The following is a 214627-nucleotide window of genomic DNA, read 5'->3' as shown; positions in this document are numbered from 1 at the left end:
ATTTGTTAAAAAAGTTTAAATTATCCAATAAATGTTGTTCCACTTCACGATTGTGTCCCACTTGTTGTTGATTCTCGACAAAAAAAATTAAATTTCATATATTTATGTTTGAAGCCTGAAATGTGGCGAAAGGTTGCAAGATTCAAGGGGGCCGAATACTTTTGCAAGGCACTGTATATATATAACACGTTGGATTTTGTTTTTTACTTATTATTTTTTAAATACCATGGCCAAAAAGCAGGGCCTGATAACCCTTGCTTTGCATAAGTGCATCAAAAATGAGAGGGAAAGTAAAAACAGTCGTTTTCTGCTCGAGATTGCCAGACATGGAAATTATCTGGGTATACATTATCTATTCATAAATGTAATTTTGGAACCTCTATACTCAGAGGGCTACAACATCTGTACTTTCAACGCTGGATTTCCTTGCTTTATTTCAACGTTCAGTGACATGTCAGTTTTTCAGGACTGCTAAAAAATAAAATACGCAAGATTGACATTCTGGATAGGTTAAGTCTAACAAATCGTGTCTTTAATGCAGTTGATGTCACCAAAATGATCAGTAATACCTTTATTTTCTTTAACTCATATTTGTTGTCAATTCCATCACATTGTTTTATTTGGCACTTATTGTGCTTTACCCAACTTTTCATGATGAAAATAAAATGAAATAGCATCCTTCACCACTGTAGCCTATCACTTGCCAAAAGAACAGAGTGCACCATCTGTTAGACTGAACACGCCGTGTAGCACCGGCTATTAGGGGTCTTGGTAAAAGATTACAATCTTCGTCATGATCAATATGCCCACCACCAATATGTGTACTCCAACTGAAGTGTGTATCAAAAGTGTTGCCAAAGTCCTCCATTTTTGGCTGCTATTGCATGACCTGAAGTTTGATTCACAACCTGACATCTGAAACATTTGTTTTTTTAAATAGTCCAAAAAACTCCCAACCATTGTGCAGGCAGCAGGTCTAATCCTTACCTAAAGGAAGAATATGAGTTTATTGGACAAGTCAATGATTGCATGCAAAGGTTCAGGTACTTTCACACCCTGCAATATGAATGTTATGTTGCGTTCATAAAATAAGAATACAATTTTATCGAAATGCTTCTGTGATATTTATTCATAGTTTTTTTCTTTTGCTGTGATTGTACATGTGATCAAATCAATGCCAGTCCAAGGGCTCTTTTTTTTTGTAACTGTATTTCCTCCATAGACTAGTTCAAAGCTAACAAACTTTTAATGTACACAAGCTGATACTCCAAATTTACAGCTCCTCCCCATTTTCATGGCACCTCATAACGCATCGGTGAGCTACTATTTCATGTTGAATGGAAGCAATACTCCACATCCACAGACAGCAATCCTTCCCTAACTGAAGAGGCCAGCATATAATTAAAAAACGATTTCCCCATTTTTAAATGTTTTTTATAAACATGTCTGTTCTATCACATGAACAGCATGCACAATGCCAGGACGATACTCAAGGACTTCATCACAATCCCTCACGAAATCATTGCCTTAGGATGACGGTTTTTATTTTTATACATTCAGAATAGTCCAATCTTTAGTTTTTTGACAGGAAATTTAACATTTCCAGTTTGTGCCCCCTCATACATTTTTTTTGTTTTGGTTTGTTTTTGCCATGTGGCCTTTGAACTCAATTCCACACAGCCCACAATTCATAGATAACTTTTTTATGATATTCTATGATGGCCGCTTCTTTCCCACATCTTTGAAGATGTTTTGAGTAAAGAAATGAATCAAGGTATTATGGAAACCACTGGCGCCACAATATTAAATTTTTTGGAAATTGAATTACGGTATCATAGATGGTCTGTTTATGCATGACACATAAAGAAGTGCACAATCTCTGTTGTATTCTCCTAACCTTTTGTTGTATGTAATGGAACACTGACAATAATAGGCCATCAGTAGTTTCCTAGATAGGCCTATAAGTTTCAACTTCAACTTGGAAGCCATAGCATTACTTAGGTACTTATTAGGTAACTAAAAAGCTCGATGTATGTGTATGCGTGTGTTTGAATATGATAGAAGGAGAGAATTGTCTAAAGAGAACGTTAAAGGGCAAGAGATCTACAATGGTTACAGAACCAAGTCTGTTTATTGAACAGTGTTCAATAGTCTGCTGCTTGGAGTAAGTCAATTGCACCACCTTCTGGACATTCTTCATCTGCATTGTAGCTGTTGTGCAACAAATTAACACACGTTCATACTTTACAATAACATTTGATATTTATTTTGACCACAAGCTTAGGGGAAAAAGTGCAAATCAAACATCTTCAGAATCATGTATTCTTTTAAATTAATAATAAATATACAGGACTTCATTTACATTTTGAAATGCTACACAAACGTTCACAGTCTGATAGCAGTCCCACGACCACTCTGTACACCCAACATTATATGTGGGAGGTACAAGAATTGCAGAGGCAATAAGTATATATGTACTTCTGTCCCCCTGAAAAAAAGGCGTTACTCGCTCACACATCTTAGTTCCCGCAAATTAAATATGTATTTGATAGATATAACATCATTACATAAGTACCCTGTTTAAACTAATAGCTTATGAAGCTCTTTCTGCAAATGAGATTAGTTGCAACTGTTTACAGTAATTTTCAGAATTAACCAAGTGGACATTGGTATTTTAGAATTCACATTATAACAATGTACATAATGAACAATTAAATGTTACACAGAGAGCAAGCCAAGATGAAGTGCTTGTAGTCTACAGTTGATACTTACAAAAAAATAAACCCAAACATATACAGTATTACTAGTATATGATATGATTGCATCTGAGTGCTGCTTTTGAAAATGACCATGACCTACCTTCATGAGTTTATCATATTGTAAGAGATGAACATCACTGGGTTTTTTAAGTAGTTTTTAGCACTACAGAAAACTGAAGAAACATTCCTTTCATTTCATTCCGCTTGTATACCGCAGGTATATTTAGTAGATGGTATGAGAGAAGTTCTTGAAACCATCAAATGAATACACAGAAAGTAGAGCAAATTAATTCACTCAAGATTTTCTATGGCAAGTCAACCCTGTTGAGCAATACATTCCCAATAATCACTTCTATTTCTGACACCAGTACTTGTATCCTGAACAACTTTGAAATGAAGCTTTAGGTAATACTTTTGGCTGCTGTTCAAGGATCTGCCAAAAGTTTTAAGGTTAATGGCAAGTCATAATCATTGTTTAAGGCCTAATTGCCTATTTAATACCACGCAACCGTAAAACAAGCAAAGGACATGCTGTAGAGAATTTAAACCCAAAAGGCAACATATTACCGATAAGGAGAAAGTAGTGCAAATCCATGCTGACAGTGATTGCCGCCTGCCATCCTTGCAGAGTAGCTCGCCAAGCGAGAAATGAGAGAAGCCTTTCAGCTTCAACGCTTCCCATTTCCTCGACAACACGTCGCTGTCAGATTAACTTCAAAGTGCAAATCCTGGCTGTTGACGGAAAGTTGATGAAATAGAGGACTGTACCAACCTCCAAACTTTGATACTGCATACTTGCAGAAGTAGTTCAGTTGTGTTCAACCAAGTTTTGTCCTCAATTCCTTCATTTCGTTGTTGTATAATGAATTTTGTCTTTGATGGCTGAAGAGGTGTCAAGGGTGTTTATCATCCTAAAAGTGACACATCATGTTAAAACATTTACTTTAATGACTTTAGCCTGAAATAAAACATATATTACTACACTCCATATTGTTTTTGTTTAAGAACACTAGAGAATAACAAGCTTCATCTGAGGAGAGTAAGTGCTCCGTGCCAGTGCTCAAATATGGGAAATATTCCCAGCCCAGGCATAGTTGGTAGAGTTGGCTTGGGCATAGCACGATTGAGTCATGTAATCAGATACTTAACTTTTTAAATCAAAAGAAAAATGTGACCATTGCATTTAACCCAACACAGTAATCATTAGACAGGAGGGGCAACATAACATATACAGTATAACTCCCAAAGACGAAACTTAAGGATTAACCTAATTTGCACCATGACATTAAGTTAATTTAGCAAAATGCGCCCTTTGCATTTAACTAGGGCTGCAGCTATCGATTATTTTAGTAGTCGATTAATCTATGAACTAGTTAGTTCGAATAATCGAGTAATCGGATAAGGAACATGAAAAATTAAAATACCTGCGCTGAGCCTCAAATGGTATTAAACATAAATAAATGAGGACCTGTGTACAACAAAAGAACAATTGGCTAACTTACATAACAAGAGTCCGCTAGCTTAAATGCTATAAAATGCTATTTTTCCCCCAATGCTCTTAATAAAATAGTTCACTCATATTCCCACCAAAAAAAAAACAAAAAAAAAAACGGCTAAATATACATATAAACTAAATTACGAATGCATTAAAAAACATTAGTCCAAACAAAAACAGCTTACGTTGGTCTTAACTTGGAGCAGTTGGATTCAGCCATGTGAAATGAGGCAGACCAGAGGGCAATGTATCCACCCTAATCAATAAACTAAATGTAAACACTTTCAAAATAAACCATTACAAAGCCACTTTGATTAAACGAATACTCGAGGCAACAAAATTTAATTCGAATATTCCATTACAAGGCCACTTTGATTAAACGAATACTCGAGGCAACAAAATTTAATTCGAATATTTTTTTTCTAATCAAATACTCGAGTTAATCGATTAATCGTTGCAGCACTACATTTAACCCTACACAGTAATCATTAGAACAAAAGGGCAACAAAACATATACTATATAACTCCCAAAGATGAAACTTCAGGATTAACTAAAAATGCACCAGGACATTTAGAAGTTAATTTGATGTTCTCTAAACATTTCCAACTGATCAATGTTTATTAACTTTCGCACAATGTACTGTACATCAACAAGGAGTTGAAAGACAATTAAAAATGTATGTTTTTGGTTTTATTTCCAAAAACATTCAGTCCTTCTCTGTTGGTGGTGCACTTGGTTTTGGCCCCCAATAAAACTAGTTATTATTATTACATTTCAATTTCATAGTATTAAACTCATTGCCATCTATTGACAAGGATAGACATCCAAATATTTTAAATTGGGAGGACTGGCTGTGAATGCTCATCTTCAGTGCCTTTTATGCCACACATTGTTAGTGGCAGCCAATTAGTTAAATGAGTGCAAAAGGGTTAAACCCTTGGGCAAGGCTGCCCAACATTCCTAGCAAAATGTCAAACCAAGACTCTTCTGAGCTGTAGTCAGACGTGTTATCCATTATGCAACTGCAAATTGACACTATTAATGCAAAAGGCCACTTTTACCAATTGAAATATGCAAAACGACAGAATTTACACAAAGTGAGTAAAGTTGCAGGTATTACACAAGTGCCGTATCATCAACTGCGAAAGGACCAAACGGGGCTGACACATGGTATGAAAGAACAGCCCCAGTGGAAGTGCAGAGACTCGTGAGGATAAGCGATACAGAAGATGAATGAATGTTATTTACATTACCTGAATGGTATGCAAGAAGGTCTTCACGCTAGAGCACTCTGCTCAAGAGCTTCCACTGGCAGTGGTTTCCTCTCGGCTCGGTGCATGCGTCTCGTTTTGTTGTGTCGACGGAATTTGTTTAATGCCATGATGCAGCCGTGTGTACTGGCGAAGAGGGCGGTTGAAAGAACGAACTACATGGAGTTCGTTTAAAGTGGAAATGTCCATTTTGGCATCTTCTAGCTTAGGCCTCTTACTAGAAATACTTTTTAGTAAAGGTGGTGAGTTGGGCCTTTTAACTGGCGTTGATGTCTGGAGTCTTGTCCTAGGTTGTGCTGAGATTCGTTGCTCGTTAATGTGGGGGAGCCCACTATGAATTTGTCCATTGTTTTCCTTTGTCACAGAGATCTCTTCCGATTTCCTTGTCCTCACTTCTCTAGGTTTTTTGGGACAGACTGCCATGTGTTTGGTTCGGCTGCGTTGCATTGTGAACTCCCTGCTGCAGTGAGGGCAAACAAATAACTCCTCCTGCACATGTGAAGGGGATATTTTATTTGACAAGGACTTGTTCCTCTGCGGCATGACCCTTTGGCCCAGTTTTCGTTTCCTTTTGTTCAGTAATTTCAACTGAATCTTGACAGAAGATGACTCTGTTGTAGATCCATTGGATTGGCTTGCTCTATTTGAGGCATTCGATTCATTTTCTGAATTGGTAAGAGACAGGACTCCGTTTTGTTTTTTTGCAAAGTGGCGTAGTGGGATGGGATTCTTCTTGGGCGTGTACCGCCTCTTATCACTGGCACTGGCACAAGCAAGGATGTGCTTGTGTAGTTCTGGCATGTTATCAAAGCTCTTTCCACACTTGGTGCACCGAATGGCCGTACTGAAAGTTTGTGGAATGTTATGGGTAGTGAAATTTGTGGCTGAGGCCAGCGATCCAGCGGGTGATCTGTTATGGTATGGAAAGGGCGGAGGCTTGAAGCTGGGGTAGTGCTGGTTAATGCCAAGACGTACGTCAGGAACTTTGAGTTTGCCTCCATCTGAGGCCATGATTTTAATGGTTGTAAACAATTCTTCAGCAGCCACATCCACTTCACTGTCTTCTTTTTTTACCTGTTTTTCAGAGACATCAGGCAATGAAGGCTCTCTGTCGACTTTTGTAGAATGGTTGTAATTCTGATGTCTGATTTTTCCCTTTTCTTCTTCAGTAAATGTACATTGCTGTGCAGGATGGAACTCCTCCTGATGCTGTTTCAGATTGCAAAGGTAGACAAAGTCTTTGGGGCAAGCGCTGCACATGTAAGTCTTGTCGACACCATGTAGGCTTGATCGATGGTCAAGCAAAGCAGTGGGCTTGTCAAAGAGCAGAACGCAGAACTCACATTTGTAGGGCCATTCTTCAGCATGGTCGCTGACATGATGGCCGAGTTCTTTCATTGAGTGGAACAGCACGTTGCAGACATTGCAGATAAAGTTCTTGGCGAAGGTCTGTTGCTCGGTGTCAGTTGGCGCAATGTTTTGCGGTTTTGTTTCTTCAGCCTTCTCAACAGGGTTTGAGTTGTCAGAAGTGATTTCTCCTGCTGAATCAGTACTGTCAGCAGGTTTCTTCTCATCTGCATTTGCAGACTTGTCTTCGAGGCTCTGCTTTGGTTCTTCAGTCTTGGCAGGACAATCTATCATCTGTGAGGTGCTTGATGATAAAGTATCTTTTTTGAGGCCTTGTTCTGATTCTTCAGCCTTAGTGGGACAATCTTTCATCACTGAGATGCTTGACGACAAATTATCTTCTTCGAGGCCTTGTTCTGGCTCGTCATTCTTGGCAGGTCTATCTGTCATTACTGATGTGCTTGAAGACAATGTAACAGACTCTTCAATAGAGGACATGAGATGGGTGGGGTCCACAGTCGCGGTATTGGGTAATGAGACAATCTGTTGCTGCTCTATGTGATTGACAAGCATCTGCGTGGATAGTGGTGGCTCTGTATTGTCGTGCATTGTTACAGCAGCGGGGATGTTCCCTGGAGAGTCAAGGGAAATTGTGCATTCTATCAGCACTGTGTTACTTGTGATGTTGCACGAGTTGATGAGGGGTTCGTTTAATGCAGCAGTGGTTGTGAATGGTATCTCAGGCATGTTATGGTCTTCATTTACTGGCGGGTTAAGGGAAATGTGATCCGTAAGAAACATGTGGCCAGGTAGATTCAACAAGGGATCGAGTGGATGTGCTAGTGTGACAATGTTTGCTGCATTTGTAGCTGCAAATGCAGGGGTTATATCACATTGTGAAGAATCAATGGCATTCTCTGCGCAAAGTAACAGTGGCTCAGGGGATATATTTGGAGCCAACACTTGGATTGGTTGGCTTGAGGGGCTAGGGATAGATAGAGGTGGGGCAAGAACCGTGATTAATGATGGCGTATTTGGTAGTACTGCGTTTGTAGTTGGTGGAGCAAATGTTATCGTGCATGGTGAAGCTGGTGGGAAACCAAGAGGTGTGTGGGTGGCAGGTGAAAATTTTTGAGGGCAGGAGGGAAGAGAAAGTCCATAAACAACTCCCTCTGTGACAGTGTCCACCATATTTGGACTAGTAACAATGGTGAGGTCTGAAACAAAAGGTGTCTCATGGTTTGCGAGACTAATATTTTGCTCTTCAACACTCAGGACTGCCGTCTCCTGCATGCACACATTTGAATTATCTTCTGAGGGCAAAAGTAAATTTGATGTCAGCTGGGATTCCTCAAGGTTCCTCTTTTGCAAACTTAAATCCAGCGCAGCATCATATGATGAATCAACTTCATTTCGTGTAATTGTATTGGACAGATCCAGTGGTTGCTGACTACAGCTTTTGTCAGCAGTTACAGGAGGCCAGCTCTCTGTTGAAACAGGAGCTGCCTGAGTTTCCTGAATCCTTCTGATTCCATTTCCTTTTTCAATGGCAAGCTGGTGCAGAATGGAGCTATACTGGGTGTCCATGTACCGTAAAGTAGCAGCATCACCATCTGTTTCTGCCATTGCCGTTTCCTCATCAGATGCGGTGATGTGGTGAGAACTTTGTGGGGATCCAGTTCTTCTTTTGAATCTTCCTGTTGCAGTAGATACAGAGGAGCAATCTGTTTGGCCATCTGTAAGCAGTGTGTCCTGCGTCTCTTGTATCTGATCCAATTTAGGGGACAGAAACACATCGGTTGAGTTTGATGCGACAAGTGAGGATCCTGTATTCTTAGGGAGTATATTTTCTATTAACGAAGCTACGATTTCTGAGGAAGAGGATGACACCACCACCTCAGATTCCAGTTCTGTTTGAATTTGGGGTAAAAGAGGAGGTACTGCTATTCTTCTCTTGGCAAGGGCTTGACCCAACAGTTCTTGGTTGCTCAGAATGGAATCAATGGTTAATCCCATGTTCAAATGGGTCGGATCCAGAATCAGGGTATCCAGTCCAATCAATGTTGAACAAGCAGCATGAACTTCAGCTGCTTCGTAGCCACTCACTGTGCTTGTTGACACAATTTTTCCATTCAAGTAGAAGCTGAGATTCTCAGAGAAACTGCTGGATACATCGAGCATGTAGTTTCCAGTACTTTCAACTTCATTCCCCACAACTTCTGTTTCAATCTCAGATCTATGATTTGACGCCGCAATAATAATCTGCTTAAGGTGTTCCTTCTGGGGTACGTCACTTTGTTCCACACGAGGAATTTGCAGACGCTTCTTGTGGACTGTACTCTCATGCTGCTGCTTGTTGGCATTTGTAGTGAATATCTTTTCACAGCAACTGCAAGGATGGTGCTCATACACCTGGTCATCAGGTGGCACTGTGCTACATGCAGGAGCATTCATGTTTTCATGATGTACATCTGACCTTAATGAAACTGTAGGCTCGATACTGTCACACTGCAGCTGATCAAAATCCAAACCAGGAGCTATTTTCCCCTTCTTGCTTGTGAATGTTTCTGGCACAATCACCATCAAAGAGTGGCTATGGATGTGTTCTTCCAAGGCCTGGTGGCTGGTAAAACACCTCTCACAGTGCTGACAGGCGAAAGACTCTGAGCCGCTGCTAACATCGCTATCAAGATGACTGTAATTGTCAGGCGTGTCAGGTTCCATACATTTGTCTTGACAAATGGTATCTTCTTCCTGCTGTAGATCCTCACCATCACCATATTCAGATAGCTGAGGGGTGTGCTCCATTTTCTCCAAACGTTTATCTCCAGTTCTCTGAATAGATTACCTGGAATAGTTGTCACACCTGTTGAATGAATAAACATGAGTTTAAAAACCATAAAATGTTAAATAGTAAAGTCATGTGAGAAAAGCACAGTGAAAAAAACTGCCAAGACTTGGAATGGTCCTTGTCATAAATAACAATGGTGCTTGTCATAAATAAGTAATAATTCAATTACGAATTTCAATAAGTGAGGGTTAAAAAAAAAAAAAAAAAAAAAAAAAGCACCGAGTCCAACTAGCAGAGGAGCTGTCGACACAACTCTACTTGTGTCCACGTTTTACAACTGTACATTGAGTGTTTTGATCTTATGAACAATGCACATTGAACAAGTCACTTGTTTGTGCAGTGGTGCAAGGCAATGCTGTCAAATGCTTCAGCACTCATTAAACTGTAATATTTAGTTTTTCATAATTTAATAATAATACATTTTCTTTCAAAGCAACTTTCAAAACTCAAGGTCACTACACCAGAAATACAAATTAAAATTGGCTAAAGCACAGACTTATAGGAAAATAAAAGTAAGAGGAAATTAAGAAGTCTTAACACAAAACAGAACAGAGGTCAAGATGGATATGATAGTTCGAACAGATTTGTTTGCACCTGGATTTGGAAAGTGGGAAAGAAGTTACATTGAGATCAGGGCTTAGAGAGTTCCAGATGTGAGAGGAAGGCAGAGTGGTTAAACACTCTGGAACCCTAGGTGACAAGATACGAAGGTGGAAAATGAAAGGTGGAGGGTAAAAGAGGAGGGGAGTGAGTGGGAGGAGTGTTAATAAGACGGTCACAATAGATAACATTTCGCCAGACACTGAAGAGCTTTGGAAGTGATAAGGAGGATCTTGTAATTGATTCTTTGTTTTACTGAAAGCCAATGGAGCTGACGGATGATGGGGGTAAAATGGTGTGTAGTTGGGATTGTTGTAATGAGGCTTGTGCTGCTGAGTTTCTGGAGGGATTTATTAGAGAGACCGATGAGCAGTGAATTGCAATAGTCAATCCGGGAGGTGAATAGACTGCAGACAAGAGTGGTGGCAATATCGGGTTTGAGGGAAGGGCGGAGACGAGAAATATTTTCAAGATGGCAGAAAACTGATCTGGTGATGTCGTTACTGGAAACGTAAGAACACAGTGCTGTCTAGGATGACAGGCAGGCTCTTAACCTGGGTCGAGGGAGAAATGGGTATTGTTAACGGAGATCGAGAAGTTATTGCAGTTAATGAGCATGGCGTTGCTGCTTAATAGTAAGATTTCTGATTTTGAGCTATTGAGAAGCAGGAAGTTTGAAGAGAGCCATGAATTGATGTCTTTTAAGAATAGGGGGAGAAAGGAAGGTGGACAATGGGAGGTTGGGTTTAAGGAAATGTAGAGCTGTGAACAGAGGTGTTATGGTTACAGAAAATGGAACCGAGGGGAAGAATGTAGATGATAAAGAGGAACGGCCCCACGACAGAGCCCAGGGGTAAATTGATTGTTTCATTTCCCAGAGGATAGCCAACGAAAACCTGACTTAAATCTGTCAAAACACCCACAATGGCGGAGCCCTTCTCATCTTTAAAATCCTCGAGGTTTTTTGATGAAGTCTGATGAAGCAGCTGGCAACCTTTGTCGGTTCTAGTAGTTTAACATCCATGATTCGACTTCAATTGTCCTTCTGTAGTTGCGCCAAATGTATGGTATTTAGTATTTATGTCAATTCTAACAAACCAATTTTCATGGAACACCAACAAAAAGCTAAGGATGCATTTGTGTCGGAGCACAAGAAAATTCATTAGTGTTGTCATAAGGGAAGAGCTAGTGGTTAGAGAATATGAACGCACCCCAAATGGCAATATCAGCACGACACGCCAGGTCGTAATGAAATATAATTAAAATAAAACCTTTTTTTTAATTTTTTTTATTTTAATGAGAAAATATGAAAGTTGTTTGACCCCAAAAAATCCATAAATAAGCCTCACAGCTATAAAAGCCGCACAGTTCAGTGGGAGAGAAAGCAGTAGCAGCTTATTGCCTGAAAATTACAGGATTTATGCATAAATATAACAAAACAGTCAATATATAACTACCTCGACTTACCATTTTAACTTGGTCCCAAAGCATAGGTATGTCCTAAACGAAGATCTTTCTTACTGTTAAAAGAAGACATAGATGAAGAAAAATATTAATATGTGACCATGTACCTAAGTAATGGCACAAAGCACAGTCGCAATTGGCTGTTTATGTCATCATCTATTGATTTTGCTGTTGTCATCACAAGCTTTGTTTGTCTAAAATGATGCAACAATTGCACTCATCAAACACATAAAACACTAAATACTTGCTATTGAGATACATTTTATGTTTGCCTTTTTTCACAAAAGATGTTTTTAATATTACTTTAAAAAGAGGTAACAATTAACTGGAATTGAGAAAATGTACTAGATTTGGGGGGGGGGGGGGGGGTGGCAGGCAGTGAGGCTATAAAGACATTGACATTTTGTTTCAAATACACATGGTGTACACTGCAAGAGGGCCTGAGACGTACAATATTGTAAACAGTTAAAAGTCACATTATGGAAAATTGAGAAGTGAAAGAAATGACCAAGACAAAGGTGTCTATTTAATCCCCAAAACAGGTGTAATAATATATAACACTCTTTAATTTGTGTGCAATTCGGGTGCATTCGTTACTAAATGTAATAACAAATTGTGGAGTGCTTTTATGAAATAAAATAATTCCAAGCCATATTTGCAGTAGTGGTGCGTTCAAGAACCTCTCGCCTCACTTGGCTTGATGACGCTGGGCGTTCTTGCACCATTGCTGGTTGCTCACAAGACACGTCTCGTTTCCAGCTATGACGACAGAGGCTGCTCAATAGCAAACGGATTTTACTCACCGATTCCTCAATAAATTAGCGTTATCTTCAAAATACAAGACCTTCAACGCAATTGCTACGACTCAGCGATGCGTTGTCAGCTGTAAAAATATGCATTGCCAAGTACTATCACACAGGCTACTGTATTATATAGTATTCAGCTAGCTACGATTAGCCCAAGAACCTTGGCCAAAAGCTACATTTCAGATATCACAATTAGACACGAACTTAATATTACCCTTGTCTGCAAAGAACAATTCATTGTTATATATATATATATGAATTACGTACTTGATTTGCGACCACATTGTCGTTCAGAAGTTTCATATCCTTGTTTTGCAGGTTGTAAACAGCTGGGTGTTCTCCAGAGGACCAGCAAAATACGTATGTTTCGATTGGGTGAGAAAGGATCATGTCAAATTTGAACCAATCGGGGATCTGTTTGCTTGCGTGCAGGAAGAAAAGACAACGTCGCAAAAGGCAGCTCTTTTTGCCAATGTTCAAGTTTTGAAAATATAGTGTAATCCATGTCAAGAATTAACACTACATTTATGGGTATTATTATTTTTCTCTTAAGTGAATGTACAATTGCCAATCTTATTGCAGGTAACACATTTGACCTGTAGATGGAGCAATAATACAGTACTATATTAGTTATGGTATCGCTGACTGCGTTTTGGTAACATTACAAACTTTCTAAATATTTGTGATGAATATTATACCGGGTGATTGTAAGGTAGTTTCCACTTTCAAAGTAACTAAAATGTTTTTTTTTGTTGTTGTTTTGTTTTTGTTTTTTTCTTTTTTTCCCTATAATTTTTGTTGTTCTATTATTGTATAATTTTTTTTTTTTTTTTTTTTTTTTTTTTTTAAACCTGTCCTGTTCAGCTGTTTGACACAGAGAATGGAAGTCTAAGTGCCCGGATTCTGAACAGTTTTAATGTTTCACATGGAGAGTCTGACATACTCCCATTGTGATCCTTCAAAATACCTTTTTATTATGACAAAGCAGCGAACAGGAAGGGATTATGGGGGGACAGAAGAAAAGAAATACAAGAGAAGAAAGAAAAGAAACACATACACAAACAACAACAAGAAATACATTGAGCATCTAAACTAGTTACTAATATGCTGGTGCTATCGTCAGCGAGATGTATTTCCGGTTTACACCATGTGGGGGCCAATTGGCCAGTGAAAGAGGAGAATGGGGGTAGGGGTGTCTATAAGACTATAAGCTAAGTGACTGAAAGGGGTAGAGTGTACTCAAATCAGTTCTGTGATCTAGAACCCAGTAATCGTGTGAATCTCTTATGAGTGTAAGCCCGTTGGCGACCAACCCTACGCCGCCGCATCGCCAATCCCGGCACCGGAACCCCCAACCCGAGCATGCCCTACCACATCCAGCAGCACGCAAGCCCCACCGGGTGCGCGACAGCCACGCAGACGGGTGGAGAAACCGCGCGAGCGCCAACCCAGGGCCATTCTATAGAAAAGTGGTGCCAGCATATTCCAAAAGTGTTTAAAATATGATGTCGAGAACCCGTCGGGCCCCGGTGCGCGACCTATTGGCATGTCCTTTACGGCATTCCATAATTCAGCGAGGGTAAGTGGGGTATCTAGCAATTGTTGGCTTTCTAAAGTTATTTGGGGGATGTCAAGATTATTAACGAATAGGTCAATGTCTTCATTATGATCGTTTGTCCCCGAGTATAAGTTTTTGTAGTAGCTATAGAAAGTTTCGTTAATTTTTTCTGGTGATTGTGTTATTATGCCGGCTGAATCTTGTATTGTTGTAATTAATGTTTTTTCTTTGTTACGTTCGAGTTGGTTTGCTAAATATTTCCCGGATTTGTTATTACGCTCAAAATTGGTATATCGTAGTTGTTGTAACAGAAACTGAGTTTTTTTAGACAGAATACTATTGAGCCGTTCTTTGGCGCTGAAAAGTTCTTTTGTGGTATTGTCTGTGGGATTATTGGCGAATTCCTCCGTCAGTTGTTTGATTTTCATTTCTAATTCGTTTTCCAACTTCTGTTCTTGTTTTTTTTTATATGATGAATATGAGATAATCTTGCCTCGAATTACGCATTTTCCTGTTTCCCAGAGCAATGACGGTGAGATGTTTGGGGAATCGTTAAGTTCCATAAAGTCTTTCCATTCTTTCTTAACGAATGTATCAAATGCTGGGTCATCTAATAAGGAATCATTACAGCGCCAGGTTGCGTGGGGTATCGTGCGGGAGTCAGTTTTAAGGGCTAAAGAAATTGGTGCATGATCACTGATGATTATTGGATGTATTCTTGGCGAAATATTATTAATAGCGGAATTATTCGCTAGAAAAAAATCGATTCTTGAACACGAAATATGGGCTAGGGATTGAAAGGTATATTCCCTTTTTGTTAAATGTTTTGCTCTCCAGACGTCACTTAAGCCAAAATCGTCCATATATTTCCTAATGGTTCTTGCAGTTTGTGACTGTTTAGTGAGTTTATAATTGGAGCTATCTATACTTGGATCAAGTGTAGTGTTAAAGTCCCCTCCTATAATAATTGTTGAGTTCACTGACATGTCACTCAGTTTACCAAAGATATTGTGGAAGAACTGTGTATCCTCGTTGTTTGGGGCATATATGTTCACTAATGTGAACAGTTTATTACTTATGGTAGCTTGTACTATTATGAATCTACCTTCCGGGTCTGCAATTGCACTATTTAATGCGTATGAGATCCTTTTATTTATTAATATTGATACTCCTCTTTGTCTGCTGTTATAGCTGGCTGAATACATCAAGTTAAAATTTGAGTGTTTAAGATATTTCTCTTCGGATTTGGCTAGATGTGATTCTTGCATGAAGAAGAGGTCTGCCTTTAATTTGGTGATGTATTCCATAATTTTAGTTCTCTTTGCCTGCGATCGGAAGCCATTCACATTAAATGAAACAAAATTTATATATGTCATATGCGGATATTTCTAAGTATCTTAAGGAAAGTAATGATCTCAGGATGTGTGTTATAATATTTGGTCCTGAGTGTCATCAACCATTCACATTCATTAGAAGCCATACGAGTATGTAATAAATCAAATTCTAATAGAAATGAATGCAATTTTTTGTAAACCGCTTGGCATAATTCACACGACATTAAGACGTTGTTAGAAGGATTAAATACATGGGTAGCATCATCACTAAACATTACAATTTTAAAGCGTGTACTTAGTGTGTGTTTGAAAACAGCGGTGTGGAAAAGGTGAGACAAATAACCCAGAAAAAGAAAAGATATGAGCGCCAGTACAGAAATGTGTAGTGTAAGACATGCGTGACTCTTAAAGACTAAGTGATTATCATGCAACCCTGATATTTTTTTTTCCTTTGTGGGCAGTTCTGCTCTACCCATCCATCATAAGGAAGAAACATCAAAGGCGAATACGATAAATTGATGCCTTTCATCTCACCAGAGAACCTTGTGACGTCAGTTGAAGTTTGAAGAGAACTCGAGAAGGTGGTGGCAAATGCTAGGGCTCATGTTAAATTTGAAATAAAATGTAATGATCTCAGCCACACCACCGATTCTTATCATGGAGTACTGGTGCCACCTATCGAAGGCAGGCGCTTTCTGGTTTCACATGAAAGAATCATGAACAAATACAAATTAAATGTAAAACATGAAAATAGTTACAAAATATTTTAATCTGTCTTAATATTAATTTGCAACAACAACAAAATTAATCAAGTAAAATGAAATACATATCCAGAATTCTGTACAGTGCTTTACTCAGTGGTGGAAGAAATGTGAACAGGCCCTTCCAGTACAGTGCTTTACTCAGTGGTGGAAGAAATGTGAACATGAACAGGCCCTGGGTGCGATGAGCATAAATACGACTGCCTGAATGGATCATCCGACCTAGTGGACGATTATTCGCGGGTCCCTCAAGACAACCGGTGTTCTGCCAAAATCTGCTACATCAGCGAAACGTGCTACAGTAATCGAATTTGACATCCAAAGTACTACCTTGCGCTCTAAACTTGTTTTGTTTAGATGCATACAGGAATAACGTACTTAAAAAATGCCTGCAGAAAATACTTAAATGTAGTTATATCAAATAAGGATGGTTTAAATTCGCGACGTGACTAATGTGGTCAACTGCTTCAAAGCTAGCACAAAAAAACACAATGGTTAAAAGTATTAGAGGGTAATACATGCAAAAAGTATCTTTGAGGCAAAGATACTTTTTGCATGTATTACCCTCTTCAGACATTTCTTTAGTACGTTATGCCTGTATGCATCTAAACAAAACATTTAGAGCGCATGGTAGTACTTTGGGTGTCAAATTCGACTAATGTAACACATTTCGCCGATGTAGCAGATTTTGGCAGAGCACTGGGCCCCTTAGGCTAGGTTCATAATGCAGGTCTTAATGCACGAATCCAATTTGTTCGTGTTTTTCCAACTCGAGTGAGGCATTAACTTGACGGTCTGAATGTGAGAAGTCGCATAGAAGTGGACCATTTCAAATCCGATCTGGGTCACTTTTGTATGTGGTTTAAATTTGATCTGGGCCACATTTTTCCATAATGCGGCGGTGGTCTTAACTGTCAAGTCTCCCAAATCGGAATTCATGCAGCAATTACGTCAGCAAAGAGCGACAGCAGCATGCAAGATGACAGCGATGTAGCTGTTCATCAGCGTTAGCACCTAGCGTGAACTCTGCTTTTACTACGCAGGAAGCGGGCTTGACCACCGTCATAAAAAACAGTGAAGAAAAGGATAAGCCTGATATTGTTTGATTTCTTACTGTGCGCCAATTGAGCAATATTTCAGTAGTGTGTACATGGCCGAGTCGGGGCAAACATATGCACGTCACGAACGCATAGTGCGTAGTGATTTGTTTTGATGCTTCTGCACATGCGGGTCGGTTTGCTCAGCGCATCTCGGACTGCGAATTAGTGCACATGCGCAATACTTGAACAGGCAGTCAGAACGGGCACGCCCAAAAAACTGATTTGACAAAAAAATCGGAATTGTGCATTAAGACCTGCAGTATGAACTTAGCCTTAGAGGCCTGAGTGTGGTCGCACCTCACTAGGGCTAGGTTCCTATTACAGGTCTTAATGCACAAATCCATTTTTTTCGTGTTTTTCAGACTCGAGTCAGGCATTAATTTGATGGTCTGAACGGGACAGGTCGCATAAAAGTGGACCATTTCAAATCCGATCCAGGTCACTTTCGTATGTGGTTAAAATCCAATCTGGGCCACATTTTTCCAGAATTTGGCAGCAATCTGAACTGTCAAGTCCCCCAAATCGGAATTCATGCAGAAATTACGTTAGCAAAGAGCGAGAAGCACGGAAGATGGCGGCGTTGGAACTGTAGATATGCGTTAGCGCCTAGCTTAAACTTGGATTTTTGGAAAGAGGCGGGTATCACAACAGTCATAGAAAAATAAAATGGGGGTGAGTAAGCCTGAGAATGCTCGGTGTTCTTTTGTGCTCCAAATAAGCAATATTTCCAGATTGCTTACACGGCCGAGAGTCTGGGCAAACTGTCCGTACATGTGTGCATCATGCACGCACAGTGCGTGCATGCTATCAGTCCATATAAACTTTGAATATCAGACACAATACAGATTATTTATGTCTGTTATTTGTGTCCTGTTTTTGGTAATCAAAATATGATTACCCTAGAATAACGTTGAGCCAGCATTTGTTATGATGGTCCTTCACATGTGGGTCAGTGTGAACAACGCATCTCGGACTGCGAATTAGTGTGCATGCGTGATACTTGAACAGGCTCAATGGACAAAGGCAGTCAGAACGGGCACGCTAAAATAACAGATATGACAAAAAAAATCAGAAATGTGCATTACGACCTGCAGTATGAACCTAGCCTAAGTTCCGCCCCTGTTATAACTGTATTTTAAGTACACTTCATTTGTACTTAATTTTTAAGTACACTTTTAAGACATACATTTAATCAGTGAAGTCTTGGTTTTCAAACAGATAGATGCAACTATTGATTCACTTTAATTTTTAATACATTTTAAACATTCCCCCCCCCCCCCCCCCCCACACACACACACATTTTAATACGTATATTCAGTAGTTCTAATGTTAATATTTTAACATTCTAAAATCAAAGTTTTTTTGAAGATGTACTAGGTATAACAAGTTGGACAACCAGTGCTATGATAAATTTTATCATATTCATTTCTTGTAAGAAATAAAGTAATAATCATTGTAGGCTACTGTACTTCAAAATAGGGGGTTAATTTTCAATCACCTTGAATAGAGGGAGGTGGGTGGTTGGTTTGGGCTTTAAATCTCAGCTTCTTATTCACTGTACGAAGTTTGCATGTTTTCCCTGTGGCTTTTATGCATTTTTTCAGGGTACAAAGATTTACTACCACATTCCAAAAACATGAACGTTACGTTCATTGAAGACACAATTATCCGTAGGTGTGACTAAATGCCCCACACCTGTATTATGGTTCTTTCCTCTAGTCATTCAAATCTGTGCTTCACAGTCAGCAGTTCTACCATTTGTATTCCGAACTATGTATATACTCTCTACGCTTTGTTTATGTTTTCTTCTGGTACATCGGCTTCCTTATACATTAAAACAAACATCCATTTTAGGTTTATTGAATACTCTTAAATTATCTGCTCGTGTGAGTGTGACAAGTTGTCTAAATGTGGTGTGAAAGTGACAGGTGACCAGTTCACTGTTGTTTCCCATGTCTTGTGCTGAGTTGGCCTCTACTGTACCCACCCGCAATTTTATGTGGACAAAATGGATGTGTAGAAATACATATACTGTATTGTAATTATTGGTAGTTGTTTTGAAGTTCTTTATTTATTTCTCAGCTCGGACAGCTGACAGATTTATTATTTACATTCTTGTCCCACAAACCCATGTTTTCACTGACAATACACAAGCCTGTCACTCACACAAACTTCAAACCTACACTTGATGGAAAGTTGCCCTCTGGTTTCACTGGCAACATATTTACGCCCGCTGTAGCCATGTCAGCATAAATGACATCTTTGAAATCGTGTGTGGGAGTCTACTATGTGTACATATGTGACATTGTGTGCCACGTGGGTGGTGTTCTTATGGTACACAAAAGCTTGTGACTCCTATTGTCAATGGTGGGATGTAGCAAAGTCTAAATATTTTGCATGAGTAATTACGTAGGCTAGCAGAGAAACTGTAAATAGAGAAAAGTAGTTTGAACCAGTCATTGGTCATCTTGAATATTGGCATTAGCATTTTTTGTTACTCAGGAGTCTGTGCACAAGGTTAGTAATCAAGCCTTCGGAACATGTTTTGGTAGAGATAAGATAGGATGTTGTTGATGTTGGCAAGAAAATGTACAGATTTTATTGTCTTATGTGAAACTCTAGTATGACAACTTTGAACCTGTTGTGTATTAAACTACCATTTATATTTAATGGGAATTGCAGCTCTGATGTTGCGATGAGAAAGAGACTTTCAGGTTCAACAAACATGTCATCATAGAAGGTGAAAAACAATCTGGATGCCTGAAGTTTATTAGATGGAACATTTGAATGTATAGCAATTGTAAATATGGATTGTAAAAAGGAAAGATATATGTGGTACCCATGTTCCCTCTAAGCTGCACGCGTGTGCAATCACGCACTACTTGAACATACTCTGCGCACAAGAAATTCTATGTTGCTTACAAAATAAAATTCAACATAAACGCAATGTGACGCTCCTATTGGTGCGTTCGATACGACAACGCGACGCTTCCGTTGATGGTGAAAAGAGAGCTTGACTCCTGTGCTAATTTACTGAAGCCAATCTTTGCAGGCGCTACAGTATGAATTAATATCTAATTTTAGAATGGATATATATATATATGGAGGTAGATTTGTGTCTTTATTATTCAATCAAAAAAAAAAGTTGCTTCAATCAAAAAAAAAAAAAAAGTTGCTTCAATCAAAATATTTATTTTCAAACAAAGAAAAAGTCACTTCAATAAAAACAAATTGTTTGAATGCAAAAATAAATTTGAAACTCAAAAAATGTATTTAGAACCTATTTTTCTTTGAAATTTTTGTTTTTATTCAAGTCAAGTTTTTTTTTGATTGAAACAACTATTTTGATTGACGTAATGTAGTTTTGCGTTTGGGCATCATTTTGGCTAAGACATTTGTGTCTTTATTATTCAATCAAAAAAAAAGTTGCTTCAAACAAAAAAGTATACATTTTCAAAAGAAAAATCAATTCAATCAAAAATTTAAAAAATTCAATCGTAGAAAAAAAGTTTTTGAATGTGAAAAATTATTTGAGACTCAGAAATTCGCATTTGAACACTTAATTTTTCATTGAAATTGTTTTCTTTGATTGAACCAACCCTGTTTGTGTTTGAGCCATATTATGAGTAGGACGTTTGTGTGACATTTGAAATATTCTTTTTTTTTTATTGGACTCGAGCAGAGTCCAGTGGCTGGATGGAGCCCTGGTGGCCATTATTCTTGCTTCATGCTTTTTTGCCATTGACGTAGTCACCTCCCACTTAAACATGTCGGAAGTAGCGTTGAAGTTGGATCTTTGTGTCAAAATGCTTCAATTGAAAAAAAGTGCCTTAAAAACTTTTTCCACTTCAAAAAAAAAAGTGTGTCCAAAACTTTTTCCACTTTAAAAAAAAAAATAGTTCAAACTTATTGCTTTTCAAAAAAATTGACACTTTAATATATATATATATATATATATATATATATATATATATAATATATTTGAAATAAAAGATTTTCAAAAAATATATATATTTTTGCAACTGATTATTTTCTTTGATTAAAAATAGTTTTTTTGATTGAAGCAACTTTTATTGGGATTGAATGATTTAGACACAAATGTCCTACCTATAAGTCAAATACAAAAAGGATTGCTTCAATCAAAGAAAACAATTTCAATGAAAAATTAAGTGTTTAAATGCGAATTTCTGAGACCCAAATTATTTTTCACATTCAAAAACTTTTTTTCTACAATAGATTTTTTTTTTTTTTTGATTGAAGTGTTTTTTCTTTTGAAAATATATATTTTTTTGTTTGAAGCAAATTATTTTTTGATTGAATAATAAAGACACAAATGTCTTAGCCAAAATGTGGTCCAAACGCAAAACTACATTACGTCAATCAAAAAGTTGTTTCAATTAAAAAAAAAAAAAAATTAAATGACTTAAATCAAAACAAAAAATTCAATCAAAGAAAAATAGGTTCCAAATACATTTTTTTTTGAGTTTCAAATTTAGTTTTGCATTCAAACACATTTTTTTTATTGAAGTGACTTTTTCTTTGATTGAATAATGAAGACACAAATCTACCTCCATAGATATAATCTAGTTAATTTGACCAACCGATCACCTTAGAAAATAAAAGGATCACCATAAGAGCTTTGCCTTTTCCAAAGGGGCCGCTAGACTAGATCAAAACTCTCACAATTCGCTGTCACTCATTCTGGCCCGCCCTCAAGTTACCAACATTGCAAAACACATGGGAACAGGAAATACAACAAAATAAAAGCGTAACAGAAATGTATGGTGAATTACAAAATAAATACGTTTGGAAGACAGAAATTAGGTTTCAGTTTTTTACACTCCCACCAAAGTTATGCATACTAGTATCAACAAACAAATGAATAATTTTCAAAAATGAAATAACCATAATTCAGTAAGCTTTCGAACGTTCCAATACAAGAATTAGCTTTTGTACAGGATGCTCCACAACAGAAGGCTTACTAGTGCGTTGCCCTTTGTAATTCAGTCTTTTATCACCAAAGGGTATTTTCACTTTCCCTATAAGTCCATCCTTGTTCCAAGTTTGCTTTCAAATAATGTTTTGAACAAAATATCTATTCTTGAATTTCCGACCAACAAGCTTATTTTAAGATTATATAGACTAACTTTTTGCTCAAAATAAGTCTGTTAAGAAAAATATCTAGCTGAAAATAAGCTTATTTCAGGATATCTAAGTGAGTAAAATTTGGCTGATAATTTCAAGTATTTCTAGTAGTTTTACACTGAAAACAAGGGAATTTAACTCGTATTAAGAAGGTTTGTTTTTGCAGTGTAGCTGCAATAGGAATCTTGGTTTTCTTTATTGTCTGAACAGTTTTAATGTGTGAGTTTGTTGTACTGTACTCCCATTGTGGTTGTTCATTATGTTTTGTTTATGAAGTCATCAATGCCACAACTGGACCTTACCCAGGTCAAAGCAGGATTCTTCCTATGGTTAAACTCTCACATATTACATAGTACACATCTCATGAACAACGAGATTTTTGTTGAAAATAGCTGCTGTAGTTTCATTTTTTGATAAGCCATGTAATTGGCTATGATCCAGGGTTTTGAACAGGCATGTGTACCCAAGGGTACACATCTGATGTTGCTCACCGTGGCCTACAGTGTGCTCAGTGAGCTTGTGTCTCATACATGACAAAAATGCAAACTCAAAACACCCCCTCAACTCCACTCAAAGCCATTCCAAATTGTGATGCAATAGTAACACAATCAGTATAAAACCACAAAGCAAGCAGAACAGCACAATTATATTAGAATGTCTCAATTGATTCAAGGGTTCGGCAAAGTTGTCGACATAGTGGTGTGTGGCAGTTGTATATACAGTAAGTGTTTTGAAATGTGTTTGCTCCATGTGCTGCTTGCAAACATCCACACACTTACTGAAATATAATTTGGAAGCTTGGTAATGAAGAGCAGCCTTCTCGGGTAAAAATAAACGTCGGTGTCATCTTTATGACCTACAGATCATTTTTGTCCACAGACTGAGCTGCTATAGAAGATGTACCCACTAGGTGGGTTACAACACCCTAGTCTTCCATTCTTGGCAATAGATCTGCTGCAGGGGGTAGCTGGGTGAGCATTACTCAGGATTATAATGCATTAATATCTCCTTAAAACCGTTTTTATGAACAGTTTTATGTTGAATGATGCAATGTGGCAATGCCACCACTACGGCAATGACGTCATCACTATGCCTCTATGTCTATATCAGTGACTTCTTCTGCACAGGTGTGGAGCGCTGGGCGGATACAGTTTTCAACCGCACACACCGTTTACGATGTAGATTACCGCAGAGTAGCATGTTGTATTGTTTTTGTTTTGTTTGAAAGTTTGAAGGACGCCAAGTTCACATTTTTATTTGCTATTTGCAATCAGGACATGATGGACTGAATAACCATTATTAGCTTGACCAGACTATTTGACAATTTTGAGACCACGGATTTACTTTCGGCCACATCATTTTATCAGATCCTGCAAACTGACATCAACCCATGGTGAGTGCGCGTTAAAATTACTTACCAGTGTATGATTGAAACCTGTCAGAACACACTTTATGCTGTTTGCCAGCAAGGAGATGAACAGCAACATTTGTAACGGGTGTTTGTCCAATTGCAAACAAAAACATTTCTTTGCTCGAGTTGGAAAGTACTCTTCATAAAACTGTTAAATTCATTAGAGCAATACAAAAACTCAAAATTTATCAACAGTACCTTGCCATTGCAAGGCTTCGAGCAGGATTTTTTCAGAAAGAAGTGGCCTCTGAGCTTTTAGGCCTTGTTCAGTCTTGCAGCCGAAATCATATTTTTAGTCCATCCAGATTTAAACTGGATGGCTCTTTTGTAGTGTGAACAGTCACAAAGCACAGAAATCCGATATTTGCGATACGGATTGAAACCACATACAGGAGGTAGTTTCGTACCTGATATGCGCAACATGCTTTTCAGTCCAAACAGCTCAGATGGGTTTTGACTGTCCTTGACGTCACTTTATGCTGAATGACGCCTTCCTTGCCCAGCAGCCAGGGCCTTAGAAAGAGGGTTACGACATTGCCATAAGGATCCATTATACGATTTTACTTCTGGGTTATGGAGTCTCGTGTAGTTCCAAACATGACTTCGACGAGGGCGGACCACATTCATACAAATGGCTGGCTGTAAAGTATATTCGGAGGTAAGTTGATGAAAAAAACTATCCCTTTTGAATTTTCAACAGTCTTTATTCTATCGGAGGTGCTTTATGATGTATATGTTGAGCTTTATTTGTAGATGCGTGGCGTAATTATACATATATTTTATCTTGGTTGATGAAGGATTTTCTGCTACTTTTTAAGCTGAGTCTGCTAACTAGGACTGTATCGCCAGGGATAAATTCATTGTCCCTTCCTCTTTTAAATTGTTAACTCTTTCAGAGACCCTTTTTCACGTACACATTCATCTGTATTTGTGAGTATTAGTAGACGACCGGCTTTGACGTGCTAATTAGCTCAATTTTGTAAGCGTTGAAGTAAGGTATCCCCCTCATGAAAGAGTACCAAGTACGCCCTGTATTCTTTACACCAAAATGTTTGACATTATTATATTTTAGAGATCTGTATAAATTGAAAGGTGATTTCAACAAATAATAGACACAAAATTATAATAAAAACTAATTTTATATATATATATATACATACATATATATATATGTTATCCGGGCTCTCCCTTAGAGAGGGTGAGAAGCTCGGTCATCCGGGAGGGACTCGGCGTCGAGCCGCTACTCCTCCGCGTTGAGAGGAGCCAGCTGAGGTGGCTCGGGCATCTGGTTCGGATGCCTCCTGGACGGCTCCCCGGAGAGGTATTCCGGGAATGTCCTACCGGCGGGAGGCCCCGGGGCCAACTCAGGATACGCTGGAGAGACTATGTCTCTCGGCTGGCCTGGGAAAATCTTGGGATCCCGCTGGAAGAGATGGATTAAGTGGCTGGGGAGAGGGAAGTCTGGGCTTCCCTGGTAAAGCTGCTGCCCCCGCGATTCAACCCCGGCGCAAGCGGAAGGTGATGGATGGACGGATAGACGGACATCATGCTGCTGGTGGTGCCTGCTGATGGTGACTGCTGGCTTTGGGCACTAAGCCCATTTTTAAATAGCAACAAACAAACAAAAATGCTTTTTTTTGGTCATGTTTTGACGACTGACCATTGCCATCCATTTTTTCTGCTGCTCTTGGTCCTTGGGGAAACCATGCTGCACAACCAACCATCACAGGCCGCTGATCTATAAAATGTTAGGTGTAAACAATGAACCATGACACCAATTTCACCAATTGTTCAATAACTATTGTGATTTTCTTTATCAAAGGTAATAAGTTGTTATTGTTATACATTACACCATATTGAGGAAAATCATAAAATGTTGTTCCTGTCTTCCAAAATGAAAAATGCCTCTAAAGAGGTACAGGTTTGCTTTTGCTAAAATTAGAGGCTATATTCAAAATTTAGTTGTTATGCAGGAAATATTTGTTAAATGTCATTTGTTTGTGTTTCAGGTCAAACTAAGTCTATAAAAAATAGTGGAAAATAGTATTTAAAAGTTGTGACCACAAACCCAAACTTTTTGGGAAACAAGTGTTTTTATATGTCAATGTGACAAAGTTGGAACTACCACTTAGAATTAGGGAACAAAATATTTTATACATGGCGTCATCTTTAATATATTACCACAGGTAGGTGAATCAAGGAAATCTGGACATTCTCTGGAAAAACAGTATTCTAGTTATGAAAGAAAGAAAAACCTAATTTTCCATGCTCATGCTAACAGAAACATGATACGTTCACTCCACAACATGCATGGGAAAGTTCCCTTCTGCGTTAGTTTACATAGTTTTCAGTTGTCGCCTGACCACTCCAAATGTAAAACAAGCACTTTCATATACACTCACCGGCCACTTTATTAGGTACACCATGCTAGTAACGGGTTGGACCCCCTTTTGCCTTCCGAACTGCCTCAATTCTTCGTGGCATAGATTCAACAAGGTGCTGGAAGCATTCCTCAGAGAGTTTGGTCCATATTGACATGATGGCATCACACAGTTGGTGCAGATTTGTCGGCTGCACATCCATGATGCGAATCTCTCGTTCCACCACATCCCAAAGATGCTCTATTGGATTGAGATCTGGTGACTTTGGAGGCCATTTGAGTGCAGTGAACTCATTGTCATGTTCAAGAAACCAGTCTGAGATGATTCCAGCTTTATGACATGGCACATTATTCTGCTGAAAGTAGCCATCAGAAATTGGGTACATTGTGGTCATTAAGGAGATGGACATGGTCAGCAACAATACTCAGGTAGGCTGTGGCGTTCCACCGATGCTCAGTTGGTACCAAGTGCCCAAAGAGTGCCAAGAAAATATTCCCCACACCATTACATCACCACCACCAGCCTGAACCATTGATACAAGGCAGGATGGATCCATGCTTTCATGTTGTTGACGCCGAATTCTGACCCTACCATCCGAATGTCGCAGCAGAAATCGAGACTCATCAGACCAGGCAACGTTTTTCCAGTCTTCTATTGTCCAATTTCGATGAGCTTGTGCAAATTGTAGCCTCAGTTTCCTGTTCTTAGCTAAAAGGAGTGGCGCCCGGCGAGGTCTTCTGCTGCTGTAGCCCATCTGCCTCAAAGTTCGACATACTGTGCATTCAGAGATGCTCTTCTACCTACTTTGGTTGTAACGGGTGGTTATTTGAGTCACTGTTGCCTTTCTATCAGCTCGAACCAGTCTGGCCATTCTCCTCTGGCATCAACAAGGCATTTCCGCCCATAGAACTGCCGCTCACTGGATATTTTTTCTTTTTCGGACCGTTCTCTGTAAACCCTAGAGATGGTTGTGCGTGAAAATCCCAGTAGATCAGCAGTTTCTGAAATACTCAGACCAGCCCTTCTGGCACCAACAACCATGCCACGTTCAAAGTCACTCAAATCACCTTTCTTCCCCATACTGATGCTCGGTTTGAACTGCAGGAGATTGTCTGAAAACATGTCTACATGCCTAAATGCACTGAGTTGCCGCCATGTGATTGGCTGATTAGAAATTAAGTGTTAACGAGCAGTTGGACAGGTGTACCTAATAAAGTGACCGGTGAGTGTATGTCATAATGCAATGATATAATCAAACAAGTACTTAGATACGTGATTTTATCCATTTTTCCCTTAAATGTCGCAATTACCGCTGTCAGTTCCATTGCAAACCACGACAGCGCTGCTTGTGCTCGGAACTACTCACGCCCTACATGAACCACGTGACCACCCGCTGCGAGAACAAAGAGTGTCGTAACTCTCTTTATATGGCTCTGCCAGCAACCTATCAAGTGTGTCAATAATGTGGCCCGGTGATTTTGACAGTTGGTAAACATGGTGTGAACAGTCAGTCCTAAAAATCAGATTTGAGGAGGAATCCGGTTGGAATCAGATATGGCTCCAGTATATACACAGCCTAAAGGAGTCAGTAGGTTGCAACAAAAATTGAGTCTAGAAGAGGCATGGAATAGGACATCCTCAGAAAATAAGATACTAAATAATAATAGCAACACCTGTTGTAAATGGTCATTTTAGAGAATGACATTTTTAGAGAAATACTGAACATTTGAACGCACATTAAAAAGTTTAAGAAGGCCAAATTGAATTAACCTGTGAAGGCTATAGTGTATTTCAGGGTTCATCTTGAACTTTTTCTGGAACACCCAATTGCCCAAACTTTCTGGAAGTGCTGCTGTTTGTTTAAGTTAAAAATCAATTATAATAGCCAGGTTTCTGTGAGAATCTATTTAATATTCCCAAAGTCAACAACAGATTAAACGAAAACAGAAGCGATCAAGCACCGGATTGCATATGATGTGGGAGCAGACTGAATACAATGAAACATTCAACCGTATAAAGGCAGACAAAGAAGGTTTACACGGATGTACTCTATGTGCTCAAGCACAAAACAGGAAACAATAAGGATGTGTCACAAAAGGAAGCAGAGCAAACAAAGCTTTATCTGACAGGACAACATGCCATGACATCTTACTGCTACGCGGAGAAAGCCAGATGTGAAGGAAAACATGTTAATGCAAATGTGTGTGAGCACAAAGGCGATGTGTACATCACAGAAACAAAGACTTCTGTATGCATGTTTCCACAATGATGACAACACTGGAAAACTCACAAGGCTCAATGCACACAAAGCTCACTAAGCGTGCAGTACATTTCACAGTACAGCACAAACCATATAGGCGCTCTCTACATTCCAAACATGCACCATTCTCTCGCCTTCACTTACAGGGTCAGGTTCACACGATGCAAGCATATTTCCTTGTGGCCTCATATGCTCACTAACCACCTCTGGGCTTGGGCCTTTTAGGGGCCTCTTCATTTCCACCCAGTATTCATAATTGAGTGGTGAGTGATATTTTCATCAAGACACTAAAAAGGTAAGTTTACATGCCAGGACAACCAAATGGCTCTGAATGTGCTCAACAGTGATTGGCCAGTCTTAAGTTTAGTCTGTTATGTGAAAGGGCGCATCAAAATCTTGCAACTGTAAAATGTGTATTTGTTACTATTAGTTATGTGAGACACAAGGCAAGACACAATTTACAAGACATTGATATGCCCAGTAATTCAGAACATCTCTGTGCTGCCAGTGGACGGGAGCATCAGTATTGTAGTGCATCCTGGGACTTGTTTATCAGCAAATTGGTGAATTGAAATTTTGACTCTTGTCAAAATGGTCAAGTCTACTAGACCAAACTTACTCTCTGTAATCACCTGAAACATACCAGCGACCGTTAGTCTCAAACTGTCCAGTAGTTGTGACACAATTTAACATCGAAAGTGTGCCCGCCTCATCGTACGACAATGCACTCCCCGACCAGTTTTCATCCATTTATCCATGACATTTGGGTTTTTAGTTCTCTTCTAGTCTGTACTGTAAAAAATGACAACTATACGTATGGACAGAAGTGCCATCCCATACAAAAAGTGCAAATGCACATACTGTAAGTGCGCATTTTCTACCATCAAATCTAAATAAGACACATCAATTCTCCGTGTGGACTAAGCAACAATTGGACTTTTGAGAGGATGTTTGTTTATTCACACATTTCGTCCCCTTCCACATGAGATAAAACGTGAACACACAGAGAAAGTAGTGCTTTTTCCCCTCTCGTAGGCAGGCAAAACTAGTCGGATATAAACATATCTGTACTATATGGCTGTGTACTACTATAAACTCACTTGGAATATGGCATGTACTGCACCGTGAGGAGAGGTGACAAATGCCTTCATCGTCGGCTTCGGTCTTACTGTGATCATGTATTTTGTACATGATTGTCATAAAACAACAAAGTGCATTTAAATCCATTAAATCAGGATTAAAAATGCTGTTGTTTTCTCCAACGTATTCCTCAACCTACCAATCGTCCAAGTAGGTCAGTGCATCTAGCTTCATGTTGGTTATTACTCAGATTTATAGAAATTGTTTATGGTAAAAAAATATATACAATGGGGCAAATAAGTATTTAGTCAACCACCAATTGTGCAAGTTCTCCTACTTGAAAAGATTAGAGAGGCCTGTAATTGTCAACCTGGTTAAACCTCAACCACGAGAGACAGGATGTGGGGAAAAAAAAAACAGAAAATGACATTGTTTGATTTTTAAAGAATTTATTTCCAAATTAGAGTGGAAAATAAGTATTTGGTCACCTACAAACAAGCAAGGTTTCTGGCTGTCAAAGAGGTCTAACTTCTTCTAACGATGTCTAATGAGGCTGCACTCGTTACCTGAATTAATGGCACCTGTTTTAACTCATTATCGATATAAAAGACACCTGTCCACAATCTCAGTCAGTCACACTCCAAACTCCACTATGGCCAAGACCAAAGTGCTGTCGAAGGACACCAGAGACAAAATTGTAGACCTGCACGAGGCTGGGAACCCTGAATCAGCAATAAGTAAAATGTTTGTTGTAAAGAAATCAACTGTGGGAGCAATTATTAGAAAATGGAAGACATACAAGACCACTGATAATCTCCCTCGATCTGTGGCTCCATGCAATATCTCACCCTGTGGCGTCAAAATGATAACAAGAACGGTGAGCAAAAATCCCAGAGCCACACGGGGGGACCTAGTGAATGAGCTACAGAGAGTTGGAACCACAGTAACAAAGGCTACTATTAGTAATACAATGCGCCGCCAGGGACTCAAATCCTGCACTGCCAGACGTGTCCCCCTGCTGAAGAAAGTCCACGTCCAGGCCGGCCTGCGGTTCGCTTGAGAGCATTTGGATGATCCAGAAGAGGACTGGAGCGAATGTCTTATGGTCAGATGAAACCAAAATAGAACGTTTTGGTAGAAACACAGGTTCTCGTGTTTGGAGGAGAAAGAATACTGAATTGCATCCGAAGAACACCATACACACTGTGAAGCATGGGGATGGAAACATCATGCTTTGGGGCTGTTTGTCTGCAAAGGGACCAGGACGACTGACCTGTGTAAAGGAAAGAATGAATGGGGCCATGTATCGAGAGATTTTGAGTGAAAATCTCCTATCAGCAAGGGCATTGAAGATGAGACGTTGCTTTCAGGATGACAGTGATCCCAAACACACAGCCAGGGCAACAAAGGAGTGGCTTCGTAAGAAGCATTTCAAGGGCCTGGAGTGGCCTAGCCAGTCTCCAGATCTCAACCCCATAGAAAATCTGTGGAGGGAGTTGAAAGTCCGTGTTGCCCAACGATAGCCCCAAAACATCACTGCTCTAAAGGAGATCTGCATGGAGGAATGGGCCAAAATACCAGCAACAGTGTGTGAAAAGCTTGTGAAGAGTTACAGAAAAAGTTTGGCCTCAGTTATTGCCAACAAATGGTACATAACAAAGTATTGAGATGAACTTTTGGTATTGACTAAATACTTATTTTCCATCATGATTTGCAAATAAATTCTTTAAAAATCAAACTATGTGATTTTCTGGGTTTTTTTTTCACATTCTGTCCCTCATGGTTGAGGTTTACCCATGATGACAATTACAGGCCCCTGTAATATTTTCAATTGGGAGAACTTGCACAATTAGTGGTTGACTAAATACTTATTTGCCCCACTGTACATGGGTTTGGAGCTTTTTTGTGGTAGTTTAAAAGTAAACATTTGGGGGAAAAATCCTTTTATCTATCATAGATCCTGTGTCTGTATAAGTGGCAAATTTACCGAAGCTCTGTTTATACAAAAACAGTAATTGCATTTGTCAAGAAATACAAAAACATTCGAAAAGCTCAACGTTAGCTCTAACGCAGCAAAGATAAGACATCATTTGCTCCTGAAAACCTAAAAAGAAAAACACAAATTTGTCCACCTGATTCAAGATACTAAGAAACCAATTCCCAAATTTAAATGATTGGAGCAGGAACAGTTTACTTCTTACCTAAAATAACGGGCAATGATGTGTACACACATTCACACACGTGCACAGAAAGCATGCGCAGTGCACTGACCACAAATATGGTGGAGCCCACCCCACAAAGATTTGGTGAGCTTCTGCACACATTTTAATGTGCATGCCACAAAAGCACTGTATTTTGTAATTCAACTGACGTGTCTAAACACATAAACAAGTGATAAAACCTTGACGCATACACATTTGCTAACCTTATGATGGAATCGTTATTTGTGTTTACATGAAATGTGTTTAGCTTTATGAGGGCATTTGTGTAAACGTTTGACGTCGGGCCCACCCAGGAAGTGATTCCACCCTTTCATGATGCACATAACTCCCCCCTACTCCCACCCACACACGTTTTTTTTTTACCGTGAGTGCTTTGCCTTCACATCTACTCCTGTGAAAAGACTCCATTGTTCCCCTCGGTGTGTGGAAGGAGGCTAAGCTCAAGGCAGTCATGACGCTGGCCCGTGGGGCAGAGGCTGAGGCGTTGGGCGGCTGCCTAAAACCACACAGGGGAGCCTACAGACACAGAGCATCACTGTGCCACTCACAGCCGACTGTTGGAGGCCTGCCTCTGCCCAACGGTAACGTATGAAAAAGTTCACAACATGGCATTAAAAAAAAAGAAAGAAAAACACTTAACAGTCAACGCAACACAGCAGGTTCAACTGACTCAACGGCTGTTTGCGCTGCCATATTTGGTGGCATTCTGAAGGAGAGTTGTTTAGCCCGAGGGTTATTTGCAGGGCCAGAGCCTATTGAAATTGTTTGGTCTCAAAAGAAGTGGGAAAGCTGACATTTTGGTGTGGGGTGCCTATTTTGTAGTGATTTTGAGACATCTCTAGGAGACTTAAAAAATGAACTCTTTCAATGACTTTCCAAAATCTTGCTTGGAAGTAGGCATATTTTAAACATTGTTTTCCCACAATTTTAAAAGTTTCCAGATATATCATGGGCATGTCACACAAACTATTAATGAAGCCCATATATTGCTGTCTATTGTTCATGCATCACTGTAAATGCAAATCAGAGTTTGTCCAAAATTGTGCACCTTGAGCATAGCACCATGTTGTGCTGCAACATGCCTGGCATTACTTATGTCTTCTGGAAGAGATGCAGCATAATTAAAAGGAAGAGAGAAGGTCTCCAACTGAGCTCCATAGTTATTGTTTCTACAGAGCAAAAATGTGTGGAATTACTTGTCTACTTCAGACCCATTCCGAGCCCTTCTGGAGCTCTAATCGAATTTTTTATTCGATCAGAGGTGGATAGAGTAGCCAAAAATTTTACTGAAGTAAGAGTAGCGTTACTTCAAAATAATATTACTCACCTAAAAGTAAAAGTATTAATCCAAAAAATGTACTCAAGTACAAGTAAAAAGTATTTGCTGAAAAGAATACTCAAGTAATGTGTAACATTGTGAGTTAAGTTATTTATATGAACTGTTGTGATAATTATATTGTACAATAACCCATTACAAACACACTTTATTTCCAAAGAAATACAAAAAAAATAAATAAAAAAAAAATTGAATTCCGGCCAGAGGGGAAAAAAATACATAAATTAAGCATTATAAATGAAACATTATTCGTCCAAAGATTATGAATGCCCTCTGGTGGAGAAAATAGCATTTAGTTTGAATAGTGAATAGTTCCTTTATAATTACTATGATGAAATCAAAATGATCAATATCTCCGGTTTTCCTTGGTCACTCGGTGCCAAATAAAAAGTCAGGTTGAAGGCAGCGCTCTATGTCAAATACGGTACACAAGAAAGCCCGCCCGTCTCATCAGACCATAGGACATGGTTCCAGTTGCGGGCTTTCTTGTGTACCGTCTTCAGAAGAGGCTTCCTCCTGGGGTGACAGCCATGCACACCACTTTGTTGTGGAGTGCGGTGTATGGTCTCACCACCAACAGGCTGACGCCCCCCACTTCTTCAGTCTCTGCAGCAATGCTGACAGCAATCCTGTAACGAGTCACATGACATTTTGGAGGGAAAATGACAAGCAGTACTCAATTTGGACATTGAGGAATGTACGTAGTTTCTTTTGTTGCCAGGGGTTTGGATATCAATGGGTATATTTTGAGTTATTTTGAGGGGAAAATAAATTAACTATTATATAAGCTGCACACTGACTACTTTTCATTGTGTCAAAGTGTCATTTTGTCAGTGTTGTCCCATGAAAAGATATTAGGGCTGTCAAAATTATCGCGTTAACGGGTGGTAATTAATTTTTTTAATTAATCACGTTAAAATGTTTGATGCATTTAGAACACATGCCCCCTCATACAGATTAAAATGACAGCACAGTGTCATGTCCACTTGCTACTTGTGTTTTTTGGTGTTTTGTCGCCCTCTGCTGGCGCTTGGGTGCCACTGATTTTATGGGTTTCAGCACCCATGAGCATTGTGTAATTATTGACATAAACAATGGCGAGCTACTAGTTTATTTTTTGATGAAAATTTTAAAACTTTATTAAAACGAAAACATTAAGAGGGGTTTTAATATAAAATTTTTATAACTTGTACCAACATTTATCTTTTAAGAACTACAAGTCTTTCTATCCATGGATCGCTTTAACAGAATGTTAATGCCATCTTGTTGATTTACTGTTATAATAAACAAATACAGTACTTATGTACAGTATGTTGAATATATACTGTATATCCGTCTTGTGTCTTATCTTTCCATTCCAACAATAATTTACAGAAAAATATGGCATATTTTATAGATGGTTTGAATTGCGATTATTTATGATTAATTTTTAAGCTGTGATAGCTTGATTAAAAATTTTAATCGTTTGACAGCCCTAAAAGATATACTTAAATATCTGCAGAAATGCGAGGGGTGTACTCACTTTTGTGATACACTGTAGATAGCTGATAACTGAACATTTACACTTGGTTGTTGAACTTCACAATTAATGGGTGGGCCCATTGCTTTCCCCATAGAATTCTATAGGTTAGTTCCAGTTTTCTTCAAAATTCCTTAGAAGCATCATATCAGACACATTCATCACTGCTTACAACTTGAGTTCCCAGCTCAATTTTTAATACTGAGCTCTAATATGCCACAGCGCGGTGGTTCTATATCACTGCCTATATGCAGTGAGTTTTGTGGTTGCCACGTTAATAAGCTAATCTATTTGATAAGGACAAGAGTATGAAAAAGCTATTTAAAATGACAAAGATGACTCTTGTCTGTTTTTATTTGTTTGTTTTATTGAAACAGTATGAACAAAAGAAATTAAATAACAGGGTTCAAACCAGTCAGACAGCACACATTAGAGACCTGTTGGTAAAAGCGGCACATGGCAAAGCAGGAGGAAGAAAAAACAAAACACGTCGTTGCAAACATTTGCTGTGTCTTAAAGCCTATTCATTAATGATTACATCACGCATTCAGTGCATATTACGCAAGTTTTTTTAAAGCAAAGCCAAGTGGAAACTTAATTATTTGTACACCCTTTTGTGCATAAAAACAGAAACAAAGCAAGGCTGTTGCTCTCCAACTCGGTTTGAAGACTGAACGACCATTCTTCTCATCAACTCTTACAATGGATACGTGTGAGACTTTATCAGTACAGCTATTACTTTTCAAGAAGAGGTGTCAATTGAAAAAAGTACAGTCAGTTCACATTGATAAAGCACTCCAACCTGGTTCTGATCTACCAGCGTCAGTTGCGCAAACCCTTCTGCTAAATGTCACAGATATGTATTAGGGTTTTTGTTTTTGTTTTTTTTACGTCAGTGTTGAAGGAGGCAGAATGTCAAGTCTTCTCTCCACCTCTCTGTCTTTTAATGCTTCAACCCATTCTCTAGTCCACTTCAGGCCACTTCTGCACACAGTGCTTCATACAGTCGGCCAGCAAAATGTCAGTGACTGGGGCTAATGAGGAAATCTTGCTCACTGGTCTGGATGTGCCACGTCTCCTTGTGACTAATACTAACTTATGCAATGCAACATCAGAGTTGATGGCGTCCCAAAACATTGTGTCATATTTGTAACCTTAGTTACTTGTCTTTCCTGTCTACATCATTCATGCATATTTAATTATCGCACTTGAAAACAATTACCTTTTGTCGGTTGGTTTGTTAGCTAGCAGGATTGAGCACAAACATTTTTATCCTTTCACAAATACTGAGGAAAAAAACGTTCAATTTTAGTGCAAACCCTGGTACACATTGATAGTACTTTGTTTAGACAGGAGTGAAAACTTTCCCTACAATAGAAATTATTTAATCGGTTATAAAGAAAGACTGACATCATTCTTCTTGAACCAGGATGTAGCCTTCCTATGAATAATCTGACTGACAAACACAAGAATAGCCTGCCGCAATGCTTTCATTTTTGTTAGGGAAATAACATTTCTCTTACTGCAATTTGAATCAAAATAGCGCCGTTCTCAGTGATTCAGAATGAGTGGAGCTTGATAATATTTATCACTTCTCTTTATTGTTGTTGTTTTTTGTTTTTTGTTAGCCTGAGAGTTCACAAATGTACAGACAAGACACACAAGCTTCTGATGGTATTTTCTCTTTTTACTATTTAAAACCTAACCCATTTTAGGATTGGGGCGGCTCCATTTTGGCTAAAACAAAAATAAAACATGGCAATTTGTATCAATTTTCTTTCTTTCTTTCTTTTTTTCTTTTTTTTAATTTATTTTTTTAAAGAGATGCACTTCTCTTAAATCACAGTACCTGCCAGGGGATATAAACTGGTAGGGTGCTTTGTGTTTATTCCTAAAAGAACCAGGTAGTATGCTGCTGAATAGGAAAACAACAAAACCAAAAACGCACTTATTCCACAATTTTTTTTTTTTTCCTGTTTGGCACTTGTGCCATGAAGGAAAACACTCCTCACTTTAGAACTGGAAGTGTCGATTTAGACTAAGCCTACAGTCTTACGTTACGTGTTTTGAACCGCTAAGTAGCCCATTAACTTAACAAAGTCACTATAAAGTATAGCGTCTCAAAATGTTTATCACTCACTCACCATGTTTAACTTCTCCTAAAGGTTAGTTTTGCTTTCTGAAATATATATTCAGATGCAAGCATTACTTTCGCCTGGGAAAGAAAGTACATTTGTTTAATGGCTAAAGTCTTATGTCAATCTTCCTGAACCAGGAAGAAGCCTGCTACCAAACAAACAGAAATATGGCGCTCCAGAATGTTTGTCACTTTTATGAAAGAAACGCAATTCTCCTTCCAGTGTTAAAAAAAAAAAAAAAAAAAAAGAAACTTTATTCCTCGTCTTGAAGTCATTTTCTTAAACTAAGACGTACCCTAACTAACAGCTTGATGAATGTCTCAAAGTAAGTTTCCCCATTCTCAAATGAAAAAAAAACAAAAAACAAAAAAATCTAATCTAATCACTTTATCACTATAGCGTTGATGCCAGATCACGTCTTTTTGTGAAATGTATTTTTCCATTGTGTTTATATGAATCGCTCCATTTCTTTTGTAGTCATGGAGGTAAATTAGTGGGATGTCTGAGTTATCTTTACCAACATACTGTACCATATACTGTATATAGTACTTTACACAGACGATCTTCCCACCTTTTTTAGGCAACGCTTCTGAGTCCTGCTTAGAATCATTTAGTTCTGGTGTTACAATTTTTTTTTGCTTTGTTTCGTTTTAACTATTGTATTTGACATCACAGTTTAGTTGTTCAGACTTTCCAGAACTTTGACGGCTCCCGCTGCTTGGTGTCCTTGGTCTTATTCTTCTTCAGGGGCTAAGGAAGAGAAGGAGAGCCAGTCACTCAGAAGATTACGTTTCAAGGCTTTCTTTTTCTTGTTGTAAAAAGAGCAGTTAGAGCATGTAGTTGATGGGGTGTTTGTAAATTGACTCTGAGGGGTATTGATGGTTAATGTGATTACTGTTATGAAGCCATGAGTCAAATTATGCGTTTGTTTAACAAATGTACATTAATACCAAGAATAGTATTGTGCCTTCATTTCTATTCGTCCTTTTGTAGACAAATGCCACATTTTTCAAAGGTAATGTTGAAATATGTAATACATTAGAGTACCATTACAGGGAATCTCAATATTACCATCTTTCAATTCACTTTTGACTTTGTCGTTATATGGTATGAAATGCATAGGAAAAAAACAATAAACGTCTTGTTATTGACATCAACTCACAATAAATTGAACATTTAGTTTCTGTCCCTTTTCCTTTTAACAGTGTTTTATCAAATAAGTTTTGCTTTTTAAAGGCCACCGTACTGTGTATTGCGACCTCTGGAGATAAATAATTATTCTTTTGCAAACTACCCAGGACACAATTTGGAATAAAACTGTACTACTGAATTATCCCATAAAATGGCCTGCTGGTTCTTGTATCAGCTCTTGCAAATTTGCATTCTTAGATTTGTACTGGTAGTATGTAATGCATTATAATTGCGACTTACCAGTGCTGGTAGTGGGCGCAATGAATAAATTTAGTGTGTAAGAATAGGATCTAAATCCACAACTCAGTGAATCCTTGTTAGAAAATAGATTGGTTAAAAGAAAGGCGGAGGGGGACATGCAATCTCCTAAATAACTCCTCCGTAACGATGATTAAAAAGATTTACAGGGAGGTTTGGGACTGTGGTCATAATGTAAATGATTAACTTAAAGTATCAGAATCATAGAAGCCATTACGCTTTCTTTTTTTGCTGTCTTTTTGCTTCTGGCAGACCTGTGAGACACACATACACACACAAATTGGACTGGATCATCATGCTGCACACGAATGTTTCGTTCGAATGTTACTGCTCAACTCAACTCAAGGAACACTTTAAAATAATTGCTGGAAGAGAGGAAAACAGTGACCATATTTACATGTCTAAATGCATTGAGTTGCTGCCATGTGAAATTTGCGTCAATGAGCATTTGGACGAGTATGCCTAATAAGGTGGCCATTGACTGTATATTCATTGCATCATCACCACAGGTGCGACTTACTTTAGGGCGTTTAAAGTCAGCAATTGATTTCTTAATATGCTTAATTTATGAAACACAAATCAGAGCTAACAATAAATAACAGATTCTTCTCTGTTTCAGGATTTACTTCTTATTTCTGTGGCAGTTCTATGTCCGTCATGTACAGGACTGGATTGAATTTATCCACCACTGCCGGAAACTGACTTCTCTCTCCCGTTTACGTCATAATCCCAACATTTCTCTTAAAGGCAACAAAAATATTTACAGAAATGACAGTAGGTAACCCTACTTATAATACAGTGGTATGAAAAAGTATCTGAACCTTTTGGAATTTCTGACGTTTCTGCATAAAATCACCATCAAATGTGATCAGATTATTTTCAAAATCACACAGATGTAAAAACAGTGTCTGCTTTAACTAAAACCACCCAAACATTTATAGGTTTACATATTTTAATGAGGATAGCATGCAAACAGTGACACAAGGGGAAAATCAGTAAGTGAACCCTCTGCCTAAGGAGACTTAGGCCATGTCCACACGTAGCAGGGTTTTTTAAAAACAAGGATTCTGCCCTAATACGTCGGGGAAAAATAATCGCGTCCACACCTGCACGTTTGTGTAGGAAAAAAAAAAAAAAAAAGCTTCCACAGCCAACCACTTTCATTCATTTTTAAGTACATTCAAAACAATAAATTAATTGTCCAAAATACCCATTATTCAATAAGAAGCATAGCAAGTTTGTAAACAACAACAACAACAAAAATGGAAGCAAAAAAGTGCCTATTTAATATACTCCAAATGTAAAAATTGGTCTCATGTGTGACATGAGAACAAAATTTGTCGCAGTCAGTGACATAAATCTTCAGTTATCAGTGTCCACATGATGTAGCCACAAACGCAGAATTCGCAAATCTTCACCTTCCCCGTCGTTTTTAAGAACTCTGGTTTAAATCTTCGTGCGAATGTGAATGATAGGTCAAACCGTAGAAAAATATCTTCTTTTTGCCAAATACCCTGCTACGTGTGGACATGGCCTTAAATTGCAATTGAAACCAATTTTTTTCCAAACAATTGAAGTCAGGTGTGTGCCCAATCACTGATAAGTGGTTTAAAGATGCCCTCCCCATTATAAAAAAACACACCTGATAGGAATTGTCTTGATGAGAAGCATTGTCTGATGTGCATCATGGCTCAGTCAAAAGAGCTATCTGAAGACCTGTGATCAAGGATTGTTGATTTGTATAAACCTGGGAAAGGATACAAAACCATCTCTAAAAATCTGGATGTTCATCAATCGAGAGTCAGAAAAGTTGTCTACAAATGGAGAGAGTTTGGCACTGGTGCTTCTCTCCCAAGAAGTGGCCGTCCACCAAAGCTGACACCAAGAGTTCAACGCAGAATACTCAGAGAGGTAAAAAAGGACCGTAGAGTGTCTGCTAAAGACTTAAAGAAATCATTGGCAAGTCCAATATCTCTGTGACCCCATCAACTTTATTTAAAGCTATGGCCAAGAATAGTGTTCATGGGAGGACTCCACGGAGGAAGCCAATGGTGTCTAAAAAAAAAACATTGTTGCTCATTTAATGTTTGCTAAAAGGCACTTGGACTCTCCACATAAGTTTTGGCAAAATATTTTGTGGACTGATGAAACAAAGTTGAATTGTTTGGGAGTAACACACAATGTCATGTGTGGAGGAAAAATGGAACACCTCACCAACATCAATACCTCATCCCCACCGTGAAGCATGGTGGAGGGAGCATCATGATTTGGGGCTATTTTGCTACTTCAGGGCCTGGACAGCTTGCAATCATTAATGGAAGAATGAATTCAAAAGTTATCCGGATGTTTTGCAGGAAAACCTGAGGCCGTCTGTCAGACAGTTGAAGCTAAAAAGATGATGGATGCTGCAACAAGACAATGATCCAAAACACAGAAGTAAATCAACTTTAGAATGGTTTCAGAAGAACAAAACACACTTTCTGGAGTGGCCAAGTCAAAGTCCAGACTTGAACCCCATTGAGAAGGTGTGGCATGACCTAAAGACAGCGATTAATGCCAGACATCCCAGGAATCTGACTGAACTACAGCAGTATTGTAGAGAAGAATGGGCCAAGATTAGTCCTGATCGATGTGCCAGACTCATCTGCAACTACAGAAAGTGTCAGGTTGAAATTATTGCTGCTAAAGGGGGGGCACAAAATATTAAATGTGATGGTTCACTTACTTATTTTCCCCCTTCTGTAATTGTTTGGATACTATCCTCATTAAAATATGAAAACTTATAAATGTTACAGTGGTTTTAGTTAAAGCAGACAGTTTTTTTCATCTGTGTGATTTTGACAAAAATCAGGTCACATTTGATGGTGATTTTATGCAGAAATGTGAGAAATTCCAAAAGGTTCCGATACTTTTTCATACCACTGTAAATGAAGCTCAGAAGTTGCTGTTGACGGTCATACTCCGCAACTGTGGCCGAGTCTCCAAGCCAACTATGAAGAGTTGTTCAATAAGGTGTCAGATCAGCCCAAAATGTCGAAAATCAGGAGGTTCCAGATGCTGTTAGGCAGGATCTGGCACAAATTAACCCCTGCTCTTATCCAGTCAACCTGGCATAATGACGTAAATTTGAGGCAAGGTACTCACGAGTATTTTCCCATCCTCCTCACGACAGCAATCACCACAGCAATGATGATAATAACAGCCAACAGGGCACCGATCACGATTCCTACGACCTGGCCCGAGCTAAGACCTTCTGCAGGACAGAGGCAAAAACGTTAGGGCAGTGGTTCTCCAGTTTTTTCTTTACACATCCCAGTTGAAAAAGTATAACTGCCTAAATATAGGAATATAAATAAACATACCCCCCGAAGATTCAATTAGAATTTATTAGCCATAGAGAAGGTTGGGAATTTTACTAAATGCTTAACAAACAATTCTTAAAAGATTTACTGCATATTTTTTTTCCACAAGTACTATACGTCAGTCTCATTTATTGATTGCTCACCCTCTGCATTGTCTTCAACAACCACCTCATTGAGCGTGTTGGCCTTGACAGCCTCTGTCCAGTGAGGAATGACCTCAGCCTCTTCAGGGGCCGCCGTGGGGGCGGTTTCCACAGCAGGGGCGTCGGTGATAAGGGGTTTCAGTGCCTCGGTAGCAACTGGCGCGAGGGTTTCTGTCTCGACCACAGGTTCCTCTGCACCGGTCGTCATCTGAGGAGAGGGCATCGCAGTTGTAACGCCCACCACATCTTGTTCAGCTGTCATTGGATGAGTTGATGGCAGTCCTGTGATCACGTCAAGGTCTTTGTTGGGCACTGTGGCATCTAAAGTGACGTCCGCTATGGAGTCAGTCGCTGCAACATCATGGCCAGTCGGCAGGACTGTAGGACCTGGACAGCAACCATAGACTCGTCACACATTTGTTTAGAACGGCTATGTTTGTATGTGCAGATTAAAAAAAAAAAAAAACTATAAAATAAAATTAAAAAATGACAACAATTACCACCACCCAAAGAAGTAACAGAGAAACCAATAGGGATTGTGCATTTTTTTCAATGCAGTTTTTTGTTTTGGGGGGGGGGGCAGACGGCAGTTTTTAATCTTTCTAATGCAGTAGGACCTTTAATACAGATTCACTTGTGAATATATTGTGTACAAATAAAGTAATTGTTTTTCGATGACATTATTTTGCACAATTTGTACAACACTCTTAACGATTCGTCAATGCAGTTTTGGGCTTGCTTCAAGTTAAAATGCTCTTACAATAATTTTGAAACTTTTACAGTTTTTCAACTCAGTGATTTTATTTTTCCTGCACAGAGTCACTGTAGCACACATATTTCACCCTAGGATGAGTACAGTACAGTAATCACATTGTTGTCTGGAGTAATCTTTGCTCTTTTGTAATAGACTGACTAGTGGCTCACTGTTTATATCCAAATTTCCCTTATGTCTGATCATTCCAGACATGGAACGTGAGAGAAGGTGGTCTTCAGAAATTCTTGAGGTCTTCTGCATGTTCCAAGAACAAGAACCAAGCAGGGTGAGGCAGCATTTAGTTATTATGCTCCTCACCTCTGGAACAAGTTACCCGAACGTCTGAAGTATGCTCAAACCGTTAGCTCCTTTAAATCAGGGCTAAAAACGCTTTTGTTTAGCACTGCATATCCATAACTGTCTATATATTTCAATCTACCTGCCTTCTATTCCTCTTGTGCTTATCTCCATTGCTGATTTCAATGATTATTATTAGTAGTAGTTTTTGCTTTATTTCTATTTTTGTTTTATTTTTATTTATTTATTTTTATTCTGTGATTAGATGTGATCATTTGTCTTGGTTTTTACGTTGTGTTGATTTAAATGTGATTTTTATGGTTTTCATGTGATGTAAAGCACTTTGAATTGCCTTGTGTTGAATTGTGCTATATAAATAAATTTGCCTTGCCTTGCCTTGCCTAGTCCATTTTTATTCCATATAGAATTGCCTCTTAGTCTCTATGATGGATTAAAACTATTAAACTCTATCTTCTAACCACACAATTTAATTAGTTGAATTAGCCTTTATGACATTTCATTCTCATCATGCATTTTATGCAGCTCTAGTGAAATATTGCCCTCACAAAGATTTATTCATGCCATTTTACATCCATTCAATGCAGAACGATTTAAGTTAAGCTTTATTTGAATAGATACAACTTTATTTGTTTTTGCCCAATTGACAAGTAAAGTCCTTACAAATTATAGTAGATGAACACCTATGCTGAAGAACAGGACAACACATTGCTGATTGCTTTGAAATACACTTGGTCTCAAGCAAAGCAAATCTCTGTCGGCCTCGCAAATCTTTCGGTAACCTGAGCACTGCCGCTCACTTTGGAGCTGCAGGCCTTACATACCACTCTTCTCCTCTTACTGCCCTCTTAGACAACTTAAACCTTGTGTGTCAATGTACTCATTGTTGGACTAGAGTCGCCATGATGGCTGCCTGCCTCATGTGTTGGCCTGTGTTCCAACAAGCCCGACTCACACCAAAGTGATTCTTCTTAATCGTCGCCACCATTATGTCCCAACAAAGCTTCGACGTCAGTAATAGGGGGGAGTGGTGTTTTGAGGTGGAATAATTGGAAGTGAGCTGCTGTGCCCCTTCAGGAAGTCTGAAAGGCCATTTCCTGCCATGGCCTAAGACCAAAAACCTGCCTCCTGCAGTGAAATAATTCAAATGCAAGACGGAGCAAACCTCAAAACGTGCTATTGAAGATTTAGCTGCCGGGGTATAAAGATGGAAAAACACATGATGTGGCCACTAACATTTCTTGACCCCAATTTGAGAGTTGCTTATTGGCTGCCACTGACAGCAGAATGATCGCTGCCATCTCTTCTAGTTAAAATGGATTGGCTGTATAAGCTGTTAATCGCACTGAAAGATGAACATTCACAGTCAGTTCTCAAAGTTTAAATTAATTATTTATTATTTTTGTCAATGGCAGCCAATGATTTAAATACGATTAAATTTAAAATAATAATAATGAAGTAAAATCTCAGAGTTATTGGGAGCCATAACCAGAGTGTATTTCTGTTTTTATTCATTTCAATTATATACATTTGGTATTCATCAATACTATATTCTGTTGAATTGTATTTATTCATTAAAAAATAAATATTTTATTAATAATTAAATAGATATATCTATTGTGGCTAACATGTCCGCCTCACAGTTTTGATATCTAGGGTTCAATCCCGGCTCCGGCCAGCCTGTGTGGAGTTTGCATGTTCTCCCTGTGTATGCGTGGGTTTTCTACGGGTCCTCTGTTTTCATCCCACATCTCAAAAATCTGCATGGTAGGCTGATTGAACACTCCAGATTGTCCTTAGTTATGAGTGTCTGGGTGACTGGCTGTTTGTCTGCTTGTACCCTGCAATTGGCTGGCTTTAGACAGATTAAGGGTACCTGTTCTACCGCCCATAGTTGGCTGGGATAGGCTCCAGAACCTCCCACGACTCTTGTGAGGATAAGCGGCTTGGAAGATGAATGAATGAACGAATGAATGAATACAATTATAATTGAAATCTGGCATCCACATACAGTATTTGGACATCACTTTCTTTTTTTCCTCAAGTCGACAACAAACAAATGTTAATGTTGTGGTTGACATGAGCAAGAATGTGGCGACCACATACTGGATGTGAATACCATGTGTTTATTGGGTTATGCTTTATCTTATTTATTTTTTTTAATGATAATAAATATAACCTTGCTCTATTAAGTGTTAAAAGAAGATCCATGGGGGTGGATACCAGTATACCCTCAAACGGCATCTGTGTAAAGAAGCAAACTATCAATGGACTTACAAGTTGAAATTTGATGTGACAGTTGTTGTTCATATTGAAAATGAGCTCCCATGGAAACCAAACTGAAGATTTTTCATATCTTTAATCATTTAAAACACATTTGAGTGCAGTGACATCACTGCGTCAAGACACCGCTATCGCCACAAGCCAGCCCCCACACCCAGTGATGTAATAGGGCGCACATCTTTAAGCAATCCCTCTATCCTGTCTTTACAGCTCTGTGCACCCTAACACGCCACATCCTCTGCCTCATTTCCTGTGGCGGGAGCAACCACTGCACAAGATAATGAGTGAGGAGAGTGCTGTAATCTGTGTTTAGTCTCTGCAGTTGGAACGTGCAATTGTAGTTTTGGCGAGGAACTGAGCGCTAGAATGAGAGACAATTTCAGGGAAATCAGTTATAGTTGTAAAAATGATTAGCAGTGGTGACTATGTGTCGGGTAGTAGACGACCAATGGAGATTCTTTATTCTTTGTGATCCTTTTTGTTACATTTGACAGCGCAGTGATTTAAGAGGAAGAATTGGAAAGTAACATTATTTGTTCAGGCACTATTCAGAAAGACAATATTGACAATCTTGGCAAGTTGAATGGTAAATCGAGACGACTTTCACACTTGGATTAACGGTAGAACTAAGTAGCAACTCAACTGACACAGCTTGCAACTAAGTACGGTTTAAGAGAGTTATAGCATATCACCGACATACCATATCATATTGTCCAATTATTACTTGAGATATTAAAAATTAATTCTTGGCTACTTAGTACTTTGTTTATTTTTTTAAAGGAAAAGAAATTGAAGAAGGTAAAATAGCTGTGGATTATTATTCCATTTGGAAGCTAGCTGTCTCTTGTCAGAGATTTAATGATGGCTATGCTTTGGATTGAAAAGAAATCTTCCATTATGAGTTTTGCAGCTGTGTGAAGACATGCATTTTGTGTCTTTCATCAAAGTCTGCGCTATGAAGCCGCCTGAGTTCAACCTGATCATTACCCCTCAATAAACTGACCTCTGTCCCGCCATGTTCAACATCCTCATGACCACAACTGAAGGTTCGGCCCGGACTGCGTCGCATGCAGATGAAGGACGGTACATTGCAGCTGCACCAAAATTACGGACTAGACTCAACTTTCCACTGGAAAGATACTGGCCTGAAATGATTTCCTCTCAATGGAGTGTAAGAAAAAAAATAATTACTTTTAAACTCTCTTACTGCACAGACTCTGAATGAATTGGTTAAAACCAGTCTCCCCTTTTCACTTGGACCAAATCAAGCCTGGGCAAACTGTTGTGCTGGTGAGCTAAATAGGGTTCTTAAAATGGACATATAGGCATGCTTATCTGTAGAAAGTTGGTTAAAAAAAAAAAACTGTGGTATATTAGTAAAATATTTAATGTTACGAAAAAAATATTTCATGCATTTTTTTAAAGACCACCTGGAGGGAGGGCTCAAAAAGCCACTCTCTTTGTTTTTCTTCTTCTTGATGAGAACACTAACTAAAATGACTACCGGTCTATTATTCGTGGATGGACCAGAATGAAGTTTGGTAGATACAGTGAAAAAAAATGAGTATTTGAACACCCTGCTATTTTGCAAGTTCTCTCACTTACAAATCAGGGAGGGGTCTGAAATTTTCATCGTAGATGCATGTCACTGTGAGAGAGCTAATCTAAAGGGAAAAGTCCAGAAATCACAATGCATGATTTTTTAAACAATTTATTTGTGTGAAACAGCTGCAAAAAAGTATTTGAACACCAGTCTATCAGCTAGAATTCTGAGCCTGAAAGCCCTGTTAGTCCGCCTATTAAAGGTCCACCTCCACTCCATGTATTATCTTGAATCAGATGCACTAGTTTGAGGTCAATAGCTGCATAAAGACACCTGTCCACCCTATACAATCAGTAAAACTCAAACCTGTAACATCACCAAAGAGCTGTCCAAACACACCAGAGACAAAACTGTACACCTCCACAAGGCTGGAAAGGGCTACGGAGCAATTGTCAAGCAGCTTGGTGAAAAAAGGTCCACTGTTGGAGCAATCATTAGAAAATGGAAGAAGTTAAACATGACGGTCAATCTCAATCGGAGTGGAGCCCCATGTAAGATATCACCTCGTAGGGTCTCAATGATTCTAAGAAAGGTGAGGAATCAGCCCAGAACTATATGGCAGGAGTTGGTCAATTACCTGAGAAGAGCTGGGAACAAAGTTTCCAAGATTACCGTTGTTAATACACTAAGATGTCGTGGTTTGAAATCATGCATTGCATGGTAATTCCCCTGCTTAAACCAGAACATGTCAACGCCCATATTAAGTTTGCCTATGACCATTCGGATGATGCAGAGGGGTCATGGGAGCAGGTTTTGTGGTCAGATGAGAGGTAAAATTGAACTTCTTGGTCATAATTCCTCTAACTGTGTTTGGAGGAAGAAGAATGCTGAGTACGATCCCAACAACACCATCCCTACTGTGTAGCATGGGGGTGGTAGCATCACGCTTTGGAGGTGCTTTTCTGCACATGGGGCAGGAAGAGTGCACTGTCTTACAGAGAGGATGACTGGGGCCCTGTATTGTGAGATTTGGGGGTCAGTCAGAGCATTGAAGCTGGGTCTTCCAAGATGACAATGGACCAAAGCACACAGCCGGGCAAACCAAGGAGTGGCTCCGTAAGAAGCATATCAAGGTTCTAGCATGTCCTAGCCAGTCTCCAGACCTAAACCCAACAGAAAACCTTTGGAGGGAGCTCAAACTCAGCGAGTGGGCCAAGGTCCCTCCTGAGGTGTGAGCAAACCTGGTGAAAAACTACAGGAAATGTTTGATTTCTGTAATTGCAAACAAAGGCTACTGTACCAAATATTACCATTTGTTTTCTCAGGTGCTCAAATACCTATTTGCAGCTGTAGCTCAAATATCGTTAAATAGTCATATATTGTGATTTCTAGATTTTTCTTTTTAGATTATCTCTCTCACAGTGGGCATTCATCTGCGATGAAAATGTCAGACCCCTCCATGAATTCACTGTATATTCTAGGGATGTATACATACTGTATGTATACGTACGTGGCCTATTTTTGAATGTTTGTATGCCATGGCACTTTGGATTTTTTTTTTTCAATTTGATCCTATTTTGTGGGCAACTGAGCTGTAAAAAAAAATAATAACAAGCATGTGTGTGCTACTACGCGCTGAAGGCTGCCGTCTTCTGGCTAACTCCTGACCTACATGCAACAATAATTCCACGCGGCCCTTCATGGGCTTCAATTACATAGTGTAATACAAAAGTTTAGGCTCCTGGGTATGCCCTGACAAGGAATGCAGCTATTTCTAGACATGTGCCATCCGGCGACTGTGGCCATTAGCTAGAGGCGGAATAAATAGAAGAAAACATTTGTTCCCATTGAAAAGAAAGGCGTGGTTCAAACGGAGCCTCAAACTCTTTGGCATGTCTGTAAGCAATGATAAAATGGGTTTACGCTATGTGTAATCAGCCAGCCCACTAACAATCGCTTCATTATGTGCTCAGTTCCCACAATTAGCTCTGAGTACTATTTCCTCTCTACAGTGCTGGCTACGGTGGATGCCCAATCTCGCTATGATCAATGGTGCATACATCCCTTCTGCTCTCTATGCCTTGTAATCCTGTAATGTTGGCACTCTTCCCCTGAAACGCCCCTGAGGAGCAAATGAAGCTTTTTAGGAAGTAAAGAAATGGATGGTAAGCCCTGTTTTACCTCAATAGATTCTTCTCACCTGGCATCAGCAATGGTAAAAAGACAGCAATTGACATGTGAAGTTATTGCAGTCAAGTTTACAAAAAAAGCAAGTATCACTAAGATAGTATAACAGCATCCATTCTTAAAATATGAGTTGTTTGTAATACTGTAGATGATTCTTATGCGTCAAACACTTTCGGCATATTTGGCGACAGGCTAGCAAATGAGCGAATGAAGCTTCATAAACTACCAAAATGTGGTAGTAGATTGCACACGAGTATCTTCCTTTAAGGGTTGCTGTCTCCCATGACCCCGAAATAGAGAATCGAGATATATGATACTGCCTAGCATTTACAGCATTCAGTATAATGGTGAGTTGGACACCAAGGCAGATAGGTAGATAGTTGCATTATGCCATTTGAGACATGAGACAAAGGAGTATGACAGGCTCCATCCAGTACAATCAGCTGTCACTGAGGCCCCTGCTCAGGGTTTACATGTGCTGTCCGGGAGGTGTGAGGGAGTGTGTCTAACCCAGTTAGGAATGTTTTTAGGGTGCTGGTCAAGTTAGACTCCCAGCCTATCTCAGCTTACCCCCACATACTCCCCTCTCAAAACAGTAGGTGTTAGCATTACAAAGTAGTAACATGCACCACGCCACTGATTAAGGCAGACGAGTGGAATATCTCAACCTTGGTGTTATCACAATTAGGAGACATCCCATCTGGAGTCTACCATCTGCAATGTGTAGCAGACACAGCAGTCTTTTCATCATGTGACTACCATCTAAAAACAGGTTCTAGTACCCATGGACATGAATCGTACATGGAGCTTCCACTCCATCTGAAAGATCTACTCATTAAAACAGAGCAACATTAGTGATTATTGGGGCTTCTGGCTCATCACCCTTGTTCTAGTGTTTGATGAAGTTCTTCTTCACCAAAGTCATTTAAGCCTACACACAATTTGCTTGGAGCACCAGCTGTGTTGGGCAAGTAACGCAATTAACCTTACACGCATGTATCTGGAATGCGGGAGGAAGTAAGAGTACCCAGAGAAAAGCAACACATGCCCAGAGACAACGAGAAAATTCCACTCAGAAAGACCAAAGCAGAGGTCTAAACCCTGAACCTTCAATCTTTTTGACAAACGTGTTACCCATTCGGCCTACTGTGTAACCTGTCATTTGGAAGCCATTTGTTACATTCCAAAATGACTGTCTCTAAATTGAAATTCATTACGTGACTTCTTAGTTATTTTATCATGCTAGTGGCATTCAAACAACATAATGCCAAAACAGCATCTTGCAAATGAAACAGATTTGTCTTTCTTAGCTTTTTTTTTTTTTTTTTTTTTTTACTACAAAACTGACACCAAAAGATATAGTCTATATAACAGAGAGAAATACCAATAGATAACAATTATGGCGACAACTGGAGCATAACAAGACTTGAAAATTGTTTGAGTCAAGCCGAAGAAAAAAAAAAGATGTTTGTCTTCATTCTTGATTGCTACACTCTTGGAGTGCTCTCAAACAAGACACTACACCCCCCGAAGCCCATGCAAACACGTGGCAGAGAGAGCATGCAAAAAAAAAAAAAAAAAATTAAAAACTCAATCTTAGAACTTTGACTCAGTGTTAACCACTTGTTCACCATGCCACTTCTGAGCTTCAATTACAGTGGTATGAAAATGTATCTGAACCTTTTGGAATTTCTCACATTTCTGCATAAAATCACCAAATCATCCAATGTGATCTGATCTTTGCCAAAATCACACAGATGTAAAAACAGTGTCTGCTTGAACTAAAACCAGCCAAACATTTATAGGTTTACATATTTTAATGAGGATAACATGCAAACAATGACAGGAAGGGGAAAATAAGTAAGTGAACCCTCTTCTTAAGGAGACTTAAAGAGCAACTGAAACCAGATTTTAGCAAATAATTTAAGTCAGGTGTGTGCCCAACCACTGATAATTGGTTTAAAGCTGCCCTGCCCACTTTAAAACACACAACTGGCAAGAATTCTCTTGATGAGAAGCATTGTCTGATGTGCATCAGGGCTCGGTCAAAAGAGCTGTCTGAAGACCTGCGATCAAGGATCGTTGATTTGTATAAAGCCGGGAAAGGATACAAAACCATCTCTAAAAGTCTGGATGTTCATCAATCGACAGTCAGAAATGTTGTCTACAAATGGAGAGAGCTTGGCACTGTTGCTTCTCTCCCAAGGAGTGGCCGCCCTCCAGAGATGACACTAATAGTTCAGCGCATAATACTCAGAGAGGTAAAAAAGGACCGTAGAGTGTCTGCTAAAGACTTACAGAAATCACTGGCACAGTCCAATATCTCTGTGCGCATATCAACTATATGTTAAACTATGGCCAAGAATGGTGTTCATGGGACGACTCCACGGGGGTAGCCACTGCTGTCTAAAAAAAAACATTGTTGCTCATTTAATGTTTGCTAAAAGGCACTTGGACACTCCACAGAAGTTTTGGCAAAATATTTTGTGGACTAATGAAACCAAAGTCGAATTGTTTGGGAGTAACACACAACTTCATGTGTGGAGGAAAATGGGAGCAACTCACCAACATCAACACCACCGTGAAGCATAGTGGAGGGAGCATCATAATTTGGGGCTGTTTTGCTGCCTCAGGGTCTGGACAACTTGCAATCAATATGGAAGAATGAACTCAAAAGTTTATCTGGATATTTTGCAGGAAACCTTGAGACCGTCTGTCAGACAGTTGAAGCTAAAAAGAGGATGGATGCTGCAACAAGACAATGATCCAAAACACAGAAGTTTTCAGAAGAACAAAATACACGTTCTGCAGTGGCCAAGTCAAAGTTCAGACTTGAACCCTAAGGACAGCGATTCATGCCAGACATCCCAGGAATCTGACTGAACTACAGCAGTTTTGTAGAGAAGAATGGGCCAAGATTAGTCCTGATCGATGTGCCTGACTGATCTGCAGCTACAGGAAGCATATGGTTGAAATTATTAGGGGGGGAGGTCACAAAATATTAAATGTGATGGTTTTCTTACTTATTTATCCCCTTTCTGTCATTGTTTGCATACTATCCTCATTAAAATATGAAAACCTTTAAATGTTGGCATGGTTTTAGTTAAAGCCGACACTGTTATTTCATCTGTGTGATTTTAACAAAGATCAGATCTCATTTGATGGTGATTTTATGCAGAAATGTCAGAAATTCCAAAAGGTTCAGATACTTTTTCATGAGACTGTTCTTTGGAATTTCACAGGACATTCATTTCAAGAGAATATTTAATATTTACAATCAGACAATTGAAGTGACATTTACTTTCTTATGTTATATACAAAGATTATATGTACTATAGACAGCTTTTATAGCATTGTTAAAATATAAGAATAATATTCTATTGTGTCCACTGGTGCAAATTTCTGACCCCAACCTAAAATGGTGCCCACCATAACCCTTGTTGTTACATGTAATAACTATTAAGTAACAGTTGGTACAAATTTGGAAGCACACAATTCTCCCCTATTTGCTGAGCATAGTACTGTATACCCACCCACCCACCTAATTGGGTAACATGTTCCTGACTCAGCCAACCCCCCCCCCCCTTTTTTTTTTCTTTTTCTTTTTTTTTTTTTGTCTTGCTTCGTGCCTCACCCTGCAGCACACGCACAGGACGTGCCAGACACATGAGACATACAGCTGTGGTCAGTCGTGTAAATCTAGTCAATTCTCCTTGTTTGGTCTTAAAAACTGGTAGGCTGAGCCTTTTCAGTATGTTTTGAAGTCAAGTGGTGTATATTCATACTCAGTACCCCCGCAGTCAATTCTCAATCAAAGTAAATAAAACCCCAATTATACGATTATCGTCTGATGCGGTGAATTCGGTTTTCATTTTACTTTACCTATCTGCTTGGGCAACAGATTCTTTTCATTTAGAAATCCAGCTTGCAAATCCTAATGATTCTTATGTGAAACAGAACAATCAGTCGCAATTAGTTTTTTTTTTTTTTTTTGTCTTCGCATAAACACACCTCTCAAGAAATCTCACCTCTTGTTGTTTGTGTGCACTGTAATGCCCACAACATGTGTCTAAGCCCTAACAGGATATTAGTAATTGGTGTTGAAGAATTATTTGGAGGTAATGCATCTCCACTGAGAAACTCAAGTGTCGGGAAGGAGCTAAATTTAACCGGTTTAGGGTTGCCAAAGAGTCTTTAATGAATGTGTATGTTTTTGCTATGCTGAGTGGCTAGTATAAAGCTAACGCTAACAATCCAGTGGAGGGATCATTATTATTTGACAATGACAATTTTTTATATTGAGCGTGTTTTCAAGGTGTAGTTGTCAGATGAATTAGAAATGATACAACTCTATATTTGGATTAGAGTTAATGATGTATTTATGGTTTCACTATTAATATAGGCAATTATGAAGATTTTTAAGAAGTGTGTTCAAATAGTGTGCAGAGGAGGGGCTAGCAAACAGGCAAGTCAGGCAGTTGCTTGGGGCCCCGGATAATAAAGGGCCCTTCGAGGGCTGCCAGAAGCATCAAGAATTGGCCATTTGAACTGACACCGCAGTAACAAACTCCCCCTTGTGGGGCTCCAGCCCATCTGCCATAGCAACCTGCACTTGATGCTGTCATTAGACACCACGTATTTCGGGAAAAGTGGAACTCAAGTAATTTAATTATACTATTACCGGTACATGGTTTTCTATTAAAATGTTTTATATATACATTGTCTTACAACTTTCGTTTCCTTTTGATGTGGCCTTATATATATGTAAATGATATATTTATTTAATTATTTATTATGCCTTTATGTACGCAAAAAAAACCCAACATTTTTTTTGCGATATGTACCCCTTGCAAGGCCACTGATGGTGTAGGCTCAGTGCGCGTTTTATTTGATCCTTGTCTTTGAAAACAGTGAATAAATTAAAAAAGCTTATTCTACCATTAAATAGGACGTTATAAATGATCACCAAAACCCTTAAATGAAAATGAATTTTCCAACCGTAACAAGAATAGGTGCGTAAACCAATGACACGTCCTAAGGTCTGATACTTCAGTCATGATGCTAAATCAGCAACTTGTGTTCTCTCAGTAAAAGGATTCTAAGTGTGACTGTTTTTTCCCGTATGCAGCTTCTGTGCCAGCTTCATATTTGGAGTATGAGCGTCACATTTGAGTCATTTCTAAAAGCGGGTTGATGGCCACTGGGGCCGCTGACCTCTCCCTTCGGCAGCCAGATGTGACGGCAAAGTTATTAGCCCGCTAAGGCAGACAAAACTCATTAGGAAGGAGACTGGAGAAAGGTGGTGGGAGCCAAACGTTGGTGAGCTTTTATTGGATACACAGGCCATCTAAATTAAGTGCAGATTAGCTGATTTCTTTTTTCCCCATTCTCTCTTTAATAATAAAGATAATAAAGCAAAGAAATAAAACATGCATTGTAACTGCAAATATTAAGATGCCATCCAGTGTGTACAGAAAGGCCCAAGGAATAGTCAGAGATCAAAAGTGGGTGGGGTGCCAACTAGGAAGCCTTCATGGACCATATGCACTCCCTCCACACCCATACATACTGTATGCCTATACTGTATATGACCCTCTATTAATAGAGGGGGCTCCAATAAGTGAGGCTGTAGAGCTCTTCCCGCCTGTCTTTGTCTCTCTCTTTACCTGCGCTCTCTTAGGGTAAAAGGCGGGGTTCATACAGGACTGGTCGCCAGTCAATCACATGGCACACAGACAAGGAATCATTCACACTCACATTTACACTTAGGGACAATTTAGTTTTCAACCAACCACAACCAAAGGAGAATATTAAAACTAGGTGGCTTAAAACTCGAACCTAGGACCTCTTGACTGTGAGGCAGAAGTGTTAATCATTATAACACAGTGCTGTCTGCATTTAGAAATGACCTTGAATTGCAAAACAATGAAGTCTTTTGTCACTGGTTGATAATCCATGCATAAGGCGCAACAATCTTCAACTTTGAGAAGGGGTTTACTATTTGGCAATTATGGCTTTATTTACTCAGCTAAGCGGAAACTAATAAAACTCAACAAAAATGATTGTTTCTGTCAATGAGCTCACAAAATTACATGTTAAGAAACACTAGTATCCTTTTTGAAGCAGCTTATACTGTAAGGGAAACCCTATTGTGAAGTGATACCAAACATGACTGGCAAAATGAAGGATTCAAGCAGACAAAGGGGCAGCGTGGGCACATGGAGGCAGCAAGTGAGTGAACACGGCGTGCTCACAGCACGATGGCGATACAACTTTTTTGGAGAAAGAGAGGAGACAAATTTACTCACTCGCATGTGTGAAGGCACAGAAGGCCAACAAGATCAGCAGCTGAACATTCATGGTGGTCAGTTTGGTTCCTTGGTTTAATGATGAGGGCACGATAAATTGATGTCCACACAGTGCCAAACACACACAGCGCTTTCCAAGAGGGACCCTCCCCCTCCAGAAAAAAGTAATGAAATGTAAAGGACTGAGATCCAGATGGAAGCCCTTGAAGTTGGAATAAGAGAGGTGCAGTGTGGAAGTGAAGGAGTGTGAGGAGAGAGTCTGGTCCACAGCAGACAGAGAGCGAAAAAGAGGCAGACTGTGAGCTATGAATGGAGGAGGGGTGTGGGCACTGGATGTGAACTGGGTGGGTTTTTGTCAGGGGGCAGGTTTGTGTCAGGAGGAGGCAGACCGTTAAGAGCTGATTCCAGTCCTGCAAAATAAGCACACACACAAACGTGGAAACATGCACATTTAAAAACTTTTTTTGGGGGGGGGTGTTTCTGAATGAATGCGAGGGGGGAAAAATGTGGGAGTTAAATATATTAAAGCATAGATATGCATAAAGCGAAAGCCTACCTGTTAATATTATTTTTCCTTTTGATTTCTGTAACACTCTAAGAGATCACAGGAAGGCGCCAATGCCTTGACGAAATAGGAAAATTGTAATTGGTGTCAAGATGTTCAGTATGTTGATTTTTTTTTTTTTTTTTATGTCACGAAAGAGCTATGTTGAGCCTGCGGTGTTTGCGAAAAAATATTGCGTTTTTATGCATGCAGGCGTAAATAAAGCTCCTCTGCTATTTGCGGGGTATAAGAACCAAGTCAAAATACAACAACTAAGGCTAGGTTCAGACCACTGGTCTTAATGCACAAATCTAATTTTTTCGTGTTTTTCTGACTCGAGTCAGGCATTAACTTGACAGTGTGAACATGACAAGTCGCATAGAAGTGGACCATTTCAAATCCGATTTGGGTCACTTTCGTATGTGGTTTAAAAATTCAAATTCAAATTAAATCTGATCCCTGCCAGATTTTTCCAGAATGTGGCGGCGGTCCGAACTGTAAACTCCCACAAATCGGAATTCATGCAGGAATTATTTCGGCAAAGAGCGAGAGTGGCACGCAAGACGGCAGCGATGTAGTTGTTCATTAGTGTTAGCGCCTAGCTTGAACTCATGAAAACAAAAATAATCCTAGGTTTCTGTTCAGCACTGTAGCAAGGCTGACAAACAGTCACAGCTCAATAGAACCTTATATCCCAACCACCCTTAGCTGTGATGACTTCCTAAAAATTTTTAACAATAAAATCACAACTATTAGAAATAAAATAAATGAATCACTTCCAGTTATTAGGTCTGATAAAGTGCAGACAAAGAATTCAGAATCTCCCATAAACCCCTCTAAAATATTAAATAACTTTACCACTGTAGACCAAATCGATGTAATTTCAATTATAATGTCCTCCAAACCATCAATGTGCCTCCTAGACCCAATCCCAACCAAAGTTTTTAAAGAGACCCTGCCTCTAACTATTGACTTTATCTTAAATATAATAAGTACCTCATTAGTTACTGGCTACGTGCCACAGTCCTTTAAATATGCAGTTATTAAACCGCTCTTGAAAAAACCTACTCTTGTTCCTGATATTTTGGCCAATTATAGACCTATTTCTAACTTACCATTTCTCTCCAAAGTCCTTGAAAGAGTGGTAATTAAACAGCTCTGTCAGCACCTACAGGACAATAGTTTATTTGAACATTTCCAGTCTGGCTTTCGAGCTCATCATAGCACTGAAACTGCATTAGTTAAAGTAACTAATGACTTGTTATTTGCCGCTGACGTTGGATTAGTCTCGATCCTGGTTCTGTTGGACCTGAGTGCAGCCTTTGACACAATCGACCATAATATCTTATTGCAGAGACTAGAATGTGACATAGGCATTAGAGGAGCAGCCCTCTGCTGGTTTAAATCATATTTATCTAATAGGTACCAGTTTGTCAATGTAAACCAGCAATCATCATCGTACTTTAGAGTTAGTTATGGTGTGCCACAAGGATCGGTCCTCGGGCCCATCTTGTTTACGCTGTATATGCTTCCTCTAGGTAATATCATCAGAAAACATAGCATTAACTTTCATTGTTACGCTGACGACACACAACTGTATTTATCAATTAAACCTGAGCAGGTCAGGCAAGTGGAAAAACTAAGCACCTGCGTCCGAGATATAAATACCTGGATGAGCACTAACTATCTTCGACTTAATCCTGAAAAGACAGAAGTCCTTATAATAGGCCCGAAAAGTGTGAGAGACTCTTTAGCTGCCCAGATAGTCACTCTGGACAATGTAAGTGTAGCCTCCAGCACCACAGTTAAAAACCTAGGAGTTTTATTTGACCCTGACTTATCGTTTAAAGCACACATTAAACAAACCTGTAGAAATGCTTTCTTTCACCTGCGCAACATCGCCAAAATTAGAAATATTTTATCTAAAAGCGATGCAGAAAAATTAATTCACGCGTCCGTTACATCGAGATTGGATTACTGTAACTCCCTACTTGCAGCTTGTCCTAAAAGTTCTCTAAAAGGTCTTCAGCTAGTCCAAAACGCAGCAGCAAGACTTTTAACAGGAACCAATAGAAGAGAGCACATCACCCCTGTGCTCCAGGCACTTCACTGGCTTCCAGTCGAGTTTAGAATTAAATTTAAAATACTCCTTCTTACATTTAAGACCATTAATGGGTTGGGGCCATCTTATCTCACCGATGCTCTGGTTCCTTACCGCCCCAAGCTGCACTAGAAGCTATAATGCTGGGGGAAGTACAGCCGCTGAGTTCTATCTCCTTTTCTTACTCTACCTACCACTTGTCTTACTTTATTTCTATTTTCCAATGTTAATATCTAGTTGTCTAGTCTCTTCATCACTAGTCACCCGATGTCCCCTTTCCCCCCTCCCCTCTGGGGAGGGGCTATTTTTCAGCTGCAGCCTCCTGACTGTCTGGACCCCTGGCTGGATAGACGTCCTCGCTGCTTCCCCCGTCTCATCTGGCTAGATGGACCTCTTCTTGCTCCTTTACTCCACTGCATTTTTACGGACTGTAACTTCGCCTGCTAACTCCCACTAGCAGTTCTGGGATTCCTGTCTATCCGTCCTGGGAGTGGATCTCTCCTGACTGTGGTACTCCCCAAGGTTTCTCATTTTTCTCCCAATTGAGTCTGGAGTTTTTGGAGTTTTTCCTTGCCGGCATGGAGGGTCTTAAGGATAGGGGATACCCAGGACTTGAACTGTATCTATTCATTTTTGCTGCTTCATTTCTAATTGTGTATCATATTGCCTCTGTAAAGCCCTTTGAGACATTGTTGTTGTGATTTAGGGCTATACAAATAAAATTGAATTGAATTGAACTCGACATTAACTACGCAGGAGGCAGGCTTGACCACAGACATGAAAAAAATGCAATGAAGAAAAGGATAAGCCTGATAATGCTCAGTTTCTTACTGTGCGTCAAAGAGCAATATTTCAGTATTGCTTACATGGCCAAGTCGGGGCAAACTGACACACACGCATAAGGCTTATGTGTCTACGTCGTTTACACACAGTGCATTGTTATTTGCTTTGATGCTTCTGCGCATGCGCGTCAAATTGCTCAGCGTGTGTCAGACTGTGAATTAGTGTGCATGTGTTATACTTGAATGGGTTCAATGGACAACGCCAAACTGAACAGGCACGCCCAAAAAACAGTTATGACAAAAAATCGGAATTGTGCATTAAGAACTGCAGTATGAACCTAGCCTAAGTGATCCCTTCTCTTCCCCGTCACCCCCCTCAAAAGGCTAATAAATGCCAGCAGATTACACTGGATGACAGCAAAGCATTTTTCTATCAGCCAGGACGATGGCATGTTTAAATGAAAGCTTCTCGCATGACTTCAACAAAGTTCTTACACTATAAAAAACAATTTTTGTGGTAAGTATGATCCATAAAGATTGTATAAATTGTACTAAAAGTATTGAGGTCAGCAAGTGAACTGGATTAAATTATTTAAAATTGACTCTCGTTACCCAATTTTAATAAGTAAAAATTTTAACTCATATAACAAATATATTAGTTATGTGCTCAATGCTGCGCATGCACCAACGCGTCTACTTTGAAAGTGAAAAGAGGACCATTTCATTTGGCGGGATATTCCAACTTGGATGGCATCGTACAGTAACAGGTAAATTTGAATTTACTGCTTCTTTTGAAATTGACAATGCGAAAACATTAACGAGCCTGGCATGCTGTGTGTTAAATTAAGAAGCCCTTATAGTAAAAATATTTTTATATTTTATTCCTGGCTTGCTACAGCTATAGCTAGCTAACAATGTTCTTCAGACAATGGCAACATGAGTTGCTGGTGATTATGTGGCTTAATTTTAACCATTAATCTTATTTTCTAATTAACTTTTTAGTTACGGCGTGCAGTATTGGCAAATGTTTCGCCCTTCAGTATAATGGAGTGGCACGTCCCCCCCAGTCCCCAACTGAAAGTACAACGTCCGCGTTTGTTGCACACAGTCAGCAGCAGCTAACGTTACCGTTTACATTGAATGACTCTGGGCTGCGACTGAGGCGTGTAAACACCCAGTAATGCCAGCAACCACTTAAGGCCACCACAACTCGGATTAGTAAATATATATTAAGGAACAACTCATCAGCAAGCTATTCAATAACCTGACAATGATCCTAATTATTTGATTCAGGTATGTTGGAGGAGGAAGACGTGGAAAACAGACTGGATAGGTGACCTCGAGGACTGAAGTTGGTGACCCCTGCTCTAGAAAGTATTTTCTGCCAAAAATGTATTTCATTTACATTTGTTTCCTAATTTTCAACACCAATTTATAATGATCATCAATGTCACATGTAGGTTGAAACACAGTTATTAACTGAAACAGAAACAGCTGTGTAGGCGGCTTAAAACTGGGTGAGGAACAGCCAAACTCTGCTATCAAGGTGAGGTTGTGGAAGACAGTATCATGTCACAGTTCGTACACCATGGCAAGACTGAGCACAGCAACAAGACACAAGGTAGTTATACTGCATCAGCAAGGTCTCTCCCAGACAAAGATTTCAAAGCAGACTGGGATTTCAAGATGTGCTGTTCAAGCTCTTTTGAAGAAGCACAAAGAAATTGGCAACATTGAGGATCGTAGACGCAGTGGTCGGCCAAGAAAACTTTGTGCAGCAGATGAAAAACACCTCAAGCTTATTTCCCAACGAAATCGGAAGTTGACCAGCAGTGCCATCAGCTCAGAACTGGCAGAAACCAGTGGGACCCAGGTACACCCATCTACTGTCTGGAGAAGTCTGGCCAGAAGTGGTCTTCATGGAAGAGTTGCAGCCAAAAAGCCATACCTCCGACAGGGAAACATGGCCAAGCGACTCGACTATGCACGAAAACATAGGAACTGGGGTGCAGAAAAATGGCAGCAGGTGCTCTGGACTGATGAGTCAAAATTTGAAATATTTGGCTGTAGCAGAAGGCAGTTTGTTGGAGAGCGGTACAATAATGAGTGTCTGCAGTCAACAGTGAAGCATGGTGGAGGTTCCTTGCAAGTTTGGGGCTGCATTTCTGCAAATGGAGTTGGAGATTTGGTCAGGATTAATGGTGTCCTCAATGCTGAGAAATACAGGCAGATACTTATCCATCATGCAATATCATCAGGGAGGCGTATGATTGGCCCCAAATTTATTCTGCAGCATGACAACGACCCCAAACATACAGCCAATGCCATTAAGAATTATCTTCAGCGTAAAGAAGAAGTCCTGGAAGTGATGTTATGGCCCCCACAGAGCCCTGATCTCAACATCATCAAGTCTGTCAGGGATTTCATGAAGAGACAGAAGGATTTGAGGAAGCCTACATCCACAGATGATCTGTGGTTAGTTCTCCAAGATGTTTGGAACAACCTACCAGCCGAGTTCTTTCAAAAACTGTGTGCAAGTGTACCTAGAAGAATTGATGCTGTTTTGAAGGGAAAGGGTGGTCACACCAAATATTGATTTGATTTAGATTTCTCTTCTGTTCATTCACTGCATTTTGTTAATTGATGAAAATAAACTATTAACACTTCCATTTTTGAAAGCATTCTTAGTTTACAGCATTTTTTCACACCTGCCTAAAACTTTTGCACAGTACTTGTATATACAATACAAATACTCAGTTTTAATAGGTATGATATAATCTGTTTCAAAAGGTTGAGTAAACCTTACCCATGTTATTTGAATATATCATTTTGAGACATTTAGGTAATATTTACTAAGGAAAATCGGCTAAACTTAGCACTATAAAACAGTGTAAATTGTTACCTCAATTTTATTGAGTAATTTCTATACGTTGTTATTTCTCAGTGTAGGTAACATGACACAAAAATACGATACAGTACTAGAAATTACTTTGTTAAAGAGGGGGGAGGGCAAATAGGAGAGTTATTCAGACATTTAACTAAGATGAGTTCGCATATATTAAAAAAGATAAAAATATTCGTTCCTTCATTCATCTTCCCTTCCACTTAAAAGCCAGCCAATCGCAGGGCACAAGGAGACGAACAACCAGTCACAAACACACTCATACAGTACAGGCCATACGTTTAGACACACCTCATTCAATGCAACACAAATGAAGGTCCCAACCCCACTGATAAAGCAATAAATTCCACTAATCAACCCTGAAAAAGTATATCTGTAAAGTAAAAAAAAAAACCATATACAGTGTATCACAAAAGTGAGTACACCCTTTGCATTTCTACAGATATTTAAGTATATCTTTTCATGGGACAACACTGACAAAATGACACTTCGACACAATGAAAAGTAGTCTGTGTGCAGCTTATACAATAGAGTTAATTCATTTTCCCCTCAAAATAACTCAAAATATAGCCATTAATATCTAAACTCCAGGCAACAAAAGTGAGTACACCTCTATGAAAAAAAGTACATCCCTAAATGTCCAAATTGAGTACTGCTTGTCATTTTCCCTCCAAAACGTCATGTGACTCGTTACAGGAGTGCTTTCAGCATTTCTGCGGAGGATTGAAGAGCCCACAAACAGTTTGCTGAAGACATGTCAACAAAGCACATGGATTACTGGAACCATGTCCTATGGTTTTTATGAGACGGGCAGGCTTTCTTGTGTACCGTCTTCAGATGAGGCTTCCTCATGGGGTGACAGCCATGCACACCAATTTGTTGTAGAGTGCGGCATATGGTCTGAGCACTAACAGGCTGACCCCACACCTCTTCTATCTCTGCAGCAATGCTGACAGCACTCCTGTAACGAGTCACATGACATTTTGGAGGGAAAATGACAAGCAGTATTCAATTTGGACATTTAGGGATGTATGTAGTTTCTAAGGGGTGTACTCACTTTTGTTGCCAGAGGTTTAAATATTAATGGCTTTGAGTTATTTTGAGGGGAAAATAAATTAACTCTATTATATAAGCTGCACACAGACTACTTTTCATTGTGCCAAAGTGTCATTTTGTCAATGTTGTCCCATGAAAAGATATACTTAAATATCTGCAGATATGCGAGGGGTGTACTCACTTTTGTGACACACTGTAGGTGACTCCCTCTTGAAGCTCGTCACGAGAATGGCAAGAGTGAAAAAAACTAATCAGAGCAAAGGTAGGCTACTTTGAAGATACTAGAATATTATGCATGTTTTTCGTTATTTCACTTTTTTTTGCTAAGTACACGAATCCACACATGTTCATGCATAGTTTTACTACTTTAAGTGAAAAATTGCAATGTAAATAGTCATGAAAATAAAGAAAAGCCATGAATGAGAAGGTGTGTCCCAACTTTCGGCTGTACTGTACCTTCAACATGGGGACAATTAGGAGTGTTCAATCAGCCTACCATGCATGTTTTGGGGATGTGAGGGGAAACCGTAGGACACAGAGAAAAGACGCAGGCATGGGGAGAATTTGCCAACTCCACACAGGAAGGCCGAAGCCCGTAATTTCACCCTTAATCTCAGAATTGTGTTGCGGAAGTGCTAACCATTCAGATGCTGTGCCGCCACAAATAAAATATAATTATTAATCAATTAATTAATACATACACTGATGGTGTAGGGGTACGTTCGCCTGTTTTTGTGCTGGCACAATGGTTTGTTTCCGCTATTTAATATATATATATATAATAGGGCTGTCAAAATTATCGCGTTAACGGGCGGTAATTATTTTTTTTAAATTAATCACGTTAAAATATTTGACGCAATTAACGCACATGCCCCACTCAAACAGATTAAAATGACAGTGTCATGTCCATTTGTTACTTGTTTTTTTGTGTTTTGTCACCCTCTGCTGGTGCTTGGGTGCCACTGATATTATGGGTTTCAGCACCATCCATGAGCATTTTGTAATTACTGACATCAACAATGGCGAGCTACTAGTTTATTTTTTTGTTTGAAAATTTTACAAATTTCATTAAAACGAAAACATTAAGAGGGGTTTTAATAGAAAATTTCTATAATTTGTACTAACATTTATCTTTTAAGAACTACAAGTCTTTCTATCCATGGATCGCTTTAACAGAATGTTAGTAATGTTAATGCCATCTTGTTGATTTATTGTTATAATGAACAAATACAGTACTTATGTACAGTATGTTGAATGTATATATCCGTCTTTCCATTCCAACAATAATTTACAGAAAAATACGGCACATTTTATAGATGGTTTGAATTGTGATTAATTACGATTAGTTAATTTTTAAGGTGTGATTAACTCAATTAAAAATTTTAATCGTTTGACAGCCCTAATAAATATATAAGGCGGAAAACACTCAGGTGACTTGAAGTTCCGCTCTGAGACCCCCAATTTGGCCAACAACAAAATTGTCAGATATGCATGTGTGATACGTCATTGGAAAGCTTAAAATATCAATTTTCTGGGGGAAGAAACATTTTGAACGTTAAGGCATTTAAAAAAAATAAAATAAAAATTTAAACAGCAAAACCCTATCTGGAAGTGATAGCATGAAAGAGCAGAATTAAAGACGCCACGACTTTAAAGCAGAAATGTGAAGTAATTTCATAACATGCCAAATAGGGTCACAATTAAAGTAATTAAACATTGTCCAACAAATAAAGCATGAAAAAATAATTTATATGTTGTATATTTGACAAAAGTTTCCGAAATTCGAGCCTGAAAGGAGACGAACCCGGAAGTGATACGTCACACCGAGAACAGCGATGGCAGCGCTCCATACATACGGCCCCCATACAAAGCCCTTCAAACAATGATTCAAACAGCGATATAAGCGATAGATCGAGCGCAAGGGAGGAGATCCAAGTTTTTGAAGAGTTGGAGGAAGAAGAGGGGGTTGGAATTTTATGTTGGACCTAACATGTATTAGCCAGACGCTAATCAGGATGCAAACAATGTGCCTAGACTACCTGACATGGAATGGAGACAAGACCTATCGAGATTACAAGATTGGTAAGATATAGGCTGTTATTATTTTCATGATTTGAAGATGCAGGCATTTGCCCGTAATTTTATGTTTTTGTCTATCGGATGACATTGTTTAAAAAAATAATAATCAGACTGCATGTTCATTTTGACAGATCCGGCAGCTCTCGTGCATATGAAATAATAACATAAAAACGTTGGGGGGAAAGAAGGAGATGAGTCGTTGATGGCTTTCTCCACTTTATTGTGGCAACAATAAGAAAACAAAATAATAGCGGACTGCCTTCACATTCGACCGCAAAGTTTTGCTTCTCGCTCATCTCCGCCTCGCCTCGTACTACCAGCTACTTCTACTTCCAGTCCCAGCGTCTCTTAACGGAGCGTGCATAGTGTCTTGTTATGAGCTTTTTGTTGACAAAGGTATCGAACACACGACGTGCTAACAACTTTGTTTCTTTATTTAACACATGGAGCTAATAGTACAAACACAGCTTGGGGCTCTCGGCAGGAAGTGGCGTCTAATGGCGTGAGGAAATGTAGTTTTGTCACACAAGCGAAAAGATTACAAAGCACCACTTCAGTGTTGTCCCGAGACTACATTTCCCATGATTCACTGCGTGACTTGAGCCGCTCGCTGATTCGCTGGGAGATTGACTCAATGCCAACACGCTAGTTGTCAGCTGTCAGCGGCTCTCGCGAAACACAAACTAGAAGGCTATCAAGCGATCACCGTGAAAGAAACGTCGAACCGTACAAATGCAATGCAATGCTTGAAGCATGAAGGTGGAAATACATTATATAAATACAAATAAATGTGCACAAACTCACCGGCGGTGTGTGTCTCTTAAGGCAATGTGACCGTGAATTACCGCGACGCCGACCCGCTTATATGCACATCCACACCCCTTTCCCGATTGACAGTGGATTAACCCTTTCGGACAAGGTTGTAGATGACACACAATTTAAACATGCTTAACCTAGCGAACACAACAACAACTATGCCACGACTATTGCCACGAGTTGGCTTTCGGCTAACGTCGCTAGCTTCTACTGTACATTCCACAACAGTTGGCAGCTCTGCTTTGACAAAGTCATCAGTCATCTATCCAAAAATCACACATACTTTTTGGCAAATCCTTGATCATAAGCAGACCGGTTAAGGAAGCAGGCATCTTCAAAGTGTTTGTACCAGAGAACACTACTCGATGATGGCGTGAAATTAATTCGCTTCGTGAAAACGAAAGATGTCGATTTACGTGCCCTGCTATCCTTTGGCCACTCAAACAACTTTTCGTTAGAGTGAGAACACAACATCGCCACACACCGCCGTGGCATCTCACCGTGAAACAATGCAACAAACAATACTGTTCTATGGCGGACTTCCCTCGCACTTCCGAAGACTGCCGACGAAAAGCATTTTCGTTGTCAAGGGCGTTGCTATGGGTTAAACAAAGAATCTGGAAGGGTTGTGTCAAAAAAAAAAAACGAAAATATGCTTATAATTGTTTAGCCATTGATATTATTAAAAAACATGGTTGGCCAACCTTACTTCACATTTCCGCTTTAACGAGATATTATCACGTCTTTACCTTGTTGCGATCCAAAAACTCCATGTAGCACGTATCACCGAGTGTCAAGACACAGCTGTGAATGGCCACATCTGGATTTTTCGGAGATTTTATGGGTGGAGGAAACATGGTAATATAACAAGGGTCGCGATGCAGAAATCGCAGACATCGAGGAGTGGTTGAGATTTTCTTTTTCATATATTTACCCTTTTAAACGTTTTGTTTTTTTTCTCAATTTTTTTTATTTGGATCGATTATTTATCATCTAACATATCGGAGAAAATGCGACAGTCAAAAAAAAAAATACAATTAAGCGATAGTTATGAGGTAGATATCCGTGACTTTTTTACAGACGCCATTTTTTTCAATGTGACATAATTTGTTTAAAAGTTTAAAACGTGAATGAATAATTTTTAAAGTCGTTTTTTTTTTTTTCAAACGAAATATGAAACATCAATTAATGATTCTAAGCTAAAAACGACAGACATTTTGAATAATAAATATAATTAATTACCTTTGTTTTATGGCTGGGTTGAAAACAAAAGCGGATTGTTGACGTGTAAACGGGTTTTCAGGGTAAAACGGACAAATTAAAAATAGTTCGGGGGCTTATTGCGCCATGAATGTGCTAAGGCAGCATTTAGACATATTGTTCTATCAAACACAACAGTTGTTTTGGCTTAAAATACAGCAGTTTCTCTTAAAGAGGAGTGCAAGAGCAGAAACTGCTTTTTCAGTCTTGTTTGTGTTTTCCGCCATATATATTTTTTAAAATTTATATAACCCTATACCAGTTATATACTGTACCAAGTTTAAAAAAAAAACTGTTCTTTATAAATGTGACAACATAGGCTACAGTATAAAATGGCTTTGTATGAAAAAGTGGATATACACTCTTCCTGCTACAGCAGCAGTCACATTGTAAAGGTATCCACGCATGAAAAAACCATAAACTTACAGTTAAAACATGGTGTTAACTTTCTTAAAGGGGAAAAAAGAGAGCACGGGTGGTCTGCACTGAACAGTTTATGCTATGGGTCAGGGATGGGCAAACAAAAGCTTTGCTTGGTACTAGGCTGCCACCTATTGGGTAATGACGTTGAAAAACAATTAATTTAGAACAAAGTCTTTTTACGTGCTATCATTACACCTCCATTGATCAGATTTAAAAGAAAGAAAGAAAAAAAATCAACATTAGGCTGGCTTCCTCCCCACATTATCCATGAACGTTTTTGGTGCCCTCAAACAAACAAATCAGTTGGGAAAGTGGTGACGAGCTCACCATGCTGTCCAACAGAATTTTGAATATCCTGTGTGTGCCATCTTTGCTTGTTAGTTGTGACCTGTAACGTTTGCCCTACACCTCATTCACGACTACGTGTGACATGACCGGGAAAAGGAATTATTTGAATTATGTTATCACCTGTTCATAAAAATATCTAAAACCTGCATGTACAGTGCTGGCCAAAAGTATTGGCACCCCTGCAATTCTGTCAGATAATGCTCAATTTCTCACAGAAAATGATTGTAATTACAAATGATTTGGTAGTAGAATCTTCATTTATTTTGCTTGCAATCATAAAACACAAAAGAGAATGAATTTAAAAAAAAAAAAAAAAAAAAAAATCATCATCATTTTACAGAAAACTCCAAAAATGGTTGGGGCAAAAGTACTGGCACCCTCAGCCTAATACCTGGTAGCACAACTTTTGACAAAATAACTGCGAACAACCGCTTCCGGTATCCATCAATGAGTTTCTAACAATGCTCTGCTGGAATTTTAGACCATTCTTCTTTGGCCAACTGCTCCAGGTTTATGAGATTTAAGCTGGGGCCTTCTCCAAACTGCCATATTCAGATCTCTCCACAGGTGTTTTATAGGATTCAGGTCTGGACTCATTGCTGGCCACTTTAAAAGTCTCCAGTGCTTGATTTCAAACCATTTTCTAATGTGTTTTGAGTCATTGTCCTGCTGGAAAACCCATGACCTCTGAAGGAGACCCAGCTTTCTCCCAGAGAGTCCTACATTATGCTGCAAAATTTGTTGGTAGTCTTCAGACTTTGTATGCCATGCACACGGTCAAGCAGTCCAGTGCCAGAGGCAGAAAAGCCACCCCAAAACATCAGGGAGCCTCCGCCATGTTTGACTGTTGGAACCATGTTCTGTTCTTTGAAGGCCTCTTTTTTTTTTTCCCCCTCTAAACTCTATGTTGATGCCTTTTCCCACAAAGCTCTACTTTTTTATCATCTGGCCAGAGAACATTCTTCCAAAACGTTTTTATTTTTCTCACGTACGTTTTGGCAAACTCCAGCCTGGCTTTTTTAGGTCTCTGGGTCAGAAGTGGGGTCTTCTTCGGTATCGTACCTTAGAGTCCCTTTTCATTCAGACGCCGACGGATAGTACGGGTTGACACTGTTGTACCCTCAGACTGCAGGACAGCTTGAACTTGTTTGGATGTTAGTCCAGGTCCTTTATCCACCATCCGCACAATCTTTCATTGAAATCTCTTGTCAATTTTTCTTTTCCGTCCACATCTAGGGAGGTTATCCACAGTGCCATGGGCTTTACGCCTATTGATGACACTGCGCACGGTAGACACAGGAACGTTCAGGTCTTTGGAGATGGACTTGTAGCCTTGAGATTATCCATGCTTCCCTACAATTTTGCTCCTCAAGTCTTCGGACAGTTCTTTGGTCTTCTTTCTTTTCTCCATGCTCAATGTGCTACACACAAGGACACAGGACAGAGGTTGAGTCCACTTTAATCCATTTTAACTGGCAGCAAGTGAGATTTAATTATTGCCACAACCTGTTATGTGCCACAGATAAGTAACAGGTGCTGTTAATTACAGAAATTGGAGAAGCATCACATGATTTTTCAAAGGGTGCCAATACTTTGTCTGGCCAATTCTTGGATTTTTGTGTAAAATGATAATGATTTAATTGTTTTTCCCCATTCTCTTCTGTTTTTTTTCATTCCATGCAAAATCAATGCCGATATTTCTACCAAAGCATTTGTAATTGCAATCATTTTCTGGGAAAAATTTAGCATTATCTGTTAGAATTGCAGGAGTGCCAATACTTTTGGCCAGCACTGTACTATCTAAAGCAGTGGTCTCAAACCGGTCCTCAAAGGGCCGCAGGGGGTACTGGATTTCATTCCAACCAAACGAGACAAATACCTTTTCACCAATCTGGTTTCTTACAAGTGTAATCAGTTGATTGCAATCAGGTGCTGCTTATGTTAGTAGAAACCTCATTGGTTGAACTGTTTGTGCTGGATCTGTTGGAACAAAAACCAGGACCCACTGCGGCCCTTTGTGGAGTCGGTTTGAGACCGCTGATCTAAAGAGAGACTTTGAAAGTATTGTAACACTACCACTATATAAAAAATAGCTAGCATAACCCAAGGCAATTGCTAAACATTCAATTGTGAAGTGAAGTAACAATAGTAGAAGCATGTTAGGGCAGTAAAAATGGTCAATTAGATTTTAATAAACACTAAAACAGCTTTGAAACAGTTGAATCATACAGATTATTATCCATGACACACAAAAATCACATATGTACAATATAATGAATATTTACAAAAAAGTGTCTCCTTGAAGGAGAAATAACAAAAATACTTTGTTCTTTTCACCAGTTTGTGATTTTCTTTCTCTTAATAAGGGAAAACAGACGAGAAACATAATGCTATTTACATAAGGACAACAATGCACACACAAGTTAAATAATGCTGGTCGCGGTAATACAGCATCAACGGTAATGATGACAATATTAAACTAGACTGAGCCCCCCAGAGCTTCCAAAGACCACTTTGACTTTCAACTTCACATAGTGCACCCATATTGGTATGCATACATCATTTTTTTTTTCTTTTGAGCAATGTGAAGTTGTACACAAAAGAAAATTACATTTTTACAGACTAAATCACAATGGAGCAATAAAAACAAAACAATTGTGTATTTGTAGCCTGATCATAATTTTCTCAAACTCGAAGCATCATCTTTTTTATTGTTTTGTTGGTTATTAAGCTATACTGTATGCTGAACTCATTGGCTGGCTGAATATTTGGGAGACGTCCAAGGTTAACTTCCAGTCCTCCTATTTGAATAAAATGGACATCTCTCACCCTCAATGACAGTGAATGAGTTAACATTCTACAGTACTTGTGCAAAAAAAAAAAAAAAAAAAAAAAGCGGCGTTTATCATGCTGAGTCATGACTGGCCTTTTGTCATACATAAAATGCACAATTTGTTTAGGAAAAAAAAATAAAAATATGAAATTTTAAATAAATTATCTGAATGCTCCCAAATGTGGGATGACCTTGTTTTCACTATGTTTTGTTGTTTTGCTTTTCAAGATGACAAATGTCACAGTCAACAGCAGTGCATATTGAACTGAACGTTACAGTCACTTGACACCACAAATGGTTCGACAATATGAACCATTGAGCTACCCAGAGATTATGACACACTACAAAAAAATAAAATAATAGTGATTTTAAAAAAATGAAACGATATTTACTGTAGGAATGGTTTCAGAACAAAGCTGATTGTGCATAGGATTATATAGTGAGATGTGCTACGATGCTCGTTGTGACCAGCAGGTGGCGCCCAACACATACACTCGTCAATTTAGTACGTACACAGTACCAGCAAAGAGAATCATGAGAGAAAAACATCTGAAGTACAGGAGTTGCTTTTGAAAGTCAAAGAAAATAAATAACCTTTTGTTACGAAAATATGTTCATGAGTTGCAGCTGGAACAAAATGTGAAAGTGTATTATGTATTTACAAGATATGATGTCTTCACTCATATTCCTTATGGACAAAGAAAAAAAAAACTTTTGTTCTGCCCAAAAACAAAGCTGCATTTGTTCAAGTACAAAATCCAGTAGTTTCACATGTTCAAGAAAAAAAAATGTCATATTGTTTCTGTAATTTTTCTCTTTGAAAAATGCCATGTGGGGAGGGAAAAAATGGCTTTTTAGCTAATTTTTTTGTTTAGTTTTGCAATATCGTTTCCTAAAAAACAATTCTTTGAATACAAGAGTGTTTTGAAGAATTATGTAGATACATAGTAAAAAAATTCAATATTACTTTATTTTTCAGAAAACACATATTTGGAGAATAGTGGTATTCCATTGTATTTTAATTATTTGTATATCGTAAGCTCCTCCCCCCTCTTCAAAATCATTCCTTGGCACAAGGATGCAACAAGATGGCACAAAGCTACGGTAATTTCTTTTCAATTAGACATGTCTTTGGCATGAGCACAAAACAGCAATATGTGAGATTTTTAGAAAAATCACAGAGGATACCATTTTAAACAAATTTGCAAATATGTGAACAAACACTGGATTCTCACAAGACAATGATGTTCTCTTGAAAAACATGATTGTATTCTTCCCACTTGTAGAATATGTAATATTTTTCCTCTTTAGTTTTTAATGTGGCCCATATACTCCTGGGTTATAAACAGATGAAAACAAAAGCAAATATTTCACAGATGTTTTGACAGTTTTATTAACTCATCACCCATATTGGCACGTGGGCGGGGTGATGCTTTAAAACTTGGTCCACTTGGTAACTGATTGTCTCCAGTTCTATCCCTCTATAAAAAATTAAAAAAAAAGACTTCCTTCTTGTGGATTGTCTGCAACGTTTTTGATCTCATGTATTCTATTGTCATCATCACGGCTTCTCTCTTCCTGTTCACACAATGGAGTCCCAGTCGAAGTCGTCCTGAATGTCATTGTTGGCAAGCATGCGTCTTACCTGGAAGTGTCCTGGAGCCAGCATGTGCTGTTGTTGCTGCTGCTGCTGCTGCTGTTGTTGCTGGCTCAGTTGGTTGTGATGACCTGGGCACAAGGTAGAATAAAAGATGTTTATCATTTAACATGAAATCTAGAGCATTGATTAACTTATAAAATTTAAAGTGTGACTTTTTCTACATGAAAATACAGTTCCCAATACAGTTTGCATTTCACCAAAATTCTCAGGGGGAAAAATGTTTACGTTATGTAAAAAGCATACTATCGTTACTTACCTCTCCAAGTGCCACTAAAGTCACCAATGTTTAAACAGAAGCATAGTAGGCTTGAGGTTACCGTACTAAAAAGTAAATAAAAAGAATCAAAAGTCTTATTTTATTCCTAAAAGTACATCTGAATTACAATATTTTAAGACACTGTAACACTACAAAGTTTTTAGATTAACACTGCATATAATTAGAGCAAATTGCTAATTAGGAAGTGACCTACAAATGTTTAGGTAAGTACCAGACACATGCAACTGCTTCCTTCTTTGTATTTTCCGGAAGTCAAATTGTCCATTGTGTTATAATGCGTGATTGTGTGTGGCATGTTGTGTTGGTCATCCAGATTACAGCACAAAATTTAAGAATAGTAAGCTAACTCACAGGGGCCGTTTACATGGTGACTCTCCGAGAATACGAAAAATGTCCAATTTGCATTTGCATTTGCGTCTCCATTTGAACAATGTCGCGATTCCGCATGAAAATGATGTAGTATTCATGCCAGGCCCTAGGGGGCAGTGCAGATTTACCGGGCGACAGAGAATGATGCACTTTGACCCCACCAAGCTCCCTTAGCCCGGATAAAAAATATGCCCGCCCACTCGAAGCAATGTCGTTTTTCATTTGCTCAAAAAGGCACAAAAATTGAAACGTTCAACATATTTAATTTAAAAATATTATTAAAACAGTAAATTAAAGCCGACATTCCGCCATATTTGCTGTTTTTAATGTTTAGTAGCACCGCTGCGCACGCCCAATGTGACGTGTACGAGTGCTGACGTTAACGACGCGGTCTCACGCTGCAGGAGCCTTTGATATGCATGCCGAGGAAGCCCCCCCTCAACCCCCCGCAATCGGATTCTTCCACTTTGGAGGTAGGATTCAGAATGTTTCGTCTTCGCCTTCGCCGACACCATATGCACGCGAGGCGAGTCCGCAACTCAGTCATTGCGTCTTTGTGTCGCAGAGTCGCCATGTAAACTGCCCCACAGATAGCAGCAAACTTTCAGCAAAATGTAAAAACAAAAAAAATCTGAACTGTACAAATATTAGATATAGCACTTACTGTATATATCAAAATGAATATTTCATAACCAATTGAACATGGACACTAGCATATGCAAGAGATTTTGTAAACAAAGTGGCGACAGATAGCCTGGATGAAAGAAAGAACAGACAGCCCTTCACTGTAAGCCCAAGGTTTCCCAAGGATCCAAAGGATCATCAAATTTGCCGCCATCACAACAGTGACCAGACTCATCAAAGATTAGGACGAGACTGCAAACAGGCAGGAGGTGGAGCACCTGGCCCGCTGGTACAGGTTTTGCAACCTCCTCCTTAACTCATTTGCTCCCAAAAACAAATAATTACGTTCTATTTTTGATTGTTTCAGTGTCCCAAAGACGTAATTGTACGTTTTTTACGTTTTTTTTTTTCACAAGAGACATCTCTAGGTTCTGATACAACTTCACTTCAAAGTACGCTAATAATCCATTTTAAAGCAATAAAACTGGCCACTGGAGGGCAGTAGCGCATTTGGTAAGAACTCATATCGGACCGTGAAACGAAGTGAATGAAGAGAAATAGTCCGGAAATGGAAGTTGGAAGCTTCATCTCTCAGTTTAATATTCAATATTCAGGTCAGTTATGTGTAAATAAATTGTTACTTTGCTATTAAAAGCTCTATTTGTCTTGTTGTTTATGTTATTTTGTAGAAGGAAAACATTATTCAGATGTTTGGGATGTCACACTGTGTTGAAGTCAAAGTTATGTTTGATATGTATGCTTTTACAAAAAGCTCAATTTCTCTGTTTTTCATCAGAAATTGGAAAATTGCTCAAACTAAGCTATTTTCTAATGCTGATTTCTAAAGAATGGAAAAAGATATGAACTAACTTTTTTTTCCTGCCGAAAGAAGAGAGTCTAATCTTTCTTTTGGTGGGTTCCATGTTTATATAGGAATAGAACAGAATTTTCCGTGGGCCTTGCAAAATCAGTCAAAATCCAGTATAACGGCCGGGAGCGAAGGGGGTTGCTCAGGTGAAAATGGCTGGGGTGGAGAAACCAAGGAGCCTCGACTGTGTAGATGTGGAAATGGTCTCCTGTTTTAAATTCCTCAGCGGCCATCTGACAGAGGATCTGACATTTTCCTCCAACATGACTGCCAACGCTAAGAAGGCCCAGCAGCGGCTCCAACCTCTCAGGAAGCTAAGGAAGCTGACACTTTCACAGTGCCAACCCCGCCATCTTCCAGTGGAGAGCATCCTGACCTACTTTGTCAATTCCTGGTTCAGCAGATGTACGGAGCGGGAGAGGCAGCAACTGATGCTGAAGGTGGTGAAGACGACTGCCAGAATTGTGCATCGCTACAATAAATGATACATTTGCTCATCTCTACCACAGCCTCTACCTTCTGCCATCTGGTGAAGGACGAGCAGAATCCTAAAGTCCTCCAGTTTTATCCCAAAGGCCGTAAGAATCCTGAACTTGGACTCTGCTGCACTTTTGAACTCCTGCACTTTTTGTTTTTTGTTGGGAATGTTTCTGGGTTTAATTAATTCTCATTATTTTCTGAACTATATTTTATTTAACTTGGCACCTTTTTAGAAGAGCATTATTTGGTCTCTATGTCCATACTGTAGTAGCTGGAAATGACAAACCTTTGAAGAAAAAAACTTAAGGTGATGTAAAATGTTTGAAAGAATTTGCATATATTAATTTTTGTAGATGTATTGTTCATTGGTGCAATTAATTAAACTATAATAAATTGATCAATTCTTTTAGAATGTGAGTGAAAATAAACTAACAGGAGCATGTAAAATAGTGCATGTCAAATTATTATTGTTTTGGGCAAGTGTGTTTCATTGGAAGAAAATCATACATTGTAGGGCAGAAAATCAGTTAACACTTTCATTAGAGCAAAAAAAAAAAACTACAGCAATAACATTAGACATACTTTAAATAACAGAAAATATCTAAACACAACCAATAATAACCGAATTAAAAAAAATAAATCCAAAAAATTCTTATTTTGTGATATACAACCAAACAATTATTTAATGAATTGTAAAAAAAAACACAAAATAAATATACATGATATTCAAAAAGTTTATATTACAATAATAATGCCATGAATTATTTTCCCCCAGTTTAACGTAATAATCATACTACCGGAGTTACCTTTTTCTTTGTAACAAAGTAACACCAGTAAAACATATAGGCACCCACACCTGGTAAAAGTGTGATGGAGGAGTCCCCTGTCATGGTGGGAGCTGTGTTGCTAATGGGAGGCATGTGGGGGTATCCGGGTGGGCCCATCAGAGAAGGAATATTCTGCCTGGACTCCATGTACATGTTCCCTGTGGGAGCGCACACAAGAATGGCTAATGACTAACACTTCCTTTAGCAAACTGCTTTGACAAGACACATACACACACACATATTTACTGGCTATGTTGAAGGATTCCAATGCTATATTTTCCCAGCAATCAGCCGCTACAATTACCCTGATGAATGTGTAACACACCACAATGGCATAGTCAAACGTGGGTGTAATTCAGCTCCAATACCTCAACTCAAAATACCCTGACATCCAGTCTCCGTGTCGACTGACACAGGTGGAACCACACCTTTTTAAGCCTGTGCACCATGTACAGTAATATTCCACTCAAGATGACTGTTATTCCCTTTTCTATGTCTTTGTTAATAAATGTTTGTCTGTCATTTACCTTGAAATTAAAGGCCCACCAATCCCCGATAGCAATGTTGTTTTCGTCAACAATGACGAGAACGAAAATATTTCATCGGCAAACAATTTTTTCATGACGATGACGTAACGATGAGATATGAACGTGGCTTGGGAGACAAGAACATAACGAGACGAATGTCAGTTTTCATATAACATGACGAAAACGAGACGAAAATGTGTCATATTCTCACAGTGCGTGACATTTCATGAGATGTGCTGCGCCTCTCTAACCTCACCTTAGTTTAAGATGTCAAGCTAGGCTGCGCTCCATCTTGCTTGTATGGAAACATGGGAAGATTTGTTTTCTTATCTTGGCAAGAGAGAATATGCAATGTTGCTTTAGCCTTTGTATGTTATGTGTATGCTAAATGTAACTCTTAGCATTAGCATTCACGTTGGCATTAGCTTTAGAATGGCGAGCGTCCTCTTAAAACACTGGTCAGTCTAATAAAGAGCCACATGGCTTTGCTGGTCAGTACGTCTGGAGGATGTTAAACGCTCAGATAACAACTTTTTTACATACAGTTCTTGGCTTCTAGGTAGGTTTAAATGAAAATTATGTACTGCTTTTCCTGCTGAGTGTGTATTACAAAGATGGCATTATCCTTGTAGATGCTTAATGTGTGCTTATCTGTCCATTTTCAATCGAAATTGTTGGAAACCATTATTTATTTTGGGACTAGAACTTTTGAATTCTACAGAGGAAAACATTTTGGCTAACTGTCAACTAAAACTAGAAATAAAATAAATAAAATAAAAAATAAAATATGACAAAAACAAAAACATTTTGAAATGACTAGAATATGACTAAGACTAATAAGTATTTTCGTCCAAAAGACTAAGACAAAAATTAAAAGGGCTGCCAAAGAATTCACTGCCCGGTACGGTACACATCTCTCTTTCATCACCTTTTCACACTGGACTTAGCAACTAACATTGATGAATCATTCGTTTTGTTCGTCTGAACTGAATTACTGACATAGAAGAACTTTACTTCAATATGCAAATTGATTGCAGTACGACACCATTTGTACCGACCTGCTCGAATGAGTTGGCCGTGCTGATTGTGTTGACTGGCTTTTGGATGCATGGCACCGTGTGGCTGAGCCGGGTGCTGTGGCGCCCTTGGCGCGGCTGGCTGTGCGACCTGAGGTTGCGAAAGGGCGGCGCCCTGCGGTGTGATTGCGCCTGTGGCCGTGAAGAACTGGTTGATGGAGGAACACAGGTCAGCTATCTGAGCTGCATCCAAGGACCAGTTGTTGAGCTCAGCCTGTTGCATGCTTTCCTTCAGGCCTGTCTCAAATGGACAGAAAAGGTGAGAAAATGACACAAGTAGGATTTATACATATGGACAAAATTGTTAGTAAAAGCTTGTTGGTAACTTCAAACTGACAAAAAATACTGTAGTTCTTAAAAAATTAAGCATTGCTTTATTTCTAGGGTCTAACTATTATATATACTGTATTTAGAGAAAACTAACTAGAAAAAAAATAACCAATGACAAAGCACTTGAGAAAAATGATTGACTGACAACAAATATTTTGGCCTACTTCTCATAAGAAAATAGAGCTTTAGACAGTAACATTGGTAAAACTTTACAATAAGCGTCCCTTAATTAACATTAGTTAATGCATTTTTTGACAATAATTCATGTTTAAGTAACATGACAATAATTCATTTAATCCCTTATCTAACATTTACCAAAATATTAATTAACTTGAGTTACTGTCTGTTTATGCATTAACTAATGCATTAACTAATAGTTTGGTAAAATTTAAAAAAAAAATATATATAGGCCTAGGTTAGGGTTTGTTAACTTAAGCATTTATAATTTCTTAATTAAGGGAGACGTGCTACATTTTACAATAAGAGTCCAAAAGCATTCAGTAATGGTTAATAAAGGTTAAGAGGGGGGAACTTAAGTATTTATAATTTCTTAGTTAAGGGACAAATGTGCTACACTTTACAATAAGGGTCCAAAAAACATTCAGTAATGGTTAATTAAGGTTAAGTAATACTTATGTACGTTCACATGAAATAATACCATACTTAAGGTTAGGCTATAATATATAATATATATAATACATTACTTAAAATTAAATCACATATACATTATTGCATTAATAAAAAATACTTATTAATGTATACTGGTACTAGTAAGTGATTGTTATCTCAAAATGAGAAACATTGCTCTATGAGTCTTAATTCACATATACATTAGTGCATTAATAAATAGTTATTAATGTATACTGGTACTAGTAAGTGATTGTTATTTTAAAATGAGAAACATTGCTCTGTGAGTCCTTGGGTGCTGCTAACCTAACCTTATGAGTCGCATTTTGGGGGAAATTTACTTGATAAAATCCAACACATAGAACAGATATGTCATCTTGAAAGGCAATTCAGAATAAAAATACAATAGAGAACATCATGCTGAAAAAATGTACAGTATGATAAATTTACATGATGCATGAACAACGAAATGAGAACTTGGCCGGCATGTTAAAGCAACATCGCTATTAAGAGTTATTCAGATAAATATAGCATAAAAAACATGCTAACAAGTTCACCAAACAATCAGTGTCACTCCAAAACCAAAATAACATGTGAAATGTTGTAATAATGTGTTAATAATTTCACACATAAGTTGCTCCAGAGTATAAGTCGCACCCCAAGCCAAACTATGAAAAAAAAAAAAAAAAACTGCGACTTATAGTCCGAAAAATACCGTACAGGCTTGGTGGGTGGCGGGATGGTAGTGTCATAAGGGTCAAGCGCAACAGGAGGATAGGGGGAGACAGAATGATGGAGGAAGGCTGGGCCTTATGGGACCAGCTGTCATCATTCGTCATGCGTGGATGTTGCCAGCTTTGTGCGGTGACCGGCATAAGAGGCTGTTACTGAGACGGCCGTAATTAGATTATTTACATCACAAAAGAGAGAGTAGAAGCAAGGTGGAATTGGTGTATGTGTTTCTTTGTGAGTGTGAATAAAAGTAACAAATAGCAACCTCTCAGACACATTCTAATAACCTATATTTGGCCAGTACAATTACATTGTTTTAAGATTGTGCCTCAAGGGCAGAACTACATTGAAAAATCAGTTCAATCACAATATATAATGAGATCTAGGGGATCAATTCCAAATTCAGATCCAGTAAATTAAGTACTTGATTTTTATAATGTTAAACATGTCCAAAGTTGTATGAAACATTTGGTGCTTTCGTGCCCAGCCCAAATGTAGCGGGGGAGTTTTAGATTAGGTGCTGGTAATTTGAATTTTGCCGCTGTGGACATGAAAGTCAATGTCAGTGGCCCCTGGCATTCCCTCTAAAGGGAGCGAGCACACTCAAATCTTGTATGGAGCCATCACTGATTAGAAATGCAAGTTCCAGTTTGGAGGTGATTAGAGTTTTGTTGGTAAGATGCTCCAAAACAAATAATACATAAAAACAGATCCCCAAGACTCAGAGGAATTCCTATTGGTGCGAGCATGTTTACCTTGAAAAGGAGAGAGGTCTACATCAGCCCAATTGTAGCTGGTTGCAATGCGGCAGCTCTCCTTTAGCCAGTCCAGGTTTGGGTACCAGTCTGAAGCCATGCCTGAAAGAAAGATAAAGGTGAATAAGAAGTGTATTAGATATTCATAATTTCTCGGTTCTATACGGCCAAGTTTCATGTGATTGTGGTTTGTAGTATTTTAGAATTCCATTACTTAAAAAGACACACACAAAGCACAATTCTGTTGCAATTAGCACATCCGATTCCCAGTCATGATTCAAATTTTGGCTCAGGCCTTCCTTTACAAGGATTGCATGTTCTCCAGACCTTAGTTTTCTCCAGATACTGCAGAAAAAGCATGTTATGTGAAATAAAGACACTAAGTTGTCCATCGGTGTAAACGTGAATAGTTGTTTCTCCCTAGATGACCTGACTGAGGACCAGCAAATGGTTTACCCAGCCTATTGCCAAAGTAAATTGAGACTCCAGCTCATCTGTAGAAAAATGGGACATTTTTAACCGTTCTGATTAGACATCAGTTCCAGAGTACGCCACAAGGAGACGCAGCTCTACAGAAAAATATTCCAGTCACAGCTTTGCCTTTGTGCAAATCTAAAACGTGAGGCTGATTCGCACTGCCACACAACAAATAGAAGATACTTAGGCCTGATAGCAAAAACTGTGATTGTGCACATTTTTCCAAAATCTTCAAAGATTTATATTTACTAACTGAACAGATGCTTACGCTGTGGCTGTTAAACAGCATTATTACCAACACACACAAACAAAATGAGGGGAGGGATATGAATATGAGGATATAAGGAAACATGTTGGTGAAATCATTCAGTCATTGACTTCCTGGTTACATAAACCTCTGTGAAACGTAACAGAGGGGAGACTGTTGTGTAAAAAGCAATGAAAAGTGTATGGAAAGACAAGGGTGTAGGTTTGCTATCAATGTTGGTAGGGACGATTTAACAGCATAACCTGCGTGTACACTTTTTGCTGGGGACGGGACATTAATAAGAACAAACAGACTGGGTGAACGGGGGTCAGGGCTAAATTTCTCACCAATGTGAACCTAATTAGTTGAAAGGCTAAATGATTAATGCAAAACAAATCTGTATTTACTACTAACTTCCGCACTGCAAACTTATCTTTATCTGATAATTAAACAAATAAGTCTAGTCGAATAATTTTCTCCCATCTTGTTTTGAGTGTTAAAGGCTAGTTAACAGATTAATGTGTCAAATTCTTCCACTTATTTAAGTAAATATTACTACAGTATTTGTTCCTATTAAGGTCGTACATCTAAAAGTAGGTCATTTTTCACCTAAATCAAGAAAAAAATGCTTTCAAATTAGGGTTGTTCTGATCATGTTTTTTGCTCCCGATCCAATCCCGATCAGTTTAGTTTAAGTATCTGCCGATCCCGATATTTCCCGATCCGATTGCTTATTTTTTGCTCCAGATTCAATTCCAATCATTCCCGATAATTTTTCCCGATCATATACATTTTGGCAATGCATTAAGAAAAAAATGAATAAAACTTGGACGAATATATACATTCAACATACAGTACATAAGTACTGTATTTGTTTATTATGACACTAAATCCTGAAGATGGCATTTACATTATTAACATTCTTTCTGTGAGAGGGATCCACGGATAGAAAGACTTGTAATTCTTAAAGGACAAATGTGACTTTGTATATTGTAACTAAATATTGCCATCTAGTGGATTTTTATGAGCTTTCAGTAAATGATCATTCAGCCATTTAACTTCTGCCCAAATGCATGATGGGAAGTGCAACCATGACTGTGCGTAATGGTACCAATTGATATATCTTCTCAGCGTTGGGAAATAAAATAGGGTGTTAAGAAAAAGATCAACTACTACCAATCTTCCCCACATTGCTTCCTACGATATCTCTGATCGTTGAGAGAGGGCCTTTTACTTCTATGTATACGTAGTATGGTGCCATTATAGATTGAACAAGACATTGCGTGAGTGGGTAGTGCAGCACATGCGTTAATTGCGTTAAATATTTTAATGTTATTTCCAACGTTGACGCAATAAATTTGACAGCCCAACTTTAAGCCAAAACTAAAGACTCTGGATGAGTGTAAGACATTTTGTCTGTAACGTTAACTACAATTAGAAAACGATTTAATTATATACATATATGTTTTTGCCTATTCCGATACTTTGAAAATGACGTGATCGGACCCGATCGATCGGCATCTCTATTTCAAATAATGATTTGACTTTTGAACAACACCTGTTCTTGAATTAAGAACATTTCTGACAAACATGTTTTTTTAAATATGAAATATACAAACTTTTTGCTTAAAATAAGTCTGTGAAGTTTATTTTCAGTCAGCTATTTTTCTTATTTTGAGAAATCTGAGTAAAATTTACTTGAAGCACTAGAAGATAATTTCACTTTTAGTAAATTTACACTGAAAACAAGGGAATTAAATTTTCTTTATTTTGGAGGTGGGGTTTTGCAGTGCATATGGATTAGGATTAGGTGGTACACCATTCGATTCGAACCTTTGTTTTCAAAAACTACTAAAGAAACATTTAGAATACTGCCAGAATAAGTGTCTGGATTTAATAAGCAAATTTAAATTGCAATATTTGAACACAAACTATATCAAGTAATCCAAACTTGTTCATCATCTCTTAACTATACAGGAGTTGCAAAAAATACACTATTCTGCGCAGGCGCGCAATGTGAAAAATGGCCACGAATGCAGCGGTTCCAAAGTAAACGCAACAAACTTTCGGTAAAAAAAGGCATATTTACTTACGTTTGGTCATGGATGGACATGTAGAAAAGTTCTCAGACACATCCTGCCATGTGGCTGCCCACAACTCAACTGCACGCCGCTCTCTCACTGTTAAAGTCTTCACAGTGTCTTTAAGCAATTATTTATGCCATATTCATGTTGCGCGTGTATGTTTATGATACAACTTGTTTTTTTAGCACCTTTGGATAACATTAAGAGTCCAACTCAATATAAAAGAGTGCTTATTCACCACCACAAAAGCTTTGGGAACAAAATATTATCAGGGTGAAAAGTTTGACAGAACACCGTCTGTGAACGCACGTGTGAATGTAGGGAGGGTAGGGGTGAAGTCATCAGCCAATCAAACTTGCGTTTGAGGGGAAAAAATGGACTAGCACATTCAGCAAGGGAAAAGGGGTCAATGTGAGTCTGAACAAATTCTACTGTAAATGTAAATTGTAACTGTAAGTACTGTAATTCATTTAATAATGGTAGGGTTAATTCTACCCCTTACAACATGGGAAAACAAGCTAAATTACCTATATAATTGAAGTAATTATATAATGCAAATAAGGTTGCGTAAAAGTTGGTGGGCACTTGGTTTGAGCATCCTGAAAAGTTGTTTGTGTTATGTCCCTACCATCCCTATGCAAACCTACGCTCTTGCGAAAAGACACACTGAGCGATAACACGGACCCCACTGCGGGCATTCTGAGGTAGAATCACTGCTTGGCATTGAGCACCATCAATATCTATTAAATATTAAACTTAATATATGATGCGAACTGGCAGGCTGTACTGTAGAATCAGTAAAAAAGTTATGAGAGGGTTCGACAGATCAGATCCAGGTTACTTTGATTTCTAGCTCTGATAAATGTACAACCAAACAACAGTGAAAAAAGATGTGACGTGCAGACTTGACTTTCTGCCTCTCAAGTTTGGGGAGAGTTGAATTCCATCAGTGGTTCCTTCTTAAAGTTTCTACATTCTTTCCATGCTACTAGACTAAAGGGTGTTTCAGCTCAGAGCATGTTGTTGATCTATGTCAAATTTAGGCCTGTAAAGCCCATTGCAATTCTTTTGGGATTGAGGGCCATTTAAACACTTGATTAAAATAGACATATTCGTAATAATTTATAGTTTTGCACTGCAGTTATTTTCTCATTCATTATACACCCACACAGAATCTAAATGTGCAGGACCACAGCGAGGCGAGTAGGAACTACAGAGTACTGTACAAATACTTCATTATCCTCAGCCAAGGCACAGCAATTATAGGTTTATTAAGCTAATATTAGCATGTGCATCTTTTTTTTGTTCTTTTCAGTCATTGACCTTAAAAGTAAGTCTTACCTGTCGCGGAACAGCTCTGTCCACTGTGACTCTGTTGCGAGAGAGATCCGTGCTGTCCATGAGCAGAGAGGTGATGCTGTGGATGGTGGGCATGGTGGTGATTATGTTGTTGATGATGGTGGCCGCCACCGCCTGTGCCGCTGCCACCATTCCCTGTGCCAGGTGAGTGCTGATAGGAGCAGGCAGTCCGTGTCGAATGGTTCGACTCCCCAGGCATAACCATCAAAGCTGTCAAGATAATAAAACAACGTGTAACAAGCTGGCATCACCATCAAAGACCTTGAAAATTTTATATCTGTGACAAATCATAAATTCACAACTTAAGATTTTTTTAACCATATTTTTGTCAAGTCGCATAATGGGGTAACTGTGATGACTAAATAAGATTTCCCAGTGCACAGTGCCAGCCCGACTAATTTCTTTATGTGGGAAAAGGGAAAAAAACGATTTTCTACATATCCATGTGTCAGAAGCAGACAATAATGGATGAAAACGAAAGGTTCTTGTATTTTCAACACGGTAAGGAGATGAATTTTGCACAATTTGGTTTAAAACCAAATTGGCCAGTGGTACACACTTTGCTCGGGGCCATTATATGAACACAGTTTGGGCTCGAGGGTGTGTTTTACAGTGTATCACAAAAGTGAGTACACCCCTCGCGTTTCTGCAGATATTTAAGTATATCTTTTCATGGGACAACAATGACAAAATGACACTTTGACACAATGAAAAGTAGTCTGTTTGCAGCTTATATAATACAGTTCATTTATTTTCCCCCTCAAAGTAACTCAAAATATAACCATTAAAATCTAAACCTCTGGCAACAAAAGTGAGTACACCCCTCAGTGAAAGTTGTCAATATTAACATAACACATGTCAACTGTCAATATTTTGTGGTATTCAGAACTGAGTTTACTCTCCTGGGCATGGAGTTGACCAGAGCTTCACAGGTTGCCACTGGAATGCTCTTTCACTCCTCCATGACGACTTTGCGGAACTGCCGGATATTTGAGACTTTGAGTACCTCCACCTTCCACTTGAGGATCCCCCACAGATGTTCTATTGGATTTAAGTCTGGAGACATGCTTGGCCAGTCCATCACCTTTACCCTCAGCTTCTTCAGTAAAGCAGTGGTCATCTTGGAGGTGTGTTTGGGGTAATTGTCATGCTGGAACACTGCCCTCCGACCCAGTTTCTGGAGGGAGGGGATCATGCTCTGCTGCAGTATTTCACAGTACATGTTGGAGTTCATGTTTCCCCTCAATGGAATGTACAGTGCCTTGCAAAAGTATTCGGCCCCCTTGAACCTTGCAACCTTTCGCCACATTTCAGGCTCCAAACATAAAGATATAAAATTTTAATTTTTTGTCAAGAATCAACAACAAGTGGGACACAATCGTGAAGTGGAACAAAATTTATTGGATCATTTAAACTTTTTTAACAAAAAAAAAACTGAAAAGTGGGGCGTGCAATATTATTCGGCCCCCTTGCGTTAATACTTTGTAGCGCCACCTTTTCCTCCAATTACAGCTGCAAGTCGCTTGGGGTATGTTTCTATCAGTTTTGCACATCGAGAGACTGACATTCTTGCCCATTCTTCCTTGCAAAACAGCTCGAGCTCAGTGAGGTTGGATGGAGAGTGTTTGTGAACAGCAGTCTTCAGCTCTTTCCACAGATTCTCGATTGGATTCAGGTCTGGACTTTGACTTGGCCATTCTAACACCTGGATACGTTTATTTTTGAACCATTCCATTGTAGATTTGGCTTTATGTTTTGGATCATTGTCCTGTTGGAAGATAAATCTCCGTCCCAGTCTCAGGTCTTGTGCAGATACCAACAGGTTTTCTTCCAGAATGTTCCTGTATTTGGCTGCATCCATCTTCCCGTCAATTTTAACCATCTTCCCTGTCCCTGCTGAAGAAAAGCAGGCCCAAACCATGATGCTGCCACCACCATGTTTGACAGTGGGGATGGTGTGTTCAGGGTGATGAGCTGTGTTGCTTTTACGCCAAACATATCGTTTTGCATTGTGGCCAAAAAGTTCAATTTTGGTTTCATCTGACCAGAGCACCTTCTTCCACATGTTTGGTGTGTCTCCCAGGTGGCTCGTGGCAAACTTTAAACGAGACTTTTTATGGATATCTTTGAGAAATGGCTTTCTTCTTGCCACTCTTCCATAAAGGCCAGATTTGTGCAGTGTACGACTGATTGTTGTCCTATGGACAGACTCTCCCACCTCAGCTGTAGATCTCTGCAGTTCATCCAGAATGATCATGGGCCTCTTGGCTGCATCTCTGATCAGTTTTCTCCTTGTTTGAGAAGAAAGTTTTGAAGGACGGCCGGGTCTTGGTAGATTTGCAGTGGTCTGATGCTCTTTCCATTTCAATATGATGGCTTGCACAGTGCTCCTTGAGATGTTTAAAGCTTGGGAAATCTTTTTGTATCCAAATCCGGCTTTAAACTTCTCCACAACAGTATCTCGGACCTGCCTGGTATGTTCCTTGGTTGTCATAATGCTCTCCGCACTTTAAACAGAACCCTGAGACTATCACAGAGCAGGTGCATTTATACGGAGACTTGATTATACACAGGTGGATTCTATTTATCATCATCGGTCATTTAGGACAACATTGGATCATTCAGAGATCTTCACTGAACTTCTGGAGTGAGTTTGCTGCACTGAAAGCAAAGGGGCCGAATAATATTGCACGCCCCACTTTTCAGTTTTTTATTTGTTAAAAAAGTTTAAATTATCCAATAAATGTTGTTCCACTTCACGATTGTGTCCCACTTGTTGTTGATTCTTGACAAAAAAATTAAATTTCATATCTTTATGTTTGAAGCCTGAAATGTGGCGAAAGGTTGCAAGATTCAAGGGGGCCGAATACTTTTGCAAGGCACTGTAACTCTCCAACACCTGCAGCACTCATGCAGCCCCAGACCATGACATTTCCACCACCATGCTTGACTGTAGGCATGACACACTTATCTTTGTACTCCTTACCTGGTCGTCGCTACGCATGCTTGAGACCATCGGAACCAAACAAATTAATCTTCGTCTCATCAGACCATAGGACATGGTTCCAGTAATCCATGTGCTTTGTTGACATGTCTTGTTTGCAGGCTTTCTTGCGTACTGTCTTCAGAAGAGGCTTCCTCCTGGGGTGACAGCCCTGCACACCAATTTGATGTAGAGTGCAGCGTATGGTCTGAGCACTAACAGGCTGACCCCCCACTTCTTCAATCTCTGCAGCAATGCTTACAGCACTCCTCCGACGAGCTTTCAAAGAAAGCATTTGGATGTGACGCTCAGCACGTGCGCTCAGCTTCTTTGGATGACCAACCCGAGGCCTGTTCTGAGTGGACCCTGCTCTTTTAAAATGCTGGATGATCTTAGCCACTGTGCTGCAGCTCCGTTTCACGGTGTTGGCAATCTTCTTTTAACCTTGGCCATCTTCAGGTAGCGCAACAATACATCTTTTAAGATCCCCAGAGAGTTCCTTGGCATGTGGTGCCATGCCACTTTCAGAGACCAGTATAAGAGAGTGTGAGAGCTGCACTACAAATTTGAACACACCTGCTCCCTATGCACACCTCGACCTAGCAACACTAACGAGTCACATGACATTTTGGAGGGAAAATGACAAGCAGCACTCAATTTGGACATTTAGGGATGTAGTTTGTAAGGGGTGTACTCACTTTTGTTGCCAGGGGTTTAGATATTGATGGCTATATTTTGAGATATTTTGAGGGGAAAATAAATTAACTCTATTATATAAGCTGCACACGGCCAACTTTTCATTGTGTCAAAGTGTCATTTTGTCAGTGCTGTCCCATGAAAAGATATACTTAAATATCTGCAGAAATGCGAGGGGTGTACTCACTTTTGTGATACAATGTAGTTTGATTATATTTATAATTTTCTACATTTCTGACATACAGTGGGGCAAATAAGTATTTAGTCAACCACCAAAAGTTGTCCTACTTGAAAAGATTAGAGAGGCCTGTAATTGTCAACATGGGTAAACCTCAACCATGAGAGACCAAATGTGGAATAAAAAAAAACAAAATCACATTGATTGATTTTTAAAGAATTTATCTCCAAATTAGAGTGAAAAATAAGTAATAAGTATTTGGTCACCTACAAACAAGCGAGATTTCTGGCTGTCAAAGAGGTCTAACTTCTTCTAATGAGGTCTAACGAGATCTAACGAGGCTCCACTCGTTATCTGTACTAATGGCACCTGTTTTAACTCATTATCGGTATAAAAGATACCTGTCCACAACCTCCGTCAGTCACCCTCCAACTCCACTATGGCCAAGACCAAAGAGCTGTCGAAGGACACCAGAGACAAAATTGTAGACCTGCACCAGTCTGGGAAGACTGAATCTGCAATAGGTAAAACGCTTAGTGTAAAGAAATCAACTGTAGGAGCAATTATTAGAAAATGGAAGACATACAAGACCACTGATAATCTCCCTCGATCTGGGGCTCCATGCAAGATCTCACACTGTGGTGTCAAAATGATAACAAGAACGGTGAGCAAAAATCCCAGAACCACACGAGGGGACCTAGTGAATGACCTACAGAGAACTGGGACCACAGTAACAAAGGCTACTATCAATAACACAATGCGCCGGCAGGGACTCAAATCCTGCACTGCCAGACGTATCCCCCTGCTGAAGCCAGTACACGTCCAGGCCTGTCTGCGGTTCGCTAGAGAGCATTTGGATGATCCAGAAGAGAACTGGGAGAATGTGTTCTGGTCAAATGAAACCAAAAAAGAAATTTTTGGTAGAAACACAGGTTCTCGTGTTTGGAGGAGAAAGAATACTGAATTGCATCCAAAGAACACCATACCCACTGTGAAGCATGGGGGTGGAAACATCATGCTTTGGGGCTGTTTTTTCTGCAAAGGGATCAGGACGACTGATCTGTGTAAAGGAAAGAATGAATGGGCCATGTATCGAGAGATTTTGAGTGAAAATCTCCTTCCATCAGCAAGGGCATTGAAGATGAGACGTGGTTGGGTCTTTCAGCATAACAATGATCCCAAACACACAGCCATGGTAATAAAGGAGTGGCTTCGTAAGAAGCATTTCAAGGTCCTGGAGTAGCCTAGCCAGTCTCCAGATCTCAACCCCATACAAAATGTGTCCGTGTTGCCCAACGACAGCCCCAAAACATCACAGAACTAGAGGAAATCTGCATGGAGGAATGGGCCAAAACACCAGCAACAGTGTGTGAAAAGCTTGTGAAGAGTTACAGAAAACGTTTGGCCTATGTTATTGCCAACAAAGGGTACAAAGTATTGAGATGAACTTTTGGTATTGACCAAATAGCTATTTTCCAACATGATTTGCAAATAAATTCTTTAAAAATCAAACAATGTGATTTTCTGGGTTTTTATTTCACATTCTGTCTCTCATGGTTGAGGTTTACCCATGTTGACAATTACGGGCCTCACTAATATTTTCAAGTGGGAGAACTTGCAATATTAGTGGTTGACTAAATACTAATTTGCCCAACTGTACATACATAAGCATTGCTTCTACTGTTCTTCAGAAAACTTTCTGCTTAAACAGTTGAAAATTAATAAGTATGATTCATAATTCAGCAAATACCTTTCATAGAGACAAAGCTGAATGTCTTGTTTGATTTTGCCCAAAAAGATGATTAAAACTCCTTTGCAGATGTGGCTCACTGAGCGCATGTACGTCACCACACCTTGTCGACCTCTTGTCAATTGGTGTCCCACCCTTCACAAGAGCTGACGGCAGCTGTCTTAACTGCACGGCTCAGACCTCATCAAAGATCACTGAAGTAAAACAAGAGGACGGCGACTCTTTTTGTGACCGTGAGTTCATGAGGAGTGTGACGAGTCCTTGAGTGGGACTGTTCACTGCTGCCAACAGGGAGTCGTTTCACTTTATCTGCCTATAAAAGAGTTTTTGTTTTATTCAGTCTTTTATCCCCTTTGCACTCTGCCAACTCACTCATCATTTTAGTGTCCTTTCATCCATTAAAAAAATGTCTTTTGTTCCACTCTCCTATTGTGGCGTGTATTCTGACTGCTCTGTTTCATGCCTGAATTTGACATCTTTCAAAATATAATAAATGATTTTTTAATTTAACAGAGGATTTGATTGTACAATTAGTCTTTCATGATAAATTGGGAGTTTATTTACAGTTTGTAGTAGCTACATTCTTCGTAACATTTTGCCCACATTTAGCCTAGAACCCTAAGTGAAATGTCAAGATGGACTAAAAACGTTATGACCATAATGGTGATGAATTTCTAATTGATTTTTTTCAGAATGAAAATAGAGTGCCAGCACAAAACCACAGCAAACCGGCGGTATGTATATAAACAATGGTTTAATAAAGTACCACTTCAAATGCATTTGCTTCTATTTTGCTGTTTTAGTCTGCTGTTTGCAGCAACGTCAGTATTTAATATACCGTATTTGCAACTGCACACCTCCCTATAAGCTGCAGCCACCAAATTTGAAAAAAACTTTGATAAAAACAATTTTTTTCTACACTGATAGGCTGCGCTAGACAACAAACTAAAAGGTTAAAAGCAGGGAGAAAAGGTAGCGGCTTATAGACGAATATAAGTTTCCGAGATATTTCCGCTTTACTTCCACATGTTTGCGCGCAACTTCCGTTTTGGAATTTCTCCATCCAAAACAACAGTGGAGCTAGAGTAGGAAATACTGCATTCATCTGCCATCAACACGACAAGGGAGGACAACATGTTCATGAAAGCAGATGTGGAACCAAGCTCGTGCCACCACAAAGACCGGGTGTTTTTGTAGCCATGTTGCCGCTGTGTACTGGAAGGTATGTTCTTCCTATCCCTACATTTTCATGTGTCTGGTGCTCAAAAAATACTAAAGCTAAAATCTTGCGCATGAAACAACTTGTTGACTTTGATATTGTTATTACGATCATGATTTTAATCATGATGATGTTTAATATATTTACAACTACTATATTTGCTGCTAGCCTGTTGCTAATCAGTACGTGCTGGATGGCACAATTACGTCAACGTATAAATGCAAGTGTTACAAGTTTTTTGTTCATTTGTTTACAGGTTGAAAACACTGTTAGGCAAGGGAATATAAGTCGATGTGCCTCACAACAACACTTACTGTACTGTACTTTGATGGACATGCAGTATATCGACACTACATGCGTTCTACCCGGAGGCGGCTGGGAGACGGTTGCTCTCCTCGCGGCGGACCGTTAGCTTTATCCCGAGATCCAACTACGAGCTTTTTAACTGCAGCAACTTTAAGATACTCTTTTTTTTTTTTTTTTACTTTTTATATACTTTAACTATACTTATATAATATACTTTTTTTTTTTTTTTACCTGTTTTCCACATACACAACGTTTTAAATAAAACAAGAAATGGAATCATGTTGTCCAAATTTTTTATTGCGACCAATATCTGCAATAAAAAAAATAATGACATACTATACACATACCTTGTTTTATTTCCATGTAACACCAAAATCCGTGTCAGCCCTTCTGCATTCGGCAAATGTAATATTATTTGTAATGTCACCTCATTTTGGTCACTTAAATGGCCGGCATATAAATCTACACCTCACGTCAACACAGGCTGACAGGTTGTTATAATTTTGTCCACGAATGATCAACGAAGTGATAAGAGTTCACCCACAGCACAGAACGTCTTGGAGTCTCATCTACGTCGTGCTGAATCCATTTTTGGAGATTCCGTGCCTTCCTCTGGTTTGATTTTGCAGTTTTAACTCTGTCGACACACTGCTTACTTCAACCGCAATTCATGTTCTTTTTAAACCGGAAGTTCGGAGCAGAAATTTTCCAAGATGGCGCCGCCCATACTTCACTCAGGAAACTTGTCTAGTCCAGAAATTGAAGTTACAGTGGTACCTCTACATACGAAGTTAATTTGTTCCAGCGCCTTGTTTGTAAGTCGAAATGGTCGAATGTCGAGCAGGATTTTCTCCATATGAATACATTATAATTCCATTAATTCGTTACACAGCCCAAAAACCTACACTAAATCCTTAATAAATACTGCCGGTACTATTACAAATAGCAATTACACATAGAAAACCAAATAATTTTAAAATAAAAATCAGAATAATAATAATAATAATTCCTGTAATAATGTAACGAACCGGGTTGTAATGTGGCGGACGTTTTTTGCTGTACCTGAACGCACGGTGCAGTTGACGTGACAGAGAGAGAGAGTGTGAGAGTTTACTTTCACTCTCAATGTTTTCTTGAGAACACCGACAACTGCAGCGCAAAGTAGGCGTGTTGTGTTGGATAAGTTCTGAAATAAATGATAAAAACCTGACGAAGCTGGCGATTTCTTTGGCGATGTTACTACAATAATAACTGTCACCTTAACTTATAACAGGGTCCCCCCAGGATTGATAAATCTAAATTCAAGACTTTTAAGACCTTTTTTAATGCCATTTCAACTGAAAATTAATACTTTTCTCGCACCCATTATTTAGATAATATTGAATCATATCAAAAAAAATAAAGCACTGAACATCAAATTTAACCTCAATTACGAAGTGTGACAAAAGAATGCACATTTATTGAAGATGCAATTAACACATTTAAATATAAGGTCTTTCATAATTTTTTTCCCAGGATCAAATGGATTTTATACTATTATTGTAAAGCAACTTCAGAAATTACATTTGCAATACAACAGGTTTCCCTTTTAAGAGGACCTAGTCAAGGTGGTAGGTAGGTGATTGTCAAATGGCCACCTTAACTGTAAAGTGCTTGCAATTGGCAGTGAAAGTTTGAAAAACAGCCACTAAATGGCAGTAGTTTACCATTAATTACCACAAAATAAAGCTAGACATGACCATTTCCCTTGGTAATCGTTTTTTTTCTAATCACATTACAAGAAGTATACAAAACACATGTTAATCCTTTGTTAGCTATTGAAGACATTTCTTTTAATCAGATAGAGAAAATCCATACTCTTATTTAATCAAGAAAAACATTTAAATATACCAGGAGGTGTTTTACTATCACCTACAGTTGTGGTCAAAAGTTTACATACACTTGTGAAGAACATAATTTCATGGCTCTCTTGAGTGTCCAGTTATTTCTACAACTCTGATTTTTCTCTGATAGAGTGATTGGAACAGATACTTCTTTGTCACAAAAACATTCATGAAGTTTGGTCCTTTTATGACTTTATTATGGGTGAACAGAAAAAAGTGATCAAATCTGCTGGGTCAAAAATATACATACTGCAGCGTTAATATTTGGTAACATGTCCATTGGCCATTTTCACTTCAATTAGGCGCTTTTGGTAGCCATCCACAAGCTTCTGGTTGAATCTTTGACCACTCCTCTTGACAGAATTGGTGCAGTTCAGTTAAATTTGATGGCTTTCTGACATGGAATTGTTTCTTCAGCATTGTCCACAAGTTCTCAATGGGGTTTAAGTCAGGACTTTGGGAAGGCCATTCGAAAACCTTAATTCTAGCCTGATTTAGCCATTCCATTACCACTTTTGATGTGTGTTTGGGGTCATTGTCCTGTTGGAACACCCAACTGCGCCCAAGACCCAATCTTCGGGCTGATGACGTAAGGTTATCTTGAAGAATTTGAAGGCAATCCTCCTTCTTCATTATCCCATTTACTCTCTGGTAAAGCACCAGTTCCATTGGCAGCAAAACAGCCCCACAGCATAATACTACCGCCACCGTGCTTGACGGTAGGCATGGTGTACCTGGGGTTAAAGTCCTCAGCTTTTCTCCTCCAAACATATTGCTGGGCATTGTGGCCAAACAGCTCGATTTTTGTTTCGTCTGACCACAGAACTTTCCTCCCGAAGGTCTTATCTTTGTCCATGTGATCAGCAGCAAACTTCAGTCGAGCCTTAAGGTGCCGCTTTTGGAGCAAGGGCTTCCTTCTTGCACGGCAGCCTCTCAGTCCATGGAGATGCAAAACACACTTGACTGTGGACACTGACACCTGTGTTCCAGCAGCTTCTAATTCTTGGCAGATCTGCTTTTTGGTGATTCTCGGTTGAATCTTCACCCTCCTGACCAATTTTCTCTCAGCAGCAGGTGATAGCTTGCGTTTTCTTCCTGATCGTGGCAGTGACAAAACAGTGCCATGCACTTTATACTTACAAACAATTGTTTGCACTGTTGCTCTTGGGACCTGCAGCTGCTTTGAAATGGCTCCAAGTGACTTTCCTGACTTGTTCAAGTCAATGATTGTTCAAGTCAATAATCACTCACAAGAAATTGCTAATTCGTGTTGCTGTATGTATATTTTTGACCCAGCAGATTTGATCACTTTTTCTGTTAACCCACAATAAAGTCATAAAAGAACCAAACTTCATGAATGTTTTTTGTGACAAAAAAGTATCTGTTCCAATCACTCTATCGGAGAAAAATCAGAGTTGTAGAAATAACTGGAAACTCAAGAGAGCCATGACATTATGTTCTTCACAAGTGTATGTAAACTTTTGACCACAACTGTACATTATAATTTGCCTATCACCATGCCATGTTATTCAGATCAACGTTACCCCGCACTCGTTCCAATAATAGACAGTGTCAACCGTGTTGTGTATCTGAGCGTGATGGTGAATCTACGACTCCGGTTTATCCATGCTAAGGCTACTAGTGCACCTGCCAATACCCCATTGAACATGGCTAACTCTTGAGTTAAAACTGCGAAATTCACATTCATTCGAAAGGCAAACCGTGCAGAAATATATTGCTTCTAACACACTTTAATTGGAGAAATTGGCAACTTACTTTGAAATGTTAAGCAGGTCCACTGCTTTCACATGACCCATTAACTGCGACCCAAAGTATCTGGATGCGACTTGGTCGCTGATCCAATACCTCACATGCTGGTCCAACTGTTTGGACTTGGTTGTCTTGTGGAGGCTTTCGTCGAACATAACTAAGACATCTGAGCAGTTCCTTGCGTTAGCACACAGTACTGTGCGATTGCCTGCTGTTGTGATGTCGATGCTAATGATGCTAACGGCGCGCACGCACGAGGTGCAGTGCATCGTAAAAATTCTACGCGTCATCTTCGTTATGGATTAAAAATAAAAAAAAACTTCGTCACGGATATAATTTAGGTTGCACTGAGATGTTCTTGAAAATTAAAACCACGATGAAAAAATTCCAGACTTACGACAGCTAATTTAATACTTTTGATACCTTTAATAATGGAAAAGTAAATTCAATGCTTTTTTAATACTTTTAATAACCCGCGGGTACCCTGTATAAAGACTGGCGAACGGTCATCGGAGGAGAACCGTGGAGATGTATTGTTGAGCCAGTGCACGGATGCGCACCCCACTCTCATATTTTTTTTATAATTTGCATCATCATTCGCCACCTGTACCAACATTTTTGAAACCTTTGTTGATTTCTCTCACAAGAAAATCTGCTGTGCGTTTGTGTGCAGTGCTGTCATGTCGTCGTATTTCGAGTATGTCGTGAGATGTACAGACAAATGGCGAGTCAAATTTTACATCGGATGTCGAAAAGATCGTGTGTTGAAGTGATCGTATATCGAGGTACCACTGTATTGATAATCTGCTCTCAATTGTCTTACTTTTATAAAAGTACAAACAACACAAAAACACTTTAATCGATCTGCAGTTTTGCTAAAAACTTGCTAGTCTTATAAATAATCAGGAACCATTTTGTTTTAAGTAAACAAAGAGGTAATCGAGATTCCTACTAGTTTGCTTACACCAGACTACATACATCTACTTCTTCTAATTTTTTTTACATACAATAGTTCATACAGAGACATAGTACTAGTATAAGAGACATGGGTTAAAATAATGCATTCTGATAATAAAATATGAGCAACACTTTTGGTGACACAAAAAGCTTTATATTTGACTGAAAGCTGACATGGTCAAGAAATCTTTGTGTTTCGTGCCTCTGAACTTTATTTGATTTCACTTAAATAAAACAAGATTGTATTTTTTTCTGCTTTTTGCATCTCTGACCATAAATTTGAGGAAAACCCATCATGAATCCAGCAGAGTGCATCAATGTTCTCTGTGAAAGAAGATTTGTGCCTCTGGAGGCAATGTGGAGAGCGAAAGGGGAGGTTGATCAGAGGGTTGTGGGATGCTAAGAAGGCCCAAGTGGGAGTAGGCCGGGTGACCTGAAAGCTTCAGGAAGCAATTAGCGAGATGCTTCACAAACTTTAGAAGCAATCTAATTAGCTTCTATCAAAGCTGCAGATGTGTTTGTCTTTTTCTCGCCTTCCGATGAATTCTTCGCTCTTAATTGCCTTTGCTCGTTTGACTGAGCGGGCCGTAAAATGCAGATATGCGGAACAGCAGATTGTTTGTTTATTAAAATACAATAGAGGCAGGGTAGCGTGTGCGGGGAGGTTAATGCAGCAACGCTTCCCGTGCTGTGAAAGCAATATTAAAGTTGCACATCAATTTCAAAAGCTTAAGCTTGACAGTTAATTATGTGCAGCAAGGCTGACATGCAGGCCCCCCCCGCACCCATCTTCTTCTTCCTCTGCAGTGAACTAGTATAAGTGTAGACGTCCGACAGGGAAACACACGAGCAGATAAAGTGCAGTCTGCCAAAAAGACAAGCGCTGACACCCACCTTGCTGTGAGAACGACCGCTCAAAGACACACTTGTACAGGCTGCGGAAGGACGCACTGAGGTCTTCAAAGTCCGAGAAGCAGAGGTGTTTGTCCCGGGACTCTGGCACGGGCAGAGCATACTGGGGTTGTGGAGGAGGAGGCGGAGGCCGCGTGGGCTGAGTGGGCGGTTGGAGACTCAGGGACTGGGACGACGGCTCAGAGTGACTACTAACCTGTAATTAACAGAGAATAGAAAAGACGTAGTTAATCGTTAGATGGATTAATTTTGATGAAATTATACAAACAGGCCACCACTGTATAACTGTCATAATCTTTCTAATATTTATAGTTATAATTGAATGGTTTAGTAGAGGTGTGCAAAATTTCCGATTCTTAGATTATACGCGATTCAGCTGTGGAAGATTCGAGAACGATTCACAAACATCCAAATTCCGATTATTGAAATATGCCAAGTAAAGCAGAAGTACGACACACTCAGCGCGCCGCGCGGTCTTCGGTACGCAATTAGGGACGGAGCGAGAGTAGCTAAACATCATGCTTCTCATTACCCGGCCCCTCAGGTACCGCCAATGCTCAACTCACGGCTCTAGCTCAACTCATGCCACGAGATAAAAAAAAAAACAACAACATACCTGACTGCTGCCGAAAAGCTGCTACAAGCCACATTATGTTACGGTAGATATCATTTATATAGGACTAGATGCAATATAGCTTCGGTATCGTTACCAGCACATCTACAAAAAACTGGATGCAGGCGTTAGTAACGGCCGCCATCTTAAAGCAGTACACTTCCCTGCAAGGCTGTTGTTGCGAACCTTCCAAGCGAACCTAATTAACTTTTTATCTAAAATACTCCTAAATCGGTAAAATATTGACTTGAATCCATCTTTAAAATAGTTTTAAAACTTTTACATGTCGAAAGTAGACAAAAGAGAAATTATGGAATAACAGAAGCAATTTTAACAACTTTAACGGTTGATTCACAACATTAAATTAATTGAAAGTAGTTTAAAGCTGCTGATATAGAATGGGGACTGGAGTTTTTTATTTACTGTTATTTTTGTATATTTGTTTACTGCTATATGTTAACTTGATACTGAAATAGTAGATTGGTTTAGCCTGAGAGGATTTTTGAACAATTTTGGAACTAATGTACAAAACAAATTAAAAAAAAAAAAAAAAAAAAAAAAAGGAGTGGGGTGCATCAATAATCGTTTTATAATCGAATCGGAGCCTCTGAATCGTAATCGTAATCGAATCGTTAGGTGCCCAAAGATTCCCAGCTCTATGGTTTAGAGTGTTCGATGCATGCTGTTCTCCTATTTATGCTCACATCCACTGCACATGACAGTGGAGCTGCGTATCTGTTTGGGGTCTGCCTTGCGTCAAAATTTACACCCCTTCTTCAGCAGTTTATGCCTGACTCAGATTATACAATTTTTTTTCTTTTGTTTCCGACCGATGGTCAAAGTGTCAGATTACAAGATATAGATAGTATCATGAAGTCATAGGGTGTCTTGGAATGGACGAGCGGTCAAACTTCAAGACCAGAGCCTGCCCGATCATCGTGTACTGTCGTGAAGAGCGTGGCTGACGTCGTCGGGAGGCGGAACAAGCAGCTGTCAATCAGTCACGGTGACCGAGGGACTTCATATCATAATTGTGACAGTCCTCTGCTCTGCTGTTCCTTGTTCCTGGATACGCGTACATGACAATATATTCTGCAAACATGATTTGAGGTGAACAATTTCCCAACACATTCACTATCAACCGAAAGGGATAGTGGGATTCACTGTTTATTTTGTCTACATGCGGTGGAGGAACACAACTTTGTGTCCTGGTCCACAGACAAAGTATAGGTGTCACACGCTCCCGGCATCCGCGCTCTCAAGGAAACAAGAAATCAAGATACAGTATTAAGCCTGAGTTATACTCCCGCGTTGCGGTGACGGCGCAGCGACTACAGCGTCATTCGACATTCGATAGTTCTGCGGTGAGGGAACACGTTGCTCTGTATTTCACCGCCAAGCCACTAGAGGGATGTGGCGTTATGTTTGTACGGTTTTGGGGCATGCTTGTTGACTTCCGCTAGTCGGAGAAAAAATAAACAATCCAAGATAGAACTCTTGAAAGTAAATATTCTGCTCATCAACACTGAATAAATATTGAACATACAAATGTTGAGGGGTAGGCGACGCAGAAGACTGTTTCGAGGCGGTCTGGCCGACTTTTGATGCCGCACAGAGAGTTTTAGACTCGGGTGGAGACAGCTAGCTGTGGCGGCTAGCTTCAAACTGGCGTCGAGCACTGCGTTCAAGGTCTGCAAAGCCCTTCAGCCCGATTTGTTTGCCGTGTCCTACAACTAGCCAGTGGGAAGCCATAGCAGATTTCTGGCGTCTATGGAACTTCCCAAACTGCGTTGGGAGCCTTGATTTTTACGTTATCTTAAAAAGCACCGAGGCACTCTCAATCAGTGATGATGTATCGCGTGTGAACTGTCTGTTATTGAAAATTAAAGATCAAAACAAAAAAAGTGTGACACATAAATAAGTCACAGACTCACAGTAAACATATGTACACAATAAATGATGAAGTGCACCAACCAAAAATACGACATATAGTGATAAAAAGTTGGCAGTTTTTGGCCGACTGGGTCACCGCTTCGTGTGGCCACTCGATTCCGAACACACACGTCTCGGTGGTTCTTCCATTTTTTTTTTTTTTTTTTTTTCAATCGCCGACCTTGCCATTTGGCAATCACAATAATGTCTTGACGAGACTTGCTTTTCGATGATACTCCCGTCGGCTTGGTCCATTTTTGCGTGTGGAAAATAATGTTTGATTCTATTCTACTATGGCGGTGATTTCGCGCTAAACGGCAAACAGTCTGAGCGGACCAATCACAGTCCGTTTTCGCCACGTCATACACGTCTACGCGACGCGAAGGTTAGAAAATTCGAGAGGCGCGCGTCAGGCTACGGTGTAGGGTCGTAACTCAGGTCTTCCTTGACGCCGCAGGTCTGACGCGGAAGTATAACTCGACCTTTAGTCAATATTCAGCAACAGATAGTAGGAACACATAAGACACTATGCGCCATGACAAGCACAAATTCTGATACGGTGTTGTGTTTTTGACCAGCCTGTGAGGCGTCCGAGACACCAGATCTTCAGTCAATGAATATGCCACATTACTTGAGATGTGGGGACACCCCCCTACTCAACCACAGAATGTTGGCCACAATAGTCCAAGATTCTTCACAACGCATCTATGAGGCCAAAATCAGACTGAAATAGGGTCCTATAATATGTCTTCCGGCTGGCCTAGAAATGCCCCTGCAAGAGCTGGACAAAGTGGCTGGGAAGAGGGAAATCTTGCCTTCAATGCTGAAAATGCTGCCCGTTACAAGGATAAATAAATGTTTTTTTTTAAAATTACGAAATAAAAACATTAGTGCTGCAAAGATTACTTGTTTAATTCGAGTAATTTGATTAGAAAAAAGATTCAAATTAAATTTTGCTGCTATGAGTATTCGTTTAATTAAAGTGGCTTTGTAATGGTTTGTTTTGAAAGTGTTTGTTTAGTTTTATTGATTTGGATGGATAAACTGCCCTCTAGGGGCAACACTGAATATGACATCTCATTTCACATGGCTGAATTCAGCTGACCCCTGTTTAGACTGAAGTTTTTGTTTGAGCCAATGTCCTATTTAATGCGTTCATAATATAGTTTATTGGTATATTTAGCCGTTTTTTTTTTTTTTTTTTTGTGGCAATATGCCTTTGATTCTAACCATTAGTTAAGAGCATTGTAAAAAAATAAATAAATTAAAAAAGCTAGCATTTTATAGCATTTAAGCTAGCGGACTTTTGCTACGTAAGATAGCCAATTGTTCTTTTGTTGTACTTAGATCCTCATTTATTCATTCTTTTTATGCTGTTTGAGGCTCAGCTCAGGTATTTTAATTTTCAATGTTCCATAACCAATTACTTTATTATTTGTACAAACTAATTCATTGATTAATCAATTACTAAAATAATCGATATATGCAGCCCTAAAAAACATTAATAATACATGGTGACTTCATGAAGTGGTCTGAGCAAATTATAAAATTTACAGGGTGCATTATTTGGTATCTATAAATGTGATAGCGGTAAACAAAAAATGGCCTTGTGAAATGAGAGGTTAATGAGATAGATGAGGTTGTAGAGACCTTTGCTTATGCAGGTGGGAGGTGAACAGAGAAAATTGATAGATGGTAAAAAAGTAAACAACTGTGAAATGCAAAGAAGAGATATTCTTTATTGCTCCACCCCGGGGAAAAAAAGTATTTTCTGACTTGAAGTTTATATTTTATTTACGTTAAAGGGGGACACACAACAAAAATTCTGAAACACCCAGCATTGCAAAGATGGTTGCTGTTTCCATGCAAATCAAATGTGTATACTTGTATTGAATCAAAGCAGAAATGTACTTTTGCAGGAGGTCACATTAGAGAATCCTTAAAATAAAGTTTAATCCCTTACTGGTGTGTAGCTGTGTATGCTGCTGCCATTGCTCACTGTTGAGTTCATGTTGTTCAGGTTGATGGATGTCATGCTCTGCTCAGAGAGACTGTTGTTCAGGCTGCCAGGACTCTCGCAGTCATCTGCTTCTGGGCTGTACAATGCTACCTGCACTCACACGCACACACACATGTATACAGTTTTCTTAAAATCACATTACAATTACAATCAACTTTTATACCATGATCTGGATTTGGATTCACTGAGGTTTAATGTCATTCTTTTAACCACAGTTAATGTTCTTAGTTAACACTTGTATTTTATCTGGTGGCAACCATGGCTTTTAGATGCAAATGCCTTGTGATTGTTATGATCCCAAATCTAGATGGTTGTCTTGTCAAGATGTGTGAAACAGCATCAGTGGTGCCTTCACGCTACATTTAATTGTTCGGACAAATGAGAAAACAAAGCCTCTGAGTGAGGCAACAAGCACACGTACAAGTACATCAAAGTTTGCAGCAGCGTGCCACACAGTCAAGTATTTTAAATTATGGGCCTTGTCGCAGCAAGAACGTACAGTGAATGATTTATTAGGGTATTTTGGGGTTTGTATATAAACATAACATCATCCATTTACTGTTTGTTTCACATATGCTTTTCCAGGTCACGGGAGGTGCTTGAGCCTATAAAGCTGACTTTGTCAGGGGGTACGCCCTAGACCAGGGGTCCCCATCCAACCTGCCGCAGACCGGTATCGGTCCGTGGCGCATTTGCTACCGGGCCGCACAGAAATAATATTTTATTAACGACCGCATTCTGGCCGAATTAACTTTGGCCTGTACCCCTGCTTAACACATCAATATCCCTGTCTACTCTAGATATAATACTACAGTATAGATTAGAATGTCGTCATTGAAATCCATTGATTGGACAGCAACTAGTACATCTTGTTTTGTATATATAATATATCTATTTGCGCTTGTCCTCCATAACATCGTATGACTAGGCCGCGGGCGCAGCACATTTGTTCCCCCACATGAGTGAAAATGACTGGAAAACGGACGTCTTTGGAAAGATTTTTTACGGCGAAAAGGGGCACCTGACGAGCCAGAAGATGAGCCTACAACCTCGAAGAGTGAGAAGTGATTCGAGCATGTCTGTGCAAAAGGAGGATCAGCTTGTAGAGATCGCAAATGACGGCGACCTTAAACGTACATTTGAGACAATTAAAGTCATTCCGGAATATCCTGACAGCGCTACCAGAACACTGAAAACCTTGCTACAATGTCCAACATCGCATCTTTGTGAAGCGGGCTTCTTAATAAATGCTTAACGACACTGCGTTAATGGTGAGAGAGTGGTGTGCCGCTAACATGGCAGGATGGGTCTGAGGAGAACTTTTCTTGTCCATCCACGATCAAACGTAAGTTAATATTCCTTTCTTTAAAGAAACTTTGTTTACTTTGGAATTGCTGCATTCGTGGCCATTTTTAATGTAACGCACATGCGCAGAACTGCATAGTTGCAGTATTTGATGGGCTGCAATATTTGTCAAAACACCGGTCCGCGAAAAAAAAGACCCAAATCATACCGGTCCGTGGTGCAAAAAAGTTTGGGGACCCTTGCCCTAGACTGCAATGAAAGAGGCATTGACTGTGATGTTTGATAACAAGTGATTTAAGAGAATGTCTTTCGATAAGCTTAACTGCAAATGCTAATTGATGAATATGTGACACATTGGTGGCCACCTGTTTGTCAAAACGTGGGTGGGGATCAATTATGTGGGCTTCATCATTCCAATCACTGGATCAAAGTCACAGCAAAGTGCATCAGCGTCTATGACCAGATGCCCTTGAAGATTATTACAAAGTGGCAGCTGTGGATACACTGAACCATGCGAGGAAAGCAATAATCTTTTAGTGCTTACATATTTGTCAGCTTCTCACCTTGTGTATTTGTAATTTCATCACCGACTTGGCCATTGATCAACTAAATTGGAAAAAGTTCATTTAGTAAGGTCACCCAACAAAGAGGCAGTTACTTCCATCATACATCTACGCCATGTGTACATCTAGCAGGGTAGTTTGCAAAAAGAACTTTTTGTACGCTTTGGCCAATCATCCACACGTACATGCGCATTTTAGGTATTGAAAACGAGGGTTCTTGAAAACTCCGACCAAAGTGAAGATGTGCGAATTCTTAGTTTGTAGCACCATCATATGGACACTGATAACCGAAGATTTAACTGCGGAAACATCACTGTCTGCGACAAACTTTGTTCCTACGTTACATGTAAGACCAATGTTTACATTTGGAATGAACATGGATACCTCCGCACTGGATGGTCACAATATCATTGATTCTAGACTGGTAAAACTACCCAAAGTCAAAATTCGACTAATTTTTGCGGATGAAATGTACACATTTTCTTCAAATAGAACTTCAATTATGTATATTTTTTTTCTAAAAAAGATGTTGAAATCCGCATACATACGCACACACACCTCATCTAACTCTTTCTCTTACACAGTGTGGGGTGGATTTCATTGGGTGGAGTCTAAAAGTGATGCTCTATTAAATCGAATGGTGTGTCATTTATAGAATATAAACATATTCAATATATCACTTATATTTATGCAATTACAAACAAATCATAACTATATTTGAATGGTGTGCCGTTTATAGAATATAAACATATATTCATTATATCACTTATATTTATGCAATTACAAACAAATCATAACTATATTTGAATAAAAACTAGGGATGTCCCGATTACATATTTTAGCACCCAAGTTCGAGTCACCTGATTTTGAGAATCTCCCGATACCGAGTCCTGATACTGAATTTTTAATTTTTTTTCAAACAAATGTTCCAAACATGTTACATCAGTGCACCGTTTACAGTAGAGATCGACCGATTATTGGCATCGATAACGCAATATTATCTGAGGTTATTTCGGCTCAGATCCAGTCGCGCCTCTCTCTCCTCCCTGCTGTGTCCTGCACTAGTATTCACCAGGTTCTCTGATTGGTTAAATGGTAGTGGTAAATGGAGTTACACTTTTATTGCACCTTTCCAAAGGCCCTTAAAGTGACTTTATCATCATCTACCTAATGGTGACGCAGCACCAGGAGCAACGTGGGGTTTAGTGTCTTGCTCAAGGATACTTGGAAGAGATCATGAGGGCGAAGAATCGAACCTACAATCTCTTGGTTGGGGAACGACTACTCTAACACTGAACTATGCCACCCCTCATGCAGGGCAGAGCCTCCGAAGAAGAACAAGCTGTCCCCACACACACTGGAGGGTAGGAGGAAAAGTTTTCTTGTGTGAGAAGTTCTGGACAGAAAACTCAAATTAGGGCAATTCTGGAGCTATTATTTTCTATTTGTGTGATTTAATGAACTTGCTTTAGGCATTTCAATGAAGTTCAGTGTTTGCATTATTCAATTTTTTACGCCCAATTTTTACAGTTTTATTGCAATTGAATATCAGCTTCAAAAATCGGTTATCTGCCCCTCTAACTACTCATAATCAATATCTGTCCAGAAGAACCCATATCGGTCGATCTCTAGTTTACAGTACTTCTTTTTCCGCTTTTTTGGGGAGTGTTGTGGAGTATAAAATGTATACATTTTTTGGCTTCTTTTAGCAATCTAATTATATTTCTGGATAATATTGTTACTTTTTTACCTTTAAAAAAATATATACATATACATATATGTATATATATATTAGGGCTGTCAAAATTATCGCGTTAACGCGCGGTAATTAATTTTTAAAATTAATCACGTTAAAATATTTGACGCAATTAACGCACATGTCCCGCTCAGACAATATTCTGCCTTTTGGTAAGTTTTACAGCAAGGTTTTTTGTGCTGTCTAACAGCGAACTCTTGTGGTCGCTTTGCGACATGGTTTATTGCTTTCTTGCCAGTTCAATATGGCTGCACGACGTCTCGGGCTGACGCCTACCTTGTAATGTTGTGCTTATATGATCCTTGGACAAGATTTGTCCGTAAGTATGGTTGTTGTAAAGAAAGTACTATTATGTTAGTAAGCGAAATGTTATATTTTTTGTATGAGACACTTTTTGTTTATGTTTAGTGAACCTGCATAGCGTGCTAAGCTAACGTTGTTGCTAATGCAATGCTTGTGTACTTTTTTTTTGTAGTTTCACTACAGTCTAAAGAGGACAGTGGTTTGAGGCCATTTTATTAATGAATCAGATGAAAAAGGAAGAAGTCTGATTATTCAGGCGTCGTTCACTAGCTGTCTAGCTTTGGAAAAAGTAGACGCTTCGGAGTGAGGACAGCATAGACAGATTTAAATGACAGTAGAGTGAAATGCCCACTACAGTCCTTATGTACCGTATGTTGAATGTATATATCCATCTTGTGTCTTATCTTTCCATTCCAACTAATTATTTTACAGAATATATATATAATTTACAGAAAAATATGGCATATTTTATAGATGGTTTGAATTGCGATTAATTGCGATTAATTACGATTAATTAATTTTTAAGCTGTAATTAACTCTATTAAAAATTTTAATCGTTTGACAGCCCTAATATATACATATATATACATATATATATATATATATATACATATATATATATATATATATATATATACATACTGTATATATACTAGTATATACACTTTTTTTTAAAATTAAAAACCTAATCCTTTTCACACGATTCCGATCCCCTGAAAAATGGTGCGATTGGCCTGAGTTCCGATCACGTGAGCGGATCAGGGACATCTGTAATATAAATGTAAAAATTGGAGCATAAAATATATATATTTGCTGTAGTATACTAATGTTTTTTGTCAGTCATATCAATAATTAAACAAACGTATGTCAACATATTTTTTATGTGTTCAACAGAAGAATACAAGCTATAGTAAAGCAGGACAAGTAAAAACTGTTCCAAATAGAGCTGTCCTGACTTGCCGACATAGTCGACATCATTGATGACGTAAATGCGTTGACCAGCACACCATCCAGTCGACGGTTAATAAAAATATATGCATGGAAAGTTGAAAATGGCGGACGCTCAGGATTCAAACGGGGAAAGCGGCACAAAGCAAAAAAAGCAAACCAGAGTGACCAAAGCATGGACTTACTTCATCGAAACAAAGGAGGGTAGACTGTGCAGTCTCTGTAATACCAAGCTTACATACCACAGCAGCACATCGGCCGTGAATGAACACCTGAAGAGCCGTCACCCAGGTATAATTTTGAAAGACGACAGGAGAAAACAAGCTGGCGAATCGTAAGTCCATATAACGACATTTTTTATTGAAGTTGCCTTTATGTGGGTCATACGATAGAGTATTAGGGGCTAGTATGTCGGGCTAATGTAGCTGAATAAGCAGTAACGTACTTTACGTAGTGCGTTTCCACCTACGTTAAAATCAATAATATTGAAAGCCTCTTGTGTTTTAGAATCGGTTTTACAAATAAGGAAATCCTTATTATTTTGCCCCCAGCGAAGGTACATGTATGTAAAGTGCGTAGCGGCTCACAGCTAAATTACCCCTACGTAATTTTGTTTCTCGTAGCAATATTACGACTTTGATCTCGTCCTTTTTTTTGTTTGTTTTATTTACTGTATTTGGCTCTAATATACCATCGTAGCGTCGCATCAACAAGCATCATTAAGTTTTTTTCATGTACTTCACTCCAGTGATACGTTACATTTATTTATCTACTCTGCCGGTGCTCACTCTAATGCTGAGAACAATATAGACATACTACCACAAAAAGAGAAAGTAAGAATTGTTTTGAGTCCTGTTGGAAAAGTTAAGTCTCAGTGTTCTGAATCTGTTTACATTCCATTCTTTTGCACTAGTTAATGCCATCAGCGTTTTACCTCATTGTTTATTTGCAATTTATTATTGTTATTTATGTGTTTATTTGTACTTTAACAAAGAATGTAAGTGTTCCAAAATGTTTTTGTGAATTAATAATCATCAACAACAATTTTAATTGCAAGATTAGTTAAAAAAAAATAATAATAATAAAAATAAAAAATATATATATTAGACTAGTCGACAAATCCCTTAAAAAGTCTGCAGACTAATCTGGAGAAAAATAGTCGTTTGGAACAGCCCAAGTTCCAAACAAATTATGCAAGTGACTAACTGTGTCAACCTGTGAGAGGGAAAAGCCGAAATTCTACTATTCTACTACATGGAAAAAGGCCCCAACTAACGATTAATGTAATAAATGTTTCATTTGTTGATTATTTATGAGGATTTATCAAATTTTTTAAAATGGTCTTAGATTCTTTCCCTTTTTTTTTGGAAAAAAAAATTTTTTTAAATGACTGTGCAGACCATTTAACAAATAAATTTGTTATGATTCAGTTACTGGTTTATTAAATTTCAGTAAATATAAATGCAAAAATTTGAAAATATTTGCAGTTCAAAGGATGAAATCGGATGTGCAAGCAAGTTGCAGATAATAACATTATAGCGATTGTGTTTTTGTTGTTGTTTTTTTTTTAGTTTTTTTGTATTTTTTTAATTTGCATTATCCAGGGTTAACTGTAATGGACCAATGTCCTATATTTCCTACCTTGTTTGTCACCGCATTAATTGCCAGAGTAGGAGATGTTCCACCTGACATGATACAGTCCATTCGCAGAGATTCTGACTCCAAGCTGTAAGGTGTTGAAGCCTGTAAGAGAAGCAAGAGTTGTTGTTTTTTTTCCCACAATATGCTAATAAATATTATAGTAACTGCTAGTTAAAACTGCATTGTGTTTTTTTTTAAGTTCACAGTCTTACCGATTTAAAGTGCAGATAAAACATTTAGTATCTACATTGAGGTGTCCTTTATAAACTAAGCAGCAATCCATTGAGTTCAACCAAGGTTCATTTTATCACATTGGTCAACAGTGAAAAAAAATCCGAGATCATTTACATTTGGAATAATTTTAGTCCAGAGACCAAGCCATAAGCTCCTAAAAAATCTTTACCATCTGTACAACAATTATTTCAGTACTGTTTGAACATAATTAATTGTAATACTGTACAGTGATCCCTCGTTTTTCACAGTTAATGGGGACCAGAACCCGCCGCGATAAGTGAAAAAATGTTTTTTGTGTTCATTGTATTTATTCAGAGTTAGCATAGGAAAGATATTTAAATATGATACATGTTTTTTCACTTTTTCTCCCAAAGTATAATTTAAAAAAAACATACACACACACACATATATATATATATATATATATATATATATATATATATATATATATATATATATTAATAAAAGGTTTTTAAGCACTTCAAATGTAATAATTATGAAACCCTTGGCTTTATTAAACGCTTCATTGAGTGAGTCCACTCAAAGTTTGAAGTGCGAACTAGCGAGGGATCACTGCATAAAAGCAAATAATACCATTAGAAACATTAAAACTCGCTCTAAACACTTTCTCAGCTTTAGTGACAACTAAGGAGGAGTAATAAAAATGATACCACAACAACATGTCATTTGACAGTAAACTGTCAAACAAGTACAGTATAAAATGGAATCAACCAATAATGCACAATGAACTCCCATTTATGGCAAGTGATCTAGGCCAAGTGTTCCAGGCCAACCACAAAATTTTGTTATTTCTTTAACAGTATTATTCCCTCCCAAAAGTTATACACACATTTAAACTTATAAAAACACACTTCTTAATTTCATTGTAAATATGTTTAAACAAACCCAAAAAAACATTTACAATCGTAAAATGTATAGGAAATATATTCCACCAAATATCTCCATTCATGGATGTGCTTTTAAGAGGCCGGACCAGATGAGATTGTTTGTGATGGGCCCAGGTCTGTGGAAGAACTATTCTTACTGCAGCATATGTGTGGTTCCCCTCACTGTGCTGTTCTTGTATTGTTCAATAAATAAAAAGTGCATAAGCAACTTTAGCTCCTACCCAACATGTGATGTCCGTCTACCAACCATAAAATATAATTGTTTAATGCTTTACTCAGACTACACGTTTTCAGCCGGATTTTAGCCAGAGAGACACATCGTGGACAATTGTTGACTGTTGTTGTCAACATTTTTAAGTCACTACGCCTCGTGTAGTGTGACATATACATGTGTCTCGGACGCCTAACAACCGCAGGAAGTCTGGCGTGTCAGAATTTCTGCTCGTCATGCGTATAGTGTGACATGTCTGATGTGTTCTTACTATTTGTTGATGAATAACGACCAATAGTGTAACTTTGTGACCAGCATGTGCTTTCTCTTGCATGTGCTCGCATTTTTTCCCCCTCTGAAAATGTGGATGTCTGCAGTCTGTGACACCTACACATGTTCCTCCACCCCACGCAGACAAAATAAACAGTGAATCCCATTTTATCGTCTTGTTTATAACCAATGTGTTGACCAGAGCACAGCAGATGTCACTATTATGATATGAAGTGCTCCATTGCCATTACTGAATGACAGTGGTTGGTAGTAGTCGATGATCAGACATGCTCTGGTCTTGTAGTGTGGCAACACTTGTGTTCCAAGACACATTGCAACATCATGACAATGTCGTGTAATCTGACACAGCAATCATTGGGAATGACCCCCAAAAAATTGTGTAGTCTGTGTCAGGCAAAAAAAAAAAAAAAAAAAAAAGAAAAGAAAAACGATATAACAGCACGGAATAGCAACTGCAATTTATCAGGGTAACAATATTGTAAAACAATTTAATGAAACACGCATATAAAAAAAAAAAAAATCATGGTTAGTGCATGGTGTGCAGTCTACATTTTATCCAGCGCTCCTTCCTGTCAAACAATAGGAACAAACCTAAATGCATGTCACTGGCCATAAATTACCTATATTATAGTCCTTTGCTCACAAAAAGGCAGAGTTGCAGTCCTGTACATTAAAGGACATTGGAAGCGAGATGTTGAGCCCTACTAAATAAAACATATGTATAAGAGCACAAAATTTTTTTATTTATTTTATTTTATTTTTTTTAACCATAACCCTCACTACAGTCATCCACGACATCCAGTAGTCACCTCCAGTAGTCACCTCCAGCTATCAGAACTCAGAATAACTTGCTAACAGTGGACAAATGAACTTGACCATCACCAGTCTTTAGAGTTCCAGTCTGCTAACTTCATGCACAAGTGCATATTCCCCTCCTCTACTTTAGTGTTTCTTTTCTTAACACGGCCATTCATTCCCAACCCGTATTCACTCAAACAAACTTTGAAAAATGTAGCTCTGATTTGGCTCAAATTTATTCTGGAGAAACTTACTTGAATACAAATACTTTCAAATTTGGAGACTGATACTTCAAGTGGTTTCATACATACAGCCCCTTTAAATTGGGTGTGACAGAAACTTTTTGGCCTCGTGAATCGCAGGTTTATAGGGTTTTTGGAGGTCAACGTGTTGAATATGAGACAGCGTTAAAGGTTGAAATATAGTGCCCATGGTAAATCTGGCACGAGTCTTCAGAATCTGCTTTCAGAATTTTTGTATCTCCTTTTATTTTCACGTTATAGGCCTATCAAACAGGTATCTTTTTATGGGCGGAAATCAAAAAGTCAATTTTCAAGGCCCCCTATCAGGAAAATTGTGTGCTAGATTCCATATATCTGAGGACAGGTCTGTGTGTACAAGAAGCAGGTCCTCATTTTAACAGTTGCACTGACAACGTAAAATGACTCATCTGTGACAGTAAGTCAGATGCTGAGCTAAAATAACACTTTTATAGGTGTTTAACATTGCCTGCAGCGTCTACAAATGCATCAAGCCTTAATTAACAAATTGGAGTGTGCAACATCGCATGTCTTAAGCGTAAGTGACGAACGTTGCACAAAATGATGTCGGAAGAAACGTAATATTGTGTTCAGGTGGAACTCCAAGAGAGAGGACACATAAGTGTCCAGCTTGAAGCTGTGATGGACACAAGACATTTATCCACATTGGCAGCAATGAAGTACTGTAAATTGTGTTAGCAGCTTGCATATTAAGCTCACGAAGCGCGTACAGTGGGGAGAACAAGTATTTGATACACTGCCGATTCTGCTGGTTTTCCCACTTGCAAAGCATGTAGAGGTCTGTAATTTGTATCATAAGTTCTCTTCAACTGTGAGGGACAGAATCTAATACAAAAAAAAAAAACAGAAAATCACGTTGTATGATTTTTGAATAATAAATTTGCATTTAATTGCATGAAATAAGTATTTGATACAACACAAAAATCGAACTTAATATTTGGTACAGAAACCTTTGTTTGCTATTACAGATACCAAACGTTTCCTGTAGTCCTGTAGTTTTGGCCCACTCCTCCATGCAGATCTTCTCCAGAGCCTTCAGGTTTCGGGGCTGCTGCCAGGCAACACGGACTTTCAGCTCCCTCCATAGATTTTCTATCGGGTTCAGATCTGGTGACTGGCTAGGCCACTCCAGGACCTTAAGATGCTTCTTACGGAGCCACTCTTTATTTGCCTTGGCTGTGTGGTCGTTGTCATGCTGGAAGACCCAGCCACGACCCTTCTTCAGGGCTCTCACTGAAGGAAGGAGTTTGTCAGCCAAGATCTGGTCATACAGTGCTGCTCAAAAGTTTGTGAACCCCCTCAACATTTTGGAATTTTCTATTATTTCAACCTGATTTCCTAATCAATCAATTCAGTAGTTTTTTTTTTTTGTTTTTTTAACAGTTGTGTTGTCGAGACTAAATTAAAAAGAGTTTTCATCAACTGATGTAGGTGCAAAATAGAACTGTTTGGTCACAACCAAAACCGCCATGTCTGGCGAAAAGTCAACACTGCATACCACCAAAAGAACCTTCTCCCAACAGTGAAGCATGGAGGTGGGAATGTCAAGATCTGGGCTTGCTTTTCATCCTCAGGACCTGGACAACTCCACATAGTCCAGGGAATCATGAATTCTGAGGAATATTGTCAAATCCTAGAACATAACCTGACGCCATCTGTTTTGAAGTTAAAGCTTGGCAGAAGGTGGATCATGCAACATGATAATGATCCAAAGCATTCCAGCAATACAACCAAGGAATGGCTGAAAAAGAAGAAGATTCGTGTTCTGGACTGGCCCAGTCAAAGTCCTGACCTAAATCCCATTGAAATGCTGTGGCGGGACCTGAAGCGAGCAGTTCATGCCAGACGCCCATCAAACCTCTCTCAACTGACTGCGTTCTGCAAGGAAGAATGGGCAAAAATCCCCCAAAGTAGATGTGAGAGGCTGATTAGTCACTACAGAAACCGTTTGGTTGAGGTAATCTCTGCAAAAGGAGGCGCAATATCCTATTAACTGAAGGGGTTCACATACTTTTGCACACATGATATCTGAGTTTTTCTTAAATCAACCACTTTTGTTAAATAAAGAATGACAATATAACTATTTCTTTTGTTTCAGTCCATTATTTGGAATGTCAGTATTGTGGATTTGGGTATAACTTAACATTTAATAAGGTTATTTTAGTTTTTTTTACAAAAAATCTGACCATCGCTGTGGGGTTCACAAACTTTCGAGCAGCACTGTACATAGACCCATCCATTCTCCCCTCAATACGGTGCAGTCGTCCTGTACCCTTGGCAGAGAAGCAGCACCAAAAAATGATGTTTCCTCCTCCATTTTTCACGGTTGGGATGGTGTTCTTGGGGTTGTACTCATCCTTCTTTTTCCTCCAAACACGACGAGCCGAGTTTAGACCAAAAAGTTCAATTTTGGTCTCATCTGACCACATGACCTTCTCCCATTGCTCCTCTGGATCATCCAGATGGTCAGAGTGGCAAACTTCAGACGTGTCTGGACATGCACTGGCTTCAGCGGCGGGACCTTGCGTGCGCTGTAGGATTTTAATCCATGACGGTGTAATGTGTTTCCGATGGTTTTCTACGAGACTGTAGTTCCAGCTCTCTTCAGGTCATTGACCAGGTCCTGCTGTGTAGTTCTGGGCTGATCCCTCACCTTCCTCATGATCAGTGATGCCCCACGAGGTGAGATCTTGCATGGAGCCCCAGAACGAGGCAGATTGACCGTCTACTTGAACTTCTTCCATTTTCTAATAATCGCTCCAACAGTTGTTACCTTCTCACCAAGCTGCTTGCTTATTTTCCTGTAGCCCATCCCAGCCTTGTGCAGGTCTATTATTTTATCCCTGACAGCTCTTTGGTCTTGGCCATTGTGGAGAGGTTGGAGTTTGTTTGTTTGAGCATGTGAACTGGTGTCTTTTATACAGGTAACAAGTTCAGACAGGTGCAGTTACTTCCGGTAATGAGTGGAGAACAGGAGAGGTTCTTAAAGAACTAAGAGCCGAAATATTTACTAGTTGGTAATGTATCAAATACTTATTTCATGCAGTTAAATACAAATTTATTATTTAAAAATCATACAACTTGATTTTCTGGATTTTTGTATTAGATTCCGTCCCTCACAGTTGAAGAGAACTTATGATACAAATTACAGACCTCTACATCGCTTGCAAGAGGGAAAACCAGCAAAATGGGCAGTGTATCAATACTTGTTCTCCCCACTGTATTTATTAATTTTGGAGCCAAAAGCAAACCCGGGCTTGTGGCCCTCCACCTCCATGTACTGCAAAGATTGTTATTACTAATGTTTATCAGGAATTAAATGGTGAGAAACTGGGAAAAATATCCGATTTCTTGAGCTAGGTAAAGTTAGGGATGTCCCGATCCAGGTTTTTGCACTTCCGATCCGATACCGATATTGTTTTGCATTTCCGATCCGATACAGATACTGGCCGATACCGACCTATCTGAGCATGTGTTAAAGTTTAAAGTTATTTAGCCTCCTTACTTAGTTTTCAGACTCATGTTGAAAAAGGTTTTATTACTCTTGATAACAACTAACCAGCTGAATTAGGTGAGTTTGAATAACACACAACGGTTGGTAACAAGAAACTGACCTGTTTATTTAGTGACAAACACAAAACATTATAAATAACAAACACAAATGGCATAGCCAGTCAGTAAAACGTGCAAATAATATTGTACACTGTCTTGAAAAAGCAAAACACACAAACAACCTCAGTGGAAAATCCCCCAAATCCCCCAAGCTATTAGATGCTTTTAATGTTTCGTGCATTAGTTACAAAAATTGTATAAAAAGCCTCTCAGGTTTAAATAAACGACTATTTCAGTATCAAGTTAACATTTTAAAACAGTAAATAAAATACTCCAGTCCCCATTCTGTATCAGCAGCTTTAAACTACATTCAATTCATTTAATTTTGCGAATCAACTGTTAAAGTTGTTAAAATTGCACCCGATATTCCATAATTTCCCTTCTGTCTACTATCGACATGTGAAAGTTTTAAAACTGTTTTTAAGATAGATTCAAGTCAAGATTTTGCCGATTTAGGAGTATTTTAGATAAAAAGTTAATTAGGTTCGCTTGGAAGGTTCACAACAGTCTACTAGGCAAGTCTTCTGCTTTAAGATGGCAGCTGTTTACTAACGCATCTAGTTTTCAATACTTCAACGTTGCTAACGGCGAGTAGCATCTAGTTCTATATACATATGATATCTATTATCTCCAGTAAAACGTCGTTGACGTACAGTAGTTTGTAGCGGCTGTCAGCAGCAGTCAGGTATTCTTGTGTTTTTTATCCAGCGGCATGAGTTGAGCTAAAGCCGTGAGTTGAGCATTGGCATTACCCTGGTCTATGACAAGCATAATGCTTACTTTCGGGACGCAATGCGGTCAGTTTCTCATTGCGTCCTGAAGACCGCGCTACTTGACATATTTCAATAATCGGAATTTGGATGTTTGTGAACTGTTCTCGAATCTTGCACGGCCGAATCGCTCAAGGATGTAATGACGGCTGGACATGTTGTACCATGGTTCTAAGTGTTGGATGGTGCGTCTTTACTTACGTGAGATAATGGATCGTCATCCAGAATGAATTCTTCGGCAATGACTCTTGTTATTCCCTGGGCTTTGGGACTGTCGAGTGCCAGTTTGTCACGCACAGCAAAAGTTTCTGCCAGTGTTAGTTGCGTAGGACCTTTCTTTTTGTCTTCGGTTTTCTTAACATATTCCTCATATTGTTTGTGGTGGTTTTTCACTAAATGCTTGATTAGGTTGGTTGTATTAAAACTTCTTACAGCTTTACTACTACGCTTGACTTTATTGTGGCATATGTTGCACTCTGCCTCTTCGTCTTTGTCGTCCTTTAAGGTGAAATGATCCCACACAGCTGACATTTTTACCGATAAAGTCTCTCGGTAATTTGGGAGAGGGTAACGTAAATGTAGTGTGTTGAAGGTGTGCCGTAAAATGCGAACCGGATTTTAGGGAAACCGAAGCAAAAACTGGAATGGATTATGTAAATAGGTGCGCTGGAAAACCGGGACCGGACTTTAAAAAAAAAACTGGATCGGAAGTCTGTATCGGATTTTTCCGTGTTCCGATCCAATACCGATGCGCATGTTTTTTGCTTATATATGCGTCCGATCTGATCCAAATATCGGATCGGGACATCTCTAATTAAAGTAACACTGTTAAAATGGTTGTAACCTTCGGTAGTTAAAAATTAAAAACTGGTAAACTTTTTCCCTTTCTTCTTCCATGCTCCGTTGAGATAACTCTGTTTCTGTATTTGCACAATGTACTAATAAAATTGTTTTACTGAATCAAGTAAGAAGAGAATATAGTGTGCTACATGAGAAGAAACGAGGGAGCACTTAAATCATAATTTTAAACATTTTTTTATTTATTCCCGATCATGTACATCAAAGAGTAAATTGATATTACTTCTTTAAATGAGAGAAAATATTAATTATTTGTTCTTCTGAGACACTTAGTGACCCTAGCACTAACCTGTTAGCTGAATGGAAATGCCTGGTGACAGCTCTAAATCCACTAAATGTTTTGTATTCAAGGACATATCTTTCATCATGATAAAGGCCCAATCTTAAAGTGTAGGAACTTGACGCTATCACTGTGCATTAAACATGTAATAGTCTTCTATGAGATTTTATTCCACTCAGTTCCATTCGTTTGCATGAGCCCCTGTATTGACTTCTTCTTTCATTGACGCCAACGCAAAACCATTGGTCAAATACGATGTTTGTTAATTTGAAATATGCAGAGGAGGGCAAGAGTATAAACCAAGGAGAGAATAAATTGTGACTTGCTTATGAGAAATGTCTGAACGCTCCAAATTTCTGATTACGTCGGGAGCCTCTTGAATCACCATAGCGCCGGCGGCTGCAACTGTGTGAAATCTTTGAGGCGCACTTCATTTAAATTGCCGGACACTTAGGCGACCCACAAAGTGGACACATCACGTGCACTAATATGCATCCTCATGCATTATTCAAGCAAGCTGAATGTATTCAGAAGGAGTTCATTTCATTGTGTCCTGAGAAGGGGTTAACAGTAATGGAGGCTACCAGGAACTCTCCTAAGATCAATAAGGGGCAAATTTGACGTCCCTCAAAAAAATGAAAAAAAGAAGAAGATAAAAAAAAAAAAAAGAAAAGAAAAAGGTGGATTATATATTTTTTCTAGCCAGACTCCTTTTAGGGTTCAAGGCTGCTTTCTGTGCTGCCATCCCAAACTGCTTACAGTAAGAGGATTGGTTGGTAACAATGCAATCTTTAATTTATGATAAACTCCCAAAGAAACAGGAAGCTGTCTCCCTGGTGGAGGCTGTTACAAAAGCAGACAGCGACGGGATGCAGAAGCAAGTGGAAGAAGAGAGGATAGATAATTGAGTGGTGGCAGACAGGCCCAGAGAGATACAAATAAAGAGGGTGATTAAGCTCAGCGATGCAGGTAGACTGCCAGTCTACACATCTAGACAATGCATGCATGCAACCGCTGTTTAGCCCTGCACGCTGACGACTTAAAGCATAGAAGCAGCTAGACATATTTAGCAAACCTTTTTTTCTCCCTTTCCTGATGATAACGCACTTAAAACCCTTCTGCCTCGCCTCAGCCCATGTGACAGCCCGCGGAGTGTCTGCCAGCAGTGCAAGCGAGGCGTAAGAAAAGGGGTCGAAGGGCCCATCCGTATAAGACGAGATGACAAGCCTCTGAATTAATTAATGTTTGTAATTTAAAAGTAAAAAAAAAAATCCCCGGTGAAGAAAATATGTCTAACGGCAGCCTTAGGCCTTGTGTGGTAATTAACTGGAACATAAGACTGGAATACTCTCCCTCCGCTCCCTCATCTCCTTGTTATCCATTTCCCCTTGCAGCGTGACTTTTTCCTCTCCGTCTCATCGTTTAATTCCTCTCTGGATGCTCTCCTTTCACCCCTTCCCATCATATTTCATGCTTCCTCTGTCTTTTACCTTCAAAAATTCTGATTGTGCAGTTTGTCATTGTGAACCCGCCTGAAGCCTGCATGTATGCCTCCTGCAGGAGTTGTGAGCAAGCAGGTTTAGAGGACCAGACACACACAGACACAATGACACAGAGACCAACAGACAGACTGAGAGATAATGATCAAGATTCAGCGGCAGAGACAAACGATGAAAAGACGAACTATGATTAAAGAGTCGGATGGTTTTCATTACTGAAATGACTCAGTGTTTGTGTGCGTGTGTGCTTGTTACCAAATGGATTTGGCAAAAAGACATGGAACTCCATGTAAATTGAGGACATTTTTCAAGTTGCTATTAATCATGCTAAAATCACGTGCTGGCATGCGCACATATTTGGGTAGGCACCAGACCGACAGTAATCAAGTGACTAGATTTCTGTAACCAGAACTATGCCGGGAATACAGTTCTTTTGATTGTGTACTTCTTGAGCTGTGGCTTGTAACACCTTCTGTGCATCTACTGTCAATGGATTTATTTTCAATCATTCCAAAAGCACCACTAATTGTTTGTTATGTCAGGCCTGGATAGGATACGGATGTAGTAAAACATCCCGAATACTATTTTATCCTCCCTACACATTTATTTAAGCAAATGAGAAAAAAAATATTATGAACTGCTGTATTAAAGTAATCACTCAACCCTTTTTAGAGCAAGAGACATTTTTTGGCAATTTAAAAAAAGAATGAAATAAAACTCAAAGACATGGCACATAAGTGGACATCATGTCAAGTAGGTCATAATCTTAACATTTGGTAAAACAGTGTAACCTAAAATATTAATTATACTATTATATTTATTTACTGTAATTTTCCGAATATAAGGCGCACCCGTGTAAAATGCGCACCCCAAATTTACTTGTAAAATCTAGGGGAAATTATTGTACCCGTTTATAACGCGCACCCTAATTTTAGCAAGAAAACAGAGCTCGTGTACAGATACAGAAATGTCATTTCACTGACTGGTGAAACAGCACAAGCATAGCACATTGGTAGTTCAAAACATTACCATAAACTGACAATATTTACGGTAATAATATGATTTGACAACTTCTCCAACTTACCAGAATCTAGGAGAAAACAAAACAGATGTGACTTTTCTTTTAAAGGCTGCTGTATAACTTGCTCGTTTCATCATGATGAATAAATGTTTCTTCCATGGATTGATACGGTAAAATGAAAGGGAGAACGTAAGTCGGAAATCTGTGAGAGCTCATCGCTGTCAACACGACAGTAGCAATAGGAACTGTTGTTATTTGGGTTTGAGTTTCCCGAGGGACAGATATAGTTGACGGACACACACAGGAAGTCTGTGTGCTTACGTTTGTTATGGTCCGAGTTGCGGAGCTGCAATAAACGTTGACTCAAATGAGCTCAAGAAACTAAATTCTGTGCTTTATGAAGAGTGAAAAAAGCAGAATTTAACACAGACGAAATCATTCGGCCGATTAGAGCGAAGTATTACCGAAATAAAATGGTGATGTCACGTACCGTAATGGTCGGCAACGGGTCGCCGCATACGTTTCTTCAACACAACGTGGCCGTGTCAATAAATAAAAAAAAAAAATCTGTATATATTATATATATATTTATGTCTCCATCCATGTACCCGTTTACAATGCGCATCATGATTTTACAAGTTGATTTTGGGGGAAAAAAGTGCGCGTTATATTTGGGAAATTATGGTAGTAGTAATCCTTATTTTTTTTCATTACAGTACTGATTTTATTAATGACTGTATATTTTTATTAAATGTTAATAAAAACAAATTTGATCAAATTAAAATTAATTTGAACTAATTTACTTCATTGCCTGACACTGACAACGATAGATTCATTTAAACTGGCAGTGAGTACTCATCTTTGAGTGCCATTGCAGTGCTAAAATCCATTTTGACTGCAGGGCTCAGGACTGCGACATTTTGTGACTAGAATTAGAGCCAGTATGAGTAATTTTTTCATCTACTCGCGGCCATTACCATTGCGGGTTTTTTTTGCTTACAAACTCCTTCACGGTTAAATCCACTAGTTGGCGGTATTGTAACAAGCTCGTTTGCCAAGGGAAAATACAACAGAAGAAAAAGAAGGTGGAGGTGAGGCTATGTGAAGGACGGGTTATAATTTGGGTAGCGGGAAAATTCGACAGCACTTGCGAACAATGGCAAAACTACTTTCTTTCCAACAAACCCGCCAGCAATGTTTCAAAGGAGGCCGATGAGGGGAATAAGTCTGACTCCCGGGCGCGATATGCGAAAGTCATCGCCGTTGAGCTGAAAGCCAACACACAGGGCGCAATGCGACTGCAGTGGCAAGTGACAAGTACCCACCCCCAAACCCTTGCAACTTTGCATGTCGATTTACAATGTGCACCCTTGTTACAATGTGCACCCCTGAATCTTTTGCTTGCGCTCCTAAAATTTCAAGCAAGGGGCCACTGTGCTCCTAGTAAAAAAAATGTTACTTTGAAGCCCTAGAGTAGACTGTCCAAATGGATTGTATATGTAGCACCATCAATTGCAGCCAGTGAGTTAAATGAATTCCCTAATATGGGTTAAAACCACTGTTAAGAATATTATATAAAAACTTAGGTGTCAATCACAGACAACCGTGTACTTCACAATCTTCTTGCCCTAACTTTGGTAATATGTAACAGTCTGTCCGGGAAATTGTTTGGAATGGAAAATTCACTCCAGACATCATTTCAAGTGGCGTCATATCACTGAAGACAATTACTCAATGAAGACTTGCAGTACTTTCTTCAGGCTGATTAAAGTTTCATTTATATCGCGCTTTACCACAGACTCCAGTCACAGAGTAGTGTGGAGTTTTGTTTCGTGTACTTTTTCACCACTGCAACCATTCATGTCTAGCGTCAGATCAGGCTTAAAAGGTTTTGCTCATTCGCGGCGTCTTCCTGCCTGTAACCTCCACTACCATCAACAGGCAGCTGACAATAGCGATGCTTACTACAAAATGTTCATACTATATCATGTATTAATGCTTTGCTCAGCGCTTTGAGTGCCTTGATGGTGGAAAGGCACTATACAAGCCTTTGTCCATTTATCATTTAATGCTTTGACAGAAGTGACTTAAAACTTTTTGGCAGACAACGAGGTCATTAATGAGTAACAATGTCAAGTGCTTATGGCTCCAAAGGTGTGACAATGTAGTTTTTTAAGAGCGTGACTGTTTCTCTGTTCATGACACCCATCCTTCAAGCTGAATTCAGGTGAGACGAGGATCACACCCAGAATGGGTCACAGGATTCACTCTCACATGTACTGTCTCGGTGAGTTGGAAGTGACCACTTCGTCTGCATTAAAGTCAGACAAACGTACCAATCACTGATGTACAGAAAATTCTGATGAAAATATTTGCCCAAAACTTGACTAAAAGTGTGCTTCTTGTTTCAGTAACAGAAGAAACAATTAGCAGAGAACATGAGCTTTCTACTTCAGTTAGCTCTGTAGCGCTGCATTGCATGCTGGGAGGAATGAGGCACGATAGCAATATGTTGTACGACAACAGTGTTGACAGTAGGTGGCAGCAGAGGTTGTCTAGCTCTCCAGAGGGAAGTGAGAGATTACATTGAGCAGATGGCCAGATGAAACTTGCTGAAGCGATAAAGCTTTGCAGTGAATTGGTACAAAGCTTCATGGTGGTTCATTTGCTGTATGGCATCATTAAGTAGTCTTGAAGCCTAAGAAGCAACAGGGTTGAGAATTCTATGGCTGTTTGTTTCAGAAAATTATCTGAATGTGCTTGTGTTACTATACAAAACGCAATGCAGCGCTATAAGGATCATTTGCTACTTTTTTTTTTTTTTTTTTAAGAAATAATAGTTTTCCCGCAGTGTTTTGGCTTTAAACGGTACACACTTTAAGTTGCAAAAATATTGAAAAAATATACTATATTTAATATATATTATATAATATAATATATATTTAATATTTATATATTTAAATATATATATATATATACAGTATATGTATATATATTGCCCTTTTGGGGGGTGTGGCCTTGCAATACTTTCGCCTCTGGCACGTAGTCAAGGTCTTGCTACCTGCCTACTGTTTTTGTTTTTTCTAGTTTTTTTTGTTTTGTTTTGTTTTTTTAACCTAAACTTGCTTTATACAATTTATTGGCCAGCAAGTGAGCACTCTGGGCGGGCATGCAGTTTCTTGCAGTCTAGGGCAAGAAGGGAACTCACATTCATTTGAACCAATTTGGAAAAGTGCACAAAACAATTCAGTCACAGAATTTAACTTTCAACCATAAATAAATTAAGAACTATAGTTTTTTTTTTTTTTTTCTGGTTTTTGGCATTTTCGGTTTAGGTGCATTCCTAGTACCCAGAGGCGATTGCTCTAAGACTGCAAGTGAAGCTTAGCGTCCCCTAAAATGTCAAACCAAATTAATGATCAAATGTATATTCTTGTGTGTACATGTCACTGACTCCGGGCTACAAAGCGCTCAACATTTGTTCAGAATCAGCTTCTTATCACTGATTACGACGTGGCTTTCTTTTCATTCATTCGTGCAGCTTCAAAGTGCTTTAAACAGTGTGGATGCTGAGCGTCTAAAGAGTTGAGAGTGAGTTTTTCCACTGCAGTGAAACGAGTGAGTAATTGGATAAATGCTGCGCTTGTCCCACCCATCGGACGTCCAGTGTCTCTAGGGGTCTATTGGGCCATGGGTGGGGCTCAGCTGGCCCGGACGCTCAGTTTCTTTGCATGGTGACTGGATGATCTGTCTGAGACTGAATCCCTTTTTGATTGACAGAGAAATGAGAGAATCAGTGAAATTGTAGTGGAAACATCTGCTGGAGAATTTTGCAGGTATAGAGAAGAGCTTCTTTTTAAAGCGGCCTCAAGTCCACCACCCGCAACAGCATGGGCCAAGGCTGGTTAAGCAGCCTAGGCCAGCTGGCCATTGAGAAGACACTAGTCAAATCCCTGGAAACAACGCCTCGTTAATGGAACACATAATTTTCTTGAAAAGGAACAGAAGGTAGAGTTATGTATAAATAAATGGACACATTTTACGATGTAGGCCGAAATTGAGCTTCCCCCTCTGTGAAAGACCATCATCCGACACCACCAGTACCAATATACCATTCCAAACCCTAAACCCCAACCACCTCACTGGGCCACCTAATACTATGATCAACTACTGATCACAGTTCTGTAAAAGTGGTCAAAAAGGAATATTGATAACATGTTAAATTGAGTAAGGCAAATTGAATCTTTATGCACGTTTAGGAGCATGCTGATCATCCATAAAAGTACAATATTCAGAGTTTACCCAAAGAGCGAGGTGACAGCTGAAATAGAGAGCTCACGCTACTCTCTTTGTATTCACATTTTGAGGTTCACGACTCAACCAGACGCAGTCTGCTGGGTTGATGTAGGGTTACATATATTTATAGCCTCGGCTGCTGTCAATCAAGTTCCCGAAAACCCATTTTAATTCCCCTTTGCATCTACTCAGACGCGTGTACCTGCTGTTATCTGTGGGATCTTGAGCACGGAACAAGTCTACCAGCCTGCAATTAGCACACACTTACATCTGGGTCAACCCTGCTTGATATGAAACAAAATAGCAAGCAGCAAACCGTAAGGTGTGCATATAAGATGTCACACTTGCTAGAGGAACTGCAGTATAGTCATAAATACAAAACTGCCACAAAATTCTGACTACATGCATGCACACTCTAAAAGCATTTCATATGATAGCTTTATTTATAAAAAGTCATAATAGTGACAATTAGAGGTGTGCAAAATTTCCGATTCTTAGATTATTCGCGATTCGGCCGTGGAAGATTCGAGAACGATTCACAAACATCCAAATTCCGATTATTGAAATATGCCAAGTAAAGCGGAAGTAAAGCACACTCAGCGAGCCGCGCGGTCTTCCGGACGCAATGAGGAACGGAGCGAGAATAGCTAAACATCATGCTTCTCATTACCCGGCCCCTCGGGTAATGCCAATGCTCAACTCACGGCTCTAGCTCAACTCATGCCACGAGATAAAAAAAAACACAACAACATACCTGACTGCCGCCGATAGCTGCTACAAAGTACATCCACATGTTATGGTAGATATCATTTATATAGGACTAGATGCAATATAGATTCGGTAGCGTTAGCAGCACAGCTACAGAAAGCTAGATGCTGGCGTTAGTAAACGGCCGCCATCTAAAAGCAGTACACTTCCCTGCAAGGCTTTTGTAGCGAACCTTCCAAGCGAACCTAATTAACTTTTTATCTAAAATACTCCTAAATCGGTAAAATATTGACTTGAATCTATCTTTAAAATAGTTTTAAAACTTTCACATGTCGAAAGTAGACAAAAGGGAAATTAACAAATAACGGGAGCAATTTTAACAACTTTAACGGTTGATTCACAACATTAAATTAATTGAATGTAGTTTAAAGCTGCTGATACCGAATGGGGACTGGAGTTTTTTATTTACTGTTATTTTTGTATATTTGTTTACTGTTATATGTTAACTTGATACTGAAATAGTAGTTCGGTTTAGCCTGAGAGTATTTTTGAACAATTTTGGAAAAAAAAAAAAAAGGAGGGGGTACATCAATAATCGTTTCATAATCGAATCGGAGCCTCTGAATCGTCATCGAATCGTTAGGTGCCCAAAGATTCCCAGCTCTAGTAACAATAATAGTTAGAGGATGAATACTTTATGTTCACCATTTTTAGGGTTGCGGTTTGGATCAGACAACGGCATTGCGTTACTGAGATTGTTGAAGGCTGCTTCTAATATTTTGATATCTCTTGTGTGTTCCATGAGAATTATAATATAGGAAGTCCCCGGGTTATAACGTACCCGACTTACGTGATTTCGACTTTCAAACACCAGAGTCTCCAGTCATTGTTTTTATTTTTCATTAATGCATTGAGCAGGTAGTACTTCCGCACGCAAGTAAAACCGCATGCACACACGAAGAAGACCATATTTGCGCGCACGAAGAAGAGCGCATGTACAATGAAGAAGAACGTATTTGCGCACATGAAGAAGAGAGCACTCACACACACTAGGAGGAGCCATTCGCTCCCACAAAGAGGCAGGGGAAAGAGCTACAAGCCTGCACGCACATCTGTTGCTTGTGAAGCATCCACAGAGGCACCACCTGTATATAACACCTTTTGGAATGTTTATTGTGCATTTTCGATTGTGGTCAAATACTTTGGGCAAGTTGATGTGATGTTTTTGATGATGTGCGAATGCGAAATGATACATGCTAATCGTTTGTGTTGATTGTTATTGCTGTATGATCAGCTAGTTAAAAACGCAAATTTGAATTGCTGTTATTGAAGATGATTTTTTTTTTCAGTTTTATTGTGCAAGTATTGGTGTCATGAACAACTGAATAAAGTCAGCAAACCACAAATACGTCTAACTGTCATTTCTTTTTTTTTTTTTTTTTTTTTTTTTTTTTTTTTTTAAACCTGTCCTGTTCAGCTGTTTGACAAAGAGAATGGAAGTCTAAGTGCCCGGATTCTGAACAGTTTTAATGTTTCACATTGAGAGTCTGACATACTCCCATTGTGATCATTCAAAATACCTTTTTATTATGACAAAGCAGCGAACAGGAAGGGATTATGGGGGGACAGAAGAAAAGAAATACAAGAGAAGAAAGAAAAGAAACACATACACAAACAACAACAAGAAATACATTGAACATCTGAACTAGTTACTAATATGCTGGTGCTATCGTCAGCGAGATGTATTTCCGGTTTACACCATGTGGGGGCCTATTGGCCAGTGAAAGAGGAGAATGGGGGTGGGGGTGTCTATAAGACTATAAGCTAAGTGATTGAAAGGGGTAGAGTGTACACAAATCAGTTCTGTGATCTAGAACCCAGTAATCGTGTGAATCTCTTATGAGTGTAAGCCTGTTGGCGACCAACCCTACGCCGCCGCATCGCCAATCCCGGCACCGGAACCCCTAACCCGAGCATGCCCTACCACATCCAGCAGCACGCAAGCCCCACCGGGCGCGCGACAGCCACGCAGACGGGCGTAGAAACCACGCGGGCGCCAACCCAGGGCTACGGCCCCCACCCAGCCAGCCCGGGGAGGGAGGGCGGGCGGGGGGGTGGGGGGGGCCATGCGCAGCCCATCCCTCCTCCCGCCGCCCAGCAAAGGAGCCATCGTCCCCCCCCCGGGACCCAGGGTGGTCCCCTGGGCCACCCGCGCGCCCATCAACCGGCCTTCAGGGATGGCAGGAGGGGACGCATCACCAACCCCACGCCTACACCCACCCCCGCCCGCCCACCCGGGCCACGAGCCACAGTCACAGCCCCCCAACCGGCACGGCACGCCACGGGACCCCCAGCGGTCAACCAAGCCCCAGGCAAGGCAGGGTCCCCCGCCGGTGCAGGCGACACCCCGCTGATACACCGGCGCCCAGCCAGCGACCCGCGACGGAGCGCAGGGCGGATGCCCAGCCAGAGAAGAGAGGGGAAGGCGGAGGCAGGAGAACGCCCAGGAACTGCCACGGGGCGATGCAAGATCGGAGATCCGACCCCCCAACCCACTCCCGCAGCCGGCAGCCGAGGCAGAGGGGAGGCCACACCCCGGGAGCCACGCCATATAGAAAAAGTGTGGGACCCACCTACCACCCTATTACTGTGGCTGCCAGGTTCCCGACTGGCAGCCATCACCCAGCACCGTGATGGGGGTGTGAGGGGAGGGTAGTGCAATGTATGCATTAAAATAGGAGAGTTTGGCTTGGGGCAGTGGGACCGCAGCATGGAGTTTCTGCCCAGCCGCCCGTCCCACCGCCCTTTGCCGGAGCTCTCCTGTGGAGTATGATGTGTGTGGTGCATTTAAAAAAGGTGCAGGGATGGCGGGGCCTGTGGTGAGGAGGCAGCCGTGAGCCCCCCCCAACAGGTCCCAACCATCCCACAACCTTGGTGTGTGGTGCATTAAAAACAGGGGGGAGTCGGGCTGGGACTGTAAAGCCCCGTCCCAGCTCTCCCCGGAGAAATGTATGAGCATGTAAGTGCCAGGGTGAAAAATATTTACAGTGCCGAAGTGAGAAGTGCGTGAGTTAAGAGGCAGGCTCCCGCGGGCGTGGCCCCGTCCACCAGAACCACCGGCCCCAGGGCGGAAGAAGCGTCAGGGCCCCGATCAATCCCCGCCCCAGACCACCCACGGCACCTCCGCGACCGCCCACCCCCCTCCCACCCACCGAGCACCCACCCCGCACCCCGAGCAGGCGCCACACCAAGCGCCGGCGACCAGGGGGCGTCCACCCCACTGGCAAGGGACAGCAAGCCTCACCCTAGGCCCCGCGGGCCCCAAGAGGCCCCGCTGACGACCCCGCCGGCCGGGGGGCAGCCTGTCATTTCTGAGCTTAGTTTGCTGTCTAGCTAGCTGTGTTGGGAATAACGCCGTTATAAATAACGCCGTTACATAACGGCATTATTTTTTTCAGTAACGGGGTAATCTAACTAATTATTTTTTTTCGCCGTTACCATTACTGACGGTCAAAAGCGGTGCATTACTTACGCTGAATAAATTGAAGAGGGGTGCGTTCAGGTTCGAGAATAGCGCGTGTGTTTTGTTTTGTGCTTTTTCTTCGCAAAGATATACCACACAGGACGTGCTGGCACTCTGTTTCTTTAATAGCACATATAACTTCAACATTAACACAAATGTACGGCTCTCAACAGACCGTGTCTCTAACTTACTCCCGCATCAATGTGAGCAAAACAATATTGGCGCCGTCTGCACTTTAGGGTGCCTCGGATAATTCTGTATCAGAATATTACAGCACGTACTTCCTATGACTCCAGGCTATTTGTCCCTGCTCATTCAATTAGACAATGCTTTCCAAAGCTTGCTAACGTTTCTGTGTTTACTACACCTGAATGCTAGCCTCGTTCCCATCCCCCACTGTCAGCCAGCAAGAATGCTGCTTCCATCTTGAGGACGGCAGACGCTTTGAGGATGACAGGAGGAGTAGGGGGATGAGGCTACCTGAATGCACCACCTGGATAGATGTGATGGAAGTGATTGTGATTGGCTGAGGGTTAGAGTCATGTGTCATGGTAAGCCAATCAGAGCCGGTGTTTTCACACACAAACCGCAACAGCGTGTGCGGCAAACACAAACACGCTAAACAGATGCAGAGGGTTATGATGGCAGAGCATTCAGAGGAAAATTTGTCCTTTACGAGGTGGAGATATAAACACTATTTCAAGTCAAAATACTTGAAGTACAGTAGGCTATGTCTACTTGACCAGTTGTCTCAGGTTGTGAAAGTTAGAGTTAATTGATTAAACTCACTTTATATTGTTTACTCCTGATTGTTAATTTATTATATTATTTACTGTTTATTTTTGTTGCACTTCAAGTGTAGGATAAATCTGTTGCTGGTGAGGTGCAATAAATATTACAAGGTTCTATAACACAACTACCTGCCTGTTCTTCTCTATTCAACTGACTCGAATACTGCTCAGAAAATTTCAAATTCTTTGACATACAACAACTTCTTTTTAAGGTAACGGAAATAATTACTTTCCCTGATAACTAGTTACTTTTACTATAGAGTAATTCAGTTAGTAACTCAGTTACTTTTTGGAAGAAGTAGTGAGTAACTATAACTAATTACTTTTTTAAAGTAAGGTGCCCAACACTGCTAGCTATGACTTAGCTCCAACAACTTGGTGAGGACAGCACAATGATATATAATACATGTTTTTGGATCATTATTTTTTAGATTTAGTATTATTTTGGGGTGTTTAAAGGGTTAAGTCCGATTTACGCAGGAAATCGGGTTACGTCGCCAGCGTAGGAACGGAACTCGTTTGTAACCCGGGGACTACCTGTATTAGAAAGTAAACTACAACCAGAACAATAAATATTGCTCAATGAATACCCCCAACTGTGTCAATAAAAAAAAATAGCATTTATGGCTTGTATAAAGGTAGAATTGTTTATAAAGCTCCTTCACTGGCTTTAGATAAGACTTATGGTATAGGTGAGGTTATCAATGTCACTCAAATCAAGCAAAGCAACTCCAGCTTTGTTGTGAACATTCAAATTAAAAACACTTATGCCGAAAAAAAGGAATACAAAACTACCCCGGAACTACCTCAAAATAAAATATTGTATCTACACATCAGATACATTGCCACATTGTAAAATCCAGCCTTTTCCTACCCTTTTTATAGATATCATACTTTGTTTTTCTGGACTGTGTGCGTGTAGCGTGTTCATGTTTATGCAAAACAGCTAAAAAATTGAATATCCCTCTCAGGGACTAATAAAGTGATTCAATTGCAAAAAAAATAAAAAATAAAAGCATCCTCCCGCTGTTTAACATAAACTGGGGGGGGTGTCCAGGGACCAAATTACTTTGAGGTGAAAACTTGTTTCAAATGTAATGGAATTCAGCTCCTCAGGTTTCTATAGATAACACCTTCATGAGAAAAGTAATGCATATGGAGGTCACAGTGACCTTAACCGTTAAACGCACCTGCAGTATGAAGCAGTTTTGATACACAGCACAGTTATTAAAGTATTTATGAAGTGAAGGAATGAATTCTTTACAAGACCAACCTACGACAATGTATTTACCAATAGACAAGTGGAAATACAGCTTACCCTTTCCCCAGAGCGTGGCCTCTTTTTTGGCCTGCTGGGTGCAGCATCATCTTTAGGGTTAGTGTCTATGGCCCAGTAGGAACCCTGTGAGAGAACACCAATAAAGCAAACAGTTACATTTAATGGCAGCAGTTCAATTTGAACATGGCAATGAATTGGGTGTTTGCCTCACCAATTTGCCCACTTATATACTGGGAGATAAGTGTGTGTGTGTGTGTGCGTGCGTGCGTGCGTGTGTGTGTGTAGGGGGATTATCTGTGTTCATTGAATGTTGTTTTAAAATAACGGTGATGTAACATGTAACATTTTATGATTATTGTGAAATCGCCGTTGGATTTTTTTACTTTCATAATTTCCAAGAGTGAATCATTTAATTTTAAATAGGTAGTTTTCAAGAGATTTATGTCATTAAACATCTATATTCTATTTTACATCTATATAGTTATCTATCCGTGCTGACAGATGACACACTGGACTGGTCACAAGTCAATCACAAACATGGCACTTAATTAAACATGATACCTTTATTACCAGCTGTGTTTGCTGTACAATTCTTATGAGGGTCGGGGGTTCAAACTCACAACAAGGGTGTTCTTTCCCATCCGCAATCGCTTTTCCAGCAGTGGCATAGCAATATAGCCCAAATAAACAATGAGCACGAGGAGTAAATCAATTTGCACCTTGATTTCCTCCCGGTATCCCACTTTAATTTTCTCTCCTTGACTCCCACAGAGGTCCAAGGCAGCAGACAAGGAATTTCAGGCGGCTCATCCAGGCCGTGTACACACACACACACACACACACACATACAACCCCCCCTCAACACACTCCCATATACACACACAGATCCCCCTTCTTCACTGCCTCCTCTCACTCCTCCTCCTCTGTCTCTCAGTCCCACATCACTGAACAGTACACAGCCAATTAACGTAAGCACATGCATGATTTAGCTTCTTGCCTCCCTCAATGGCTTCAAACAGCCCATGTTACATTCAAGTTCTCTACCACCGTGTTGAGATATTGACCACTTCGATCCGAGGTATGAATTAAGGTGCCGGTCAGGTCTGAACCAGGCTAATCAAGGGGGAGCTGCTTGCTTTGTATCTTTGTAGACTTCCACTCAAACTCAAGGATTCATTCTGAATTATTTAAGCCTTCTTCCTCCTTAATCCATTTTTCAATGGCCCCAAAATCCCAGCAGCATGGCACAAACCCTGATGTGGCACGAGGGCGACTAAACATGTGAAAAGTAATGGCAACCAAGTGGGAGATTGACTTACTTTGCCAGGGTCGTCTTTGGAGCGAGGCACTTTCAGAAAACACTTGTTCAAGGACAGGTTATGTCGTATTGAATTCTGCATAGAGAGAGGGAGAGAAGGAAGGGAATGCTGTGAAAAGAAGTGACCCAATAGCAGGGTTGGGGGTTTATACTGTAATCAACACATTTGCACTTCCTCAAAAGAAATACTACATTCACTGTATTTGCAGTCCTTTCCTTAGAATTCTGTTACCTATTCAAAACCATGCAATATTTTGACATCGTACTTTAACCTCACAGTGATTTTTAGGAAGTGATTTTCATGTTATTTGGAGGTTGGTCAATATCGTCAACATCAATATATGATTTTTGCATGACACTACTCGAACAAAATGGATGAAAGATATTTAACATTGAATCATCACTGTCTTTTGTGTGAGGTCCTCAAATAGAGAGACAAGCATCAGTGAGGTTAGACGGTAGAAAGCATCCTGGTTTATGGTTGTGAGGAAGGTATAGGCTAATCTTGTCCGAGATTAGAAGTAAGGCAAGCTAAACCAGAAATTTCATAGAGACAGACAACCATTTACAGTGTATCACAAAAGTGAAAATCGCATTTCTGCAGATATTTAAGTATATCTTTTCATGGTACAACGCTGACAAAATGACACTTTGACACAATGAAAAGTAGTCTGTGTGCAGCTTATATAAAACTATAAAAGAGTTAATTTATTTTCCCCTCAAAATAACTCAAAATATAGCCATTAATATCTAAACCCTGGCAACAAGAGTACACCGCATGGGAACTACCTACATCCCCAAATGTCTAAATTGAGTACTGCATGTCATTTTCCCTCCAAAATGTCATGTGACTTGTTACAGGAGTGCTGTCAGCATTGCTGCAGAGATTGAAGTGGTGGTGGTGGTGGGGGGGGGGGGGTTCATTCCCACTACCATGCTTGACTGTAGGCATAACACACTTATCTTTGTACTCCTCACCTGGTCGCCGCCACACATGCTTGAGATCATCGGAACCAAACAAATTAATCTTCGTCTCATCAGACCATAGGACACGGTCCCAGTAATCCATGTGCTTTGTTGACATGTTTTCAGCAAACTGTTTGCGGGCTTTCTTGTGTACCGTCTTCAGGAGAGGCTTCCTCCTGGGGTGTCAGCCATGAAGAACAATTTGATGTAGAGTACGGCGTATGGTCTGAGCACTAACAGGCTGACCCCCCACCTCTTCAATCTTTGCAGCAATGCCTACAGCACTCCTGTCTGAACTCTATTACATAAGCTGCACACAGACTACTTTTCATTGTGTCAAAGTGTCATTTTGTCAGTGTTCTCCCGTGAAAAGATATACTTAAATATCTGCAGAAATGCAAGGGGTGTACTCACTTTTGTGATACACTGTACAAGCAAAATCAAGACTGACAACATGAGGTGTGTACCATCACAATGACCGTGACTTCGTAACTACTATTTCAATAAAGTGTCTGTGACACAAGAAAGCATGTTTATTTAATATTACACGCGATATTTTGTGCTCCAGAATGAAATGGACCACTTGGATGTGTGCAGAAGTGATATACATATATATATATTTTTTTTAATCCCGCGCTACAAAAATGAGAGACTTCCGGCCACAGCCTCGGATTGAAGAAGGGTGGCGTGGCTCAGTGGTAGAGTAGTTGTCCCCCAACCCAGAGGTTGTGGGTTCGATTCTTCGCCCTGATGAACTTGCCTAAGTATCCTTGAGCAAGATACTGAACCCCATGTTGCTCCTGGTGCTGCGTCACCAGTAGGTGAATAGTGAGATAGTGTAAAGCGCTTTGAGCGCCTTGAAAGGTGGAAAAGCGCTATATAAGTATTACACCAAGTATAACACCAAGAAGGCGGCGGATAATACGTCAATGAGTGACATCATCTTCACTATACAGCCATACTGTTGTATGAGAAGGACTGTGGACTCATCTGATTTTGCGGATCAGTTTGTTTATTTTTTGCATTATGCCAGCCCAATTTTATGGAGGCTTTTGTTGCTACACCAGGGAGAGTGGTGTGAGCCTTTTTGGGTTTCAAAAAGATCCTGTTCACTGCGAAGAATGGGCTAAACAAGTCCGACAATCGAGGGACCATTGTCCGGACAAGGAAGTGAGTAAGCTATGTGTTTGATATTATGTCAAATACAGTGGTACCTTGACATACGATCGCTTTGGCACACGAGCTTTTCGACATCCGACGCCATTTGTTTCTACATCCGACGACATGCTCTAAATACGACGATTTTCTTTTGAGAGAAATCAACATGTATTCCAACAATGTTAGTGCAGTTGGTGAAAAGTAAAATGGTGATGCTTACCATCGACATGAAGATGGATATGATAGAAAAATATGAGCGTGGTGTGCGCATCCGTGATATGGCTCAACAATACAGCCGTAGACAGTCTATCTCGGCGGTCGTCCTCCGTTCGCCAGTCTTTATAAGGTGGCAGTTATTATTGTTGTAACATCACCAAAGAAATCGCCAGCTCTGTGAGGTTTCTAATCAATTATTTCATCAACTTGTGCAACACAACATTTCTGGTGTCCACCGCAGCAAGCAAACAAATTGAAAGGAAACACGCTCACTCTTTCAAGTCAGCCACGCGATACGTTCAGGTCCACCACCCAAACACATTCGCCACATTAGAACCCGGTTTGTTACATTATTAGAGATATTATTATAATTATTGCTATTATATTATAATTCCGATTTGTATTCATAATTTATTTGTTTTGCTCTTTGTCATAGATATTTGCGATAGTAACATCAGTATTTATTAAGAATTTAGTGTAGGTTTTCGGGTTGTGGAACTAATTAATGGAATTATAATGTATTCTTATGGGAAAATCCTGCTTAACATACGACAATTTCGACTTACAAACAAGGTCCTGCAATGATTTATCTGTGTATGTAGAGGTACCACTGTACTGGGTTCATGGCACATGTTTTAATAAGGAGGTGCCTTGCATTTTGTGGTTGACAATGTTCCCTGTCCACAGAGAAGGTGGGAGTGGCCGCCACCCTTGGCCGACGACTTGTCGCACACCATGGTCGCTGGCTGGTGAAGGCGGGAGCGCCCGTGCTCGGGTAGCCACGTGCTCTCGTCTCCTGTTTTCGATTGTGTCGAGACTTCATCTCCTCAGCCCTCTTCGTGTGCCCGCCTAGAGAGCGCGATCCTCTGCTTGGGCCCAGGCAGCCACGTGCTCTCTTTTCCGGTTCTCGATTATGTCCAGACTTCCACCCCCTCGACCGTCTACGCGTACCCACCTAGTGGGTGCTTTATTCGGCTTGGGCTCAGGCAGCAACGTATTCAGACATCAGCCGGTTTGTCGACCGAGAATGCGCCATTTTAGTCAGAAATGCTTGTCGCAGGGGAACGACGCGCCGAAACTTGCTCGCCGACAGGGGTTGGCCAATCTGTGAAGGCAATCACCCCCGCCGCCGTGTGTGACATGAGTCGGGGTAGTTTTGTGTGATTTTTTTTGTGTTCAAAAGGCGAGAAAAAGAGATTTGGAAAAGACGCACGGTTCGAGTTAGCATATATTCTAGCAATCACAGTCCTCTTTTGTTTACGCTCTGTCCTCCGTCTCAGAGTCCTCGAAGGAAATGACAAGAGCCGGACTAACTCCGGTGGCGTAAAATACCGTTCGGGAGGTTTAAGAAATCAGCAGTTTTGATCATCATGCAGTAATTTAGCCCTGTCGTACTGAATAAATGCATTTTTAATATTTCATATTCCATTTGGCAAAAGACTTATTTGTCATGACCATACAATTCATTTAGCAATCAAGGAAAAATATTTAGATACAAAGAATATCCTGTAAAAATATTGGAGTAGTGAGATAAAAACAATGATGACATTTTGCAGTCTGTCCTAGTCTTCAGCCTTGTGTTTGTTGTCTCTGTTGCCTTTTTCTCATTCTGAATCTTCCTCCTCCTGCAAATACGACTCATACATTTTAGCTGTATGCTACAGGCTTCCTCTGGATCGACAGTATCACTTCAAACATCCACACTTGAACCGGAATCGCTGAAAAATGCTTCATCCTCCATTGGGCTCAGTGCTAAATCCGCTGAAATACCTCATTCTCTGACGTCATCACCAAGATGGAAGCGCCAGAGCGGTATAATGACAGGAGATGCAAAACGGCAGACTTAAAGACGCATTTCTTGTCATCTGCGATTTGCCAAATTGTTGTACATAGTCAAATTGTCTCAATTAAAAAATAATAATGCTATTTAAGATTTTTTTTTGTCACGTCAAAGCAGAGGTTGCACTAGACTTTTTCGTTGTCTGTCATTTTGACTGACAGTGTCATAAAAATACGGTCATAATCTATTTTTACCCGTCACTTACATTTTTAAAATGATAATAACAACATATTCAATAGTATTTAGTTTTCGTTCATTTTTAATTAATATTCTGTCCGAACAAGCTTAACAAGAGGCAAACAGACAGCGGAGTGCACCAATCAACGACGGGCAGACGTGCCGGTTAGCAAAGCGACGAGGGCAGAACGAGGGACTTGCGCTGAAGTAAACATACGAGGAGAACGGAGTTTATTCAACATGGCTAGCGCGAGACAGACTGTTGTCAATGTCTCGTGTCGATGTGGTTTAGCTCATTTAAAACTGAATTTACCGCGGATTGGAACATATTCTTGGCTCTCCCGCCATCCGTGTTGTTGTAGAGACGACTTTCGGCGCGCAAGAGTGACGTTGCTCGTGAAGAACACGTCACGCAAATAAACAAATCTGATTTGTCGATTGATTTTGTACCTACTCGAGAGGCTGTGTCCCAGACTTTTCTCTCAGTGTTTGAAAAATACATGGAGAACAATCTGGCCGTGCCAGGCAAACACTCAGTTGCCTTGACATTTTTCCGAGTAAGACCAACGACGTCATGCATCAAGAGAGACAATAGCTAATTAATATGTTAACTCGCCACCCTGTGGTCTGGGGTGTGAATTGGAACCTGTCAAAATGACGGATGGACTTCAGTTTTTTCCATCACCGTTTTAAAAAAACGGTCAACGACGGAAATATTCGGTTAACGCGACCCCTGCGTCAAAGGTACTTTAAAGCAGGACTATATTGAGAAGCTGTACTTTGGTTTATTCAGTAAATTGCATGGGGGAAAACAGCATTAGATAGAGCAAAAGAAGGCTCGTATGAGTGCAGACTAACCTGGCATGAACCTGTTATCCCTTAGGCTCCCTTTCTCCACTCATCTGCTGTTGCTAATTAATACCACTCGGGAGGTGCAGGAGAAGGCAGTTAAATGGGCGGAATTTCTCCGCTCCATCTCCCCACTTTTTCCACATAGGCTTTGTTTGAGCCTCTGTATCGAGTCGAGGAGAACAAAATGGTCCACCTGTATCATAACATGCTCTTCCAGGAAAACAACTGCAGGTGTTGAGCTTCTCAGTACAAGCACGGAGTAGAGCAAAGATCTTGGCTTTGAACCAACAATCCAAACAAGTACAGTATGTGTGGCTGACTTTTTGGACTAGGAAATGCAAAAGGCAATACTTTTCCATTCTAGCACTGACCACTGCCTGGTTTGGTCCAATGCAGGTGGACAGTTACAGTAGAAATAAATTAACTAGGTAGCACGGTGGCCGAGCAACTAGCACGTCTGCCTCACCAGGGTTCAATCCCGGGCTGTGGCCTTCCTGTGGGGAGTTTGCATGTTCTCCACGTGCCTGCATGGGTTTTCTCCGGGGACTCCGGTTTCCTCTCGCATCCCAAAAACATGCGCGGTAGGCTGATTGAACACTCTAAATTGTCTGTAGGTATGAGTGTTATGAGTGTCTGTGTGAATATGTCTTATTGTGCCCTGCGATTGGCTGGCAACCAATTGAGAATTTACCCCGCCACAGTTAGCTGGGTTAACACCTCTGCGACCCTTATAAGGAAATGCTCCATGGAAAATGAATGAATGAATAAATTAACTAAAAAACAACAACAAAGGGGAAGGAGGTATTCAGATTGCACCAACAATGCTCAACACATGCAACTCTACCCGAAATTTTCCTGGAATTTGGATATGTAGTTTTGACAAACTGAGTGTATCTTGAGTAGGGCTGCAGCTATCGAATATTTTAGTAATCCAGTAATCAACTGAAAATTGTATCGATTAATCGAGTAATCGGATAAAACAAATATATTTTTAGGGTGAAGAGCAATTATACATATACATGAGAAAACAAGACATTTCATGTAATCTTGAACCATTTTCAGTCAATCAATGTCTTTATTTTCGATGTACAGTATATTGTTGAAAACAGCCAACAATTGCATCTCAGATGTAACTAGAATAAAAAAAAAAAGACTAATTCACTGCTTTCACTCAAAAAACTTTTAGATCTTATTAATATATATATATATATATATATATATATATATATATATATATATCTTACCTAAAAATGCCATTACGCTTGATAACACACATCACTTAAAAGTTAGGATTTTTTCCCACGTGTTTCAATTGAATTTCTCTTTGTGTCAAGCCATTTTTAAGTTCTAGTTAAGTTTTAAGTTAGTCTAAACTGTAAGTCCTGATAGGATTTTGAGTTTTTGCTGTGTTCAAAATAAATGTATGATACAGGCTGTATTGGAGCACATTAGGGACCAGTGCTACTTGGCGTTTTATCCAGCAATGACTACTGAGCTAAAATTGATAGTTAGCATGATTAAGTTTTTATTTTACACCCTCATCACTCCACAATGCTATGTTATCTTAAAGCCTGTATGTAAGACACGTTAGCCACGCATCGACAGTGGTCTTAATTAATTGAAACCTAGCCCTCCGCAGGGCTAACGTTCTGTGAGCTAGTAGCGACAGTAACGTTAATCTTATTTATTAGCGCTTAGCGCTCTTTATTAGCGCTTAGAGCTGTACTGCTTTAAGATGGCGGCTGTTTACAAACGCTGCCCAGACGCGGCCGAGTCTGTCATTTGGCATCTAGTTCAACATACATGTGATCTCTATGAGACGCACCAGACGCTGCCTGTTACCAATGTAGCATTGTGCGGGCTAGTATTTAGCAACGTCAGCGTCGTTTGTGGCGGCTGTCGGCTGCGGTAAGTTTTTTTTTTTTTTCTTCCTCTTCCTCTCCGCACGTGACAGCGCGCTGTCCCGCATTAAAAGTAGTCCTAGCAAAACGTGATGCTTAGAGCTGTCAAAATAAACGATTACTCGAGGTGAATAAAATTACTCGGATCAGTTTTTAAACTCGAGTTACTCGAGTTGCTCGAGTACTCGTTTCAGCTCTAATCTTGAGTGGAGGGCCAAAATAGATGTAAAAACATGCTACTTACTGACTTCTTCACCAGTTTCCACAAATTTTCTGTTGAAGTATAAAGTTAGGAGACATTGTTTTAAATACCCCCATCGGAGTCCTAATGCCAATTAAGCATACTGTAATGAGAAGGGGCTCACTGCATGCTTGTTTCTTTCAACATTATAAGTCAAAATTTTTAGATCAGTTTAAAAGGAATGAATTTCGCAAAATATTACGGAAATATAGTTAATAAACCAAACAATTACACAAAAAAAGCACAACAATAAAACTCGTTCAATACCTTGGACTTATTAATAAATCCTTTGGAAGACTTAAGTTTGCTACCAACGACGTATAAATACATCTTTCACTTTTTGAGTGTGTGTGTGTGTGTGTGGGGGGGGGGGGGGGGGGGTGCTAGTCTGAGTGTAAGAGAAACTACATAAGGGTCTGACGCAACAGTTTACCAAATGATTAAGCTGGAGCGCAATTTTAAAGCCCTCAAACCAGCCAGCATGTTGCAGAAGTGCAGTGACCAAATTCAGCAAACATCAGTTAGAAAAAGAAGAGTACACAAAGTTTATATTGCCTAAAACTATGCATTATAAGGAAATTTGTACTGTGCACGGTCAAGCACATAAATGTACTTTCGCGTTCAAGAGTAGAAAAAAAAGTGTTATCTGATGAAAGATGGTAATCTAATCTTTCTTTTGGTAGGTTATGTATTCATGTAGCCACAGAACACAATATTCTATGCTTCTATGCTTGAAAGATCAGTAAAAGTTATCAAAATTCGCTGATACAGAAGGCAGAATGTCTTGTGAAAAATGGCTGGGAGTGAATGCATTCATTTTGAATGAGTTAAATAAGGTTGTAATTTATTTCAAATAAAGACCCATATAAAAATTCAATGCAGTATTTTTTATATTTAGATATCATGGAAAGGTTTACAGTATTATTTCAATAATTAAAAGGTTTAAATCGCAGCACTTCAATATATTGGACATTCTTAGGGGCCCTCTCTTGGATGGTTGAGTCCACTGACAGCGACCGGACGATTTTATGTTTAAAAAGACTCAAATTTAGTAAACTCGAAACAGACTCGACTCCCCGTTTTTTTTTCCTCACGCGTCTAACACCACGTGGACATCTATCATCGTCAATGGCAGTCAGTGAGTTAATGACGACTGTATGCATAGCAAGTCATGGGTACTTATGCTGCTTGTACTTGCTGAAGGGTGCGGGCTCCTGGACTTGAGGAGGTTGGTTACATAAGGCGTGTTTGACAAGCATGGCTGACTTTTTGACAAAATGCAATGTGATATAATGTGATGTGTGACAAAAAGTATGGTTTTAGGGACACGCTTTGGGGTGGAAGGGAAAAAGAGGGGGGTGTGCGTGTGTGTAGGGGGGGTGTTGAGGTGTGTGTGTGTGTACGGTGTGTGGGGTAGTGGGAGAGGGGGTTTGCATGTGCGTGTGTGAGCTTTTGCAAATTGATTAATCTTAGACAAAGTTATCAAAGTACTGTAGGTTTTGTTATATATGCTATATGTAAGTGAGCCACACTGCCCAAATTTCTCAAAAATTAAGAAAAAATCCATATACAGTAGGAGTGGGAACCTCTTGGTACCCCACGATACGATACAAATTGTGATACAAAGCCTACGATAACGATGATCTCACGATATGGCGATACAACAATTATCGATACATTGGTCAGGAAATCATCCTACATAATGACTAATAAACAGAGAGACAAGGTATTTTCATCCTTCTGCTGTAAGTTTATCACTTGTAGACGTCCAATTCATTTTCGTCCAAACCGATTGGACGTCTATGACAATCAATGGCAATTAGTTTAATTTGGGGGCATTTCAGGTCATTTGCTGAAGATTCAGTCACTTACAGTTGAATTTCGGGCATTTATGGGTCACTTCCTATTAATTTTGGGGCATTTATGGGTAACTTACTGTTCATTTTGTCTTACAGAATAGGAAGTGACCCGGGAATCCCCTCAAATTAATAGGTAGTGACTCAAATCCAACAGGAAGTGACCTGTAAATGCCCTAAAATGAACAAAAAGTGACCTGCAAATGCCCCAAAAATCAGAAAGACTGGCTGGAAATGGTCTGGTTTCTGGCCCCTCACAGTTTAAAATGAAAAGGCGTCCAGGACCATCAATGGCAGCCATAGAGTTAACAGAGACACTATTATATACTATGGACGATTTTGGTAGCAACTTGTTGGTTCCTTAATTATTTTTTTAAACATTGACACCTTTTTAAAATGATATATCGATTCTTGGCAGGAGCATATCGATCACCTTTTTTTGATACAAAGTATCGCGATATATCACCATAACGATATTTTGTCACACCCAAAACAAACAGTAAAACACACACCCAACACAAACACGCCCAAAACACCATTTGCCGCACCTCTCTATAAGCCACAGGTGCCCATGTCTTAGTATGGGTTATTAATAAGGAGAGATGTGAAACAAAAATATTTGATTGATCTAAAAATATTTTTATTAACCAAATAAACAAGCATCAACACGACGAGTTACGTCCTCCTCATTCATCTGCAACAGCTTGTTACTCGGAGGACCCAGACACTACAAGTACCACTCATGTTCTCTGCGGCAATCTATAACCTGAAAAAAAAAAATCACCTAACTTAAAAATTTTTTTTTTTTAAAAACTAAAAAAAATAAAATCCATGTTACATTTCCTTATTAGCTTGAAGTCCCCTTAAAAATCCCTGCCATAGCATCTTATATACTCAGGGCTATCATTACACACCGTATACATACATCCAGTATACATACGCAACCCTAGCATAGCAACTAACAAAACGGTTACATATGCTTGATATATACAAAACATTTTATGTCATTCATGGTATTAAAAAGGGCCCTACATCCCTGTTACTGACCAAATTCCCACAAGGGGCACTGTTTTAGTAGATTCCGCCTGTATGTGCTGCCCTAAAATGCAACGCAAGTGTATTTACATGCCAGCGTGGACCACACTGCCTGTGTTCTAGAATTTGGTAGACTCATCTGTGCCACGGTAGGTGTAAAAGCGCAGTCAGGGTGTGTCTACGCGGACATGCCAAATGGAGGCGACCAACAGTGGATGAATGGTCACTTACACTACAGCAGTGAAGAGCAGACAGACAGACAGGCAGACATTAAGGCCGCCCAGCAGAAATGAGTCAGACATCAATGTGTCTCACTCATCAATACAGTGCATGAAGCATGCATTCAATACAGTACATGAATTCAGCATGCATTAAACCATCTGAAACATTGTTGAAAATCAATTCACAATTAGTTGATATTGTTATATTGTTTATCCTTCTAATATCATCCCTTGGGCCACAACACAGTCGGGGGAGGAGGTGGTGTGTGGTGGGCTGGTTTTGGTGGTGTCACATAAAGACACAAGTGATCAGAGTAAAAGGTGATCAAGTGCCCATTTCATATCCCTGGCCAAATTCAAGTAATCCTTCCATTAGGACTGCTGGTATTTCCTCATACCTAACTTTTGTCAACCTTTCACTGAGCAACCAGTTTCTCCTTATAGCAGGTAGAAGATGAGCGGTCCAATGAAATAAACTATATTTCAAAGTAAATCTAAAGAACGCTGCTTATTTATACAAAAAGAATCAGATGTTTATACCTAATTTGACTGATTTTGTTTGCAATTGTGTCTTGAAGATTTTAATGTGATGTAAATCACTTTAATCTACCCTGTGTTGCATTGTGCTGTATATACCCTACCCACCGACGTCACAAAACCACGTGCTCGCTGTATGGTTCCGCCCACTTGTCCGTCATTTTGTCTCTGTATTAGCATTGGTTTCAATTGATCGAGGAATTTAAAATGCATTTCATGGAAGACCCGGTGCTTTCTGATGCCGTAAACTCACTGGATGTGTTGCATAAAAGGCGTTATGTGGAAAAGCTTCGTTCTATACAGTCGCCAGATCCATATTTGATGCCTAAATCGATGATTTTTGACCGGCTGCCTTCGCCGTCTCTGCCTGACCCTGATATTTACAACTATCTTGTCCACACAAAATCAGCCTATTCTCACGAAAGTTTGAAAAACTTTAAGAGCTTGGAGGCTTATAAATGCTACGTTGCTGGTTGGTTGAAACAGGTCCTCGTACACGAAAATTCGGCAGGAATCTTGTGCTCGGAAGGTGAGTTACGAAATTTTCAATTCAAAATCTTTTGTTCTTGCTAACATCCACTGTCAAGTCTAATGTATTTCATGTCATTTGTCAATGGAGCTAGGGCTTTTAATGTTTATATGGATTAGCGATAGCACTCTCACTACATACATACGTGTATGTTGTCGGCGATTAGCCTAGCAATGATCTTAATTGTGGTTGTCAGCCCAAAACCCTCTAAATATATATTAAATGCATCTTACCAGATATAAAATGACTACTACATAATCTGTGGTAATCGTTTGGAGCCCAGTTTTCTCGTTGAATTGCAGCAGCCCATCTCGCTCTCTCCTCTCCGTGTCTCTCGGAATCCGGTAGAAATTCAAGTCTCTCCGTCTATCTTCTCTGTTATTGCAACCGACCGCCACACACGCCTTCACCATTTTGATTATTAATGTTAACGAGCAGAAAAACACGCCGTAAATAGGAGGAATGTACGTAGCCGTAACAGGTCAACACAATGTGTTGACGGACAAGTGGGCGGCACCAGTCAGGAGAGCGGAGTTGTGACGTCACGTGGGTAGGGTCTATAAATAAATTTGCCGTGCTTTGCCTAAAATTGAGGTATTCCCACCTCTTATTTATGTACCTGCCCACAAAATTAACAAAACCTGGTTTAAAACACCCTTTTTCCTGGCACAGACTTGCACTGGTCTAGATGTTCAGTGGTATGAAAAAGTATTTGAACCTTTTGGAATTTCTCACATTTCTGCATAAAATCACTATCAAATGTCATCTGATCTTTATCAAAACCACACAGATGTAAAAACAGTATCTGCTTTAACTAAAACCAACCAAACATTTATAGGTTTTCATATTTTAATGAGGATAGCATGCAAACAATGACATAAGGGGGAAAAATAAACAAACCCTCTGCCTAAGGAGACTTAAAGAGCAATTAAAACCAGTCTTTACCAAACAAATCAATTCAGATGTGTGCCCAATCACTGATGAGTGGTATAAAGCTGCCCTACCCACTATAAAACACACACCTGGTAAGAATTGTCTTGATGAGAAGCATTGTCAGATGTGCATTATGGCTCGGTCAAAAAAGCTGTCTGAAGACCTGCGATCAAGGATTGTTGATTTGCATAAAACTGGGAAAGGATACAAAACCATCTCTAAAAGCCTGGATGTTCATCAATTGACAGTCAGAGAAGTTGCCTACAAATGGAGAGAGTTTGGCACTGTAGCTTCTCTCCCAAGGAGTGGCCGTCCAGCAAAGATGACGGCAAGAGTTCAGCGCAAAATACTCATAGAGGTAAAAAAAAAAAAAAAAAACAAGAGTGTCTGCGAAAGACTTAGAAATCACTGGCCCAGTGCAATATCTCTGTGCGCACATCAACTATATGTGAAACTATGGCCAAGAATGGTGTTCATGGGAGGATTCCACAGAGGAAGCCACTGCTGTCTAAAAAAAAAATTGTTACTTGTCTAATTTTCGCAGAAGGCACATGGACACGCCACAGTTTTGGCAAAATGTTTTGTGGACTGATGAAACCAAAGTTGAATTGTTTGGGAGTAACAAGCAACGTCATGTGTGGAGGAAAAATGGAATAGCTCACCAAAATCAACACCTCATCCCCACCATAAAGCATGGTGGAGGGAGCATCATGATTTGGGGCTGTTTGCTACCTCAGGGCCTGGACAACTTGCAATCATTAATGGAAGAATAAATTCAAAAGTTTATAAAGATGTTTTGCAGGAAAACCCGAGGCCGTCTGTCAGACATTTGAAGCTAAAAGGAGGATGGATGCTGCAACAAGACAATGATCCAAAACACAGAAGTGAATAAACTTCAGAATAGTTTCAGAAGAACAAAATACACGTTCTGGAGTGGCCATGTCAAAGTCCAGACTTGAACCCCATTGAGATGGTGTGGCATGACCTAAAGACAGTGATTCATGCCAGACATCCCTGGAATCTGACTGAGCTACAGCAGTTTTGTAGAGAAGAATGAGCCATGGTTAGTTCTGATCCATGTGCCAGACAGATCAGCAGCTACACGAAGCGTGTGGTTGAAGTTATTGCTGAGAAGGGGAAGGGGCGGCACAAAATATTATATGAGATGGTTTACTTACTTATTTTTCCCCCTTCTGTAATTGTTTGCATACTATCATCATTAAAATATGAAAACCTATAAATGTTTGGGTGGGTTTAGTTAAAGCAGACACTGTTTGCAAAACACTAGGAGGAAAAAGCATGTACAGTGGTAGCTCTACATACGAATTTAATTCATTCCAGGACCTGCTTTGTAAGTCGAAATGGTCGTAAATTGAGCAGGATTTTCCCAAAAGAATACATTATAATTCGATTAATTTATTCCATGGTCCAAAAACCTACACTAAATCCTTAATAAATACTGGAGGTACTATTACTAATAGGAATTACACATAGCAAAAAAAGGAATTATAAATACAAATCAGAATAACAATAATAAATGAACATTTTAAAAAGCGTTTTTATTGTCACCTTAACTTATAGAAACTGGCGAACAAAGGTGGGAGGAGACAGCGGGTGCCTGTGGATATGGTGAGCAGTGTTGTGTCTAATTGAGAAAATGCATAAAATAAGACATGTAACACAAATAAATAATGAAAAAATAAATGACAAAAGCATTTTTATTATCACTTAACTTACTTTAACGAGTTTTTAAATCTTTTAAACGCCTTCGTGTCTGTAGCCTTCTTACTTGGAAGCAGTGTTTTGTGCTGCCAAAAATCGGAAAGGAAGTTCACAGGCTAGCAACCATCCTGCTTGTGTCACATCAGCTAAGCCGATTTGAAAAGACAAATGCTCACAGCCTTTATTCCAACGCAGCCTTTCCAAAATAACGGCAGGACCAATCTGGGTTGCAGAGCAGCAAGAGGTCACGGTGGCGCAGTTCCTGCTTATAGTTCTGTCGAGCAAAAACCCTCTGGAGAAGTGACAGCTTCTGTCAGCAACGTTCCGTAAGAGGAGGTGAGAGAATGACGAAAGGGGAAGAACGAGAACCAGAGATGTGTGATTCTACTCTGCAGCCCCTAAAAATATTTCTAGCAGGTTTGGGTTTTCACTCATATTGAATAAAAGTAAGAAGACAATTCAAAAGTAAGCTTGTGAACTACACAAGACAAGCTGTTTCTGAGTTTGACTTTTTGGTAAAAATAGATAAAATCCACAAGAGAAAACCTGTCTAGGTGCATGTCAAATAGAAGAACATATTAGGAATCTCTGAAAACCAACTGAATTTTCAACTGACAATGCAAATGCAAATCTGATTATGAATACTACCTAGAATTAAACAATCTTTTAGTAATTAGTAGTGTATTAGCTATAAAGTATTTTTTAAATATGAACTGCCAAGAAGTAGAATCAGAAGTTCAAAACTGATGCATCACTGATGCACGTCACATTTTTTTTTTTTTTTTAATTGCACTGTTACAGAAGTATGACGTTTTAACTGAATGTGAAATGCCATAAGACAACATGTATATATGCCCTTTTTTAACATGCACTGTTACAGTAGTAGGAAGTTTTAATTGAATGTGAAATGCCATAAGACAACATGTATATAACACACTTTAATCACATGTAACAAGTACATGGCAGCTAAGCAGTTGAGCGTGAAAATTGTCAAAATATCACAGACGGTATAACTTGGAAATGAAGAATGAGCTTTTCACATAAAACAATTAAGTTGCCAGGTTCCAAGTTGGTGGCACAATGGGTGACTTGTGAGCACGCTCGCCCACCTTTTCAAGGTTATGGATTCAAATCGAGCTTGGGCCTTCCTGTGTGAAGTTAGCATATTCTCCCATTTTTTGTGTGGGATTTTCTGTTTGATTATATCTTCCAAAAAAATCAAAGCTAGGTGAAGACTAACTTGTATTAAAGTTTGATCAAATGGCAACAGTTTCACGGTGTACACAAGTGGTCTCCAAACTATTGCACATAGGGCCACATTGGGCGCAGGATTTCATTCAAACAAAACAAGACGACAACTTTGCACCAATCTGGTGTCTTACAAGTGTAATCAGCTGATTGCAGTCAGGTGCTGCTTGTTTTTGTAGAAACTTCATTGGTTAAACTGTCGGTACTCAATCAGTTGGAACAAAAACGAAGACCCACAGCGGCCCTTGAGGACCGGTTTGGAGACCCCTGGTCTACACTGACTCCTGCCAAAAGTCAGCTGGGATAAGCTCCAGCCTCCGCACTCCTCATGAAGATAAACAGGCCAGACAATGGAGGGATGGTCTTAGCCGGTTTGAATATGCAGGACTCACCGCTGCAGCAACGTAATGCCAGTGGGTAGGATCTGTATTTTGTCATAGTTAGTTTTAGCCAATAGATGCTGTGATTTAAAAAGAAAAAAAAATTTTTTTTTTTTTTTAAAGGACTTTTTACTTTCACTTTGTTCAGCTGGGTCGGACAGTAGGCATGTTGTGTTGCACAAGTTCTGAAAAAAATGATTAAAAACCTGATGAAGCTGGTGATTTTACCACCTTATCACCTTAGCTTATAAAGACTGACGAACAAAGATCGGAGGAGGACCGTCAAGATTCTAGACATTCTACAGCCGTATTGTCAAGCCAGTTCACGGGCACAGCCACCATGCTCATATTTTTCTATTATTTCCATCTTCATTTCAATGGTAAGCTTCACCATTTTTCCCTCTTCTGCCACCTGCACCTGCGCCACATCTGATCCAAGATGGCAGCGCGGAAGCATGGAGCAGCTCACGGCTCTCCCATTCAGTGCTTGTTTTTGTGTTTTATTTTCATTATTGTTTTTTTTTTTTTTTTTTTCATACACTCACCTCTGCACTACTTCAATACACCAACCAGGACCTCGTGGACATCGGTTACAGTCACAAGGTAGCCATCACGAGGGAATTTCACTACTCCCATAACATCCCAGACAAAGCAGCGAGAGCCCCGGACTCTCCTTGGATTTTTGTCGGGTCTGAGAAGTGGCGGAGGAGGAAGAGTAAGCAGAAGTGCGGCCGCAGGTCCGGCATTCGGCAAAAGCTACAAAACCATCCGCACAAGCCAGCCCTGCCGAGCCTGTACCTCACCAACGCCAGATCCCTCACTCAGAAAACAGAGGATTTTCAACTACAACTTACTGGAAACGGCTATGTCCACTATTGCTGCGGCCTCATCATTACGGAGACGTGGCTCCACTCAGGCATCCCTGATGCTAGCGTGGAGCTAACAGGCTGCTCGCTACACCGCTACGACTGAATGGCAGACTCCGGTAAAAGCAGAGGCGGGGGGCTTTGCATTTACGTACATGAGAACTGGTGCAATAACATGTGTTCATCACTGCTGTTTACATTCCACCGAGCGCTAACGTTAGCGCGGCAATATCTCTCCTGCTAGATGTTATAAATAAACAGCAGGGGGCCCACCCCGACGGTGTACACACTGTACTGGGAGATTTTAATAGGGCCGACCTGAAAGCAGCACTTCCCAAGTTCTACCAATATGTTAAATGCCCAACGAGGGGGGGTGGGGGGGTACACTCTGGACCACGTGTGGTCTAACATCAAGCACTGCTGCAGAGCTACCCCCTTCCCCCACGTAGGACAGTCAAATCATCTCTACCTACTACTCATTCCTGCATACACCCTCCTGAGACACAGATCCAGGCCTACCACAAAGACCATTACAACCTGGCCTGAGAAAGCACTCAATGAACTTCAGGACTGCTTTCACCACACAGACTGGGACCTATTTGCAAATCAGGACCTGGAAACATTCACGGGGACTGTACTTGACTACATTAAGTTCTGTATAGCAACTGTGGCTGTGGAAAAAACAGAGCTCTAAGGTCTTCCCAAACCAGAAGCCCTGGATGACCAGCCAGGTCCGCTCCCTCCTCAAAGCCCGCGACGTTGCCTTCAGGTCAGGAGACCGTGCTCTCTACAGCATTGCCCGCGCTGACCTGAATAAGGGAATTGAAAGGGCCAAAGTGGACTACAGAAGGAAAATAAGAGTACCACTTCAACAGCAACAGGCTACGGGAGGCGTGGAGGGGCCTGCAGGACATCACCAACTTCCGGGGCTTGGACATCACACCAGCAGACCTGAACAAGTTGCTGGCGGACGAGCTGAACTGCTTATTTGCCCGGTTTGAACCACCACAGAGACACTCACCCACTCCAACCCCGCCCCCACCCCTCTCAGGACCCAGCACCCCCCCATTCACCATAGAGGAGCCTCATGTGAGGAACGTCTTACAGTCAGTGAACCCCAGGAAGGCTGCGGGGCCGGATGGAGTACCAGGGAAAATACTCAGAGCATGCGCAGACCACGCAGCTGTCCCACATCTTCTGCAGGATCTTCAACCTCTCCCTGTCCCAAGCAGTCATCCCAACCAGCCCGAAATCCGCTACCATCATCCCGGTTCCCAAGAACACACCAGTATCTGGCCCAAACGACTACCGCCCTGTTGCCCTCACCCCAATAATTATGAAGTGCTTTGAGAGGCTGATTCTCCGGCACATCAAGGACGGTTTCTAAGTTCATACTATGTATCTGTGGCTGGGGAAAAAAACAGAGGGCCTATTTGGAACATCGTTTAACTTTACACCAGCAGGAGTATGTGCCAAGTGCAAGCGTGTTTAAGAATATGTTTTCTTAATTTGGTGGACAAGCGCAAGCATGTGTTTTGCAAAGGCGGTGGAATGTGATGCTTGGAGGTTGGACCTCGGCGAGTCTTAGGCATCAATAAGCAGGCTTCTTTACAGTCTCTTTAACAGCGGTGAATTTGTTGCCAAAGCTCGTCCTCTACCTGACAGAAGGTGGAAACGGTTTGCTGGGTGGAAGGTTGACGCACACTTGGTAGTATAAGTATTAGCAGATATATGAGACACTCCACATGAATCGGCAAGCACGATCTGCGTAGCGAAATGGGCAATTAGAGAGGCCTTCCACGTGACCCTGGAGTCACTCACAAATGATGGGGGAGGAGAAGTATTTATGCAAGTCTTATGTTTATCTTCTCGGACCGCAATCATCATTTCAAAGCGTCACAAAAAGCCATATGAAATGGCAAAACATACATGCAGAGTTCATCTTTGGATGCTGGCTGAAAGAGCTATGGAATCGCACCAGCGGAGCGCATGATCTGCTGATGTCACGTGTGACAGCAGTTAAATTTCCACTTATGGCACATTTTTCAGGACAATACAACTTAAGGGCCATTCAAGCGTCATAGACAAATGCTGTGGGTCATCTGGATTTTATGATGATCTTATCTTGCCACATACACAACAGCATGGCAACCTGAGCTTTAGCATGTAATACTTAAGAGAGGAAAAACATGGATACCTTCTGTGTGACTCTCTGAGAGTTCCAATACTATTTATATTGTGGCATAGAGAAATGAGAAAGGCCAGAAGGAGGTCTTATCCTGAGAAGCAAGTTTAATGGCTTTTTTTTTTATAATTTGCAGTATAATTATTGCAATCCAGCCTGCTGGCAAATACCATGCTTAGGATTATTAGCGAGGTGGCGGCAGCTAGAGGTCTAGCTCCTTTAAGAGGGCGGTGCTGCATTGGATGGGTGCCAAAATCCTTGAGCAGATGGAAAGTAAAAATTATTTTTAAATTCAGAATTGAGGTTTTAGACGAATAGACTAATTGTAATACAGTGTATCACAAAAGTGAGTACACCCCTCACATTTCTGCAGATATTTAAGTATATCTTTTCATGGGACATCACTGACAAAAGTAGTCTGCATGCAGCTTATATAATAAATTTATTTTCCCCTGAAAATAACTCAAAATATAGCCGTTAATATCTAAACCCCTGGCAACAAAAGTGAGTACACCCCTTAGAAACTACGTACATCCCTAAATGTCCAAATTGAGTACTGCTTGTCATTTTCCCTCCAAAATGTCATGTGACTCGTTACAGGAGCGCTGGCAGCATTGCAGCAGAGATTGAAGAGTTGGGGGGTCAGCCTGTTAGTGCTCAGACCATGCGCCGCACTCTACATCAAATTGATATGCATGGCAGTCACCCCAGGAGGAAGCCTCTTCTGAAGACGGTACACAAGAAAGCACGCCCGTCTCATCAGACCATAGGACATCGTTCCAGTAATCCATGTGCTTTGTTGACATGTCTTCAGCAAACTGTTTGTGGCCTTTCTCTTCAATCTCTGCAGCAATGGTGACAGCACTCTTGTCCCTCTTTTGGAGGGAAAATGACAAGCAGTACTCAATTTGGACATTTAGGGATGTACGTAGTTTCTAAGGCGTGTACTCACTTTTGTTGCCAGGGGTTTGGATGTTAATGGCTATATTTTGAGTTATTTCGAGGGGAAAATAAATTAACTCTATTATATGAGCTGCACACAGACTACTTTTCATTGTGTCAAAGTGTCATTTTGTCAGTGTTGTCCCACGAAAAGATATACTTAAATATTTGCAGAAATGCGAAGGGTGTACTCACTTTTGTGATACACTGTATATTTTAGACATAAATATAGTGTATGTTTTAATTACTAGGTTCATGTAAGCATGTTATTGTATGCACACCTCTCTATATTTTTATTATATCATTAGGAATGATGTCACATAGGCCAACATAAGAAACTTTAGGAATCAGTCTCTTTTCACCTTTGACAAAATTGTTTTGAAACGGAAATTCAAAGACCTAAAGAAAATGTGAATGTGAAGAATGTGGAGACTGTATAGCTCTTCATGAGACAGCATGATCAGTAGTAGTTAAACATTTACATGGATGTATGGAACTTTTTCAGTTTAGTATGTTCGGTTTGTTTCACTTGTGTACCTTTCAGTTATGCTGATGCATTTTTTCCAGATGAAATGTATTACTAGCACATGTTAAGCGCTCCAGAGTCCTAGAGGGGTTACCGCATTGACGCTAGTGTAACAAATGGTATAATGACAAATGCAAGTGCAAAAACAGATACAAGACCCTTGTCCTTCACTTTACGCGCTTTCGCATTGTAAGAACTATCCACAGTTTCTCGAACCTTTTGGGGGTTGGTGACGTAATTTTGTGTGTTCAGATATGTAGGAACTAGGGACGAGGAATTTGAATTCCGAGAACCATTTTAGACCTTACTCTGAAGCGCGTACTTTCCGTGGGGCCGCACGAACTATATTACGTAGCTCTTTGGTGATTTGCTGAAATCAGCGCTACGCCCCTTCCACAGAGGAAGAAGATGAAGAAACTCAAAAACAGAGGGGGGCGAACAAGAAAATGAGCAAATGATATGACACGCAATACCTCATATTGGGCCACAGACAGGCATATTCTGGCAACGTCGCAACAAAGGACTCATCCGCTGAGCTTTTGCAGTACGTTGGGTGATACAGAGTGAAAAAAAGTGAAATAAGACGTAACTTAAGGGTGTAACCGTTCGGTTTTGCATGTTCGGTTTGGGTCACTTGCGTACACTTTTGGTTTCATTTTTCCCTAATAAAATGTATTATAAACGCTGCGTGGGGAGCCGCCTTAAGTGTCGGACACAAATACAGGCATGACTACTGTCGTTAAACTTTCTAATGGACAAAGGTAAGTGAATAAATCCATAATTATGTCGACATTGCTGTACAGATATGTCGACCTAGAGAAGACTGCACACCAGGGGTCGAGTTAACCGAATATTTTCCGTCGTTGACCGATTTTTTTAAAACGGTGACGGAAAAAACTGAAGTCCACCTGTCATTTTGACAGGTTGCAATTCACACCCCAGACCACAGGGTGGCGAGTGAGCATATTAATTAGCTATTGTCTCTCTTGATGCATGACGTCGTTGGCCTTACACTGAAAAATGTCAAGGCAACTGAGTGTCCGAAGTTTCTTCAAAAAGCCCCAAAACGACGATGGTGTTGATAAAAGAGGTGAAAAAACAGGGACTGCACAAGCGGGCACGCAATTCAAGTCCATGCGCACCAGGAGGAAGGTGTATGACTCCGTTCAGGCCACAGCAGGTGAACTGTTAATTTCATTGTTTCATAATGTAGCCTACCTACTGGGGCCACAGTCAGCTGTTTTTGCCACTGCGGAGAAAAAGTTACATATTCATCTGCTTGATGGCACGGTGTGGATTCTCTGTTAAGCTTGTTCGGACAGAATATTAATTTAAAATGAATGAAAACGAAATACTATTGAATATGTTGAAGCGGTATGCAATGTTAAGAGTCTTGTTAGCTCGAATATCTGTGTCCAGCCGCTGTAGCTCTGCTGCTCTCTGTGAACTCTCTATTCAAGCCGGAACGCACGTGCCTCTTAAGTGTCTCTGTCATGTGACTGTGTCGTAGCCGCTAACGCGCTCGGCCAAATGGACACACAAGTACGGAAGGTGAATTATGCCAAACAAAGGGTCACCACAATGTCATTATCATCATTTTAAAAATTTAAGTGACGGGTAAAAATAGACTATGACCGGATTTTTATGACCCTGTCAGTCAAAATGACAGACAACGAAAAAGTCTAGCGCAACCTCTGCTGCACACTGAGAAAATTAATGTTGAATCTTCATGAAAGAAAATCAGCTAGATTTTGTCACAGCAAAATTTTAACTTGGATAATTAGATTTATAATTTTCAGGTTGTTGTTACTGCTAAGGATTACAGTTTAGCTTGTTTATAATTTTTTTTGTGTACCGGAAGTTACACCCTTAAGACGTATTATTGGTAGATGTGATATTATTGAGAGACTGAGTACCAGCTTCCATCAGGTAAAGAAATATTGTCTTTTATGCGCAAAATGTTTGCTGTTATAATGGTGGTTAGCCTGGCTGAGTGCACTAACATCCTAATAGGATCATATCATGGCTGCACTTAAGTCTTGTTGGGAAAAAAAAAACTGATAGCACCACAAAAATAATGAAGGATGAGAAACGATATTACTTATTTTTTTCTTTAAAATGCGCATCCCTTCAGCAACTACACATCCGCTTCCTACTTGTCCAGATTTACAAATTATCAGCCAACACCACTCAGCTGCCAGCATCCTATTGCCATCCCAGAACTGGTAAAGAATTAATCTCTTGTTCTTGCATCCTGCTAAGAAATAAGTTTCCAACTTCCTTATATCTTTCAGCAAAGAGGAGAAAGACAGACACACTGCTAGCTGCTGTGCAGGAATTGCTGGCTTCAGACACAGAACAGAAAAGGCAGAGTGATGCGTGTTTTAACAGAATGATTCAGCTATTCGAAGACCAAACTCAAAAGGAAGCAGAGGAGTGTCAGGCTCTATGGTCACAGTTAGCAGAGGCCATTCGGCAGCATATTTTCAAGGAGGGTCTTCTGGACGTCAAGAACGGAATGGCAAATCGGCAAGAAAAACCTTAATAAAAAAAATATATATATATATATATATGGAAGAGTAAAGGAATTTTGCACATGTACATCCATTCTAGTGTTTGAGGGACCTTTTTATAAAAAGAAATTACTTTGAATAACACAATGGATGTAATTACGTCAAAGCCAAGTGAAAATGTACTGGAAAATTTCAGTTGAGCGACACAAAGTGACGCATCAAGGCTGAACGCACAGCTACACCTTCAGCATCTGCAGCAGGTGGTGGAACTGGAGTGTCTGGCTCTAGTAACAGGTTAGGCCTTCTCTCGCTCCACATCTGATTGTGGCTCTCACAGAGGTTGTGAAGCACAAAGCATGTAAGCACCATGGACTACGTCCTCTCATGGCTGCAGTCACTTTTGGAGCCATCGCCACCTTACTTTAAGTCTGCCAAGAGCATGCTCAACCAATTCTCCACAAACTGGTCGTCTGTAAAACTAGGAAGAACCAGTCTCCACCAGTCATCGGCTTTTGTACAGACCCAAACCGATGGCGGTGTTCGCTGTGCAGTGAGTCGCAGTAAAATCTGAAATGCAAACATAAATCTGTTATTTTGGGGGTATTCAAACTGTAACAAGCCAAAAACTATTCTCTCAAAAGTTTGTTTATATGAAAGTACATTTATGTGTATACAGTAACAGTAGGGGTTTAACAGTGCACTCAAATTTTAGCTCGGTTTTGGAAGTGCTTGATTCAGGTTAAGTGTCGGTACAATAAAGGTAGGAAAAATATACTTTTATTTTTAAAATTGTAAACAATATAATTGGTGAAAATAAATGAAAGTGACACTTTTGGATAGTATTTCAAATATATTACACTCTGAGTTCATCAAATTAAAACAAAAAACTATAACAATTATAAAAAATATTTATCCACAGTTATAATTTAACGAGACAGCCTAATAGTGTTCAACTCCATATTCCTGAGTGTCCGACACTTAAAGCGTCCATGCAGGAACCGCGCGCATCGCTTAGCGCGCGCCAGTAATTTTATGAGGGGTTAAAATTCATTAAACCAAACCAAAACGGTACACAAGTGAACCAAATCAAACATGCAAAACCAAAACAGTTCAACACACCCACGTAAACCGTTACATCTTTCGTACACACGTTAAATATACATACACTTACCTGTTGCCTCCTTTGTCGTTTACTCTCTGATTGCCTTTATGAAACGAAGAAATATCGCTCACCTTTGGATCTGGATCTGGTCTTCTGACGAAATTTGTGTGCGCTTCCAGTCTCTTGGATTTGTTCGCCAATGGAAACTATACCCTTCAAAAATGCGCAGCTGCTGGGTAAGGAGAGTAAATAATGCGTCACTGGCGCGTTAATGGCGCAGAATTAAAAGTCACATTGCGCGTAGTACCCATGTGCGAACACGACTGCCTAGCGAAGAATAGTTCCTCGAACAACTGGAGAGCGTGGCAGTTATAGGAGCTAAGTGAGCGGCTTTTGGGCTCCGGTTGGATGTCTGTCCAAGAGAACTACATCTCGTATGAAGCTTGTCGGCGAGACCGCAATGATTCCTCGATAATGCATTCCCAACTGCAGACATTTTTTCCTGGGAAACATTTTATCTTGAATGGAAGGTGGTAATTTGGGCTGGTTGTAATTGAAATGTGCACATTTTATAGTATGATTGTGCTGGAGTCAGTCTTTCCCATAATAAGTCCCAAGTATTAAAAGATAATAGGTATCTTTACATTTGACAAAAATATATATGCTATTGTGCTGCTTCTGTTTAAACTGGATAGTTTTATGTTGCAGCACTACTTGATACATTTAACATTTGTGGCAGCTCAGTATAAAATTTTAGATAAAATAGTGGGGTAAAAGCCATAATTGCTGTATTATTTTTCACCACATAATTAAAAAGTATCTCATGGCATATTGATATTGTGATATAAAATGGCCCATATCGTGAGATTTTTTTTCCCCCTCATATCGCACAACACCAAACAGATCATGAAAAACAATTTACAGAACCTGATACTGCATTGCTCTGGCTGTCTTAATATATCACAAGATCACATAAAATGGTTACACGCACAACTCCACACACACACAAACGCACAAACATCTGGCTAACAGACAAATAACATGACATATGACTGAGAATGTAGGTGTATAAAGCAGTGTGGTATGTGTTGCATTTTTATATGTATTCTTGGGATTTTTCTGAAAGTGATTACGGCCTAAAGCATCACTCACGTGGAAACCCGAAAACCTAGACCAGTGGTCTACAAACTATTCCACATAGGGCCGCAGTGAGTGCAGGATTTCATTCCAACAAAACAAGACCACACCTTTTCACCAATTTGGTGTTTTGCAGGTGTAATCAGTTGATTGCAGTCAGGTGCTACTTGCTTTAATAGAAACCACATTGGTTAAACGGTCTGTGCTTGATCGGTATGAACAAAAACCAGGACCCACAGTGGCCCTCGAGGACCGGTTTGGAGACCCCTGACCTAGACTAAATCCTTAATAAATGCTGCTGGTACTATTGCAAATTGCAATTACACATAGCAAAACAAATAAATTATGAATAAAAATTGGAATATTAATATAATAATAGTAATAATGATAATAATAATACCTGTAATGATGTAACAAATCGGGTTCTAGTGTGGCGGATGTGTTTTGCGTAGTGTACCTAAACTAGACTTGACAGAGTGAGAGAAGACATTTTACTTTTACTTAACTCAGCTGCGGTGGACAGTAGGCATGTTGTTTTGCACAAGTTCTGAAATAAAAGATTAAAAACCTGACGAAGCTAGCAGTTTTTTGGCGATGTTACCTCCATAATTGTAAATGGTAAGCCTCACCTTCTTCCTTATTTCACTACTTGCACTAACATTCTTGGAACCCAAGTTGATTTCTTTCACAAGAAAATCTGCCGTACGTCCGTCCGCGGGAAAACAAAGAAACTGCGGCGCTGTCATAAATCGTCGTATTTTAAGCATGGCAACTCAAATTTTATGTCGGATGTAGAAAAGACCGCGTGTCAAAGCGATCCTATGTCGAGGTGCCACTGTATTTTATAGAGAAATGTATTGTCCAATGTCAGTCACGGGGCTTGCAACAGGATAATGAACAATGACCTGAAAAAACATTCAAGTATGAAAATTCAATTAAAATATTTGGGGGAAAAAATGGGTGACGGCAAAACAATGGACTAAAATGAAGTGGCCTTCAATGTGAACGAACTGAGGCATACCGTTGGGAGAAAAGGACCCTGCAATCCTCCTAAATTCACAAAAAAAAACAGATTTGCGTCGACATGACCAGATCTCGATTTCCGATCTCAGTTAGAATGTTGCTGCAAGTCAGGGTGAATACGATGTAGGACTCATGCCATGCAGTAGGAGGCAGTGCAATTTTACAATGGCAATACTGTACACACAGCAGTTTTCTTGTAGGAATAGATGGGAAATTAGAACTTCACTTTACACTAGACTACAAAACAAACATAACGTCGACTGAGAGCCACGCTAATCTGACTGCACAAATATCCATGAAGGACACTCTGGTTGCTATAACAAGTTGTAAATAAAATGCTACCTTTGTCTTAACTTATTTAAGACTTTGTATTTGTTTAAAAAAAGAATTAAATAAAATTGGGACGTACAAAGCTGTTTATTTATCAATATACGGCACAATAGTATAGAAACAAAAGCCCCAATAAAATGAATGGGTTAATGCACAGGTGTCAAACCGATTCCAGAAAGGGCCAGGTGGGTGCTGGATTTTGTTCCAACAGATTCCGTGAAGAGAGTTTAACCAGTGAACTTCCTGCTGAAACAAGCAGCACCTGACAAAGTTTAACTGATTACACATATAAAAGATCTGATTGGTGAAAAGGTGTACTCTTCATTGGTTGGAAAGCAAACCTGCATCCACTTGGCCCTTTCTGGAATCGGTTTGACACCTGTGGGTTAATGTATAGAGGCACTACAGAACAGACCCTGAGGACATTCAAACTTTTATCCCCTTGTCATTTTTTATTCATTTATTATTTTTATATTTATTATTATTATTATCATTTTATTCATTCAGTCATTCAACATTATCCTACTGGCGACTTTTCTCCCTGCCTGCCGTTGCCTTTCAAAAGTGGACATTTTATCCGAAAGCAATTAAAAGAAGGGGTGGAAATTCAATCAGTGCACCTGCGGAGGAATGGTAAACTGGGCAAGGAGGAGGGGGGAATTCCCGGGAGATGAGGGTGTGTGGAGCAGTGCGGCTAAGTGAGCATCGAACGCTGCAGTGGGCGAGGACAGAGAATGCCGAGTAAGCCAAGGTGACGTGCCCGTCAACGCTCAGCAGTCGGCCTTACCCCCAAATTCCATATAGTCAGTGTCCGCTCAGCCTCGCTCTGCTCCGAACTACACAACAAATAGGTTTCTATTTTAATCAATGCGAGTTGGTCCATATCATCCGCTAAGGTCTGATCCCGATCCGCTTGAGTCCGTCCTCTCCGGTTCGTAAAACTTGCTCATGCTGGTCAATTATAGTCAGCCATAAATTTGCAGCCCAGCTACTATACATTAAAGAAAATAAGAGTCAGTGTCATTGTCCATAATATGGACAAATAACATAGGGTGACCATATTTTGATTTCCAAAAAAGAGGACACTCGGCCCGGCCTCGAGATACTTGAATTTTACTCGAAGATCACTCAAAGGTGCGTATATCTCCCACTTTTTTTTTACTCAACAGGCTTTATTCTTCCTAAAAGAAATAATCAAACAATAAAAAAAATTTTTAAAAAGGAATAATTATTAAAAAAATAATATAATGCAGACTCATGGAAATGTAGTCCAGTTAATACACACACACAGTTGGCTATGTGCCAACGCAACATTTTTTAAAATTACGATCACGACAATTGTCGTTGACAAAATGTTATTCCCACTCAATTTTTATTCTCATACAATGTTCTAAATTGTACGCAAACAATAACTGAAATAAACTGACAAGCGATTCAACCAGCATGTTTCCATACGCAGCAGTTCAAATTCAAAACTACATTGCCCATAATGCCTAGCGCAGCTGAGCTCACTGATTGCTACCCTATAGGGAATGGGACGTACTACGTCATTGTTTGGACCCGCCTCCATGCTGGCAATATAATTCACTTCCGGGCCGGCAGAGTCAATGCGGATTGTAACGTGTGATAGTGCTAAGCTAACTCTTTCGGTGTTTTAGAAAGAAAATATGGGTGCTTTATTGTTGCGTTACCGGGTGCAACAGCGTCTCCTACGACAAAAAAAGGGGTGAGGAAAAATGGACTCACTTTTCACCGTTTTCCTGCATGGAGGACCAAATATCAGATCACGAAGGTACGACGGATGGCTGGATTGCAGCGGTTCGTCGGAAAAGCATTTCTTATGATCATATTTCTGCTGGAATGAGAGTGTGTTCCTGTCATCTCTACTCTTGTAAGTTGAACGATTTATCCACTTTTGGTTTCAATACGTTTTTGTTTTTTTACACCGTTGTGTAAATCTGCCTCGGTAGCAATGCTCGCCTACTACGACTCCCCTACCTGTTGTGTTCCTAGGTAAACCTGCTGACAACACATCCCGATTGGTCACCATCTCTCTTCTTGGATCATTTGACAAAGAAAATTTGTTCAATGGAGTGGTTCCATTTGTCCTGTGTCGGACTCAAACAAGCCCCTGCAGCAGACGCCATCTGGGTCTGCCCTTCTCGTCGATGAACTGCGGGCTTTTAACTTGTGAAAATGCAAGAACTTTAATGCACATATTTATTCTGCCTGGCTATTTAACTATGGCCAGTGACGTTTTTTTTTTTTTTTTTTTTTTTAACCACTTTGACAAAGACACCTTTCATTGTAATGTTGAATTTATATATTCTATTATTATTTTTAAATTATAATATTCTTATTTGCACTTATGTAGACTTTAGACTGTCAATTCAAATAGTGTTGGAAAAGTTGCAATACCTAAAATAGAAATGCAAGAACTGTAAAGTACATATTTATACACCTTTATTTACCTAAGGCCACTGGATGTTTTTTAACTGCTTTGAAAAATACAGGTTTTGTTGTGATCTTGTATTTATATAGTATATAGCTTTTTATAATGTATTATGTATTATAATATTTGCTGCCCCCTGCCAGAGTGTGGGCCATTTTGTACTAAAATGATTTTAAACTGTCAGTTCAAATACTGTGTTGGAGACTAGTACTTGCAATACTTAAAATGGAAATGCAAGAACTTTAAAGAACTTTTATTTATCCTGTCTGGCAATTTACCCAAGGCCAGTAAATAGTGTTTTAAACTGCTTTGACAAAGACACGTTTATTGTGATCTTGTATTTGTGTATTACTTATAATTATATAATATTTGCTGCCACCGTCAGAGGGTGGGCCTTGTTTGCACTAATTTAAAGATTTTAAACTGTCAATTCAAATATCGTATTGGAGAAATTGCATTACTTGAAATAAATCTATTGCAACTTATCAGTCCCAGTTCTTGTCTACAACACTGTCCAAAAATTGTCAATGCATATTCCAAATAGAATAACAAAATTAAGTCACCTGACTTTGTAATTATTACACCTGTTTATTATGAAGACCTGAAGTAAACAACAAGCAGTTACAGTTTGTCAAGAAGTTGTTCAAGTCATGTTTTGGTATTCATATTTTATTGACTTTTCATAACACTTGGGATCGTGTTTGTAAGAGCAGAGCAAACTGAAGTTTCAGCGTGCACTCTTCGCCTTTCCAACCTCTCAACGCTCCGATGTGGTGCGCTTGACCTCAGAATAACCCAAGAAGAGATATGGTGACCAATCGGGATGTGTTGTCAGCATTTCATATGCAGGTTTTCCTAGTAACACAACAGGTAGGTGATGAGGAGGAGTAGGTTAGCATTGCTACCGAGGCAGATTTACACAACAGTAAAGAAAAAAACAAAAACAAAAAACGTATTGAAACCAAAACGGATAAATCGTTCAACTTACAAGAGTAGAGATGAGGGGAATACACTCTCATTCCAGCAGAAATATGATCATAAGAAATGCTTTTCCGACGAACCGCTGCAATCCAGCCATCCGTCGTACCTTCGTGATCTGATATTTGGTCCTCCATGCAGGAAAACGGTGAAAAGTGAGTCCATTTTTCCTAACCCCTTTTTTTGTCGTAGGAGACGCTGTTGCACCCGGTAACGCAACAATAAGCACCCATATTTTCTTTCTAAAACACCGAAAGAGTTAGCTTAGCACTACCACACGTTACAATCCGCATTGACTCTGCCGGCCCGGAAGTGAATTATATTGCCAGCATGGAGGCGGGTCCAAACAATGACGTAGTACTTCCCATTCCCTATTAGCGAATACGGGAGCCGAGGCAAAATTAGACTTTGCTATAAAAGTTTACTACCATCAGCAGCGCAAAGATGCGACATCAAACGGGATTTTACAGATTACACCAGTAGTACCAAATCTCCGACAGAAGTCAACAGTTGCCATTATATACGTATTCATCGTAAAAAAAAAACTCATAAGCAACACAGCTATTTAGCTATACTAGCATTCAACCACTAACTAACGCAGAACAATTACAAGACTCATACAATATACTGCATCTCTGTGTACACATATAACCCTATGTACAACAGAAGACACGTGATCAACATTAACAGGAGAAACTTACAGAAAGGTGTATGGAGCCACGTCTTTTAGAACTTCTTATTGAACTCCTTACTGTAGTCTGAGCTCTCGCCAAACCGTCAGTAGATGGTGGTAATTCGCCATGAAACAAAAGGTGAACTGCCAACAAAAAAGAAGAAGCTCTACTCCTTCTCCCGCCCCTACTAGTAGGAGCAACGTCAACGCAGGCAAGCGCTGCCCCCTAGCGGCCGGAGGAACTCTCTTCAAGTTGGTCCCGTAAAAAAAAATCATAAAAACCGGACATTTTTATGAATTTATAAAACCCGCCTGGACAACGAGGATATTGCGTGAAAGTAGGACTTGTCCGGGCAAAAGAGGACGTTTGGTCACCCTAAAATAACATTTTGCACACTGAGCTACAAAAAAGCACATTCATGTACTTTGCATATTGTACTACTGAATTGTGTTTTTTGTATGCTGTTTAATAAGTGTAGAATAACTTCATGACAATGATATTTTAGTTGCACTCAAGAGACACGAGGAGCCTTTGTGCAGCTAAAGAGCCACAATGACTCCCAGCAGCCTTCCTCCATTACGCGAGTACACTTGACAGCGTGCACCGACCTCCGCTGTGCTCCGTCGCAGAGCTCCCGTAGAGAAGAGAGGAGAGGATGGCAGGCAGAATAATGCCTTGCTGCTGATTCATATCAGGTGATGATGCTATGACGTAGGCTATGTGCGCCGCCAAAGGCCAAAGGCCATTGTGGCAGCGCTGCCCTTTACTACAGCACATTAGCTCATGTTAATTTGCAGGCAATTAGACCGGGTTGCATGCAAGCTAGTTTGAGGCGATGGAGGATGGGGGGGTCGAGAGCAGGTTAGTGAGCAGAGACTTCAAATTAGCCATTTTTGATGTAGCTCAAGACTGCCATCTATCTATGTACTTGTGTTTCCTGCGGTATACTGTACTACCTATTCAACTGCGCTAAAAGAGGAAATTAGAGGGACGTACGTAGGTGTGAAAAGGTTGGCAGGGGGGCCACAAAGGGCATGGGAAAGTAGAGTGGTGTACATAAAAACACATAATATTTGCACAGTCATAGGTTTTGTGAACAAACTTTCAGATGCAAATCCGTCTTAAAGGGATCATGAGCCAGCAAAAATACATTGCAAATATTTCAGCCCAAAAGACGAGACAGGCAGAAGAAACATAGAGGAAGCAGACTAAGGACCAAACTAAATAAAAAATGTTTTTTAAAAACTTGTGAGACAGGAAACTAGTTAACTAGCATCCAGGATAACAAATGTTCATTCCTGCTTGAATTTACCTCACAAAGCTGAAAAAAGAAGTATTGCAGCTACTTCTTTTCTGGGAAATAAGTACATTACTTTAACTGTTCTAAAAAATTTATTATATTTTGAAATATTTTTTCTGAAACATGTTTTCCTGTGTTCACACATTTGGAGCACATTCTATGAAAAACATTTTTTTAAGTTATTCATCCAATGTAATTGCAATGCAGTGAAACCCAAATGTTTTTGTTCACGGTTATTGTAGCCAACCATCTGAATCTCATACAAGGTTATTACAGCCTTGGAGAAGACAATAATGTGCCTCTCGATTTACTTTTATTCTGAGCTTGCATCAATAGTGATTGGTTTTTATTTCTGTAAACACATTTTCCCTTCCTTCTCATTGGTTAATGTATACAATATCACTTAGTTCGTTCAAATCCCCAAGTTTGTTTTCTTCTCGCCAAATAGCAAACCAAAATGTATCACCTTTAATTGGTCACAGGTAGGGTTGTTCCGATCATGTTTTTTTGCTCCCGATCCGATCCCGATCGTTTTAGTTTGAGTATCTGCCGATCCCGATATTTCCCGATCCGATTGCTTTTTTTTGCTCCCGACTCAATTCCTATCATTCCCGATAATTTTTCCCGATCATATACATTTTGGCAATGCAATAAGAAAAAAAATGAATAAAACTCGGACGAATTTATACATTCAACATACAGTACATAAGTACTGTATTTGTTTATTATGACAATAAATCCTCAAGATGGCATTTACATTATTAACATTCTTTCTGTGAGAGGGATCCACGGATAGAAAGACTTGTGACTTTGTATATTGTGACTAAATATTGCCATCTAGTGAGCTTTCAGTAAATGATACTGTAGGCATGTCCAAATGCATGATGGGAAGTAGAACCATGACTGTGCGTAGTGCTACCAATTGATATATCTTCTCTGCGTTGGGAAATAACATAAGGTGTTAAGAAAAGGATCAATTGCTACCTTGCTTCCCCACATTACTTCCCATGATATTTCTAATCATAGGGAGAGGGGTTGTAAGGCTTTAGCCAATTAAAAAAGGTTCCAAAGGCTGCCAAAATTCACTCTACTCATTTTACGCTGCCTTTTATCTCTCTATATAGGTAAAATGGCGCCATTAAAGATTTGAGCGCGACAATGCGTGAGAGGGTCGTGCAGCGCATGCATTAATTGCGTTAAATATTTTAACGTGACACATTATTTAAAAAAAAAAAAATTACCGCCTTTATCGAGATAAATTTGAAAACCCTACCTTAAGCCTAAACTAAAGACTCTGGATGAGTGTAACATATTATGTCTGTAACGGTAAATACAATTAAAAAACGATTTAATTAAAAAATATACAGTATATATATTAAAAAAAAGGCATGGCCAATATTTTTTTTTCCGATTCCGATACTTTGAAAATCGGACCCGATCGATCGGCATCCCGATCTCATCTCTAGTCACAGGAATATGAAGATTATAATAGTGACAAACAGTGGTGCATGTAAACGTGTAAATAGACTATTGTTGATTACTTCATCCAGCTGATTGAACTGAAGTGGATGTTTTGTACAACTCCTGACAAACTACTATCAACCAGCATGCTACCTTCACACTGTACATGGAAATCAAAATTGGTAAGTCAGCAGTTTCACCTGTTTAATACCTGACGTCACCATGGCATAATTAAGAGTTAACCATGATTGGCTCATTTGCTTGTTTGTTGGACGGAGCTTTATTTGGCTTGTTTGGATGTCTGGATTCACAAATAACCAAAGAAGATGCACAGAGGGCACAAACTGGTGTGAACGGTGAATGTGAGGAACATTTCCAATTAAATTGCCACATATAAATCAAATCCCATGAGCTTGAAAGTGTTATGGTAATAATACACAAGAGGCCGTAAAACGAATTTGGATGTGGTGAAAGTGTGTTGTCCTGGTTTAAACTCTGCCGTTCCTGCACCCTCGCATTATCATACAGAGCAGACGGAGTGCGTGTGTTGGGTAGTAAAAGTCTCCTCTACTCACTGACAGTCTCCTCTCCTCCCGCCCCAATTTTCTCTCTCCTGCTGAGCTCCCCTATGCATAATCTACAGACTGCACACGTATACTCTGCTTACCTGGATGGGTGCACAATCATGCGCGTGTGGAAGAAGATGACGGATTGGGTGAACATCATATGAAACATATGGTGGTTTGGGGGAAGGGAATATGACTGTTTCTTGAGTTGGTATATAGTGTACATGTCTTACCACATGTGCACACTTGTGAGCCCAAGATGTCTGGCCAAAATGCCAGCCATGTGCGTGCGTGAGCACACAGCTGACAGCAATCACCTGAACTGGAATGAACCAAACTTATGTAACCTTCCAGATGATGGTCATAGCTGGTATGAAACGGCCTGAGTGACAACATTGCTTTTTCCTGTTAGGCCGTTCATTTCTTAGCCTTTTCTTTCCAAAGAGACTGAATTAATCACAATCAAAAATTAGTTAGTAATGATAGCAAATTGGCTAATTTGGGAAAAGAGGCAGGTATTGGGGTTTTCAAAGTAATTAACAGGAGGATTATCGGTGTCTACATTCTCATGAGTACATTTTGTGGGAAGTAGAAGCATATTCTGATGATGAATCCAACATTTTATGTGAGGAAAAAGGCAGGAAATTCAAATTTCGGGATGAATTGCTCTGTATCATCAGTATTCCATACTACTGTCTGTTTGCTGTAATGCTTTGATCGCATTCATACTACTTTCACTTAATATTGCGTAAAAGCTGCATGAGTTGCATTATTGTGTTACCACAATACTGTACTTCAGGTCTCTTTATATTGCTGGGGAAAAACACCCATCACTAGCAGACCGACCCCTCAGTGCACAGCACACTTGCATTGCTTTTATCCATACATTGTTAAATGGTTATCTATAATTACTGTTTGAGTCATGTCTCTAAATGCACTGTACTATTGTTATAGTGGCGTGTTTGATCTTATGCTAGAGCGGCTCTCAAACATCAGAGACAAATTCCATGTGTGTTTCTAACATACTTGTCCCATAAAGTCTTTCTCTGATCAACCCAATCAATAAGATGAAATGTAAATATTTACTTTGCTTTGTAAGTGAATTTAGAGTATGTATCCCTAAATGTTCTACATGTGCTCCTAAAATTTTAGGTAAGGGGTTACTGTGCTCTTAGTGAAATACTGCATTTTAGTCAGAAGCCACAAATGCATCTCATGCATCTCCTATATTAACATTATTTCCATATAACTTCCTTTGGGATCTTCATGAGTTCCAAGGTTTAAAAAAAAAAAAAAAAAAAAAAAAACACTGGCTTTCCTGTTAAAAAAAACAACCTCACTTGATAGGGAAAAAATAGAGGGAGGCTCTGAATACAGAGGGTGCTCATTCCAAACCTAAATCTACTTTAAGCAGCATATTCTATTAATGCCATGCTAACATAAAAACATTGTGTGCATTATTTATATGCCGATGACCTCGATGGAAAGTATCAGTCTCTCTATGGGTTATATTCCAAGATTTAAATTCCCTGATCCAATCTTAAAGACGTATGCCAGGCCGTGTAAAAGTAAATCCGCCAAGAGTGTGTGACTCTAATGATACTACTAGAATGCAGCCTCACATGCAAATCATTGAGGTGTAATTATGGGATCCCAAAACATTCTGGCTCCCAGACACAATTGCAGAAGGAGTCATAAGCTGCACTGACAGAAGGCATAAAAGGTCTCAATAAGCTGTATCCTCTCCTGCTGAATAGAAAACAAATTGACTGAGTCCTGCAATTGAGGTAATAAGGTGTGCGAAGTCAACGTGGCTTGTGTTGCCACTTCTGGCATGCGCCTTTCCAAAAGAAACAGTGCATTGAAGATTACACACTGGAAACAATTGGTGAAAGCATATAAAAAGAAGTATTTCAGAGAAAGACAGGTCAGAGAGTGGAAGAGGATGCAAAAATTAAGAGAAAAGGTTCAATCTAAATGTATAAATTAGTTTATAGTTCAAGAAGTGTGTTCAGACAATAAGCCGCTACTTTTTTCTTTCCATTTGAACCTGCGACGTTTATACATAAGCATCATTTTTTTTTTTGGGGGGGGGGGGGGGGGGGGGGGGGGTTAAACAAGCTATGTTTTCTTTAAATTAACACTTAATAACTTCCAGTTTTGGGGGATTTTGGTGACGCCAGTGGACAAAAGTGGTCGTGTTTTTCCTAAAGGAAGACCACATTTCCGATGAGGACCTGCACATTTCCCATAAGAACCTGCACAAGTGTCGTAAAGCCCTGATCTCCTGGTCGCTTGCAGTCGGACTGAACTACATTTGTGTTTCCGGTGGCTGTACAAAGGATGAATAGCGATGAGGTAATGAATCTTACTGTGGCTAAACAATATCATATGACAATGTAACGAATGCGGAAAGTGGGAAGTGACGTATGCCTTAAAGCAGGCAGCACATTTGTAGTTTTTTTGTGTGGCAGAATTCCTACCACCCTCTTCAAAGTTGCTTGGTGCCAGTGAAAGTGATACAGACCGCCTAGGGCCGTGAGAGAGGTGTCTTTCAACTACTTGTAAGTCCATGTTTAATCACAAAATATGTTTAATAAAGGTTGAAAAGTTATTAAGTGTTGCTTTAAAAAATAAAGTTTAAAAATAGAGTTGTCCGATAATGACTTTTTAACAGATATCGTCCAACTCATACAATCCATACCGATATGAAACCGATACCAATATATGCGGTTGTGTACTTAACATATTAACTTATTTTTAATCATTTATTGTTTGTTTAATTTTTGCACCATGGTCTTTTCACATAACAAATCCCAAGCATCTTAGTTTGGAGACATTTAATAGTCAATAAGTATAACTGCTGTGCTAAGCTGTGACCAGCCCTTGTACAAAGGCAGAAGGCTTCTACATTCACTTTGAAGGCAACATACATGTTGGCCCAAAACCGATACAGAAAAAGCAATGTCGATCTTATCCGATATCATTTGAAAATTCTTTTTTTGTTCCATATTAGCTCTTTAGCTCTGCCCTAGTGGCTGCCTGGAGCTTTTTCAAAAATGTTTGAAAACGGAAAAAGATGGGGGAGAGAAATATTTTATTTTAATAAGGTTTCTGTAGGAGGACATCGATGATACAAAATATTGTTCTCGATCATTAATATAGTGATGAAGTTAAACTTGAGGCGGCATCGTACAACAGAGTAGTCACGTGGTGCTTCATTCTCTATAGGATGCACTGCAGAGAAAATAAACATTTAATCATGAAGGCTCATTATATTTGTAGCCAACTTAGTCATTTTGATAGTAGGCTAATATAGATACATACAGCATGTGCTGCCTTCATTATAAAGCTTTTAATTATTTGCGGCTCCAGACATAAATATATATATTTTTTGGTCCAATATGGCTCTTTCAACATTTTGGGTTGCCGAGCCCTGGGCTACCCAAAAATATTAGACAACACTATTTAGAAAGATAATGTTATATGTTATGATATAATGTTCATTTTTATTTTACTCTGCGGCCTGGTGGCCAGCTCGTCATAATGACATGGTAACAACACTCTTGAGTTATCATGTGCTTCATCATTTACTTTGTGTTAGCGTTCCAAAAACTTTGTTAGCGAGAAGGCAAGCAATTCCAGAACGACCATATAAGCCAAACCATGGATTGTTAGAAATCTCAGTTGCTACTGGCAGTGACAAAGCTTGCTAGCTGCTTCCTCAGACTTCGTCCAAAACTTTGGCGATTTTATAGATGACTAGGGCTTCATTAAAGGCTATGTATCTGTACAAAAAAAAGGATTTTCAAAGGACGGATATCCACTATTTGCTACAATGAAAGAATGCTATGCTAGCGCGATTTAGCAGTTTTCAATGAGCACTCAGAGGACTGTTTTGCTGACGAAGGCACGAAGGTAATGCCATTACAGAAGAACAGTTTAAGGCTAGCTGTGGGTGTTTGGAGCGAAATAAAGACAACAGATAACCACAGAGTGCTTCAATAAAGCTGCAAAACTAATTAGCCCTGAACAAATAGTCTACTATGGGGATTTTTGAAAGGACTTCGTACACTGCAAGCATACAGGTCAAGGTAAAGTGGATTTTATTTTTTTCTCTTTGAAAGTGTCGTGACTTGTTTTTTTTTTTAATTTTATTTATTTATTTATTTATTTATTTCATTTCTTAAACCGTGTCAGACTGCCTCAAGGAACACCCGTGATACTTTTGGTGTGTGGCTCCCATCTACAGGCCGCTGCATGTGGAGGACGCACTCGGCATGTTGATGTTAATTTGGTTAATAAATATATTTTTTGATCAATCAAATATTTCTGCGTAACAATTCTCTATGTAAATATAAGTTAATTATGATTTTTTTTCCTTAAATTGTATTAAATTTTAGTCTGTAATGTGGAAATTATGGTACCTGTAATTTATTTCTTGACCATACAATTCCTACAAGAAATGAACATGGAAAGTGTATTGCATGGAATTTTATTTAAAATTCAACACAGGCAACACCATTAGCAACCAGTTTCTCAAGCCGTCTGGGAACCATTATAACTAATTTCACAAGGAACTCTTCAGCCATTTTGCAGGGCTTTCAAATGTTAAATATATGATTATATCAGCAAGGTATTGCTGGCCACTTGAAATCCCCCAAAAATTTATCCAAAGTTCAATGATGAGCAAAACATATCTTTGGTAAATCTTGGTCCACCAAACAAGTATTTAAACTATTCACTGTAGCATAGGGTGACCATATTTTGATTTCCAAAAAAGAGGACACTCGGCCCGGCCTCGAGATACTTGAATTTTACTCGAAGATCACTCAAAGATGCGTATATCTCCCACTTTTTTTTTTACTCAACAGGCTTTATTCTTCCTAAAAAAATAATCAAACAATAAAAAAAAAAAAAATTATTATTATTATTATTATTAAAAAAAATAATATAATGCAGACTCATGAAAATGTAGTCCAGTTAATACACACACACAGTTGGCTATGTGCCAACTCAACATTTTTTAAAATTATGATCACGACAATTGTTGTTGACAAAATGTTATTCCCACTCAATTTTTATTCTCATACAATATTCTAAATTGTACGCAAACAATAACTGAAATAAACTGACAAGCGATTCAACCAGCATGTTTCCAAACGCAGCAGTTCAAATTCATAACTACATTGCCCATAATGCCTAGCGCAGCTGAGCTCACTGATTGCTACCCTATTAGCGAATACCGGAGCCGAGGCAAAATCAGACTTTGCTATAAAAGTTTACTACCATCGGCAGCGCAAAGATGCGACAACAAACGGGATTTTACAGATTACACCAGTACAAATCTCCGACAGAAGTCAACAGCTGCCATTATATACGTATTTATCGTAAAAAAAAAAAAAAACTCATAAGCAACACAGCTATTTAGCTATACTAGCATTCAACCACTAACTAACGCAGAACAATTACAAGACTCATACAATATACTGCATCTCTGTGTACACATATAACCCTATGTACAACAGAAGACACGTGATCGACATTAACAGGAGAAACTTACAGAAAGGTGTATGGAGCCACGTCTTTTAGAACTTCTTATTGAACTTCTTACTGTAGTCTGAGCTCTCGCCAAACCGTCTCCCCTAACCCTTTTGATGGTGGTAATTTCCCATGAAACAAAGGGTGAACTGCCAACAAAAAAGAAGAAGAAGATCTACTCCTTCTCCCGCCCCTACTAGTAGAAGCGACGTCAACGCATGCAAGCGCTGCCCCTAGCGGCCGGAGGAATTCTCTTCAAGTTGGTCCCGTAAAAAAAAAAATCATAAAAACCGGACATTTTTATGAATTTATAAAACCCGCCCGGACAACGAGGATACTGCGTGAAAGTAGGACTTGTCCCGGCAAAAGAGGACGTTTGGTCACCCTACTGTAGCAAATTGTTTATAAAATTTGGATTTGATCAAAATCTGAAACTGTCATCAAATACATTAGTCAAAAATCCGACATTAAAGTCCTCCTCTAATCACCTTTAAAACAAGTTAAAGCTACCAATATTGTTCAACTGCAATACAGTAGCTACTGCCTTGAAAAACAAACAAGTGCATCCATGAAGTGAAATATATTAAAGCAAAAAAATAATTGGTGTCATATTCTTTTTGTTCGCCCTCTCAAGAGCTAATTGCTCTAAATGTGGAGGTCCCATCACTAATATGTATGCTGATAAGAAACCATGACAGTACAGATTGTAACTTTTAAACTTCTTGTCAGCCTTAATGACCTCCTAAGATTCTTGTGTGAGTACTGTTTCTTTGTCTTACGACAAGTAGGATGCAGAATTGATGTTAATTAGCCACCTAATTAGCTTGCTTTCTTGTATAATTGGGACTCAAGAATGGTAGTCACTTCCATGATAATGAAAGAGAAACAAGAGTACTCTGGGAGTGCCAATGTCCACCAATACTGTACAGTATCTGTGTAATCAGATATGGGGTTCATAGTTACTACATTAATTTAAGAAATTTTGGAATTATCCAACCATCCTTTTCCTCTAGCCCTTACTGTATCACGTTCATGTTCACAACAGATGTCTATCCCAAATGGAAGACTTGACTGATCACGAGGGTGGTTGCTGAACATCCACAAACTGATCCCATCAGATTCTAAAGCATGTTTCACTTAAATTTGAGAGATACTGATCATAAACTTTTTTTTTTTTTACATTACGTACATCCTTGCTGAAAAGTAAATGGTTTTCCCATCAGAAAAAAAAATCTCAATGATAAATGACAAGAACAGCAGCCGGAGGTCGCACAAAAGCAAACACGTAAACCTAAACAAATACTGTATACCCTCCTCGGTGACTGAATTAAAAAATATTTTCTTTTCATGACAAAAAGAGTAGACCTATTAGGTCCCTGCTTACCTTCCAGCCACTGCCTGCCTCTCTGTAATAGGGAAAGTTGTCACAGATCCATTGGTAGATCTCACTGAGGGTCATGCGTTTGCGAGGCGAGCCATTGATGGCAAAGGTGATGAGGCTTGCGTAACTGTAAGGTGGTTTACCATCTCTATGTTGATTACTTTCTTCCTGATCCAATGTTGTTCCTGGATCCAGCGCGGTGATTTTTTTTCCTGGCCCAGGATGTCCATGATGGAGACCATGATGGTGGTGGTGATGTCCATGGTAGTGACCATGGTGAAGTCCCCCCATGTCTCTGTCAGTCTTCTGGATGGCAGCCCTCACTCCAAGTTGTGGAAGCCAGTCCATTGACGTCAGACTACTTTCCAGCTCAGAGGTCATGGTGTTAGAGTGTCGAAAGGTAGAAGAATAATGCAGCTATGTTACGTAGCTTTATGGATACACTCCTGGTCGGCTCAGTGAAAATGCAAGATGAAGGAACCTTGGATCACATCTGTATGATAGGAATAGAGAACAGTGCTTTGTGTTATACAGAGAATGTATTTGGCCAATTAAATTAAAAATAAGACCTTTCCACTTAGTATTGAACAATTTATAACTTGAAATCAGCATTCATTCATGAAACTACCATTTTCTAACCTGTATGCAAAATTTTAAGGTGATTTCTGTTCACATCAAGCACAAACGTGTTAAGGTTTGGATTGGCGCTCTCATTTTCAGAGTGTGCGCCGTATTTTTGAACCAAACGAGCACATAGCAAAGAGCACTGGAGATATGAAGAGCTAAGACGAGGAAATATGACGAAGCGTATGTAGCGTTTGGCTTTGACTTTTAATACAGTGGTAGACGAGGAAAGACCAGTCTGTTTACTGTGTCAAAAAATGTCTGCAGCGGACAGCAGGTTGCCAGCTCAATTCAGACGTAACTTAAAGACATTAGACCCTAATCACATTGGTAAGTTACTTGATTTATTTATTTTTTTCTCAGCGAAAACGTCCCGAATATTGTCAACAATCGTCCCTGCTTTGTCAGTGTTACATCAGGAAACCAGCATGCACTGTTAGCATCATATAATGTGGCAAGTTGTTCAGGGCAAAAAAAAACACCATTGCAAAGGAGCTGATACTGCCTGCAGCTAAAATAAAAACTGTCCCACTGTCCAATGACACTGTCGTTTTTGTTCAATTAATTTGTTTTTTGTTGTTTTTTTTTTGGGTCAAATTTTTTGTCATATTGTCATCATGAGTTAACGTTGCTAATCAATTTGAATTTATTATTATTCATTAATTTTATAAAGCAATGTTGATAAAGTTATACTTTATTGTAAGTTGGTCTATATTCCTTTTTTTCCTTTAAAATTAAAAAGGTCAATTTTATGCTATGTAAATGTTATGAGAAGCACTGGTTTAGAGCATATCTCTTCACTGCATTTTTTTGAAATTCAATTGATCAACAATTTACTGTACAATGACAAGTGACAAACTTCAGTACAGGTAGTCCCCGGTTTACAAACGAGGTCAGTTTCTACGCTAGCAACGTAACCTGAATTGCCGCTTAAATCTGGATTGACCATTTGAGTACCCCTAAATGCCTCTTAAATCTCAAAATAACTATCCAAAAACATGTATTATAGGTCAGATTTATATAATAAAGTAAAAAAATAAGACATTGTGACATGTGTTGTGTTATATTATTATATTATATATCATTGTTATATTCAATGACTAATTGGGTTTTACTCGCGAGTGAGTCGCCTTGCTGAGAGACAAGGGCACTCTAGAAAGAGTAGGGAGGCGAGAGAGGTGGGATATCATGGCCGCTCAGCTTGCCAACGCGAGCCCACCATCCGATGAATATGCATTGATCACTTCTAGGCAGAATAAAAAGTGTGCCCACTGATTATATTTATGCATTCTAATGACTATGCAGATGACCACATAGCTTTGTTTACAGTCTGTATTTGCCTGGGTTAGTTTTGATTTTTGGAAACATACATACTGTTGCGCAAACCAAATTATTAAACTATAGTTCAGCTTTTGAATGATCAAAATTCCCAAATGTGAATTTGTAAAATGTAGCAATTTCCCCTTCAATGCCACGCCGCCAGACAAGTTTCTATGCAGCAGTGTGATTGGTCAGTCGGTGTGTCTGGAGTGTGGCTCAGGAAAAGGAATCATTCAACAGCAAGGGATACTTTTGCTCAAAAATGTGCCAATCATTTCTTTACATTGGGGCCATCATAAATAAATGCCTGGACTCTGAACTTGAAAGTATGAATATTCCAAAAGCAGAAAAAAGTGAAGCAACGCATATATCTACTGTAGGTTGGACTATTTAGAAATGGACACAACTGTTCCTATAACTTCATTTTTCCAAAGACCAAAACATCAGAAAAAGTCAATGGAGTGAAAAGTAAAAAACTCTTTTTTGCATGATCACAAGTCCTTCATTTAGCCTCTCTCAGAACCACACAAGAGCTCCACCACCCAATCAGTCAGGCAGCCAGCCAGCCTTCATGAGATATTAATATTGTACAAGTGCTCAACTGGCCTCGGCATCTGTCCAACCTGGTTTTAACTCTTCTGTTTTTCTGTGTGTTCTGTCAATCTGGATTGCCTTTCACTCTCGTTCCCTCAAATGTGGAAATGGGAAGTGGATCTGCAGAATGACTAAATTGTGGAGAATTCTTTTCACAAGTGTCTGCCAAATGAAAGGGGGGAACTGTTCAGGAGGAATTCCGAGCCTCGAGAGGAATAAAGAGGCTTGTCTCCTGTACCATATGTAGACCACAATGTTCCTCAATTTTTTGACCTGACTTTCTCATATCAAGACTATAACCACCACCATTATTATGCCCCCCTTCCTTTTCTCCTGCTTAACCGAGGTTGGGTCGCGGGGGTTGCAGCTTTTGTAGGGAAGCCCCCAGCCACTTTATCCAGCTGTTCTTGGGGGATCCCAAGGCGTTCCCAGGCCAGCTGGGAGACGGTCTCCCCAGCGTGTCCTGGGTCAGCCCCGTGGCCTCCTCCCAGTGGGATGTTCCCGGAACACCTCAGCGAAAGGCGCAAGGGAGGCATCCTAATCAGATGCCCGAGCCACCTCATCTGGCTCCTCTATATTCAAGGAGCAGCGGTTCTACTCTGGGTCCCTCCCAGATGTCCGAGCTTCTCACCTTTACTCTAACGGAGAACCCGGACACGCTACAGAGGAAACTAATTTCGGCTTGTATCCGATCTTGTTCTTTCAGTCATGACCCACAGCTCTTGACAATAGGTGAGGGTAGGAAGGTAGATCGACCGGTAAATAGAGAGCTTCGTCTTTAGGCTCAGCTCCCTCTTCACCACGATGGACCGATGCATCACTGCAGACGCAGCACCAAGCTGGCTGTCGATCTCCCTTCCATTTTTCCACCACTTGTGAACAAGACCTTGAGATACTCGAAATCCTCCACTTGAGGAAAGACCTCATCCCTGACCCGGAGAGGGCATTCTACCTTTTCCCAACTGACGACAATGGCGTCGGATTTGGAAGTGCTGATTCTCATCCCGACTGCTTCACACTTGGCTGCGAACCGTTCTGGTGAGATTTGAAGGTCATGGCTTGATGAAGCCAACAACACTACATCATCTGCAAAAAGCAGAGATGCAATACTGAGGCCAACAAACAGAACCCCCTCAACGCCTCAGCTGCACCGAGATATTCTGTCCATAAAAGTTATGAAGCGAACCGGTGACATAGGGCAGCCTTGATGGAGTCCGACCCTCACTGGAAACGGATCCGAATTGCAACCAGCTACACGGACCAAACTCTGACACTGGTCATACAGGGACTGGACCCCCGTATCAGGGATTCTGATACCCCATACTCCAGGAGCACCTTGAGATGCGGCGAGCAGGTGTTGGCTTACTTATTTCCCTGTACATTGGGGTTCAACCTGGTAGATGAGAGGTTAGCCTCCCTCTGCCTTTGGGTGGGAGGACGGGTGCTGACTGTTGTTTATGCTTACCCACCAAACAGCAGCTGAGAGTACTAACCCTTTTTCGAGACCTTGGAGGGGGTGCTGGAGAGTGACCCTTCTGGGGACTCCCTCATTCTGCTGGGGGACTTCAATGCTCATGTGGGCAATGACAGTGAGACCGGGAGGGGCGTGATTGGTACGGCCCCCCCGATCAGATCCCGAGCGGTGTTCCATTGTTAGACTTCTGCGCCCGTTGCGGATTTTTAGTAATGTACAGCATGTTCAAGCTTAAGGGTGTCCATATGGGCACTTGGCACCAGGACACCTTAGTCCGCAGTTCGATGCTTACTTGTGGCCTCATGTCTTGGACACTCGGGAGATGAGAGGGGAAGCGCTGTCAGCCGTCCACCACCTGGTGGTGAGTTCGCTTGGATGGTGGGGAAGATGCCGGTTTGGTCTGGCAGACCCAAACGTTTTGAGAGGGTTTGCTGCTCTGGCTGGCAGAGTTCCCTGTCAGGAGGAGTTTTAACTCCGGCATCTCCGGCAGAGCTTCACCCATGTCCAGGGAGAGGCGAAGGACATTGAGTCCGAGTGGACCATGTTCCGCACCTCTATTGCTGAGGCGGCCGACTGGAGCTGTGGCCGCAATGTGGTCGGTACCTGTCTTGGCGGCAATCCCAGAACCGGGATGCCGTCAAGCTGAAGAAGGGGTCCTATCGCACCTTTTTGGCTGTGGGACTACAGAGGCAGCTGATGGATACCGACTGGCCAAGCGACACGTGGCTCTCATGGTCACTAAGGAAAAACGACTTCCAGAAGGCTTCAAAGAAATCCTACAACTATGGATTACAAATACCTTGTTGGAACAAACCAGATCAAAATGCTTCCATTCAACTTTCTGCAGATCCATCGTGCTTATCTACACCTGCGGTCAAACGTTTTGAGACAATTTCTCAGTCTACTGAATGGTGAAATGTCCCATAACTTTTGACTGTGGGTGTATATGTTCAAAAAGGCCCACGCAAAACTCAAATGGCTTCCTGAACCACGACGTTACTCGTGATGTCACTTGCCCTTAAAGATATGCGGTTCAAATCATGCTCCCCGAAAGACAAACACGACACAAGCACCGGAGCTCTGGCGCAGGACATCCCATCACTATTTGTTACTTTTAATCTTTTTTTTTCTTTTTTATTTATTTATTTATTTTCCCCTCAGGCATGACAAATCCAAACAAACATACAGCATTTATATGTGTTTACAATTAATTCAACCCGAAAAGAAAAGGGCTGACGGAAGAAGCTGAAGCTTAAAGTTCCTGTATCTAGTCTTAGTTTGTTTTTGGAATTTTTGAGTGAACCAGTGAGCCAAACCTGGCAGGATTCAGAATGTAATGTACAGTAATGCTTACTCACTTGAACAAGTGATACCAAATTTAAAAAGGCTACATTTCATTGAACTTTTGTATTTTCTCACTAAGCCAAAGAATACCTGGTTTTTTGTTTGTTTGTTTGTTTGTTTGTTTGTTTTTACAGCCAGTTGCTGAAAAAAAAAAAAAAAAAAAAAACAGAGGAATACATTTGGCACTAACCGTCAGACTGTTTGCAACGAGTTGGCTGAATGTATATGGTTATTGTGAAAATTATGAATTGAGCATGCACACGTGCAACACAGAGCTGGCGATATGAAGTGCAGTAAACAATTGTTCAAGAGGTAACATAAAATATTTCACAAAGCAACAGGGATGTAATGAAAGGATAAGACAAGGACATAAGAGCAAACACATGCACTTGGCTTAACTGTAACTAGTTTGGGAGATGAGGAAAGACTTTTTTTCCCCTACTGTCTAAAATTGTTGGCAGCAGGAAAAAGCCAAATATAGGTGTCACTAACAGACATAACATCTCAATCTCACTGAAAGCAGTCACATTTTTGTGAAAATATGCCATAAATTGTGAACTTTACTTACTTGTAAAAATTTTCCAGGAAAATAATACCATTTATAGTTGTAGCAGAGAGTAGGGAGGTGAGAAATATTTTTCTCTAACCTAGGGGTGGATTAACAGAAAATAATTGAGAGGCCCCATTTACTCACTGAAAACGAGCAACATTACCATCAGCGCAGGAAGTTAGAGTATGATTTCAACCAAAATCTGCAGAATGGAGCATTACGGCTGAAATCAAATTTTAAGTCTGAGTCAATAATTATGCAAGATTTCTCGATTTGTAGCTGTGACATTGTGTCAAGGTGCGTGCTTATCTTTGACCTTCCCTTTTTTGGCCCAAAAATGATCACTTCTGTCTTCCCCACATTTCGCTGGAGACATCCATTCATTAATTTGATGAATGCATTTACTCAGGGAGACTAAGGGACTACAATATTGCTGATGTCTGATTTCATTTCACAGATTTTTTTTTCATGTCAGTTCATGTTCATGTCAGTGTCCACCTGAAGTGGACCATTGTTGGATAGCTCCTAGTTTTTTGTTGTTTTTTTTTTTTTTTAAATAAAGGGACTTGCACTCCATAAGCCAATGTGTTGCATTACTGTAATGCACATAATGCAAATAATAATTCAAATGAGGGATGGCTAGCTTGACTTTGTTGTTCCTTGTGGAAGCAGGCCTGACCGCAGTTGTTTTGCAGGTTAGCAAGTTCACACAGTTTAATGTTATGCTAACTCCGATGCAGGACGGACTTTCAGTAGCAAAATTAGTGGCGTTTGCCTCACACCAACAACATTGGCGTCTTTTTTACATTACTTACAGTGGCTGCTGCTGCTGGCTGAAAAAAACTTCTAAAATCCCTCCTCGTCAAAGTTGCCAACATGAATCTGTCGAAGCTCTGTGAGTGTGCGTGTGTGTCTGGAGGAGGGATCAAGTCATCAGCCAATCAAACGTGTGTTTGAGGGGGAAAAAATCAGCACATTTGGCAAGTGAAAAGGGAAATAATTAACTAATAATGGTAGGGTGCATTCTATCCTTACAACATATGGGAAGACAATCCTAAATTTTTCTTAAATTAATAATAATTATAATTACATAAAATTATATAACTGAACTGATTATATAATGCAAATAAGGTTGTTTAAAAGTTGGTAGGGATAATTTGAGCATCCTGAAAATTTGGTAGTGTTATGTCCCTACCGTCCCTATGAAAACCTACGCCCTTGTGTAAATGGTGAGGGGGATTCGAAAAAAGTACCGAAGCGACTCAGAAAAAATGTAAGGCTAAATAATGCAAAGCAGATAAATGTGACAGATCCTTCATGTCACTGCCACCTACTGTATACACGTTACTATGCAAACGCGAGCCTGATTTGGACAGATGAATTTGAATCATACAATGGCAACCAGAATTGCGGTTTTATGGAAATTTGTATTTGAAGACTGACAGTTCAAATTCCTGACCCGTTTACATTATATTCTTCAATTTGGGTGAATACTAGTAAAAATGGCTTTTGCTACAAAAAGATAATAACAACATATAACAGATATAACAGACAGCAGACATAACAACATACAGATCATAACAACAGCCTCCAACTCATCTTTAAGGTCCAGATAGAGATTGCTCCCAGGAAGTTATCTTAATTGGTGAACCACTCACATGTGGAAAGGTAGCATTGATAGCACCTTGTATGTTATGCAGTGTAGGTGGGGATTTGGGGAGGTGGTGACAGAACACAATTTATTTTCACCTTATTAAAATGAGACAGCTATTTATCAGTCCACCACAAGCAGCAAACCTAATATTCTGCAGTGTATTTTATCGGGAAGTTGGTTTGGGAGCATGGACTGTCTGCATGAAGGCACGGTGTGGCTTCCCACAGCACGGCTTAAGAGTCGACGAGTAGATGAGTAATAGCTGAGAGCAGAGGAAGAATTGGAGGGGTACGACTTTGCTTTCTGATATGATCGTGCTAGTTGTTTGGACACCCCTCTGTTATTGAGAGTTGCTACGCTCCGTCAGCCATGGGAGTTATGATGTCCTCACTCGAAATTAATATCTCAATATCTATAAAACGACAATTTTTTACAGCACAAACTATTGACACAATTTTTAATCAAAATGGAAGGCTGATTGACCTCAGATTAATCTATAGGAGAGTTATGAATACCTCAAATGATCGCGGCATAAACGACAATTTTTTACAGCACATGCGATTCACATCATTTTCATATGAATTGCGTCTGATGGAGGGGGCCAACTTCACGGAGGTCCGTAGAGATGGTCACAAAGCACATATAGCAATATACAAACTGCCGTCCCTTTTTTTTTTCTTTTTTACTTCCGGGTCATCCTCTTGTCGTCGTGCAGTGGGCTTTTGCGATTGTGCTGTGGCTTTTTGCATTAATCATGCGAGCCATTTGCAGTCGTGTTGCGAACCATTTGCTGTCATGTTGTAGCAATTGGGGTTCGTGCTTTTGCCAATTTGCAATCGCGCTTTAGGAATTGGAGATCGTGTTGTGGCAGTTTGCATTCGTGCTTTTTTTCTTTTGCAAAGCGTTTGCAATTGGGGTTCGTGCTTTTTTCTATTTGCAAAGTGTTTGGACTTTCCATTTCGCCTGACACCTCTCGGCCACCGTACACTCGGCCCGGCCTAGAGATACTTGAATTTTACTAGAAGTTCAGTCAAAGATGCCTATATCACTTTAATATATTAAAAGTGTGCCACCTCCATCTGGATAGAAAAATTCAGTGTTATAAAATTAGCCATATAGAATAGAACCAAAGACACGAATTCAAATTATCAACATACTTTATAAGTCCTAAAAAAAAATAATTGTTGAGACCCATGGAAATGTAGACCAGTCAGAACAGACACATAGTAGGCTATGTGCCATTTTCATAAATTACTATCACGACAATTGTCGTTGACAAATTGTTATTCCCACTCAATTGTTATTCTCATTCAATGTTCTACATTGCATGCAAACAATAACCGAGATAAACTGACAAATGATTCAAACAGCATGTTACCAAATGCAGCAGTTTAAAACTACATTTCCCATAACGCCTAGCGCGGCCTAGCTCACTGACAGCTACCCTAATAGCAAGCACCGGTAGCCGAGCCAAAATCAAACACTGCTAAAAATGTTTACAATCATCGGCAGCACAAATTGCGCAATGATGCGACACCAAACGGGATTTTACAGATCACACCAGTACAAAGCTCCAACAGAATTCAGCAGTTGCCAAAAAGTAAGTTTAGCAAGTCCACATACCATAGCATCTGAGCGCCTGTTGTGACAAAGGTTTGTTTGTGACGCGCAAATTTGTATCCAAAGTAGAATAAAAATATTTTTGTCTTAACTACTGTTTGGGGTACATGAGCATTTAATAACATACATATTAATCGTAATAATTGTCTTAACAACTGAGCAGTGGGCAAGCTCTCTGGGAACACGTCACAGGCAGCACAGTATCGTAGTATTCTGTGCAAAGTGTCAGTCAATTTCAACACATGTTAATTGGTCCCGTGAAAAATAATGAAAACCGGACATTTTCATGAAAAAATATAACCCCGCCGGACGCCCGGACAGGATGTGAAAAGTCGATATGTCCGGGCAAAAGAGGACATTTGGTCATTTGGCATTGCGTATTCAATGTACGGTATCACGTGAACGCTTTGCTTTGCCATTGACCGGTGGTCTGCTGGTGCGACGATATTTAGCACGTGGATGCATTGACTGAGGCAAAGATAAAGTCTTAACGTGTGTATTTACTTAGTCGTTATTAAAATTAAAATTAATGGAGCAATTGAATCGTCTTTGTGGATGCTGTCTTATTACCAACTTATATATTTCTTTGCCAGTGTGCTTATTATGGTGGCCGAGAGGTGTCAGGCGAAATGCAAAGTCCAAACACTTTGCAAATAGAAAAAAGCACAAACCCAAATTACAAACGCTTTGCCAAAGAAAAAAGCACGAATGCAAACTGCCACAACACGATCCCCAATTCCTAAAGCGCGATTGCAAATTGGCAAAAGCACGAACCCCAATTGCAACAACACGACAGCAAATGCCTCGTAGCACGAATGCAAATTGTCACAATACAATCCCCAATTCCTAAACCGCGATTGCAAATTTTTATATAAATTTGCGGGGTGGGGGCAACTTCATGGAGGTCCGTATAGATGGTCACAAAGCACATTTAAAGTGTATAAAGTTTTTTTTTTTTTTTTTTTTTTTTCCAAACTTCCGGGTCATCCTCTTGCCGTTGTGTTGCGTGATTTTGCTGCTGTGCTGTGAGCCGTTTGCTGTTGTGCTACGAGCTATTTGCTGTCGTGTTGTGGCAGTTGGGATTCGTGCTTTGGCCAATTTGCAATCGCGGTTTAGGAATTGGGGATTGTGTTGTGACAATTTGCATTCGTGCTACGAGCCATTTGCTGTCGTGTTGTGGCAACTGGGGTTCGTGCTTTTGCCAATTTGTAATCGCGCTTTAGGAATTGGGGATCGTGTTGTGGCAGTTCGCATTCGTGCTTTTTTCTTTTGCAAAGCGTTTGCAATTTGGGTTCGTGCTTTTTTTCTATTTTCAAAGTGTTTGGACTTTGCATTTCGCCTGACACCTCTCGGCCACCGTAGCTTATACATTGAGAAAAGTACCCCTCCCTCACTTTGGTCATCGTGACATAAACTAACTTGGACCTCGTATCACGGCTCTTTTAATCGTCATTACTAAAATGTTGGCATTATTACACTGAAAACACATTGCAAGAAAATGAAAACTAACAAACAACGGAGATAATCCGCGCTGCTTTATTGACATTTAGGCTGCAACAAAATACGTTAGCAATGACTGTTTTACATGCAACCCGCGGAATATGTCTTTCCGGCTGATCCCTCAACAAAATACCTCCCCCCGGGAACTATACAACGTGCCAACATAAGTTCAGCCGGTGAATTCCGTTATAACTCGCTACACGGTAATACTTCACTCTGATTGGTCGAATGATTTCGTCTGTGTTAAATTCTGCTTTTTTCACTCTTCATAAACCACAGAATTTAGTTTCTTGAACTCATTTGAGTCAACGTTTATTACAGCTCCGCAACTCTGACCGTAACAAACGTAATACAACACAGACTTTCTGTGTCCGTCAACTACATCTGTCCCTTGGCAAACTCAAATCCAAATAACAATAGTTTCTATTGTTACATTTTAGTCAACAGCGATGCGCTCTTCTGATTTCCGACCTAAATCACCACTTTTATTTTACCGTATAGATCCATGGAAGAAACATTTATTCATGATGATGAAACGAGCAAGTTATACAGCAGCCTTTAAAAGAAAAGTCACATCTGTTTTGTTTTCTCCTGGATTCTGGTAAGTTGAAGAAGTTGCCAGATCATATTATTACCATACATATTGTCAGTTTACGGTAATGTTTTAAACTACCAATGTGCTATGCTTGTGCTGTGTTTCACCAGTCAGTAAAATGACATTTCTGTATCTGTACACGAGCTCTGTTTTCTTGTATTCTTCTATTTATTGGTGCTAAAATTAGGGTGCGCGTTATACACGGGTACAATAATTTTCCCTAGATTTCACAAGTAAATTTAGGGTGCATGTTATACACGGGGGCGCCTTATATTCGGGAAATTACAGTACTAAAGTGGGCAAATTGAAAAGGAACAAGAATTCTAGGCCCAGTAAGCCACAATATTACAATTTTTTCCTCATACCCGGGGTTCCTTTTCAAGGTGAAAAAAAAAATCATGGTTGCTCAGGACTTTAAAAAGGCAAACATGTCTCCTCTTCCTTGGCAACTTAGATTTTATGAGATGATAATGAATTTACTTAAATTTAAGGGGGTAAAAATAATTTGCCAATCCCTATCGGATTTCAAATATCTTTGCAGATTTCAATACCAATTCAAAGCACAATAAGGACAGACATGTCTTGTTCAGTGGAATGTTTTTTAGTGAAAAAGACAGTCCCATTTTTTTTTAATCAGTTTGGTTTACAAATTTGGCAGTTGTGAGTCATTAGCTGATTATTATTAGGAATTATTACAAGCATAAATGAGTGGAGGTTAACAAGGATTTGGGCTTTGCTTCCCAAGTAATAATTTTATAATTCCCAATTTAGCAAGATTGCCCACCATGCTGTAGCTGAAGCTTTCACGACTCTCAACATTGCCTCTTTAAAAAAGTTGAGGGTGGGTGAGCGACTGAATGTATTCACCCATTAGACTTTGTAGTTGTGATGTACTCACTCAGCCGCATGCATCACTAACAGCTAACAGTCTCCCGCTGCTTGCAGGCTTTTAGACCGAGAGGTTTTACTGTGCTGCATTTTAATAGAGACAACTTTGAATGAAGTGACAGGGGGTGAGAGGGGGAGTCGTGTGAGGGGCAAAAGGAAGGAGGCATCAAAATATTTTCAGAGGAAAATGAAGAAATGACAAAATACCCACCCGCAGCGTGTCTAGCAAAAGGGATTTCTAAGAAGGGAGCACTTTGGGAGGGGTCGAGCTAGTGTCTAAAAAGAAGCGGTCCAAAAAGCAGTATTGAACATTTTAATTACTTTCTGCTTCAGCGCCAAAACACATAAGCCTGAAAAGGTTCTCTGCTTGTATATGAAAGCAAATCAAGCTGCCCTTATGGCGGCTCACTCATCTCTTAAAGTGTAGCTGGGTGGAGTAATTATCAGCCGCTCCTGTCAGGATATTCTCAAAGAAGACCATTGATGTAATGTTTCAGTTATAGTCCTTAAGGAAAATGGTCAGACACATCAGAACTCCAAAAGGGGAAAGAAAGAAGCAGAGGGAGCAGAGCATTTATCCACATTTAAAAACTTGGCAGCGCTTTCATTGGCCATTTCGGAAGACCGCAATCTGTCAGCCGAGCAAGCCAATTTCAACACAAATAAAAAGTGCTCAATAACACACAGACAGACCTCCACCGAGGTGTTGTCTCTATATCGGCAGACAGCCTGCCAGCTTTTGAACTTATGTGATGTAAAAATGGACTTAGCGGATGCCAGTGTTGTTTTCCTCAACAAAGATGTTCACGTAAATATTTCGCCAACAATTTTTTTTTTTTACATGACAATGACGTGATGATGACAAGCTAAAAACGTGGCTTGGGAGACTAGAGCATAATGAGACAAAAGCCAGTTTTTTTCTGGTGAAATGACTCCGAGACGACAATGCAACATCGTTTTTGTCATATGTTCAAAATGGTTGACATTTTCATATTGTACATGGAGTAAGTCAGCTTGTATCGTGGCAGTGTTTGGGTCATGTCACTCATGTGAGATGTGCTGCGCCTCTTTCTCCTCACCAGAGGTTAGGCTGTGTCTCAAGCTAGGCTGCGCTCCATCTTGCTTGTTTGGAAACACGGTAAGATTTGTTTTCTTATCTTGGCAAGAGAGAATATGAATTGCTGCTTTAGCCTTTAAAGGTCTGTGCTGAGTGATCTTCAGACGCTAAATGTTAATCCTAGCATTAGCGTAGAATTCGCATTCACGTTAGCATTAGCTTCAAAATGACAAGCATTCTCTTAAAACACTGGCTAGTCTATAGCAGAGGCACTTGTCTTTTTTAGGCCAGTAAATCTAGAGCAGGGGTAGCCAACTCCGGTCCTCGAGGGCCCCTATCCAGCTTGTTTTCCATGTCTCCCTGCTCCAATTCAGCTGACTCAAATAATCAGAATCATTATCAGGCTCCTGCAGAGCTTACTGATGAGCTGATCATTTATTTCAGGTGTTTTAAAGGAGGGAGACATGGAAAACAAGCTGGATACGGGCCCTCGAGGACCGGAGTTAGCTATCCCTGGTCTAGAGGACGTTAAAAGCTCGGACAACTTTTTTTTTTTTTTTTTTAGACAGTTCGTGGCTTCTAGGTAGGTTTCATTGAAAATAATGTACTGCTTTTCCTGCTAAGTGTGTATTATTATCACAAAGTTTGCATTGTCCTTTTTAGATGCTACAATATGTGCTTGTCTATGTTCATTTAAAATTGTTGGGAAACTATTTATTTCTGGACTAAAACTTTAAATTTTACAGACGAAAACCTTTTGAGTAACTGTCGACTAAAACTAGACGAAATTTGTATGAGATTTCGTCGACTAAGACTAGACGAAGACAAAAACATTTTGAAATGACTAGTCTGACTTAGTCTGGTATGACTAAGACTAATAAGTATTTTTGTCCAAAAATACTTATTTTTGGACTAAAACTTTAAAATTTACAGACGAAAACCTTTTGAGTAACTGTCGACAATAACTAGATGAAATTTGTATGAGATTTCGTCGACTAAAACTAGACAAAGACAAAAACATTTTGAAATGACTAGTCTTAGTCAGTGTGATATGACTAAGACTAATAAGTATTTTTGTCCAAACGACGGAGACAAAAATTAAAAGGGCTGCCAAAAGCAACACTGATGGATGTGTTTACATGGACACATTTATTCGGATTAAAAGCCTGATCGGAGTAAAAATATTCATGAATACACCCCATTCGGAAGATTCTAACCTGATCATGTTATGGCCTCTGCCCCTCCTTCCTGAGCCCTGGTCAGACGGGTTACAATCAGCCAGCTTTAAAAGCCCAGCGAAAGCACCACCATGTCTCCGGATCAACTTGTCTTATTTCTCAGTCAGTTCTTTCCCACACCCCTATTATACACATTGATTTTGACTCCCGGCTCATGACATTTTTTTTTCCCCTTCCAGGACCTGATCAGCATGCCCCTCTTCAGATACCTCAGCTTACCCTCTGACCCGCTAAACCTGACAGCCGCCGGGAACCCACGTTGGATTCAACTCGCAACAAGTCCTCCTTCCGTCTGAGTAACCATCGTGTGTTCAATAAATTTGGCCTCTCCCCATTCACGTTCCCTGTTGTCTGCGTCGGGATCCCCCACCACTTCCACGATCCTTAACAGATCAAGCCCATTCTGATCAAAATACTATTCGGAATGAGAGGAGTGGTTTGTCTATTTATAATTTAAAATTTCGGAACAAACAGTCTTTACTGCCCATGTCTATAACGTCAGTATTCGTGTTTCTCTTATTCCCAGAAGCTAGTAGAAGTAGAGCGAGTGGTAGACAGGGCAGGCTAAAGACTGAACTGGTCTGTATCTAAGACGAACACTTAGCTGGAGCTTTTAAAAGATTTTAATATCACTGAAAGACTTGACAGCAGGAAAAATGGGGGAAAACACACAAAATGACACTAGCGTTTAAAATACAATTGGAAGGACCAATGTTTTGTTGACTCAGAAGTTAAATTACAGCTTCTCCTACTATTATTTGCTGTATATTTGGTTAATCAATGTACTAGTATGTCAAAACATTTTGTTCTGACTAAGAAGTTTGATGCTGAAGTAGGTATTTTATCGTGGACACTTTTATTTAGATTAAAAGCCTGGTCGGAATAAAAATGCTTCATGTACACACCCCATTTGGAATATTCTAACCCGATCCAGCCCATTCCCATCAAATCTCTATTCCTAACGAGTGGGGTGGTTTACGTCGATTGACAATCCGATCAGTGCACATGAAAACATTTTATTCCAAAATTTACGAACAAACCTCCCTTACCTATGACGTAAGCGTTTCTCTTATGTTCTGTTATTTATTATGTTTCTGGAAGCAAGTAGAAGCACAGCGAGCAGGAGACACAGTAGGCGCAACTTGCGCAAAACTAAACTGGTCAGTATATGAGATGAGCAGGTCGCTGGAAATATTAAAAGATCTTTAAAATGTTGAAAGATGGTGAAAAAACTGGAAAAATACATGTTTAATGTCTAATTGGACTGAATGATGTTTTGTTGACACAGAAGTCAGTAGGGCTTCTGCTTCTATTTTTGTGGTATATTTGGTTATGCTGCCTTCATGTGCTGTGGGAAAGATGAACATTACCACATTGGTAATTACGAGCATGCCTTGTTCATGTGCATTTGTTGTCATAGCAAAAAGACAGAGCAGACATGGATTCATTTTGGTTTGGTGCGTGGGGGTAAAAAGTGTTTTAGACCTATTTATTGCACCTATTAAATTCATCTACAACATTAAGAAGAGACAATCAAAATACAAACGTTAAGTTTATGTTTGCAACTGAACATTTTAGCGAACACTTGGTTCAAAAATAAGATTTTTATAAATGTGTGCGTTATATTATTATGCTGGCGTAAAAACCAAAACAAAACAAAAAACGTGCAAATTGATGATAAATCTTCTTTATAAACTTATCTTCATCCTTTAGCAACATCAATTTGGGTAGGCCAAAATAATTTGTTCCGACTGACGTTTTGATGCATTAACACGCAAGACCTAATTTTTATTTTTAGTGTCCGTGAACGCAGTGCATCCGATCATAAATTTAATTCCAACTCTGATCGGATTGAAGATATGTTGTCCATCTAAATATACCAAGTGTTCATGAGAACAGTGAATCCGATCATAAATTAATCTGAACACTGCTCGGATTAAAGAAATTTTGTCCATGTAATTGTAGCCAGTGATTCAATACATGATGCCAAAGTAATTGATATCCCCATGAGGTTTTCACAGGTTTTAGAGCCTATCCCAGTCAACTATAGGCAGGAGGAGGGATACACCCTAAACTGGTTGATTTGAATTAAATACTTCTATTTCAATTGGCAGCCAGTTGTAGGGCGCAACAACACTAGCAACAACTCGAGTAGGCTATCTAGAAAAAAACCCAAGCAGGCACAGGGTTAAAGTGGAAACTCGAAATGTTTAGGCAGGAGTCGGGGATCAAACTCATGATCTCAGAACTGTGAGGTGTAATTCTAATTAATCAGCCTCCTGAACGATAAACATTCCACTTAAAGCGGAAATGTGAAGTAAGGTTGGCCAACCATGTTTTTGAATAATATCAATGGCTAAACAATTATAAGCATATTTTTGTTATTTTTTTAAACGCAACCCTTCCAGATTCTTTGTTTAACCCATAGCAACGCCCTTGACAACGAAAATGCTTTTCTTCGGCAATCTTCGGAAATGACGTCACACCAAGAAGTGCGAGGGAAGTCCGCCATAGAACAGTATTGTTTGTTGCATTGTTTCTCGGTAAGATGCCACGGCGGTGTGTGGCGATGTTTTGTTCTCACTCTAACGAAAAGTTGTTTGAGTGGCCAAAGGATAGCAGGGCACGTAAATGGATATCTTTTGTTCTCACGAAGCGAATGAATTTCACGCCATCATCGAGTAGTGTGCTCTGCTACAAACACTTTGAAGATGCCTGCTTTCTTAACTGGTCTGCTTATGATCAAGGATTTGCCAAAAAGTAAGTGTGATTTTTGGATAGATGACTGATGACTTTGTCAAAGCAGAGCTGCCAACTGTTGTGGAATGTACAGTAGAAGCTAGCGACGTTAGCCGAAAGCCACCTCGTGGCAATAGTCATGGCATAGTTGTTGTTGTGTTCGCTAGGTTAAGTGTGTTTAAATTGTGCGTCATCTACGATCTTGTCCGAAAGGGTTAATCTACTGTCAATCGGGAAAGGGGTGTGGATGTGCATATAAGCGGGTCGGCATCGCGGTAATTCACGGTCACGTTGCCGTAAGAGACACCCACCGCCGGTGAGTTTGTGCACATTTATTTGTATTATGTATTTCCACCTTCATGCTTCAAGCATTGCATTGCATTTGTACGGTTCGGCGTTTCTTTCACGGTGATCGCTTGATAGCCTTCTAGTTTGTGTTTTACGAGAGCCACTGATAGGTGACAACTAGCGTATTGGCATTGAGTCAATCTCGCAGCGAATCAGCGAGCGGCTCAAGTCACGCAGTGAATCATGGGAAATGTAGTCTCGGGACAACACTGAAGTGGTGCTTTGTAATCTGTTCGCTTGAGTGAAAAAAACTACATTTCCTCACGCCATTAGACGCCACTTCCTGCCGAGAGCCCCAAGCTGTGTTTGTACTGTTAGCTCCATGAGTTAATAAAGAAACAAAGTTGTCAGCACGTCGTGTGTTTGATACCTTTGTCAACAAAAAGCTCATAACAAGACACTATGCACAATCCGTTTAAGAGACGCTGGGACTGGAAGTCGTAGCAGCTGGTAGTACGAGGCGAGGCGGAGATGAGCGAGAAGCAAAACTTCGCGGTCGAATGTGAAGGCAGTCCGCTATTATTTTGTTTTCTTATTTCTGCCACAATAAAGTGGAGAAAGCCATCAACGACTCATCTCCTTCTTTCCCCCCAATGTTTTTATATTATTATTTTATATGCACGAGAGCTGCCGGATCTGCCAAAATGAACATGAAGTCTGATTATTAGTTTTTTAAAAAATGTCATCAGATAGACAAAAACAAAAAATTATGTGCAGATGCCTGCATCTTCAAATCATGAAAATAATAACAGCCAATATCTTACCAATCTTGTAATTTCGATGGGTCTTGTCTCCATTCCATGTCAGGTAGTCTAGGCACATTGTTTGCATCCTGATTAGCGTCTGGCTAATACATGTTAGGTCCAACATAAAATTCCAACCTCCTCTTCTTCCTTCAACTCTTCAAAACTTGGATCTCCTCCCTTGCGCTCGATCTATCGCTTATATCGCTGTTTGAATCATTGTTTGAAGGGCTTTGTATGGCGGCCATATGAATGGAGCGCTGCCATCGCTGTTCTCGGTGTGACGTATCACTTCCGGGTTCGTCCCCTTTCAGGCTCGAACTTCGGAAACGCAATTATTTTGTCAAATATACAACATATAAATTATTTTTTCATGCTTTATTTGTTGGACAATGTTTAATTACTTTAATTGTGACCCTATTTGGCATGTTATGAAATTACTTCACATTTCTGCTTTAGGGTTATGTGAAGTCACAGTTGATGTTGAAAGCAGTGAGGAATACCCATGAATTCCAAGTGCATCAAAATTAAATAGGCTGTTGGTGTGCCATCTAATCACATATCCTACTGAATAAGTCACACAAACCAGACAATAGTGTTGGTTTGATCAAACCAAGCGGTCCAACCAACCAAAACAGTTGGTTTGATCAAAATGTCTTTTGATCTTAGCAGCGGTGTCAACTAATCTTGGCCATTTTTTAAAAGCTCATTGTTGCAAGAGAAGTTTGTGAGAGAGCAGGAAAGCAAACCTCTCAAGGACTGGAATAGCTCATTGACTAACTCACCAAAGCACACCATGAGCATAACACCTAAAAACATCTGCCGAGGTAGAAAAGATCTAGCAACCCAGAAGACTTAGCTACCACAGCAAATTTGGGGATGGTTGTTCTATTGTGATTTAACAAAAAGGAAAAAGTTGAAAAGGCATTTTTTGTTATAAATAAAACATAGGAATGCAGCATTTCAGTAAATTCCCCCAACGGAAAGTCCCAAGAGAGAGATGTTTGTGAAATGGTGCAGCGCAGTAAAGGGGGCTATTGCACTGCGTCACCATGACTCTAACTACATCCACACATCCAGCCCAATTCAACAAGGACTAGTCCTCTTTAAAAATTCATTAATTTACAGCAAAAATAGATTAAAGCGCTCATCTGCAACAACCTAAAAAGTTTGGCTTGTGAATAACATTAATAATGAAAACAAGTATCCAAAACCTAGAGGCCCCTGGCTTGCAGGCATAGCATGGCTTTTGTTGCGCTTTATAATGAAGAGTCATTTACACTTCTGACGTACAGCAACATTCTTGGAGTTGTTTCCAATTATGTTGTTTTACATTCAAAATTTTAAAAATATGGTAACTTAATAAAACATATTCTGCAGATTGTGGCGACTCCCAAGTAACGTGTTAAAGATACTCTAGAGCAGGAGTAGCCAACGTCGGTCCTCGAGGGCCCCATCCAGCTTGTTTTCCATGTCTCCCTCCTCAAACACACCTGACTCAAATAATCAGGATCGTTATCAGGCTCCTGCAGAGCTTACTGATGATCTGATCATTTGATTCAGGTGTTTTAAAGGAGGGAGACATGGAAAACAAGCTGGATAGGGGCCCTCGAGGACCGGAGTTGGCTACCCCTGCTCTATAGGCTTTATATCAGGCTCATGATGAATGCTTTGCGCTGTCTTGCTTCGTTTGGCTGCTGACATTTTAAATGAGCCCTTTAAAGGTGATCATTGCATGTCTTGTTTTTTACACACTTATCTTAAAAACATTAAACAAAAATAATGGCAATGTTTCTGTACAGAATCAAAGAGGTTTTTTGACAAGCTAAAAGGTTTCATTGCTTTGGAATTAAAATTCTTTTTTCCTGAGCGTAACACAAATTTATACACATACATGGTTTTCTATCCATCTGTCCATCAATAACACATTTTTGTACATCTACTGATGGCAACGATCAATAGTAGCAGCCTCTTCTGAGGCGGACACTATGTTTGAGATCACCAGTCACTCACTATCAACTTATTGTGCATCTCTGCGTTATACTGTGTTGTAGAGAAACAATATAAAATTCATTCATTCATTCATTTTCATTCATTTTCCGAGCCGCTTATCCTCACAAAGATGCTGGAGCCAACCCCAGCTAACCATGGGCAATAGACGGGGTACACCCCCAATCGCAGGGCACAAGGAGACAAACAACCTTTTACGCACAAACTCATAACTAGGGACAATTAAGAGTTTTTGAACAGCCTACCATGCATGTTTTTGGGATGTGGGGAAAAACCGGAGTACACGGAGAACATGCAAACTCCACACAGAAAGGTCGGAGCTCAGGATTGAACCCTTGATCTCAGAACTGTGAGGCCGACCGAGATTAAGACCCGTTCTGTCAACACACTCGTATTCCTTTAGTATATGACAACGTTGGCACAATACTGCTGAGCTCAGTCCTTATCAAACATCTCTGCTCACTGTAGCCGATTGAGCCAACGAAAATGAAATGTATTTTTTTTAATACTATGAAGCTGTAAATCTATTTGTGCAATGCACTTTTCACTACATCTGGTCTTACTGTTGTGTTTTGTTTAGTGCTGTCAAATTTATCGCGTTAACGGGCGGTAATTAATTATTTTAAATTAATCACGTTAAAATATTTGACGCATTTAACGCATGTGAGGAATGACCCGCTCATGCATTGCCTCAAACCGATTACAATGACGCAGTTTTTTTTGCACATTGAGAGCTAAGAGGCAGAGAAAGGCGAGTGGACACAGGCGTTTATTGGACCGCGCCGTTTATTGGCATAAGCTTCGGCAACTCCTTCACAACAAACATAAGTATCATTTAGTGAAAGCACAACAAAAATAATATTCCTATCCCTAAAAAAAAAAAATTATGTTCACAAAAAGAAAAGCGCTTCAATCTGCATTAATGAGGCCCTATTCTCACACAGGTAAACAACAATGCAAAGAAAACTGTGATTCCCAATCATAATAGCTATGCAAAATACACATAAAACTTACTCAGACTTTGGTCAAACTCTATTCAAACATTTTGTTTAGCTCAACAAATACACAGGATGGCAACATTTAGTCACAATATACAAACTATCGGAGGTCTCGTCCGTTGTGAAGCCAGCACCCAAATGACCGTGAAGTACCAGTAAACAAGGAACCACGGCGTCAGTCGAGGGACAAAACACACTCATTGGCTTGATTTCTATGTAATTTGAAACTCGCCATTGACACCTTGTGGTGTATTTCAAACACTAACTCACGTAGTTAAAGACACTGTGGAAGAACGGCACGTGACGTCACCGCTTGGCGACGTCAACAATGGCAAGCTACTAGTTTTTTTTTTTTTTTAATTGAAAATTTTTAATAATTTTATTAAAACGAAAACATTAAGGGGGGTTTTGATACAAAATTACTATAACTTATACTAACATTTATCTTGTAAGAACTACAAGTCTTTCTATCCGTGGATCCCTTTAACAGAATGAATGTTAATAATGTTAATGCCATTATGTGGATTTATTGTTATAACAAACAAATGCAGTAATTATTAAAGATGCACCGATACCGATACTAGTATAGGCAGGGGGCGCCGATCCGGCCCAAAATGGTGATATCGGTATCGGCGAGTACCAACAAATATGGCGCCGATACCATTTACCGGTCCATTATTATAACATTTGACCGCAGCCTTTTTTTTTCTCCTGGCGCTCACTACACTTTGTCTCTGTGTTGTGTGATGACACGTGAACACCAAGCAGCTATCGCTATTGGCCTGCTCCAGACCAATGAGAACGGGCCAACAGCCACTCCTGACAAATGACTAGGCCGCTATGTCGGCGCCGCCAACATGGCGGCAGTCGGGAAATATTTCAAAATAGAAATCCCGTCAATTAAAATCAATGGCTGCATGCAAGATTTGCGGCCTGCAAGTTTCAAGATGTGGAGTTAAATCGGCCAGTTTCAATACCTCGAACCTGATAAAACATTTGAAGACAAAACGTGAACGAACACAACGAGTTTGAGCCTGCAAGAGCAGGACCGCTATCCAGAGGACGGGCGCTGGACCGGTGCAACAATCTCTGGTCAGTTCACTACGTCAAGTTTGTCTTTTACTTAAAGAAATGCTGCAGTAATTTGGGAACTGTTTCCAAAGTAGGGTTGCCACCTTTCAGAAATAGAAATAAGGGACCCCCCCCCCCTGAAAAAAGGAGGCTAATAGAGAGACGGGATGCTGTGGTCAATTATTATTACTTATAATTGTTAGCGTCTGCAAATGCAGAAACAAGGTTGGACCTCGAAGTGGACAACAAGCGGGGGATACGTACAAAGGTTTAATTGCAAACAAAACACGCGATCGCGGGATATTAGAAATAACAAAAGGAGTCCGTGACAGCAGGTCGACGGAGCTCAGTACTACAAACTCGAAGGTTAACTAAGACGATAGGCAGCGAGCCAAAAAGGCAAAATAAAAACACTCAAATACCTGCACAGGGTAGAGGTTACAAACGAGTGCAGCACACTAACAGAAAAAACCCAATGCAGGCAGGGGTGTAACAAGCAAATGTAGCGAGACTATAGTGCAAGATGTCATATGGCGATCAGCAAAGCAAATATCTCGGCAGCCTTCTCTGAGCTCACCCGTGCTTAAATGCTGCGTTGATGAGCCCGCATTGGATTCAGGTGCGACGTCAGGAACGCCCCCACTAACAGCCCAGCAACAAAACACAATCTAACCAGCAGCAGAATGTGACAATAATTTCATGAAAGTTGCACTGTTTGGCCTTTGAGAGGTTTAAAAAAAGTTTACTCAGTTCATTCAGAGTTTATTATTATGAACTTATTTTTACTTTCTTACTGTTGGGCTAGTATTATACTTTGTACTAGTCTTTTTCCTATTTTGAAAAGGTAAGCAACAGCCTGACAAAGACTTGATAGCAATGATTTCACATCCAATTATGTAGCTCTTTGGGGGGGGGGGGGGTGTGTATATATATATATATATATATATATATATATATATATATATAAACGGGGTGGTATCGGTATGGTATCGTATCGGCCAATACTGCACAGCCAGGTATCGGTATCGGGGCCAAAAAATGGTATCGGTGCAACACTAGTAATTATGTACAGTAATTTGAATGTATATATATCCGTCTTGTGTCTTATATTTCCATTCCAACAATAATTTACAGAAAAATCTGGCATTTTTTAGAGATGGTTTGAATTGCAATTAATTACGAATAATTAATTTTTAAGCTGTGATTAATCAATTAAAATTTTAATCGTTTGACAGCCTTAGTTTTGTTCATAGACAGCATTAAAAACAGCATGAGGCAATTCATTTTAGTGTGTGGGTGTATGCGAAAAGGAAATTCTAACTAATTATGGTATCCTGTTGACAGATGTCTTACAAATAGGTGATACACCCTTTAGGATTACTGTAGCAATATGACTTTGAGAGAACATACAGCGGACAGTATACATGTGGTACGATATATAGGTCAGTGCTGTGGTTAAGGCAGCTACACACATCAAACACTTCTATTTTGGGCCTTTAATTAGGAGATGATACACACAAGCAGAAGCTTCAAGATACCAGAGAAAGACACAAAAAAAACATGGGCTATGTTGTGTTAAAAAGACTACATGAATCTATATCTAAAGAAAACATTTTTAGATCTCGTGCATACATAAGCAAACGTCTACTAAAGCACAATCTAAAACAAAGATCAGAGTTGTAAATAAATAGATCAAATATGTTTGCCTAGAAATAGTCTCTCTACAAAACACATTTATGGATAGTTTGTTGTCTGAACTCACATATGTCTCCATTTCCTTAAAAGTCCCAAAGATGAATTGGTAAGTCATATTGGATAAGTAGAGAGACAAAAAACTATCTTGACAGGCGTGACAGATTGAGAATTTCTTTCCGAGTTAATCTTCAGAAAAGAAAACGAGCTGTATGTAGTGTATCCGCAAATAGCCCTTAATTCAACTTTCGAAAAGTCATTACCGCGGTGCATTTACTGACATTGATGATAATTACAACGACCTTTCCGATGATAAAACACAAATCAGTAAAACATTATAAGGGTTGCTTCTCTTCACGTTTCACGTGATTCTGCATAATGTTTTAATGAGGCATTTAGGGGGTCGAAAAATGATCTACTGAGAAAGTCTACAATGGCAATCAGCAGTGAGTGTGGCAGCTGTTCAGCAATTAAAAAGCCAAATTACCCTCAATCAACACCATTTACGAGCGCAAGTAAATCTCAGAGCAAATAATGATGAGAGAGATCTGTTCAGACAGCTCTCATCTTGATAGAAAATTAAAGACGCACCCAAACCAGGAGCGTGGTGAGTTCTTAAACACTGCCACACAAAAATGGGAAAATACATACAAACACAATTTTAATCTCTGTTGTTTTTCTGCCAGACACTTGACACACTTGATCTCAATACTGCAACAAGATTAACAGCAATACAGTGAGGTTATAGACCCTTTTTTTCTAACCAGATTACATCAACACATACGTAGGCCCAGGGGCAAGACATGGCAACCTTAACAGCATATAAATGTGACCAAATACCACCACAAAAAAAGAAAAAAGCAACTCTCTGCTATTTGTAAGATCTAACCCTGCCACAAATAGTGAATCTTTTTTTTTTTTTTTTTAATTCAGGTGATTGACACACAAAAATATCTGTAATTTCCTGCTGATGCATTCACTTCCAGACATTTATAAAAGAAAGTTTCCCATATTGCCAGCGGTTCCAGGGCATTTTGAAAGATTCTAAAAGAAAAGTAAAAAAACACAGAAATAGTTATATGCAAGTAAAACCTCATGCCCTAACTTGAACTTGTCATCTTAAATCATCTTAGCCAATGAACATGCAGAGTTGGAAAACAGAATCGTGCAATAAAATGTATTACATCATGCAGAAAAATATTGTTTTAATTGCAAAATATTCCACAAAACTATTTGAGTAAATGACTCACTATGAAGACCATACCTAAAGTTGCAAAGTATATTTAAAATCTAAAAATTACAAAATTTCTAGAGATGCACCGAAATGTAAATTCTTGGCTGAAACCACAAATGATAAAACCAAGGACAAAAAAAAAACGCAATTCCAAAACAAATACTTTAATAAAGATACTTTAATTAAATAGATATGTATATATTTGGCTACAACATTCTGTGCACTTAACCAAATGTGTCTATGAGAAGTGAGTGCATGTTCACACAGGAGGCTGAAGTGACCCAATTCCGATTTTTTCGCATTTATCCGACTCGAGACACTTTCTTGACTGTCTAAATAGGCCGAGTTGCATGGAAGTGGAACATATCAGATCCGATCCAGGCCATTTTTGTATGAGGTTTTAAATCCAATTCCGGCTACTTTTTTCAAAATGTGGCGGCGGTCGGAACTCTCAAGTCTCCCAAATCAGAATTCATGCAGCAATTACATCAGCAAACAGTGAGGGAGGGAGGACGGCAGAGATGGAAGTGTGCATTACCGTTAGCACCAGTCTTGAACTCGCCTTTTAGGCTGGAAGCGGGCTTGACCCTTGTCGCAGAAAACAAACAAAAAAAGAGCCTTGGATAAGCGTGACAATAACTGGTTTTCTTTCTGTGAACCAAACGAGTGTAGCGTAATGTGTCAATATTGCTTATATGGCCGAGAGTCAGGGCAAACTGGCCATGTGTGAGTGTGGGCCTGTGTTCTATCCATACAGATAGTTGGAAACTTTATATTAACCCTTCAACGACAGATGTGGCGCCGGCGACACATTTCTGCATGCGTACTTTGAACTGCCGTAACTCCTAAACGGTTTGCGCTATCGGAAAAAAAAAAAAAAACCAGATCCTGAAAGCTGAGGGGTTGCACTTGGCAGCCAAATGGGTGTCTGCTGTGATCTGTCTCCTCCCACCAGGAAAGTAGCGAACCAGCTCCTTTATTCTCTGACGGGCTGGCAGTGGCGCATTTATGTATGCAATCCGCCATAGACACACGGAAGAGGAAGATGAGGAAGTCAGCAGAGCGGTAAAAAACAGCGAAGAATGACATGTTTTATTATTTTTTTGAGAGGAAATGCCAGCAAGATGGTCATCCAGGATGATAAAACCTCCACAGAAGTTTAGACAAATGTTTGGGAGCAAGGATGCACGTTTGGTGAAGAAAGGTATCGATCAATCAATCTGTAGTTGAACCTCTCTGTACTTTCTTCAAGCTAATTTTTACTTTGTTCACGATACTTTACGTATAAAACATGCTTCTATAGTATGTTGACTTACAGTGCAATATTTGGAGTGTAAATGCGCAATTGTGTGCTTGTAATCTATGTGTGATGCATGCCTCGTTGGTTTAGCAACCATATTTGAACAGTTACATTGCCAAAGTCTTTCTTCAAAGTATATATAGAATTATAACGATCATGTATGTGCAGTAATCCATACATTGTTGGTACCATACAGCGTTTGTGATTACTACTACTACTTTGCTACAGTTTGTGTTGTGATGAGGAACAGCTATAGTGTGTATGTATATAGGCCTACTATTGTGCTATGAAATGACAATAAAATAAGTACTCGTCTTCTTCCTCAAGTGGCCCATGTCCTGGAGAGGGCTGTGGAGGGAGACTCTGGAGATTCTAGTGTGGTCATGGATCGAAATCGCCAACACTGCAAATTCTGTCAGAGGAGCACTGCCTGGATGTGTGAGACATGCAGTGTGGGCCCGTGTCTCCAGCCAGAGTGGAACTGCTTCTGGCAGTTTCACCAAGGCCTCTGAGGAATCAAAGACTAAAAAAATGTCTAAAGTTTTCATTTTTTGTCCTGTTTTGCACATTTAGAGGTAAAGTATTTAACAAATTTTATAGTAAATAGTTTTCATATACAGCATATATATATATATATATATATATATATATATATTTTTTTTTTTTTTATATGTATATATTATTCACTATTTTGCACTGTTCATCTCCTATAAATAACCTGTTTTGACCATTGTTATGTAGAAAGGACAAAAACGCCTATGACCATACCTGCTGTTTCTGTTGAATTAACAATTATAAAACTATCAAGTCTTATTTTTTTCTGTTGAATGCTTATCCTAACAAGTTGAATAAATATTATTACGCTTCAAAACGTTTGGTCGAGCATGATTGGTTGGCAATAGGACATCAATATTACAAATTTTGACAAAACAATTTTGGATTTTTTTGTCATTTTGGTCCCAAAACGTTGATTTATAATTAGTCATTGAAGGAAACAACAGTTTGGACATGAAGGCTATGGTGTCCTGAAAAAAAGGGACCCTACCTGGCCATTGTGAACAATTTTTTCTTTGAAATATAAACGCAACATCAAAGGCATGCAAATTTGGCCAAAATAGGCTTACGTGTTAAACGGTTAAAATAATAAGGAATCTTTCATTAGACAGGGATTATTTATTTGAATTATTATTCATTTATTTATTTATTTATTATTGCTTTTTTTGTGTCCTCTTTTTTTGGAAATCAAAATATGGGCACCCTAAAATAAGTAGACCAAGCATGTCTAGTCATTTGTTTTCGTGCTTCTGCTCAGCGCGTAGTGTATTGCAAGCTAGTGCACATGTGTAATAATTAAATAGGCTTAACGGAAAAAGGACGTCTGAACAAGCATGCCAAAAGACCAGATATGACAAGAAATCGGAATTGTGCATTAAGACCTGCGGTCTGAACCTGGCCCAGGTTGCCTCTTTAGTTATGTGTTAACATATTTCAATCAAACCATTAATTACATAAAAAAAGCAAACACATAAAATGCAGCACAAAGTGTTTTACCCAATACGTAAACAAGTGATGTCACTATACTAGAATATTCAACTCGATATGGATACTCAAAAAAATACTCCTTTTTTGATTCTACATAAATAATACACAGAAATTAATTATTCTTTTAAATAACATGATTAATAACAAATTAAATATTTTTAAAGCCTCTACGTGCAGTCTAAGGAGGCTGCCAGCCCGCTGATTAGCGATGTAACAGTACACTAAAATGGCAGGTCGGTTTTAACAGGAGACCGAAGTGAAGGAGGAGGGTCTTTTAGCTGGGGCTTCTGGCTTGCATCTGCCGTGATCCCATTTGTCACGCTTCCAAGATATTTGTGTAGCCCTCTTGCTTTGGTCAGACTCAATCATGTCCGACACTTATGAAGTCCGTGCAGAAACTCCCCTAGGACTTTGGTTCCGCATGGAGCACTTGGCTCCCGCAAGTAAATTTTATGAGGAAAAAAATACATAAAACATCACCGCAATGGTACACAAGTGAATCCAACAAAGATGTCAAACTGAAATGGTTCATTACATCTACGTGAACGTTGCACCCCTACCACTGATGGAGGTTCGTGTGAAGAGCTATGCTGTCTCCATGAAAAGGAGAGGGGTAATCGGAGCAGTGGCCAGATAGGCTGAGTAGCAATACTTTTACAATACCGTATCGTATATACCCGGATACAGCATTTCAGTTTCAATAATACAAAACTTTTCTATACTTTTGACAACCTTAACATAAAAAAAAAAACACACCACATGCCATACATGTGCACATACTAAATACACACACAAATATTCCACACTTTTTCTACATACATTTATACATGTTTTGCAAAATAAAATGAAAGAATAATTTGATTTTTCATTTAATAGTCTTACATAGTAATATAGTCTTGCACCCAGTGCAATTAAAACCACCTCTTCATCGATCAGGACAAGGGCAAAACAATTTGCGAAATTATGCTAGTTGCATTTTCTTCCTTTTTTTAAACAAATATTGCAATTGTGATTCAGCATGTGACCCCCCCTCACCCATTCTTTAGTAATCTGCAGTAGAAATGTGTTTGTATCACCTTAAACACCTGCTTCTGACAAAAAGAAGAGGAAAAACAAGCTTTTTGTAAAACAGAAGTAAAACAACTGTGATTGACACCAATATCCCTTGCTTTAGTGCCATCTCAAACTGTAAAACAGCAACAATAAGATCGGTAAAAGGTCTTTAGATGGCAACATAATGATTTAATTATAGATATACTGTATGTACAATGCTGTGAGAGGCGCAAACTCTGCATATGGCTCGGGTCGATAGTGGCTTTTATACATGCCATTGGTTCGTTATTAAAATAATACATTTACTATATTTTCTCATTATGGCTACACAAACCTTCAAGTACCTACTGTGACACATTTTGTTGATAAACATCCATGAATATATTATACTGTCAGGTACAAACCAGTAAGCCTTTTGGAGTTTCAACATTTGGCCTTACTCGCTGACCCTTACTATGTTGTGTGTTTTGATTTTGATTTGCCTCATTGTGCCTTGTCTGTCTTCTTTTGTGTCTCGTATGATCACCCATTCATGTCACCTGTTGTCTACCTGCTCCTTGTGTGCCTAGCCCTTCAGCATCCCCCCCAACTTTCGTACTCACCATATGTCTGCAGTCTCATTAACTCCCATTTGTCGATTTAAGATAGTAGAGCTCATGCTGCACCAAATAAACACATGATTCATAAAACAAATTTGGGCCCTGTAGTGGTCAAAGGGAATCACAAAAGTCATGTTGTTTGTAAGCCTGTCGCAATATGCAATAATTCCATTTATCGCACGATATATAAAAATGAAGGCGGTAACTTTTCCACTGCGATTTATCGCCTCGCGTGCACGTGGGTGTGCGCGTGCGGCAGACGTGCTGTTAAAAGTTCGTTACCAACTGCGCAAAATGCATCTTCGTTCCAGGTCCGCCAAAAACTAGCGCCGGAGCCAATTGTTCCCATTATATCCTATTGTTCAACGTATACCGGCCGCGTCAGTGCTCCGGAGTGACTGTGGACCATCTATGGCGCGCCGGTGTTGTTGACGTGTGGGCGCTCCCGTCAGGAGTGACATTTCACGCGGGGCGGCTATTTTTCGGCACAACGCTGGATATTTACAACGAAGTCCGCCAAAACATTGTTACCGACTTGGCTGCTACAAATAACCTCACTTTGACAACGAACAGCTGAATGAAATTAAGAGCGCTGTGCTTCAAACTCGTCCTGTATATGAAAGCCCTCATATGCTGGTGTTGTGTAGTAATGAGCAGACGTGACTTCAGCGGCGCTTGCTAACTTTTTTAATGCGCGGTTGCGCGCACACACTAGATATCATGAAATGGCAAACTAGATGTGCTAATTCCCATGCCATTGGCTACGTGAGCCCAGAGTGATTATGGGACATGTAGTCCATATACTACATCGATGAATTCTAAACTGTCATTTGTCACATGAGGTTAAGAAGGCCAAATCAATCCATACCAGTGACTATAGATAATGTTGCAAATATTGTTAATTCAGTACATGACACAAATGGATTCGGACCATAAATAGAATGTCTTGCTCATGTAGTAAACCTAGCTACTAAGAGAGCTGTAGCAATCAACGGTGTGCCCTGCCTCACTTTACAAACAGTAAAGATTGTTCTCAGCACTTTTATACAATTTTTTTTCATATCAGTAAGAAGTAAGCACATATTTTATTATGCACTAAAATGCATGTTTATATGATGGCAATTTAATTTTTGCTCGTTAGCAAAAAAAAAAACAAAAAATACAATTGTTATATTTTTTTTTACAGAGCATTAAATGTATTGAATTGGATCGAAAATCGTGTCCCTCGTATCAAAATTCGTACCGAACCATGACTTAACTGTATCATTGCATCCCTATGGAACACCATTGCAGAAGCTATGACGGGAAAAGTTTTCATTTTTCTAAATGCTGAAGTTGTTAGGTGCAATTTTTTTTTTTTTTTAAACACATTTTATTTATTCTGTGTTTTTGTGCGGTATCAATATTATTGTTTTTTACTTAAGAGGTATGGTCTATTGTTTTTAGTTGTGATTTCTTGAAAAGTATACTTGAATTTAAGAGTAAATATCGCGTTTAAATGGGTGTACTTCATCTATTAATATATACGGTATTCGCACTGTGTTATTGTAAATTGGTTTAAAAAATTGGGGAGGGGGGGCGCAATAATATCGCATATCGCAATAATTTATGAGAATAATTATCGCACACTAAAATTTGTTATCGCGACAGGCCTAGTTGTTTGTCATATTTTTAAATTTATTTATTTTTAAGAAGATGCACTACACCCACCCATGCCATCCTAATCTTCAGACAAAAAAAGTAATATCATAAATCATTTAACAGACGACTTTCGTCTTCCTCCATGAGTACAATGGTACCTCTACATATGATCCTTTCGACATCCGAAGTAAAATTTGACTTGTCATTTGTCTCAACATATGACGACATGCTCGAAATTCGACGATATATGACAGCGTCACAATTTCATTCTTTTCCCGGAAGACGGACGCACGGCAGATATTCTTGTGAGACAAATCAACATTGGTCCCAAGAAGGTTGGTGCAGGTGGTGAAAAAAGGTAAAAGGTGGCCCTTATCATTGAAATTAAGATGAAAATTATAGAAAAATCTGAGCCTGGTGTGCACATCAGTGAACTGGCTCGACAATACGGCCTTAGTTTGTCTACGATCTCGACGGTCCTCCTCCCACCTCCATTTGCCAGTCTTAATACGTCTACAGTAACAGTGGCTGGCTTTTTAAAATTATTTCAGCGCTTGTGCAACACAACACGGCTACTGTTCGCCATAGACGAATCTACTCCACTTCTCTCACTCTGTCGTCAATCACACCCCCAGTGCATTCAGGAACACAATGCAAAACACAACCGCCACATTAGAACCCGATTTCTTACATCATTATTATAAGATATATCATTATTATTCCAATTTGTATTTATAATTTTATTTGTTTTCCTATGTGTAAATGCCATTTGTGATTGTTCCAGGAGTATTTATTAAGGATTTAGCGAATGTTTTTGGGCTGTGGAACAAATTAATCCAATTAATATGTATTCTTATGGGAAAATCCCACTCGACATACGACCAGGTCCTGGAACGAATTAAATTTGTATGTGGAGGTACCACTGCAATTTGAAATATGGAGTATTCAACTATATATTTTCTTGTCACTTCCAAATTTATCAACTATAAACTAGATGTACAGTACTTATGAGTGATTTAGGAGCAGTCACTTTAGTAAAGCACATAAATACTCGTCCCTACCAGTGTTGTCAATTTTACTTTAAAAAAGTAAGTTACTCAGAAAAGTAACTGATGTTACTTTTCATGTTCTACATGCTATTACATTATACATTTTATAAAATCTTTCACATCAAAGATGTTTATATTAAATGATTGAATTGACCTGATTTTTCATTTAAAAAAAATAAACGTAGGTCACCCCCCCCCCCCCCCCCCCATTTCAACTATATAAGAGTGTAACGGTATACATATTTACATATTTAACTTAACTAAATGCTGTGAGAAAAAATCCACACCGAACTGTGACCCCCATACCGAGGTACATACAAAACCGTGACCTGTGTGTATCATCACACCCCTGATATAGTGTATACAGATATATTTTTTAATATGCAGGTGAGGCTCTGAAACTCCTGCCTCTTTGCTCTAGTTGTTTTGATTAGAAAACATCACACAAGTGTAACATATTTATGTCACACTGCTGTTGCCATAGTGTGCACTTCCTGTGGGTGTGGTATTACAGTATAAAAGGAATCTCTGTTATGTGTCGGTGGCACATATGCTGAGAAGCACACTGAATCAAGAACTGTGGTTCCATTCAAGTCTCTGCCTTACTTGTACTTAGATTAGGGAAGTACATACAGTAACAACAAGGTTCATGGATATGTCAATCAAGAAAGGTGTAGGGCAGGGTTCACTATATACGGACCTCGGTGCCACTTTTCCTGCCGTGTTTTCCACTTCTCTCTCCCCTAACACACCTGAATCAAATGATTATGTCATCAGCAACCTCTCCAGAAGTATGATAATGATCCTTATTATTTTGATTCAGGTGTGTTGGAGGAGGGAGACATGGAAAACACGACAGGAAAAGTGGCACCGGAGGTCCGGATTTAGTGAACCCTGGTGTAGGGAAAGTGACTATTTTTTGTAATAAAAATATATCTATATTGTAGCATCTACAAGGACAACGCTAACTTAAAGATGGTGATGCACACTCAGCAGGTAAATAGTACATTATTTTCATTTAATTTTACTCACCGGGATGCCAAATACTGTATGCCTAACAGTTTAAGATGACAATCGCCATGTTAAATGCTAATGCTAAGGAGAACACGAATGCTATGCTAATGCTCCGAGCCACCTAGCCAATCATTATCGCGTTTGCAACAGTGTCACCACCCCCTTCCCTCCACCCCCCTCCCGCTCTGCTTCCTCCCAGGAAGCTGTGACAAAATTAGACAACTCGCATTTCATTCAACCAAATTGTATTAACGCGCCCCATCACATCCTCAGTAACAGTGACAGTGTTGCAAAGATGGGAAAAGGAATTAGATTCCTCACTCCTGAAAAAAATAACGCTGTTAGAAACGCCGTTACACTCTAACGTCATTATTAACAACACTGGTCCCTACCAATGTTCCCTCTAATTTTCATGTGTCTGAGCAGACACTGAAGGTCCCTGAGCACACTGCAGACCACAGTGAGCAACCCTTGGGCCACACATCACGCCTGTTCAAAACCCTGGATCATAGCAAGTTACAAGGCTTATTAAAAGAATGAAACTGCAGCAGCAATTTTCACTAGTTTACTTTCAATATAATTGATTTGGCCCACATAAAAAGAAAAAGACAAAAATCTCATTGGACATGAGATGTGTACTGTGTTATAAAGTATGTGAGAGTCCTGCTTTAACCATAGGAAGAATCCTGCTTTGGCCTGGGTAAGGTCCAGTTGTGGCATAGATGAGTTAAAAAATAAAACATAATGAACAACCACAATAGGAGCACAGTATAACAAACTCACACATTAAAATTGTTCAGACAACAAAGACAATTTCTATTCTCAGTGTTTGAGCAGCTACACTGCAAAAACACACCTCCTTAAAACGAGTTAAAGTCACTTGTTTTCAGTGAGAATCTACTAGAAATACATTAAATTTTCAGCCAAATTTTACTTAGATATCCTGAAATAAGCTTATTTTCAGCTAGCTATTTTTCTTAACAGACTTATTTTAAGTAAAAAGTAAGTCTATAGAATCTTAAAATAAGCTTGTTTGTCAGAAATTCAAAAATAGATATTGTTCAAAACATTATTTAAAAGCAAACTTTCAACGGCAAGGATGGACTTGTACGGAAAGTGAAAATATCCTTTGGTGATAAAAGACTGGTTTACAGAGGGCAACGCACTAGTAAGCCTTCTGTTGTAGAGCGTGCTGTACAAAAGCTAATTCTTGTGTTGGAAAGTTTGAAAACTTACTGAATTGTGGTTATTTCATTGTTGAAAATTATTTGTTTGTTGTTACTAATATGCATAATTTTGGTAGGAGTGTAAAAAACCAAAGCCTAATTTCTGTCTCCCGAATGTATTTTATTTTGTAATTCACCATAACTTTCTTTTATGCTTTTAATCCGGTGTATTTCTTGTTCCGTGTGTTTTGCAATGTTTGTAACTTGAAGGCAGGCCAAAAGGAGTGATGGCGAAGTGTGAGAGTTTAGATCTAGTCTAGCAGCCCCTCTAGAAGAGGCAAAGTCTTACGGTGATCCTGGTGATCATTTTATTTTGTAAGGTAATCGGTTAGTCTAATTAACTAGATTATATCAGTTCTAAAATTAGATATTTATTAATACTGTAGCGCTTGCAAAGATTGGCAGCGGAATGTTGCTTCAGTAAATTAGCACAGGAGTCTAGCTCTCTTTTCACCACCAATGGAAGCATCGCGTTGCCGTATCGAACGCGCCAATAGGAGTGTCGCGCTGACACATTACAGTGGCGCCGACAGTTGTCAGAGTCGCGTTGCCGTATCGAACGCACCAATAGGAGCGGCGCATTGCTGTATCAAACACACCAATAGGAGTGTCCCGCTGACACACTACTGCATCGCTGACAGTAGTACTGACACTACAATACGTTTATGTTGAATTTTGTTTTGTGCGGTGCATAGATTTTGTTGTGCATATTCAATTGTCATATTGTGCAGAGCATATTCAAGCAGTGCGCGATTGCGCATGCGCGCAGCTTAGAGGGAACATTGGTAACTACTAGAGCTGGGAATCTTTGGGCACCTAACGATTCGATTACGATTCAGAGGCTCCGATTCGATTATAAAACGATTATTGATGCACCCCCCTCCTTTTTTTTTTTTTTTTTTTTCCCCAAATGTTTTGTACATTATTTCCAAAATTGTTCAAAAATACTCTCAGGCTAAACCAAACTACTATTTCAGTATCAAGTTAACATATAGCAGTAAACAAATATACAAAATAACTGTAAATAAAAAACTCCAGTCCCCATTCTGTATCAGCAGCTTTAAACTACATTCAATTAATTTAATGTTGTGAATCAACCGTTAGTTGTTAAAATTGCTCCCGTTATACCATAATTTCCCTTTTGTCCACTTTCGACATGTGAAAGTTTTAAAACTATTTTAAAGATAGATTCAAGTCAATATTTAGGAGTATTTTAGATAAAAAGTTAATTAGGTTCGCTTGGAAGGTTCGCTACAACAGCCTTGCAGGGACGTGTACTGCTTTAAGATGGCGGCCGTTTACTAACGCCCGTATCTAGCTTTTTGTAGATGTGCTGCTAACGCTACCGAATCTATATTGCATCTAGTCCTATATAAATGATATCTACCGTAACATTATGTGGATGTACTTTGTAGCAGCTTTTCGGCAGCAGTCAGGTATGTTGTTGTGTTTTTTATCGCATGGCATGAGTTGAGCTAGAGCCGTGAGTTGAGCATTGGCATTACCCAAGGGGCCGGGTAATGAGAAGCATGATGTTTAGCTACTCTCGCTTCGTTCCTCATTGCGTCCCGAAGACCGCGCGGCGCGCTGAGTGTGTTGTACTTCCGCTTTACTTGGCATATTTCAATAATCGGAATTTGGATGTTTGTGAATCGTTCTCGAATCTTCCACTGCCGGATCGCGAATAATCTAACAATCGGAAATTTTGCACATCTCTAGTAACTACTACCATTTTTTTGCAAATATTGACATATTTTGGAGGGGGTGATGACTTTATTCAAAACAATAATACAGTGGTGTGTGCAATTATTCGTAACAAAACCACAGTAAAATATATGTATATTGCAGATTTTTGTGACATTTGGCTAGTGTTACGTGGGGTGGGGGCCACTAGCAGACTTTTGAGCGTTAGTAAATTGTTTTTTGATACCAGTGTTGTTTTCGTCACCAATGACGATAGAGAAAATATTTCGTCAACGAACAATGTTTTCATGACCATGACGTGACGATGACGAGCAAAAAACCTGTTTTGGGAGACTAAAACCGATGAATGCCAGTTTTCATCTGACGAGACAAGAACAAGATGAAAATTTGCCATACTTTCCATTAGAAGTTCACAATTTCTTATCGTATGTGACGGTAACACGCATCATAGCAGTGTTTGATCGTGTCACTTATGTGATGTGCTGAGCCCCCCCCCCACACACAACACACACACACACACACACACACACATGCTTACTCACTGACTTGCTTTTTGTGAAATACAGTCAGATTCTTGCGTTGCGATCGACTGGTAGATTGAGATCGAAGTAATGAGCACCCTGTTGTTGTAGTTTTGAAGTTTATGGACGAAAACATTTTGAGTGATTGTCGACTAAAACTAGATTTTTATTGACCATAACTAGACGAAGACTAACAAATTTATATATGACTAAAATATGACTAAGACTTTTCATCCAAAACAATAAGACTAAGACGAAAAATTAAAAGGGCTGCCAAAAACAACAGTTTGATACTTTGTCTTTTGTTTGCCACCAATTTAAGTTCCAAGCTCTTTTACCTCTCGCTTCCGCAGACTTGGGTCAACGTGTCCGTGTTCCTTGTGCGTTCACCCACCTCGTTTATGAAACAATTATTGGTTTCACAAGTCAAGGCTAACCCCTGAACTTATTTTCTACTCAAAAGCTGTGCTTATCTTAAATCCATAGTCTTGCAACACCACCATCTACAGTAATTTGTTAGTCATTACATAGGTTTACTAACCTCATTACAGAAAATGTGAGTAAGACCCTTTTCCACGCTTTTCCGTTGACAAACATACTTGGAAAAATATAGATACATTTTGTGGCAATAAAATTTGGGGTTCAATCGATGAATAAAAAAAGTTCAAACTGTTATTACTAGAGCTGGGAATCTCTGGGCACCTAACGATTCGATTACGATTACGATTCAGAGGCTCCGTTTCGATTATGAAACGATTATTGATGCACCCCCCTCCTTTTTTTTCCTCTTTTTTCTTTTTCTTTCTTTTTTTTTTTTTTTAATGTTTTGTACATTAGTTCCAAAATTGTTCAAAAATACTCTCAGGCTAAACCACCCTACTATTTCAGTATCAAGTTAACATATAGCAGTAAAGTAATATACAAAAATAACATTAAATAAAAAACTCCAGTCCCCATTCTGTATCAGCAGCTTTAAACTACATTCAATTAATTTAATGTTGTGAATCAACCGTTAAATTTGTTAAAATTGCTCCCGTTATTCAATAATTTCCCTTTTGTCTACTTTCGGCATGTGAAAGTTTTAAAACTATTTTAAAGATAGATTCAAGTCAATATTTTACCGTTTTAGGAGTATTTTAGATAAAAAGTTAATTAGGTTTGCTTGGAAGGTTCGCTACAACAGCCTTGCTGGGAAGTGTACTGCTTTAAGATGGCGGCCGTTTATAACGCCCTCATCTAGCTTTTTGTAGATGTGCTGCTAACACTAACAAATCTAGATTAAATCTAGTCCTATATAAATTATATCCACCGTAACACTATATGGTTGTACTAGTAGCAGCTTTTCGGCAGCAGTCAGGTATGTTGTTGTGTTTTTTTATCTCGTTGTATGAGTTGAGCTAGAGCCGTGAGTTGAGCATTGGCATTACCCGAGGGGCCGGGTAATGGGAAGCATGATGTTTAGCTACTCTCGCTCCGTTCCGTCCCGAAGACCGCGCGGCGCGCTGAGTGTTGTGTAGTTCCGCTTTACTTCGCATATTTCAATAATCGGAATTTGGATGTTTGTGAATCGTTCTCGAATCTTCCACGGCCGAATCGCGAATAATCTAAGAATCGGAAATTTTGCACACCTCTAGTTATTACATACATTTTTTACATCTAAACACTAACATAATTGTAGATTCATAACATTCCCTTTAAAAATAAATAGCTGTTAGACTATTTCATTTCCAAAATTCTACATTAACAAATACCAGCAATCAGTCAAGATACTATCGCTTCAATAATAATTCAACAATTTCTACTTTCCTAATAGGTGGGGTTTGGTACACTTTTGTGGCCTTTTAGGGCATAACAGAAAGTGCACATAAATAGTTTTTCTGTAAATGGAAAAAAATAATTACCGGCAGATTAATTCAGGTACAATTAACTCAAAAAATTAACTCAAAACACTCACATGCAGCAATGAGCACATGTACATATTAGTTATTGGCATTTTATAGGAGAATGTAGTTCTTTATGCTCCGTTGCACATTTACTCATTACCCAGTCAGCACTATATAACACAGATGAAGAAGTACTTGCTTTTAAATGCAGTGGTAGTACTACCAACAACTACTGCACACTGCTGCTTTAGTACCCGTTTAATATCATTAACGTCATCTCATGAGTATTAAATAGGTGTGTCGGTGTGTTAATCCAAGGGTGTCAAATGTGTTGCCAGGGGGTGGGAAGCGGCCCGCAGGGGAATCCAATCTGGCCAGTGGGGTTGAGCTGCCTGACAGGCACATTGTAGCTCATTCATAGTGTACATACAAAATTACAAATCATAGATTTGGGATTTGTGTGATCGAGTGCATGCTCTACAGCGCTTGACTCACTTTCATGTCCGTAGTTATATAAATTAATTCGCCCCCTCCCAGTCAAAATGGATTGAAAGTCTAGCACCGTCAAAGGCAACCAATGCGTTAACAAGGAAGTGATCCAAAAATGACAACACCAACAAAAAGTGACACCAAATCAACAGACAGTAGCCTAGAAATGCTCTAAAATCAACAGGAAGCAGCCTGGGAAATGCCCAAAAAATGAACAGGAAATGATCCAAAATTTACAGTAAGTATTTTAAAATTACAGGGGAGTAACGCAAAATTAACTCATTGCCTGCCATTGACAACGATAGATATCCAAGTCACTTATACTGGAACAACTGACTGTGAATGCTCATCTTCCAGTGCCATTGACAGCGCTCAACGTCCATCCATTTTGACTGAAAGGGGCAAATGAATCTTAGTGAGTTAACGTATTTGCCCAAAAATTTAACTAGCTCGGCCCACATGAGTTGTAATTGCCATAAATGTGGACGCGAACCAAAATTAGTTTGACATTACTAGTATTGTACAAAGACTTTGGGAGACAGGATAATGCTGTAACACAAGTACACACAACTCTACAGTAACTAGAGACCAGTTACCACACTAGTGCAGGTGGTCAATATGACATGTATTTTCTTTGGATTACTACACAGTAGGTTACTGCAGATAAACAATAACATGATACTGCACAAGCACACAGTAGTCACAATGAAACAATATAGTACATGATTTGTCACTGCTTTGTATCAAGGTAATAACGTATGATTTGATTTATCGCAGGGTTCACTAAATCCGGACCTCGGAGCCACTTTTCCTGTCATGTTTTCCATGTCTCCCTCCTCCAACACACCTGAATCAAATAATCAGGATCATTATCAGGCTTCTGGAGAGGTTGCTGATGACTTAATTATTTGATTCAGGTGTGTTAGGGGAGAGAGACGTAGAAAACACGACATGATTGATGTCATCGAGGTCCAGATAGTGAACCCTGATTTATAGTATCCAATCCATGGTTGTTTCCCAAGCTAAAAAAAAAAAAAAAAATCAATATGAGAACTATGCAGTCAAATTCGCCTATAACATTGACGTAACTATCAATGTATTCTGAGTGCTACTGCTACACCTGCCAAAACGTTCAAAACACCTCTTGCAGTCTGGACCCAGTGGTTGGATTATTGACCACATTTTGCCATGCTGGCATGTTTAAAACATACTCACAATGGGTAAATCAATAGAAACCACCTGCTGCCTTCGCTTGAAACTAAAGGCTTTACACAATTTCCATCAACAGTGGCAAGGTGAAAAATGTTGTGTAAAACATATTTTTATATCCAAATTTAATCATAAGCACATTAGGGAATCCTACTAAATATATCCAACAGAGCCTATTCACCGCTCTAATTTAACTTATGCAAAGGTCACGTCTACCAAACGTGGTTGGATGACATGAAGAAAAAAAAAAAAAAACAGTCGTAACATACATCACATCACTGTGGAAGCTGTGCTCACATGGACAAGACAGTAATAATACTACCTACTGTTCACTTCAATTCGCCACATGGGCGATTGTTTCAATTAATAAGCAGACCGGCAAGGGCGTCAGTCTTTGGAATGCCGCAAGGTTACTACTGCAAGCCTACAGAAGTTTACTTTATCAGAAATATTTGCTTAAAATAATGATCCAATGCCATACATAAATGCAAACCTATTGCGACAGGTCATTTGCAAAACCCCCGCCACATTCGTAATACGGTGAACTCTAACATGGACATGACTTGTCACCTGACATTTAAATCGTACAAGGCAGCCTACTCACCGTGATAAGTGCACAATAATCGGGTAATAATTTTTGTACGCCGGTTCGGAAGCTCCAGACAGTGGCTATAATGCACTTCCCAACGTGACTCGACGACAAAAGCTCCCGGTTGGCGCCTGCTCGCTGTCACCACCGGGGCTGCATGCACACTAATCAGCAGGGGTGTCACTAGCCGCTCGTGTTGTCATTCGACTGCCATGACGGACTGCTCGTCTGCTCGGCCCGCTATCTGCAACTCACTCGAGTCTGCTCAGCTGGTAAGACCCGATCAGACCGACTCTCCTGACTTCACTCCGCTTCTAATTTGCCGGAACTACTTGCATCGCCAGCCGAAGCACGGTCTAGATAAATTCATACACCTCCATGGGGAAGATAATAGAACGTCAAAGTAAGTAGTCCCTAATATTCATCAAGTGAGGCACATATCTCTGACAAAAATAATATTATAACTAGTAGAAGATTTTGAGGAGATTTTGCGTGGCGATTCTTTGCTCTCTCTTCCTGTATATTTTTTCTTCCTGTATATCTATCAAATTTGGAGTACTTTCGATTCACTTATTGACTCATGCCCCTCGCAGTCAAAATGGATTAGACGTCTAGCGCCGTCAATGGCACTAAGAAATATGATTCACTGCCAGTCCTCCCAATTAAAATGAATTCGATGTCAGGCGCCCATCAATGGCAGGCAAATTTTGGGTCACTTCCTTATTGGTTTTAGTGTACTTACTCACTTCCTGTTGATTACAGCATAAAACACAATTTTTTGCTCGCAGGTTCTAAGTGGTATTTCCTAGTTTGTTTCATCGCATTGACATGTAAAAACACTTTTGTTTCCCAAAAAGTTTGGGTTTGTGATCACAACTTTGAAATTCTATTTTCCACTTTTCTTTACTATTGTAGCCTACTTGCTAATGCTTATATATATGTACATATTATTATATCCTTATTTTATAGATGTAGTTTGACCGGAAACATGAAGAAATTACACTTAACACAAATATTTTATTCATAACTAGGATGTAACATGTTTAATATCGCCCGTAATTTAAGCAAAACCAAACTTTTGACTTTTTTATTGTCAACTTCTTCATTTAGTTTTGACCCAACCAACACAAATAAAATGATTACAAGCCAGGAACAAAATTTTATTTTTTTTCTGTAACATGGTTTTATGGGTAATTTATATATTTTGGCACATTCTAGGATCATCTGTGGTGGCCTTCTCTCATTCTCTTGCCCCCATCTTTGTCTCGTCTGTCACGGCATCCTGTCTGGAAACCAGTAGTTGCCAGTGTGCTGCCCTGCGGGTGACGGCTGTGGCTCACCCAGAGGTGGGCCACTCCTGCGCTGGGCCTTAGAGACCCGTGGTGTTCCTGGTGTGTGGTGGGCTTGGGCGGCAGCTCGTGGTGGGGGCGGGTGGTTATTGGTGGGTGTGGGCGTAAGGGGGTGGTGCCCGCATACTAATGACGAGGTGCCACTATCACAGAGTAGGTTGTCGACTGTTGAATGCTCACAGGTGATCCTAATTTCAAGTTCCTTACTACACATTTCTAATACTGCTTGCGCACTCAGCTTTATCCATTCAGTTTTATCTGATCTATCTTCTCTCTTCCTTTGCATCCATTACTAGGTATCCCTTCCCCACATGATGTCCCCTCGGTAAGCAGCAATGCTACTTTAATTAGATAGCATATACTAGTGATGCACGATAATACATTTTTCAACCGATACCGATAACCAATAATTTCCTCATCATTCCAGCCGATAACCAATAATTTCCTCATCATTCCACCCGATAACCGATAATGTCAAGCCAACAATTCCATTAAAAGATATACTAGTATGTAAAATTTTAAAGTATACACAAGAGCAAATACATACAATTCTATTAAAAGATATACTAGTATGTAAAATTTTAAAGTATACACAAGAGCAAATATACTGTAACTATGCAAAAATAGAATTTATTGCGCTTTTTTTTTTTTTTTTTTTTTTTTTTTTTAATTCAAATGTGAACAAGTAATAAATTCCCACATCTAAATAATGACAGACTGCATGACATTATGTAATGGTAAACTTTTGGGATCAATTACTTACAGAGTAAATACCTAAGTTGCACAAAAATAGCTTTAAAAGTAAGCCATTCCTAACATATATAGCATTACTACACTGCAAAAACACACCTCCTTAAAACTAGTCAGTTTTCAGTGTAAATCTATTGGAAATAAGTGAAATGATCTGCCAGCACTTCAAGTAAATTTCACTCACTTAGATTTCTTAAAAAAGGAAAATTGCTATCTGAAAATAAGCTTAACAGTCTTATTTTAAGTGATAAATTACTGTATATTTAATCGTGTTAAAAAAATTAAAAAAAACGTGTTTGTCAGAAATGTTCTTTATTCAAGAATGGGTATGGTTCAAAACATTATTTGAAAGCAATTTTTCTGGATTTGGGTGAGAAATGACCAATTTTAAGATGTATTGGCTTAATAAGAACAAATGGTAATATTTACTTCAAGTAAGTGAAATAATCTGGCGCAGTCATCTGTCAACTAGTCTTTAAGAGTCAAAACAAGATAGAGAAAATTATTTGACTAGATTTAAGAAAAATAATCTCATAAAGATGTTATAAATTTGCAACGTACTGAATGC

At 39.6% G+C, this 214627-nt stretch overlaps 3 protein-coding genes and 1 long non-coding RNA gene across 8 annotated transcripts; 1 reads left to right on the top strand and 3 right to left on the bottom strand.

The window, feature by feature from the left end:
• Positions 1-2240: 2240 nt before the first annotated feature.
• prdm2a (PR domain containing 2, with ZNF domain a) lies at positions 2241-24526 on the bottom strand. Of its 2 annotated transcripts, none has more exons than XM_057828832.1 (4): positions 24311-24526; positions 11792-11844; positions 5509-9739; positions 2241-3670 (listed from the first exon to the last, which is right to left on the bottom strand). In XM_057828832.1, the coding sequence occupies exon 3, from the start codon at positions 9679-9681 to the stop codon at positions 5551-5553; it is 4131 nt and encodes a 1376-aa protein (XP_057684815.1). In that variant the 5' UTR covers positions 9682-9739; positions 11792-11844; positions 24311-24526; the 3' UTR covers positions 2241-3670; positions 5509-5550. The 2 variants fall into 2 exon arrangements, with proteins under 2 accessions (XP_057684815.1, XP_057684808.1); XM_057828825.1 differs by lacking the exon at positions 24311-24526 and adding an exon at positions 12862-12975.
• Positions 24527-37063: 12537 nt separating this feature from the next.
• On the bottom strand, positions 37064-55500 carry si:ch211-156j16.1 (uncharacterized protein LOC564557 homolog). The gene is made up of 5 exons (XM_057828844.1): positions 55184-55500; positions 41794-42180; positions 41433-41541; positions 38506-38542; positions 37064-37589 (listed from the first exon to the last, which is right to left on the bottom strand). The coding sequence occupies exons 1-5, from the start codon at positions 55233-55235 to the stop codon at positions 37524-37526; spliced, it is 651 nt and encodes a 216-aa protein (XP_057684827.1). The 5' UTR covers positions 55236-55500; the 3' UTR covers positions 37064-37523.
• Positions 55501-69621: 14121 nt separating this feature from the next.
• On the bottom strand, positions 69622-212272 carry LOC130906086 (forkhead box protein J3-like). 4 transcript variants are annotated; one of them, XM_057820031.1, is made up of 13 exons: positions 211976-212272; positions 170852-171341; positions 130061-130135; positions 128781-128864; positions 107382-107483; positions 100845-100955; positions 96283-96496; positions 83629-83856; positions 79480-79581; positions 77018-77272; positions 75462-75590; positions 71973-72055; positions 69622-71808 (listed from the first exon to the last, which is right to left on the bottom strand). In XM_057820031.1, the coding sequence occupies exons 2-13, from the start codon at positions 171227-171229 to the stop codon at positions 71698-71700; spliced, it is 1872 nt and encodes a 623-aa protein (XP_057676014.1). In that variant the 5' UTR covers positions 171230-171341; positions 211976-212272; the 3' UTR covers positions 69622-71697. The 4 variants fall into 4 exon arrangements, with proteins under 4 accessions (XP_057676014.1, XP_057676007.1, XP_057676000.1 ...); XM_057820024.1 differs by having other exon boundaries at positions 69624-71905; positions 100809-100955; XM_057820017.1 differs by having other exon boundaries at positions 69626-71808; positions 100809-100955.
• On the top strand, positions 158124-158789 carry LOC130906105 (uncharacterized). The gene is made up of 2 exons (XR_009061216.1): positions 158124-158386; positions 158509-158789. It is a non-coding gene; the product is annotated as an uncharacterized LOC130906105 (long non-coding RNA).
• Positions 212273-214627: the final 2355 nt, after the last annotated feature.

The sequence above is a fragment of the Corythoichthys intestinalis genome, chromosome 2 (assembly GCF_030265065.1).
Source record: "Corythoichthys intestinalis isolate RoL2023-P3 chromosome 2, ASM3026506v1, whole genome shotgun sequence".
NCBI classification, from domain to species: domain Eukaryota; kingdom Metazoa; phylum Chordata; class Actinopteri; order Syngnathiformes; family Syngnathidae; genus Corythoichthys; species Corythoichthys intestinalis.
This window is presented reverse-complemented; position numbering and strand designations above follow the sequence as displayed.

What these genes read in the sequence shown, in the direction of transcription:
- LOC130906086 (XM_057820017.1), bottom strand. Translation starts at nt 171,229, where the DNA reads ATGACCTCTGAGCTGGAAAGTAGTCTGACGTCAATGGACTGGCTTCCA. An exon ending in CCAAAGACGACCCTGGCAAA is followed by an intron (nt 128,865 to 130,060) that starts GTAAGTCAATCT and finishes GTTCTCTCACAG; the next exon opens with GGTTCCTACTGGGCCATAGA. An exon ending in GGCCACGCTCTGGGGAAAGG is followed by an intron (nt 107,484 to 128,780) that starts GTAAGCTGTATT and finishes CTTCTCTTACAG; the next exon opens with GCTTCAACACCTTACAGCTT.
- si:ch211-156j16.1 (XM_057828844.1), bottom strand. Translation starts at nt 55,235, where the DNA reads ATGAATGTTCAGCTGCTGATCTTGTTGGCCTTCTGTGCCTTCACACAT. An exon ending in CTGTGCCTTCACACATGCGA is followed by an intron (nt 42,181 to 55,183) that starts GTGAGTAAATTT and finishes GTTGCTGTCCAG; the next exon opens with GTCCTACAGTCCTGCCGACT. An exon ending in AGGAGGATGGGAAAATACTC is followed by an intron (nt 38,543 to 41,432) that starts GTGAGTACCTTG and finishes TGTGTCTCACAG; the next exon opens with GTCTGCCAGAAGCAAAAAGA.
- prdm2a (XM_057828832.1), bottom strand. Translation starts at nt 9,681, where the DNA reads ATGGAGCACACCCCTCAGCTATCTGAATATGGTGATGGTGAGGATCTA.